At 41.2% G+C, this 255692-nt stretch overlaps 2 protein-coding genes across 9 annotated transcripts; one reads left to right on the top strand and one right to left on the bottom strand.

Annotated features, from left to right (window-relative positions):
- The first annotated feature begins 73701 nt into the window (after positions 1-73701).
- REC114 (REC114 meiotic recombination protein) lies at positions 73702-179195 on the top strand. Of its 2 annotated transcripts, XM_027067737.2 has the most exons (6): positions 73702-73874; positions 96471-96560; positions 162406-162489; positions 170383-170595; positions 176063-176152; positions 178931-179195. In XM_027067737.2, the coding sequence occupies exons 1-6, from the start codon at positions 73716-73718 to the stop codon at positions 179093-179095; spliced, it is 801 nt and encodes a 266-aa protein (XP_026923538.1). In that variant the 5' UTR covers positions 73702-73715; the 3' UTR covers positions 179096-179195. The 2 variants fall into 2 exon arrangements, with proteins under 2 accessions (XP_026923538.1, XP_053079725.1); XM_053223750.1 differs by lacking the exon at positions 162406-162489.
- NPTN (neuroplastin) lies at positions 179194-252602 on the bottom strand. Of its 7 annotated transcripts, none has more exons than XR_008299043.1 (11): positions 252229-252602; positions 215054-215401; positions 210002-210173; positions 206286-206380; positions 193717-193850; positions 188594-188867; positions 188204-188296; positions 183978-187459; positions 181676-181697; positions 180771-180845; positions 179194-180220 (listed from the first exon to the last, which is right to left on the bottom strand). XR_008299043.1 is itself a non-coding variant. In XM_027067735.2 (9 exons), exons 1-8 carry the CDS (start codon positions 252317-252319, stop codon positions 180785-180787), a joined length of 1197 nt encoding a protein of 398 aa, XP_026923536.1. In that variant the 5' UTR covers positions 252320-252602; the 3' UTR covers positions 179194-180220; positions 180771-180784. The 7 variants fall into 7 exon arrangements, 3 of the variants coding, with proteins under 3 accessions (XP_026923536.1, XP_053079723.1, XP_053079724.1); XR_008299044.1 differs by having other exon boundaries at positions 183978-186206; XR_008299045.1 differs by lacking the exon at positions 183978-187459.
- Between the last annotated feature and the right edge of the window lie 3090 nt (positions 252603-255692).

Below are 255692 nucleotides of genomic sequence, written 5' to 3'. Positions count from 1 at the left end.
CCTTGCCTGACCTTAGGGGCTGGGGTGAAAGGTGTCCTTAATCATACACCCTCGAATACCTTTCCTTGGACAAGGCTGGGAGCGCGCCCCAAGTCTAGGATTCCAGCTTGGGTTGCCAATTTCCACCCCAAGACGGGGCGGGGGAAAGTGGAGGGGGGGTGGGGGAGGGACGGGGTTTCCTTGATCTCTCCTTCCCCGAGCTCTAGGCTCGCCTTTCCCCGGTGGTTGAGCTTCTCAGCTGAGTCTCCGACCCTGCTCCCGGGAGGCGGGCGGGTCTTCCGGATGCGGAGCCCCCAGGCCTTTCCTCAAGGCGCCTGGAGAGGGGGTTTCCAGGAAATGCGCTGCCTCTGTGCTGCTCCCGGCGTTTTCCTGCGACACGGGCGAGGGGCGAACCCCCACCCCCCCTCCGCCGGTCTTTCCCCTGCGGAGGCTCGCAGCTGCCGCGCAAGGAGGGCGTGGGGAAAACTCCGGGAGACACCGGGCGCGCGGGTGAGACCCAGCCCTTCGAGGTAAGACTTCGAGGAAATGCGCCCGCAGCAGCCTCGGACCGGGGGTCTGATCCCCGTGCACACCTCTTCCGATGTGGTTCCGACGGGGGTTTCTGAGACCAGGGGGGCTGCAGCGGGGAGCCAATAGGCAGGCTCCTCTGGAGGCCTGGCACTCTGGAGCTAGCTGTGGACCTTCTCCCATCCAAATTGTGACACCCCCATATGGACCAACGCCGAAGGAGTTCCCGCTCCACCCTACCCCCTACCCCCCAAGCAACTGTACAATCGCCTCCCCCTTTGAGTCTGCTCCCCACCCCCAGGCCAGCAAGCCGTCCAGCTGTGTGTCCTCTCTCTCCCTGTACGTTCTCCAGGGCTTATGGACAAATCCCACCAGCTCAGCCAGAAATACCGCTCTTTTTCCTTCCACACCCCACGATAGCCTGACACCCCCGCCCCTCCACATCCACACAGGCAGGGCTGCCACACCCCCTCTCCTTGGCCTGGGGGCTACCAAGATGGCTCAGGGGTTACTCAGATCCTGTCAGGTCCAGCATCCCAGATTAGTTCCTGAATGAGGACGGGGCATTAGAGGGAAGGGGTTGGCCAGGGAAGGCTGGAGTTTGGGTTAATGCTGAAGTGGACCCTCAGCAAAGTCTGACTGACGGGAGAGAGGCAAAAAGGTCCCCTAGCCTTGCCATCTGTCTGAGGAATAACGTGAAGTTTTTCTTCAAAGGATTTTTTAGTCTCATTCTTAGCCCACTTGGGACCACCTCCCCGACCCCATTCAGAGCAGAAATTTTGGAAGCAAGATGGGAGGAGGCCGCCTGGCAGGTGCTTCTCTGCTCTACCCACTGGACCACAGGACATCCCATGGGGGGAGGGAATGACTAGCAGTGATGTCATCACCGCTAGCTGGCATTTCTACTTTTGAGCAGCTCTGAGCTGACAGTTCTCTGCACAGATGCTGGGAGGCCTAATCCTTGAATGTCCTTGGGTCTCCTTGAGGAGTGTTCTTAACGGGCTGGGAGCCCTGCCTGCCCTGATGTGCCAGCCATAGGGAGAAGACCTCCGTTTAGCTCACTTCTTTGGGCTTCTGGATACAACTAGGAGCTAGTCTGCCCTACCCCAGCTTCAGGAAGTCAGTCCAAACAGGATTCCCAGTGACCTGTGGTAAGGGCATCCTCCTCTAGGTACCCTTCCTGGCCACCCAAATCTTGGCCATGTCCCACCTTTTAGTCCCCATGGCCCATGATCTCCCATCAACCTGAACACTGATTACCCAGTGGAGTTTATGTCCCCTTCAGGACTGAGCTCCCGAGGGTAGGACAGATTCAATTCATCTCAGGGACCTCAGCACCAAAATGGGGGGGGGGGGGAGGACAGAGAGCAGATCAGTAAATGTCAACTATGGATGAGCAACCCTAGAAGCCAGCTATGCCACTGAAGGGGGTCCTTGAAGTAGATGGAGGATATGACCAAGGTTTATGCTTCCTGGGTTACTCCTGCCACAGGCTGGCCAGGGGTCAGGGCCCTCAGATTCCTCTCCCTCTAGCCCCTCACCTACCCTCAGTATGGTTAGTACCACTCATCTAGGACCATCTAGGATCACCCTCGGGTGCAGAAATGACCATTAGGTAAAGTAGGCATATGGTAATGCTGGCCTCTCCTGTCTCCTCTGTGTGAAAACCCTAATGGAGGACAGCTGTGGCATGTTGGCGGTGTGGGGGAGAGAGGAAGAAACCCAGGCTTTGATGGGCTCTAATTGTGGGAAATCTTGGACACAGCCTTGGGAAAGAGGAGAAAACTCAAGATAGGAAAGAAGTGTGTACTAAATCATGCCTCAACTGATGAGCAATTTGAGGAGGGGGACCTCGCTGAGCTCGGGGTAGCTAGGGAGGACTCCCTGGAGAAAGGAGTCAGATTTGGTAAGAGACAGGTATCCAGCACTTTACAGTTGACTCCGTATCTGTTAAACCACAAGAAATTTTTGTGGGCCAAGTATGATCAGATTGTCAGGATTTCACTGGCTCTAACTAATATCCTTGCTCCCATTTGCAAATAAGGGAACTAAAGCACTGAGACATTGCCATTGCCAAATGTCTCACAGCAAGAAAATGGTGGAGCTGGACGCCCAGCCAAGGGCCCCACAGGTTGGGCTCTTCTCAGCTGCCCAGAGGACTCATGCAGCTACGGTGCCATTCTGAGTGCGTGGTTGAAGCAGAGAGGAGGTGAAGAATGGAGCCCCTGCATTCTGTATTCTCCCCATTGCTCCTGCCAGGTCTCATGCCTTCTCATTTCCAGTGCCACCTTAGAAAGCCCGGGGTCTGTTCTGATTCATCTGGTAACACAGTGGACAGGACCTGGGGACCCCAGGAAGGGGAAGGCCCTGCCTCTGGCCTGAGACAGAGACCTGTGGCTCTCAGCTTCATTGGGGAACTGAGTGTCCCTGGGAGACAGATGTGTCTCCTCTAGGGCCATAGGGGAGTCTGGGTATTCCTGAACTGCAAACCCAGAAAAAATCTGGGTCTAAGAGAGAAGAGGCTGTGGGATGGGCTAAGAGAAGGGATGAGCTTCCTTCTCTGGAAGGGATACTGAATTCAGAAGATCAGCTGGGAGTGGGGTGGGGATGTAGCTGATTATTATAGATCAACCTCAGACCTTATTTGGCAGGAATCTGGATGGGCAGATGGGTAGAGGGGGTTGAGAAATTCTGAAAGGTTATTTGCTTGTGGGCCAAGGGCATTGTTCTTGCTTAAAGAAGTGGCTCCGAGGTAGGGCTGTGGCTCCCACACCATGTTATGCCAAGGTTTTGTCCAGTCCTGCTTAAAATTTAACCGAGAGAGAGGGAGGGAAAGAGAGAGGGAGAACAATGTAGGATATTTTAGGGTAAGGTTGCCAACTGCCCTTCTTAGAAGTCTGTCTTTATTCTAACATTATATCCTTGCTGCATTTTCTGTGTTGAAATGCCCTTTTATGAAATCATAGTGCCAGGAGATGGTATTTTTTATGTCCTCAGCTAAATAAAAAGTTGGCATGGGATTCTGTGTTTGTTCCCAAAAATCATTTTTGAAATGTTATTGGTCTGTGAATTCCAAAAGTCTGGGAGCCCCCACCATAAACAATAGAGCATGAGACTGGAAAACAAATCCAGTGGAATTAAATACTCCTCTGTCATTTACTGCCTGTTTATGCCTCAATCTTCCTCATGTGTGAAATGGGTTTAATGATGTGTACATCATAAGCTATTATGAAGACCAAATGAGACATGAATGCACAGAATATGACATCTCATTTGTAGTAAGTTCTCAACAAACATGGAATGATGGAATAGTGAATAAAACCTGGGTGGCTCAGTCGGTTAGGTGTCTGACCCTTGGTTTCAGCTCAGGTCATGATCTCATGGGTTTGAGCCTCACATCAGGCCCTGTGCTGGCAGCGAGGAACCTGCTTGGGATTCTCTGTCTCTCTCCCCCTCTCTGTCCTTCCCCTGCTTGCATTCTCTCTCTCTCTCTCTCTCTCTCTCTCTCTCTCTCTCTCAAAATAAATAAGTAAACTTAAAAACAAAACAAACAAACAAAAAAAACCCTGCAATGGCCAATGGAGAGGAGACAGCCTTTAGAATCCAATTTAGGTCATATATTTGTCTTTAAAATTGCTGTTGGGACAAAAAGGATGTCTTGTTATGCAGGATTGCCTTCTTTGAATTCTTCATCCCTGGTAAGTCTTGGCTGATTCTCCAGAAGGCAGATTTTCTTCTCGCTGGATGAGCACTTGCCTAAGTGGGATCAGAGAAATTGACCCAGAGGTCACACCCTTGACCTTATGCTCAAGGCTCCCACCATTCACAGGTGCAACTCCATCTTTCTGTTTAGGGTAGATATGGTCCTCCCAGTGCACCTTCTGCTCTGCTCTGAGGCAGGTCTGCTCTGTGGGCTGGAATTGGGGGTATGTAAATTTCCTGCTGGTTGTCCTGAACTGGGGATGAGGCCCCAAGAAGTAATATTGGAATCTGCTACATTCCCTCAGGTTTCCCATCTCAAGGCTTCCTGATGAAAAAACTGGAAGGGAAAAGGAACATGGGAGCAGCCCGATTGGATGTAGATGTATGGAGAGAACAAATTAACCACGCAGTCTTGACCAAGCCTTGGTGCCCGTCCCTGAGCACAGCCACCAATGGATGGAGGCTGAGAATGGGACATCTGGGTGGGTCAGTTGGTTGAGTGTCCAACTCTTCATTTCAGCTCAGGTCATGCCTGATCCCAGGGTTGTGGGATTAAACCCCATGCTGAATGTGGAGGCTGCTTAAGATTCTTTCTCTCTCTTCCTCTGCCCCTGTCCCCAACTCATGCTCTCTCCATCCTTCCCTAAAAAAAAAAAAAAAAAAGATAGAGGCTGAGAAGACAAAGAGATGCCCTATTTGGGGCAGTTCTCAGTCTGGTCAAAGCAGTGAAAGACCATACCAGAAGTTTGTAATCAAGGGTCAGAGTGAGTGGTTCAGAAGCTCAGAGGAGTGGTGCTCCCGAGTGTGGTCAAGGTGGGCTTCCTGGAGGGGGTGGAAAGTGAAGTGGATTTTCTAGACAGTGGTTACTGTGTGTGTGTGTGTGTGTGTGTGTGTGTGTGTGTGTGTGTGTGTTTCTTTTGGGGGAAACAGTGAATGGAGCAGCCTGGCAAGGGTGAGGCCTGCAGAATTCTCTGTGGGGTTAATGAGGCATTGTCAAAGGATAGACCTAGGGTAGCATCCACCCCAGGGGACCACTACATGGTTGCTCTAAGCTGGCCCTAAAAGAAAGTCTGCTGTCTCCATAGGAGGAGGGTATTGGGTCCTTTTGACCCCCTCCTCCCAACACACTCATCCTCACAGTCTAGCTGCAAAAACTACTGGGAGCCCACATGCTCACCCTCCCCCAATGATGTTAAGGCACTACTGAAAGAAAGTCCCTACAGGCTCAGTTTCCTATTGGATTTGCCATCTGCTTTCTTCCAGCTCTGCCTTGTTTCTTTAGGAGCTTGGAGTGTGGGCTATGGCATTGTCCCCTACTCTACCCCCTGCCTCTGTGCAGGACCCCACCTGTGAGTGCCCAGAGGCTGGCAGAGCCCAAAGCCCTTTCATCCCCAGGCCAGGCCTTGATCTCTCCATTCTCCCCATCCCGCACTCCCGGCTACTCCCCAGGACTCAGCCAGGACCCTGGCAGGGACATCATGCCCCTTTCCTCTCAGGAAGGCAGAAGAAAGATGTGCTGACAGCTCAGCCAGGCCTGGACTGTGTCTCTGTGTCCCACCAGGGCTCCAGGACGTCTGGGCCACCTGGACTCAGAGCCAGGCTAGAGTGAGGCATTTGGGGTCGGGGGAGGCTCCCGAGGTGCTGGCTGAGCTAAGCTGCCAAGAAGTTAAGTACCAGAGACTCCTCTGTCCCAAGTCTGGAATTCACCATATATCAGGGCTGAAGTGAGTTCAGACAGGAGCTCCGGAATGGTTCCAAGCCTGCGCTGGAGGAGTTAGGGAGGGAAAGGAAGAGACAGGATGGCCTGGGAAGGGGGAAGAGGCAGAAGAGGCTTGGCAAAAGGACAAGGTGGAGGATTGGAGGAGAGTGAGGAGCATTGGGCGGGGTGGGGGGGTAGGTTTCCACCCCCTCCTCAGGGAAACCTGAGGTGGCCCTTACTAATGCTGGGCTCCTCCCTTCTGCCAAGGCTTGTTCATGCTGTCCTGCCCTCTGTCCTCTCCCCCACTCCTCTACATATTCTTCCCCTAATTTCACATAGTTCCTGTTTTCGTTCAACCGTTCACCCCTTTATTTACTGAGCCGACTATGGAGTACCTACTGTATAATGCTGAAGATCCAGCCCCTAATCTCCAGCCACCGCAGGCTGTGACAAGAATAAGACAGAGACAGAACCTCTTGTAAAGAAGCCAGGGACAAGGGTCATGTGATGTGGACAAGTGGCTGGAGCGCCCGGAAGGAGGAGGAAGAACGTGGAGGAGGGGAGCAGGGGGAAATGGTCTTGGTTGAATTGGCTTTTGCAGAAGGCATGTGTGGTTTGGAAAAGTGGAAGCAGAGAGGTGGCCTATGCCGGGCAAAGGGCACGGTGTGAACAAAAGAGGGGCAAACGGGAGCCCGTGCACTGGGGTGGCTGAGCAGTCTGGGGGACGGCAGCCCTGGTGGTCGGGGTGGGGAGCACGAACACCCAAAGGTAGCCTGGCTCTGGAGGCAATGGGGAATGACTAGACCTGACTTAAGACAGGCCAGGACTTTGGGGACAACCATCAGGTTGTGCCCTGGGAGCCCAGCCCTGTACTCAGGTCTTCAGTGAGTGAACAAGAAAAGAATAAGATACAATCCCTGCTCTTGGAAGCTCACAGTGGAGTCAAAGAGATTAAAGTAATGGCACAAAACCATTCAGTCATCCTGCCAGAGTCAAGGACCTGGCCCCCAGATGCCTGTGGGCGCATACAGGGAGCCACAGCCAGGGCTGGCAGCTGGTTTGAGAGCTCTGCTCTCCAGCTCCTGCAAAGCACATCTTTTGTACGGGCCCCACAGCCCAGCCTCCCTCCCACGAGCCCTGCGCATCAGGATAACCTTCTATTACATGAGCCTTTCGCTGGACGCCTTCCAGAGAGAGACAGTTCTGCTGTGTAACGAGAGCCGTGCCCCACAGGCCACCCTGCAGGGTCCAGAGCAGAGGCAGTGTCAGGGAGAGGGTGATAGAGGCTGTGATAGGGGCTGTGGCAGACACTATGATAGGGTCTGTGATAGAGGCTGTGACAGGGACTGTGGCAGTGGCTATGACAGGGGTCTATGACAAGGCTGAGACAAAACCTATGACAGAGGCTGTGACAGGATCTGTGACAGAGGCTGTGATAGAGGCTGTGATGGAGCTGTGATAGGCTGTGATAGAGGTTGTGACAGGGACTGTGACAGTGGCTGTGACAGGGGCTGTGACAGGGGCTATGACAGAGTCTGTGATAGAGGTTGTGATGGGACTGTGACAGGCTGTGATAGAGGCTGTGATAGGGACTGTGACAGGCTGAGACAGGGGCTGGGACAGAGGCTACTACAGGGGCTGGGACAAAACTGAGACAGAATCTATGATAGAGGCTCTGATGGGGGCTAGGACAGAGCCTGTGACAGGGGCTGTGACAGAGTCTGTGGCAGAGGCCATGACAGGAACTGTGACAGGGGCTATGACAGGGGCTGTGATAGGGGCTGTGACATGGTCTGTGACAAGACTGAGACAGAATCTGTGATAGAGGCTGTGACAAAGGCTGTGATGGACTGTGACAGGAGCTGTGACAGGAGCTGTGACAGGAGCTGTGACAGAGTCTGTGATAGAGGCTGTGATGGGCTGTGACAGGGACTGTGACAGAGTCTGTGATAGAGGCTGTGATAGGGCCGTGACAGAATGTGATAGAGGCTGTGACAGGCTGATACAGGGGCTGGGACAAAACTGAGACAGAATCTACGATAGAGGCTCTGACAGGGGCTAGGACAGAGTCTGTGACAGGGGTTGTGACAGAGTCTGTGACAGAGGCCATGACAGGAGCTGTGACAGGGGCTATGACAGAGACTCTAACAGGAGCTATGACAGAGGCCATGACAGAGGCTGTAACAGGGGCTGTGACAGGTATTGTGACAAAGGCTGTGGCAGGTGCTATGACAGATGCTGCCACAGTGCTGTGACAAAGGCTGAGACAGGGACGGTGAGAGAGCCCGGGACAGAAATGTGACTAAGTCTGGAACCACAATCAGAGTTGGGACAACAGCTCCCGGAGCCCAGGCCTACACTCCCACGGTTGACAGAGCAGTTGGCGGTGACAGCAGCAACACAGCAAACACATGGGCCCAGCCAGGCCCAGGCACTTGTGGAACCGCCAACAGGCTGAAGCTGCCACAGGAGAGCGAAAGGGGGTGAGTGAGGCCGGTTCCCAGCCCCCCTGCCGTGGGTTCCTGTGTGTCCATGGGTAAGTTTCCGGGCCTCCGTTTCCTTGGTAATGCCTGCCTTGGGGAGAGGCCAGGTCGCAGAATGAGACCGGAGCAGATGTGGACCGACCGAGGGTCCCTGTGAGACTTCAAGCTTTTTCAAGGGGTCTCAGGGTCTCCTCAGCCGCCGCCAAGAACAGCCTGCTGGCCGAACAAGAAACGCACCCTCCACCTATACAGACAACCATTCCCCCCATGTGTGGGTGCTAGTGTGACGCATAAAACACCGATTTGTTTTAAAGTATAACTGAATTCATAGCCGTGAAAACTGACATTTATGGAGAGCTAGCTCTGTGCCAGGCACCTTGCCAAGTGCTTCGCATGGATTAGCTCATGTAATCCCTGCTAGAGTCCTGGTCAGGTAAGTGGTATTATCTCCATTTTACAGATGATTAAATCGAGGCTAGTGAGGTTGACTAACTTACCCAAGCTCCCACCGGCAGAGGAAGAGCCAGGATTTGCTGGCAGTTACGTCTGACACAGTGTCTTAATCTCACCCACCATTGGCTGCTTTCTCAATCACAACTGCTATCACGTGAGATGTATTTTGAAGCTTCAAAGCCAGAGATTTTTTTCAGCGTAAAAGAGGTCCTTGTACTCGAATGGGCTGGGACCTACTGTGTACAGGCTCCAGCAGCCCTGCTGAAATCACATGGGTGCCCTGACTTGTGCTTCCTCCAGTTCCTGGTCTTTAATGCACCCGGGGCCACCTGGTGATCCCACTGTATTTTCCTATCTGCCTGTCCTCATGCTGTTCCCATCGGTTACCATTCTCCCAATCTTTGCACCTCTTCCTACAGAGTCCTGCCCATCAGCATTGAAGCCTGATCAGATGCCTTTGATCCAAAAAGGTCCTCTTTGAATCCTATTGTCTCTTTCCCTCCTTCCCATCACATCTAATCTTCTTGAAAGGGAGGGAAGCCCTCGCCTTTGTCTCTCAACTGCCACTCATTCCTTAGCGTGCAGCCATCAGGCTTTGCTACCAAGTCCACCTTTCGTTCCCTTCCTTACCTCCCTCTTCTTGAAACATCCTCTTCCCTTGACTTCAGGAGCACATACTCTCCCGATGTCCTCTCCATCTCTGGCAGTCCTCAGTTTCCCGTGTGGGAGGAGGAGGGCTTCCTCAGCCGACTCCGCATCTCTTGGCTTCATTCCTGACTCTGTTGCCCGTGCTTTCTTTTCTTATGTGATCTCTCTCCTGGGACACTGTCACCCAGTGGGCTCAGTTCTCATCCATGCCCTCAGCCCAGACCTCTCCCATGAGCTCCAGATCTGGTTGTTTAATGGCCTCTTGGGTATCTCACAAGCACCTCACATTCCACACGTTCTTCTTCAAAGACCCCTCTTTCTTCCCAGTCAGTGAATGACCACCATCCTTCCAGTGGCTAAAGCCAGAAACACAGGCATCATTCCTGTCTCCTTCCACCACCAGTCCCACCACCGGCCCCCATATCCAATCAACTCCAACGTCCTGCTATTTCTCCTTCATAAATATCTCTCAAGTACGTCTACTCCTTACCGTGTCCGCTGACACAACTCCAGATTACTTCTTGCCTAGGCCATGACAGCAGCCTCCTAATGGAACTCCCTACCTCCAGCTTTGCCTTATTATAACCCATTATCCATGATGCATCCAGAGTGATTTTCCAAAATGTAACTCTGGCATATCTGCTTAAGACTCTATAATGATTTCCACTGGGCTGGGATAAAGGCCATTTTTAATGGCCTGGCCACCATGATTTCCTCAGCCTTCCATCTCAACAGTGCCCTCCTTCCCCTGGCACTCTGCACTCATGCACTTTCCTAGACTTTCTGCTTGTGGTGGTAGCGACACTCTCATTAATGACTGCAGTGGCGATCATGGAGATGTTAGTTGTTGATGATTAAGGTGGAGTAGCAAGTTGAAAACACTGCCTACCACATTGTAACGGCAGTCGTTGGAGGCAAAACCGTCCCACAAGGGTGGTAACATATGCCCATCTCAGGACCATCTGCAATGGGGGTTGTTTGGGGACTCTCTAGTCAGGGCACAGCTGTCTTCCCATGGTGACTCTTGGCTGTCAGCCTGAACCTATGTCCAGTATTCATCTCTTTTCAGCCTTGAGTTGATCCCAGCAAGTTGGTGCAGTAGTGGCGAGGGTGATGATCGTAGAGGGACCAGGTGATAAGTGTGAAGATGCCACTGCTGTCAGCCCTTAGTGAGGACACAGGCAAGGTTAGCCACGAGGCCACAGAAGACCAGCTGCAGCCAGTTGGTGCCCCAAGCTCTGTCTTTGCTGGTGACTCTCTCGGTGACCAGCTGAGGTGGTGCTTTGACTTTCTCGGAAGCTTAGGTCTATAGCCCCGACCAACCACCCAGTTTCCGTGTATGCCCAAGACCGGTAGCCTGACCTCCATCACGGGGCACTGGCTTGCCAGGCGGGGCCTCTGACACCCCTGATACAGACAACATTCTTCCCCAGATTCAGCATTTGTTTGCATCTATAAATATGCATGGGGGCTATTTTCCTGAACTTGGGAAAGGGATTGGGGGCTAAGAAGACAGGAGATGAGCAGTCTGGAGGATGATAAAAAGGCATCTGGCCCTGTGGCAGTCTGAGAAATGGTACCCAAAGATAATCGAGTCCTAATCCCTGGAACCCATGAATGTTACCTGATATGACAAGACACTCCAAAGATGTGATTAAGGATCTTGAAAATGGGGAGATGACTTTGGATTAGCTGGGGAGGCCCTAAAGGCAATCATTAGTGTCCTTGTAGGAGGGAAGCAGAGGGAGATTTGACACAGAACAAGAAAGCAATGTAACCATTGAAGCATGATGCCATGCTGCTGGCTTTGAAGATGGATGAAGGGGCCATGAGCCAAGGAACACAAAGAAGGCAGCTCTAGAAGCTGGGAAAGGCGAGGGAAAGATTCTCCCTGAGAGCCTCTGGAGAGAGTACAGCCAGGCCTGCCAGCACTGTTATTTCAGCTCGAGACAGACTTCGGACTCCCGGCCTCCAGAGCTGTAAAAGAATAAGGTGTGCTCTTGTAAGCCAATGGTTTGCGGTCATTAGTTACAGCAGCAGTAGGAAACTAAACAGTCCCGTTCTGTCCTCCTTCTCCGTCCCCTCTGTCTTCCTCTTGCGCTGGGTTAATCCCCTTGGTGTTAGCAGGGAGGTCAGACACTGAGCAGTAGAGAAAGCTGTTCTCCTCACTTCTCCTCAGGGCCCAGCACACTCTGGTTCCAGGAAATGGAGGCTTTGGGAACATTGGAAAGGGGACACTGCCTCACAGCAGTAGTCACACATGGGTCACTGTTGGAGTGGCTTTGCTGGCAGCAGGCACTGAACCAGGAGAGGAGAATTCCAGAGAAGCCATATGGGGATGGTAGCTGACGGGGTGATGCTTCATCATATGTGGGCTCCCTTTTTGGAACTCCCAGAAATACTTGTGGCAGAGGAGGAAGAGGGCAGAGGTCTTGTAGGTGCCAGAAGAGAAACAGCAGGAACTTTGGGTGATGGATGTTAATGGAACTTTATTTATAGCCCCAAACTGGGAGGGTCTGATAACATTTGTGTTACATTGTTCTTCTAGCCCACTAGTCTCTCCCTGACTTTACGCCAGGTGGCTGATTAAGCAAGTAATGATTCCCGAACTCTTTTCATGCCCTTTCCCCATTTCCATTCAGCTTTTTATCTTTTTTTCTTATGGAGTTGAAGGAGTACTTTCTATATTGGGAAGAGTTTTTCCTTTTCTATCGTTTATTGCTACAAATACTACCCCCCCTCCCCCCGCCCAATTGTTATTTGACTTTTGTTACGGGGCATTGGCCATGTCAGAAATTTTCATATTTTATATAGTGAAGCATATCAACCTTTCTTTTAAAAAAATTTTAATGTTTATTTATTTTTGAGAGAGAGAGAGAGAGAGAGAGAGAGAGAGAGTGTGTGTGTGTGTGTGTGAGTCGGGGAGGGGCAGAGAGAGAGGGAGACACAATCTGAAATAGGATCCAGGCTCTGAGCTGTCAGTCAGAGCCTGACGTGGGGCTCGAACCCACAGACTGCAAGATCATGACCTGAGCCGAAGTTGGACGCTTAACTGAGCCACCCAGGCGCCCCAACCTTTTCTTTTATAATCTCTGACCTATATCACACCTGAAAGAGCTCTTCCCCGCCTGAAGAAATATTTATTTACATTCTCTTGTCTATAAGCACATGCCATATGCATATGTAATCGATCTTTCCCCTATTAACTAGCAGTGCCCCTTTTCTCATACAGTACATTTCTATCTGTATGGATATATATTCTGGATTCGATACCTATTCCGTGATTTGCTTCTTATTCCTGTTCCTATAACACAACCTTTCCCCCAAATTACCATAATGTACTATTATCTTTTAAAAAAAGAAGAAGATAAAGAATCTTTCTCCTCTCCTGCTGTCTCTTTCAGAATTCTTCTAGCTATTTCCTGTGAGATTAACTATATATAATTATTTGATGCTGGTCTTTTGATTAGGATTGTACTGGGTTTACAAATTAATTCAGAGGAAATAGATATCTTTAGATCATGGTATCTTCCCTTCCAAGAGGAAGGTCTGTCTCTATTTAAATCTTCTTTTGTGTCTGAGGAGAATCATGCCATGGTTTCAGCCCTGGTGCAGCCTTTTCTCTCATTTGTGTTTCTTTTTGTTCATTTCTGTCAAGTTTGGGGAGGGTAGTTTTGTAAACCTGCATTTAAGCCACCACGATTCCCTGAAGCCTTTAGCTTTGTACTGCGTTGGGGGCGAAGGCGGAGATGATGAGCTGAGGCTGTGGATGGGGGTGAAATTCAGAAGGAGATTAAATGCTAAGTGAAACAGAACCTTACAAAGCTCCAGCATTTGGGGGGAAAGTGAATGTGGTGGGAGTGGATGAGAGAGAGCACACAGAAGGGAGAGGCCAGAACTAGCCAAAGGGTGTCAAGCAAGCCAGAGGATGAGGACATTTCAAGAAGGGCATGGTCAACAGAGCCGGTGTTGCTGGGAGGTTGTGGAGAATAGCTGTGATGAAGCCGTGGGATGTGTTGGTCGTGGCTGGTTCAAGGTCAGGTGATCCTATCACTCCGCGTTTAAACTGGCACATTGAAAACGATTCTGGGACAACAGGGGCAACCCAGGGTTATTTCTGGCAAACCGGAACACATGGTGCCCCTGATTATGGTGACCTCTGAGAAAGTGGTCTCAGCAGATGACATCCACAGTGCCCATCGTTGTGTCAGTTGAGGAGTCAAGACAGTGAGACTAGATTGTTCTTTTTAGAAGTCTGGCCAGAAAGGTAAGGAGACAGTTGGGTCATAGCCGGAGGGAAATTAAGGTTGGAGGACGGCTTACTTGCTTGTTAGTTTTTTACACTTGACAGATTTGTCTATCTGGGGAGGAAGAGGACTTAGCAAAGAGGGAGAGATTGAAGACGCAGGGTATAAAAGGAAAAATTAATAAAGACGGGAGACTTAGGAGGGAAAGAAGCAGCCCCAAGAGCCTACAGAAGACCTGAGGCCAGCCTGGAAGAGAAGGAAGGACAGTTCCCAATATGAGAGGCAAGTAAAAGAATGCATGACAGGCCAGGGAAAAACTGAGGTGCAGAGAAGGATCTGAGACAACTCATTTAACTTCTCAAGGATCGTTGCCAAGTAGGAGGTGGGCAAAAATCCATATGGGGCAAAGAGCGTCCCAAAGGAAAGGCCCCTTGGCCCCTTCCTTTGGAGATCAACATGGTTATCCCTTCTCTGATGGATTGAGATGATTCTAAATGAGGTCCACTGATGGTAGGAAGCTTGACAGATTGTCTAAGCTCAGTACCAGGCCCTAAGCTTGCAGGGTTCTGGCTGGTATGTGTCGGGGACTGTAAGCTTCTCTCACCCTAACCACTTTGACAGGTTGGGGGTCTTTCTCCACTGGAGAACTCCTTTAGAAATCCCTTGGAAACCTGTACCATTGAGGACATCAAAGCACTGCCTTGCTGGACAAAGATGCTGGGATTGTGCAGGACCACGTTCTACAGGGATACCTCGGTGTGGCAACAGAAGCCATAGCTAATCAGAGGCTCCAGTGCTCTCGTCTGTCCCCTGGCTTTGGATGAGCCAGCTCTTTTGAGGACGTCCTTGTATGCTTTGACACTTCGGGGCGGAGGAAAAACCCAAGACAGACAGACTGTACTTCTTGTCACTTCAGATGGGCTTGAGTAGTTAGTGTGAATATTTTTGAAACTTTTATCTTATTTCTTCCCCAACCTGATAAAGCAGGTTCATATAATAGAATGTTCGACAACCATTCGAAATGATATCAGAAAATAAAACAAGTAAAATTGATGATATGAAAAAATATTTAGGGCACATTAGCTGAAAAACGGGTATGAACACAGCAATCTGATTTTTTTTAAAGAATATGTAGTATGTCCATACATGGACAGATAGATGACTGTAAGTATATACCAGCTAGCAGTGACTGTTTCTGAGTGGTGGAATGTGGAATTAAGGGTGACTTTTCTTTTTCCCTGACCTTTATTTACAAATTTTTTGACAATGTGTTTGTATTGCTTTTTCTTAGTTAAATAATGTGGTTATTATTTTTTTTTGAAGGATTGCCAAGCAGCAATGGGACCCCATCTGAGCCTGAAAGAGAAATCTGTCAAGGGGCCCATGTATCAAGTTGAGTTTACTCCCTCCAGCTGCACTCAGCAGCTTCCCTTTCCAAAGGGAAAACAACCTGGCCAAATTTAGCGATGTCCTTAGCCCAGTGCTGCTCACAGGTCACCCATGGGACACATCCAGGAAGAGCCTCCCTACATTCCCCACCTGGGGCTCCATGGACAGCCCACCATCGTTGAGCTGGCATCTTCAATCCAGGTGCATAAATGAAACTTTCCCCCTTCCTTGACCCTGCAGACAACTGTCTGGAGACCATTTGTACCCCGACCAAAGGGAAAAGGCACATTGCCAGACCGGAATCCAGCACTCAGAAGGATGGCACTTTTAACTCTAGCCAGAATCCTTGATGAGTCCTAAACAGCATTCAGATGTGAGTTGGACAGCGAGTGCACTCATCCTGGCCTAGTTTGTTGGTCCATCCTCCATGCATCACTGAGTTTGACTCAAGAAAGTCCCATGGGGCAGTTGCTGGGCTCAGAGGCTTTGCTCCAGGTCAGCCCCACTGGAGAGGAGCTTAGTGACACTTCCTACCTACATTTGGCTAGTGTGTGTAGGGGCATAGTTGTTAGATATGAGGGGGTCTCCACTGGGCCATGCAGAAAGGTCTGGGCCTTCACTTGGCACTCTACTCTTACCATATCCCTGAGCTTTTGATCCCTAAATCAGACATCACCACCTGCCCCATGGGAAGCCCCATAGGCAGCCAGACTTTTCTGTCCCCGGCAATAGGGCCACCTCTCCCAGGCACCTTTGCCACAACAGCAGGAGTGAAGTGGGCCAGGTGATGAGGGAGTGGCCCACCTCTGTGCCCATGTGAAGATTCCGTGCCATCTCTGATACCTACTAGCTTTCCCTGAGCTTCTTCCAAAGACAGTGAAGGAAATGCACAATTCATCTCTGACCCACGATACGCATCCCATAAATATTTGTTAATGAACAAATGGATGAAGAAGTGAATTAATCAATCACCTGGTTTTGTGGGCACAGAGGCCTTACGTGGCCGGATGAGGACATCAACTCTTTTTAGACTAGGGACATGTAGATAAAAATACCTACAGCACTTGGCTATGAGTAAAAAAGAAAGGCTAAGATGCCAAGTTTTGTGACTGCAATTCAAAATTTGTACGTATTAATCACTTGTATGTATTAATCATGATACTTTAAAAAGTCTTTCCTTGGCACTGGAACCATAGATTGTCAAGTCCAAGTTTCAGATAAGCCACACCAAGGCCCAGAACAAGAAGGGAGTACCCAACGCCAGCAGCCTGGTGAAATTAAAGCACACAATATTGGACAGTCCTCTCGGACCCTGGCCTCGCAGGGCTCTTCCCACTGTCTATGCCAGTGTTACTGGAGGTCTTCTGCTCTGGGGCAGCGGGGGGCAGTTTCTCTTATAAATAGATATTGGTTCGGTCACTATGTGTGCCAAGCAAGCTGCTAGGTGCTGATGACATAATGATGGACTAGATGGTGCTCCGACAAGAGAAGAGATGGGCAGTTATGGTAAGGAAAGTGCACCTGACTTTGGAAGCCTGGAAGAGGGACACCTAGCCCAGACTTGGGGTGAAGGGTCAGGTGGGGGGAGCTTCGGATGGGAAGCAGAAACTCCACATGCTCGTCTTAGAGCTCTCTAAGGGCATCCCTCGGCTGCCACCCCCGCGCCACTCTGTCTCCTGCTTCAGTGAGAGCACCAGATAAGAGTCACACCTCTGGGGCCAAGGGGGCAGATAAGCAAGAAAGCTGCTCAAATGAAAGAGGCCCCAGGCAGGGGTGGGTGTCAGGCTCCAGAGGGAGGCCCTGTGAAGGAAGGGACCTGCTGTCCTGTTTGAAGGGATGTGGAGAGATGACACAGACCCCATGGCAGAGGCCTGAGCTCCAGGACTGTCTCAGCAGGCCCTCCAACCCCTGGGCAGTCAAACATGGTTCTGATCTTCAACCTCAGATCAATCTGTCTTGTCTGGAGTCCAAAGTTTCTCAGGAGGCCTCAATGACTCCTGCACTCTGTCTTGTTTTCCGCCTCCTTCCTCTGATTCGTTGAGTCTCCACCTCACTAACAACTCATCCCTCCTGCCTCATCAGCCCGCCCTGAGCTATTTCTTCCATCCTTCCTCATTTGGATGGCTCCCGGAATTCAGTCCCTTCTGAAGAAGCTTGGAGGCAGAAGCAGAGGTGGTGAGAGGAACATCCACGATCCCCCATGCCTGTGGTACTACCAATTGGACTAGCCTAGGCAGGGTATCAGGACAGGGGAGGCATTTTCACAGTAGGTCATGAAGGAGAACCAAGTAAAGAGTATCCATAAGGAGAAACCAACAAGGGACAGGGCAGCACCCCATCAAGAAACAACAGGAAGCGCCTTCCACCTCAGGACCTAAAGGGGCATATGGAAAAAGTTACTGGAACTTGGAATGAGGAGCTCTCTAGAGAGGGCCACCTGACAATGCTGTGGCCTTTCATAGAGGGACAGAGCCCACCCACAGTGGCCAGGCAGGGAGAATGCCACAAAACAAGCACCCCAACGTCTCTCCTTTCCTGCCCTCCAATATTCTGTGGTGTCTTCCAATGGCCAAATCCAACCAGAAGACAGAGGGCAAGGAAACCCACTGATGCAATCCACAAAGGTCAGGTTCACAGGCACAGAGTAGGGTGGAGAAGAGTGGATGGCGGATCTAGAGGGGCAAACTAAAGACACCTAGCTTATCTGGCTATGTGCGGGGCACTGTGCTGAAGTGTCAAATGGCTTAACTCATTTGAGGGCCATGAGAACCTTATGAGGCAGATATTATTATCATCCCCATTTTAAAGAGAAGGAATCTGAATCCCAGAGAAGCTAAGAAATTTACCCTAATCGTAGCTAGTGAATGGTAGACTACAGATTTGAAGCAAGGAAACCTGACTTCAGGGCTATGTCTTTGTTCAGATTCTGTCTAATCCACCAGTGTGTCCAATAGAACTTTCTGCCATGATGAGAAGGCTCTACATCTACATTGCCCAATATAGTAGTCACAGACTACATGTGGATACTGAGCACACAAAATGTGGCTAGGGCAACTGACTGAAGAAATGAGTTTTAAATTTGATTTTACTTTCGGGGCGCCTGGGTGGCTCAGTCGGTTGAGCGTCCGACATCGGCTCAGGTCATGATCTCACAGTTCGTGGGTTTGAGCCCTGCGTCGGGCTTTGTGCTGACAGTTCAGAGCTTGGAGCCTGTTTCAGATTCTGTGTCTCCCTCTGTCTCTGCCCCTCCCCTGTTCACGCTCTGTCTCTGTCTCAAGAATAAATAAACATTAGAAAAATTTTTTAAAAAATTTGATTTTACTTTCATACATTTTAATTAAAATGGCCACATGTGACTACCCTATTGGACCACACAGGTCTCGAGCTTACTCTGTGGGTCTTGGGTTGTTGGACGTTAGAGAGAGGAATTTCTGCTAGTCTTGCTCTGCAGCTTAACCCTGGGGAGGGTGAGTTGATTGACAATGTCACGGGGATGCAGGTTAGCCTTGGACTGAGAAAAGATGTGGGGGGTGGGTGTCCTCCCCCACCTCAGGCTGCAGAAGCTCATCAGATACTTCCCTCCACCCTCACCTGGGGAGGAGCAGCCATGGAGGTAAACAAGGGGTCATTAAGATGCTGGGGGCAGGGTCCTAAGGGAGAAGGGACAAAGACACTTGCTCACCTTCTCCCGCTAGACATGCTGGTTAAAATAATTGGCTGTGGTAGGTCGGCATCTCTGAAATTTTATTGCTACTGCTACTTGGCCTGGGGCAGGCCCCCGAGCACTTTTCACGCTTCTTGATGAGGAGTTCTTAACTGGGCTACTGGGGTTCCATGCATTGCTCTGGGGGGGGGGTCTCTGAAGCCCCTAAAATTGCGTGCAAAACATCGTACCTGTGTCTTTGTTTCTAGGAGTCCACGATGCCATGAGAATCCCAAAGGCATCTGTGACTCACAAGACAGTAAAGCCCCTGACTCAGGTCCTTGGAGGAAGAAGTGCCTCCTGCTGGGCTGTGCCCTCCCGCGAGACCCGGTCTGCCCCCCGCTCTGGGTTTCTTCCACTGCTATGGCTCTGCAGGCAGACTGTCCCCAGAGCCAGCTGGAGCTGTGTGCCTCGCTGCTCACCTGGACACAGCGCTGCGCCTCTATCGACTGCCCTAGTTAAGAGCTGTTGAGCTGACTGCAGAGACCAAGTCTGCACCTGCCCCCTCCAGAGGTGGCCAGGCTTTGAGGTGGGGTATAAGCAAAAGCCCTCTGAATCTCCGGGCTTGCAGGAAGGAGCAGGAGTCCTGGAGCCAAAAAAGACGTGCACTTTACCTTGGATCTGTGCCTGCTTGACAAGTTAAAGAGAGTCCCTGAGACTCTGTTTCCTCATCTGCAAAATGGGGGGGCGGGGATTAATGCCTCCCTAAAGGGGTGTTGTAAAGATTAACTGAAGTAATGGCTATAAAGCACCAGGAACCCGGTAAACGTTAGCTGTTATCTGGCACAACTGGATCCAGAAGTTTTCTCCACAGTGTTCTGGCAGGAGGCTGTGCAGCTCTGCCCTGGGGAACTGCAGCCTCCTGGGGTGGCCCAGCCTCCATTTGGACAGCTCTGTGAGAAAGTTCGGACGTCAGTCAGGAACCCTTTGCGTTGACGTGACAGAAATTCAACTCAAACGGCTCACCAAAAAAGGGATTTTATTGGCCCAAGATATCGGAAAGGACAGGAGTCGAGGTGATTTCAAGGGCTCTGGAGACCCAAACAGTGTTGTCAGGACTTTCCTCCTCTCCCTTCACAACTCTTGGCTCTCTTTCTCCATGTAATTGAGGAGAAGGCAGCCCACAATGCTCAGCATACATGATCACATCTTACTGAATCACAAGATAAAGTTTCTAGGTCCCACTGATGACATATAAATTCTCGGAGAAGGACTGAGGCGGCCCAGCCTTGGGTCACATGACCATCCTGAGCCAATCGCCATAGGCAGGGCCATGGGTAATTATGATTGGCCAGGTCTTGTCACATGACCCGAGGATAGGCAATGCTAAATGGTAGCCCTAGTGGAACCAGTTGGAGTGTGCAAGGGTAGAATCCCCAAAGGGCGAAATACTGTTTCTAGAAGCCTATAGAAAACCAGAGGGTATGCACCACCCTTCTTCCCTTACATTGGCTCCGATTCTCTGTCCCTCTGACAACCTCCAGGCCCACACCGGTCCTCGCTCTGTCCCAGCAGGCATAGCACACGGCTGCTCACCCAGTCGAGCCAGCCGCTTGGAGATACAAAGTGTCAGTATGACTTGACCCGATGTGCTTTCCTCCAAGCAAAGTTGTTCTAGTTCCTCCATTTCTCCGAGTGCAATAGGTTTCCAGACCTCTTCCTTCTCTACTCCTGGGCAGACGGCAGCAATCTGGTGGAAGTTGGAATGGGGGCCAGACTTGAGATGTGTCTGCTGGAATGCTGATGAAAATCATGGAGGGCTGCAGTACCCCCTGGTGCCAGTCACCAACCTGCTGTTTCCTTTGGCCAAACAAGTGAGTTGACTGAGGAGGAAGCACAAAGAAGGAGGAGAATGTGGGGAAGAGGAGGAAGGAGAGAAGAGGGAAGAGTGGGAGGAGGGAGGGAGGCAGAGGTAGAAATAGAAGGAAAGGAGATAAGGAGGCCAGGAGGAGAACAGGGAGGAAGCTTCAGCTCTCTAGGAGCTCCCAGGCTGGGAAGCACCATCAAATACTTTAAAAAGTACCCAGCTTGGGTGGCACAGACTGTACATGCAGGAACTGGCCAGTCAGGGGAGGCTTCCTGGAAGAGGGGGCCTGGAAAGAAGAAGGAGATTGCAAAGCTGGAGCTTGGCTCAGGGAGCTTGCTGCAAGAAGTGCAGAACCATCTCTGGATGCTCAGCTGGACAGTACGGGGCAGGCTGGCAGGGGAGGGAGCTTATGCTCCCCTCCCCCCCCCCAATTCTTCCTTTCCCAATAGCGCTGCTCTGCAGAGGTCACCCCTAGGCTAATGAGGAATCTTCCTGAGGTTTAAAACCAATTAAGCAACAAACGGCTTCTGATTAGTTATTTCTCTTGATATGAATTTTAATGAACAGCCTCCTCTCCCCTCCTTACCTCCCAAGCACCCCTCGGGGTCAGCCAGCTTTTGGTCTGCCTTGGAGAGCCTGCAGGGGGTGTCTGGGAAGGCTAGAGGGGAAGGGGAGAGGGGCTAAAGTGGGGTCTAAGCAGTTTTCCACTGCACAGCAAGCCCTGCCAGTCAGCTTGCATGTCCCCTGACATTTCAGAGTTTCACTGTGTCCTAAGACAGGGCTGCTCTCTTGGAGGGGAAGGGGTGTGGGGGGTGGGGCAGAGAGATACACAACCACTGACCTCTGCCAGCTCACCTTGTCCGAGAGGCTGAGCAAAATGTAACAAGTTAGAGCACATGACAAACCTAGAAGTGCTTGGTGAAAGACATGGGAATGGGGGCAGTGCCACGTTTCAGGGGGCACAGAGCTGGGGACAGGGCTACAGGAGAAGGCAAAATGGCGCATGGGCAGAACTCAGTTCTACAGGGGTGCGCTGAGTGCTTTTGAACAAGCGAGCCCCCACTCTCACTGCTTATCCTTCCAGGAATGTAGAGATGCTAGCTATAGCTTGGCCTTTCTCTGGGGACTCTTATGTCCCTCCTATGAGATGATGCAAGAGAAAGTCCAAGATAAGCCAAAAAAAGAGACTGGGGGTTGGGCAGGGAGTGTGTGAGAGGTGGCAGGGCACTGTCTTCTTTACTGCCCTGAGCGCTCACCAGGAGAACCCCAGCACAGCAGCAGTGGGACCCTGTTTGGTTATATGCCATCCCTATTTCACAGGCAGCAAACTGAGGCCAATACACTCAGCTCTGTCTCCAGTATGGACAAAAGGGGCAGCTGCAGAGCCTCAGGGTCCAGCTCTTTCCATCCTAAAATGGGCATCCTTTAGTATCCTCCCCTGGGATCTAGAAGCCCAGAGGGGAGGCTCAGGAGCTTGGTAAAGCCTTGCTGTCCAGCCCCACACTCCTGACTACTCCTTCCAGCTGAGCAGAAAAGCTCTTCCTTGAAGGGAGAATAAAGTCCATGGTGTCTGCTGGAAGAAGGAAAGGGAGGGGAAGCTCCTCTTGAGAATTGCTGACAACATAAATAAAGATGGATTTTTCTGCAGGTTCCTCTTTACCATCTCCCTTCTCTTCTCTCTTCCCAGAGTACATATTTTTCCTCTCCCTGTCCTCTCTGTCCCTCTCCCTGCCATTCTCTTCCCTACTCAGTCCACGTTGGCTCTGAGGGGCATCTGGCTGAGGGATTACAGAAGGGTCTGACAGGCCCTGGACTCCCAGGGATAGCCCAGTGAGTTTCGTAGTGATTCCCTGAAAGGCAGCCCTGCTGTCCAGGTCAGAGGAAAGACATCATTTCTGGCTCAGGCATCTGAGTGATGACAAATTTAGAGCAGCCACCCCCAAGCCCTATCTCTTTGGCTTCCGTTTTGGGTACCAGGAGCCAGCCTGGCCCAGAAGATTGGCTTCCAACCAGGGCTCTGCAGTCCAGAGTGGGGCCAGCTGTTCCAGGCCTGAGATTTCCCTGTACGTGTCCCCATGTCACCATCAGGCACCTGGGCCCCTCTGGTTTGCTTCACCACCCCAACTTTCTGGACTGTGTCCTCCTCATGCAGTGGTGATGGGTGAGGAGACAGATTAGTCAGGTCACTTGGTGGCAGGAGAGTTCATACTAACGTGGGCACAAAAAGGGACTTTGTTGGTAGATGTTGTGGTACCAAGTTGTCCCTTTTGACAAGCAAGCCAGGGTCAGGTATGGGATATTGGCAAACATATCCCAACCAAAAGAAGGGTCGAACTGCCAACCTGGAGAGAGCAGGGATACCACTAAGCCTCAGGAACATCTGAACTCAGTCTCAAATGCTGCCAGGAATCCAACTTCCTCCTTACGTCTCCATCCGTGTCCCTGCTTCTCTCTGACACTAGATTGGCTTCCTATACCTCCTGAGCTTCACCCTCACAACCGCAGCTCCTGGAGAGAGATGGGGTCTTTATCTTAGCGCCAGTTTAAGAAATGCCAGCAAAGAGATCTGATTGGCTCAGCTTGGATGGCAGTCCCGCCCCTGAAGCACTCAACTCTGGCGGGTGGAGGGAATAGCAAAATGGCTGCTCCCATGGGCACCCTATGATTGGAAAGGGAAAAGGTGCAGTTTACTGTAAGTTGGAAGGGGGGGAAGGGGGGAGGAGGGGAGCTCATCCCCCAGAAACTGAGAGGAGGGATGGAGAGACAAATCAGTAGGTATCTATCTCATCTTCTCTCTGACCATGAGGATAGTGGAATTTTTTTTTTTTTTAAGTCCTATTACAGAGACTTTGTGAATGTTACTCTCACCAACTCTGGTTTGCTAGGACCACAGACAGCTGGATGTCTTTCCTTCTGTCATCCATAGCTCCTGACCTGTCGTCTTGACTCATGGACTGTAGTCACATGTCACCCCAGATGTGGTCCTGGTAACCTACCCCTGTCATCTTGTTCTGGCATCATCTCATCTTGGTCAGCTTTACTTAGCAGTTGAAATAGAGCCCACAGATGGGAGCCTAGGATTTGGAGTTCAATCTACCTGAGTTTGGATTAAGTGCCACCATTTACTATCTGTTGGATCTTAGCTTCTCTTGTCTAATTCCCTCTGGTTCCTCGCATGTAAAATAATACTTAGCCAACAGGGTTATGGTAGAGGATAAAACAATAGAGTGTAAGCTCGTGGCACACAGTAGGCACTCAAAAGGGGCAGCTTGGAAAAAAGCCATGCAAATGTATAGGGCCTTCTCAGATTCTTTTTCAAATAGCAAGATCACTATATCTGAGCAGATGCTATTTGTGCTAGATGAGGGATGAGTGGTGGGGATTTCCTTCAAGTCCCAGGGTCCTGGATGCAGGCTAAGAGAGAGAACTTCAATCCCCTTCCCTAGGGAAGCCCACACACACCCCTTCCGGCCAACTCTGGGGAGCCCTCTCTTTCCTGGGTGACTGCTACAGCCCTGATAAAGCCTTCAGGCCCACCCTTGGCCTCAGGGGAAAGGACTGATGCCCTAGAGTCTATCCTGAAAGCAGAGTGGATCAGGGGAGGGGGATCCTGCATGGGATCCTGGCCACATCTGTCCTGAGGAAGCTCCAGCTTCCAAATGTCTCAGGCCACAGGGAGAACCCTGAATACAGGCTCCCATGTGACCACGATCTGCGTCTGTGTTCAAAGCAGTCTTGCGTATCAGTGCAAGCTGTCCCTTCTGAGGAGCTGGCCGTGACTGGGGATGAGATACTGGCAAACACGTCCCAGCTTCATCCCTCCCCCTTGTTTGGACCAGCATCCCTGAGCTGTGGCTGGTAGTCATAGTATTGGTGGGGGCGGGGGATCCTCCTGCAAGGAGGATCAAAGACGTGGGCACACACGTGCAAGCACACTCTCAGACGCACACTCACCCTCGCATATGCTGGCCCTGTGAGCGGAGGGAAACAGATGGCCAAGACCAGAAGCCCTACCTGATGTCTAAGCCTCCCAGATGCCTAATAATAGTAATTGAGACTCTACACTGACAGAGCACTTACCACGTGCCAGGCGCTGGGCTCACATCTTCACCTTCATTATTTCATTGACTCTTTTCCACGACCCCTGGACATGGGCATTAGTCTGTAAAACCCATAAAACAGGGGTTTTACAGATCAGGGAATGGAAGCCCAAGGGTTAAGTAACTTGCCCAAGGTCATACAGAATGTGACCGAGCCAGCGTCCAATCCCAGACTGACTTCAAAGCCCTGTTATCCTGCGCTCACCTGGGTACTAGAGCAGACACAGTTTTCCCAAGGAGAGATTCAAAGGGGACAGACGAATCTTAAGGCAGATGCACTGGTTCTTGGAGGGAGGCCTGGAGCGGACCAGCCTCAAAGTCACCTGGGGAAGTTGCTGGCGGTGCAAGTTCTTGGGTCCCATCCCCTCCCTCCATGTGCTCCTTTCCTTCAGGTATTGATTCCATGAGGTGGGGTGGCCTAAGAATATGCATTTTAGCAAGCCACCTAACTCCCATGAAAAGAGCTTCCTTCTCCATTGTAAAATAATAACAGTGTTCACTGTAAGACGTTTGAATCCACGTGGGGCTCAGAACTCTGCATTTTAATCACATTCTCCAGGAGACACCTCTGTTCACTAAAATTTAAAAACACTTTCTCAGGGGGTTGAGCCCGTGCCTTCCTTAGGTGAGTCCCAGGCATCTGCACTGAGGACTGTGGGACCTCCACAGTCTGGAGTTCTGGACACCCCCTCCAGCTCACACCTGGCCCCTGAGGCTCCCCTAGGCACTTTGGACTCAGCCTCACAAGGAGGGTGGAGAGGGTAGTGAGCTCTGCTCAGAGGTAGCTCTACCAAAGCTTCCCTATCCACCGGGGATGCGTCAACAGCTTCTGCAAGAACCCGCCCTTCCCTCTGCTGCTCTGCCCAGGACCCTCTCTTGGGAAGCCTGGACCCACCCCTTGGCTCCCTACTTGCTCAGCCCCTCCCACACCATTCTGCCAGACTTACAAAACTCCTCTTCCAAGAATGTCCTCCCCTGGGTAATTGGACCCTCAGGCCATTGACATTTAAAGAAATGTTCTTGACCTTTTCAGCAGTTCCATAAAATCACAAAATAGAACGCTAAATATTACTGCAGACTCCTACTTGCCCAGACCCTGGCAGAGACTCATTTTCCAGGCTAACTCAAGAATGAGAGAAAATAGCAAAATTGCCAGCAAAAAAAAAAAAAAAAAAAAAGTAAACCCTATTCTCAAACATCTCCTTTTTGGTAATCATCCCATTATGGACCACTATTAACTGCATCAAGATTCTGCCATCCTCCACCACCACCACCATCACCACATCCATCCCATCATCATCACCCATGACTACCATTGCACGGTTCACCGTCATCACCTCAATTGCATCATTACATAAAACTTGTAGGATTTGTGCTCTTGAGACCTCCCAGTGTGCAAAGTTTGCTTGTGCTTCGGATATCTGGTCCAGTACCTCTCCCTGCTTCTCTTCTTGCCTCGTTGCTATGGAACCAGGTGGAATAGTGGATGGAGAAGGACCTAATGGCTCTGGAGGGAGACACAAGAGAGGACACACCTTGTGGGGAGACAATGAATGTGTTAAAGACATTTTGAGAAAATCAAGAACATTTAAAAATAGATTCGATAGTGGATCAGGACCATCCCTTACATTTACAGAGCTTGGGTCAAGGGTAGAAATTTAAACTATTTTTCCCATAGGTTTCAAAGAAAGTTTTGTCGTCTAAAACAGGCGTCCACAGATTCTGGTCTGCAGGTCAAATCCAGCCCTCGGCCCATTTTTATGTGGTCCTTGAGCTTAAAAAAAAATGCTTTTTACACTTTTAAATAGCAGCTTTGTTGAGATATAATTCACACACCATAAAGTTCGCCTTTTTAGAGTGTACAATCCAGTGGTTTCCAGTGTATTCACAGAATTATACAACTATCACCACTCTTTAATTCCAGAATATTTCATCACCCGCATCCATCAGCAGTCATTCCCCCTTCCCCCATTCCCCCCCAGTCCTTGGCAACCAATAATCTACTTTCTGACTCTATGAATTTCTCTGGACATTGTTCTGGACATTTCATATAAATGGAATCATACAATATGAGGCCTGTTCTATCTGAATTCTTTTGCCTCGCATAATATTTTCAAGGTTCGTCTACGTTGCAGCATGTATCATATATATAGCATGCATAAGTAGTATTTCATTGTGTGGATACAGATGTGGTGTTTTCTGATACCGCCTCTGACACCAAATGCACAGGTTTTTTCTTTCATGGCAAATATATATTATTTTCCAAACCAACAACAACCAATTCTCAGACGCCAACTGGGTGTCTAACAACTCAATTCAGTTCTGACACAGTCCAGGGTTAGCACAGACCCCATAGGTTAAGGACTCAGCCCCACAAGACTGCTTCCATTCAGATGCCAGCTATGAATGGGGTGCCCAGGCTACTAAGAGCTTCCACAATCCCTTTCAACTTCCACAATGCACTAGAACAACCCACAGAACTCAGGAAAGTGCTTTACTTGCAATTACTGGTTTATTGGAGAGGATACAAATAAACAGCCAAGTGGAAAAGATACACAGGGCAGGATATAAGGGGTAAGGCATGGAGCTCCCGTGCCCTCTCCAGGTGTGCCGTCTTCCCAGCAAGTCAGTGTATTCACCAACACAGAAGCACTCTCCTTGTTGGAGGGTTTTTATGACCTTGCCTCCAGCTCCTCTCTCCTCCTTTGAGGTCAGGGACGGGGCTGAAAGTTTCCACCCTGTAATCATGTATTTAGTCTTTTAGGTGACCAGCTCCCATCCTGAAACAGTCTAGGGGCCCCACTCTGACTCACCTCATTAGCATAAGCTCAGCTGTGGTCTGAAGGGGTTCTAATGAACAACAAAAGACACTCCCATCACTCAGGACGTTGCATGAGTTTTAGGAGTTCTGTATTAGGAACTGCGAACAAAGACCAAATGGATGTTTGATTATGCCACACAATATACCACATTTTATTTATCCATTGATGAATGGATAGCTAATGGACATTGGGATTGTTTCCACCTTGAGCTATAATGAATAATGCGGCTGTGAGTATGCACACCCTGTTTTTGTATGAATGTTATGTTTTCAGTTCTCTAAGGTGCACACCCTGGAGTCATGTTTCACTTCTTGGGGAACTGCCAAATTGTTTTCCAAAGAGGTGTTTCATTTTACGTCCCCACCATCAATGTGTGATGGGTGCAATTTCTCCATATCCTTATCAACACTTATTATTGTCTGGCTTTCTTAGTTTAGCTATCCTACAAGCTATGACGTGGGATCTCCCTGAGGTTGGCTTTTACATTTTTAAAGGGCTGCAAAAACAAGCAAAAACAAAGGAGCCTACTATATGTAGCCTGCAAAACCTTAAATTTTTAGTATCTGGATCTCCACAGAAAAAGTTTAGAACCCGTGGTCTGAGATATTCTAAATTATCTTTTGAATTAAAAGGCAAAATAGAAGTCATAATTAGCGAATATCAAGAGCTAAAGTCCAAATTACTTAACTAAAGCTGAGATTCATATTTAAAACAAAGCACTTATATATTAAGTATTTTTATTGAAAAATATTCACTGGGGTGCCTGGCTGGCTCAGTTAGTAGATTCTTGCATGTGATTCTTGATCTCAGAATCATGATTTCAAGCCCTGTGTTGGGTAGGGAGCCTACTTAAAATATAAATTAAAAAAAGAATTTAAAACATTCACAATTTTGGCATTCTTTGCTTTTCTAGTTGCCTAAGGTAAGGATCATACTTCAGGGATATTATATCTAGATCTAGCATACACAAATTTAAGAGTATCATGAATTGTTTGACTTTGCAAAATACTCCTCGGTCGCCATGTACAACTATTGCAAACCCTGTGCTAATTCATGAGTGCCTCCGGAGCCGTGAACTGGAATATGGAGAGAAGCGAGAAATGGTTCATTGGCACTGCTGGAACAGACAATTTATTATGCAAGAATCTACAACATCCACATTCTGTAAGAGGAGGGACGTGACAAGTTAATTAATTAGTCTTTTCTCTACTTACGAGCTTCTGCTGTAAAATCTTGTAGGCTGTCTGCTGTGGACCCATCTCCAACCCCTGGAGCTGCACAGCTCAGAGGCCTACTGGGTAGGTAGAGGCCCTAGGGCAAGAAGCGGGGAAAAGTGATTCCCCGGGGCCTGAACTGTGTTAGTCACAAAAGCGGATGTTAGGGCAATGGGTCGCTCAGCTCAGTGCAATATCCACGGTGATATTGGTGCCCATGATTTCTTTAAAAAATTTATTTTCTGTGTGTTTGAAATATGTGGGAACTTCTAAAGGACAGGGTCTTGCTCAGGTCTGAGAGTAATATTGTATTCTTGTATTAGAAGATATTGAGGGATTGTTATTAATTTTGTTAGGTGTGATAATGGTATTATGGTAATTTTTAAAAGTCATCTGCCAACACTGAAGTATTTATGGACGGAATGAAATGATGTCTAGGATTTGCTTTATAATACTGCGGCAAAAAAAAAATCAGAGAGATAGATGAAATAAGATTGACAAAGTATTAATATTAATAGTTGTTGAAATTGGGTGATGATATGACTTCATTTTGCCATTCTCTCTACTTTTATGTTTGAAATTTTTTATAATACAGTTAAAAATAGGAAAATGAAATGTAAAAGGACAGAAAGATTGTCAAAGAAAGGAGAGGGTGCGGAGAAGATGTCCCTGGCCTCCTGGGAGGGCAGCCACATGCTTCCCCGTGAGAGTGCAGGAGGAATGCAGCAAGGATACCCATCAAGGCAGCTGTAGTCAGATGCAAGAACCTTTCCTCCCAACCCACTCCATAACAAGTGGTATGAAAGTACTTAGACCTGAAGGAAAGGACTAATTAAATGTTTCCAGGATTCCAGCTGTGCATGTAACCAGCTGATGCTTTGGTTACTTTGATATAGGCCGTTCCAATCCTATTCCATAAAGAAGGGTCTATTTAGGGTAGGTTACACCAGGAAGACGGCGGGATAAAGAGAAGACAAGGCATGCTTGGGATGACAGAAGAGTCCCTGAGAACCCATGGACTGAACCCTGTGGCAGCTGTGTTCCACATAATTTTCAAAACTGGGAGACAGTTCAAACACCAAAAAAAATTGTATAAAATAGCTTGGTAGATATCCATGTACCTGCCACTCAGCTTGTGAAATCTTAACATTTTGCCATGATGCTTTAGACCTTTTTAATAAGTTAAAATACAATATTATAGATACAGTTGAAGCTTTCATGAACCAGTCTGCAATTCTCTTCTCCCTTTTTCCTCAGAAGTAACCATGAGCTTGTAGTTGGTGTTCATCATTCCCATGTGTGTTTTATACGTAAACTCTGTAGGTATGCATCTGTAAGCAGTATTTAGCATTATATTGCATGTTTCTAAACTCTATATAAATTAAATCACACATAGGCATCCTTTGGCAATTTTGTTTTTTCACTCACATTCTGCAAGATCTATCTATGTTGATTCTAATCATGGCACAATTTATTTATTCACCTCCCTGTTGATGGACATTTGGGTTGATTCCCATATTTCTCTATAACAAACTGTGCTAAAATGAAAATTTTGTAGCAATCCCTATCAAAAGAACACCAGCATTCTTCACAGAGCTAGAAAAAAACAATCTTAAAATTTGTATGGAACCACAAAAGACCTCGAATAGCCAAAGCAATCCTGAAAAAGAAAACCAAAGCCAGAAGCATCACAATTCTGGACTTTAAGCTGTATTACAAAGCTGTAATCATCAAGACAGTATGGTACTGGCACAAAAACAGACACATAGATCAATGGAACAGAATAGAGAACCCAGAAATGGACTCACAAACAAATGACCAACTAATCTTTGACAAAGCAGAAAAGTGGAAAAAAGTGTCTTCAGCAAATGGTGTTGGGAAAACTGGACAGCGACATGCAGAAGAATGAACCTGGACCACCCTTATACCATACACAAAAATAAACTCAAAATGGATGAAAGACCTAAATGTGAGACAGAAAGCCATCAAAACCCTAAAGGAGACAATAGTCAACAACTGTTTGACCTCGACTACAGCAACTTCTTACTCAACATGTCTCTGGAGGCCAGGGAAACAAAAGCAAAAATGAACTATTGGGACCTCATCAAGATCAAAACTTCTGCACAGCAAAGGAAACAATCAGCAAAACTAAAAGGCAACCAATGGAATGGGAGAAAATATTTACAAATGATATATCAGATAAAGGGTTAGTATCCAAAAATCTACAAAGAACTTATCAAACTCAACACCCAAAAAACAAATAATCCAGTGAAGAAATGGGCAAAAGACATGAGTAGACACTTCTCTAAGGAAGACATCCAGATGGCCAACCTACACATGAATAAATGCTCCACATCACTCATCATCAGGAAAATACAAATCAAAACCACAATTAGATACCACCTCACACCAGTCAGAATGGCTAAAATAACAACTCAGGCAACGACAGATGTCAGCAAGGATGTAGAGAAAGAGGAACCCTTTTGCACTGCTGGTGGAAATACAAATTGGTGCAGCTACTCTGGAAAACAGTATGGAGGTTCCTCAAAAAATTAAAAATTTAACTACCCTGTGACCCAAGAATTGTACTACTAGGTATTTATCCAAAGGATACAGGAGTACTGTTTCAAAGGGGCACATGCACCCCAATGTTTTTAGCAGCACTATTGACAATAGCCAAAGTATGGAAAGAGCCCAAGTGCTCATTAACTGATGAATGGATATATATATACACAATGGAATATTCCTCAGCAATCAAAAGAATGAAATCTTGCCTTTTGCAACAACGTGCATGGAACTAAAGTGTATTATGCTAAGCGAAATAAGTCAGTCTGTGAAAGAGAAACATATGATTTCATTCATTTGTGGAATTTAAGATACAGACCAGATGAACATAAGAGAAGGGGAGCAAAAATAATAGAAAAACAGAGAGGGAGACAAACCATAAGAGACTCTTAAATACAGAGAACAAATTGAGGTTTGCTGGAGAGGTGGGGGTGCGATATGGGCTAAATGAGTGAGGGGCATTAAGGAAGACACTGTTGGAGTGAGCACTGGATGTTAGATGTGAATAATGATTCACTAAATTCCATTCCTGAAATCATTATTACACTGTATGTGAACTAACTTGGATTCAATTTTTTTTTCATTTAAAAATAAATGAATTTTTTAAAAAGAAAAAAGAAAAAATGAAAAATTTGTAGATATTTTCTTATGCACATGTATGAGAGTTTCTATATAGCTGATGGTAAAATAGTTGATTTCTAGGGTGTACACATCTCATATGTCGCAGTTCCTCTCCAAAGTGGCAGTATGAGAGCCCCAGTTGCGTGAGACTTCCTAATTTTTGCATCTGTTGAGTAGAAATGGTATGTCAAAAAAAAATTTTTTTTATTTTAGAGAGAGAACGCATGAGTTGGGGAGAGGGGCAGAGGGAGAGAGAGAGGGAGGGAGAATTCTAAGCAGGCTCCACACTCGGCACAGAGTCTTACATGAGGCTCCACCCCATGACTCCGGGATCATGGCCTGAGCCAAAATTAAGAGTCAGATGCTCAACTAACTAGCCCCCCAGGTGCCCCATGGTATGTCAAATTGTTTTAATTTTGCATACCTTTGTTATTTGTGAGGCTGTGCACTTTTCCCCTATACTCCTGAAGCTTTATTTTCTGTGAATTCTGTTTGACCAGCTTTACATCAAAGGACCGATACATCATTGGTCCTTTTCTCGTTGCTTTGTAGAAGTTCTTTGTATATTCCCTATACTGACACTTTAATGGTTTTATGCATTATATATAGATCATCTCTCAGTCAATAACCTGGCTTCTCAATTGTCGTATCTCTTTTGTGCAAAAGTTTTTGTTTCTAATGCAATTGAATTTATCCATTATTCCCATTATTGTTGATGTTTTTTCTTCCTTAAGACATCCCTTCCCACTCCAAGGTCATATAGATATTCTTTTATATTTTCCTCTAAAAGTGTTCAAGTTTTGCCTTTCATAATAGGGCTTTTAGTCCATCTGGAATTTATTTTCGTGTGTATGCTATGAGCTACAGTTCTAATTTGTTACATGTGGATAACCAATGTTTTCAGCACCACTTGCTTCTAATTCAAAATTCTGCCTCTATCATATATCAAATATCCATATAGGCATAGATATGTTGGTAGGCTTCCTGTTACATAGGGTTTTCAGTTTATCAACATTTATTCCAAGAATACACTCTCTTAGCTACCATAGCTTTATACTAAATCTTGATATCTAGTTGGAGGAATATCTCCTTCAAAATTCCATTGGTTGTTTTTGATCCTTCACTACGCCATATAAATGTTAGGATCACATTGTTCAGTTCCACAGAAAACTCTACTGATATGTTACGTGACATTATATTGACTGTAGATATTAATTTAGGGGTAAGTGCCATCTTTACAATTTTGGGTTTTCCCAAATATAAATACAAAATATATCTCTATTTGTTTACATTTATTTAGGTTTGTTTTGAAATCTTTCAATAATTTATTTTTATTTTTATTTAAATTCTAGTTAGTTAACATTCAGTGCAATGTTAGTTTCAGGAATAGAATTCAGTGATTCATCACTTACATACAACACCCAGTGCCCATCATCAGTAATGTTTTTTAGTTTTCTCCATTAAAGGCCCTGAATGTTTTGGTTAGGTTTGTTCCTAGTTAATCAATAGTTTTGATTTGCTGTTTTGCTTATATTTTTAAATTATATCTTATAAGTTTTTAATGCTATTGTATATGAATAAAATTGATATTTGAGTATTTTTACCTTCCCCTACTCTTAGTCCTAATAATTTTACTGTAGATTCTTAGATTTTTCTAGGCAAATAATATTCTGCACATAATGATGGTTTTGCTTCTTTACTTTCAATACATTTTTGACAGCTCTGTATTGATTGCTATGTTTTATTAGAGGGATGGGTTTTTTGTGTTTTTTCTTTTTCTTTCCAACATCTTTTCTTTCCTTCTGTACTGGCTACAGTCTCCATTACCTCATCAAAAAGAAATGGTATTAGCGTGCATCCTTGTCTTATTTCTGACTTTAAAAGGAATGCTTCTAACACACATGCTGTAGGTTTCTAATTAATATCCTTTATTGTGTGGAGGATGCTCCCTCCCTATTCCTATTGTGCTGAGTTACTTTTCCAAGTGGGTGTTGGGTCAACTGCTTTTCTCTGCCTCTCTTGAGAATATCACACGGATTTTCTCTTTTAATGGATTGATGTTTCAGAGTTTGAGAGTTTCAGCCCGGGCTGGTATGCAGGCTAGATTCATCTAGAGAGGATGCAGGAAAATGGCTACCACCACTATTAGAACAGGATGCATTTGCTTCTTATCCAGCTGCAGTTGATATATAGATACATAGTTGATGATAGAGATCAGGCCTCAATGAGGCAGTGTCCTCAGACTTTAGGGCCACTTCTCTGATGAACCATTTCCCTCTCACTGAGAGACCAGGAGAATTTCTCTGAGAAACACTCACACAAGCAGAAGACCCCCATCTGGGAGTGTGTTTTTTTTTTAATGTTTATTTATTTTTGAAAGAGAGAGGGAGAGAGAGAGAGCAGGGGAGGGGCAGAGAGAGAGGGATACACAGAATCTGAAGCAGACTCCAGGCTCTGAGCTGTCAGCACAGAGTCCGAAGCAGGGCTCGAACTCACGAACTGCAAGATCATGACCTGAGCCGAAGTCTGAAGCTTAACCGACCGAGCCACCCAGGTGCCCCTCATCTGGCAGTTCTTATGGAAGGCCTCACTGTGTCATGGGCAGCGTGCACCTTTGAAACATTAGGGTGAACTAAGTTGGAGGAAGACTGGAATGGCACGAGAGTGGTGGCCAGTGGATACATCCTTACGGTGGTTAACTCAGTCCACCGAGAGTAGCAGTGCAGGAGAGGGGACAAGAGAATTTAAGAAGAACCATGTTAACCACATGAGGTTAAGGACCAGGCCCCAAGTAACTCATGGGATCCAAGTAGGGCCCAGTAGTGGTAGCAAAAGAACCAAAGCACTAAGGTAGATGTGCTGAGCACTTCCTTATATGTTAAAGGGTTGGGGTACTCAGTGACTGATTTATTTTGACCTACAAAAATAAATAAGTCTGAAAATCCCCTGCATCTGAGGGTCATGGCTGTCATTTATAGCTACTATACAGGCAAACAGTTTTGTTTCTTTTGTTCACCTAGAGCAGAGCCTACTACACAAAACACATTCTACCTTTCTGATATTTTAAAAATGAGTGTTTGTTGACCATTGAATGAGCCCCCCCCCCCACCAAAACACACACACACACACACACACACACACAAAGCAATTAGCACAGGGCCTGGCCCACAGTGATGCAGGAGCCATAACAGCAGCTCTGAGGGCTGATTGGTGAGATGCTGGGTGAGCAGAGGCCTTCACAGACTTTCCAGAAAAGTGTCAGACAGATAGTGTCTCCCTGACCAAGCCCAGGACGAGGGAGCAGGGTGAGAGAGCAGCTCCTGCCTCCTTCTCCTCCCCTTCTGTTATGCACAGTCTCTGATGTGTGCCAGAGTCACAACAAAGGAAAAGTGACCCGAGCATGGCAATTTACAGAGGCTGCCCCCCTTGGTATGGCTTCCCCTGTTTTTTTGCTTCCATTTCACTAAGAGAATGAGACCCATTTGAGCATGTGTTCTGCTTCACTCCTTCTCTAGGAGCTGTCAGCTTGCCTGTCAGAATTTATTCTTGCAAAACCATCAATGATCAGGCGATACTGTGGTTGGTCCCCGTTCCTTGCTGCCTCCAACAGGACTACAGGAAAAGCACGGATCACATCTTTCCCTCCCTCCCCTTCTATTACCCATGTCCCTGGGCGGGGGAGATGGGCCTCTCAACCTCCATTCTACCTTTTTCTAGTTAGAGAGGTTGAAAAGGTAAAAACTGCATTTCTCAGATTGCTTTGCAGCTAGGCTCCTGGATTCAAAGTTCCTTTCATCAGTAAATGCACTCAGACTGCATTTGGAAGTAGGAGGTAGGGGGAGGCCATCTTACTCCTGCTGATGGTAAGCAAGGCTGAGTGTGTGCATGGCAACAGCTGGACTCAGAGATCTGGTCCAGCTGTGGTGTCTGCAGAGGTGGCAGCTGCGGTGGGCGCCTGGTGTGGGTTCGGCGGTGTGTTTGCTTATTCAACAGCCTGAAGCCAGAACCCTGACTTCCACACCACAAATCTCTTCCAAAAACATACCTTATTCTTTCTATTAAATCTCTTTCTGCATGAAATAGAGTGATTTCCGTTAACTGCACTGAACTGATTAATGCACCCATCCTCTGCGAGATCCTCTAAGTATGTAACATTTTGCCCAGTTCAGCTCAGTCTGTACTGACCTTCACCGTGTTCCCAGTTCATTTTCTTGGGCCTTGTCTTCAGGAAGTTCCTGATCTGTCTGGAACAGGTGCAGACTCACACACAAGGGTCTGTTAATAACAGCTGCCATTTATTGAGCCACATAGCAGGAAGTACTGTTGGGGCTTTACATACACTGGTCTTTATTTCCCATCACAACCCTGTGATGTAAGTGTATTAGAAATGCTTTTGGCCATGAGCATTAGAAAACCCTCCTACAGGGGGTACCTGGGTGGCTCAGTCAGTTAAGCGTCCGACTTCAGCTCAGGTCATGATCTAGAGGTCTGTGAGTTTGAGCCTGTGAGTTTGAGTCTGCTGTGCTGACAGCTCAGAGCCTGGAGCCTGCTTTGGATTCTGTACCTCCCCCTCTCTCTACCTCTTGCCTGCTCACACTCTGTCTCTCTCTCTCAAAAATAAATAGTAAACATTAAAAAAAATTTTTTTTAAAGAAAACCCTTCTGGGGTGCCTGGGTGGCTCAGTTGGTTAAGTGTCCGACTTCAGCCAGGGTCATGATCTCACAGCTTGTGAGTTGAAGCCCTGCATCAGGCTCTGTACTACTAGCTCAGAACCTGGAGCCTGCTTCCAATTCTGTGTCTCCCTCTCTCTCTGCCCCTCCCCTGTGCATGCTCTGTCACTTCTGTATCAAAAATAAATAAATATTTAAAATTTTTTTAAAAAAGAAAAGAAAACCCTCCTACATACTCAGACAAGAGAAATTTGTCTTTATATGGATAAATAGGTGTCAGGTTAGGAAATTCAGGACTGTACTGCTGGCCAAGGTCATTATGAAGAACTAGGTTTCTTCTATCTACCGGTTCTACCACCATTAGTGTGCTTTCCTCCCTTAGCACAGATGCTGGGCCCTCAGACATCCCATCCAAGTTCCAGGCAGAAAGAAGGGGGCTAGGGAGGCAAAAAGTAAATGGTAAAAAGCAAAAGCCTCCTCCTTGTCAGGCATTGCCTGGAAGGCATCCTGGAAGGGAAGGCCTCTCGCCTCCCATGGGGTGGGGTTTTCTGCTGCATCTCATTAGCTAGGGTGTGTTATATCATGGCCACCTCTATCTGAAAAAGAGACGGGGATAGAAGTATTTCACTTGCTAGCCTCTGTAGTAGAGTAAGGCAGTAGATAATATGGTTGACCGGATGCTGAGTCAGCTAATCTACAGTAGCTTCCAAGGCAGGTGTTGTCCTAATTTTGCCGATGAGGAATCTAAAGCCGAGAAAAGCCACATGATGGGCCAGAGTTAACTAAAGGAATGTGGACCACAGAAGATACGTCATTCTGTCCTTGTGGAGAATCTGTGCATCATCCTGAGAGGGGTGAAGGGGTACCTTTCTCCAGTGTTCACCTTAGCCTCCTAGGCCTCAATGCCTCCTGCAGGTATCCCCAGACCTTGGATGGGAAGTGTAGACTTAGAGAATTCTTGAGGCTGTCAAATGTAGAGATTGTGAAACTAACTTTCTGATGCTGCAGCATTACCATGGGGATGCACAGGCCACTGTGAGAAGGAATTCAAGAGAAGTATCCATAGCAAGTGCCACCAACATACCAAGGACGCTTGCCAGCAACCTTGCGTGGCACCAGCAAGGAGCATGAGGGCTAACAGAGGATTGTGGTCATTGTTGAGTTGGTGTAGAGGTGGCCTACAGCACTTGGGATAGCTTAAAAGAGAAATGGTGAACAGGTAAATGGCTTGGGAAGGTAGAGGAAGAGTCTTTGTCCCTGCTGGATTGGCTTAGGCTTAAGGGAAGAGTAAAACTGTGGACAAGGAGACCTGGGGTGAATGGTGGTTCCAGTGAGGAACCTTGAAACAGATAAACACTTGATCTATGGCAAAAATAACATTGCAGAGCACTAAGGAAAAGATAGCCTCTCCAATAAGAGGTAATCATGCAATCAGGTATTTATGTGGGGGGAAAAATCTGATCCTTATCCTCACACCATCTACAAAAAATGAATTTCAAATGGACTAGAAAATTCCAGATTGACTGGAGTTCTAAAATTAAAGATAGGATAATAAAGTCTTTAAAAGACAACGTAGGAAAATACCTTCATGACCCTTGCAAAGGAAAAAATTTCATAAGACATATAAAAGTACCAGCCATAAAAGAGAAGAATCCTCATCAAAGGCACTATTAAGAGGGTGAAAAAGCAAGTCACAGAATGGGGGAAGAGGAGAGATCTTCCACACATATAATGGACCGTAATGAACACCTACCAATCAATAAGAAAAAGACAACAGAGTTTTAAAAATGGCAAAGTACTTGAACGAGCACGTCACAAAAAAGGAAGTCTAAATGGTGAATATACTTAAGGAAAGGGATTCAATCTTATTAAAATCAAGGAAATGCAAACTAAAGCCACAATGAGATTCTATTACACACCCATCATATGGGTAAATTTTTTAGAAGTCTGGTAGGCACTAGGCATTGGCTAGGGTGTAGTGCAAGGGGAACTCTCTTACACTATTGGCTGGAGTGTAAATTGACACAACCACTTTGGAAAACTGGCATTTCCTAATAAAATATACCCTATGACTCAGAAATTCTTATACACGAATGTACATGGGAAAGAATGTTCATAGCAGTACTTCCTGAAAAAGCCTCAAATTGGAAAAAACCCACACATCCAGGCGCCTGGTTGGCTCAGTTGGTTAAGCATCTGACTTTGGTTCAGGTCATAATCTCACGGTTCGTGGGTTCGAACCCCGTGTGGGGGTCTGTGCTGACAGCTCAGAGGCTGGAGCCTGCTTTGGATTCTGGGGCTCCCTCTCTCTCTGCAACCCCCCCCCCACTCTTTCTCCCAAAAATAAACATTAAAAAAAAAAAGAAAAAGAAAAAGCCCACACATCCATCAACAGTAGACTGGATAAACTGTGGTATATTCATATGAGAAAATACGATATAGCAACAGATATAAACCCAGCTACCCTAAACATAAATGAATCTCACAAACACAATTTTGATCAAAAACAGCGACATGTGGAGTGCCTGGCTGCCTCAGTCAGTAAAGCATGTGACTCTTGATCTCAGGTTTGGGAGTGCAAGCCCCACGTTGGGCATAAAGTTTACTTAAAAAAAAAAAAAAAAAAGAGCCAGATACAAAGGAGCAAACACTATGTGATTCCATCCATATGACATTTAAAACCTCACAAAACTAAGCTACCTCATCTAGGCTTGCATGCTTAGGTAGGATGTGATTACCGTAAGTATTGGGATAGTGGGCACCTCTTGCAGGTCAAGGGGATTGGGATTAGGAAGGGGCACACATAGAGGTGCTTTCAGTGGGTGCTAGAAATATTTTTTCTTGACCTGTCAATTACCTGGGTGATCAGTCGTAAGAAGATTAAAGCCTACATTTCTTCTTTTATGTTCTTTCCTGGGTATTCTGTAGAATAATAAAATGAAAAAATATATCTTAGCTTAGAAAGGACTTCAAGAGACCCTCTGGTTTAGGTCCACTCCGACAAACAGATCAGGTGTCTTTCACGCCCACTTTCATTTATTTAATTTTTTTTAAGGTTTTATTTTTAAATAATCTCCACAACGTGGGGCTTGAACTCACAACCCCAAGATCAAGAGTCTCACGCTTTTCTGACTGAGCCAGCCAGGCATCCCTTACACCCACTTTCAGATGAGACAACTGAATGTGAGAGCTTTAAATGACTCATCCAAGGCCGTTCATTGGTAGTCATCGGAACCAAGATGAAAACACAGTCCTGCCTCCCAGGTAAAGACTCTTTCTGCTCAGTCCACGTATAAGTGGTTCAGTTCAGAAAGGTTTAAGCAACACACTGAAGGAGGAGCATTTGTGGGTGGCCTGAGTGATCACTAGGGCAGATGAAAAAGCCTCATCCTTTCTCTAGGGTCCTAGCCTCATGCTGATGGTCCAGGCAGTGTAGCAGCTAGAGCTGGAGAGTCGACCCTGACACTCTTAAGGATTGCGTTCCCATTATTACCCTGCTCTGCTTCACGGTCTCTGGATGGCCCCTCTGCACTTGAAAGCCCTGGCTGATGTGACTAGCTCTTGTGATTGGTATGTTTTATTACTCCTCAGTCAGGAAGGGAACTGCTTAAAAGATATACAGTATACGCTCTGGGAAGGCAGGAACCGTATCAGTCTTATTCACTAGGAACTGTATTCCCAGTGTTTAGCACAAGGCCTGGCACAAAGAAAGAGCTCAAGCAACACTGATTGCTCATTTGGGTTTTTAAAATTTATTTAATTTATATTATTATTTATTTATTTATTTAGAGAGAGTGTGCATATGTGTGAGTAGGGGAGGGGCAGAGGGAGGGAAAGAATCCTAAGTGGGCTCCACCCAGCGCAGAGTCCTACTGTGGGGCCCTTAATGCAGGGTTGGAGGGGGGGACCTTCCCGTGGGGCTCAATCTAACCACCCTGAGATCATGACCTGAGCAGAAATCAAGAGTCAGACACTTAACCAACTGAGCTGCTTAGGTGCTCCGAGTGGTCACTTGTTGAATCAATAGTCTAGGAGGGCTGTTGGGGAAGTGAGGTGGGGAAGAGTGGAGCTGAATACAGATCCCATTCCTTACTCAAGGCCATTCAGTCTATGGGCTTTGTAAGCCAACAATGCTTGGTGAAGGAAGAGAGCAATGTAGGCTGTCTGGTCCAAGAAATCACATTTGAGCTAAGTCTTGAACGATAAACAGGAATTAGTAAGTGGAATAGGAAAGGAAGCATGGACAATGGCAGTGATGTAGGGGAACTCTGACCAGTTTGGGGACAGCAATCAACTTGACCTCAGCCAATCGTTTATGTTGGAGTGTCTCAGTAGGAGTTTAGTCAGTAAGTCTCTCTGATATGGCATTCTGCAGGGCTTTGCCCCAGGGCTGCCCCTCGTCATAGCAGAGGCTCTTGCAGGGTGAGGTCATTCCTCCTCTTTGGGGCCCAGCCCAGAGTGCCGCCCTCAGTGGCTTGTCTGAATTCCCCTCTGATCTTCAGGGTCTCGGTCAGCAGTGTTCTTCCCTCTGACCATCTCTGGGTTCCACATGACAGCTCTCCCAGACACCCTGTGTTGCATATTTTACAAGTTGAAGTACACTGCTCCATCCTGGCTGTCCCATAGGCCTCAATGCTTCTGCATTCGGTCCCCTTGGCCCCCATATTTTCAGCAATCAATGTAATTAATGTGCTATCTAATTTGTTTTCCTGGAACTGTGATTATGCTCAAGGTATTTCAAAGCTTTTTAGAGTAATTACTCAGAAAAGGCTTGGAGAATATGAACTGTGCGAGTGGAGTGAGCTGTAATCTGGCCCTTGGACACTTAGATATTAAAAATCTCTCTGACTGTGTCTGCTTTCATTTGCATTTCCAAATTTTCAGGTTAGAGGGCCTTTCAGTTGATTGAATAATGGGTTAACGGCATCCTCTCTCTAATTAAATCCAGATTGTCTCTTTGTGAAAGTGCACACTTGATAGTCTCTATCTGGATCATTCTAATTGCATTCTGAGGGTGCCATGGGGGCTGCTTTGAAGAAGTGAATGTCTTGTATGAGGGTTAAAGTTCTAGGCAAGAGGGAGGGGAGTAGATCCAGGAATACTTAGAGACTATCTGGTTCTGCATGTTGCCATGGCGTAAGACTCAGGAGAGCAGGGATGGGCTCTGTCTTGTTGGCCACCATACACCCTGTGTCTAGAACAATGTTCTCAGTGCTGGCCCTTGATGCTTGATGATTAGTTCTTTTTTTTTTTAATTTTTTTAAACGTTTATTCATTTTTGAGAGACAGAGAGAGACAGAGCATAAGTGGGGAAGGGGCAGAGAGAGGGAGACACAGAATCCAAAACAGGCTCCAGGCTCCGAGCTGTCAACACAGAGCCCAACATGGGGCCTGAACTCACGAACTGTGAGATCATGACCTGAGCCGAAGTCAGATGCTCAACTGACTGAGCCACCCAGGCACCCCTTGATGATTACTTCTTGAACAAATGAATGAGTGAATAAATGAGTTACAGTTGTGTTGTCATACTGACAACCTGCTGGAGTAGTCTGGATGGTCAGTCACTTGGGTAGTTTTAAGCCCATATTGAACCTAGAGCAAGAGAAGTTTCTGGACATAGGAGAAACTAGGCTTCAGAGCCTATATCTCTTTAAGTATACATTCCCACAATCAGCCTTCTGTTGTGACCAGGTAGGCCATCTCCTGCACAAACACTTACCTTGTTGATAGTCATCTCATTTCTATGCTAGTTATTCCATATGTCAAAAAAATTTTTTTAATGTTTTTATTTATTTTTGACAGAGAGAAAGAGAGAGCTTGAGAGGGGAAGGGCCAGAGAGAGAGGGAAACGCAGAATCTGAAACAGGCAGGCTCCAGGCTCTGAGCTGTCAGCACAGAGCCCGATGTGGGGCTCGAACTCCCAAACCGTGAGATCATGACCTGAGCCGAAGTCAGATGCTTAACCGACTGAACCACCCGGGCACCCCTCAAAAACTTTTATATGATGTTCTCTCCTAGTACCAATTCTAGGAGATCTAAAACCTGTGGCTGCTCCCTCTAGACGTGCATCTCTGTGCTTAAGTCTCGTCTTTTTTTTCTTAACACTAATTATAGTCCTTGACTACAGAGAAAGGCTCCACATTGTGGTGGGGAAAGTATTCTGGGTATGTTCAATACAAACACTTACACATAAAATATAACAAATGTCACTTTTTAGAATGTATGGTCAAGCTTACAAGAAAGAAGAGTGGATCTTTCATTACCATCAAGGGAACTCATACCAATGAGTTACTATTCCATACACACTAGGATGACTATAATAATTAGGGGGAAAAAAACAGAAAATAAGAGCTGGTGAGGATGTGGAGAAATTAGAACACTTATACATTACTGGTGAGAATATAAAATGGCACAACCGTTGTGGAAAGAGTGTTGGTTTCCCTGTCCCCAAATTAAATATAGAATTTAATTCGCAGCGATTCAACTCAAGGGAATTGAAAAATACATGTTCAGATGAAAACTTGTACACAAATGTTCATTAGAGCACTATTCATAATAGTCAAAAAGTGAAAACAACCTAAATGTTCATCAGCTCATGAATGCATAAATGGAAGTCTCACAACGGAACATTAATACACTTCTCTCAGGTCACTTTTCCCAGCACAAAAGTCAATGACCCGGTGTACTGCATAGAGCTTTGTCTACTAGAAGGTTTATGGTGTTGAGTTGAGTGGTAATGGGTCAGCAGCCTGTTTATGGCTCACAGAAACAAATCAAGGCATTCCATTTAGGAACCTGACCCAGTTTTTTCCTGCCTACATTATACAGAACTTCTCATGAGGCCTTAGGTCTGAGCAGGTGTCGTGGCAACAGAGGGCATGGAGGTGGCATGGAGATTTGAAACACCTGATCATGTAAGTTTTTTGAACTCTCCAGTTTTGTTTGAGCACAGTTCCACCATATGAGTGATTGCTGCTGTGCTTCTCAAGCTTATGACTTGGTGGATGTGACAGGATCCAACTCATGAAGGTCAGATCCAGTTACGTAGTCACCTGATGCCCCATGATTATACACTCAGTCCCTGCCCAAGCTCAGTGGCATGCCAGGAGCTGTCGCTTGAATGATGGATAGCTGTCTGCTGCAGATAGCCTTGCTCCAGAACCTTAGCTGTTCGTGGTGCTACTCCCCTAATACAACTTGCTGGAGAGTCTGCACAGCACCCTTAACTACCACAGAGACCCTTAGCCCCATTGATCCTGCTGGGTTATATGATTCTAGAGGCTTTTGCTACAGCCTGGATCTGCTGAAGACTCCTGTCTTACTCTGGGCCCCACGCAAACCCAGTGGCTTTCTGACTCATCTGATGAATAGGATTTAATAATAGTCCCATGGTATGTTCTGTCTCTAAAATCCAACAAGGCTTCTCAAGGACTGCGCCTCCTTTTTTTATGCCAGGGGGTACAAGGCACAATAGTTTCTCCTTTCCTTTGGAGGGGATATTCCAGCATGTCCCAGACTATTGGACACCTGAATGCTTAATAGGTGTGTTAGGCCCCCTAAATTTTTCTAGGATTTATCTCCCACCCTTTGGTACTCAGGTGTCTCACCAGGGCTTCCAGGATACTTCTCATTCCCACTTGCCAGCTTTGATTAATGTGATTTCATCAATATAGTAGACCAGCATGAAGTTCTGTGGAATGTCAAGATGATCAAGGTCACTTTAAACTATGTTGTGACAGGGGCGCCTGGGTGGCTCAGTCGGTTAAGCGTCCAACTTAGGCTCAGGTCATGATCTCACAGTTTGTGGGTTCGAGCCCCGCACCAGGCTCTGTGCTGACAGCTCAGAGCCTGGAGCCTGTTTCAGATTCTGTGTCTCCCTCTCTCTCTGCCCCTCCCCCACTCGTGCTCTGTCTCCCTCTGTCTCAAAAATAAATAAACATTAAAAAAAATTAAACTATGTTGTGACAGACAGTAAGAGAGTTGATCTAGCTCTGGGTCAAGACACTGAATGTGTACTGCTGTCTGTCCTAGAAAATGCAAACTGCTGTTGATCCATTTTCCTGATGGAGATTTAAAATAACACATTCACCAGCTCAGTAGATGCATACCAAGTAGCATAGTCTGTGTTGATCTCAGTAAAGATGCTGTATTTGGCACAACAGTTGGGATTGGGACCACCACTTGTTTAAGTTTATGGTAATCCACCATAATTCACCTTGATTCATTTGATTTTTAGGTCCTTTACAGCAGCATTAATCTCTGCTACCCCACAGGATACAGTATTACTTCTAATTTACTATCTTGGTTTGAGGGCAGTAGCATAGTGGGCTTCCATTTTGCCTTACATACCATAATAGCTCTTACCCTACAAGCCAGGGAACCAGCTGCTGAGTATATCCTTCTCAATTATGCAATTAGAGACAGATAAAATGGACTTGGACTAGGACTCCACGTAACACCTGGCCTCCGTATACGCCATCCCTAAGCATAGGGACTATGATGGCATTTGGGGGTCCCCATAGTATCAGTGTCAGCTCAGATCCCATAAAAAACAGCCTTCAAAGATCTGGATATTCCCTTGCACTCAGTGTACAATGACTCTGTTGCAAGACTGTAGGTCTCTTTGAAGGAAGAATTGGAAGAATCTCTGCTACATAAACTTGATGTGACATTGCACATTGTTCTTCAAGGCGCCCAGCCCCCTCCTATCAAGTGCTCTAAAAACTGGCTCAGTTAAGAAATCATGATATTTGGGGCGCCTGGGTGGCGCAGTCGGTTAAGCGTCCGACTTCAGCTCAGGTCACGATCTCGCGGTCCATGAGTTCAAGCCCCGCGTCGGTCTCTGGGCTGATGGCTCAGAGCCTGGAGCCTGTTTCCGATTCTGTGTCTCCCTCTCTCTCTGCCCCTCCCCCGTTCATGCTCTGTCTCTCTCTGTCTCAAAAATAAATAAACGTTAAAAAAAAATTAAAAAAAAAAGAAAAAAAAGAAATCATGATATTTTTCCATTGCAACCAACCTTTTATTCACTCTTTCTTGATTTTTTTATCATAGGATTTAAGCAACGTCCTCGCTGGTTGTCCATTTATCTCACTCCTAGAAACATTGTCTGTTAGCCATTGTCCTGATCCCCCAAGATCAAGGCCCTTGATTTCCATCTGATCTTGTTGTTCATTATGATAATTACACTCACATGGTATCTGACAGTTAAGTGCTACTTCCTGGCCTCCCTGTTCTCGAATTCTATCATCTCATTGACATGGGGACCCCAGGTCCACAGCAGCATCTCATACCATCAACCCTGGCCTACAGAAGACAGGAAACACTGACCACTTCGTTAGCACATTCCTTATTTCTTTAGTGGAGGAAGTATTTTCAGAGCCTTCCCAGGGAATATAGTCACCTGAGAGCTCTCTGGTATTACATAATAAATCCATTTTAACATGCTTATCCTTCTAAGGTTTGGGTTTTTTTTTAATTGACGTAGTTGACCTACAATATTAGTTTCAGGTTTACAACATAGTGATTTGACATTTATATACATTACAAAATGATCACCATGATATCTAGTTACCCTCTGTCACCATACAAAGTTATTACAATATTGCTGACTGCATTCCCTATCCTGAGCTTTTCATCCCTGTGACTCCTTTGTTTCATAACTGGAACTTTGTACCTCTTAATCGCCTTTACTTATTTTGCCCACTCCTCCACCCCCTCCAGCAACCACCAGTTTGTTCTCCTGTATTTCTGAGTCTATTTCTATTTTGTCTTGTTTTTTAATTTTTATTTCTATTTCATTTGTTTTGTTTTTTAAATGCACATAAAAATGAAGTCGTTCAGTATCTGTCTTTCTCTGTCAGACTTATTTCACTTAGCATAATAACCTCTAGGTCCATCCATGTTGTTTCAAAGGGCAAGATCTCATTCTCTTTTATGGCTGAGCAGTATTCCATAATGTGTGTATATATTACATCTTCTTTATTGCTAGATGAAGGTTGCTTCCATATCTTGGCTATTGTAAGTATTGCTGCAGTAAACATAGGGGTGCATATATCTTTTCAAGTTTTTTTTTCCACAGAAAGATATCCAGAAGTGGAATTGCTGGATTGTATGGTAGTTCCATTTTTATTGTGGAGGCAATCTCCATACTGCTTTCCATGGGGGCTGCACCAATTTATACTCCCACCAACAGTGCACAAGTGTTCCCTTTTCACCACATCCTCTCCAATACTTGTTATTTCTTGTCTGCTTTGATAATAGCCATTCTGAAATATGTGAGGTGATGTTTCATTGTGGTTTTGATTTTCATTTCCCTGATGATGAGTGCTGTTGAGCATCTTTTCACATGTCTGGGGGTCATCTGTATGTCTTCTTTGGAAAAATGTTTATTCTGGTCTGCAGCCCATTTTTTAATCAGATTGTTTTTTGGTATTGTTTTTTTTTTAATGTTTATTTACCCATTTTTGAGTGGGGGGAGAGAGAGAGAGAGAGAGACAGAGACAGCACAAGTAGGGGAGGGGCAGAAAGAGAGGGGGACACAGAGAATCCAAAGAAGGCTCTGAGTTCTAAGCTGTCAGCTTAGACAGCTTGCCGATGCAGGCTTGAACCCACAAACTTTGAGATCATGACCTGAGCCGAAGTCAGATGCTTAATCAACTGAGCCACCCAGGCGCTTCAACACTCTAGTGTTGAGTTGTTGTTGTTGTTTTTTAACCTCCTCTTTAATACTCTGCTGAGGCATCCCCACCTTATTTCTTATAGACCATCATTGGTTTCAAGCTTCAATTAATCAATCCATGTGAAGACCTCCTCCAGGATGGTTGTTGAAAAGTCCCTTGCCAGGATGTTAAATTTGAAGTCATGGAAGTGTGTCTGTATCATTAAATCTTGCATACCATATTTATATTTCAAGCTCTTTTGTCCAGCAATCCTGAAATCCATTCTCACCTATATATTTTTTTCACACATTTGCTGTGTCCTATGTCTCTTTCGGGGAAATAATCCCTTTTATTCCACAGCAAGGACAATACTTCCCAAATGAAGCCAAGCTGAGACCTGACCACAGTTATCAATCTAGGTGGCAACGGGAGGCTAGTTGTTCTGGCAAATGGGCGGCACCTCTGCTGACCCAGAGGATTCTAGGTTCTCAAAGACATCTACCCAAATATCCCTATCTCATGTGTCAGAGTCCTGATCTCACCTTACCAGGGCCCTGATTTCATCACAGACTTGTTAGGGCTGTGAATTCATCTTCCTTTGCAATCAAATCTTGGCCTGATTTTTTAGCACAATCTGTCTCCTCTATCTGGAGGAGATGAAGGTCACTTGAAACATTGCCATGCAGGCCCTATGACCTTCATTATGTGTCTTGATTTGATAGTAGGCTGACGTGAGCTTTCTATATTTTTTTTTCTTCAGGTTTCTATGGAGTTAACAGACAACCAACTCTGCATTCAGATGTAAGAAACAAATAACCCAATTCAAACTGGCTTGAAAAATGAAGGGGATTTATGGGCTTACATGACTGAAAAGACCAGTGGTAGGGTAAGCCAAAACATAGCTGATGTGGTTCAGAGATTCAGCAATGCCATTCCCCCTCAGGGATCTGTGTCCTTCTCTCTCTCTGCTCTGCCTTCCAAGGCTCCAGCTTTAACCCAAGGCTGGCTCCCTTCATGGTGCCAAAACGGCTACAGAAGTTCCAGGTTTTGCATTTACCTATCATGCGGCTCCAGAGAGAAGACCTCTCTCCTGGTATCTCTTTCAGAAGAAGAAATTTCTTTCTCATATGATTCAGACAACTAACACCTGAGTCTCCTTGACCAGATTGTGTCACATCTCCATCTCTGAATCATTATCCTGATTATCTCAGAATAGACAGGGCCAATCCAAAGCAGATGGGCTATAATGGGGAGGGATAGATACCTGGAAAAAAAAAAAGTCTGGGTATTGCTAGAATGTTGGCTAGGTATCTAACAAATAAATGTCTTTAAGTGTATTCTAATTTTTTTACAATGAGCTTGTATTTCTTTGGGAACTTTAGAAACCATAAATGTGAAAATGTTCTTTTATCCTCATAATAGTGTTCCATATGCAGCAAAAAGTAACAAACCTCTTTCTCTAGCCTTTTCCATAGTAATATATAGAATAAGCCCAGCATTCTGAAATCAGCCTTGATAATGATCTTGATAATACTGTTAGGGATGATATTAAACATATTAATGAGCAGTTTGGCACAGTTATTGATCAATCTGAGGGGTCACGTGATCAAGCAGGGGGTCACTGGTCATCACACTGCATCAGTGACTTCGGCCACTATTAGAGATGCTACCACAGAGCAGTTGCCATCAGCTCGGAGTGTCACATATAACTGTCCAATCCACCCTTAGCCACCAGTATCGGGTGCCCATAGCCAGGGGATCCTCACTGACACCCAGCCCTGGGCCGGGACAGAGGGATTCCCCACCTCCACAAGTTCAAGGGAGGTCAGGACTATCATTGTGAAACACCAAAAGAAACACACACTCAAGGGAACAAAAAGAAAACTCAGCAAAAGCCTCCCTGGTCCTCTGTTTCATTTAGTGAAGAGACGCAACATGGGAGTCAAGACACACCAAGGTCAAAACGAGCCTGATCATCGACTTACAGCTGTGTCACTTTGGACAAGCCCCTCTTCCTTGCCAAGCTTCAGTGTTCGCACCTATAGAGTAATTCAAGAATTGCTTTGAAAATGGTCTATGAACACTTAGAAGTAGTATGAATAAGGCATCTAGCTCAGTGCTAGACACTTCAGTTAGTCATTTGGTTAATCGATGATAAGTATCACTTCTTAGCATCTCAAAGAGACGGGCTGAAAAGCCTCAGACACCCCAAGGGCTTACAAACATCCTTGTAGGAAGATTAGCTCTCTGATTTCTGACATAAGGAAACTCAGCCACTGGCCTCTCCATAATTTCACCCCCATTTTGGGCTTGAACCATCCATTCATCCATGCTGCCCCTGTCTCTATAAATATCTTGGGCTGTCAGCCACTAGGGCTGGAAACTGCTCTTCCCGAGCTGGAATCTCTAACAGCTCAACCTCCACAAGCTGTTCATGAGTTATTTCAAGGGACATTTTGCTGTCAATCACTTATCCTTGAAGTGGACTGCACAGGCCTGCTCTGCACCCAGAAGCATGAGGGGGTGGGAGCAACATTTGCTTCTTGGGAATTAGCACACTAGTTCATGACCTATAACAGGAAGTCGAGAAAAGGACTGTGATGCTAAACAAGGAAAGGAAACTATTCTTACCAAGAGCTCCATACATGTCAGGCACTATGTTACCTTTCAGAATCCTCATAAGAATCCTGGAAGGCAGGTAATAGATTCCCATCTTACAGGTGAAGAAACTGAGGCTCAAAAATGCTAACTTGTCTGGGGTGCCTGGGTGGCTCAGTCGGTTAAGAGTCTGACACTTGATTTCAGCTCAGTTCTTGACCTCAGATTCATGAGTTCAAGCCCCACATTGGGCTCCGTACTTAGCATGAACCCTACTTTCAAAAAAAATGCTACCTTGTCCATCTGGTAAGGGGAGGAGTTTCCCTAGGGCTCTTTTTTTTTTTTTAATGTTTATTTATTCTTGAGAGAGAGAAACAGAGTGCAAGCAGGGGAAGGGTAGGGAAAAAGGGAGACACAGAATCTGAAGCAGGCTCCAAGCTCTGAGCTGTCAGCACAGAGCCCAACATAGGGCTCGAACTCATGAACGGCGATATCACGACCTGAGCCAAAGCTCGACGCTTAACCAACTGAGCCACCCAGGCACCCTTCAAACCTATGGCTTTTTGACTATGAAGTTCTTCCAGTATTTCTCAGAGGTGGTGCTGTCGTATTTGGGGCAGGATTGTTTTTTTTACTGCACAATGTTTAGCAACTCTGGTCCCTGGGCATTAAGTCAATAACATCTCTGGGTCACTGTAGCAACTAAAATTACCTCTGCACATTTTCAAACCTCACCTTGTAGAGGTGGGGTACCCCAGGCTAAGGACTACTTAAATAGATAGATAGATAGATAGATAGATAGATAGATAGATAGACAGACAGACAATCTATAATGGATCTACCTGTAATAGATAGAACAACATCCTGTTTCAGAACAGGATTCTGACAGAGGGTATGAGGAGAAAGGGAGCTTTGCAGATGTGGCCGTGAGGGCTCTCACCTAGCATGGAAATAAAATACACCTGTGAATCTGAGTATGTGTGTTTCTACCTGAAGTTAATGATGTTCCTTTGTGCATGGTGTGGGCATGCAAATGATTATGCACATGCATGCGGTGTGCCTTTGAGCATGCGCAGGAGTGCTCAGGTCCCAGTGACCTGGCCCCCTCGTCTCTTCCTCCACGTTCAGTTTCTACTGTCCTGGTGAGTCTCACTCCTAAATATATCTCACACCCATTCCCACTACACTGCTCTACATCAAAACTCTTCATGTCTCCTCGGGGCCATTGCAACGACTGCCTCTAGTAGCAGATAGCACCAACTCATTCTCCACACCGCTGCCAGCACGATCTTTCTAAATGGCAAATCAGACTACATCACTCTCTATCTCAAAATTCCTCTGTCATTGCCATTGCCTATAGCAGTTTTAGACGCAGACCCTGTATCTAAATGAAATCTTCACACAGAAGTGCAGTATGTAAAACAGATAAATGCAGGACCGCTCTGTTGAATTATGTAGACTCCTAAGTGAGGCATACAAGGTCTTTCCTGATCTGTCCCCTGCCGACCTCTCTAGCAACATCTCTTAACTCTACAGAATCAGTATTGCTTGGTAGCTACATATGAGGACTCTGGAACCAAGCTTTCCGCATTCAAATCCTTTGCCACTTACTAGCTGTACAAACTTGGGCACACTGTTTTACCTCTCTGTGCCTGGGTTTCCTTCTTGATAAAACACAGTTAATAGAACATCATGGGCTTCTTTTAAGGATTAGATTAGTTTATATTTGTGAAGCACTTAACATAGTTTCTGGCACATGGTAAGCACTTAGTGAATGTTAGCTCTTGTGACCGTCTTTATATCTCACCGGTGCTCTAAACTTCTACAAGTTCCCTGAAATGTTATGCTACCCCACCCTCCCTTGCTTTTCACTCTGTACACATATGTGGGCAGGTGTGCAGGGCTTGGCTACAAGACCTGGAGTCATGAGGCTGCTTGAGAAAGGAAGTAATTTTATTGTAAGAACACATGGAGACTGAATCTGGCATCAAAAAAAGCTATCCAGGATTTAAGGAGGCTCTAGGCACCAGGTGCTCTCACCAGATCTCCAATTCTCTCTGGAGAATCTCTCTTCATCATCCTTCTGCACTGACTGGGCAGTCCAATCTGTACTCTTCAAATTCTTGGGGGGACGGGTCCAATCTGATTGGCCAAATTCATTTTCCAGTGCTTCCTAACTGGGTAAAGCCCTTTGTGCCCAGCTACTTCGTAGGACATTACCTTCTTGTCATGAAGCCATCTCTGGTCCAGTCAGTGGCCACCATGCTTCAGAGAATGACTTCGCTTCTCTTCTCTGAGCTAAGTGTGGTAGATGAGGCAGTGCGGCTGGAAGGGGCATTATGATCAGGCCTCTATAACATCCTGTAACCTCCACTAGAATGACCTCCTTCCCACTTACCTGCCTGGCAAACTTTTTATTTACCTATCAAGTTTCCACTCAAGGACTACTTCCTTGGTCTCTCTTCGCTGGTTTTCCCAGGCAGAATGGGGTGCTGTGTTTACACATGTAGGACCTGAGTATCAACATCTGTAAACATCTCTGGAGGCCTGGTCTTATCAGCATCTATATTTCTGTTGGCCCATCTTTTTTTTTTAAAACAATTGATATATAATTGGGGCTCCTGGGTGGTTCAGTCAGTTAAGCGTCTGACTTCAGCTCAGGTCATGTTGTCGCAGTTTGTGGGTTCCAGCCCCTCGACAGGCTGTCAGTGTGGAGCCTGCTTTGGATCCTGTGTCTCCCTTTCTCTCTCTACCCCTTCTGGGGCACTCTCTCTCTTGGAAATAAATAAACATTAAAAAAATTTTTTAATTCACATACAACATTGTATTAATCTTAAGTGCACAACATGCCTGTCTTTTCACAGGAATTCCTCGTGTACCTGGCACACAGTGGTGATTGACCAAGAATTTTAGTAGATGGATGAAAGGAATCTGGATATGTATGCAAAAGAAGGTAAATTTCAGTCCTTGTTTGTTTTCTTTATTGAAATTGTGTCTCTTCTTCAGAACTAAGACAAGTTCATACTGAAAAGGAGACATAGATGTTGTTTCTATGACATTTTCAAACCTTCTTTTACTACCTGGAGGCACAATTTTCTCTCGTGTCTGATTCTCTGCTTCCTCCAGTTGGGATGTCCTTCAAAGGATCTTCTTGTCTAGCCCTTGTATACCTGGTGAACTACTATTCACCCTTGAATAAGCCCTCACATGTTAGCTTCTCTAGGAACATCCCCTTGACCTCCTCCTCCTCCCAACATTGATACTTCATTCCTTCTTGCTCAGCACTAAGTTTGTGTGGTATCCTATAGCCACTTTTGTGTTTATTACATAGAATGGAGGGGTGCCTGGGTGGCTTGGTCGGTTAAGCATCCAACTTTGGCTCAGGTCATGATCTCGCAGTCCGTGAGTTCGAGCCCCGCATCGGGCTCTGTGCTGACAGCTCAGAGCCTGGAGCCTGTTTCAGATTCTGTGTCTCCCTCTCTCTGTGACCCTCCCCTGTTCATGCTCTGTCTCTGTCTCAAAAATAAATAAACGTTTAAAAAAAAAAAAGAATGGAGATGTATTTCCTTATATATTTGTGTTTTTTTGCCTAGAAAGGAACTCACTGAAGGTAAGAAGAGGGACTTATTCCTCTTTACAGCTCCCATGCATCCAAGATAGTCCTAGGAATGGAGTACATGCCCAATACACGTTTATTGATTGAATGAATGAATAAGTGAATAAATGCACAGGGTGCACAGCTATTCCAAGATGGCAGAAAATCCCTTTGTTATAGCTTAGTCTTTGAAATGTGATTTTCTTGCTGCAGACCTCCCTTTCCAACATGTTTCATTCAGACTAAAGCTACTTTTCTCATAGTTTTCACAATTTCCCTGAGTATATTTCAACTGACTAATGGGGGTGAGGGTACCCAAAGTTATTTGCTAATGTGCCACTGTAAACAACTAAGACCTACTATAAACCTCTCTAAAGTGGTTTTGTATGATTGCTTTGCCCAAAGAAGATCTTTGTACTCACATTTGGAAATGTGAAATTCCTCTGGTATCCCTGGTTTCTTCGTGTTTCCCCCATCCTCTGTTACCTTCCTGCCATTTCTAGGTCTGACAAATGTGCATTATGCAAAATGCCAAGACATCTCAGCAAGAAGCATGTTTTAAAGCAAAGAGAAGCTTCTTCTCAATGCTTGTTAGCTCAAAAACACCGATGCTTCACACCGTGCCTGAAAATAAATTCCAGATGTATTAAAGACCTAATTGTGAAATCAAACTTTAAAACTATGAGGGGAGGGGCGCCTGGGTGGCTCAGTTGGTTAAGCGGCTGACTTTGGCTCAGGTCATGATCTCGCGGTCTGTGAGTTCGAGCCCCGCGTCGGGCTCTGTGCTGACAGCTCAGCCTGGAGCCTGTTTCAGATTCTGTGTCTCCCTCTCTCTGACCCTCCCCTGTTCATGCTCTGTCTCTCCCTGTCTCAAAAATAAATAAAAAACGTTAAAAAAAAATAAAGGTTAAAACTATGAGGGGGGACAATAAATAAATATCATGAACCTCCATGAAAATAAGGATCTCTTAAGACACAGGGGCACCTGGATGGCTCAGTTGGTTAAGCGTCCGACTCTTGATTTCATCTCAGGTCATGATCTCAAGTTTCATAGGATCGAGCCCCGAATCAAGCTCGGCACTGACAGCATGGAACCTGTTTGGGATTTTCTCTCTCCCTCACTCTCTGCCTCTCCCCCACTCATGCTCTCTCTCTCTCTCTCTCAAAATAAATAAAAAGACATAAAAAAATTACAAACTATAAAGGAAAAAATATCTTTTTGCAAGTAACCTGGCAATTTCTAATAAAGTTGGGAATGTATGCATTAGGTGACTGAGCAATTCTACTTTTAGGTTTACACCCTAGAGAATAACTTATACATGGTCACAAGGAAATATATAAAAGAATAAAGCAAGATTCTTTTGTAATCATAAAAAATTTGGAAACCTTTTATGTCATAGCTTAGATTCCCCCCACAAGCAGAAGTAAGACAAAGTCTTGCATGCAAGTGATCCCAGGAAATAGAGATGGGGGGATGGGGAAAGTGTAAGGGAGAAGAGGAAAAACCAATCCAAGAGTATTTATCTAGCCAGTCACCACTGTAGAGAACTCTAGTGGGGCTCCATCCTACTAGAGATCTCTTTGGGAACCATATAGAAAGCACTATGGGAATCGTTTGCCCCAGAGATAGAAGACGAGCACATTTATTCATGGGCTTCCAACTACCATTGGTCAAGGATTGCCCTATGGGGTGTTAACTCTCTTGCATTTCTAGGCTGTACACAAGTCACAATGGCTGAGTAGGATCCCACTGGAGCTCCCAGATTGTCCTTATCTTTTCTATTTTTTTTGAAGATTTTATTTATTTGTTTGTTTGTTTACTTATTTATTTTTAATTTACATCCAAGTTAGTTAGCATATAGAGCAATTATGATTTCAGGAGTAGAATCCAGTGATTCATCACCTACATATAACACCCAGTGCGCATCCCAGCAAGTGTCCTCCTTAATGCCCCTCACCCATTTAGCCCATCCCCCCCCCACCAAAAACCCCTCCAGCAACCCTCAGTTTGTTTTCTGTATTTAAGACTCTCTTACGTTTTGTTCCTCTCTGTTTTTGTATTATTTTTGCTTCCCTGCCCTTACGTTCATCTGTTTTTTATCTTAAATTCCACATATGAGTGAAGTCATATATTTGTCTTTCTCTGACTGACTTATTTCACTTAGCATAATACACTCTAGTTCCATCCACGTTGTTGCAAATGGCAAGATTTCATCCTTTTTGATTGCCAAGTAATATTCCATTGTGTGTGTGTGTGTATATATATATATATATATATATATATATATATATATATATCACATCTTCTTTATCCATTTATCAGTTAAAGGAAATTTGGGCTATTTCTATACTTTCACTATTGATAGTGCTGTTATAAACATTTGGGTGCATATGCCCCTTCGAAACAGCACTGCTATATCCTTTGGATAAATACCTAGTAGTGCAATTGCTGGGTCATAGGGTAGTTCAATTTTTAATTTTTTGAGGAACATCCATACTGTTTTCCAGAGTGGCTGCACTAGTTTGCATTCCCACCAGCAGTGCAAAAGAGATCCTCTTTCTCCACATCCTTGCCAACATCTGTCATTGCTTGGATTGTTAATTTTAACCATTCTGACTAGTGTGAGGTGATATCTCAAGGTGGTTTTGATTTGTATTTTCCTGATGATGAGTAATGTTGAGCATTTTTTCATGTGTCGGTTAGCCATCTGGATGTCTTCTTTGGAAAAGTGTCCATTCATGTCTTTTGCCCATTTCTTCACTGGATTATTTGTTTTTTGGGTGTTGAGTTTGATAAGTTCTTTATAGATTTTGGCTAACCCTTTATCTGGTATGTCACTTGCAAATATTTTTTCCCATTCTGTTGGTTGCCTTTTAGTTTTGCTGATTGTTTCCTTTGCTGTGCAGAAGTTTTGATCTAGATGAGGTCCCAATAGTTCATTTTTGCTTTTGTTTCCCTGGCCTCCAGAGACATGTTGAGTAAGAAGTTGCTGCGGTCGAGGTCAAACAGGTTGTTGACTGCTGTCTCCTCTAGGGTTTTGATGACTTCTTGTCTCGTATTTAGGTCTTTATTCTATTTTGAGTTTATTTTTGTGTATGGCGTAAGAAAGTGGTCCAGCTTCATTCTTCTGCATGTTGCCATCCAGTTTTCCCAACACCATTTGCTGAAGACACTGACTTTTTTCCACTGGATATTCTTTCTTGCTTTGTCAAAGATTAGTTGGCCATACATTTGCAGGTCCATTTCTGGGTTCTCTATTCTGTTCCATTGATCTATATGTCTGTTTTTGTGCCAGTACCATACTGCCTTGATTACAGCTTTGTAATACATCTCGATGCCTCCAGCTTTGTTTTTGTTTTTTTTTTTCTTCAAGATTGCTTTGGCTATTTGAGCTCTTTTGTGGTTCCATACAAATTTTAGGATTATTTGTTCCAGCTCTGTGGAAAATGCTGGTTTTATTTTGATAGAGATTGCATAGAATATGTAGATTGCTTTGGTTAGTATCGACATTTTAATAATATTTGTTCTTCCAGACTATGAGCATGGATTTTTTTTTCCATTTTTTTGTGACTTCTTCAATTTCTTTCACAAGATTTCTACAGTTTTCAGTGTATAGATTTTTCACCTCTTTGGTTAAGTTTATTCCAAGTTATTTTATGGTTTTTGGTGCAACTGTAAATGGGATCAATTCCTTGATTTCTCTTTCTGCTGCTTCTTTATTGGTGTATAGAAATGCAACCAATTTCTGTGCATTGATTTTATATCCTGTGACTTTGCTGAATTCATGGATCAGTTCTAGCAGTTTTTTGGTGGAATCTTTTGGGTTCTCCACATAGGGTATCATGTCATCTGTGAAGAGTGAAAGTTTGACTTCCTCCTTGCTGTTTTGGATGCCTTTTATTTCTTTGTGTTGTCTGATTGCTGAAGCTAGGACTTCCAACACTATGTTGAATAATAGTGGTGAGAGTGGACATCCTTGTCGTGTTCCTGGCCTTAGGGGGAAAGTTCTCAGTTTTTCTCCATTGAAGACGTTAGCAGTGGGTCTTTTGTATGTGGCTTTTATGATCTTGATATATGGTCCTTCTATCCCTACTTTCTTGAAGGATTTTATCAAGAAAGGATGCTGTATTTTGTCAAATGCTTTCTCTGCATCTATTGAGAGGATCATATGGTTCTATTCTTTGTTTTATTAATGTGATATATCACATTCATTGATTTGCAGATATTGAACCAGACTTGCATCCCAGGTATAAAATCCCACTTGGTCATGGTGAATAATTCTTTTAATATATTGTTGAATCCTGTTGGCTTGTATCTTGTTGAGAATTTTTGCATCCGTGTTCACCAGGGAAATTGGTCTGTAGTTCTCCTTTTTAGTGGGGTCTTTGGTTTTAGAATCAAGGTAATGCTGGCCTTGTAGAATACGTTTGGAAGTTTTCCTCCCATTTCTAATTTTTTAACAGTCCAAGAGAATAGGTGTTAACTCTTCTTTAAATGTTTGGCAGAATTCCCCTGGAAAGCCATCTGGCCCTGGACTCTTGTTTTTTGGGAGATTTTTTATTACTAATTCAATTTATTTACTGGTTATGGGTCTGTTCACATTTTCTATTTCTTCCTGTTTCAGTTTTGGTAGTTTATATGTTTCTAGGAATTTGTCCATTTCTTCCAGATTGCCTGTTTTATTGGCATATAATTACTCATAATATTCTCTTATTATTGTTTGTATTTCTGCAGTGTTGGTTGTGATCTTTCCTCTTTCATTCTTGACTTTATTTATTTGGGTCCTTTCCTTTTTCTTTTTGATCAAACTGGCTAGGGGTTTATCAATTTTTTAAATTCTTTTAAAGAACCATCTCCTGGTTTCATTGATCTGTTCTACAGTTTTTTTTTTAGTTGTGATAGCATTGATTTCTGCTCTAATCTTTATTATTCCCCATGTTTTGCTGGTCTTGGGTTTTATTTGCTGGGTTTTTTTTCTAGCTTTTTAAGGTGTAAGTTTAGGTTGTGTGTCTGAGACCTTTCTTCCTTCCTTTAGGAAGGCCTGGATTGCTATATACTTCCCTCTTATGACTGCCTTTGCTGCAGAGGTTTTGGACTGTTGTGCTATCATTTTCATTGGCTTCCATGTACTTTTTACCTTCCTCTTCGATTTCATGGTTGACCCATTCATTCTTTAGTTGGATGTTCTTTAATCTCCAAGTATTTGTTGTCTTTCCAAATTTTTCCTTGTGGTTGTTTTCAAGTTTCATAGTGTTGTGGTCTGAAAATCTGCATGGTATGGTCTCAATCTTTTTATATTTGTTGAGGGTTGATTTGTTTCCCAGTATGTGATCTGTTCTGGAGAATGTTCCATGTGCACTCGAGAAGAATGTGTATTCCGCTGCTTTAGGATGAAATGTTCTGAATATATCTGTTAAGTCCATCCGGTCCAGTGTGTCATTCAAAGCCATTGTTTCATTGTTGATTTTCTTTTTAGATGATCTTTCCATTGCTGTAAGTGGGGTGTTGAAGTCTCCTACTATTATGGCATTATTATTAATTAGTCTCTTTATATTTGTAATTAATTGATTTATATATTTGGGTGCTTTACGTTGGGGGTATAAATGTTTACAATTATTAGATCTTCTTGGTGGATAGACCCCTTAAGAGTGATCTAATGCCCTTCTTCATCCTTGTTATAGTCTTTATTTTAAAATCTGGTTTGTCTGATGTAAGTATAGCTACTCCAGATTTCTTTTGGCGTCCATTAGCATGATAGATCGTTCTCCATCCCCTTACTTTCAATCTGAAGGTGTCTTTAGGTCTAAAATGGGTTTCTGGTAAACAGCATATAGTTAGATTTTGTTTTCTTATCCATTCTGATACCCTATGTCTTTTGATTGGAACATTTAGTCCATTGACTTGTAGAGTGAGTAGTGAAAGATAATGAATTTAGTGTCATTGTGTTGCCTGTAGAGCTGGAGTTTCTGGTGGTGTTCTCTAGTCCTTCCTAGTCTTTGTTGCTTTTAGTCTTTTTTGTTTTGTTTCATCTTCCCCCCCCCCTCAGAGAATCCCCCTTAAAATGTCTTGCAGGGCTGGTTTAGTGTTCTGAATTCCTTTATTTTTTGTTTGTCTGGGAAACTCTTTATCTCTCCTATGTTATTTTATTTTTTTTAACATTTATTTATTTTTGAGAGGGAGAGAGAAAGAATGCTAGCAGGGGAGGGGCAGAGAGAGAGGGAGATACAGAATCTGAAGCAGACTCCAGGCTCTGAGCTGTCAGCACAGAGCCCGATGCAGGGCTCAAACTCACGAACTGCAAGATCATGACCTGAGCTGAAGTCAGATGCTTAACCAACTGAGCTACCCAGTCACCCCTCTCCTTCTATTTGAAACGACAGCCTTGCTGGATAAAGAGTTCTTGGATGCATATTTTCCCAATTTAGCATGTTGAATATATCCTGCCACTCCTTTCTGGCATGCCAAGTTTCTGTGGATAGGTCTGCTGTGAACCTAATCTGTCTTCTCTTATAGGTTAAGACTTTTTTTCCTTGATGCTAATAATTCTTTCCTTGTTTGTGTATTGTGTGAATTTGACTATGATATACGTTGGTGATGGTCAGTTTTTTTTTAATCTAATGGGTGTTCTTTGTGCTTCTGAGATTTTGGTATTTGTGTCGTTTACCAGATTAGGAAAGTTTTCCACTATAATTTTCTCACATAAACTTTCTACCCCTTTTTCTCTCTCTTCCTCTTCTGGGACTCCTCTGATGCAGATGTTATTCCTTTTTAATAAGTCACTGAGTTCTCTAAGTCTTGTATCATGCTCTCTTGCCTTAGTTTCCCTCTTTTTTCCTGCTTCATTATTCTCCATAATTTTGTCTTCTATATTGCTGATTTGCTGTGCTGCTTCATCCATCCTTGCCGCCATGACATCCTTTCAAGATTGCATCTTGGTTATAGTATTTTTAATTTTGTCCTGACTAGATTTTACTTCTTTTATCTCCACAGAAAGGGATTCTATGCTTTTTTCAACCCCAGCTAGTACTCTTATTATTGTGGTTCTAAATTCTAGTTCGGACATCTTGCTTGTATCTATGTTGATTAAGCCCCTGGCTATCATTTCCTCCTATTCTTTCTTTTGGGGTGATTTCCTTTGTTTTGTCATTTTGGAGAAAGAAAAATAATTAACAAAATAAAAAATTAAAATTAAAGTATTAAAAATAACACAAAAAATCAAATAACGGAAGATAGATACTAGGGGTCTTGGGTCTGGTGGTTGAAGGAAGCTTGATAGAATAGAGAAAAAGGAAAAGAAAAGAAAAAAAGTAAGAAAAAGTTTAAAAAACTTAAAAAATGTATATAATAAAATAGAATAAAATTAAATGGAAAAAGTGAAATAGAATTTAAAAATTTACAAAAAAATACATAGCAAAAAGAATTAAAAAACAAAAACATTTTTAAAAAGGAAAATAAAAATAGCATTTTCTCTTTCTGTATCCAAGAAAAAGAAAAGGAAAAAAAAGAAGAAAAAACAATTTAAACAAAAACAGAAAACAAACAAACAAAAAACAACAAAACGAGTAGATGGCTGCAAACAGAATGAAACCCGAATGAAGTTGCGTCCAGTTTCCTCTAGAACTCAAACTATGAAGCACTTTATAGCACTAAGCTGGCAGAGAAAATTGTGGTGGACCTCTAGGACATGTGCTTGGAGGGCACAGTTGGGTGGGGTTTGGTGTAAAAGCTCCATTCTCCACTAGGTGGTGCTGTTTAGCTTACTGGGGTGGATCAGTGTGGTGCACGCATGTGCATGTATGTAGAAGAGAGATGAAAATGGCTTCTCCAGTTTCCTAGTCTCTGGCACAGGAACTCTGCACTCTCACCAACCAGCAATCAAGCACGCTTCCTTTGTCTCAGCCTTCTGTCCATTCCCTGCTTCTATACTGTCTGTGTCCAAGCCATCAGCCTTCCAGGTGGCACCTTCCTCCTGAATTTTATCTCAGATGGGGCTGTGTTTCCAAACCCCTCACTACAGGGAACCCTGTGGTGTGGACCTGCTCCAGCCCTCTGGGGGAGGGTCTCACTGAGCAATGGCTGGGTGCCAGCTTGCCTCAAAGAATGTTTGTGAAATTGCACAGTGGCATAGGTTCAGAGATTATGGCAAATCACAACACAGCCAGCGCCAGGTTTTGCTGCTTTCTGGTGTTTCAAACGTGGCTGTTCTCCAGGGTCCACAGGGACCTTTTCCTGTGGGGAAGCCATATGGCCTCTACCAAATGCTCTTCAAGCCAGGGAACCACTTCTCCCTGTGTGGCCCACTGACCCCTTGGACGTCACCTCCTGTTCCTGGGGATTCACCCTTTCTCCTCACCAGAGCACCACCAGGTATTGAACTCCAGAATTTCCGACTTTGTGCTCCCCTATTTATAGAGTCCTAATGGTATTCAAACCCTCTCCTTTCTCCCTGTCAATGTTTTTGGGGAACAGATTTCTTGTTCAGTCCCTTGTGTTTCCACTCTTTGTCTTTCTCCCCAGCTACTTCTGGGAGAAGCGCTTTTCCTGAACTCTCCCCCACTTTCTCTGTCCTCTTTCCACAAAAACAGCTCCCTACCCTCTGTAGCTTCTCTCTCCCCCAGTTCACCTCTCTGCACTACACACCTGACAAGTTCTGTGGCTTAAGTTATGTCCTTCTCTTTTCTCTTTGTCTTTTTGTCTTACTTTCTGAGATAGTTCCTCAAATTTATTTTCCAACTCTTCTACTTTCTTTTATATTTATCCACAATCGTATCTTTTATTTTCTGAGAGTACTCTCTTTTCTGTAATTACTTTTTTTCATAGCAACCTGTTCTTGTTTTATAGATGCACTAGCTTTTCATGTCTCTGCAGATTTTAATTATTATTTTTCTTCTCCTCCCCCCATGTTACCTTTATCCCCTAGGGTCATTTATCCTTTCTCAAAATCTCTTTTTTATGGTGGAAATTTTTCTCAAATGTCTGATAATATTGTTGGTTTTTATTTAAGCATGAGGCACTAAGCTGTTTGGAGATGTATAATGGGTTAGGCTTTAGAATTGGTGAACTTTGTCTTATGTTACCAGATAGGAAGCTTGCTTTTCCTGTGAGTGGTCCCCAAATGCCAGATAAATAGGAATTATTCGGTTCTCCATGAAAGAACCCTCTGCCTTGGGAGAGATGCCCTGTGGCTAGATGTTTTACATTTAACTTGTGAGAAGTGGTTCATTTGTAGACATTCAATTAATCCATGTTTTCTGCCCCTTTGGGGATACATGCCATCTCTGCCCTTTGGGGATACATGCCATCTCTGAGGGCATGTTGGCTTTCTTCTACATTATACTATCCTTCTGGTATGCTCCAGGCTGCAAATTCCCTTGTCCTACTCTATCAATTCCCCTTCTTGATGTAATTTTCTCTCTTCAGAAACTTGTTGAACTCTCTCCTCCTCTTTGCTTTGAGATCATAGCCTTTTTTCCTCCCAGGTGAGCTGGTAATCTAAATTTATTAAAATGACAATACATTTGGTCTTTTAGGTTATTCCTTTGTTTAATACTTTCTTGTTATTTTACTATATTGATGTTTCACTTTATAATCTGTGTTTACTTTTCTGGGATATGTATGTATAACTGTGTATGTGGTGTTTTCTTCTGATAATTTGGATGTTTTACAGTCTGCTGTTCTTGTAATTGATAATGTTATAATTCTAACATATAGTTAATGTTATGTAATATAATTAATTCTAGCATATAACTAGATTTTTAAAAAATGCAATCTGATAATTCATGTTTTAATAAGTGTGTATAATCTATTTACATTTTTGTGAATATGTGCATATCTGAATTTTTAATACCAGTTTATGCAGATTTCTGTTTACCATTTCTGTTTACCATTTTTTCTTTATTCTTTCTTTCTGTTGATAGATTTTTCTTATCCCAGTTCTCATGTTTTAGTGTACTTCTTTGAAAGCTATAGATTGTACTTCTATTTCTTAGTAGTTTCTCTAATTTTTTGAACATATACACAATTTCTTACCTTCTAACAAAACTAATGTTCTTAAATATTTCAGTTCTACCTTTGGACATTTTCATAATTTAACTGCTCTTCAAATACTTCGCATTCTTCATTTTATTATACTTCTTTAGAATTTCGCTTTTATATTTTTACACAAAAAGTATTTTTTTACACTCAATAGTTAAATTTCTCTACATTTTAATCAAGTTTCTGTGCTATCATTAAATGCATCCTCTAATAATTATTTCAGTGAGTGTCTGGAAGTACTCTCTTAGTTGTTCTTATGTTTAAAAATGTTAGGGCGCCTGGGTGGCTCAGCAGGTTAAGCATCTGATTTCGGCTCAGGTCATGATCTCTCAGATCATGAGTTCAAGCCCTGCATCGGGCTCTGTGCTGACAGCTCAGAACCTGGAGCCTGCTTCAGATTCTGTGTCTCCCTCTCTCTCTGCCCCTCTCCCCCCCCCTCTCAAAAATAAACATTAAAATTGTTTAAAGATTTAAAAATGTATTTATTGCTTACATTGAATATTAAATTAGTGAATACCAAACCATTGTTCATAGGGAAAATACAGGGTTAGGCTCGTGAGAACCTCTGGAAACATTTCATAAACCAATCAACACACAACTTTGCTCAGTGTGTGTTTCTGCTTGATGATCCCTTATTTAATATATATTGTTGACTCATTAACACAAAATTCATGGCCAACAGCACTATAACTCAGGTCTGAGGGAAATTTATCTAACACACGTATTTTCTACATAAGGCATATCACAGCTTCTTGAGCTTAGGAAGACTAGCCAGCATTTTAGATAGCTTAAAAAAAAGCACAAAAGGCACAAAAAATGCAAAATACATGGCACTAGGCAGACTACAAAAAGGATAATTGTTTACAGTATGAAGATTGAAATAAGGCAGAATGTTACCTTGAGTTTGACCTCAGATGGGACCATAAACATCTGATAACTCAAAATGTCCCCCTTACTGCTTATATCTGCGAATGACCACAAAGGGTACATGTGTTGATTTGGGGGTTACAAATAAATTTTTGTGAGTAGGCAAATTCACAAATACAAAATCTGCAAATAATGAAGATTGACCCTATGTATAACACAATGACTTTTCACAAAGTAAAGGCATCCATGTAGCAAGTACCCAAGTCAAGAAACATAACATTTGTAGCTTGTCTTTGGGCTCTTTTCCAAAAGTAACCACTGTCCTGACTTCTAACATCATAGTGTAGTTTACCTATTTTTTCAAATCATTGTAAGCATGAGTTGTGTCCTCTTGTGTCTGGCTTTTTTTGTTCAATATTACATTATTTATCCATGTTGTTTCAGGTTGTATTAATATTGCTCATCTTAAAGCATTTTTATTAGTCTGTTCTGTATAATTAGTTTTGTCAGAAGTGAGTTTATATTCTTATTGTTGCTTTGGTTGGCTTTCCTAGAATTGTATTTCCTCGTGAGTTTTGGATTTTCGATTTTCAAGTTCATTTTCAGTGGGAAGCTTCCTGCTTCTTCATCTCTCCCTTACTTTCTAGTAGTGTAGCAGGTGTACTGGTGCTTTCCCTGAACCTCCCCAGGCCCCAGTCCAGTCTTACAGGCGTGTCTCTGTATACCTTCTCTGCAGCAACATTGGGGACATCCAGTCTCAGAGCCTGCAGGAGCCTTGGCTCAGGTCCTGCTTATGACGCTGTGTCCATCCATCTGCCTCTGTAGGTCCTGATTTTCCTGAAAATAGTTACATTGAGCAGCAGAGTGGCAGCATTCTGGACCCCCTTCAAAGGAGGGGCTCCCCACTCCAGCCCCTAGCTGCATGCAGGGTGCCTGACTCTATGCTGTGCCTTGTGTGGAGCTGTTTCATTCCTGCTTCTCTGCTGGAATCAGTCTCCCACCACCATTGTCTGGGTCCAGAGCTGGAGCCCAGCAGGCCCTGGCTTCATCTTTGCTCACCTTTGTGGATTTCTGGTCCCAGAGATGCCTACCTTGTCTTTCATCTCAGCTATCTCTTTTTGGTTGTCTCTTCTTATATTTGACCTGTCACTGCTGTGTCTGGAGGTGGGAGAAGTTGTTGAGGACTGAACTTTACCATGCTCTCTGGAAGTCTGTATTGCTTTGTTTTTATCAGCAGAGCATTTTTATTCTTTTATTCTGAAATAAATAAAGCACTGTTCAGGAGTCCTCATCCAGGTGGAAACAACCCAAATGTCCATCAGCCAATGAGGGGTAAACAAAATGATATATATCTATACAATATAATATCACCCAACCATCAAAAAGAGTGAAGTACCAGGGCACCTGGGTGGCTCAGTCGGTTAAATGTCCGACTTTGGCTCAGGTCATGATCTCGTGGTCCATGAGTTCGAGCCCCGCATCGGGCTCTGTGCTGACAGCTCAGAGTCTGGAACCTGTTTCAGACTCTGTGTCTCCCTCTCTCTCTCTGCCCCTCCCCTGCTCACACTGTCTCTCTCTCAAAAATAAACATTTAAAAAAATTAAAAAGAGTGAAGTACCACTATATGCCATAATGTGGATGAATCTTGAAAAAATTATGCTGATTAAAAAGCCAAACGGGAAAGGCCAAACATTGTATTATTCCATTTATATGAAATATCCACAACAGGCAAATCCATTGAGACAGAAAGCAGATTGGTGGTTTCTACGATATGGGGGAGGGGGAAATGGGAAGTGACTACTAAGAGGTATGGGATTTCCTCCTGGGTAATGAAGATGTTCCGGAACTAGACAGTGGTGGTTGTTGCACAACATTGTAAATGTGCTAAATGCTGCTGAATTGTGTGCTTTAAAAGGGTTAAACTCATAGGGGCGCCTGGGTGGCTCCGATGGTTAAGCATCTGATTCTTGGTTTTGGCTCACAGTTTGTGAGTTGGAGGCCTGCAGGTTGGGCTCCGTGCTAATAGCACGGAGTCTGCTTGGGATTCTCTCTCTCTCCCTCTCTCTCTGCCCCTCCTCTGCTCACACTCGCTCTCTCTCAGAATAAAAGAAACTTTTAAGAAAATAAATAAAATGGTTAAATGTGAATTTTAGCACAAGACACCTTACTGCCCACTTTCGTAACTGCTCCTGTTGGACAGTGTCACCCTTTCTCTTTCTCGCACCTTCAGTGAGCATCTTTCACATTATATTGCAAGTTGTTTGTCTTTGTGTCTGTCCCACCACCAGACCATAAGCACTGGCAGGAGGGGAGTGTGTCCTATTCAAATTGTTTCTCTGTCACCTTGCTTGGTGTCTGGCACAGAGTAAGCCCAACAAATACTTGCTGAATAAATGAAGGAACAAATTAGTTCAGCTCTTGTGACCACCGAGAAAAAAAATTCACTCTTCCTCTAGGTCTCTCAGTTTATTGTTAGAGTTATCCCCCCTGGAGAAAGGATTTTCATTCGGAAAACACATTGTGGGGCACTCGCTGAAGCCTTTTGTGTGAGGAAACAGGGCAAACAGCCCTGACCATTCCCCAGGGGAGTGGGGGGTGGGGGGTGGGGGCTGAGGGGGTGGCTACAACTTTGTCCTCCCAGTCTCCGCCAGTCCCCAGTCCTCACCTAGCATCTGCGGAGGTGCAGTCCCAATGGCTGCAGGCTCAATTACTCAAAATATTCCCAACAACTAAGTGCAGAGATGCTTCTGCTGAGTCACCCTTCAGCACAAAGCGTTTTTTACTATGATGCTCTCATCTGTCCTCTGGGATGTAAATTGCAAATATTGCAGCCTCACTCTACAGAGTGGGTTTAAACGACTTCTCCTGGCTTAGGCAACAAATGGTGAATAAACAATGTATCAGATTGGAAGAGACTTCAAGGGGCGCATTCTGTCTCTGCTCCTATATTTGACTCCATATTTGTGGGCTTCGGGGTTACACATTTCCTGACGATACCAGCTATCCGATTAAGATTTTGAGATATAAAAATGTCTTCCTTGGCTTTGGCTACAATTTTCTTTATGACATGGCCAAAGATGTTTCTTCTTGTTCCAGCTCATGCGGAGATAAGGGTGGGGAAAAGTCATTAACCATTTCCCTCGTGTTTGCCCTTTATAGCCTCAAAGTGACTTTTAAACGATCCCTCTCACTCTCTCATATTAGAATTTGCAATCCTTGGGGCGCCTGGGTGGCTCAGTTACTTGAGCTTCAACTTTGGCTCAGGTCATGATCTCATGGTTAGGTTTGTGAGTTTGAGCCCCACAGGGGCTTGCTGCTGTTAGCACAGAGCCCGCTTCAGATCCTCTGTCTTCCTCTCTGCCCCTCTCCCTGCTCTCACTCTCTCAAAAATAAATAAAAAGCATTTTTTAAATATTTGCAATCCTTTCATAAAAAAAAATTTAAGAATCTACCATGTGCCAGAAACTCTCGATTCCGACATAAGTAAAATATAATCCCTCTCTTCGAGGTATGAGTTCATTAGTCTTTCTTGAGGATTTGCTCCAAGTTCCTATTTCTGACTCTAACCCAGCTTTGTAAAATGTACCCCCAAATTTACCAGCTGGTAAACATTTTTGACTACCCTACTATTCTCTGTGCTTTTTAAAAAATATTTGTTTATTTTTGAGAGAGACAAAATGAGAGTGGGGGAGGCACAGAGAGAGAGGGAGACACAGAATCCGAAGCAAGCTCCAGGCTCCAAGCTGTCAGTACAGAACCCTACGCGGGGTTCAAACTTACGGACCGGGTGACATCATGAGCTAAGCTGAAGTTGGATACTTAACCGACTGAGCCACCCAGGCACCCTCTCTTTGCTTTTAATAAGTGGATAAAGTCACTATTAATCTCTCTTCGTGTTGTTGCAAATGCTCAGCAGCCTCTGGACAGGTTGGGATTGTCTGTGTCTAGTCACACTGAAATCTCTTCAGTTATCTCAAATGGAGCAGTTAGTTTTTGCATGTGAAAGATACAGAGTAGACACTTGAAAATAATTGCTTTCTAGCAGTGAGTGTAGAGTTCCATGGAAACATGCCCTTCTTACATAGCATCCCCAGGTCTGACATCATGGCTTTTCTGGGAAACCCCACAGCCATCGACAGTGCCCTGCAGTTCTCAATCACTCTGTGTGGTTCCCAGAGCTGTTGTAAAGGGACATGGCAGGCAGAATAAAGGTGCTTATTTCTCTATCATCCAGGAGATAGACCCAAGGAGGCTGAAGCCACCATTTCCTTTGCTTCATTTCCTTTGGGGTCCCTGGTCTGCTTTGAGAGGGATGTACTGGAATTCTGAAGCCAGCCCTACAGCCTGCTCCAACAATGATGCTGACTGCTAATGCAGCCACTATTTCTCTGTCATTCATACTACCTGCAAAATGGAGTTGAACAGTAAAAGGATTTGGGATAAAAAATGTTCAATGAAATAAATAAACTTTTTTTTTTTTTTTTTACTTTAGGTGCTAGGTTTTTGGTTTTTATTTCATTTTTGTAAAAAACTGGTAATAGCCTCTGAAAAGGGAGGGAGAGGTGCTAACTCATAGTCACCTGTCATTCATCAGTCCTGACCACAAATGCTGTTGTTCCGTTACTGGTGGTCAGCTTGACGTTGGCGGGTCTGCTTTGGATATGAGAGTGACTTCTTTCTCCTCTTACTGCCTCCTGTACTATCTTCTTGTATGCAACTATATTGTAGAAAACACATGAAGGCGGGGGACCTGTCTGTCTTGTTTGTCACTGTCTTAGTTTGGGTTCCCTCAGAAGCAGACCTTGGGACAAAGATTCCTGAAAGTAATTTATCTGAGAGGCAATTCCAGGAAACAGTGGTTGGGGAGGGTTTTTTTTAAAAAAATAAAACCAACCTTAAGTCCTACTTCATTTCCTCCAAACCGTTTAGGGCCATATGCCTAGATGTAAAAGTTGGAACCATAAAATTTCTAGAAGAAAACATAGGAAAGCATGTGAACAACCTTAGGGTATGCAAAGATTTCTTAGGACACACAAAGCACTAAAGAAAAAAAAGCACCTGAAAGATTAATAAATTGTTTCCATTCAGAATTAAATAATTCTGCTCTTTGAAAAACATTATGAAGAACATGAAAAGACAAATCACAGCACGGGAAAAATATTTTCAACACATATATCCGACAAAAGACTTATATCCAGACTATGTAAAGAACTCTTACAAATGAATAACGGCAAATGATTTGAACAGACACTTCATAAAATAAGATATGCAAATGGCCAGTAAGCCATTGGAAATGGGCTGAATATTATTTATCATCAGGGAGATGCAAATTAAAACTACAATGAGACGTCACTATATATCCACTAGAGTTGTTGAACTAAAAGGACTTGACATAGCAAAGGTCAGCGAGGACAACTGGACCTCTCATATTTTGCTATTAAGGAGTGTGAATTGTATAAGCACCCCTGTCACAAACTCTTTGGCAGTTTTTTTTTAGCTTATTTATTATTTGAGAGAGAGAGAGAGAGTGAGGAAGGGGCAGAGAGAGAGGGAGAGAGAATCCCAAGCAGGCTCTGCACTGTCAGCAGAGCTGGATGTATGGCTCGATCTCAGAAACTGTGAAATCATGACCTGAGCCGAAATCAAGAGTCAGACTCTTAACTGACTGAGCCACCCAGGCCGCCCCTCATTGGCAGTTTTGTATATGATAAAAATACATCTCCCTAGAATACAGCAATTTCACTCCTAGGCATATATTGAATATAAGTGGCAGCACATTATCTCCGAAAAAGACTGGTACAAAAAATATTCCTAACAGCTTTAAAAAAAACACCAAAAACGGGGCACCTGGGTGGCTCAGTCGGTTAAGCGGCCGACTTCGGCTCAGGTCATGATCTCGTGGTCCACGAGTTCTAGCCCCACGTCAGGCTCTGTGCTCACAGCCAGAGCCTGGAGCCTGCTTTGGATTCTGGGTACGCCCCCCTCTCTCTGCCCCTCCCCCACTCGTGCTCTGTCTCACTTTGTCTCTCAAAAATAAATAAATGTTAAAAAATAATAATAAAAAATAAAAGAGCACCAAAAACAACCCAAATGACCATCAACAGGTGAAGAACAAATTACAACACAATCATACAATAGAATGCTATTTAGCACTAAAAAGGAATGGATTACTGATACACATAACAACACAGGATGAAGGTAAAAGACAAATTTATGCTGACCAAAGGAAGCACATATAAAAGGGTACATTCTGTATGATTTCATGTATATTAAGTCCAGGAAAAGGAAAGCCAAGCCTTAGTGATAAAACACAGACCAACAGTTGCTCTTGGGAGTTGGAGATTGACAAGAACAAGGCACTCCTAAGAGAACTTGGGGCTTTTGGAAATGTTTTATATCTTTTTTTTGGATGGTGATTATACGAGTGTAGGTGCCCAGACTTCCTTAATTGAACATGTAAGATCTGTGCTTTCATTGTATAAAATTGTACCTCAATAAATATTATAGATCTATCTTTAAGAAAGAAAATACAATGACCATTAAAAATAAGGAGTAATTTGCTCAGTGTTCTGCACCCCCTCCCCAACTCCCTCCACCCTCTTGCTAGACTGTAAGCTTCAGGAGGGTAGAAGCCATACCTGGTTTGTTCTCTACTGTATCCCCAGCACCTAGCACAGCATCTGGGACCTTTTGAATGCTCGAGTCGCATTTGTTAATATCATAAGTTTTTAAGAGCCTCTGTGCATTGTGGTGTGGCTTTCTCATATCTCCCTTTGCAGACATGATCTGTTCTTGGCAGACACTGGTGGCCCCAGAAGCTCAAGCACAGGTGCATTGTCTAGGAAGGGAGCTTGCAGGTGGGAACCCAGCAGGGCCCTGGGTGTCCTTGGGCACTGACAGGGTCCCAACTGTGAGCACCATCTGCTCCTGTGAAGGGTGTCTGACAGCATCCACAGCCCTGGACCTGGAAGGTGAGTGCCTCTGAGACCGAATGTCAGGCTCCCATTCTCATCCTCCTGCCTACAGGGAGCCCACAGAAAGTCACTTTAACTCTGCAAATAGAAAGCACCAACATGTGTACTGCTTTGTCACTTACCAAGTATTTTCCCTCATATGATCTTATTTTATCCTTCCTGTGGCCCTGTATTTGCTAACCCTATTTTACAGAGAGGTTAAGTGACTTCCCCAAGGTCACACAGCTGGCAAGTGGTGGAACTGGGATTCCAACCAAATTTCTAACTATTCACTACTACATTAAATGCAGTAGTGCTGTGTCATTTGAGGACCTTCAGAAACAGTTTCTGAAATCTGACCCTTTCAAGCTCTACTGGCTAATGGAAAGATAAGTAACATATATCCTTTGCCTTGAATGCAATTTATTCTGTATGCCCCCCAAAAATTAGCCTGCCTTAGACCACCATTATAACAGTGTCACTCCCCTACACACACGTTCCAAGCTGCTTATCACCTACCAAGTAAAATTCACTCTCCTAAGCTGCTGTTCAGTGCTCTTTGGCCCAACTCAACTTTGTGGCTTCATCTTCCTTAAAACACCTTGCGCTCTAGCTGGTTATGTCACTATCTTCACCCCTGAAACTTTGCTCCTCAACTTGCCCTCCAGTTTCTTCTGTCTTCCCTTGGGAAAATTTCTCACCCTTCAAGTTCACACTGAAATGCCACTGCCATTCTTCCTCTGAATCCTTAGAGAACATGGTTTGTACCTTTCACGTGGCAGTAGCTATCAGGTATCATGGGTACCTCTCACCTTTCTTATAAGATGCTGAGGTCCTAGAAGGCTAGATGCATGCCTTAACCATTTCTGTAAACAAAGGGTGACTAGACACACTGTGGGTATTTAATCGGTGCTTTGAAGGATGAATAAGTTACCACCTCTCCAACCATTGTCTATCCACTTACTACCCTTTGACATTCAGTTTTAAAAATTATATGTGGGGCACCTGGGTGGCTCAGTCTGTTGCGTGTCCGACCTCAGCTCAGGTCATGATCTCTCACCGTTTGTGAGTTCGAGTCCAATATCAGGCTCTGTGCTGACAGTTTGGAGCCTGGAGACTGCTTCAGATTTTGTGTGTGTGTGTGTGTGTGTCTCTCTCTCTCAAAAATAAATAAACATTAATAAAATTACTTGCACCGGGCACCTGGGTGGCTCAGTTGGCTGAGCGACTGACTCCGGCTCAGGTCATGATCTCAGGGTTTGTAGATTAAAGCATCATACCAGGCTCTGTGCTGACAACTCAGAGCCTGGAGCCTGCTTCAGATTCTGTCTCTGGCTTTCTGCCCCTCCCCCTCTTGCTCTCTCTCTCTCTCTCTCTCTCTCTCTCTCTTAAATATAAATAAATGTTAAAAAATTATTTGCATTATAACTCTATTTTATGGGTTTGGTTAACATAGTCTCCATCCTCTGTATACTCTGCTTCTGACTTGACACAGACTCGGTGGCTACCTAAAATCTTGGCAAGTGGGGTGGACACTTGGGAGAGATTGTGGAGACGACAGTTTTGCTCTGGTTGTGTAACCCTGGGCAAATCGCTTTGACCCTCAGGGCCTTATTTTGCCTCCCATCTATTCAATGGGGGGCAATAATCTCTTTTTTGCTTAATTCACAAGGTTGTTGGGAGGGCAAATGAAATAACAGATGTAGAAGTGCTTTGTCAACGACTCTAAATCACCCAGACCTGTCATTTAGTTGCACCTGCTGTTTGATTGAGGCACATCTTTTATTGCCTGCAGCATGCTACCTATTTGCTTCTCTCTTTTGGAGAGAACTTAAGGGTCTGGAGGGAGTATGTCCACAGAACGAGGAGAAAATAGCTTTACTTCCTGAACGGCGGGTGGAATTGATGCTGTGTTGTGATGGGTTTGGGGTGGGCAGGGACACTGTCATCTGAAAGGCTGCTGTGAGTAAGGGAAATATACTTGTCCACGCAGCCTCAGTCAGCGGGCCTAGTCTCAGCGCGTAGTTACAGGGAGTCCGCCAGCTTTCGGAAATGTCCCAGTCTGAGGGGCTGGACCGTGACACGGGCGGCCTGAGGGAAGGTGAGGGCCTCAAGGATGTAGAGGAGAGGCCAACTACTATCTCCTAGAGTCCCAGCCCCTCCTCAAGGTGGAAGTTACTATCTCCACTTTGCCAAGGAAGAGGACAAGGTCACAAGAGTTCAGGTGCCCACAGCCTCAGAAGCATGCAGGAGTCTTCGGGCCCGTCCATTGGCTTCCACTAGTGGGGGAGGTGGGCTTTGGGCCGTCTCGCTTCCTGATTGGTTGGGTGCGCAGATTGGCAGGTGCCCGCCTGCAGTGCACGTCGGGAAGCTGAACATGGCGGAGGCGGGAAAAGAGCCTGCAGGCCTCGCGTTCCCGGGAGGAGGTGCCACCCAATGGCCTCTGCAGCGGTATGGACGCTTCATGCCCTCAGGCACCGGAGAGCCTCCTAGTCCTGGTCAGGGCCCAGGGACAGCCTCTTCCCTCACATGGAAGGTGAGGCCTGAGGGAGGGAAAAGCCGCGAGGCGCTCACTCCTGTGGGGTAGGTGGGGGGGAGGGAGGGTAGGCAGTGGCCAGATGCCACGCAGGGTTCAGTCCTCGAATGCCATGCAGGCAGGAGGAGGGAACACCGCGGGACTGACAGGAATGGCTACAGCTAACAAAAAAAAAATCTATGTAATATCTCATGTTTGGACCCAATACATTCTCAAAATAATTATGCAAGGGAGTAATCATATATTTAATATAGATTATTTACTGAGCGTCAATTATGTGTTAGATTTTATTCAGGGTGATGGGAATATATCATCAGTGAACAAGATCGAAATGGTCCCTACCCTCATTTATGTTTCCAGTCTAGCGGAGGACACAGTATTTATCCAAATAACTTTGTAATTATTAGACCGGTTCCATACCCCTTATGTGGAAGCAATGGTTGCATAGTCCATAACCAAGTTGTCACGCTACAGGCAGTCAAGCACTCCCACAGAAGAAGGACTAAATTTCAATCCTTGCTTTGCCACTGAATTTCTGTGACCTTGGTTAAGTTATGGATCCCCTCTGTACCTTATTTAACTTACCTTAAAATAGAGATAGTAATAGTAACCACTTCATAAGGCTGTTGTGAGCAATGAATAAGTCAACATATATACATTACTTAAATCAGTGCCTTATACATTTATAGAAGGGTTTGCTATTATTATTTTCTGTTGTGGTGGTGGTATGTTTGGTATATTTTAACGCCAAGCGTTGCTAATCATTCAGTTCCTTTCGATCTGGTTTGACTTAGTTGTGGACCCTGAAGTTTTGGATTGTGCCTGTGCATGTGTATGGTAGTGTGATTTGGGTAGCAATGGGTAGGAAAAGAGTAAAAGAACAGATATTTCAGGTAGAGTTTGCAGCAAATGCAAAGGCCCTACACCTGGAAAACCTCTGCATGTATAATGTATGGAGAAAAGAATAAGGCTGGTATTTAGAGGACAAAGGGAATGATAGCATGAGGTGAGATTGTCTGGAGAGGTATACAGATGCCTTGTGAACATCATCCTAAAACAATCTGGAAGCCACTGAAGGGTTTTAAGTAGGAGAATCTTCATATTTGAAAGATCATTGGCCGAAGTCTGAAGACAGAATTGAAGGGGAATAGGAGTAGATTCAGGAAGATCACTTAGAATGCCATTGCAACAGGCAGGTGATGATGACTAGAGTGGGAGGGGGTGTTGGAGAGGATGACAGTGAGGTTGGGGAAATGGCATATTGAAACTATATTTTGGAGGCCAAAATGATAGGATTTGGAGCTTGATTGGGTAGGAGTGGTGAGAGTAAAGGACTTCTGGGCTTCTAGCAGGAGCAACTGGGTAAATGATAAAGGAATCGAGAACATTGGAGGAGGAACAGTGAGAGAAAGATCCAAGGCTTCAGTTTTGGATGTATTGAGTTTAAATGTGTTTATGAAACATTCATATGGAGATGTTGAGTTAGTAGTTGGGTATACGGGTGTAGAAGAAAGATCTGGGTGGGAGATGTAAATATGTTATCAGGCTGAAGGTGGGTCAACAGCATGAAGATGGTATTTATAGTTACGAGATTACATGAAATTCCAGGACCAAGTCCCAAGATAGTCCAACATTTGTAGGTCAGGTAGAGTAGACAGAGTCCCTAAAGAAGACTGACAAGGGACAGGGAGTTGGGAGGCACCCAGGAGAAAGCAGGTCTATCAAAGCTACAGAAAGTTGTTTTAAGAGGGAGAGAACAGTGAACTTTGTTGAATGATGCTGCAAAGTAGAGAAAAATGATAACAAAGGGATGTCTGTTGGATTTAGCAACATGAAGGTCCTTATGGTCTTTACTAAGAGAAGTTTCAGTGGAGTGAAGTGGTGCAAACCAGATGCAGTGGGTTGAAGAGTGACAGGTAGGTGAGGGAGTGGAGCTAACATTCCTAGATCATTCTTCTGAGAGACTTGGCTGTGGATGAGAGTAGAGATGGGGCATAATGAATTGTTCGCCAAATTTTTGAATATTATAGCTAGGGACACTACTTAAAGCTTGAAATCAATATATCTAGGGCCATAAAAAGGGAGTTCAATACTTAGTTGTACTCTTGTAGAATGCTGTCTATATTCTGGAAAATTATATAGTCTGCAAATGCAAAAAGGCATGAGTAAAGTTAAATAGAAGGATGACTGATCTATAATTGTGTCTTATAAAAAACCTGGGCATGTTTGAGGACATATTTAATTTCTGAGATTGCCCATAACATTCCTTCACACCTTCTCTAAACACCCCTTCAAACTCTTTCTCCCAAGGCATCCGTGTTGGGTGCGTTGGCTCAGATGTACATGGGTAACTCTTGGATTCTTATTCTGCAGCCCAGAAGCCATGGACATTTGGCTATTGTAAGGAGTTCATTGTTATTGCAGTTATTTTTCCCTTCTTTTTGCAAAGCTCTTCATAATTGCTTATGAGGAATGGCACTTTTCAACAGTTCTCAAATGTTTGGCATAAAGCCACAGCTCCAGTGACAAGAGATGAAGTTGGCTTTTGCAGTGCTTTTGAAAACTGAACATTTGTACCTTCCTTTGAATCTGTGCTGAAGCATCCTACCTGCTGTGATCAGTTTCAGCTTAGGTCTGTCATTTTTCTTTTTGGAAAAGCGAAAGAGAAAACAAGATTTGTTCTATTTTATGTGCACTGTGACTATTGTGTAATAGTAATAATAAAAGATGAGCCATCTAAAGAACTGTACTAAGTCCCATGTGAATTTCTTATTTTAAAACTATGTGGTACCTGCAGTAAAAAATATGTGTTAGGTAAAGCATAAAAATATATTATTGTGGAGGATAGAATCATTCTGGTCGTCTTTTCCCTAGGGAACTTTCTTTTTTTTTCCCCCCCTAGGGAACTTTCAAGTTCAACCTTGGTTGAAATTATTTTGAATTTTTCATTTTTTTCTGAAATTATGGGGGGAACTGATCTGGTATTGTTCTATATAGTTGTTTAATTACACAGAAGATTTTGTCACAGTGGCCACATGCTAATGCTCACAAAAATGTTGACTCGAGAAAATATGGATAGTACAGCAAGTCTTCTAAGACTTGAAATCATGGTTGAGAGGGGAGGTCAAGTCTGAGACATAAATATTATATAGAGAACATCTAATACATGTATATCAATTGGATTTATTTGTCTGAATTAAATATTCTTTAAAAAAAAATTTTTTTTTAATTTTGAGGGTGGGCAGGGCAGAGAAGGGGGAGAGAGAGAATCCCAAGCAGGCTCTGCACTGTCAGCACAGAGCCCCATGCGGCTCGAACTCACAAACCAGACCGTGAGATCATGACCTGAGCTGAAACCAAGAGTCAGTCGCTCAACCTACTGAGCCACCCAGGCGCCCCTGAATTGAATTATTCTTGATGAAGAGTTACTATCTGGAGATAAGTCAATCAGTGTTTGGAAGCAAATAAACTTTTTGTAATACTGTTAAAAAAAAAAAAGTATGGAAAAAGATCAAGAATTTAAAACTTTGCTATTCAGGTTTCATTGTGCATAAAATCACTTGGGAGAGGGGGTGCCTAGGTGGCTCAGTCGGTTAAGCATCCAACTTCAGGTCATTCACGGTTCATGGATTCCAGCCCCATATTGGGCTCTGTGCTGAGAGCAAAGAGCCTGGAGCCTGGTTTGGATTCTGTATCTCCTTCTGTCTCTGCTCCTTCCCCACTTGTGCTCTCTCTCTGTCTCTCAAAAATAAATAAACGTTAAAAAAAAAAAAAACTCGGGGATTCTTTTTTAATGCACATTTGACTCAGTAGGTCTGGTATGCAGAATAAAATTCTGTAGTTCTAACAAGTTTCCAGGTGATGCTGATGCTCTGGTTATAGAACCACACTTGGAGAGGCAAGGGTTTAGAAGACCTTGAATGAAATGGGCAACCATACAGTAAAATTAATAAAATGAATTTATGGAATTATGAAGTAAGGCAAGTAGATTCATAATGAAAGTGCAGATGTTTTGTTAATAGGGTTAATATTTAAGCCATCTGTCATTTAAGTGGAATGAGCAAATGAAATACAAACTTGAACTTGATTTTATTTTATTTTTTTATTAAAAAAATTTTTTTTTAACGTTTATTTATTTTTGAGACAGAGAGAGACAGAGAATGAACAGGGGAGGGGCAGAGAGAGAGGGAGACACAGAATCTGAAACAGGCTCCAGGCTCTGAGCTGTCAGCACAGAGCCCAACGCGGGGCTCGAACTCACGGACTGTGAGATCATGACCTGAGCCGAAGTCAGACACTCAACCAACCAAGCCACCCAGGCGCCCCATTGAACTTGATTTTAAATCCTTACATCTTTTAGCCCAAGCCTTTCTGAAAAGATTATCACAATAACAGATTGGTCTATTTTGTGTATTTTACATCTGAATATAATTTGTTATACTAATTTCAGAATAATTTTGAAAGGTGGTGTTAATTGTAGGTTCCTTTTAAATTAAAGTTTTATCACGTTTTTCAGATTTCAGGATTTCTTAGACATGCCCTAATTGGTTGAACCTGACAATTTCTTATTTTTTCCCTTTCAAGGGGAAAAAAAATCAACCTTTAATTTTTATAGGAGGAACTTAAAATAATTGCCCTACTTAGAAATTAAGAAACAGAATATGAAGTTTGTACTTGAGATGAACTATGAAATGCGGATTCAACATAAAATATACTTCGGGTCCTCTCTATAGTGGCCTTTTTTTTTTTTCCATTGTATTCCTAGTGCCTAGATACTAACTAGCATATGATAGTTCCTCAGTAAATGTTTGAGTGTATGCTAATTTTTCTAAATTTTCCTTATGATGATGTGATAATTATGACATGATAGCTACTGTTTATTCAGTGTTTACTTTGGTATATTTCTTATAGAAGCCCTATGAAGCAAATATTATCATACCATTTTATAGATAAGTAAGCCAAAATTCAGAGAGGTTCAGTGGCTTGCCCAGGAACAGAGATAAGAGTTTATTCAGAGTCTGGTTTTTCTGCCTCCAAAGCTTGTGTTTTTAACCACTATGCTGTTTGTCTTTGAAGAGTTAATATTTCTTATGGGGAATAACAGTTCAATTATGTAGATGAGGGATTTTTGAGATTAACACACAGGGTGAAAATGATAAAAATGACAGTTTTTTTTTTTTAAGGAAAATTTAAGATTCAGTAAAACCCCAAGAAAACTATTTTTAAAATAGCAAAGTAGTAGTTCTTCTTTACATGACTGGTAATTTTTGATTGGATGCTTGATGTTGTGAATTTTACCCTGTTGGATGCAGGATATTTTTGTATTCCTATAAATATTCTTGACTTTTCTGGGATAAGTTATCTGGAAACAGTTTGATCCTTTCAGGTCTTGCTTTAAAGCTTTGTCAGGTGGGACTAGAGCAGCATTTGATCTAGGGCTAATTTTTTCCTCACACCTGAGGCAAAACTCTTCGGACTATCCTACCCAATGAGAAATTATGAGGGTTTTCACCTGAGCTGATGAGAACAGGCACTATCCCCTGCCCTATGTGAGGTCTCTGGATTGTTCTCTTAAATCCTTTCAGGTGTTTTTTTGCCCAGCCTCACACACACACATACATGCTGAAGAGTTGAGTCTCTGCAGGCATTGGGAGTTCTTTCTCTGGTATTCTGTCCTGTGGACTGTAGCCACACTGTCCTTCCTGCACTCACAGCTCTATTCCCTCAACTCAGGAACACCTCACCTGGTTCTGCCTGGGCTCCTCGTCTTTCTACTTTGGCCTGGAAACTTTCTCCAGGCAGTTGTAAGGCTCCCCTTTGTTTCCTGTTATTTCTCAGGAATCATGTTTTTTATTACCTAATATCCAGTGTCTTGAAAACTGTTGTGTCCTCTAATTTGCCCTGTTTTTTTTTTTAGTTGTTTCAGGCAGGAAGGTAAATTCGGTCCCTGTTATTTTGTTGGCCAGAAATGGTGGGTCACTTGATTTGGTTCCACTTTGTCATTCTCCACGTCAGTTCATCAATTCAACAAAATATTATTAAATTATCTACTGGATACTTAGCATTTAGTGAGGCACTGGAGAGGCTATGGAGCTGTCCTTATGTTTCATCATGATCTTTTTTTTTTTTTTAGTGTTTATTTATTTTTGAGAGAGAGAGTACATGCCAGTGGGGGAGGGACAGAGAGAGAGGGAGACGGAAGATCTAAAGCAGGCCCCAACACAGACAGCAGAGAGCCTGAGTGGGGCCCGAACCCATGAGCTGTGAGATATGACCTGATCCGAAGTCGAAGTCAGATGCTTAACAGACTAAGCCACCCAGGCGCCCCTCTTCACGCTCTTAAAATAACAGAGCATCAAGCACAGGATAACAAGGATGGGTAGCGCCTGATCATAGAGCAGTGTTTCTCAAGGTGTAACGGGCACATTGCTTTCAACAGTGTCTTGGGGTACGTGCTGAAAATGCAGTTTTGTGGTTCCTGTGCTAGACCTAATGAACCAGTCTCTGGGAGTGATGCTCCAGGTTATGTTTATGTACTGCAATCCATTCTCATGCTCCAATTCTGAAGGAAGGGTGGGGAAGAAGGAATAACTGACAAAGTAATTGATACTATATAGCTGTTTACAATTTGTAGAGTATTTTCGTAAACCTCTTCCAATTCTCACAACTTTTTAGATCTGTCTTACTACCATTTTATAGAAGAAGTTGAGGCCTGCCCAGGTTAAATGGCTTGCCTGAGGTTTTACGTAGGAAGTAGAAGAATTCGTTCTAAAACTCAAGTCTTAATACAAGCCAGTCCTCATTCTGTTGTACACTGCTGCTTCCTACATTGGTATTTTCTCTTAATGTAGAAGTAGGAATATCATTGAGAGTTATTATTCTTTCATGCACCTTGCTTTTTTTAAAGAGTTAACAGTTTTGTATTAATTAGAATTGATATTGACTCTGAGTAACAAAATATAAAATAACAGTGGATTAAATGAGATGAAAGTTTATTATTCTCCACATAAAAGTTCAGGGCTGGTATGACACTCCACAGTGTTAGGAACTGAGGAGCCTGTTTTGTTCTTCTGCCCCGTGTGGCCATGGTCAAATAGTCCAAGATAGAATTGATACTCCAGACAGCTTGGTGGAGAAAGGGATCAAGAAGTTAAAGGATATACACATGCTGTCTCTTAAGGAAGATTTCCCATAAGCTGCCACATGATACTACCTCCTACGGCACAGTGGCCAGGACTTGGACCTGAGGGCATCGTAACTGCATGGGCAGCTGGCATATGTAGTCTGTATTCCATGAGATCATGTGTCCAGCTAAAACCCAGCAGTTCTATTACCATGTAGAAAGGAAAGTGGATATTAGAGAATAGCTAGAAGTCTGCCACACACTCTTCTCTTCTGAATCTGGAGACTGCTAAAAAATGAAGGCTTATTCCTAGGTTCCCTGGTTGGAACTCAAAGGCATTTTCTAATAACAATAGCAATAACCAAAAAAAAAAAAACAAAAAAAACCCCCTGTTATTTAGTGCATAATTGCTGTGTGGCAATAGGTATGTATCATTACTTGTTTGTTTGTTTGTTTTTGCTCTGGGTGTTATGCTGTTGTAATTGTTACTGTTAACACTTAGCATTTCTATGAAACAGCAAAAACACTGAATTTTATAGTTTGGTAATGGGTATGTAGCAGGATCACTTTTATTAGCATATATACTCTACTAGTTTGTTGAAATAATTTATGAGGCACTTTAGCTACCGAGAGGGAAGCAGCTGATAGCCTACTTAGCAGTTTTGCATGTTTTTCATATTTTGTAATGCATAAATTCCTTAGGGCCAATATATACAACTGTGACACTTTCTGAGGGGCCTCAAAAGCAGGAAAAAAAAAAAACCCTTAATCAAGTACATAATTTGTCACATCTGAAGAGTAATGCTGTTTTAACCTTTCATCTAAGTATATTTGAAATATTTTTCTATATTTTCATATATTTCTTTTAACTGTTTTCTTTTTAACTTTAGTGTTATAGTGCAGTCTTGCACAAATACATGCATATAAAATATTAGAATATAAAAATATGCACGTATCCGATTTAACCAATGTATAAACTGTGCCTGAAAAACGAGCTTGTAATAGATAGGCTCTATATCTTAGCGCATCCTATTGTATTGATGTCAAAACACCACAATAGACAGAGGTCAGGTTGATGTAAACCTCCCCCCCCCCCAGTTTTATTGAGATATAATTGACATATAACGTTAAGTTTTTGATACACAACATAATGATTTGAAATATGTAAATATTGTGAAATGATTACCACAGTAAGTTTAGTTAACATCTGTAACCTTACATAGTTATACATTTTTTTACTTGTGATGAGAAGTTTTAAGATCTACCCCCAGCAGTTTTCAAATATATAATCCAGTGTTGTTAGCTATAGTCATCATGTTGTATATTGTATCCCCAGAACTTATAAGTGGAAGCCTGTACCTTTTGACCACTTTCACCTATTTTGCCCACCTCTATTCTCCACCAATCTGTTTTCTGTTTCTATGAGTTTGGCTTTTTTTTTTTTAGATTTCACATGTAGGTAAGGTCATGCAGTATTTATCCTTCTGTGTCTGGCTTATTTTACTTAGCATAATGCCCTCAAGTTTCATCCATATTGTTTCAAATGGCAGGATTTCCTTCTTTTTTATGGCTGAATAATACTTCATTGTATATGTATAAGTCTCAAATTAGCTTTATCCTTTCATCTGTCTCTTGACCCTTAGATTGTTTTCATGTCTTGGCTATTGTAAATAATGGTGCAGTAAACATGGAGGTGCAGATATCTCCTTAAGGTAGTGATTTCATTTTCTTCAGATATATACCCAGAAGTGGATTTGCTAGATGATGTGGTAGTTCTTTTAATGTTTTTTTTTTTTTTTGAGGAACCTCTATACTGTTCTCCTTCATAGTTATATGAATTTACATTCCCACCAACAGTGTACAAGGGTTTCCTTTTTTCCATATCCTTGCCAGCACTTGTTATCTCATGTCTTTTTTATAATAGCCATTCTGACACATCTGAGGTGATAACATATTGTGGTTTTGATTTATATTTCCCTGATGGTTAGTGATATTGAGCCCTATATCATGTACCTGTTGAACATCTTTGGGAAAATGTCTTTTCAGGTCCTTTGCGCATTTAAAAATTGGATTATGTGCTTTTTTGCTATTGAGTTATATGAGCTGCTTGTATATTTTGGATGTTAACCCTTTGTTAGATATGTGGTTTGCAAATATTTTGCCTTATCCATTGGTTGTCTTTTCATTTTGTTAATCGTTTCTTTTTTTATGCAGAAACTTGTTAGTTTGATGTAGTCTACTTGTTTATTTTTGCTTTTGTTTCTTGTGCTTTAGTTGTCATATCCAAAAAAATCATTACCTAGACCAGTGTCAAAGAGCTGTTTCCCTGTGTTTTCTTCTAGAAGTTCTATGGTTTCAGGTCCTACAGTTAAGTTTTCAATCCCTTTTGAGTTAATTTTTGTGAGTGATGCAAGATGGGGTACTAGTTTCATTTTTTTTGCATGTGAATATCCAGTTTTCCCAGCACCGTTTATTGAAGAAACTGTCTTTTCCCCATTGAGTATTCTTGGATCCCTTGTCAAATATTACTTGACTGTATACGCATGGGTTTATTTCTCGGTTCTCCATTCTGTTCCATTGGTCTATGTGTCTGTTTTTGTGCCAATACCGTGCATACTTTTTTTGATGACCTAAATCTTAAGCCACATTTAGGTTAGAAACTAAAAAGAAGAGAAGATGTGAACAGGATAAATGTTCTCTCTGACAAATTAAAATTAATGTCTTTTTCTCTGATGACTTGGTCATGAGAGATAACATTTTTCTTTGAGCTTTCCATATTGTGCTAATGTGAACATTTCAGTAAAATGCTAAATCATCATTCATTAAAAATATTTCCCAAGAACCAGAAATAAGTAATTTCTTTTCTCAGATGCCTGGATTATACTAGGCATTATGATATTTGGAATTTGTAGAGTTAGGACACTGCATGTAGTATTCCTGTGCTTTGTAGTAAGCTAAATGCTTTCCTTAACCATAATTCTACCTATTCAACAAAGAAAATGGAAGGCTCTTATAAAACTTTTTGTTATAAAGAAATTCAAACATAATCAAAGGTAGATAAAAGAGTATAGTAAACTCACATGTATGTATCACCAGCTTCAATGGTTATCAACTCATGACCAATTGGTTTCATCTATATCCTGTGTCCATTGTGTTATTTTGAAGGAAATCTCAGACAGCATACCATTTCATCGATTATTTCAATTACCTCTAAAAGATAAGGGACCAGGGGCGCCTGGGTGGCTTGGTCGGTTAAGCATCCGACTTTGGCTCAGGTCATGATCTCACGGTCCGTGAGTTCAAGCCCTGCGTCGGGCTCTGTGCTGACAGCTCAGAGCCTGGAGCCTGTTTCAGATTCTGTGTCTCCCTCTCTCTCTGCCCCTCCCCTGTTCATTCTCTGTCTCTCTCTGTCTCAAAAATAAATAAACGTTAAAAAAAATTTTTTTTTTTTAAAATAAAAGGGACCAGTTTTTGTTTTATTTTTTTTTTTAGAGAGAGAGAGAGAAAGTGTGCGCACATGTGCACATGCAGATGAGCAGGGGAGGGGCAGAGAGAAGGAGAAGGAGAGAGCATCTCAAGCAGGCTCTGTGCTATTGGTACAGAGCCAGACACAGGCTGGATCTCACAAATCATGAGTTTGTGACCCGAGCTGAAATCAAGAGTCCCGACAATCCGACACTTAACTGACTGAGCCACCCAGGTGCCCCTGGATGCTGACTTTTCTTTCTTTCTTTTTCTTTCTTTTTTTTTCTTTCCTTCCTTTCTTTCTTTCTTTCTTTCTTTCTTTCTTTCTTTCTTTGTTTCTTTCTTTCTTTCAAAATGTTTATTTATTTATTTTGAGAGAGACAGAGAGTGTATGCACACACATGTGAGTGGGGGAGGGGAGAGGGGAGAGAGAATATCCCAAGCAGGTTCTGTACTGTCAGCATGGAGCCTGATGTGGAGTTCAGACTCACGAACAATGAGATCATGACCCTAGCCAAAACCAAGAAGAGTTGGATGCTTAACCAACTGAGCCACCCAGGCACCCCTGGATGCTGATTTTTAATAACTGCTCAAGGTGGGGTGCCTGGGTGGCTCAGTTAGTTAAGTGTCTGATTTTGGCTCAGGTCATGATCCCGTGGTTCGTGGGTTTGAGCCCTGAGCCGGGCAGAGCCTGGAGCCTGCTTTGGATTCTGTTGCTCTTCCTCTGTCTGCCCTTCCTCTGCTCATGCTTTGTCTTTCTCTCTCTGTTTCTCAATAATAAATAAACGTTAAAAAAATTAATAACTGCTCAAGGAAAGGTAATTGGTATTTGGTTTGGATTTGGGAAGGAAAGACTGTAAGGATGCAAGCTACCGTTTTTCCTAACTCCTTAGAAACTTCTAATTAGACAATTTCAGAATGTATGAGCATACTTTTAAGATCTTTTAGATGAAGGATTGCAACAAATATTTGAAAAATAGTATTATATACCCAGATATTTGTGTAACCCTCTCATGCCTTCAAGTCTTTGCTCAAGCCTCACCTTCTCATGATGCCTACTGTGACCACATATTTATATTGTAACTTTCATGCCCTGTCTTTACACTCCTATTCTCTTGACCCTGCTTTACTATTTCCCTACCTCCTAGCACTTTCTGATATACTAGATTATTTATTTATTTATTATGTTAAGTGATGTGCCTAGAGCATTTGACACCCAGAGTGGATAATTTTTTTTTAACATTTTTTATTTATTTTTGAGAGAGAGAGGGGGAGAGAGAGACAGACAGACACTGAGCACGAGCAGGGGAGGGGCAGATAGAGAGGGAGACACAGAATCTGAAGCAGACTCCAGGCTCTGAGCTGTCATCACAGAGCCTGAGGTGGGGCTTAAACTCATGAACCACGAGATCATGACCTGAGCTGAAGTTAGACGCTTAACTGACTGAACCACCCAGGCGCCCCTGGAGTGGATAACTTTTTTTTAAAATGTTTATTTATTTTTGAGAGAGGACAGAGCACAAGTGGGAGAGGGGGTAGAGAGAGAAGAAGACACAGAATCTGAAGCAGGTTCCCGGCTCCGAGCTGTCAGCCCAGAGCCCGATGCGGGGCTCAAACCCATGAACCACGGGATCATGACCTGAGCTGAAGTCGGATGCTTAACAGACTGAGCCACCCAGGTGCCCCTGGAGTGGATAATTTTTTAACACTCCACTCCCCTAAATGATGACATTATTTTCATAAAATTTTCACAAATGAAATTGTTCATTTATTTTGTAGATAGTAAATTTTTCTATTGAGCTTCATTATTATACTCATGGCAGTAAAATCAATGAGAAAAGGGAAATACACATTATAGTATAAGACAGGAAAAAAGCATAACTCCTTAGCCAATTGTTTTTACATCTTGTTAACTGAACTTTGATTCTTTGGTTAGAGGCTGATACTTTATGTAATTAATCACCCACAAACTAACAAATGATTAAAAAACCTGAATCTCCAATGGTACAATCTAAGCAACTAATGATAAAATTGCTGTTTTGTTCTCCTTTTTGTTCTTTAGTTTGGAAACATTTAATAATTTAAAATGTTAATGTTATTATTAAAGTTTAGTAAAATACTTTTAGTGCTAGCTAAAATTTACACTTCAACAAAATGTTCCATCTTGTCAGTTGCACTTATAATTAAACACAAATCTAAATACCAAGAGGTCCCAGATTTTGAGTAACTTAAATCCGTTTTTTTGTCTTTACAATCAGTGTGCTATCATTGTTTATTTTGAATCTAGTTTAAATGCAGAAGGACATAGTACCACAGGTTTGAAGTAAACTGCATCCTAAGAAAGAGTTGGAGACAAGAACTTTGCATTAAACAAGCTTGAAGTATTTCAAATCTTTGTGAGCTATTCTTGAAACAAATGTGTGTGGTTAAGTCTGCATTTAAGTGGGCCAACGTTATAACTGGGAGTTTTCCAAATGAATGCGTAAAAGACCAAGTTTATTAAAGAATAACAATATGATAATTTGAAGCTTACATATGTGTTATTTAAACTTAGCAGTAATTGTAGCAGTTGTTTGGAACTAAGACCAACAAAAGACTTTTTTCAGGGAGTATTTTCTCAGTGACATTGATTAGAATTGTGGGCATGTGGTGGTAGTAAAAAGCAGAGTGCTTGTTAGTCAGTTTGACTATTGTTTATAAATTCTTGACAAAGCATTCCCTTATTGCCTGAACCAGGATTGACTGCTCTCAACATCCCACCCTTAGAGTGCCACTAATTATACTTGTTTATTGTAGTCACTACCCTTGCCCAGCATCCCATCCCACATTAGCTCCATGAGGCCAACTAATATTTTGTTCAGTGATGTATCACATCTTTCAAAAAAAAAAAAACAAAAAACACGCTTGACATCTAGTAGGTGCTCAATAAATATTTGTTGAATGAACAAATGAATGAATGAAGCTCAAGGTCAGGGACATTCCTTGCCATGTTTTTTTTTTTTTTCTTTCCTAAATAGTTATAAAAGAAATTGGTGTATAGTGGATAGTACTTTGTTAATGTTAACCTAGTGAAATGCTTGATATATGGTGTTTTTAATCTCTACAGAAGAGTTTAGAATTTTTATTACTGCTATAAAAACTGCCACAAACTTAGTGGCTTATGACAACTCAAACTTATTCTTTTATAGTTCTCGTGGTCAAAATAGGTCTTATGGGGCTAAAATCAAGGTGTCGGCAGGCTGCATTCTTTCTAGAGGCTCTAGGGGAGAATCTTTTTCTTTCCTGTTCCAGCCTCTAGTGGCTACCTGAATTCCTTGCCTTGTACTACCTTCCATCTTCCAAAGCCATCAATCACATTTCCTTCTCTGACTCTTCTGCCTCCTCTTTCCTTTATAAGAACTCTTGTGATTATATTGGGCCCCCCTGGACAATCCAGGCGCTCTCTCATCTCAAGATCCTTAACTTGAATTGCCTCTGCAGAGTCTCCTTTGCCACATAAGAAAGCATAATCATAGGTTCTAGAGATTAAGACATGGAAATCTTTGAGGGGCCATTATTCTGCCTGCCTCAGCATTGTACCAATACTAGATGTTCCTATCCGTGAACAAAATGCCTCACTCCATAGATTTACATGTTCTTAAATTTCTGTCAATTTTCAGTGTGCAGGTCTTTCACTTTTCCTCATATTTATCCCTAAGTATTTCATATTTTTGATGCTGTGATAAATGTTGATATTTTTAAAATTTCAAATCCTTTTTTGTTACAGTTTATTTATTTTGAGAGAGAGAGTGTGTGTGCGCACATGCAGGAGGGGCAGAGAGAACATCCCAAGTAGGCTCCATGCTGTCAGCATGGAGTCTAGCATGGGGCTCAAATCCATGAACCGTGAGATCATGACCTGAGCCAAAATCAAGAGCTAGGCACTTAACTGACTGAGCCACACAAGTGCCCCTAAAATTTCAAGTTCTAATTGTTCTTTACTAGTTTGTATACATTTAGTTTTCCTTTATTGTTCTTGTATCCTGTAACCTTTCTAGAATTCATTTATTCTAGGAAAATCAATTGGACTTTCTACATAAGTGATCCTGTTGTTTGTAAATTAAGACAGTTTTACTTCTTTCTTTACAATCTGGGTGTTTTATTTCTTTTTCTTGCCTGATTGCAATTGTTAGAACCTCCAGGACAGTGTTGAATAGGAGTAGTGAGAGCTAATGTTGTTTGTCTTGTTCTTTATCTTAGAGAGAAAGCTTTTAGTCTTTCACTCTTAAGTATGATGTTAACTGTAGGTTTTTCATAGATGCCCTTTGTCAGCTCTAGGAAATTCCTTCTATACCTGGTTTGCTGAGTTTTTAAATCAGGAATGGATGTTAGATTTTGTCAGATGCCTTTTCTGTATTCTGTCATTATTGAGGTGATCATATGGTTTTTCTTTTTGAGTTTGTTAAAATGGTGAATTACATTCATTTCAAAATACTTCCTAATTTCCCTTTTAATTTCTTATTTGCTCATGCGTTATTTGGAAATATACTACGTAGTTTCAAAATATTTGGGGATTTTTTTCAGAGATTTTTCTGTTATTGATTTCTAGTTTAATTGTGCTCAGAGAACATACTTATAAATTCACCAAGACTTGTTTAAGGCCCAGAATTTTGTCTGTCTTGGTAAATGCTTTCTGTACACTTGAGAAGAATGTGTATTTTTGCTGGTATTGGGTGAAGTATTCTATAAATATCAATTGGGTTATGTTGGATGATAGTGTTGTTCAAGTCTACTATATACATTTGCTGATTTTCTATGTACTTGTTCTATCAATTTTTGAGAGAGGGGTATTGACATCTCTGAATGTAATTGTGGATTTGTCTGTATCCCCCTACAGTTCTATCAATTATTGCTTCATGTATTTTTAAGCTTTGTTATTGGAGACACAAATGTTTAGGATAATTATGTCTCTTGATTAACCTACTCCTTTATCAATAAAGATGAAATGACCTTCTCTATACTTTTTGATACTCTTGCCTAATGTTAATATAGATACTTCAATTTTCTTTTGACTAGTATTCGCATGATATTATATTTTCCCCACTCTTTTGTTTTTAACCTGTTCATGTTTTTATATTTAAAATGTGGGGTGCCTGGGTGGCTCAGTCGGTTAAGCGTCCAACTTCGGCTCAAGTCATGATCTCCTATTTCTTGGGTTCGAGCCCTTCATTGGGATCTGTGCTGACAGCTCAGAGCCTGGAGCCTGCTTCAGATTCTGTGTCTCCCTCTCTCTCTACCCCTCCCCTGCTCGTGCTCTGTCTGTCTGTCTGTCTCTCTCTCTCTCTCAAAAATATAAACACTTTTTCTTGAAATTTTAGATTCTTCTTTTATTTATTTATTTTTCTCATTCTGGTTTTTTTCTTCATTTAATTTTTTATTTAACTTTTTATTTTAACTTACATCCAAGTTAGCATATAGTGCAACAATGATTTCAGGAGTAGATTCCTTAATGCCCCTTGCCCATTTAGCCCATCCCCCTGCCCACAACCCCTCCAGTAACCCTCTGTTTGCTCTCCATATTTAAGAGTCTTTTATGTTTTTGTCCCCCTCCCTGTTTTTATATTATTTTTGCTTCCCTTCCCTTATGTTCATCTGTTTTGTATCTTAAAGTCCTCATATGAGTGAAGTCATGTGATATTTGTCTTTCTCTGACTAATTTCGCTTAGCATAATACCCTCTAGTTCCATCCACGTAGTTGCAAATGGCAAGATTTCATTCTTTTTGATTGCTGAGTGGTACTCCATTGTATATACATATATGTATATATACCACGTCTTCTTTATCCATTCATCCATTGATGGACATTTGGGCTCTTTCCATAGTTTGGCTATTGTTGATAGTGCTGCTATAAACATTGGGGTGCATGGGCCCCTTAGAAACAGCATACCTGTATCCCTTGGATAAATACCTATTAGTGCAATTGCTGGGTTGTAGGGTGGTTCTATTTTTAATTTTTTGAGGAACCTCCATACTATTTTCCAGAGTGGCTGCACCAGCTTGCATTCCTACCAGCAGTGCAAAAGAGATCCTCTTTCTCCTCATCCTCGCCAACATCTGTTGTTGCCTGAGTTGTTAATGTTAACCATTCTGACAGGTATAAGGTAGTATCTCATTGTGGTTTTGATTTGTTTTTCCCTGATGATGAGTAATGTTGAGCATTTTTTCATGTTTTGGTTGGCCATCTGGATGTCTTCTTTGGAGAAGTGTCTATTCATGTCTTTTGCCCATTTCTTCACTGGATTATTTGTTTTTTGGGTATTGAGTTTGATAAGTTCTTTATAGATTTTTGGATACTAACCCTTTATCTGATATGTCATTTGCAAATATCTTCTCCCATTCCATTGGTTGCCTTTTAGTTTTGCTGATTGTTTCCTTCGCTGTGCAGAAGCTTTTTATTTTGATGAGGTCCCAGTAGTTCATTTTTGCTTTTGTTTCTCTTGCCTCCAGGGACATGTTGAGTAACAAGCTGCTGTAGCCAAGGTCAAAGAGATTTTTGCCTGCTTTCTCCTCGAGGATTTTGATGACTTCCTGTCTTACATTTAGGTCTTTCATCCATTTTGAATTTTTTTGTGTGTGTGGTGTAAGAAAGTGGTCCAGGTTCATTTTTCTGCATGTCGCTGTCCAGTTTTCCCAGCACCACTTGCTGAAGAGACTGTCTTTGTTCCATTGGATATTTTTTCCTGCTTTGTCAAAGGTTAGTTGGCCATACGTTTGTGGGTCCATTTCTGAGTTCTCTATTCTGTCACGTTGATCGAGTGTCTGTTCTTGTGCCAGTACCATACTGTCTTGATGATTACAGCTTTGTAATACAGCTTGAAGTCTGGGATTGTGATGCTTCCTGCTTTGGTTTTCTTTTTCAAGATTGCTTTGGCTATTCGGGGTCTTTTGTGGTTCCATACAAATTTTAGAATTGTTTGTTCTAGCTCTGTGAAGAATGCTAGTGTTATTTTGATACGTATTGCATTGAATATGTAGATTGCTTTGGGTAGTATTGATGTCTTAACAATATTTGTTCTTCCTACCCAGGAACGTGGAATATTTTTCCTTTTTTTGTGTCTTCTTCAATTTCTTTCATAAGCTTTCTATAGTTTTCAGTGTATAGATTTTTCACCTCTTTGGTTAGATTTATTCCTAGGTATTTTAAGGTTTTTGGTGCAATTGTAAATGGGATCAGCTCCTTGATTTCTCTTTCTGTTGCTTCATTGTTGGTGGATAGAAATGCAACCGATTTCTGTGCATTGATTTTATGTCTTGCCACTTTGCTGAATTAATGGATCAGTTCTACTAGTTTTTTGGTGGAATCTTTTGGATTTTCCATATAGAGTATCCTGTCATCTGCAAAGAGTGAAAGTTTGACCTCCTCCTGGCCGATTTGGATGTCTTTTATTTCTTTGTGTTGTCTGATTGCTGAGGCTAAGACTTCTAATACTATGTTGAATAACAGTGGCAAAAGTGGTCATCCTTGTCTTGTCCCTGACCTTCGGGGGAAAGCTCTCAGTTTTTCCCCATTGAGGATGATATTAGCAATGGGTCTTTCATATATGGCTTTTATGATCTTGAGGTATGATCCTTCTGTCCCTACGAGTTTTTATCAAGAAAGGATGCTGTATTTTGTCAAATGCTTTCTCTGCATCTGTTGAGAGGATCATGTGGTTCTTGTCCTTTCTTTTATTGATGTGATGAATCACATTGATTGTTTTGTGGATATTGAACTGGGCCTGCATCCCAGGTATAAATCCCAGTTGGTCGTGGTGAATAATTTTTTTAATGTATTGTTGTATCCAAAACTAAATACACGTTTTAAAAAATAAAATGCATTTCAGGGTGTCTGGGTGGCTCAGTTGGTTGAGCCTCCGACTCTGGCTCCGGTCATGATCTCACAATTTGTGAGTTTGAGCATCCATTAGGCTCTGTGCTGACAGCTCAGAACCTGGGGCCTGCTTCAGGTTCTATGTCTCCCTCTCTCTCTGCCCCTCCCCTGCTCACACTCTGTCTCTCTCAAAAATGAATAAACATTAAAATATAAATAAAATAAATTAAAATGCATTTCTTATAGGCAGGGTATAGTCATACCTTTTTGTCCTGTTAGATTGTCTTTTATTCGGGTATTTAAGCCATTTACACTTAATGTGATCGATCATTGATAGGGTGGGTATAAGTGTATAATCTTGGTATTTGTTTTGTGCTTGTCCCATCTGTTCTTTGTTCCCTTTTTATTCTTATTCTGACTTTCAGATTGAGTATTGTTTATAATCCCATTTATCAATTACATTTTAAAGAAAATAGGTAGATAACAAGTAAATATAAAGTAACAAAAGTGGAAAGAACTATGGAGGAAAGCAAAGCTGGAAAAAGGAATAGGAGCCATCTGGTTTGGGCAATGAGAGGAATTGGTGGCAGTTTTCAGTAGGATGGTCAGGAAAGGTATTACCTGAAAAGGTGACATTTAAGCAAAGACTTGAAGAAGATGAAGGAGTGAGTTATGTGAATATAAGAGAATTTTAGATAGAACAGGACTGAAAAAGCCCTGAGATTTATAATCACGAATTTTCCTAGTAGGTTCAAAGAGCAGCAAGGAGGCCAGTGTGGATGGAGCAGAGTGCCCAAGGGTGATGAGAGCAAAGGGGGCAGTAGGGGCTGGGTTGTAGAATACTTTGCATGAGTTTCCGAATGAGATGCAGGGCTACTGCAGGGCTTTGAGCTGGAAATAACATGATCTAACTTAGGTTTTAAAAGGATCACTCTGGAGGGGGCTCCTGGGTGGTTCAGTTAGTTAAGTGTCTGACTCTTGATTTCAGCTCAGGTCATGATCTCACAGTTCACAGGATCAAGCTGCTTGTCGGGCTCTGTGCTGATAGCATGGAGCCTCCCTCTCTCTCTGCCCTTCCCTGGTCACACTTTCCCTCCCACTCTCTCAAAATAAATAAACTCTAAAAAAAAAAAAATCACTCTGCTTACTTTATTGAGAATAAATTGTGTGGGGAGGGGGGAGCAAGAACACAAAGGGAAAGCCATTTAGGAGGTTATTATGTTAATACAACTGGAGATGGTAACTCAGGCCAGACCCGTGAGAAGTGATTGGATGCTGAATATTTTGAAGATAGGCATGAAGGATATGCTGATGGATTGATTTGGATATGAGGAAAGGAGAGGATTTAAGAATGATTCCACCATTTACCTAAGAATTATATTCTTTGATGTGAAACTGTGGGAGTCAGATACCTACAACAGCCTGGTATGTGGTATGCGTTTTGTCTTGGGAAGACAGTCTTTTGTGCATGTAGTCTTTCAGCCCCTTTCGACCAAGACCATAAGAATGGGTCTGAAGCCTGGAATACTTCCTTTACCAAGGGAGAGTCCTCATAGCCCATGCTCCTTTGCTCTGCTTAAGTATTATATGGCACCCAGCCAACCCTACTGCTGTATCTGTCCCTTTGGGGGAGGGAATGGCATCCTTCTGCTGCAGCACCAGAGGGCTGAGAACAGGCCAGCTGCTCTGTGTGGCTGCTGAGAGGGACCTGCTCTCTCTCCCCCGCCAGGGGGAACTGACCCCCACTACTCATGCTCATCTTGCTCTATTTATTCTGTATGTGAGTAAAGTGCTGTTCCATCCAGTACTTGACTGTGTTGTGTTTTCCATAGTGACTCCAGTACCAAAATGCAGTGGGCAGAAATGGTTGGATTTCTACTCCTGGTGATAGGCAACAGATGTCACTTGCTCGACACTTTGTAAATATTCAATGAATAAATGAATGAGTGGAGGGTTTGGACTTGGAATTAGGAGCTGTTAATTTTGAAATGACTATTGGACCTTTAAGTGGAAATAATGAGTGGGCAATTAGATGTAACAATTTGGAGCCCAGGGGAGAAGTCTACTGGGATTCTCTTGGAAGTCATTAGTCACTACTTGAAAAACTTATAAAATAATTGGGAAAGAATTGGGGTCTCCATAGTGAGTGTTCCTACCTAACAAAAGACATATATAAAAATGTTCATAACAGCATTGTTAGTGGTAGACCTAAACTGGAAAACAATATTGATCAACAAGAGAATGAAAAAATAAATTGTGGTGTAGTCATAGAATGGTATTGTACAGTAATGAAAATGAATGAACTGGGTACATGCAACAACACTGATGAAGCCAGACGTAATTCTTTCTATATGATTCTATTCTTATAAATAAAGCTAAACTATGGTGTTAGAAATCAAGCTGTGTTAGGGGGAGGAAGGAGCAGGTAGTGATTGGGAGACAGCACGAGGGTACCTTCTGGAAGGCTGGCAATGTTCTGTTTCTTCACCTGGGTGGTAATTATTATATGTTGACGTTATCATTATTCACTGAGTTGTACATTTAAGTGTTGGACACTTTGGGGGGTATTTTCAGGGTGTATATTACATTTCTAAAAAAATAAACTATCATGTTAACATATTGCCTCCTAAAGAATTTGTTGACCAGGCTCTAGTTTTGAAGGCTCCTCTTGACTCCTAGTTATCCTTGTGGTTTTAAGTGGTCATGAAGCATAAAAGATAATCTATTTAAACTGTGGCAGGAAGAGTATCATACAAATAGCTGAATTCTTAATACTAGAAAAGAGGCAGAATAACAACCACTGAAGTTTAGATTTTAGCATACCTTCCTTGACATCTAAAAATCCTTCAAGTTTTTTTAAGGTTGGAATTTAAAGTGAATTAGAGGAAACTCAGTAGGAAATCTTAAGTTTAAATATAGCATTAAAGCTGTAAACCCCACATATGAAACTATAAGAACATTATTTCTCAATAGAATGTAGTAACCTCATAAAGATATACTTGAGTTAGGTATGTGTTAATTGTTTTGAGCTTTGAGCATTGAGGTGAATCCATAATTTCATCTTATTATTTCTACAAGTTTGTTTACCTTACAGTGTATGAAAACCACCTATACAGGGTAGCCGCTTAAGACCCAAATTCTACTAGTCTGTATCTGTCAGTCATGTCCTCCTTGACATTTTGATTTCATTGCCTCAACTCCCTACGAAAACTATGGACCAAATTTAACAAGATAAAATATAATGAGAATAAATGCAAGGTCTTACATTTAGGTTCAGATGAAAATGAAAGTCTGATTTACCAGTATAAGTGATGAAGTTTCAGGAAGTTTTGCTGATATCAGATCATTCTTCAAATGGGACTACCCCCTCAAAAGGTTAATGTGATTATAGGCTGCATTAGTGCAAAAAATAGGAGTTAGTTAGACCACACCAAGCGTATTATGGTCAGTTTTGGGCACCATATTTTAAGAGTGACATGGACAAATTAAAGTTCATGCAAGGAAAAACACCAGGTTTTGAGGGATTATAAAAATGGATTGTATGGCTGATGAAAGGAGGACTCTGAAGTCTCATAGCAACACTGTAGGGCATTATCCCCATTTTACAGAAAGGAAATTGAGGCTCAAAGATAATTAATGACTAATTAAAATGATACTGAAAAGTGGTTGGCTTAGGGCCCACATCTCCTTATTTTTAATCTAGTATTCTTTTCATTTCAAAATATATGTTTTAGTTGTATTTTTTAAAAGCTGACTGTTAGCCCCTATAGAGGAGAAATTTGAAATGATAAGTAAATGATTACAGATCTGTAAATTTTTTTAATGTTTATTTTTTTTAAAGAGAGAGAGAGAGAGAGAGCGCGCACGCGAGTGGGGGAGGGGCAGAGAGAGAGGGAGACACAGAATCTGAAGCAGGCTCCAGGCTCCGAGCTGTCAGCACAAACTCCAATGCAGGGCTCAAAGTCATGAACCACGGGATCATGACCTGAACCAAAGTTAGAGCTTAACAGACTCAACCACCCAGGCGCCCCTACAGATTAAACAGAAGGAAAAGAAATGTTCAGAGTAGGAAGCTCAGTGTGAGAAGATATTATACATTTATTGGTATTTCAGAAGTGTATTGTCTTATGCACATTTCTTTCACTTTTTCTTTTTCAAGGTTTTTGACTCCAGTGAAGAATCTGGGTATCTTGTTCTCACCATCGTTATATCAGGTCATTTCTTCATTTCCCAAGGACCCACACTGCTGGTAGGTTTTATGCATATAGTTTAATATGCAAATATATTTCTTTATATTTGTAGCTTTACATTAATTTTTGTATTCTCATGCTTCTTCAGTCTCACAGAAATTCATCAGGTTCAACAAATTAAGCATTTATTGAATGTTCTTTAGCAGTAGGTAATACAGATATATACTGAAGAGGTTTAGGGTTCTGTTTTGGGAATCAAAGTGGATCAAAGGATTGAGATTAACCAGTATTATAAAGGATTCTTAACTGGGGAAATTGGGTTGAGACCGGCTAAATTTATAGACAAATGTGTGGAGGGTTTTTCAAAGAAGGTAAAGAACATATGCAGAGGGATAGATTTGAGGAAATAGAAAACTTGAAACAGGCTATTATTAACTTACATAGCCCTCTATAAAAGTAATTTTATAAAGGTGCATTTGTTCTTTATTCTGAACATACACATGTATTATAGGAAATTTTTGAAATGAAGAAATAAAGGAGAAAAAATAACATTCATTTTTGCTTGAAAGTTTGTCTGAATTGGTATTTAGAAACAAAATGAAGAAACAAGACAACTTCTAGTCAAAGAATTGTAAAAGAAAGGAAATATAAAGGAAGGTTATTACATCATTTACCTGTGAATAATATCTACATAGACATAATAAATTTGTACAGATATTTACTGAATATCAACATAGGCATAACTTATTCACTTAACGGGTATTTATTGAGCAATTATTACATAGTAGGCATTGTTCTAGGTGCTAGGGATACAGCAGTAAACAAAGACAGAAATCCCTATCATCATGGAGTGTCATCATTTTAGTGGGGAGAAACATCATAAACATATAGGTCAAATAATAAACAAATAGGTCAAATATAGTTAAAAGATATGAATTTTTGGTGGATCCCTTATACATTCTATTTTATTAGGATGGCAGCATCCCACAGTCGTATATTGTGATGATCCGTCTCTCCACTTACGTGGTGTATAGCCTTATCCTTGAATGTGAAGTGACCTGCAAAGTCCTTTTTGTGTTCCTCCTGATTTTTAAAACTGCAGCAATGGTATCATTTTTGCTTTATTTACCACTGTTAGGGCTTGAATCATTTGCAGAAGAAAAGATGTCTTCTTTAGCTTTGAATGAAGAATATTCCAGATGGTGGACAGGGGGATGCCTGGTACACAGCTAAGTTTTCCTCTATGAATATTGTGAGACTTCACTGAATGATGACAGTAAGGCAATTTGGCTTCCTGAGACATAGGAGGACATCCTGTGCTTTGTCTGCTCCATCTGTTTGTACCAGTGGTAAATGTTGTTACAAACTGATAGAGGTCTCTTTGTATCATATATGAAACGATTTTTGCAATGCAGTTGTAAAACTAAGGTTATCAAATTCCAAAGAACCACTACTGAGAAATACAATGGTAACTCCACAGTTTGTTGCATGTTGCCTGTACATATATACCTTATATATTGGATAATACTTAAAAAATTCTAGGTAGGCTTCATTCCCAGTATGGGGCTTGAACTCATGATCCTGAGATCAAGAGTCACATGTTCTACTGACTGAGTCAGCCAGGCACCCCTATTGGATAATACTTTTTAAAAGTCTTGCAATGCCTGGGTGATTCAGTTGGTTAAGCCTCCAACTTTGGCTCAGGTCATGATATCACAGTTTGTGAGTTTGAGCCCTGCGTTGGGCTCTGCACTGAAGCTCAGAGCCTGGAGCCTGTTTCAGATTATGTGTCTCCCTCTCTCTCTGCCCTCCTCGGCTTGCACTCTGTCTGTCTCTCTCTCAAAAATAAACATTAAAAATTTGTTTTAAATCTTTATTAAATGCTTTGTTTTACTTTTTTTAATGTTTATTTATTTTCGAGAGAGAGAGAGACAGAGCACGAGTGGGAGAGGGGCACAGAGAGGAGACACAGAATCCAAAGCAGGCTCCAGGCTCCCAGCACAGAGCCCAACGCGGGGCTCAAACCCACGGACCATGAGATCATGACCTGAGCTGAAGCCAGATGCTTAACTGGCTGAGCCACCCACGTACCCCTGTTAAGCACTTTTTGAAACTGTTTTATTGGGGTATAATTTACATAAGATCACTAATTTTCAGTGTTCAATTTGATGTGTTTTGGGAAATGAATATAGTTGTGTAACCACCATCACAGTTGTGATGTAGAACATCCCAAATAACTCTAAAAGTTTCTGTGTGCCCTGTTGTAGTCAGTCCCCTCTGAGGGGGGGAATCTACCCTTCTACCCTCAGATCCTGCTCTCTGTACCTACTGTTTTGCCTTCTGTAAAATTTCATGTAAATGAAATCTGATAATATGTAGTCTTTTGTGTCTGCCTTTTTCCACTTAGCATAATGCTTTTGAGATTCATCCATATTGTTCACTCCTTTTCATTACTGAATAGCATTTACTTTATATAAACCTCATTTGCTTATATCCATTCACCTTTTGATAAACATTTGGGTTGTTTCCATTTTGTTAATATGAATGATGCTGGTATAGCCATTTGTGTACAAGCCTTTGTATCTTTGTATGAACAAACGTGTTTTAATTTTTCTTTGATAAATTCCCAAGAAAGGAACTGCCGCAGGGTCATGTAGTACATCTGTGTTTATAAAATGCTGCACAGCTGTTTTTCAAAGTGGCATTCGCACAAACAATGTATGGAGGTTCCAGTTGTTCCATGTCCCACTAACACTTTGTATTGTCAGTCTTAAGTTTATTTTAATGGGTGTCTGGTGGCATCTCATGGTGGTTTTAATTTGCATTCCCTTAATAACTAATGACATTGAACAACTTTTTATGTGTTGACAGGTGTACCTTGGAGATACTGCAGGTTAAGTACTGAACCACTGCAATAAAATGAGCACAATGAAGTGAATCAAATGAATTTTTTTTATTTCCCAGTGTATATATGTTAGGTTTACATTACACTGTAGTCTGTTAAGTGTGCCATAGCACTGTGTTTGAAAAAAAAAAAAACAACAGTGTACATGGATGCCTGGGTGGCTCAGTAGGCTAAGCATCCAGCTCTGAATTTTGTCTCAGGTCATGATCTCATAGTTTGTGAGATTGAGCCCCACATTGGGCTTTGCACTGACAGTGCAGAGCCTGCTTGGGATTCTCTCTCTACCTCCCTCTCTCCTCTCTCTCTCTGTCTCTGTCTCTGTCTAAGTAAATAAATAAACAAACATTTAAAAATTTAAAAAATAGTGTACATACCTTAAATAAAAAATACTGTATGACTGAAAAATGCTAACTACCATCTAAGTTTTTGGTAAGCCATAATCTTCTTGCTGGTGGAGGGTCTTGCCTTGATGGTGATAGCTGCTGACTGATCAGGGTGGTGGGTGCTGAAGATTGGGGTGGCTGTGGCAATTTCTTAAAATAAGACAACAGTGAGCTTTGCTGTATTGATGACTCTTCCTTTCACGAATGATTCCCCGTAGCGTGCAATGCTGTTTGATAGCATTTTCCCCACAGAACTCCTTTCAGAATTGGAGCTGATACTCTCAAATCCTGCTGCTGCTTTATCAGCTAAGCTTCTGTCATATTCTAAATCCTTTGTTGTCGTTTCAACAGTCTTCACAGCATCTTCACCAGGAGCAGTTTCCATCTCAAGAAGCCACCTTCTTTGCTCACCCATAAGAAACAGCTACTTATCTGTTAAAGTCCTGTCGTGATATTGCAGTAATTCAATCCTGTCTTCAGGTTCCACTTCTAGTTCTCTTGCTGTTTCCACCACATGTGGAGTTTCTTCCTCCACTCAAGTCCTGAACCCCTCAAAGTACTCCATGAGGGTTGGAATCCACTTCTAAACTCCTGTTCATGTTGATATTTTGACCTCTTCCCTTGAATCAGGAATGTTCTGAATGGCATCTAGAATGGTTAATTCTTTCCAGAAGGTTTTCAATTTACTTTGTCCAGATCCATCATAAGACCCTCTACAGCAGCTATCACCTTACAAAGCATAGTTCTTAAAACTTGAAAGTCAAAATGACTCGTTGATCCACAGGCTGCAGAATGACTGTTACATTTGCAGACATGAAAACAACATTAATCTTGTCATACATATTCATCAGAGCTTTTCGGTGACCGGGTGCATTGTCATTGTGCAGTCATATTTCGAAAGGAATCTTTCTCCGAGCAGAAGGTCTCAACAGTGGGTTTCAAATGTTCAGTAAACCGTGCTGTAAACAGGTACGCTATCATCCAGGTAATGTTGTATTTATAGAACACAGGCAAAGTAGATTTGCCATAATTCGGAAGGCCCTGGGATTTTTGGAATGGTAAATGAGCATTGGCTTCAACTTCAAGTCACCAGCTGCATTAGCTCTTAACAGGAGAGCCAGCCTGTCCTTTGAAGCCTTGAGGCCTGGTATTGACTTCTCTTTAGCTGTGAAAGTCTGAGACAGCACCTTCTTCCAATATAAGGCTGTTTCACCTACAACTGAAAATCTTTTGTTTAGTATAGCCACCTTCATTATCTGAGCAGGATCTTCTGGATAACTTGCTGCTTCACCTTGCACTTTTATGTTATGCTTTCCTTACACCTCCTGAACCAACCTGTGCTGCCTTCAAACTTTTCTTCTGCAGCTTCCTCACCTCTCTCAGCCTTCATAGAATTGAAAAGAGTTAGGGCCTTTTTCTGGATTAGGCTTTGGCTTAAGGGAATGTTGTGGTTGGTTTGATCTTCTGTCCAGACCGTTAAAACTTTCTCTATACCAGCAAGAAGACTGTTTCACTTTTGAATCATTCATGTGTTCACTGGAGTAGCACTGGTAATTTCCTTCAAGAACTTTTCCTTTGCATTCACAACTTGGCTAACTTGTTTGGCACCATTTGCTTACACCTCATGTTTGGTACAAGTGGCCTAGCTTTCGACCTGTTCCAGCTTTCAACATGCCTTCCTCACTAAGCTTAATCATTTCTACCTTTTGATTCAAAGCAAGAGACGTGTGACTCTTTATTTCACTTGAACACTTAGAAGCCATTTCACTGTGGGGTTATTACTTGGCCTAATTTCAGTATTGTTGTGTCTCAGGGAATTGAGAGGCCCAAGGAGAGGGAGAGAGATGGGGAAATGGCTGGTCAACAGAGCAGTCAGAACACACACAACATTTATTAAGTTTGCTGTCTTAGATGGGTGTGGCTCATGACTCCCCAGAACAATTATAATAGTAATATCAAAGATAACTGATCACAGATCACCCTAACAAATATAATAATAATTAAATAATGTGAAATATTGTGAGAATTACCAAAACATGACACAAAGACATGAAGTGAGCAAATGCTGTTGGAAAAATGGCACCAATATACGTGGCTTTGCACAGGCTTGCCACAAACCTTCCATTTGTTATAAAAACACAGTGTATGTGAAGCACAGAGGTCAAGTATTGCACAAAAGTGAAGTGCAATAAAATGATGTATGCCTATATTTGCCATTTGTATGTCTTATTGGTATAGTGCCTTTTTATATCTTTTAACCATTTTTAATTCAGTTGTCTTTTTATGTTTGAATTAAAGGAGTTCTTATTCTGATTACAGCTCTTTTATCAGAAATATGTTCTGCAAATATATTTCTGTGGCTTACCTTTTTATTTCTTAACAGTTTTTTGATGAGCAGAAGCCTAAAATTTTGATGAAGTCCTTTTTTCTTTACTTTATGGCTCATGCTTTTTATTTTTGAGAGAGAGAGAGAGAGAGAGAGCGAGCGAGCGCACTCATGCTCGTGCTCATGCAGGGGAGGAGGAGAGATAGAATCCCAAGCAGGTTTTGTACTGTCAGTGCAGAGCCTGATGGAGGGTTCGATCTCTCGAACTGTGAGATCATGACCTGAGCCAAAACTAACAGTTGGATGCTTAACCAACTGAACCACCCAGATGCCCCTATGGCTTATGCTTTTTTATGCTGTTTTAGAAATATTTGTCAATTTGCCACGATTGCAATAAAAATTTTCTGTGTTTTCTTCTGGAAATGTTAAAGTTTTAGCTCTTACATTTAGGCTTATGGTCCATTATGAATTTTTAGTATTAGTTGATGACACTAATATTTATTAGGGCCCCTTCTTCCCCTTAATTAAAGCAACGGGTATTGAGAAAAATTACTATATTGTGAAATATGATCATGGATCTTAGGGAATCTACTTCTGGAACCATTGAGTTAATTTTTAATGTATGGTGAGAATTAAGGGTCTGGATTAATTTTTTTGCAAGTAGATAGCAGATGTTCCAGCACCATTTGTTGAAAGACTAGCCTTTGCTCATTGAATTACCTTGGTACCTTTATGAAAATCAATTAGTGATGTATGTGTGGGCATATTTCTGGACTCTCTTTTCTATTGATCTATATGTCTATCCTTTCTTCCAGGAAGAGACTGTCTTGATTACTTTAACTTTGTTGTAATTTTTGAAGCAGGTAGTATAGTTCCTCCAAATTTGTTCTTCAAAGTTGTTCTGGCTATTTTAGGTCATTTGCATTTCCCTATAAATTTTAGAATCAGCTTTCCTATCAAAAAACCCTGCTGGGGTTTTCACTGTGATGCTTTGATTCTATAAATCATTTTGGGGAGAACTGACATCTTCATAGTGAGTGAACATGTTATGATTATTTATATTCATTATTCCATTTGTTGTATATACTTTTCCTCAGCAGTGTTTTGAAGTTTTCACAATAGGTCTTGCACATATTTAACTAACTTTATCCATAAATACTTCATAGTTTTTATGTTATTATAAATACAATTTTATGAATCTCAGTGTCTAATAGTTTGTTGCTAGTGTGTAGAAACACAACTGATTTTTGACTTTGTAGCCTGTTATGTTGCTAAACTCATTAGTTCCATAGCTTTTTTGTGGATGTTTTTGTAGAATTTTCCATATAGATGATCTGTTGTCAATACAGTTTTCCATTCTTCTTTCTAATCCAACTACTCTCCCTTGCCTCCCTCCTTTCTTTTCCCCCAGGTGACACTGGGTAGGACATCCTTTACAGTGTTGAATAGAAATGGTGAAAGTTGACATCCTTGCCTGTTCCTGATCTTAGGGGAAAGCATTCAGTCCATTCACCAATAAGTATAATGTTAGCACTGAGGTTTTTGTAGATACCCTTTATCAGACTGAGGAAGTTCCCTTCCATTCTAGTTTGCTGAGAGTTTTAATCATTAATAGGAGTTGAATTTTGTTGAATGCTTTTTCTGCATCTACTGAGATGGATTGTCTTTATTTTTTTAATTCTGTTGATGTAATACATTTTTAAAGATATCTAGTTTCTTATTGAATCTTCCTTTATCATAGAAGTATTTGCTTTTTAAAATAATATACATGTCTAAGTGATTAAAAATAAGAATGCATATTAAAAAATGTACCACCTAAATTAATTAAACAACAATTTTTGTCAGTTCATACTATTTTTTTGACAGTATTTCTGGGGTTCTACAAGAACCAAAGTATAGAAGAGCAAACACATTGGAATTATAAAACATTTTAATTACAATTTTATATTGGTATTATATTTATACACCCTCCCCCCTCATGCTAATCTGGGTTGTGATATATTTTTAGAATTTTTCCCCTAAAAAGTAGGGACATAACAGCTATGAAAAGTTTTAGCCACTTCTGTTTTAGTAAGAAAATCCAATTGTTGGCATAGATTAAATTGTGCTATATTTGTACTATCAAATCTTTGTGGAAGCTGCACAAACCTCTAAAAAAGTCATTTATTTCAGAGAAACTGATGGCTAGGGCTCAGTGACAGCTCCCACTAGATATGTTTTTGTAGAAATCCAGACAGGTCAACAAGGCTTTGGACTTTCTGCTTGGACCTGGCCCCTATTTAAACTTCATTTCCCTTAAATTTCTTGGTTCTCAGATTGTCATTTCCTATTGAGGTCCATGGGAACTTAATGTTTCAGATTAAATGTAACTTGGTGTCCAGTAGTACAATGGATTTTCGTTTAGCTCGTTCAGTTAGCACTTGCACTCGGGTGATGATTCACTGTTGGAAGGCACTATGCACACCTACCACTGGGCCGTTCTATTGTTACTTCTTAAGGAGGGTTAGTATGGCAAGAAGACAGGGAGACCTTGGCGCCATCCTCATTCTGCCTTGGACTTGAGCTCAACAGGTTTCCCCTTTCCAGTCTTGGCATTTTGAACAGATTCTCCTTTGGCTATTTTGGGCTTTTAAAATTTGTTTTTATATAATTGTAAAATGCACATAACATAAAACGTGCCATTTTAACCATTTAAGTGTATTGTCCGCTGGTATTAAGTGCATTCACATGATTGTGCAGCTAGGACTACTGTCCATCTCCAGAAGTCTTTTCATTTGCAAAACTGAAACTCTGTACCCATTAAACAGTAGCTCCCTACTTCTAGTCTAGCACCTGGCAACAATCATTCTACTTTCTATCTCTGTGAATGGTAACTAATCTAGGCACCTCATATAAGTGGGATCATACAGTATTTGTCTTTTTGTGACTGGCTTATTTCACTTAGCAGAATGGCCTCAAGCTTTATCCAGCTGAAACATGTATCAGAATTTTCTTCCTTTTTATTTCATTGTTTTTTATTAATATTTTTTGAGTAGGCTCCACGCCCAGTGTGGAGCCCAACATGGGGCTTGAACTCACGATCTGAGCTGAAATCAGGAGTTGGACGCTCAACCAACCGAGCCACCCAGGAGCCTATCCCTCCTTTTTAAAGCTGAATAATACTCCATTTTATGTGTATACTACATTTTGTTTATCTATTTATCTGTCAGTAGACACAGGTTCTTTCTACCTTTGCCTACTGTAACTAATACTGCTATGAACATGGGTGTACAGCTATCTCTGTGAGACTCTGCTTTCAATTTTGGGGGGTATATACCCAGAAGTGGGATTATTGGATCCTATTATAATTCTGTCTTAAGAAAAGAACTGCCATACCCTTTTCCCACAGTGGATACAGTATTTGAAGCTCCCACTAACACTGCACAAAGGTTCCAATCTGTGCCAACACTTGTTATTTTGTTGTTGTTGTTTCTTTAGTTGAGGCATCATTGACATACCATTATTTAGTTTCAGGTGTATAATGTAATTATTTGATATGTGTATACACTGTTAAATGATCACTACAACCATCTGGTTTAACATCTGTCACCTTATATAGTTACAAAACTTTTTTTCTTGTGATGAGAACTTTAATAAGATTTATTCTCTTAGCAACTATTTAATATGCAACACTATTATTAACTATAGTCACCATGGTGTACATTACATCTCCACGACTTACTTATTTTACAACTGGGAGTTTGTACCTTTTGACTCCCTTTTCTTATTCCTCCCCTGCCCCCCACCAGTATCCACTCCTGGCAGCCACCAATCTCTTTGCTGTATCTGTGAGCTTGTTTTTGTTTTTGTTTTTAGATTCCACATATAAATGAGGTCATAGGATATTTGTCTTTCTCTGTCACTTATTTCACTTAATATAATACTCTCGGGTATATCCATGTTATCTCAAATGACAGGATTCTTTTTTATGTCTGACTAACAGCCTGGTTTTGTGCGTGTGTAACATTTTCTTTATCCATTCATCCACTAAATGGACACTTAGGTTGTTTCCATGGCTTGGCTATTGTAAATAATGATGCAGTGAACATGCACTTTCATTTTCTTTATTTAATAAAGCATATTTAATACTTGCTTTTCATTTTCTTCAGATAAAATAACCAGAGGTAATATTGCTGGATCATATGATAGTTCTAGTTTTAATTTTTTGAGGAACCTCCAGTGTTTTCCATAGTGACTGCATCAGTTTACATCCCCACCAGCAGTACACAGAGGTCCCCTTTTCTCTGTATTGTTGCCAACACTTGTAATTTCTTATCTTTTTGATAATAGCCATTTTAACAAGTACTAAGGTGATATTTCACTGTGGTTTTGATTTGCATGGTGTATGATCCTTTTAATGTGTTGTATTTGGTTTGCAAATATTTTATTGAGGATTTTTGCATCTATTTTCCTCATAGATATGTTATTGGCCCATGATTTTTTTTTTTTCTTTTGGTGTCCTTGTCTGGTTTTGGTATCAGGGTAATAATGCTGGTCTTGTAAAAGGAGTTTGGAAGCATTCCCTCTTCTTCTGTTTTTTATTTTATTTTATTTTATTTTTTAAAGACTTTGAGAAGGATTGGTATTAATTGAATGTTTGGTAGAATTCACCAGTGGAGCATCCTGGTCCTGGACTATTGTCTTTTGAGAGGTTTTGATTATTGATCCAATCTCTTTACTAGTAGTTGATCTGTTCAGGTTTTCTTTTTCTTTTTTTTTTTTTTAATTTTTTTCTAATGTTTGTTTATTTTTGAGACAGAGAGAGGCAGAGCATGAATGGGGGAGGGTCAGAGAGAGAGGGAGACACAGAATCCAAAGCAGGCTCCAAGCTCCGAGCTGTCAGCACAGAGCCCGACGTGGGGCTCGAACTCACAGACTGTGAGATCATGTCCTGAGCCGAAGTCAGACGCTCAACCAACTGAGCCACCCAGGCGCCCCTGTTCAGGTTTCCTTTAAAAAAATTTTTTTAACGTTTATTTATTTTTGAGAGATAGAGCATGAGCTGGGGAGGGGCAGAGAGAGAGGGAGACACAGAATCCGATGCAGGCTCCAGGCTCTGAGTTGTCAGCACAGAACCTGATGTGGGGCTCCAACTCATGAACTGTGAGATCATGACCTGAGCCGAAGTCGATGCTTAACTGACTGAGCCACGCAGGCACCCTTGATCTATTCAGGTTTTCTATTTCTTCATGATTCAGTCTTGGTAGGTTGTATGTTCCTAAGAATTTATCCATTTTTTCTAGGTTGTCAAATTTGGTGGCATATTGTTCACAGTAGTCTCATGATTCTTTGAATTTCTGTGGTATCAGTCATAAAGTCTCCTCTTTTATTTCTTTTTTTTTTTTAATGTTTATTTATTTTTGAGACAGAGAGAGACAGAGCATGAACGGGGGAGGGTCAGAGAGAGGGAGACACAGAATCTGAAACAGGCTCCAGGCTCTGAGCTATCAGCACAGGGCCCAATGCGGGGCTCGAACTCACAGACCACGAGATCATGACCTAAGCCGAAGTCGGCTGCTTAACCGACTGAGCCACCCAGGCACCCCTTTTATTTCTGATTTTATTTATTTGAGTCCTTGAGTCTAGCTAAATGTTTATCAATGTTGTATATCTTTTCAAAGAACCAGCTCATAGTTTCATTGATCTTTTCTGTTGTTATTTTACCTTCTATTTCTTTTTTCTTTTCTCTTTCTTGTTTGCTTGCTTGTTTGCTTTTTTGACTACCTCATCCTAATAGGAGTGAGGTAGTATCTCAGTGTGGTTTGATTTGTGTTCACTAATTATTAGTGATGTTCAATGTCTTTTCATGTGCATTTTGACAATTTGTAGATCATCTTGGGAGAAATATCTGTTCAAGTCTTTGCATATTTTCTGATTTTTTTTTATATTTCTGTTTTTAATTTAAATTTTAGTTAATATACAGTGTATTGTGTACTGGTTTCAGAAGTAGAATTCAGTAATTCATCACTTACATACAGTACCCAGTGCTCATCGCAACTAGTGCCCTCCGTAATACCCATCACCAATCTAGCCCATCCCCCATCCACCTCCTCTATCAACCCTTAGTTTATTCTCTGTTGTTAAGAGTCTCTTGTGGTTTGTTTCCCTTTGTTCTCTTTCCCCCCTTTCCCACGTGTTCATCTCTCTTGTTTCTTAAATTTCACATATGAGTGAAATCATATGAATTTGTCTTTCTCTGATTGACTTATTTCACTTAGCATAATACATTCTACCTCCATCCACGTTGTTGCAGATGGCAAGATTTCATTTTTTTTTCCTGGCTGAGTAATAGACACACACACACACACACACACACGCACACCATATCTTTACCTGTTCATCAGTCAGAGAACATTTGGGCTCTCTCCATAGTTTGGCTGTTGTTGATTGGGGTTTTTTGTTGTTGTAGGATTGAGAGTTTGTTGTTGTTGTTACTGAAGTATATTATCACATTTAACACACATACACACACACACACACACACACACACACACAGCAGCTGATGAATGCAGCTTCTTTTTTACTAGGTCTATGTGATTTTATTTTTCTCCCTTGTTTCTTCTTTCAGCTTGGGTAAGTATAGGCTGAGCATTATGAGTCTTCTTTAGGAGGAAGACATGGAATAATGGCCTTTCTGGGGCACATCATTCTGCACCCTGCTGACCCTCACCCAGTCACCATTAAGTGCAAGATGGCCCCTGCCTCTGCTCAGTCCCGCTTGGCTCCTGCCCTCTTGGTGCTGGAGTGCCAGGTCAGAGTGAATTTATCCTTCAGTGAGATGTCATCTGTTTTCTCTTTCTCAAACCCTTTTAAAAAAATCTAGAATTCCTTGTACCCCAATGTTTATAGCAGCACTCTCAACAATAGCCAAATTGTGGAGAAAGCCTAAATGTCCATCAACTGATGAATGGATAAAGAAATTGTGGTTTATATACACAATGGAGTACTACGTGGCAATGAGAAAGAATGAAATATGGCCCTTTGTAGCAACGTGGATGGAACTGGACAGTGTGATGCTAAGTGAAATAAGTCATACAGAGAAAGATAGATACCATATGTTTTCACTCTTATGTGGATCCTGAGAAACTTAACAGAAACCCATGGGGGAGGGGAAGGAAAAAAAAAAAGAGGTTAGAGTGGGAGAGAGCCAAAGCATAAGAGACTCTTAAAAACTGAGAACAAACTGAGGGTTGATGGGGGGTGGGAGGGAGGGGAGGGTAGGTGATGGGCATTGAAGAGGGCATCTTTTGGGATGAGCACTGGGTATTGTATGGAAACCAATTTGACAATAAATTTCATATATTAAAAAAATCTAGAATTCATAACTCCTTTTGAGATATTTTTCTCCCATCCAAGTACTAACCAGGCCTGACCCTGCTTAGCTTCCAAGATCAGACAAGATCAGGCACGTTCAGGGTGGTATGGCCGTAGATGAAATATTTTTCTAAAATTAAAAACATATTCTGTATATAATTGTAGATCTATAAAGATCCACCTTTTATCAGCATCTCCCTTCTCAAGCTAGAAGTTGCAGAAACCAAAATTCTAAAGATATCCAAATGGGGGAAATTACTTCCTAAGACTTTAGCCTTTATTTCCAGCCACTCCTTTTTATCTCACTTGGTTCTGATCCAGAACAAGTGTCTTCACCTACATAAAACTATGTCTGAAACACAGGAGTTAAATGGTCTTGAGACAATATAAATTCTGTCTTCTTGGGGAACATGGGTCATCCTGGAAGTGATGGCATTCGTAGTTTTTGTTCTGTTTTCCTTTTAACTTTTCACACTCAGCCCAAATATTCTTCAAAAAGAAATTGTCTGTTTACCAGTAGAAATGTTAAATTCCTATTTACATGAACTCTGGAAACTTCAAACACTACTTCTAACCCAGTTTAAGAAATATTTGTTTAAGTCTCAGTCTGAACTTAATAATCTTCTGAGAGGAAAGACTCATCAGAGAGTTTTAAAATCAGGTTATTGTTCACACAGTTAAATTCTTTAAATTAGAACCAGTCTTTTCTTTGGCCATCTTTTCAAGAGGGATCAAGGACAACAGAGCTTTTGTAACTTTATTATCACCCCCCTTCCCACATTTGAGACCACTGGCATCAACTGTATCATTGTTTTTTTGTCTTTTATCTCCCCTCCAGAGAGAATTGGGTTAGCAAGAGTTAAAGCATTCCGCTGCTCTATTTTTATACTTTCCCACTTCTAAATAAACTTCAGCGCCTATGCGGTACTGGCCTGAAAAGTTACTGACTACTCATCTAAGAGGCATGTGCAGGGCACCCTCCATCATGCCTCCCCTATCTCCTTGTGCTGCCTTTGGGGAACTGTAATCATTCCCACCACCTTCATTAGTGAGCTATCTGTGACTTACACATTAGACTGTCTTGCCTTTCCTCTTTTAAATTATCCATTGGGTTCAACTTGTCAATAAGTAAGAGAACAGCCTGGGAACTCCACTCATGACTACTCCAGAAAAAACAACTCTCATAGCTGCTGTAATTTCTCTCATCTCTGCCCAGACTTCCTCAGTCGTCACTTTCCTCTCTCGTCTTCCCAACACTCTTTCCAGACTTGTTTAACAAGGATGGTGGTGTGTCTGTGCCAGTCTCACTTGCCAATTTCAGGTGGGTGGAAGGAGAAGGCACACTCATGCACAATGGAGTTCAAGTTCCTTGCTTAATTGGCAATGGGAATATTATTAGAAGTCAGGTGACCACACCTGACTGCAGTAGATACAGTGAATGTCAGCAGAGTCTCTCTCACTTTCTTGTCTGATGACCCTGGTTTTTGCCAGGCTCTAGAAAAACTCACTTTTTGCTAATCCATAGCCTTTTATATGTGAGACTTATGTTACCATTCCAGAAAAATGAATCAGTCAGCTTCTGATTAAGGAAATGTTGGCAAGTATTAGGTTCACATCTGTATCTTTTTTAAGATGGAAAACTGTCAGGGGTGCCTGGGTGGCTCAGTCGTTTAAGCGTCCTACTTCAGCTTAGGTCATGATCTCGCCACTCGTGGGTTCAAGCCCCGTGTCAGGCTCTCTGCTGACAGCTCAGAGCCTGGAGTCTGCTCCGGATTCTGTGTCTCCCTCTCTCTCTCTCTCTGCCTCTCTCCTGCTCACACTCTCTTTCTCTCAAAAATAAATAAACATTAAGAAAAAAAAAGATGGAAAGCTGTCAGTGCTCAGGGGTTTCTGCAAGCTTTTCAGCATTCTGGAAACCCACGGTGTCTTTCACATTTTCTGTTGGGAAACTGGAGTTTTGTTGTTGGTATTATTGGCATTATCTTTCTAGAGTAAGAATATTAAATCTTTGAATGTATGGTGAAATCTTTTTTCTTTTTTTTTTTTAAGTTTATTTATTTTGAGAGAGAGAGTGCGTGTGTGCATGAGTCATGGAGGGGCAGAGAGAGGGAGAGAGAGAATCCCAAGCAGTTCCACACTGTCAGCACAGAGCCAAATATGGGGCTCGAACTCACAAACCATGAGATCATGACCTGAGCTGAAGTCAGATGCTTAACCAACTGAGTCATCCAGATGCCTGAAATCTTTTTTTCTTGATTTTCCATTAGCTTTTTTGAAAATGATTTTAATTGGAGTATAACTTACATAAAATAAAATGTACTCATTGAGTGCGTGGAGTTTTGATAAATGTATATATACAGCCATATAAAGCATCATCACAAGCATGATATGGAACTTTTATTCCCCCAAATTCCTTCATGGCCACCCATCTCCATCCCCAGGCAACCACTTTCTTTCTGCCCTGCTGTCGCTGCAGATTAGTTTTGCCTTTACTAACAATTGGTATAAATGGAATGGTATACTATGTACTCTTTCTTGTCTGGTTTCTCTTACACAGAATAATGTTTTTAAGACTGGTCCCTGTTGTTGTGTGTATCATGTGCTCTTTTATTCCTGGTTAGAATTTCATTTTATGAGTGTACTGCAATTTGTTTATCCATCATCTGTTGATGGATATTTGGTTATTTCCAGTTTGGGTCAATTATGACTAAAGCAACTATGAACATTTATTTGTATACAAGTGTTTGTATGGACTGATATTTTAATGTGTCTTAAGTAATACCTAGGAGTAGAATTGCTGGGTCACATGGTAAATGAATATTTAACTTTATAAGAAACTACTGTACTGATTTCAAAGTAGTCCTATGATTTTTGCTTTCCCACCAGCTCTGTTTGTTCGTCCATGTTGCTCTACACTCTCGTTAACACTTGATAGTGTCGCTTTTTATAATAGCGATTCTAGTGTCTGTGTAATGGCATGACATTGTACCTTAATTCCCATTTCCTGAATGACTATTGATGCACATCTTTCATACACTTATTGTCCAGATTAAGAAACAGAACGTTTTTTGAAGTATAATTGACATATAATACTATGTTAGTTTCAAGCATATGATAAAATGATTCAGTGTTTGTATATATTTTGAAATAGTCCCCCCCAAATAAGTCCAGTTAACGTTCATCACCATACATAGTTACAAAGATTTTTTTCTTGTGATAAGAACTTTTAAGATCTACTCTTTTAGCAACTTTCAAATATGCAGTACAGTATTATTGACTGTAGTCCCCATGCTATACGTTACATCCTCTGACTTATCTTACAGCTGGAAATTTGTACCTAAGAAAGAGAAAAAAGAGAACATTTTGATCACCCCAGAAACCTCTCATGTTCTCCTCCAGTCATTATTGTATATTACCACCCTCCTAAAGGCTAACCACCATTCTGACTTCCAACAGTATAGATGAGTTTTGCCTGTTTTTATATGTTATATAAAATGAGTAAATACCTGGTCTCTTCTATACCTGGATTCTTTCACTCACTATCATATTTATGAGACTTATCCATATTGTTGTATGCAAATATAAATTATCCATTCTCACTTTGTGAATATATCACAATTTACTTATCCATTGAATTGTTTATGGGTATTTGGTTAACTTCCAATATTTAGCTATTAGAAATAATGCTGCTGTGAATATTCTAGTACATATCTTTCAGTGAACACTTGTATATACTTTTGTTGGGCATGTAGGTAGGTGAGATGGGACAGCAGCTCTGCACTTAAATTTTTTTTTTTAATGTTTATTTATTATTGAGAGACAGAACATGAGTATGGGAGGGGCAGAGAGAGGAGGAGACACAGAATCTGAAGCAGGCTTCAGGCTCTGAGCTGTCAGCACAGAGCCCGATGCGGGGCTCAAACTCACAAACCGCAAGATCATGACCTGAGCCAAAGTCAGACGCCCAACTGACTGAGCCACCCAGGCGCCCCAGCAGTTCTGCAACTTTAATGTGCTTTGGCTCTTAATAAAATACCTGTTGTGAATCAGCAGGTTTTGGGTGTGGCCTAAGATTTTGCATTTCTTTTTTGTTTTGTTTTGTAAAGAATTTATTTATTTTAGAGAGAGAGGGAAAGAGAGAGTCTTAAGCAGGCTCTGTGCTTAGCACAGAGCCAATGTGGGGCTTGATCTCACAACCTTGAGATAATGACCAGAGCCAAAATCAAGAGTTGGACACTTAACTGACTGAGCCATCCAGGTGGCCCCCCCTTTAAAATAAAAAAAAGAAAAGAAAAAATACAAATAAATTTAAAAAATTAAAAAAATTTATCTTAGAATGGGGGAGAGGGACAGAAGGGAAAAGAGAGAATTGCAGGCAGGCTCCACACTCATTGCAGAGCCTGACACGGGGCTGGATCCCGTGAACCCCAGGATCATGACCTGAGCCAAAATCAAGACTTGGACACTCAACCAACTGAGCCACCCAGGCACTGCTAAGATTTTGCATTTCTAACAAACTCCAAGGTGATGCTGTTGTTACTAATCCCTAGACACACTCAGGGATATGCCTATGTTCAGCTTTCGTAGATACCACCCAAGAGTTTCCAGTGTGATTATGTTCAATTTTTACTGTCATTAATAATGTGTGAGAGTGCTTCACATTTTTGACAACACTTGGTATTTTCTTTTTATTTTGGCAATTTTGGTAGGTGTGTGGTGATCTCGTGATTTTAATTTATATTTTTCTACTTACTAATGAAATTGTGTCCTTCTTCTTATATTTATTGGCAATCTGGATATCCCCTTCTGTGAAGTATATGTTGAAATCTTCTGCTCATTTTTCTATTGGATTATCATTGATGTAGTTTTTACTTCTGCTATTACACTTATTATTCTTCTGTTAACATTTTTTTAAAATTAAAAATTTTATTTTTATTTTTGAGGGTGAGAGAGACAGAGCACGAGCAGGGGAGGGCAAAGAGAAAGGGAGACACAGAACCCGAAGCAGGCTCCCGGCTCTGAGCTTGTGCGCACAGAGCCTCATGCGGGGCTCGAACTCATGAACCGCGAGATCGTGGCCTAAGCTGAAGTCGGATGCTCAACCGACTGAGCCACCCAGGTGCCCCTAAATTTTTTTTAATGTTTATTTTTTGAGAGAGAGAGAGAGAGAGAGAGAGAGAGAGAGCGCGCGCGCGAGAGAGAGAGCGCGCACACGAGTGGGGGAGGGGCAAGGGCAGAGAGAGAGAGGGAGTCACAGATTCCAAAGCAGGCTCCAGGCTCTGAGCTGTCAGCACAGAGCCAGAGGCAGAACTCAAACTGATGAATCTCAAGATGATGACCTGAGCTGAAGTTAGACACAAACAACTGAGCCACCCAGTCGCCCCATCCTGTTAACACCTTTTTATTCTGTTACATCTCTTAGTCGTCTTACTCTTTTCTTAATCAATCTTTCCTTCCTTCCTTCCTCCCTCCCTCCCTCCTTCCCTCCCCTCCCCTTCCTTCCTTCCTTCCTTCCTTCCTTCCTTCCTTCCTTCCTTCCTTCCTTCCTTCCTCTCCCTACTTATTTCTATTGACTCTTAGCCAGACTTCAGTCTGGTATACAATATCTGATCTGATAGCTCTGGTTTCAAAGAACCTGTTTTTTAAGTTTTTATTAAATTTCATAAAATGCAATATTAATTAAAATTTCTGTTTCCAGGGTTTTTTCAAAACTGTATGCCCTTGTCTGTATCTTGAGTGTTATATTTGAGTTTTTTCCTTTTTTGCTACAGAACAATTTCATAGACCCAGCATGTGTTTTTTTTCTCCTCCTCTCTCTGTTTACCTCTTCCCATCCTCTTTCTCCTCTTTTTCCTCTTCTTCCTTCTCTTCCTCTTTCTCCTCCTTTTTTCTGTTTTATTAATCCTTATGCTTGGAGAAGTCTCATCTAGGGCTTGTGGGTGGATTCATTTGCAACAACCTCACTGTCCTTGGATACTAATAGATTTTCCTTTCAATTATTACATAAGTGACCTGGTTGATAGAAATTTATGTTTCTGTTCATCTACCCAGAAGCCTAAGAGGAGTAGATTGGGAGCCTGTCCTAGCAAGGAGTGTTGTCTCCAATTTCTTCTATGAGGAATTAAACTCATTCAGAAGCTACGAGGCTAGCTTTTGCTAGCCGCAAGGCCAACAAAAATTATTATACAACTGTAATGTTTCATCCACCTTCCTAGTAGATCTGCCCACTGTTTCTGGGAGAAATTGCTAGATTTCCTAAAACATTGTTTGGTATACTGCAGTGCATATCCTGGGGTACAGTTGTTTCCAGCACTTTTGGCCAGTGGAACAGATTTCACATGAAAGGTTTCTTATTTTTTTCCCATGGTGTACCTGTTCCCTAGCTCTTGCCCTTCTTATTAATGGTATTTTTGCCAGTATCTCCTCTACTTTCTCTCTGACTCACAGCTCCCCTTTCTCAGGAAGATAAGTCACTAGTCGACTCTTAATATCTTTTTTCCGTCCCAGATTTATCTTTCCATGTCTTGCAGAAATTCTTCAGTTTTGTCCTATGAATCTCATCCATTCCTAGTTTCTAACATTGGTATAGTTCTCTCTTATTTTAGATTTGTTTTGGCATTTTAATTGTGATGAGATGAAGGTGATGAGTTTAATGCCACTATTCAAGATGTTCTCATAACTGGGAGTATAAAAACCTTTTAGGTAATTTTTATGATTTTTTCCCACTAAAATATTTTATTCCACCAAAATGGAATAGAGTAACACCATAGAGTAACAAACATAGAATTAAAGTTTTGCAATTTTCTGTGAGGCTTGGTTGTTCATTGTATCTCAGATGAGTCTGTATTAGTAATTGGGTGATCTTCTATTAGTGGACTGGAATATCCAAATATAAATCAAGAACATTTCTGTACTTGAAAGTACTTAACAGACTATACTGGATCAGACAGATGAGGCACTCTAAATAGGTGATCTTTGACCTAAGCCTGAGTTACTTTGTTATACTAAGTGTTTTGTGGTGAGTGAGTGTATATATCTAGCTTCACTGATAAGGTAATGGCTCTGATAGGGAATTTAAGGGCTTATCTAGCCTGCTTTGCTTTTAAAACTATAATTATACTTCTGTTATGTTGGATTTTACTGGGGCTTTTCTGTGTATTTCTTGTCCTTCTTAAAGGACTAATTCATGACAGTAATTTGTAAAAAAGCTTCTATTTTGTATTTAGTATGAAAACTCATAAGCATGTACAGCCCGTAATACTGATCATTTCTTTTTCTCTTTTCTCTAAAGTGAGTCATAACTTTGGAATGATGCTTTTGAAGGGATATCAGCTACACACAAAGAGAAATTTGGACACTTGAAACCCAAGTGCTTCCCCCCATTCCTTTTCATGTCCACACATCTTGGAGTCAAATATATTTGCCAGATTTTGTGGATTGTGTCTTTGTTTCTAAAGCTCCCATTTACTTTACCAGATTATAGTTTGGAAGAAAAAGTGGCTCTTTGGGGCTGAATTCTGGTTGGTTCTTATTTCATATGTTGAAAGTGTATATATCAATATAGAGCTCACCAGTTATCTGTGGTATACTCAAACAAAATATTGTGAATACCATAGTCTTAAAATTTTTTACAGGGCAAATCTTTAAAAAAATTCTTTTCATTTTTTTTTTTACTGCAACAAATTAATTCTTGGTTAATTTATATTCCTCTTCACTGTCTTATCAAAGGATGTGGCATGAGTTTAATCACAGGACTCAGCCAGGCTTCTAGATACCTTCTCTGGTTAAGAAGTTATAGAATTTAGAGTCTTTCTTAAAATACATCTTTGGTATAAGATTTTTTTCCCTGCAGTATTCAAGCCTGCACAGGTTTCAATTGGATCAGCTTTCCTTGGGTTGTTTTAAAATAGTAAATCTTTTACTATTATTGGAGAAAAGTCTTTTTTTTGTGTTGCTAATCATTAACGAAGAGCAAAAGAACAGATTTTACTTTGGCCATTACTACTTAAACTCTTCTTTTTAAAAATAAATTTAAAATAATTTAATACTTGAGAATGTTTAGTTCTTCAGTGGAGCTTACTTAGGAGACAAAATTTATACACTTGAAACAAAGAAAATGCAACTCCAACTGATACGGTTTAGATTATAAGCACCAATAACTTTTTTTTTTTAACTGGTTATTTGGAAATAATTTCAGACCTAAACCAAAAGGTTGCAAAAATAATACAAGGAATTCCCACATACCTTTCACTCAGCTTCTCCAAATGTTCACATGTAGCAGAGAACAATGCTCAAAACCAGGAAATTCACATTGACACAATGCTATCGACTAATCTGCCTATTTTACCAGTTCCACTGGTCTAACTTAGGATCCCATGCTGTGCTTGGTTGTCATTTCTCCTTGAGCTCTTTCAATCTGGGACACCTCCTCAGTCTTTGTTTTGTTGTGCATGTCTTTGATACTTTAAGAGTACTTGCCAGTTATTTTGTAGAATGTACTAAAAGAAGTGTTTGGCCCTTCTCAGTTCACCATCTCAGGAGGTACCTGATATTGCTAGGTCTCATTGCTGGTGAGGGCCACTTGCTTAAGGTTGTATCTGCCAACTTTCTCCATTGTAAACTTACTGTTTTCCCCCTTGTAATGTGTATCTTGTAGGGAGATGCTCTGAGGTATACAAGTTTCCTGTTTCTCATTATAGTCTGGTCTATTAATTTTACCATCCACTGATGACTCTTGGCCAGCAGCAGTTACTACTCTAGTGTTTGCCGAATGGTGGTTTTCTGTTTCTGTTATTTTGTCCACATTTATTCATTGGAAGGGGTGTCCCTTTCCCCTTATTTGTTTATTTATTCATTTAGTTGGTTATATTGGTACGGACTCATGGATATTCTGTAGATTATCATCCACAACTATTATTAATTTTGCCACTAGCACCTTTTTTTTTTTTTTTTTTTTAAGAATATCAGGGTTCTTAACTTTCCTGTGTACCATGAAATTTGGTTTCAGGCAAAATATTCAACTATTCTCACCCTCCAGTGTATTCAGTAAAATGGAAATAATATCTGCTCTACTGTATATAAAATAGATTTGGAAGTGCTAAAATGTGATACAAATGGTAACATTGTTACTATTTTGTTGTTAAATGCCTATGGCTATTCAGAGAACAAAGGCTGTTTTCAGGGGCAGACTTGAGAGTTCATTCTTTTAGACTTGGTCCTCAAGTCTCTTTCGCCACAGGGAGGACCAAGTCTAAACGAATGAAGGTGGAGAGAAATAGCTATATGGAGATAAGAGTCTGAAGAAAGACAGAAGTAAATCATAGATATACAGAGGCAGCACACATTCTCACATTCTGCTGTGTGCAATAAATATTTTCTGAATGCCCTAGAATATTATGGAATAGTAAATGTATTTCTTTGACTATTAATTTTGAAAACTCCTTTGTTTTGTGTAGCAAAATAGGTTGCCAGATTAAATATAAAAACAACATAATTTTTTCTTGTATCTTAAACCGTTGTCTGGTTTGGAAACGTTATCTCTGGTGTCCTTAATTAAGGGTGTGTGAAACACACAAGACCATAAGGTACCATGGATGTTATTGCTTTTGGCTTTTTTTTTTTTTTTTTCCCAATTTGCTTTGTGAGTCTTTCTTGGTACCTATGACAATACTGTGTGCAGAAGTACTTGATGTGTCTTCCTCTTATTAAGTTTCTGAATCAATACCTATATGCCCTGCCCAGGATGATTTGTTCCTCTATCCTCTTTGCTTTAGATATTTGGAAGATACATCGAACATTAAATTTGTGACTTAAGAGCTCTCTTTTTTTGTCTTTGGGGATGAAAGTTTTATTTCTTCGTGTCACCACAATCAGGCAAAAAATAGTAGACTAAGCTGCTAAGTAGGTCGACCTGCCTGAGCACGGTGAGGTGGCAAATTCTAATGAGATTTCCTGACTTCAGCAGTTACTAGTGATGGGGACGGGGAGTGGAAATAGCAGTACTTGAACTGCAAATAGTCAAGGAAGAATAGATGAGATTCCACTGTGTTCAGCATTGTAACTGAGGAGTCAGAAGACTTTACATCACAGTACGTTTTTTTCTATTTCATGTTAAAGAATGTGGCCAGATAAAGGCATGAAACCAGAATGAAATAAAGAACAGTCACAGTAAATAATTATATTAATGGATGGAGGACATTTCATTTGGCATCTTTTGTGTTCTCTTCTGCAGTAAAACATTAGAAATAGACTTGCCTCATCATTCTGTATGTTTATAAAAGCTAACATGAGGTACTGAAGCCATCAAAGGTTAATGTTTTTTTGCCAGTTATTTCAGGGATGGATGTTTTATAAAGTCCAGAGACCTCAAAATCAACAATAAATGCAATGAACCTCAAACTTTGGGTTTGGCTTAGCTTTTGCTTTTAGCTTGGAATTTCATCTTTTTTTGTTGGTTTTCAGCTGTTGACTTGTTTGCACAACGGCACTCAGCTGAAATCTCCTCCTTGTCACTGCTGTTCTGACTTGGTCTGCCAAGTAGCTAAGATTCTCCAGCTGACCGTGAGGACATTGGACACTCTCAAGGAACTCCTGCCAAGGTGTTAGTACTTCTTTTAATTTTTTTTAATGTTTATATATTTAATTTAGAGAGAGAGAGAGTGTGAACAGGGGAAGTACAGAGAAAGAGGGAAAGACAGAATCTGAAGCAGGCTCCAGTCTCTGAGCTGTCAGCACAGAGCCCTACATGGGGTGCAAACCCACAAGCTGTGAGATCATGACCTGAGCCAAAGTCGGACGCTTAACTTACTGACCCAGGTGCATCAAGGTGTTAGTACTTCTAAGTCAATTAGTTTGATTCCTTTTGTTTTGTCGAACTGAAACCTATTATGAGGGCTAAAGTATTATGGAAAAATATGTTTAATTTCTGTAAGGCTGTGTGGAGAATTTTTAAATAGAAAAACTAAATATTCACCAGAATTCAGTTTGTATCATTTGCTATCTAATGCAACCTTTTGTGCTAAATCTTTTAGGTTTGTATACAAAGAACAAAAAGCTAATTAAAAAATGTTTTAATTGAAGTATAATTAACATACAATGCTATATTAGTTGCAGGTATACAGTATACAGCTGATTCTACAATTCTGTACATTATGGTATGGCTACCACAGTAAGTGTGGTCACCATCTGCCATCATACAGCAGTATCATTGACTGTATTCCCTATGCTGTACTTTTCATCTTTGAGATTTATTTTTTAAAATGTTTATTTACTACCTAGGGCACCTAGGTGGCTCAGTCGGTTAAACATCTGACTTTGGCTCAGGTCATGATTTCACGGTTCATGGGTTCGAGCCCTGTGCTGACAGCTCGGAGCCCGGAGCCTGCTTCAGATTCTGTGTCTCCCTCTCTCTCTGCCCCTCCCACACTCGTGCTCTGTCTCTCTCTCAAAAATAAAATAAACATAAAAAAAAATGTTTATTTACTTTTGAGAGAGCGAGAGAGTGAGCACGAGCACATGGGGAGAGAATGAGAGAATCTCAAGCAGGCTCTACACTGCTAGTGCAGAGCCTGACGTGGGGCTCGAACTCACAAACTGTGAGATCATGACCTGAGCCGAAATCAAGAGTTGGACGCTTAACCAGCTGAACCACCTAAGTGCCCCTTGACTTTTTTATTTTGTAAGTGGAAGTTTATAGATCTTAATCCCCTTTATCTATTTCACCCACCCTCCCACCCACTTCCCGTCTGGCAGCCAACAGTTCTCTGCATTTAAGAATGTTTTGTTGTTGTTCTGTTTGTTCTGTTGTTGTTGTTGTTTTGTTTCTCAGATTCCACTTATAAGTGAAATTACACAGTATTTGTCTCAGTTTGACATATTTCACTTAGCATAATAGCATCTAGGTCCATCCGTATTGTCACAAATGGCAAGATCTCATTCTTTTTTATGACTGAGATTCCATCATGTATATGTACCACATCTTTCTCCGTTCATCAATAAATGGCCTAACATGTGATCTATCCTGGAGAACCTTCCATGTGTACTTGTAAAGAATGTGCATTCTGCTGGTTTTGGATGGACTATTCTGTGTATATCTAATAGGTCCATCTGGTCTAATGTGTTGTTCAAAGCCATTGTTTGACTTTCTGTCTGGAGGATCTATCCATTGATTTAAGTGAGGTGTTAAAATCCCCTACTATTGTTGTATTGCCATCAGTTTCTCTCTTTATGTTTGTTAATATTTGCTTTAGATATTTAGGTGCTTCTGTGTTGGTTGCATAGATAGTTCCAGGTGTCACATCCTCTTGTTGGATTGATTCTTTTATCATTATGTAGTGCCCTTCTTTGTCTCTTGCTACAGTCTTTGTGTTAAAGTCTATTTTGCCTGATAGAAGTATTGCTACCCTGGCTTTTTTTTTCCCTCTTCTTCCATTTACATGGTGTTTTTTCCATCCCTTCACTTTCACTATGTGTACATCTTTAGGTCTGAAGAGGGGCGCCTGGGTGGCTCAGTTGGTTGAGCATCTGACTTTGGCTTGGGTCATGATCTCACAGTTTGTGGGTTTGAGCCCTGCGTCGGACTCTGTGCTTGACAGCTGAGGGCCTGGAGCCTGCTTCGGTTTCTGTGTCTCCCTCTCTCTCTGCTCCTCCCCTGCTCACACTCTGTCTCTCTCTCAAAAATAAATAAAGTTTAAAAAAAATTTAAATATAGGTGTAATCAGATCATTCTCTTGCTTATGGTTGCTTTAGTAGCTCCTAGTTGCCTTAGAATAAAGCATGAAATACAAGGACCTTAATGATCTGCCTGTCTCTCCTACCTTAACACCTACACTTCCCCAAATGACTTGTCGTTCTCTGAAAACTCTGTAGTTTTCCTTCTCACCTTTGCTTTTCATATTTCTCTTGCTTGGGGCACCTGGGTGGCTCAGTCGGGTAAGCATCTGACTTTGGCTCAGGTCATGATTTCACAGTTTGTGGATTTGAGCACCACGTCAGGCTTGGTGCTACAGCTCAGAACCTGGAGGCTGCTTCAGATTCTGTGGTCTCCCTCTCTCTCTGCCCCTCCCCTGTTCATGTTCTGTCTCTGTCTCTCTCAAAAATAAACATTAAAAATTTTTTTTAAAAATGTTTGTCTAGCTAGCATGCTTTTGTCTCATCTTACTGATTAACTCCTATTTGTGCTTCAGGACAATTTAAACTTTATTATAGATATTGTCAAACATACACTAGAGAAAATACTGTAATGACCCCCCCCCCCCACATCTATCATTCATGTGCAGATAATCAACAGTTAGAAAATCTTTCAACTTGTTCTATTTTTCCAACTCAGTCTTAAATTTTTTTAACGTTTTCTTTTTAATTTACTTTTGAGAGAGAAAGACAGAGTATAAGCAGGGGAGAGGCAGAGAGTGAGGGAGACAGAATCCACAAAGCAGGCTCCAGGCTCTGAGCTGTTAGCACAGAGCCTGATGCAGGGCTCAAACCCGTGAACCATGAGATCATGACCTGAGCCCTAGTCAAATGCTTAACTAACTGAGCCACCCAGGAGCCCCTCCAACTCAGTCTTTATTGGAGTCTTTTGTAACCTTTTTAGGCAAAGTAAGCCATTTCTTCCCTGTGTTCTCCTTAGAATGCTTATAAGTTGATATAATTACTCATTTACCTGTCTCCCCCTCTAGATTGTAAGTCCCTGACGAGTAGGTACCAAGTAGGGGCACCTGGGTGGCTCAGTCAGTCAAGTGTCCAACTTCGGCTCAGGTCATGATCTCACTGTTCATGAGTTTGAGCCCTGAGTTTGGCTCTGTGCTGACAGCTTAGAGCATGGAGCCGGCTTCAGATTCTGTATCTCCCTTCTCTCTGCCCCTCCCCCACTCATGCTCTGTCTCTCTCTCTCTCTCAAAAATAAACAAACATTAAAAAAAAAATTTTTTTTTTTAAAAGAGTAGGTACCCAGTTCCGTTTGCCTGGTGTTTTATGTGCCTAATGTAGAGACTGATACATAATAGGTATTTAATAAATATGAAAAGTAATAAACCAATCTCATATCTTTCCCCTGCTTGCCATTACCCCATTCTCCCCTGCTTCCCAGAAATACATACATTGAAAAAAAAAAAAAAAAAACAAAACAGACCAAAAACTTTTTCCCCCAAAGAAACCAGATACAAAAGAGTACATACATTAAAGGAAAAACAAAACTAAGCTATGGTGATAGAAGCCAGAATAGTGGTTACCTTTGGCAGCAGGTGAGGTGGGGGCATTGCTAACCTCGAGTGATCATATGTGAAGGGAAATTCTAGGTCCTTGGTATGTTCTATCCTGATCTGGATGATGGTTAGCTATATATGTGTATAAAATGTATCAAGCTGTAAACTTCTGTGCTTTGCTTAAGGTAAATCCTCCCTCAATTTAAAAAAAAAAGGAGAAAAAAAACCAACTTGCTCTCTTCCATTATTTTTTCTTGCTGGTACCACCATTTTCTTGGTGACTCCAATTGGAAAACTGGGAGCTGCTTCAGACTCCCTGCTTCCTCTTCTGAATAATAACACTTGTCCTTCCCTCCTGTTCATCCTTAGCACCTCTGTTCCTAGAATGCAGACCAGCCTGAAGATGGGCCTACTCTGTGTCAGGTCCCACCCTGGCCTTTTGGGTTGAGGGAGGGAGTGAGTCATTGGACTTACTATCCATTTAACAGGAGTTGTAGTTTGGGGAGGCAGTGATACACTCACCAACACATATTACGTGAGTATATAAGGCATGTTCATGAAACCATTTTCAGTACCTAGGTGAGAGTGTCCATGTAAATGGTGTATGATACTTGGCATAAAAAAAGACACCAAAACGTTGGTTTTACTAAGAATACTTCTTAATGGTTTTTAAAAATATTTATCTTTAAGAGAAAGAGAGAGTGCACACATGTGAGCAGAGGAGGGACAGAAAGGGAGACAGAGAATCCAAAGCAGGAAGGCTCCATGCTGTCAACACAAAACCCGACCTGGGGCTTAACTCACGAACCATGAGATCATGACCTGAGCTGAAATGGGACACTCAACCAACTGAGCCACCCAGGTGCACCACTACAGGAATATTTCTTACTGCATATCCCTGAAGATGCAATATTCAGTCTAGTTGAATAAATGTTAATTGAAGTCTGAAAGACACAACTTTATATATGTAGTGTATAGTAGAATTTAAGGCAAGATGAAATTATTGCTTGCCATTTTCCTTTCTTGGAGGAAAATATATAGGAGGGTCCAAATTAAATAGTGAGAGTTTATGCTGTGAGTCTTGGCCAGTTTTATTCTTTTTTTTTTCAATATATGAAATTTATTGTCAAATTGGTTTCCATACAACACCCAGTGCTCATCCCAAAAGGTGCCCTCCTCAATACCCATCACCCACCCTCTCCTCCCTCCCACCCCCCATCAACCCTCAGTTTGTTCTCAGTTTTTAACAGTCTCCTATGCTTTGGCTCTCTCCCACTCTAACCTCTTTTTTTTTTTTTTGTCCTTCCCCTCCCCCATGGGTTTCTGTTAAGTTTCTCAAGATCCACATAAGAGTGAAACCATATGGTATCTGTCTTTCTCTGTATGGCTTATTTCACTTAGCATCACACTCTCCAGTTCCATCCACGTTGCTACAAAAGGCCATATTTCATTCTTTCTCATTGCCATGTAGTATTTCATTGTGTATATAAACCACAATTTCTTTATCCATTCATCAGTTGATGGACATTTAGGCTCTTTCCACAATTTGGCTATTGTTGAGAGTGCTGCTATACACATTGGGGTACAAGTGTCCCTATGCATCAGTACTCCTGTATCCCTTGGGTAAATTCCTAGCAGTGCTATTGCTGGGTCATAGGGTAGGTCTATTTTTAATTTTCTGAGGAACCTCCACACTGCTTTCCAGAGCGGCTGCACCAATTTGCATTCCCACCAACAGTGCAAGAGGGTTCCCGTTTCTCCACATCCTCTCCAGCATCTATAGTCTCCTGATTTGTTCATTTTGGCCACTCTGACTGGCGTGAGGTGATATCTGAGTGTGGTTTTGATTTGTATTTCCCTGATAAGGAGCGACATTGAACATCTTTTCATGTGCCTGTTTGGCCAGTTTTATTCTTGAGGAAGGACAGAATCAATTCACTTGTAAGCAAGCTGATTTTGTGTTTTATTTTTCAGAATAAATGTTTCATCAGCTAATCAGAGCAGGTGTGAAGGATGCAGTGCAATGACTGGAGCAGTAAATACTTACATATATATACCCTTCAGGAACAGAATTCATTTTCTTGTGGGATGAATTTTATTAAAAGCATATTCTTTATGCTCAGGACTTAAGAGAGTTCTATTGTGAAAAGTACAATTCCAAGAATGATCTTAGCAAGGAGAGAAAGTAATTTTGTTTTATCTGGAATGTGACACTTGTATACTTTGTGTTCTCCATGCCTATTAAATAATAAACTTTAAGAAAAAAATAATGAAAATAAAATATCAAGCTGAAGACTAAATTTCCACAGTAACATTATCTGTCACACTAAGTAAGGAAGATTAGATTACATTTAAGGAAGTTTGCTACTAAAATTTGTCAGGGTATAAAAGGTTAAATTTTGCATTGATTTTTTAAAATGAAATTTCAGCCTATTGTTTGGAATACCATTGCCTCCCCCAAAAAACTACTTGTAACTGTTATTTGCAAAAAGGATGATCTCTTCAAGACATGTATTGATACTGAAATTAAATAATTTTGTTTTGGCCATTTATAAGAAATCATAAAGGAAGATGTGGAGGCTATTTAAAGATACTTTTTTATGAGAATATTCAAACAGAAAAACATGGGAAAAAACCAATGTATCTACCACTTGGCTTTAACCAGTCTTTAATATTTTTCTGTTTGTGTCAATTCTTACTGAATTGATTACATAGATTAAAGAAATGCAAATTAAAACCACAAGGAGATACCACTACATATCTATTAGAATGGCCAAAACTAAACAAATAAGAACTAAAATATTGTTTGCAAAGATGAAGTTTTCACGCTTTGCTGTTGGGAATGCAAAATAATACAGTCACAGGGGCAAAGAGTTTGGTGGTTTCTTGTAAAGTTAAATACATGCTTATCACATGGCCCAGCAGGAGAGGCTCTTAGATATTTACTAAAGTGAAATGAAAACCTATTTTCACATGAAAATTGGTTCACAAATGCTTGTAGTAGCTTTATGCATTATCACCCCAAACTGGAAGACCCCAAATCTTCCAATTGGTGAACATATACATTGGTGAACAGCAGTACAAATACCTGACTACCGATACGTACAACAATATGGACGAATCTTAAATGTATTTTGCAAGTGAAAGAAGTCGACTCAAAAGAGTATATGCCTTATCATTCCATTTACCTGACATTCTGGAAAAGGGAAGACTATAGAGGTGATAAAAAGGAGTGATTGCCAAAGGCTGGGTATTGGAGTCAGGGTTGACTACAGACAGGCAGCAGACAATTTTGGGGGATGATGAAAATCTTATTTATTTTGATAATGGTGGGTACACAACTATGGTCATTAAATCCACAGAACTGTCTACCAAAAAGGGTGGATTTTACTGTATGTAAATTATACCTCAATAAATCTAACTAAAAATTTTCCCATTTTTTAAAGACGTATCTAAAATATTTACAGAAAAAAACATGCTGCAATGCCTGGAATTTGCTTCAAAATTAACTAGCATTTGGGGCCCCTGGGTGGCTCAGTTGGTTAAACATCCAACTTTGGCTCAGGTCATGATCTCGCAGTTTGTAGGTTGGAGCCCCACGTCGCACTTTGTGCTGCCAGCTTGGAGCCTGGAGCCTTGCTTTGGGTTCTGTGTCTCTCTCTCTGCCCCTTCCCCACTTGTGCTCTGTCTCCGTCTCTCAAAAATAAATAAACATTAAAAAAAATTAACTGGCATTTGAGGTATAGATGAAATAAGGTTGACTATGAACAAATGGTTGTTGGATTGGGGGGATGGGTGTATGGATGTCATTTTACTACTCTATTTTCATATATGCTTAAAATGCCCTATTATAATAAAAAATTTTTAAAGTTGCTAATTTGGTGGATAGGAAATAAGATTTCGTGTTTTTAAATTGTATTTTTCCTGATTATAATGAGCTTTAGCATCATTTCATAGTGGCAACTGAGGTTCCTTATGTATGGATTGGATTTTTTTCTCCCCATGCCTGTTTTCCTACTAGTTTGTGTGACTTTTACAAATAAACTTTTATGTATTCTGGATACTTGTCCCTTGCCATCAACTAGTATGTGAGTTGCAGATATCTTTTCCCAGTCTTTTGTTGACTTTTTCTAATTAGTTCGTGTTGACTTTTGCTGTACATAAGTTTCTAATATTTATGTAGGTGGGTTTATCCCTTGCTGCTTTCATGATTCTCTCCTTGCCTGAGTATTTTGTGAATTTGACTATGATATGCCTTGTTGATGGTCAGTTTTTGTTGAATCTAATGGGGGTCCTCTGTGCTTGATGGATTTTGATGTCTGTTTCTTTCCCCACGTTAGGAAAGTTTTCCGCTATGATTTGCTCACATAACCCTCCTACCCCTATTTTTCTCTCTTCCTCTTTTGGGACCCCTATGATTCTGATGTTGTTCCTTTTTAATGAGTCACTGATTTCTCTAATTCTTAAATCATGCTCTTTTGCCTTCATCTCCTTTTTTTTCTGCTTCATTATTCTGTATAAGTTTGTCCTCTATATCGCTGCTTCTCAGTTCTGCCTCACCCATCCTTGCCACTGCAGCATCCATCTGTGATTGCAGCTCAGTTATAGCATTTTTAATTTCATTATGACTGGTTTTTACTTTTTTTTTATCTCTGCAGAAAGGGATTCTAATCCCTGGATTAGAATTATTAGCTAGTATTCTAATTATCGTGATTCTAAATTCTGGTTCAGACATCTTGCTTGTACCTGTGTTGGTTAAATCCCTGGCTGTCGTTTCTTCATGCTCTCTTTTGGGGTGAATTCCTTCATTTTGTCATTTTGAAGGGAGAAAAGGAATTAGTGAGGTAGAAAAATTAAAATTAAAAAATTAAAATAAAAAATGTTAAAATTAAAAATTAAAAACACAAAAAAATTGAATACATGATGCTAGATCCTAGGTGTGTTTTGGTCTGGGGGTTGAAAGTGGTTTGACAGATTAGAGAAAAAAAGGGGGGGAAAAGAAAAAGGAAATCATCTGAGAATTTGAAAAAATGAATACACTGAAGTAGACTAAAATGAAATGATGGGAGTAAAATAGAATTTGAAAAAATTTACACAAAACTAAAGAATATAGTAAAAAAAATTAAAGAAAAATATTTTTAATAAAAATTGAAAAGAAAATTGAATAGATGGACCTGCTATGTAGATGGGTTTATCAATCTATTTCTTTGTGTTTTATGGTTTTTATATCTTGTTTCAGAAATTCTTCCATAGAAATATTTTCATATTTGTTTTTTGCATTTATGTCTCTATTCCTCCTGGAATTTATCTTTGTGTTTAGTGTGATAAAGGAACCCAATATTATTTTTTTCTGTGTGGATAACTAATTGTTCTAACACTGTCCTTTTCTTGCTGGTTTGGAATGCAGCCTACAGTTTGTCACTGGGATGCCTGCTGATATTGGTTCCCTTCCTGGGCCCTGGTCCCGTTTGGCCAAAAGAATCCTAGCCTTTCCTCCTGCCCACAACCAGCAGTTGTTTCCCCTCCTCTTGAGTTTCTTCAGATACTCAAGATTTATGCTCTTTGGCTTTGCCTCCCCTTCAGGTTTGGATATGAATCATTAAAAAAAATTTTTTTTAATGTTTATTTTTGAGAGAGAGAGGGAGAGACAGAGTGTGAGTGGGAGAAGAGCAGAGAGAGAGAGGGAGACACAGAATCTGAAGCAGGCTCCAGGCTCTGAGCTGTCAGCACAGAGCTCGACGCACGGTTTGAACCCATGAACCGTGAAATCATGACCTGTGCTAGAATCAGACGCTTAACCGACTGAGACATCCAGGTGCCCCACCAGTGGGTATGGATCATTTTTAATTCTTCCTTAGGAATATTCTTGAGGGAGGAGGACAGGGAGGAACAATCAACTGATTTTACAAGTTGGGTTGAGCTGTTTAATCATTCTGTTATTTATTAAAGCATTGATTACATACATATTATGTGCTGCATGACAATCTTGAGTTAGCGATTTTGTGGATTTTGTTAGACATGTTATTAGATTCTGTTCTAATCCAGTTTAAGAAACCCTGGACCTTGGGTTGCCTAAATTTCTACAAGAATAAAATTGCATCCTATTCTCTAATCAAACTAAATTAAATTGTGTTCCTTGTTCATATCGTATTTCCTCCACTCCTCTGTACATTTGTATTTGCTGTCCTCACTTCCTGGAATGACTTTGTTTTCTCGTTCTCTCCCTAGAACACTTCTACGTGTTTATCTTCCTCGTTAGCTTGTGAGCTCTCTCCATGCCTTATTTATCTTTTAATCCTCTTTACCTTGCATAGCCCCTGCAGTGTAATAGGAGCCCTATAAATGTTTATGAATGATCTTATATTCACCATGTTTGTGGTATTCTTCACGTATCAAAGTTTGTAAACTTCTCCCCAATTTGGTTGGACATTTGGCAGTGTAAGTTTATCAATTAAATACATGTGTGTTACTGTTCAGTTCCTACCATGTGTACTCAACCTGTTTGTCTCATATTTGCTAAATCCACAAAGATTCTTAGGAAAATAGTTTTTTGTCCCATTGCTATGTATATAAATTTTCTGACCATCTCTTTGGGGCAGGCTAATTGGGAGCCTTTTATTAGTGGTAATTAATTAATTAATGAGAGAGAGGTGGGAGAGGGGTAGAGAGAGGGAGAGAGAGAATCCCAAGCAGGCTCTGCACTGTCAGCGCTGATGCTGACTCAGGGCTCAAACCCACAAACTGTGAGATCATGACCTAAGCTGAAACCAAGAGTCAGATGCTTGACTGATTCAACCACCGAGGTGCCCAGTGAGGTCCTTTGCACTAAATAGGGCCTTTTCTCACCCAACATTCAGCTCTAGTCCTTCTTAACCTGGTAATAGTTCATAGAAAATTCCCTGCTTATTGTTGCTCTGTAATGTACTTTTAATTTTGAAAAGGCTTTCTTTTTATTGCTACAGATAGAACATTTGAGGAGAACATGCCTGAGAAATGTGGTTTGTGCCGAGCACATCCTTTCTGAACTGACAGAATTAACACTCCGCTGCTTTTTTTTTCCTTTTTGTAAACATGTTTTCATATTAATTTTGTCCTTTTATGCAGAAAACTTATAGTAGGCTTCATAAATTAAAAGTAAGGAAAGCTTTGCTATTTCTTAGAGGCTAAAAGCTTTATGTTTTGCCTTTGGCCTTTTATCACACATATTTTCTAATAACGGAAGATAGTGAGAACTGAATTGTGACCCTTCTGTTTTTAAAAAAGCTGCTCCATTTTGTCTTGATTGTACTTTTAATGTCAGTCAGTATTGTCTGAGTTGTACTGAAATAGCAAGAGGTGGCATTATACCTAGCTCAGCTGGTTCATTGCACTGTTGTAATTACTACTACTTGTGAAATCTAAAAATTAAAGTTTAAAAAGATGCCTGTAGTGCTGATATAACATGACTGACGTGCCACTAGAAATGAATGCGAGCAGAAGTGCTGTATTTAATAATTCTGGAATTCGATAAGAAATTGACATTAACTGTGAACAATGTTGGTTCGATAAGGATTATAGTTTAATTCAGCTATAAATATTTCTTTATAAAAACTAAATTCTGTCAATGTAGAATCACTGTTACAATTATAAATTTTTGGGGGGATAAATGTAAATTAATGAGTGAGTTTTATAAATCCTGTCTTACATGCCCGAGAAGCCAATGACCACATCAAACTTAGAGGTCCCTTGGAAGATCAAAAATATAGGTCTGAAAGAAGGTACTTAACACAGATTTGTGTACTAACTCCATAACTCTCTTACCTTTGAAAGGCTTTTCAAAATCACCAAGGAAAATATCAAGAGATGCTGACTACATAGAAGTGGAAAACTTTGGTTTTATGGATTTTATTGGGCATAAAATAAACTAAAAAAAATCTATTTATTTAAAGTTTCTTTATTTTGAGAGAGAGAGAGAAAGCGCGCGTGCGCGCGCAGGTGGGGGAGGGGCAGAGAGAGAGAGGGAGAGAGAGAATCCCAAGCAGGCTCTGTACTGTCAGTGCAGAGCCCAACATGGGACTTGAACTCACAAAACTGAGATTGTGACCTGAGCTGAAACCAAGAGTTGGACACTTAACTGACAGCCACCCAGGTGCCACAAACTAGAAAAATTTTTAAATGGAGTGAGGAAGGTCTTTCTAATTAAGATGTAAAAACCCAGAATTTATAAAAGTTGATAACATTTGCTAATAAAAAGAATCAGTACTTACACATGGAGAAAATACCATAAACAAAGGCTTTTTTAAAATAAAAATGACAAAAACATTCAACTCAAGACAAAGTGTTCATTTCTTAGATAGTGAAGAATATCTACAATTTAATTAATAAAACTATAACTCAAAAATAGGTCAAGGCTATAAAGAGAAATACAGAATATCCATGTCTCTGGAAATGGAAACTATGTGTGTATATAACTTAGATAAATGTATATCATGTGATATCTGCTTGTATATGCATGTGCATAGAGTATATCTAGAGGCTTTATGAGAACTTAGTTTCAGTGTTTATGCCGGGTAGGGGACTGGATGGCTGAAGGACAGAGATGAGAGGAGGAATTACTCCTTACTTTCAAATCTTTATCCTTTGGTATTTTTCCATTGCATATTCGATACTATATCTATATGTATATATACACATGTGTATAAAAGTCTAAGAACAATATTTAGAGAACAAATTGACAATCTTTTTTATGATAACAATGAGCTCATGCAAGTTAACAAAAACAAGACTGTTACAGATAGAAGTAAGCAAGCACACATGAATAGTGAAAAAGGAAAACAGAATGAATAAATAAACATACAGAACTGTGTTCAATCTCAGTAGTAATCAGAATGAAGCTGAGTTATAACCTCTTAGGAAGTCATTCCTAAGCACCTAAAATCAAGGTAAGCACCATTTCTGTGTGTTTGTGGCACCTGACCTTGTGGTTCTTATCTCATCTCCACCGTAATTACTAGGTTATGTGTTGATGATTTTTCTGTCTCTACTTTTGCAAGTTCTTTGAGGTTAGAGAGTGTGTCTTTTTTTTTTTAATGTTTGTTTATTTTTGAGAGAGAGAGCATGAGCGGGGAAGGAGCAGAGAGAGAGGGAGACACAGAATCCGAAACAGGCTCCAGGCTCTGAGCTGTCAGCACAGAGCCTGAGGCGGGGCTCAAACTCAAACTGTGAGATTATGACCTGAGCTGAAGCTGGACACTCAACTGACTGAGCCACCCAGGTGCCCCAGAGAGAGCACAGGAGATTCTGTTACTCCTGACATCCATAATGGGGAAGGCCAGGAGGGTCTTGAAGAGATCTTTACCAGAACAGAGGCTTCTTCTGTGCTTTTAGACTTTTGGTCTTGAGGTGTTTCAGGTCCTAAACGGTTCTTAAGATTTCTTGGCAGTTTATGATCTTCAGGATCTTCTGTTTACCAAGTAGATATGCAAATGTTTGCATATTTCACCCTTTCCACTTACTCCTTTGCAGAGCATATGAAAAAAAAAATTTTTTTTTAATCCTTAGAGAAGTAGGACGCTATTGAAGGATTCTAAGCAGAGGAGTGACAGGGCCAGTATGCTTTTAGATTAAAATGACATCTCTCACAGTAGTGTAGAGAAGGGAGTGGACAGAAGGTTACTAACAAGAAGCCTACTTTAGGAGGCTATTTTAGTAAGTCAAGAAAGAAGATGTAGCTTATACTAGGATGGAGAGAAATGGGTTAATTGAAGAGATGTTTAAAAGCTAAAAATCAGAGAGTAGTGGTGATTTGGAAATGGTGGTGATGGGAAGAGAGTTGTAAAAGAAACATTCTAGGTCTCTAGCTTATGCAACTCAACTGGAGGTAGCCTCATTCATTGTGGTTATGGAACTCTAGAGAAGAGCCAGGCCCTGGCAGTGTGTGTGTGTGTGTGTGTGTGTGTGTGTGTGTGTGTGTGTGGACTGTGGCCCTGGTTTGGGACAATTTGAATGTGTGGTGACTTTGAGATACTCCAGCAGAGATGTCAGTTCCACACATCCTCATTTACTGTTCAACAACTAATCTCCTTGTTCTGTAAGGTCTCAGAGTGGTCTGCACTAGAGATCTGATTCAGGAATCAGAGGTATTTAAACAGTAATTGAGACTGTGGATGTAGTGAAGATTGCCTCGGGAGAGGGTAACAAAATAAACAAGGGGAGGGGGAAGTTAAGAAGAATAAACTAGCAAAGGAAGCAGAGAAGGAGCTGTCAGGGGTAGGAGGAAAACTAAAGAGTGTGGGATCATACAAGCCAAGCAGACATGTTTCAAAAAGGAAAAAGTGGTCAGCTGTGGTGAATACTGATAAGACATTGAGCAAGAGCAAGATAAAATCAATGTGTTAATTAGTGTATTGTTAAATGAGAGGATGTGGGGTTTTGAAAATGTTATGGCAATTGGACAGGGAAATTTGGATACATATTTGAACTGTTAAAAAGTGAATTATGTTTGGGGGCGCCTGAGTGGCTCAGTTGGTTAAGCTTCCAACTTCATCTCCGGTCACGATCTCATAGTTTGTGAGTTCAAGCCCCACATCAGGCTCTGTGCTGACAGCTCAGAGCATGGAGCCTGCTTCAGATTCTGTGTCTCCTTCTTGCTCTGTCCCTCCCCCTCTCACACTCTGTCTCTCTCAAAAATAAATAAACCATTTTAAAAAGTGAATTATGTTTGCTTTAAGCTGGATATTAATTAAATTCTTTGGGTTGCAAATAACAGAAACCCAACTCAGTTTCCTTTAAACAAAATAAATAACTTTTTGCCTTAGGGCATTGAAATGTCCAGATGAGTGGCCTCTGGCACAATTGAATCCAGGGGCTCAAACGATATCATTAACTATGTCTTTCTATTTCTGTCTCTCTCAGCTCTGCTTTTCTTTAAGGAAAGATCTCTTCTGGTGGTCCCTGGTAACTTTGGGCTTTTCTTATCCTTCCAATCCTAATGGAAAGAGTGTTCCTCCTTTCCAGTTCTAGCAAAAATCTCAGGATTTGCTTGGATTGTACGAGTTTGTATCATGTGCTTATTCATAAACAAGTCACTTTGGTCAGAAGCAATCAGATATGCTGCCAGGCCAGGCCTGAGTCACCTGCTCAGCCCTGGAGCTGGGCCAGGTAAGGAAGTAGTCTAATCTGAATCACATGGGCTGTGAATAAGGGAGAAGTGATTACCCAAAGGAAAATCAAGATGTGTTCCCAAAATAAGGAAAAATGTGTGCTAGGCAGGCAGAAACAGCAGACACCTATTTCAGCTGTAAAAGTAACCTTTGGCCCAATATTTTTGAATACCTGCTTTGTGATATACTTTGTAAGTAATCTTTTGGCTGAAAGGATGATTGGGTCTATGTGTTATTGTAACTTACAGAAAGAGCCCCTGGATTTTATTCTTATGGCTAGAGAAATGTTGAAATTATCTTGCTGCGTGTGCTCCTGTGTTTGGGGAGCTGAATAATAACTAATCTTAAAGACACATTGAGATCAACAAACACATGAAAAGATGCTCACCATCACTAATTACTAGAGAAATGCATATCAAAACCACACTGAGATACCACCTCACACCCGGATGGCTACTATAAAACAACAACAACACAAACAGAAAATAACAGATGTTGATGAGGATGTGGAGAAATTGAAACCCATGTGCACTGTTGGTGCGCTGATTATAAAATGGTGTTAACTGCTATGGAAAACAATATCATGATTCCTCAAAAAATTAATAGACCTACCATATGATCTAGAAATCCCACTTCTGGGTATATAGCCAAAAGAATTGAAAGTAGGGTCTCGAACAGATATTTGTACACCATGTTCATACCACCATGATTCACAGTGAGCAAAAGATGGAAGCAACCTGACTGTCCATTGACGAATGGATAAAATGGGGTATATACATACAGTGGAATGTTACTCATCCCTAAAAAGGAAGAAAATTCTGATATAAACCACAACATGAATGAATCTTGAGGACATTATGCTAGGAGAAATAAACCAGTCAGAAAAAGTTAACTTACATGACTCCACTTATGTGAGGTACCTAGAATAGTCAAATTTATAGAGACAAAATAGAATGGTGGTTACCAAGGGCTGGGTGAGGGAGAATGAGAAATTGTTGTTTGATGGGTTCAGAGTTTCAGTTTTGCGAGATATAAAAGTTCTGGAGATCTGTTGCACAGCAATGTTGAATGTATTGAATACCACTGGACTGTGCACTTAAAAATAGTTAAGATGATAAATTTTATGATACATATTTTTATCCTAATTAAAATTTTTAAAAACACATTGATGAATCAACAAATTACAGATGTTCCTTAAGGACTAACTTACTACATTTTGAAATAAGGACTGATGCACCTAGCCAAAGGCGAGGGGATCTTAGGGGTTGAACATATCAAAAGCTGTCCCCTAGCACCACCATCACTGCCACCCCTGCTTCATTTTGCCTGGATATGACTCTGAAATATGTGGTGCTACTTGCAGTGGAATTGGTAGATTTGTCTGATCCATAATTTAATGTACTTTTCCCCAATCTTCTTTTAAATAGTCCACCTGTATTATGTGTTATCAGTAACTACCTTTTAAAAGAGTACTTTTAATCTAGTGTCTAGGAATTTGTAATTTTTCATTATATTTGTTTGAGAAGTGCACACTTTTTATGCCATTGGACATTTTTCATTCATTCAAAAAACATAAGTGCCTATTGAATATGATTAGTTTTTAAATATTTTTTAATGTTTGTTTTTGAGAGACAGAGCATGAGTGGGGGAAGGGCAGAGAGAGAGTGAGACACAGAATCTGAAGCAATTTCCAGGCTTCGAGCCTGACACAGGGCTTGAACCCAGGCACCATGAGATCATGACCGGAGCTGAAGTTGGACACTTACCTGACTAAGCCATCCAGGCACCCCTGAATATTAGTTTTTTAAATTGGGGACACCTGGGTGGCTTAGTCAATTGAGCCACTGACTCTTGATTTTAGCTTGGGTCATGATCCTAGGGTCTGTCTGTCTCTCTCTCTAAAATAAATTAAAAAAAATAAAATTGAAGTAGAGTTGATATACAATATTTTGTTAGTATCAGATGTACAACATAGTGATTCAACAATTATATATATTACAAAATGCTCACCACAATAAGTGTAGTTACCATCTATCACCATACAAAGTTACTACAATATCATTGACTATATTTCCTATGCCGTGCTTTTCATTTCTGTGACTTATTTATTTTATAATTGGAAATTTGTACCTCTTAATCCTCTTCACCTATTTTGCTTATACCCCCCAAACTCCTCCCCTGTTGCAACCACTAGTTTGTTCTTAGCACCTATAGGTCTGTTTCTGTTTGTTGGTTTAGAGTCCACATATAAGTGAAATCATATGGTATTCATCTTTCTGTGTCTAATTTCACTTAGTATAATATCCTGTGTTCCATCCCTGTTGTTACACATGGGAAGATCTCATTCTTTTTTATGGCTGTGTAATATACCATTATGTATATTTACCACATCTCTCTCCATTCATCTATTGATGGACATTTAGGTTTCTTTCACATCTTAGATATTGTAAATAATACTGCAATAAATATAGAGGTGAATGTATCTTTTTGAATTAGCATTTTTGTTTTCTTTGGGTAATTATAATTACTGGATCACATTGTAGGTCTGTTTAATTTTTTTAGGAACTTCCATACTGTTTTCCACAGTGGCTGTATTGGATTAGAATCCCCACCAAACATGCACAAGGGTTCCTTTTTGCCACATCTTTGCCAACACTTGTTATTTCTTGTACTTTTATTCCAGCCAGTCTAACAGATGTGAGGTGATATCTCATTGTGGTTTTGATTTGCATTTCCCTGATGATGAGTGATGCTGAACGTCTTTTCATGTATCTATTGTCCATCTTCTTTGGAAAAATGTCTATTCAGGTCCTCTGCCCATTTTTTAATTGGATTATTTGGGTTTTGGTGTTGAGTTGTGTAAGTTCTTTATATATTTTGGAGGTTAACCCCTTATTGGATATATCAGATTAAAATATCTTCTCTCATTCTATAGGTTGCCTTTTTGTTTTGTTGATGGAAAAAGTTTGACATAGTCCCAATTATTTATGCTTGATTCCCTTGCTTGGGAAGTCAGGTCTGGAAAAATATTTCTAAGGCTGACGTCCAAGAGGTTACCACCTATGTTTTCTTTTAGGAGTTTTGTGGTTTCTGGTCTCAAGTTTAGGTCTTTAATCCATTTTGAGTTTATTTTTGTATATGGTGTAAGAAAGTAGTCTAGCTTCATTCTTGTTCATGTAGCTGCCCAGTTTTTCCAGCACCATTTATTGAAGACTGTCCTTTCCCCGTGGCATAGTCTTGCCTCCTTTGATCATAGATTAATTGACTTTAAAAACATGGGTTTATTTTTGGGCACCCTATTCTGTTTCATTGATCTGTGTGTATGTTTTTGTGTCGGTACCATACTATTTTGATGACTACAACTTTGTAGTATGTTTTGAAGTCTGGGCTGGTGATACCTCTGGCTTTTTTCTTTCTGAAGATTGCTTTGGCTATTTGAGGTCTTTTGTGGTTACATACAATTTTAGGATTATTTGTTCTAGTTCTGTGAAAAGTACTGTTGGTATTTTGACGGAGATTGCATTGAATCGATAGATTGCTTTCGGCAGTATGGCAATTTAAACAATATTAATTCTTCTGATCCATGAACATGGTATATCATTCCATCTGTTTGTGTCTTCTTTAATTTTTTTCATTCTTGTTTTATAGTTTTCAGAGTACAGGTCTTTCACCTCCTTGGTTAAGTTTATTCCTAGGTATTTTATTGTTTTGGGTACAATTGCAAATGGGATTGTTTTCTTAACTTCTCTTTCTGCTACTTCATTATTAGTGTATAGAAGTGCAACTGACTTCTATGTATTTTGATTTTGTATCTTGCAGTTTTACTGAATTCATTTATTATTTCCAATAGTTTTTTGGTAGAGTCTTTAGGGTTTTCTGTGTATAGTATTATATCATCTGCAAATACTGATGGTTTACTTTTTTCTTGCCAATTTGGATGCCTTTTTTTTTCTTGTCTGATTGCTGTGACTAGGACTTCTAGTACTATGTTGAATACAAGTGGCAAGAGTGGGCCTCCTTGTCTTATTCCTTATCTTAGAGGAAAAGCTTTCATCTTTTCACCATTGAATATGATTGATGTTAGCTGTGAGTTTGTCATATATGGCCTTTATCATGTTGCGGTATGTTCCCTTTAAACCACTATTGAGAGTTTTCATCATGAATGGATGTTGCATTTTGTGAAATACTTTCTCTGCGTCTATTGAGATGATCATATCATTTTTCTTTTTTGTTATGTTAGTGTGGTATATTATGTTGATTGATTTGCAAATACTGAACCATCTTTATATCCCCAGAATAACTCCCACTTGATTGTGGTGAATGATCCTTTTAATGTAGTTTGCTAATATTGAGGATTTGAGGATTTTTGCGTCTGTGTTCATTGGGGATATCGGTCAGTAGTTTTTATTTTTTGTTTCTGTTATTTGCATGGTGTGTCTTTTTCCATACTTTCACTTTTAGTTTGTATGTGTCTTTATTATTTTTTTAAGTAGGCTCCATGCCCACTGTGGGGCTTGAACTCGTAACCTTGAGATCAAGAGTTGCATGCTCTTGGGGTGCCTGGGTGGCTCAGTTGGTTAAGCGTCCAACTTCAGCTCACGTCATGATCTCGTGGTTTGTGAGTTTGAGCCCCGCATCAGGCTCTGTGCTGACAGCTCAGAGCCTGGAGCCTGCTTCAGATTCTGGGTCTCCCCCTCTCTTTGCCCCTCCCCTGCTCACATTCTGTGTCTGTCTCTCAATAATAAATACATGTTTAAAAAATTTTAAAAATAAAGGGGGTTGCATGCTCTACCAACTGAGCCAGCCAAGCACCCCTTGTATGTATCTTTAGGTCTGAAGTGAGTCTCTTGTGTGCAGCATATAGATTAAGTCTTGGCGGTTTTTTTTGTTTGTTTGTTTGTTTTTAAATCCATTCAGTCACCCTGTGTCTTTTAATTATTCAGACCATTTACATTTAAAGTAATTACTGATAGGTATGTACTTACCACCATTTTGTTAATTGTTTTCTGATTGTTTTTATAGTTCTCTGTTCTTCATCTCTTGCTGTCTTGTCTTATGATTGATGACATTCTGTAGTGTTATGCTTGGCTTTCTTTCTCTTCATTTTTTGTGTATGTATTAGGTTTTGGGTTTGTGGTTACCATGAGTTTCATATGTAGGATCCTAAGTAGATAGCAGTTTATATTAAGTTGATAGTCATTTAAGTTTGAACACACTCTTAAAGGACTTCTTTTTTACTTCCTCCTTCATGTCTTTGTATATGTTGTCATATTTTACATCTTTTTATTCATAGTTTTCTTCTAATTATGGCCTTTTCTTTTCCATTTAAAGAAGTCCCTTTAGCCTTTCTGGCAAGGCCCATTTAGTGGTGATGAACTCCTCTTAACTTTTGTCTGGGAGACTCTTTATGTGTCCTTCCATTCTGAATGATAACTTCACCAGATATTCTTGGTTTTGGTTTTTTCTTTTCAGATCTTTAAGTGTATCATGCCAACTCCTTTCTGGCCTGCAGTGTTTCTGCAGAAAAATCAACTGATAACTTTATGGTATTTCCTTTGTACTTAATGTTTTGTTTGTTGCTTAAAATTCTTTTTTTAAAAAAACTGTTTTGGGGCACCTGGGTGGCTCAGTCAGTTGAGCATCTGACTTTGGCTCAGGTCATGATCTCACGGTTAGTGAGTTCAAGCCCCACATCAGGCTCACTGCTGTCAGCATGTCAGCACAGAGCCTGCCTCGGATCCTTTGTGACTCTCTCTCTGCCCCTCCCCTGCTTATACTCTGTTCTCTCAAAAAATAAAAATATTTAATAAATAAATAATTTTTAAAAGTTTTAATTTTTATTTTTTTAATTAATTTATTTATTTTCAGGGGAGCCCAGTGCAGGACTTGAACTCATGAACCATGAGATCATGACCTGAGCTGAGACCAAGAGTTGCTTAACCAACTTAGCCACCCAGGTGCCTCTAAAGTTCTCTCTTTACCTTCAACTTTTGACACTTTGATTTGCATGTGTTGTGGTGGAGACCTCCTTGGGTTCATCTCGTTTGGAACTCTCTGTGATTCCTGAATCTTGATGTCTGCTTTCTTCACTTGGTTAGGGAAATTTTTAGCTATCATTTCTTCAAATAAGTTTTCTGCCCCTTTCTGTCACTCTTCTCCTTCTGGGACCCATTTAATGCAAATGTTTGTTCACTTGATGTTATCCAAAGGATCCCTTTGCTATCCTCATTTTTAAAGTTCGTTTTATTTATTTTGAGAGAGAGAAAGAGAGAGAGAGCCGAAGTTGAGGGAGGGGCAGAGAGAGAGAAAGAGAGAGAGAGAATCGCAAGCAGGCTCCATACTACCAGCGCGGAGCCTGATGCAGGGCTCAAACCCATGAACCACAAGATCATGACCTGAGCCAAAATCAGACACTCAACTGACTGAGCCACGCAGGCATCCCAGCTATCCTCATTTTTAAAAATGATCTTTTTTTTGCTGTTTAGCTTAGATTCTTTCCATTGCCTTTTCTTCCAGATTGCTAATCTGTTCTTCTATATCCACTAATCTGTTGATTCCCGCTACTGGATTTTTCATTTCAGTTATTGTATTTTTCAGCTGATTGGTTCTTTTAATATTTTGTATGTCTTTGTTGAAGTTCTCAATGAGTTTACTCTTCTCTGCAGTGTTGTGAGCATCTTTATGATTGTTAAACTCTTTATCAGACATGCTGCCTATCTCTGTTTCATTTAGTTATTTTTCTGGAGTTTTGTCTTATTCTGTCACATGGGGCATATTCTTCTGTCTCCCCGTTTTGTTTAACTTTGTTTTTGTTTCTATAAATTAAGCAAAACAGCTACTTCTAAACTTGAAGGAATGGTCTTGTGTATGGTGATTCTCCATGTAGACTGTGTGCCTGGTGACTTTGGCTGGTTGGCTGGAGCTGTGTCTGGTGTGGACTGGGGGTTCTGGGTCACTCCATGCTGGGCCACCCTAGTGAGATGGCCAGAGATGAAGTGGGTGTGGGCTGGGGTGGTCCTGGGGTTCTTTGAGCACAGCTGAACCTGAAATAGGTAAGCTAGAGTATCCTGGGGTTCTCCACATAGAGAGTGACCTGAAAGGACAGCTGGAGCCAAGGCAGGGTGACTGCAGAGATCTCAGGGTGCTCCACACTGGGATTGCCCTCACAGGACAGCTGTAGTTGAAGTAGGTATGGACTAGTGTGGTCCTGGAGCTCTTCCTACAGAGGGTACCCTGGGAGGACAGCTGAAGCTGAAATGGATGCAAGTTGAAATGTTCAGGGTTCTCAGTGCAGGGGGTGCCCTGGTGGGGCAATTAAAGCTGAGACCTGCATGGGCTGGGGTGTCCTGGGGTGCTTTGTGCAGGGGATGCCCTGGTGGGGAAGCTGACCAGGGGTTCCTGGGCCCTCCACAAAGGGGCTATCCTGGCAGGGTGGATGAAACCAATACAGGCACAGGCTGAAGGTTCTCAGAGCATTCTGCACAGAGGGCACCTTGACAGAGTGCATGGAGCTAAAGTAAGTGTGAGCCAGGGGGTCCCGGAGTCCTCTGCTCCAGGGATGCCCCAGCAAGCTGTCTGGAGCTGACGTGGTATGGGTCTGGAGTGTTGGAGTTTGTGCCTGTGTTACCTTGACATTGGCTGGAACTGTGAGTGCTGGCCAGGGGTGTCCTGATGTGTTGCACTGGGGCTGCCTTGATGGGATAGCTGGAGCCTGTGTGGGCTAGGGTCCTGGGGCATTAGATCTGGACCTTGCTCCTGTCCACGCCCTCAAGTTGCAGAGGGGTGAGTAAACCATGGTGCTCACCAGCCCCTCCAACTTGGAGAGTGTCAGCAGCTCTTCAGCTGTTTGGCAGAGTTCTAGGGCTGGATCTTTTATATTCTAGTTGTTCTTTTAAATTGTGGCTCTTTTTCTGTGCCCCAAGGCAGGAAAATCTGCTTATGGCTTTTCAGTGCTGTCCCTCCCCGTTGCAGTTTGCAGCATTTGGGGTGGGGGTTCCTTTGTTACCACATCTCCATCTCTTCCTCTTCTCCATGTGGTCTCTCTTTGGTTGTGCGGAAACTGTTGAGTCAGCCCTCAGTTCTTCTTCAAGAGGAATTACTCTATAAATAGGTATCGATTTGGTGTGTCTGTGCCAGATGTGAGTTTAGGATCTTCCTATATTGCCATCATTGACCAGAACCTCTAGTTTCATCCTTTGGTATATAGCTTTCCAGTTTCCCCCCAACACTATCTGTCTGTCTATCTATTTAATGTATTCTTTAGATGTATATTTTACTTAGTACATTTCACAGTATTCAACCCCTCATAAACATTTTGCAGTGATACCTATTCAATCCTGATGTGAAGTATAGGATTCCAGTAGATTCAAAGGGTATGGTTCCTCTTTTCACTCATGCCCAGCACCATTTATTGAAGATACTCTCTTTTTCCCCACTGTATATTCTTACCTCCTTTTTAGTAGATTAGTTGACCATATAAACATGGGTTTATTTTGGGGCTCTCTATTCCGTTCTCTTGACCTGTGTGTCTATTTTTGTGCCAGTACCATACTCTTGATTACTATAGCTTTGTAGTATATCTTGAAGTCTGAGATTGTGATACCTCCAGCTTTGTTCTTTATTCTTTGTTCTTTATTCTTTGGCCTTTTGTTGTTTCATACATATTTAATTATTAGTTTTTATAGTTTTGTGAAAAATGCTGTTGGTATTTTCATAGGGATTGTATTGAATATATAGATTGCTTTGGGTGGTATGGACATTTTAACATTATTTTTCCAATCCATGAGCATGGGATATCTTTCCATTTGTCTGTGTCATCTCTTACTACTAAGCCACAAAAAAGGATGAGATGCTACCATTTGTGACAACAGGCATGGACCTAGAGGGTATTATGCTAAGTAAAATAAGTCAGAAAGAGAAAGACAAATATATGATTTCACTTATATGTGGAATCTAAAAATATAGAACAAATGAATAAACAAACAAAAAGCAGAATCAGACCTATAGTTTAACAGAGAGCAAACTGATTGTTGCAGGGGGGAGGTTGTGGGAGGATGGGCAAAATGGGTGAAGAAGAGTGGGACATACCGGCTACTAGCTATGGAATGAATAAGTCACAGGAATAAAAGGTACAGCATGGGGAATATAGTCAATGGTATCGTAATAGTGTCGTATGGTGACGGAGGGTTGCTCCACTTGCAGTGAGGAAAGCGTTAAGTAGAGAGTCGTTGTACACCTGAAATTAATGTAACATTTTATGTCAACTATACTCAAATTTTTAGAAATAGAGAAAATAACATTAGGAATGAAAAGAGGTATATCACTGTAGAGTCTACAGACATTAAAGAGGTAAAAGAGGATATATTTTTAATATCTTTATTTCATGCCATTTGATTGTTTGGATAAAATGCACAAGTTTCTTGAAAAAATACAACTTACCAAAGCTAACAGAAGAATGAATAGAAAATCTGCATAATACAATGTCTATTAAGAAAACTGATTCCATTATTTAAACCTTCCCACAAAGAAAACCTCAAGATGTGTAACTTATCTGGTGAATTCTTTCAGATATTTAAGGAAGAAACACCAGTCTTGCAAAACTCTTCCAGAAAGCAGAAAAGGAGGGAGTAATACCTACCTCTTCTTGTAAGAAGGAAGTTATAGAATAATTTGCAAGGAAGGAAAATTGCAGGCCAGTCTCTTAGTGACCTTATTTATGGCGTAAAAGTCTTTAACACAATATTAGCAGATTGTATACATAAAAAAAAGATAGTGTGTTACAGCAAAGTAGGTTTGTATCAAGTATGCAAGGGTAGTTTAATATTTAAAAATCAATGTATTTTACCACATTGACAGAAAATAGAAAAACTGTATGATCATTTTGATACATACAAACCTTTAAGCTTAGCATAAAAGGCCCTTTTCAAAGAACCTACCTCTGTCTGCAGGCTCCTCTCCTTGCATTGCCACGTATGCACAAATTCCTCCCACCATTTATGGAACAGTGTGCACTTTCTGAATCATGCCCTGTTATTTCTTGATTCTCTGCCTTCGTGCATGTTGCACCACCTGCTTCTTTACCCAATAACTTGTTCTTCAAAAGGCAGTCTCCCCTCCCTTTATATATTCTGGATTTAAGTCCTTTGTCAGATATGTGTATTGTGAATATTTTCTCCCAGTTTATGGCTTACTTTTTAATTTTCTTAACATTGTCTTTCAAAGAGCTAAAGATTTAAAATTTTCATGAATTCTAATTTATGAACTATTGATTCTTCTATGGCTTGTACTTTTTGTGTCCTGTGTAAGAACTCTTTGCCTACCCCAGGGTTGCAAAGATTCTTTCCTGCATTTTATTTTAGAAGTTTCATAGTTTTAGCTAGTATGTTTAGGCTTATGATTTATTTTCAGTTAATTTTTGTGTATAGAATGAGGGTAAGAGTCAAGGTTTATTTTTCTCCCAAAATAAGTAATTTTGTAGTCCCAGTACTTTCTTCAGTGAGTTACTGTGGCACTTTTATTGAAATCAATTGCCTGTGCATGTAAGGGTCTGTTTCTGGACTCTATTCTGTGACAAGGATCTATATTCTTAATCTTATGCCAAAATCTTGTGTTTATTACTCTAGTTTTATAATACTCTTGAAGATGGTGGTGTAAGTCTTCCAACTTTGTCTGTTTTCAAGCTTGTTTTAGCTAGGCTAGGTCCTTTGCATTTCTGTATGAATTTTAGAATCTGCTTATTAATTTCTAAAAATTTCTGCAAGATTTTAATTGGGATTTCACTATATCTATATATCAACTAGGAGAGAATTGAATCTTAATAATATCATAATCCAGTCTGTGAACCTGTATATCCCTCCATTTGCTTAGAGCTTAGTTCATTTGTTATCCAATTATGAAGTATCACAGTCCTGTACTACCTACTTCCCATTGTCTGAAAATAGCTGTTTCTAATAGTTTGTCCTGTTTTCTAGTTGTTTATGGCAGGAGTATAATTTTTGACCCTCTTACTCTTTCTTGGCCAGAAATTGCATCCTAGCTTTTGAATCTCCTCAAATCATCCTATAAAAATAGATCAAATAAGACTACAAAGCCAAAGACCCATGGATAACATCTACAACAAAACTAGGTGACTAGGTGTTTCTTTGACCCTCCAAATATGAATGGGGGAGGCTAAATCACTGCCAGCTGAAGATCTGTGTGATATCACCATCAGTGCAGGAGGAAACAGGGAGGCAGCCTAGCTTATGATACATGTTCAGTGAATTGAAACAGCAAATATATTTGAATTTGTGAGTTTCAAATGATACTTAAAAAAAAAATCCCCTCATTGTTATTATTGGAGTATACCAAGGAACCATCTCATTATTTTGAAAGCTGACAAATGAAAGAAGCAAGCATTTATCCTGCCTTTTCTGTTTTTACCTAGAGTGACAAAGTAGTTGATTAGGCAAAGTTTCTCTTTGCTGATGTACTTCAGTTCATAAATGAGTGAAGAATGAATAGAAAACTAACACATCACTTTGCAACCACTGATGAAATTAGTGGGTCTGGGCAGGGATGGTCAATGGCTGCTAATTCACAAAAAGGAAGAGAAGACATTCCTACAGAATCACACATGGCCATCTAGGAGGTAGTCTCACAAAATCTGAAGAAAAAAAAAATCCAAACTGAATCTGATCAAGCTTACTGGTCCACCAGTTTACCAATCACAATTACGTATTACAATCACATATTAAATCACAATCATGTATTAAAAGACACCATAGGGATACAATAGCAAAATTTAGTGAGGACAACTCTAGAGTGGGATTTGGCAAACTTTGGCCCATGGGACAGATCTGGCCCATTGCCTGTTTTTGCATGGCTTATGAAGTAGGAATAGTTTTTACATTTTTAAATGGTTGAAAAAAATCATGAAATGTGAAAATTAAATAAAATTCAAAGTTCAGTGTCCACAAATAAAGTTTTGTTGGAACACAGCCATGTTCATTTGTTTATGTGTTGTCTGTGGCCACGTTCATGCTACAGTGGTAGAGTTGTAACTGCAACAGAGACTATAAAGCCTACAAAACCTAAAATAATTTCCTCACTGGCCCTTCACAGAAAAAAAATTACTGATCCCTGATCTAGAGGACTAATGACCCAGTTTCTTCAACAAAAAAATGTAAGGGAACAAAAGAGATAAAAGGAAGAACCAACAGTTTGAAAGACACTTAAGAAATGTACCAGTTACCACAAGATATGAATCTTATTTGGATCCCTAATCAAAAAAAATCAGGATGGCTGGCTGGCTCAGCATGCAACTCTTGATAGTGGGGTTGTGAGTTTGAGCCTCATGTTGAATGTAGAGTTTACTTAAAAATAGTCTTGTAAAAAAAAATAGAGAAATGGAACATTGACAAATATATTTGATATTAAGGAATTGTTCATTTTTAAAGTTATGATAACCATTTTGTGGTTATGTTTTAGGAAGAGTCCTTAGCTTTTAGAGGTATATTCTGAAATATTTACAGAATATTACAGAATATCTGGAATTGATTCAAAATAATCTGAGGAGTGGGAGTTATTGGGTGTGGGTGTAAAAGATTGGCCATGTTATGAAAATTGTTGAGACTGAAAGATGAGTGCATGATGGTTCATTATACTATTTTACTGTTTAGTGTTGTGAATGTCTGAAAATCCACGTTACAGACTTAAAAATAAATCAGTTATTTCAAAATAGAAGTTTTTAAAAAATTGATTCAAGGGCCATATCCTCTGGGCCTTGTAATCTAATGCCTCTTCTCTGTGCTTCTGCAGAAACATGGGATTTACCACATTGATTGTTACTGTTAAATGATTGTTTGATTTCTCTATGAGTCGCTGAGGGCAGGGGTCATGTGTTATTTGACTTTGATGCCTAGTGCTAATCATAGGACCTGGCACATAATAGATTTTTCATTAACATTTTTGGAACAAATTGTGACACTTCATAGCATATTTGATTTCTAGATGTTAAAGATTTCAAAATATAGTAACTCCTATTTTATTGACATTATTCATTAGTTTTTATTTGCTATATGCCTTCCAAACAGCCTGTGTTTCAGTATGAAAGCAAACTGTTTATAGCTCTTATAAATCAGGAAAAATATAACTTTAAAGTAAGTTACAGAATGGGCATGTTTATTTGAACTGTCTCAGTCTGAGACATGATATGGTTTGTTTATCTTCATGCTAAGTGTGGAGTAGTTCCTTCCAAATAAGACAATTATGTCTTCTGTAGGCACAATATTGTATATTTCTGAATGTAGGGGAAACATCCACATTCAAATGTAAGTTAAAAATCTAATCATCAAGGAATGCAAATTGGTGCACGCATTATGGAAAACAGTATGGAGGTTCCTCAAATGAAGACAGAGGGACTTACAGGAGTAGATGTAGGGCAGGGTAGGAGGGTCCTAAGCTCACCTTGTCCCATGGAAATGCCTAGATAACACCCACATTGGTGTAAACAACCCAGAAAATGACCCAAAGTCTGGCAGAATAGATTCTCCATAGCTAAATGTAGAGAAGAGAGGCCACATCATAAAGGATAGGAAGGGTGGAGACACAGTTGGGAACCAAACTAACCTGTGAGACTATCTGCGGGAGGGAGGGATGCTGTTGGCACAGAGAGGGGAGAGGAGCAGACCCCACACCAGGCACCCTGGGCATAGATAGGGACCTGTGCTGAGAAGATGAATTTCCATAACATTTGGCTTTGAAATCCAGAGGGGCTTAATTTTGTGAGTTCTGACAGTCAATGGAGCTTAACACCTAGAACTTTAAAAATAAGCAAGGGGTGCCTGGTGGCTCATTCAGTTGAGCATCTGACTCTTGATTTAGGCTCAGGTCATGACCTCATAGTTTGTGAGTTCAAGTCCCATGTCAGGTTCCTTGCTGGCAGTGTGGAGCCTGCTTGGGATTCTCTGTCTCTTTCTGCCCCTCCCTGCTTGTTCTCTCTCTTTCTGCCTCTCTCAAAATAAATAAATTAAAAAATTGTTTAAAAAAATTTTTTTAAAGACACCAAAAAAAAAAAAAATCCCAAGGATGGACCTTGGGAGACTCAGAGGGCATTAGGAAACTGAGTCCTCACCCTTAAAGAGCACAACAAACAGTTCCACTGAAATATAGCATAGAAGCAGCAGTTTGAAGAACACCTGGGTGGGATGTAAAATGGGAGGGAAATTGATTTACCAATCTCAAAACGTGTTGGAGGGACAGAGACGTTTAGGAGACTTTTCTAAGAGCAAGAGCTAATGGTGCCATTTCCCTCCTATTCACCCCAGCCTAGATACATGGACACATGAAGGGACCAGTGTAGCACGAACACTCTCCACATAGTTTGTTAATAGCATGCCCTGTCCCCTTGCTCTTCTGCAGGCCTGCCCCACCCCCAACCCATCCTCAGCAGTTCTCCAAAGCAGCTACAGGTCCCCTCTCGTAGCCCACCTGCGCAAACTTTGCTAACACTGTGTACCCTGTCCCCATGTTTTGTGGGCCTCCAACCCACCCTCAGCAGAAGTTCAAAGTGGTGCCACAAGTGGAGCAGAGTATAAGCAGCCCTGACGGGGCCAGTACCACTCCAAAATGACGCCTACCCTGGAGAGAGAGGAAGATAACCACATACACCAGTTCATAGCCCCAGCAGTGTGCTGGGAAGACATCTGGTCTGACCATAGGCCCTGCCCATCAATGAAGGCTTCCTGGGGCACAACACAGGAAGAGTGGCCTGAAGTTCACTGTGACCACAGCTCTGAAAGATGCCTGGTCTGATCCAACTCAAGCCCCAGGTGCTCCCATACTGGCCCACTGACAACACAGGGATCAAACCCTCCCCACACAGGCAGAGAGAGCCACTGAAGACAACTGGACTAAAAGCAAAAGTGGCTTAGCCACAACAGTAGGACACACATGCAGTACATATAGGAGACACCCCTACAGTGCCAGTTTCTGGTGAACAAGGAACATTGCACTGCAGGGCACTACAGGACTTCTTCATAAAGCTACTACTTACTTCTTTTTTTAAGATTTTATTTTTAAGTAATTCCACACTCAGTATGGAGCTTAAATTCACAACCCTGAGATCAAGAGTCACATGCTTCACCAGCTAAGCCAGCCAGGCCCCCAATGCCACTACTTTCAAGAGCTGAAGACATAGCTGACTTTCCTAACACATAGAAACAGACACAGAGAGTTAGGCAAAATGAGGAGGCAGAGAAATATGTCCCAAATGAAAGAACAGGACAAAAATCACAGCAAGAGATTGGGGCACCTGGGTGGCTCAGTTGGTTAAGCGTCTGACTTCAGCTCAGGTCATGATCTTGCAGTTTGTGAGTTCGAGCCCCGCATTGGGCTTTGTGCTGACAGCTCAGAGCCTGGAGCCTGCTTTGGATTCTGTGTCTCCCTCCCTCTCTGCCCCTTCCCTGCTCATGCTCTGTTTCTCTCTGTCTCTCAGAAATAAATGAACATTAAAAAATTTTTTTTAAATCACAGCAAGAGTGTTAAACAAAATGGAGATAAGTAGTATGCTTGATAGAGAATTTAAAGTAATGGTCATAAAGATACTCAATGGACTTAAGAAAAGAGTCGAAGACCTCAATGAGACCCTCAACAAAAAAACAGAAAACATAACAAAGAATCAGAGATGCAGAACTCAGTAACTGAAATTAAAACTACACTAGATGGAATAAATAGTAGACTAGAGGAAGCAGAACAGATCTGCAATCTGGAGGACACAGTAATGGAAAGCAATCAAGTTGAACAAGAGAAAGAAAAAAGGGTAATAAAAAATGAGAATATATTAAGGGAACTCTGACACCATCAAGCATAATAACATTCTTATTATAGGGATCCCAGAAGGAGAAGAGAGAAAATGGAGCAGAAAATTTATTTGAAGAAAATTTCTCAAGTCTGGGGAAGGAAACCGATATCCAGATCCAGGAGAAACAGAGATACCCTAACAAAATCAACCCAAAGAAGTCCACAACAAGACACACAGTAATTAAAATGGCAAAAAGTAATGATAAAGAGAGAATTTTAAAAGCAGCAAAAGATAACAGTTACATACAAGGGAAGCCCCATAAGACTATCAGCTGATTTTTCAACAGAAACTTTGCAGGCCAGAAGGGAGTGGCATGATCTATTCAAAGTACTGAAAGAAAGAAAAAAAAAAAATCCTGCAACGAAGAATCTATCCAGCAAGGCTATCTTTTAGACTAGGAGAGATCAAGAGTTTCCCAAACAAAATTGAAGGAATTCATCACCACTAAACCAGTCTTACAAGATATGTTAAAAGGGATTCTTTGAGTGGAAAGGAAAGACCATAATTAGGAGTCAGAAAGGTAGGAAGCACAAAACGAGTAAAATTAAATATGTCAATAAAAATTAGGGGATTCACAAAATAAAAGGACATGAAGTATGACACCATATACCTAAAATGTGGAGGCAGTAGGAAGAGGAGTAAAAATTTAAGACTTTTAGAGTGGGTTCAAACTTAAGCAACCATCAACTTAATATAGACTCCTGTTTGCATAAGATGTAAACCTAATGGTAAACACAAATCGAAAACCAATAGCAGGCAAAAATTAGAAAGGAATCTACATATATCACTAAAGAAAGGCAGCAAAACTGTGAAAGAGAACAAGAGAAGAAAGGAGTAGAGAAAAATTACAAAACAACTACAGAACAAATAACAAAATGGCAATAAGTATGTACGTATCAATAATTACTTTGATTTAATTTTTTAATGTTTATTTTTGAGAGAGAGATAGTGTGAGTAAGGGAGGGGCAGAGAGAGGTGGAGATAGAATCTGAAGCAGGTTCCAGGCTGTCAGCACAGAACCCGATGTGGGGCCTCAAAGTCACTAGCCATGAGTTCATAACCTGAGCCTAAGTCGGACATTTAACCAACTGAGCCACCCAGGTATCCCTATCAATAATTACTTTGAGTTTAAATGGACTAAATGCTCCAATCAAAAGATACAGTGTAACGGAATAGATAAAAAAGGAAGATCCATCTATATGCTACCTACAACAGACTCATTTGAGACCTAAAATACACTTGCAGACTGAAAGTGAAGTGATAGAAAGGCATTTATCATGCAAATGTAAGTGAAGAGAAACCAGGGTAGCAGTACTTATATCAGACAAAATAGACTTTAAAATAAGGACTGTAATAAGAGACAAGGACACTGCATAATCATAAAGGGAACAATTCAACATGATACAGTAATTGTAAACAATTATGCACCCAACATGGGAAAAAGCCACATACATAAACATAAAGGAAGCAATCAATAGTAATACAGTAATAGTAAGGGACACTAACACCTCACATCAATGGACAGATCATCCAAATAGAAAATCAACAAGGGAACGGTGGTTTTGAATGACACATTGGACCAGATAGTTCTAAGATATATTTAGAATATTCTGTCCTAAAACAGTGGAATACACATTCTTTTCAAGTGCATGTGGAGAATTCTCCAGAATAAATTAACTATTAGGCCACAAAACAAGACTCAACAAATTCAAAAAGATTGAAGTCATATTATGCATCTTTTCTAACCACAACACTATGAAACTAGAAATAAACCACAAGAAAAAAATATGAAAGAACATAAATACAGTGGGGTTAAGTAACATGCTATAAAATAATAAATGGGTCAACCAAGAAATCAAAGAGGAAATCAAAAAGTACATGGAGACAAGTGAAAATTAAAACACAATGGTCCAAAATCTTTGGGATGCAGTAAAAGTGGTTCTAAGAGGGAAGTTTATAGCAATATAGGCCTACCTCAAAAAGCAAGAAAAATCTTTAATAACCTAACCTTACACCTAAAGAAGCTAGAAAAAACAAAACCCAAAACCAGTAGAAGGAAGGAAATAAAAAGAGTAGACAAAAAGTAGGAACAGTAGACCAGGAGCTGATTCTTTGAAAAAGCAACAAAATTGATAAACCTTTAGCCAGTCATTAAAAAGAAAAAGAGGAGTCAATATCAGAAAGGAATGAGAAGAAATAACAGCTAACACCACAGAAATACAAAGGATTATGAGAATATTATGAGAAATTATATGTCAACAGATTGGACAGCCTAGAAGAAATGGATAAATACCTAGAAACATATAACCTTCCAAAATTGAATCAGGAAGGAATAGAAAATTTGAACACACCAATTACCAGCAATGAAATTGAATCAGTAACCAAAAACTCCCAACAGACCAAAGTCCAAGACCAGATGGCTTCACAGGTGAATTCTACCAAACATTTAAAGAGGAGATAATACCTATTCTTCTCAAACTATTCCAAAAAATATAAGACAAAGGCCATTCTGTGAGGCCAGCATTACCCTGATACCAAAACCAGATAAAGACACTGCTGAAAATGAAGTACAGGCCAATATCTCTGATGAACATGGATGCAAAAATCCTCAACAAAATATTAGGAAACTGAACCCAACAGTACATTAAAAAAAAATTATTTGCTGCAGTCAAGTGGGATTTATTCCCAGGATTCAAGAGTGGTTCAGTATTCACAAATCAATCAACATGATACATCATATTAATAAGAGGATAAAAGCCATATGATCGTTTCAGCAGATTCAGAAAAAGCATGCGACAAAGTACAACATCCATTCATGATAAAAGCTCTCAACAAAGTAGGTTTAGAGGGACCATACCTCCACATAATAAAGGCCATCTATGAAAAACCTACAATTAACATCATACTCAATGGTGAAAAACTGAGAGCTTTGCCTCTAAGGTTAGGAACAAGAAGACAAGGATGCCCACTGTCAATATTTTTATTCAACATAGTACTGGAAGTCCTAGCCACAGCAGTCAGACAAGAAAAAGCAATAAAAAGCATCCACATTGGTAAGGATGAAGTAAATTTATCACTATTTGCAGATGACATGACACTATAGATATAGATATAGATATAGATAACCCTAAAGACTCCTCCAAAAAACCTACTAGAACTGATAAATGAACTCAGTAAGGATGCAGGATACAAAATTAATATACATAAATCCATTGTATTTCTAGACACTAATAATGAAACAGCAGAAAGAGAAACTAAGAAAACAATCTCGTTTATAATTGCACCAAAAATAATAAACTACCCAGGAATAAACTTTAACCAAGGAGGTGAAAGACTTGTACTCTGAAAACTATAAAACATTGATGAAAGATACTGAAGATGACACAGACAAATGGGAAGACATTCCATGCTCATGGATTCGGAGAACAAATACTGTTAAAATGTCAAAGCAATCTACAGATTTAATGCAGTCTCTATCAAAATACCAACAGCATTTTTCACATAACTAGGAAGTAATCCTAATTTGTATGGAACCACAAAAGGCCTTGAATAACCAAAGCAATCTTGAACAAGGACAAAGCTGGAGGTGTCACAATCCCAGATTTCATGGTACAGTACAAAGCTATAGTAATCAAAATAGTATAGTACTGGCACAAAAATAGACACATAGATCATTGGAACAGAATAGAAAGCCCAAAAATAAACCCACGCTTTTATGGTCAGTTAATCTAGGACAAAGGAGGCAAGAATATGCATTGGGAAAAAAATCAGCTTCAATAAATGGTGCTGGGAAAACTAGACAGCTACATGCAAAAGAGTGTAACTGGACCACTTTCTTATACCATACAGAAAAATAAACTCAAAATGGATTAAAGACCTAAATGAGAGACCTGAAACCATAAAAATCCTAGAAGAGAGAAAAGGCAATAATTTATCTGACATTGGCCATAACAACATTTTTCTGTATGTGCCTCCTTTGGCCAGAGAAACAAAAGCAAAATGAAACTATTGGGACTACATCAAAACAAAAAGCTTCTGCACAGCAAAGAAAACAGTCAACAAAACTAAAAGGCAACCTATGGAATAGGAGAAGATATTTGCAAAGACATATCTGATAAGAGGTTAGAATCCAAAATGTATAAGAAACGTGTACAGCTCAACACCAAACCCCCCCCCCCCAAATAATCCAATTTAAAAATGGGTAGAAGGCAGGAACAGACATTTTTCCAAAGAAGACACAGATGGCCAACAGACACATGAAAAGATGCTCAGCATTACTCATCATTAGGGAAATGCAAATCAAAACTACAGTGAAGTATCACCGCACACCTATCAGAATAGCTAAAATCAAAAACAAAAGAAAAACAAAAAAGGATATGGACAAAAAGGAACCCTGGTTCAGTGTTGGTGGGAATGCAAACTGGTGCAGCCACTGTGAAAAACAGTATGGAGATTTCTCAAAAAATTAAAAATTAATATAAGACCCAGTAATTCCTCTACTGGGTATTTACCCAAAGAATATGAAAACAGTAATTTGAAGGGATATGTGCACCCCTATGTTTATTGTGGCTTTACAATAGCCAAGTTATGGAAGCAGCCCAAGTGTTCATCAATAAGTGGATAAAGAAGTGGTATATATATACACAATGGTATATTTCTCAGCCACATAAAAGAATAAGATCTTCCTATTTGCAACAACATGGATGGACCTGCAGAGTATTATGCTAAGTGAAATAAGACAAAGACAAAAACCAAATGATTTCACTCATGTGAAATTTAAGAAACAAACTAATGAACAAAGAAAGAAAAGACAAAAACACAGACTGTTAAATACGGAGAACAAGCAGATGGCTGCCAACGGGGAGATGGGGGGATGCAAATAGTTGAAGAGGATTGAGAGTACACTCATCTTGATAGTTGCTGAGTAATATACAGAATTGTTGAATCATATTGTATACCTGAAACCAATGTAACATGGTATGTTAATTATACTTGAATTAAAAATTATTTTTTAATGTTTGTTTATTTTTGAGAGAGACAGAGCGCGAGTGGGGCGAGGGGCAGAGAGAGAGGGAGACACAGACTCTGAAGCAGGCTCCAGGCTCTGAGCTGTCAGCAGGCTCGAACTCATGGACTGGGAGATCATGACCTGAGCTGAAGTCAGATGCTTAACCGACTGAGCCTCCCAGGTGCCCCAAATTAAAAAATAATTTAAAATTGTAATCCTCAAACCAGATGTTTTTTATCTTTTCCCTTTTATTAGCTTAATAAGTAATTGGTTATGATTATTGAAAAATTAATTTTTATTTAAAAAATTTTTTTAATGTTTTTATTTATTTTTGAGACAGAGAGAGGCAGAGCATGAGCAAGGGAGGGGCAGAGAGAGAGGGAGACACAGAATCCGAAGCAGGCCCCAGGCTTTGAGCTGTCAGCACAGAGCCTGATGCGGGGCTTGAACTCACAGACCGTGAGATCATGACCTGAGCCAAAGTCAGATGCTTAACCGACTGAGCCACCCAGGCGTCCCGAAAAATTAATTAAAAAAAAAAATTTTTTTTTAACGTTTATTTTTGAGACAGAGAGAGACAGAGCATGAACGGGGGAGGGGCAGAGAGAGAGGGAGACACAGAATCGGAAGCAGGCTCCAGGCTCTGAGCCATCAGCCCAGAGCCCGACGCGGGGCTCGAACCCGCGGACCGCGAGATGGTGACCTGAGCTGAAGTCGGACGCTTAACCGACTGAGACACCCAGGCGCCCCCCGAAAAATTAATTTTTAAAGATCCCAGTTCTTTTTCTTGCTTTCTTCTCTGCGCACATTGTCATCTTCATATTTTGTAGCGGCTCTTGTATCATGGATATTTTTTTCCTATCTTCAATGTAACTTGAACCTCACAGACCTTGAGCTCCAGGCAAAGTGAGTCAGAAACACAACTCTGAAATTTAAGACAGGATCTAGTTTTTAAATACATCACCTGGCACCTAAACACCTCACATTCATCAAGAAGCCCTTTGGGTGTTCTGGGGTTAAGGACTAGGTAGGTTGTCTAATGGTTAGTCATCGAGTTATTTTTGTAACCATATTCTCCTCTGCTGTTTTCCTCTGAATCAGAGTATTTGTCACAGGTGTGAGCATTTTTTAATTGTTACTTCCATAAAAGTAAAATGCTGTTCCTTCACAGCACTTATGATCATATCTGGCATGGTTTGAAAGCTAATTTACTTAGCTAAATGCGACGACCCCCATGATGCCCTCATGGCTTGCCTGCTCAGACCTGAGAGGAGTCTGAACCACTAACGAAACTAGTTCAGTAATAGAATCAACAGCAAGGGAAACAGTTTAGTCAGGGTGAAGGTGTAGGTTCCCACCCTCTCCCCCCACCCCCACCCCCCTCCCCCGCTGCCATCATTCTTGGATATCACATTGTCTACCTCTGACCTCTCCATTAATTAGTTCCATTTTACTTTCTTTTGATTGGCTTCCTTTCTGGTAACTGTTAATTATTTATGGTAATGGAGGCCAAGGAGAAGGTGGATAACTAAAATCTAGAAATGAACTTTGTAATTTATAATACTTGAAAATCAAAGTTTGCGGTTCTGTTTATATATACAAAAGTGTGGTATGGTGCCCCTTGGAATCATGTGGCTTTGTGCCACTGCAGAGAGACTGTGCTGGAGCTGGACAGCAGGAGGGAATAGGCTACAGGATGATCAGAGGACATGGCGGGGGTGAGGGGGCCAGAGATTGGCACTCCTTTTTTAATTCAATAGACACGCAAGATACAAAGATGAATGAAACAATTCTTGGTCTCATGGAGTTTGCAATAAAGTGGGATCTAGAAGGAGAGTGAGATAGAGTGACACATACACAGACCTAGTAGCATCTAGTCCCACCTGCTGAATTCAGTGCAGACTTCATAGCCCTTATTTTCACTCCATCCCTGTGCATCACCTGACACTGTTGATCATTCTCTATTTGAAAGTCTTATTCCCTTTAGCTTCTGCATGCCTCTATCTTAGACATGACTTCTTAGTTTTGGCTCTATTCTTTTGACGGTGGTAAATTTTGCATTTCCTAGAGTACTCCTCTCTTTTTCCCCCTCTTACCCTATGCTATTAATTCCTAACCATTTTCCACCACCCAGCACTTCAAAGGGATATGGCAGACTCTCATCAGGTAGCAGTGGCTTCTTATGGCAGTGGTTTTTGACCAGGTGATGGAACAGTATCCTGAGCACCAGGAGGAGCAGCTCCCTGGGTGATTCTGATGCATTCTCCCCTGCCCTTAGGCAGCTTCTGTGTCTTTTTAACCTATAGCACAGTGGTCAGCCGTAGTAGAGCTCAGTGATGGTGAGTCTTTAGTAGCAGCTGGTACAGTGTGCTATAGGTGCACAGAGCAGGTTTACTTAACTATCTGAGAAAGTCAGGAGAGGCTGCATACAGGAGCTATCAGTTGAGCTAAACTGAATTTATCAGATGGATAAGCCTTAAAGGAGATTCAAAGAGGTGGATTTTCAGAGACAGGGAGATGCATTATTAAAATCTAGGAATATATGAATGGCAAGTGGTTAGGTACACAGGCTTCTTTATTAAAGCCCAAAACATTAGGATGAAAAAGCACTTTTTGAATCTTCAACAAGATTGGTATGAGTCAAATAAAAGTAAGATGTTCTGCATCATTGGACAGGTAATAAATGTATGGGCTTCATTGTTCCCAAGAAATACTGGCATGAAATATTCTGTTAATTTTAAGAAAGAGCTTCATTCTTTGATTCACTGAAAACTCGCTGAAGCATCTTCCAGTGTCAAATACTATTATGGGTGGTATATATCCAGTAGTGAGCAAAAAACAAATATAGCCCCTGCCTGCATGGGGCTTACAATGAGGGAAAAAATAGACATAAAGCAAATAATCACTACAGACACACCAACTGTGATCAGTGCTGTGTGTGCTATGAGAAAGTCTAACAGCGTGACCCAAGTGAGGTTAGGAATGAAATGAATAATGATTGGAGGTTAATTAGAAAAAACATCAGGGGGAGAGGCAGAGAGAAGACATATACAAAGTTCTAAGGCAAATGGTTTGGACAGGTTTTATGAAGGGCTCTAACATGGCTCGAATGAGAGACACTGTCATCAGGGAAGAGACACCACTTTTCCCCACATGGCCACTGCACAGAGGCCTGAGTGGAGCGGCCACTGGGGTGGATGCAGTAGCATTTGCTAAACATTGTGCTAGTTGCTGGGATCTCAAGGGGGTAATGAGACACATTCTAGAACCTGCCTTGCCTGCTCAGAGATTCCTCCTCAGTCTATGAAATGTAACCACTTATGAGGTAAGTACAAGATCCTTTGAGAGCACAGAATTCTGAGGTCAGCCAGCTTAGTCTCGGGGAATTGTGGAGATAAAGCTGCGTTTTCAAAAATCAATGAAAAAGGAAGCCATTTCAGAAGAGAGCTGTACAACAAAATCCAGGTGTGAGGAGCATGGCGCATTTGCAGAACTTCAGGGAGCTTTGTATGGGCTCCGGTACAGCGTTTAGAAGAGAATTGAAGGAAATAATCACACATGAAAGGCAGAAGCCAAATGTTAGAAATTTACATGCACTGAGGAATTTGAACTCTATCTGGCAGGTGCTTCTTGGAAGCAGTGAGGGAGGGGATGATGAGGCGGTGGCATCGAAAGGGAATGACTTCATCTGATGCTTGTTTTACAAATTACTATTCTGGCAGTAGCACAAATAGATGGAGAAACTAGGCCTGGACCTAATTTCTAGGGGACCAGGGGATCTGGGGACCAGATCCAAGGATCGTGTGGCAATTCTGGGGACAATTGGTGGTGGCCTGCTGCAGCAGTGGCAGTGTACCTGGGGAGAATGGTGGGTGAGGAAGCTGTTTGGGGGTAGGATCTTGGAGGACTTCTTGGTGTTGAGGGAGGAGTGAGGAAAGGAGGAGTCAAGCATGATGCCCAGTGATCGTTTGGGTGACAGGCAGGTGTGCATGATGCCATTTTCTAAGGCAACACTGTGTAGGAATGGCAATGTGTGCAGAGGACAACTGTCGAGATCCAGCTGGACAAGCTTACATGGAGAGATCTGTGGAGCAGTCCAGTGAAGATGTCCCTTAGAGCCCAAACTGCACTAGAGACAGGAACAGGTGAGATAAGGGCAGGGCCAAGAGCTGTTCATTTCTTTCTTCTTTTTTTTTTAATCAGCTTTTTATTCTAGAATAGTTTGGGATTTACAGAAAAGTTATAAAAATCGTACAGAGTTCCCATGGATTTATCATTTCTTTAGGTCTTCTACCTCTTCCTTGAGTTTTTGCCGTATTGGAATGGGTGTCCTTGTTTTCACAGATATTCCCACATAAATGCTTAACAGGCTTATGTAGTTCAAAACACAAAGCAATATAAAAAGACATAGAGTAGGGGCACCTGGGTGGCTCAGTCAGTTGAGCGCCCAACTTCGGCTTAAGGTCATGAACTCACAGTTTGTGAGTTTGAGCCCCATATCGGGCTCACTGCTGTCAGCCTGTCAGCACAGAACCTGCTTCAGAGCCTCTGTCCCATTCTCTCTGCCCCTCCACCACTTGCACTTTCCCAAAATATAAATATTTTTTCAAAAAAAGACATAGAGTAAAAAATCTTACTCCAACCCCTGCCCCCATCTGCACTGTTTACTCCCACTCTGTACAGATAGCTTTTTTTCTTAGTCTATACTAATCCTTCCAGTTTCTTTTTAATGTAAATATAAGCAAATAATAAGAATATACTTTGTATGTTTCCTCCTTTTCTTATCAAAATGTACTATATTGTGGACACTGTTCTGTCACTTGCTTTTTGCTGAACAATATACCTTAGAGATTAGTACGTATCGTAGAACTACACTGTCTGAGAAGGCAGCAACAGACTGGCCGTAAGTGGCTACTGAGCACTCGAAATGTGAAGTGAAAACCAGAATTTAAATTTAAATTTAGATTTTAAAATGGAAGCAGTGTAAATTATTTTCCCATTAAACATTATTTTGGTAGAATGACCTTTCACTTCAGCCATCAAAAATGCAGTATCCAAATTAAGATGTGGTGTTAAGTGTAAAACACACTGGGTTTCAGAGACTTAGTTTCATTTTTTTTACACTGCCATAATGTTTTACAATGTTTACATGTTGACACGTTTTGACATATTAAGTTAATTAAAATATTAAAATTTTACCAACTTCTTATAAAATGTGACTATTAGAAAATGTAAAATTACATATGTGGCTCAAATTATATTTCTACTGAACAGCACTGATATAGAGCATTATTTTTGTACAGTTGTATAGTATTCTGTTGTAGAGTACCATATTGAACCAGCCCACTGTTGATGTATACTTGAATTACTTCCAGTCTTTTACTGTTAGAAATGCAGAAATGCTTAACCTTGTCCATGCATCACTTCCCATGTGTGCAGATTGATCTGTGAAATGAATTCCCAGGATTGGAGTCGCTGGGCTAGAGAGTACTGTGTTGGTAATCCTGATATTGCCAAATCATCCTCCATAAGAGTTGTACCAGTTTGCACTTTCCACCAACAATGTGTGTGAGTGCCAGGGTCTTCGTATACTGCTGTTTTACACTACAGTATCTACATGTTTAGGATCTGATAGTGAACACATTTCTTTTTGCTAATTCTGAGTTTTAAGAAATCACAGATGGTTTGCCTTTTTTCACTAAAAAAATAAAAGCTACTAACTAATGATGAAACTCTCAGAATCAGCATGTTTTTTCTTTTCTTTTTCAAATGAAAATGCCAAGGAATTAACACACAGTTTTCCCGGGCTCTCCATTTCTCTGGAAGTTGTGGTTCCACCAGATACAGATTTAGGAAGAGAGACTCTATGAGGGTTCATTATTTATAAGGGACATTTTCTTTTGTTTTCTAAAAGTAGGAGTTTTCTCAGATTCTTCCAGCAGTCTTCCCTGGCTCTGGTGGATTAACACTACAAGGTAGACAGGCAGTGTAGGCAGGATTTGTATACTGCTAGATTTTCAGTTCCCTGGATTAGTATTAGTGGAGCTTAACACATTCTAACTTGACAGGCTTCTTAACTGAGGAAATCCACTGACATAATTGGAGCTTATGAGTGACCATAATGGTTAAATAATCAATTGTTTGCTGTTAATAAGCTGCAGAAAAAGTTCATCTTTCTACCATAAAGATCTAACTGCCATCTCTCTTTTGAGACTAGTGTGCCCTCTACTGCCCTCTTTGCCTTTTCTTCTTTCAGATTGAAATGAAGAACTAGACATTCAGCATCCAAAAACAAGTTGCTTCAATTTTTCCATTTGTAGGAATCGGAAAATGAGATTCTCATGAAGAGAACTCTGTGTAGTTAGACGTGTCAGATAAGTTAATAAATTCTTATAATGGAAATCCTTTACTTACAAGGATGTATCGAATTACCAACATATTGGCAAATCCTAGAAATGTATTTTATAGCAAATATGACTATGGACATTAACTATCTTTAATATTTTATTGATTTTCAGTATGAAAAGTTTAAGCAAAGCTGAGACTGTTACTGTTGATCAGGCAGGAAGAGCCTTAGGACGTACTGGAATGGTCATCCTTGGCAATGGGTGATGTTGAGTCATTTCTACTCTGCTTAATCTAAGAATCAGTCTACAACTTTCCAATGGGAAGCAGCTGCACCATAGCTATTCTCCATGTCCCTTTTTGCTTCTTACAGCTAATTGTGCTTAATTATTTTGTTTCAGGAAGGGTTTTCACTCATTGGTAGCAAGAACTGGTTGAAGATTGTGAGACGCATGGATTGTCTGTTGTTTGGAACAACGATAAAGGCAAGATACTGTGTAGCCAACTATTTTTAAGCAAATGATCGTACCCTTGTCATCTTCTAACTATGCATGGGGGTGGAGTGAGTGCGGGAGCTTCTGTTTGCAGGGGAAATGGTACTGGGAAGAATATGTATGTTTAAGAAGGGTTTGTATTGGGAACATAACATGAAACAAGGTGTGTAGAGAGGCAGAAGCCTAGTTAGGAAGAGGGTGTTTCTGAAGAGCCAGGGCTTTGATTGATCTGTCGACGCCTGTCTGACAGAGCCGTGCAACCATTCTCCAGTCCCCAGGCACAAACTGCGAGGATGTGGGGTACATCATTGTTTGTCTTACTATTTTCGAATGCTTTACTGTGTCTTTTCATTTTCCCTTTTCAATATTCAAAAATTTCCCTTATACTTGCTTCCTAGCTGCATTAAACATAAAGAATGATCCTCATCAGAGAAACATACAATACAGACTAATCACCTGGATTATTTTCTTTCAGAAATAACTGTAAAAAAAAAAAACAGTCTGTTAACATTCACCCAGTAGATAATATTGAAATTTAGGTGAAAGCTCCTAATTTTTCATGGGCTCATAGACTGAGAGTTGGAAGAGCATCTAATAGAGCACTTAATAGAAGGGTCTTAGCCTGGGGTTCACAGACCCTCCAAAGGGTCCTTAAAGAATTCAGGAGACCATGAACTGTGTAGATATTCACTGACACCTAACTGAGATGTATCATTTCCTTCAGCTATGAATGTAGGCATCAGAGCCCAGTTGTATTAGACCTTTGCCCCAGTAGAAATCAGCTACTTTCATGCCGCATCACAGGTATGTTCAGTGTCAGGCTCATCACTGCCTCAGAATTATGGTGGTGATTAGTCCCTCTGCTAGAGCTTTTTAGTCATGTGTTAAGCATATGTATTGTTAATTCACAAATTAGTGTTTTAATATTGTAGTAAACTACTTCAGTATAATTGGTTTCCTTTATAATCCAATGTATTTTATGTGATTAAAAACATTGTTTTGACCAGGGGCGAGGGGGGGTTGCTGGGGTGGGGAGAGCTGGGTGGCTCAGTCGGTTGAGTGTCTGACTCTTGGTTTCGGCTCAGGTCTTGATCTCACACTTTGTGGGTTCAAGCCTTACACTGGGCTGCAATGACAGGCTCTGCTCTCTCAAAATAAATAAATAAACTTTATTAAAACACACACGTACACATTGTTTTGAGAAGCAATTCACTGGCTTCACCAGATTGCCAAAGGGGTCTGGAGCGCATACTCAAGAGCCCCTCTTTTCATTTATGTATGAGGGCACAGAATTCAACTTATGCCAATAGTCAAGGTTGTAACTGGCTGTCAGAGAACTGGGCCACCGAATTATCTTCTGACTCCCAGCCTGGGACTGTCATGCCAGAACAACATGAGTTTGAACTCGCAGGTTTGAACTTGTGGATTTTTTTTTTTCTGATAAATACCGTACGGCACTATAAGTGTATTTTCCTTATGATTTTCTTAACAGTTTCTTTTCTCTAGCTTACTTCATTCTAAGAATACAGTGTATACACATGTAACATATAAAATGTGTTAATTGACTGTTTATGTTATCAGTAAGCTTCCTGTTAATAGTAGGCTATTAGTAGCTAAGTTCTGGGGGAGTCACAAGTTCTACTCGGAATTTCAGCACTCCTCACTCCCACATTGCAAGGGTCAACTGTATATGTCTTTCTAAAAGTTACACCGTGCCATATGTCTGATATGTGAGTTCTAATTTTTTCCTGATATATACTATTACAATTTTTAACTATAAAGAGTAAAATAAAAACCAACCATAATTTGACCACTGAAAAATAATCATTATTAACATTTTAAAGTTGCTATGTGGCAGGTATATTATGGCAAGATAGCATTCAGATGCACATGACAGAAAAATCCAGACATAGTGGCCCCCAAAATTAGGGGTGTATTTTTTTTTCACTAAATAACAGAAATAGGGAGGTGGTAGCTTTGGCTCAGCAATTTCACAGTGCCAAGGTCAACATCTTAGCAATTCCTTGGCCTCTCCCTCACATTTGCAAAATGGTTGCTATAGCTCTATTGAATGTCTATTGAAGGAAAACCAGCTTCATCTGTCCCTTTCATAAGGAAAGCATAAACTTTCTATGAGGCTTCCACCTTGCACAACCCCTAGAATATGTCTACTTATGTCTCATGGGCCAGACAATGTAATGTGGCCAATTCCAATCTGCTAATATGAGCAAAATGAGTGCTTGGCTTTTCCAGCCTCTTGTATGTATCAGCTCATGGCAATGAACCCTGTGTCTGCTGTATAGATAATTTATAAACTTGGGATTGTAGTATACAGAGTACTTTGTATCCTGCCCTCTTGTCATGTAACATTATGTCAGGAATATTATACCAAGTCATTTCTTAGTCTTTGAAAATGTGATTGTTTGTGGCTACCTAGCATTTTATTGTTTGGATGCAACATAATTCAGTTAACTAATCCCCACGTTTCCACTATTATAAAAATGTTTTGATTTTCAAAAGGATTTATTTGTAGGGCTCTTGAGACAGAAGCCTAGAATATATATTTATCTTGTACATTTGCCCTCTCTGTAGGTTGTTTCTGTTTCTACAGAACTAGTGGTATGTGAGAATGCTCATTTATCCAAATTCTAATAGGGCGTATCATTTAAATTTTGGCGCAGTTCATGATCTCATGGTTCATGAGATCAAGCCCTATGTCAGACTCCATGCTGAGAGCATGGAGCCTGCTTGGGATTCTCTCTCCTTCTCTCTCTGCTCTTCCCTACTCACTCCACACCCGCCCAGTCACACACTCTCTCTCCCCAAAGTAAATAACTATTGGGGCGTCTGGGTGGCTCGGTTAAACGTCTGAGTCCAAGCCCCACATCAGGCTCTGTGCTGACAGCATGGAGCCCGCTTGAGATTCTCTGTCTCCCTCTCTCTCTGCCCCTCCCCTGCTCATGCACACTTCTGCTTTCTCTAAAATAAATAAACATTAAAAATATTAAAAATAACTTTTTAAAAAGCTAGCTTCCAATCTGATTGGCAAAAATGAACATCTTCCTTTAATTTGCACTTCTTTGATAACAAATGAGAATGAACATTTTTTGTGTCTTTGTTAGCCATCTATATTTCTTCTTTGAATCACTTACTGGCTAGTTTTGACTTACTTTCCTCTTCAAAGTATTTAGACAGAATATGTATAGAGATTACATGTTATATACATGTATAGATTACATGCTATGTAGAAATATGTTTATGTAATTTGTGTAGTTATATGTATTTGTATATATGCCATATATGTAGTTTTTAGAAATATTGCTACATAGTTGTGCTTACTGTTGCTGGGAATGATATTCTTTACCCCGAAGTTATTTCTAGCTGCTTATTATTAGATTTTTTCTGAATTGAAATTTAGCTTCCTTACTAAACTTTTATTAACTGATAATTTGTTACTTGTTTTAATTTCTAGGAAAGTGATTTTATAATCTACAATGACAATTATAGTTATTTCCAGTAGTTTATATTTATTACTTTTCTCACCTTACTGGATTATCTAGACCCTTCAGAACATTAATTTTATGGTTATAGCATCATCTTTGACATCTTCCTGACCTGAATGGGAAGAAGTGTTTAGATGTTAAGAACATTTCTAGCTGTTGACTGGATGGATATTCTTTACCATTTAAGGGAAATAATTCTTTCAGTTATAGTTTATCTATCAAAACTTTTCTCAGGATTACATATTAAATTTTATCAAAAGCTTTTTGACACCTTACCAAGATCATGTCTTTCTTTTTCCTTTCTATGATGTATTGACTTGATATATTAATTTTGAACCAACAGATTCTTATTTTTGCCTTACCTGGAAAAGGATATCTTTGGTGTTCCTTGCTTTGGATAGCTTTTAATTAACCAAGTATTATGTAACAAACACCAGTGTTTAAGTTGATAAATGGAAGAAGTATTTTGAAATAAAATTTTTATTCTGTTATCAGCAATTTAGTATAGCTTAAATTCTGTGGATAATAAAAGTTACTTCTTTTCCCTCTGGCTGAAGTAAGTAGATTATATAAGTTCTGCCTACTTGTAAGTTGGGCTTCCTTTTTTTTTTGTTAGTAATTCTGATCAAAATGGTCCAGGCCAACCGGCAAAGGGTCAACATGTAATTACCTACCTAAAGGGACTTTGGTTTAAAGGAATACACACAAAACCACTCTCCTCTTTGCCCCCAGTAACTCACTGAAGAATGTTCTCATGATTTTGTCTAGCCTAGACTTTGAGTAACGCCTCTTGGTTTCAGAGTAAAGGGTCAAAGAAAAGTGTTGAAGCCCCTTCTCTCATTAAGCCCTTTTTCTGTACTCCCCTCTCCCTCCTTTTCTATGGTAGAGGAATTCTCTACCAGTGGTGGGGAAAACTGCTTTGGTTGGGGTCCTAGTGATGGGAGACTATATAGATCTGAGCATTGAATCTAAAACCAGCAGGAAAACCCGGCAAGCTGGTGAGGACTTGTATCTCTGTGGTTCTCCTCCCACGTGGTGTTAACCAGGTGCCTGTCTTCCACGTATGCTGGCACCATATAACATCAGCTGTAGAGTCTGAGGCTTAAGAATCTCCAAAAGGAGATGCTGTTCATGCCCAAGAGTCAGAAGTTACTGGGCCAATGCCTTCCAGAAGCTGGAGCCTGACTTTCATGGGAGTACATGAAGAGAAGTGTCAAGAGGCAAGCCCTTATCCTTAACTTTTGTTTCCTCAAGGCGTCTGTGTGAAGGGAATTTTCTGTTTGTTGTAATAACTTGAAATTAAGTGTTCTAAAATAGGCGAGAACAATCTAACATTACGCCATCACCTAAAATACAGTAGTTTTGAGTTAATCTCCTTAGACGATAGACTATATTTAGGCCAGTTCATGGCTGTTGATACATACTTGAAAACTTTTCATTTCACCACAAGAAGCCCTTTCTCACTTAATTATGGCATAAGAATAAATCTGATTAAGATTTTCAACCTAGGAGTCCTTTTTGTTAACCCAGTGACAGTTTTCCATTGTGCCCCACGGCACTGAGGATGTGGGATGGTGATGTAACTCACTGTCACATTTTTCTTGATGTACCTTAGTTTTATCTTGGGTCCACATGCATTGAGGTGATATTTCTGGCTTCAGATGATAAAGCTCAAATTGTACCTGAGAATTTTACAGAAGCAAACACGGAGCCAGGCTTCAGTTAGGCTATTGAACATATAGCCTACCCTGTCATTCTGGGAACTACGTTCTAAAGAAACCCTAACTGTCCAGACTCCTTCTTATGCACATTCACATACAGACACCTCTAGGCTTACATGATTGGTCTGAGATTTTTGCCCTGACAATACACTTAATACTCATCTGTTTCTGTATACAGCTTTTCATCCAGCTAAGAGGTACAATTTTTAATGTGATTACTTTTCAAAAGGTTAATTACAAAATCAGCATGGAAATATCTAATATAAAGGTATTTCATATAAAAAAGGTATTTCTTTTTTAATTACTTTTTTAAAAATGTGTTTAATGGTTATTTATTTTTGAGAGAGAGACAGAGCACAAGCAGGGGAGGGGGCAGAGAAAGAGAGAGACACAGAATCCAAAGCAGGCTCCAGGCTCTGAGCTGTCAGCACAGAGCCCGATGTGGGGCTTGAACCCATGAACCGTCAGATCATGACCTGAGCTGAAGTCAGATACTCAACCAACTGAGCCACCGAGGCGCCCCTAAAAAAGGTATTTCATATAGATGTCTTCATATAGAGTTTAAAGTAGTGTAAGTAAATTGGAAACAGCTAATTAATTGTAAACAGGAAATCAGGTCAGTTTTATAAAAAACGATGCATAGAGTTACCAAAAATGAAACGTATAGTTCTCTTATCAGTTCTTTTCCCTTCCTCAGGGAAAAGTCAGCTTTCAGTTACTCTTGAGAGTCTGGGGATTTATTCATCCAAGAGCAAAATGGCTAAGGAAATGAATAGGCAATACAGAAGAGATACAAATGACCCATATGCAGAAGAAAAATATTCAACCTTATTTGTAATCAAAGAAATGAAATTCTGCAATAAAAATCTATGTTACCCTAGTAGATTTAAAAACATTTAAAAGAGGGGCTCCTGGGATGGCCCAGTTGGTTAAGTGTCCGACTTCAGCTCAGGTCATGATCTCCTGGTTCATGAGTTTGAGCCCCACATTGGGCTCTGTGCTGTCAGGGGGAGCCTGCTTTGGAACCTCTGTCTCCCTCTCTCTGCCCCTGCTCCATGCATGTGTGCACATTTGCCTGTGCTCTCTCTCAAAAATAAACTTAAAAAAATTTTTTTTAATTTAAAAGAATAAGAATCTCCAGTGTTGGAGAGACTCTCAGTGGGAATAAATTGATACTATCCCACCCACAGCAGTTTGGCACTACCAAAATACCCAAGACCTTTTGACCAGGCAAATCTGCTTTTAGGCATTTATGCACAGATGTATGTATAAGAATGCCTACCAAAGCTTTGTGGCTTACAATAGGAAAAAGGCTATAGATAAATGTTGGTAGGGGCCAGTTAAATAAAGGAATACTCTTCAGCCATTGAGAGCAATGAACTATACTTCTATTTTATACTTCTTATTAAATAAAAAAATCAGGTTACTAAACAGTAGTATAGTCTACTATATATATATATATATATATATATATATATAATATTTTATACATTATATATATTCATTGTTGTAGGGGATGATAATGGATTATTTTATACTTAGGAAAAAGATGAAACGAATTAAAAGATAAGATCACCCAACAGTGGCAGTAAGGAGGGGGGCAGGGTCTGTTCTTCTAAACATGACACCTTACCATCACTTAGCCATGCTCAGAGTTTTCTCTAACTTAAATATGTGGCTTTGCCTAATGGCTTTATCTAAAAATGTAAACAGTGCAAATTGGAACTAGGCAAACCAAGGAATTTTTACCTGTGGGAACTTACAGGATTTTGTGAACTCTAGCTAGAAACATTTTCCTGTTAGCAGAGTGATTTATGTGTTTAATAAATGTCACTGTGCTGAGTTAGCATCTGGATTTCTTTACAGAAGAAACTGAACAAAGGCACACAATACATACCATCTGTTTGGTATATATCGACTCCTCTAAACTAGATGGAATATTAGACTAGAAAAACAGGAAACTATTGCTACTAAAATACTGGATTTATCATTGTTACTGTTACAATTTAGTTCTAGTTTTAAACTTACAAGCCAGTAAGTATGATGTAGTTGCCAAATTTTTTACAATTCTAACTGCATCTCTCCCACATTTGCTTATTTGCCAAGGGATGGAACTCATACAGTAAATTAAAGGCAAAAGGCAATTTGTGTGGTAGTCTGGCTTCTTTAAGAATAAAGGGCACTACAGATTGCTAATAGGAGCTTCGTTAGCTCTTAGCATCTGCCTGTCCCCTGTTCCCCAGTCTCGTTTGTCAACTTCGCTGGTTTGTTTAGAGTACCATGTACCCAGTTTGCTCTTTTATATACTTAGGTTTAGAAAAATTTTGTTGAGCTAGCACTGATTTTTCACCTAAGGAATTAGAAGCTATGAAATCTTTATTCCGAGTAAGACAAAACACTGGTATTTTACTGTAGTCAGTAGTGACTTTCCTGGTCTGTATGATACGGGCTTTTCCATTTTTGCTGATGTCAATTCCCTGAAGGAAACAAATTTAGTATGAGCAGCTCCCCAAAGGGGGAAGAAAAGAAATTACCGCCTTTTCTCTATCCACATTAACAATCTAGAGTTACCGCTCCCCGCAAAGGGAAGCACTCCCTAGAGGTGCCCACAGTAAATAAAAGTGAGGGCTTCTAGGGGGAACTTTGCATCTGTCCAACAGAACAAGAGCCGCATGTTCCGGGTGCAGTTTAGTGGAGGGTCCAAGGAGCAGGCGCTGGAAAGCTGCTGCAGCTGCGTGCAGAAGCTGGCCCAGTATGTGACCGTCCAGGAGCCTGACAGAGTCAGCCAGGAACTCAGGCCAAGTGCTGGCCTGCTGGGGGCAGGTGAAAGCCAAGGGAAGGATTGTGCACAGCACATCCCACCACAGCACCGGGTAAGTAGGCCAGTGTGTTGGCTGCATGAGAAACCTGGCAAAGTATTGCTTTATGGGGACGAAATCACAGTGGAATGTGTTGAATCTATCTGGTTTGTAGGTTAAAAGATACCTAATGTTGAGTGACATATTTAAAAAAAATTTTTTTTTAATGTTTATTCATTTTTGAGAGAGACAGAGCACAAGTGGGTACAGGGCAGAGAGAGAGGGAGACACAGAATCTGAAACAGGCTCCAGGCTCCGAGCTGTCAGCACAGAGCCTGACGCGGGGCTCGAACTCCTGAACCGGGAGATCACGACCTGAGCCAAGGTCGGACGCTCAACCGACTGAGCCACCCAGGCACCCCGAGTGACGTATTTTTAAAAATATTTTTAAGTTTGTTTATTTTGAGAGAGAAGGCGCACATGAGCAGCAGAGAGATCTCAAGCAGGCCTCACGCCATCAGTGAGCCCAATGTGGGGCTCAAACTCCCAAACCATGAGATCATGACCTGAGTCGAAATCAAGAGTTGGACACCTGACTGAGCCACCCAGGTGCCCCCATAATGTTGACTGACTTGTTTAGATTGAAGATTGATCCTCATTGTAGCTACCTATAATCCTAGACATCAGATTAGCCAGGTGTCCCGGCTGCATTCTGGGTGTCGTCATAGACAGTGGTTCTCAAAGTATGGTCTGTGGACCCTTTCCTGAGACCTTTCTCAAGGGGTCCATAAAGTCACCATTATTTTTATAATACTGAGACGTTATTTGCCCTTTTCACTTTGTCAGTATTTGCATTAATCTGACAAAAGAATTGTGAGCAAAGCTGCTGTCACCTTGGTACCCATCAAGGTAGTGGCCTCAAACTGTGCAGGTGGTGATCAATCTTCACCAATCACTCACAGTAAGAACACAGGCAGAGCTGCTGTGCCCTGGGAGGCACGGTGGCTGTTTGGAAGGGAAGTGCCTGAGGGCCTGTGCTGGGCGCTGAACCGGCCTTCTTCACGGAACACCGTTAGTACTTGAAAGAACAAGATAAACTAGGGTTATTCATACTTGGGCATTCAGTGGACACTTTCTCAAATGAAGGGAGCCTATTTCAGGAAAACAACTAATAGTATTTATCGACAATGATGAAGTAAGCTTTTCAAGGAAAAATTGGACTCTTGGAAAACGTGTATGTATCTGCCACTTGACCTCCACAGCTCCCTAACTCAGAAGACTATTCTGATAGTGCTTTTAACGAACATGAGTGTTTTTCTTTGGATATAATTACGTGACAAGATGTTTCAACATTTTGGAAGATCTGTGTAGTCCAGCGAATCAGTATTTTCCAAATGACCAATCCAATGATGCTACAAAATCATGCACGGATAAAAGATCCATTCAAAGTGCAAAACAGACCAGTGGTTTTAATATAACAGAGTGTAACAAGTTAATTGCTATGATTTCAGATTCCATGTATACAGCTAACTTTTAAAAACCAGTCAATTGTTGAGTTTTGGTGTTCTATCAAAGAATATCTATCCACAATTATCTGAAAAGGCTACTGTAAGATACTTCTGCCTTTTCCATCTATGTATCTATGTGAAGCCAGACTTTCTTCATGTACCTCATCCAAAGCAACAGACTGAATGCAGTAGATAGGAGAGTCAAGCCGTCTTCCATTAAGCTAGACATTCCAGAGATTTGCAAAATCATGACATCTTTATTTTAGGAAATAGAGTTACTTTTCATAAACATTTTAAATAACATATATTGGGTTCACTTTTAAATGAATGTTTTTAATTTTTGCTTTCACTTTTAACATGTAAATATTAGATATAGCCTAAAAAGCCGCTGTCCGAGGGCCTCAATAGTTTGTCAGATCATAGAAGGAGCTTGTGATCCTAAGTTTGAGAAGCACTGTTACAAAATTTCTCCAGGAAGTACATATTCTCATGCTTCTTTGGCCTAATCCCAAATGCTGTCAGCATAGGCATTTGCCTCTGCTTTTGAGATGAAATTCTAGTTTCAAGTTGGGTTTTTTATATTCTACTTTGAGAAATGATTTTCCAAACCTGGCTTTCTAGCCTTTCATCCTATAAGGGCCCTTAAACTCAATGGAGCAAGACCATTCATTGTTGCTGTTTTATCACCAAGTTTCTTGTGGTTCATAATTTATCTAGGGGGAACATAAATTTACATTATTTATCATAAGGTCTTTTTCTTTCAACAAGTGCTGTATGATTTCCTCTTGAATGTGTTCAGTTTGCCAAATAAGGTTTCTAGAATTCTTTCCCTCCATTTGTTTGTCTGATCTTTGTGAAGATTTCTTCATGCTAAAGCTCCATTTCTTACAAACCCTGGATCTGGTTTCATTTTGCCACATCAGCTCCTGCTATATTAAGAATCCCTTCCCTGCAAATGGGATGGAGTGGTTTATTACAAGGTACTCTATTAGTTTATGATCCTTTGCCCCCTAAGTAGAATGTCTTCTTTTGTAGGTTTCATCGATCGTTATTAGATTCAGATTACGGTACCCAGTGCGTGGAGTGGGACAGGAACCGAATAGGGTGCTAGAATTTAGGAAGTACGTCTGGAATGCCTTATAAAGGCAATGAAGACACGCCAGGCTGGAGCCTAACCAGGCTACACACTTATCTAAATATAAGAAGATAAATTGAGGCTGTAGCATGTAGGAGCAGATGCAGACTGAGGGTTCTGAGCTACAGCAACAAATGGAAGTTCTAGCTCTGATTTCAAAGGCTGGTCCCCAATACCCAGGTAGAAATATCCCCAGAGTGGCTAGAAATTTTTCACATCTTTCCTCGATGCTGTATTCAGGGACTTTGACGATCTGCAGTTGGGGGTTATGCAGTGCTGTGCAAAGACCACAGGCTTCAGAATCAAAATGGATCTAGGTTTGAATCCTGGCCCTGCTAGTGGCCGCGTGATTTCGTGAGCCCCTGAACCTCATCTGTAACATGGCAAGACGGAAATGCTGTATATACAGACATAGTACAATGCCTGGCAAACATCTAAATAACATTATTCATTATTACTATTATTGCCAGTACCGTTACCCTCCCAGATCTGTGTTCCCTTGCAAGTGAACACGTTAGTGCGCTGGTCAGTAAGCAAGGGTCAGAACTCCCAAGGCAAGGGGACCGTAAGATGGAACGTCTACAGCTGCAGAGCAGAAGACAAGGTAAAGCCACTAGGTTAATTTGCCAGAGTGTAGACATTGTGAAATACTGCCTAGAACATTCTAGTCTTCCTAATGGCAAAACATTCCCAGGTTTGTCGTAGCTGCTCCTGTGCAAATTTGGTATCGCGTTCCCTTTCTCAAAATCCATCTTGAGAGTTGCAAGCTGTAGCCAAGTCCTAGTCCTCTTGCTGCCCTCCTGGACTCAGGTGTCATTTCCCCAATGCCTTATATATACCTTCTTATCTGAAATAGTTCTCTTCTTTGCAGGTAGAGATAATTTCCTGTCTTTTCATTTCACATTCTTCAGTCATTTCTCAGAACATTTGGTTTTTATTCTTCCTCAGCCTTGTAATTTTACCAACTGTGGCCTAACCAAGGCTTCTCAACCTGAGGGCTTCTAAGGCAGCCCAGCCCACCCCGAAGAAGGGGGAAAGGAAAGACAGGAAGGCGAATGGCAGTTCCCAGCTAAACTGTCCGTTGTTGATACAAGAAGTCCAAAAGAAGAAAGCAGCCAGGAGGCTCCAGTTACTGTGTGCACAGCACCTTCCTTGTCTGTGCACTTGGGTGGAGGACGGTCTGATCCCGGAGCCGCCTACTCACCTCAGGTGGTTCCATCACACTTGGCTACTCTCCAGCGTTTGTGCAACATGATGTTGGGTTGTTGTCTGCCCCGTGTTTGAAGAACATGTGTGACGTGAACTGGTACTCTAGGAAAGCATCAAAAGTCAGAGCTAGAAGAAATGCCAGGCACTGGAGTCTTATTTTTACAGATGAGGAAACTGAACAGAGAAAGGGGGTTTGCCTAAGGACTCCTGATTCACTAGAGTCCCTTATGTTTTTGCTCATTTTTAGTATTCCTGACTAGTTTTCTTTTTGTTCTTTCCTTCCTGTCTTCCTCCCGTTTTTGATGCTTCCAGATCTGCTTTTCTGTTAGTACCTAGTGTTAATACCTATTACTTTTCTGTTAATACCCACTACTAGCAATAGTCAGCTTCACGTAAGAGGAGACAAAATTTGGACACTCTGACTTCTGCCAGCCGTGACGTGATGCTGTTAGAGGCATCTTCTAGGGAGAGCCCGGTTTCTCTCTCTATGCCACCAGCTTGTATGTGGGACGGGCGCACCTGTGTGCAATAGCCCCAGGTATCCAAAACCTAGCCAGAGCTGCAGACACGTGGCTAGGAAGGAGGGGTGGTGGGGTTTCGGAAACTGTGCTCTTAAGTAGAGGCGGCCTTCGGAGGCCTTTTAGGCCTCCAGGCCACCTCCTACACTGTGCTTTTGCCTGCGCTCTATCCAAGAAAACCCCCTCACATTGTAGATTCTTTCGAAATAGATTCTGAAGCATTCCTACACTTCATGCTTAGTGTACCACCTACTATGGCTCACCCCCTCCACTGTAAGCTTGAAGTCTTATACCTGCCTTCATTCTAGCACTTCTTAGGTTGCATGCTAATCACTGTTCTACTTGTTAGGTTCTCACTTGGCTGTGGGTTCTTGAAGGCTGGACCACTACCTTGTTCTCCGTGGCCCCCTTCCGTGGTAGGCACTAACACTGTTGAATGAAGATATCTCGGTATTTTACTAACAGAAGAACTCATTCCCTTGGAATGTCTAAAATGAGATTTTTTTTTAAGTTTTATCAAAAGCATATGGTTATCTTGAAATCATAGGGTTTATTTCTTCCCCTGCTTTGCTTTTCTGTCGTGACCATGTATTACTTGAGTTGTAACTCTCAGAAAGTAACAAATCAGGGGTGCCTAGTTGGTTGAGCTCAGTTGGTTGAGCGTCCCAATTCTTGGTTTCAGCTCAGGTCATGATCTTGGCAGTTTGTGAGTTCGAGCCCCACATCGGGCTCCGTGCTGTCAGCACGGAGCCTGCTTGGGATTTTTTTCTCTCTGCCCCTCCCCCACGCGCTCTCTCCTGCTCTCTCAAAATAAATAAACTTTAAAAACAAAATCATTATCGGAATCTGGACAGTGTCCACTGCCCTCCAGCACCAGCACATGGTCCTGGGCTGGGCCTCTGAAGACAGGAGAACATGATGGGGTTGGACAGCCGGTGAGACACCGAGGAACACCAGGCGCAGGGCAGGAACCTCAGACAGAAACTCTGTCCGTAACCCCCTCCTGTAGTAAATCAAGGGACAGCCCAGCTTAAACCAGGACAGAGTCCACTGATAATGACTTTATGCCTTTACTGACACTGGTATTTTCTTTTCACACAAGTATGTGTGTTGCCAGTCCTATGATGGCCAGTGGCATTTCTGATTACGTTCAGCTCATCTCCTAATTGCAGTCACACCAGAAGCCAGAGAAGCAGCAGCAGCATGGACCGGCCGGCACAGGGACTTCAGGAGGAAGGACCTCAGTGAGTTGGTTGGCTCAGGTAGGGCCTATTTCCCTGTTGTCTTCCTTGGTCCCGAGAAACAGTGATCCTGAGGAATTTGTATCCTTCTGTTCACCCCTCTGTGGAATACTGACGTGAAGTGCCAGCAGAGAGAGGACAGTAGAGACAGACGGGGCCGCTTCCGCCTACCGGTGCCGTCGGGTGCGGTGGCGCCACTGAAGAGCTGCCCTCCGAGGAGGGGGCGGGGGCGCTGTTAGCTTTTCAGTGTGTGACATAAAGAATTTAATTGCCATGCTCCCAAAGAGAAATAAAGGGAAGAACTTCCATTTAATTTCGAAAATGAGATTGAGAACTATCCTAAGACAGGTATCAGTATGAATTTGGAGCCAGCTCAGTGATGGTCTCTGTAGCAGCAAATTTCCGGTGCTAAGAGCTGAGGATGTCCGGAAACCTGGGAGGATTCAGCCTTGTTCCCACAGACTTGCTTTCAGACATTCCCCTCCCCTTGCAGCTTGCTGTTACCAAAGCATCCCACAAAACCTATTCATTCAAATTCAGGGTTGCTTGACGCCCTGCTCTGCTGGGAGCTCCTGGAGGCCTGTCTCCTCCTCACTGTGTTCCCTGCTGCGCTCGACAGCAGCTCTCCGGCCAACAGCTTGTGCTTTCCACACAGTTCTGCATGGAAATCAGTATTTGAGGATGAGTTTTCTTTTTAATGTATTTATTGAACTGTGCTAACAGTAGTATGAAACGGAAAATATGGGCGTTTCCTCCATCTGGCTTACCACTCAAAATAAATAGACAGTCCTACAATTAAAAATTTAAGACGATTAAATAAGAATTCACATCTATTTCTTTTAATAGCTTAGCAACCACAAGAAAAAAAAAATTAAAAGCCTCTTTGTCCAGCAGCAGGACAAACTCCACAGTGCCCCAGTTTGTAGCCTCGTATTTGCATTGTGGTTAGAGGTTAATTGAATGAGTGGCTGAGGAAAACATGGAAACGAGGCAGGGTATGATATCGTTATTCAGGAAAGATCAGATGCGGCAGAAGGCGGACCGTAGCCCAGCGTATTTACATAGTGGAGAACCACGTACGAACCATGCACCAGGCGGGCGGCTCAGATAGGTTTCTCATTTGCTCTAACCTTCTGGACAAGTTGTTGCATGAACATAAGTGCATAAAACATTTTAGGAACCAATTTAATGTTGTATCTTATTACCTAGAATTCCATTTCAGCTACACAAACATACACATAAGGATGCTCTTCAGTGTTGTTCATAGTAACAAAACTGGCAACAACATAAATGTGCACTAGTAGGATACTAAGTGGTTTTAAGTGTGGTATAACCACAAATGGGATAAAAATACAGTCAATAAAAGTGATATATATCCCTATCTGTTGACGTGGAAAGATATTTGTAATACATTAAGTTTTTTAAAAGGTTAAAAACAGCATGGATGGTTTAGTTTTTATAGAAACACAAACACACAAAATAGGTCTGGAAAGAGATACACTGACCTGCTAACAGTGGCTCTCACTGGAGAACAGGGCTCCATGTTACTTTCACACTCTTCTGAGAGGCTAGTTTGAATTTATTAAATTTCTATTACAGTTTCTAGAGAAATATCAATTGTGCACACCAAAACACACCAAACCATGCCATCCATAGAAAGGGCATAAAACCACCTACCTGATAGATGGAGTGTGAAGAGTAAATATGGCGACTGAGTCAAAGCAGCAAACACAGATGTAAGACAGCAGGGCTGGAGCCCATCATATCACAGTAGACTGTGGATCTGCTGTCACCGTATCTTCCAAATTGCCAAGCACAGACTTTCATTTGAACTCTGATATCTAAATCTGGGCAACTTACTCAGCTGGTTATTTTTTTTTTATTTTGAGAGAGACAACTGAGCGGGGGAGGGGAAGGGGCAGAGAGAGGGAGAGACAGAATTCCAAGCAGGTTCCACACTGTCAGCACAGAGCCTGACTCAGGTTTTAATCCCACAAACCATGAGATCATGACCTGAGCTGAAATCAAGAGTTGGGACACTTAACTGACTGAGCCACCCAGGCGCCCCTCAGCTGGTTTAAAACACTGCAAGTCACCAAAGAAGTCATACAGGTGGCAAATAAGCATGTGAAAAAATGCTTGACATTATAGAACTTCCATTTATGACATTCTGGAAAAGGTAAAGCTACAGAGTAATGGAGAACAGATCAGCGGTTGCTTGCCAGGGGTTGTTTGGCATAAGAGTGTAGGCAGCATGAAGAAATTTTCGGCGGGAGGTGGAGAGGTATGGAAATGTCCGTGTCTTCTCTGTGGTGATAGTTACATGCCTCTCCCTGCCAAACTTCGTGGACAGGACTGGAAAGAGACATGAGTGAGCTAATTATCTCCTCTGGACAGTGAGTTTGTGACCTCTCTTTATTACATTCAGAACCCGCCTTCCACAAGGTGAACGGCTCACACCCATTCATCTGGGAGGTGAGAAAGATGAACTAAGCTAGTGCATTTCATTCATTGACAACTTTCTTACCCACAAAATGTTAACACAGTATTCTTCATTAAAGCAGGACCTTACCTTTGTAAATCATTTCATTAATTTGACATGCTTAAGGATACAAGTTTATCTCACTTCCTATGTGTAGTTAGAGGCATTATATATAGGAACCCCGTAAAGGTAATAAACACTAATTTTTGGTGTTTCCCTGATATTTCCTAAAAGCAAAGTTTTTCTGTGTTCTGTTATTTCAAGCCATTGCTTTTGGCTATAATCACTAATAAACTACTCTTCTGGAATCCCCCTAGTCTCTCCTGGTGTCAGAGGAGCTGTCCCCGGTCTATGAACAATCTGCGTGGGACACGGAAGACTTACGCCCCTTTCTACGCTTGTGCCTCATGGATCAGAATTTCCCCGCATTTGTGGAAGAGGTGGAAAAGGAACTTAAAAAGCTGACAGGGTTGAGAAATTAACACTCCACGTACATATAGCACTAAGGAACTTGAAAAAGTTCACTGAAAAAGTGCTTCCTCCTAAGATTAGATACAAGAATAAAGAGCATTATTCCAAGCACCTTTTATCAATGTTTTATTTTTAAAAACAGTGAATCCACTTTTTTATACATCATTGCACTTCAACACTTACACAGAACACAAGTACATGCATCTACGGTTACACACCGCATGAGAACCCTGCCGGGTGAGAAAATCTACACTCAACTGTTTTAAATCAATGTGAAAAATACAGTGTCAACCCCAGAGGATAACTAGTTGCATAGAATACCATGCTATAACATTTCAAGGTCATTGAAAACAAAAGGTAAATTATAAAAGTTTGCCTTAATTGAATGTACAATAAGGTTCAACACATCAGTGCAAAAGGATTTAAGAATTTACATGATTTAACAGAAGAAAAAATAATCACTTAAAAAGCAATCATACATATATACTGCAATTCAATATATCCATTCAGTGGAGTGTTCCAGCTTTTTATCAAAGTCATAGGTTAAGCCCTTAAAATTATAGATTTCAGTTTATATTACTCATCTTTATGTACCAGAACTGCACAATCTCCTCATCTGACAACATACAGTAAGGAATGAATATCAGCAGCTAAAAAATGAAACAAGCATTTATTTTATTTTGGATTTCTCCCACCCCCAAAAATATAAATATATATATATATATATTTATATACTGTATATATCTGTAGGTTTTGCTGTACTTTACAAAAATGTTATCACTAGATGGCAGCAGTGCATTTTAGAGCTTTGCCAATTTAACAGCTGCATTAAGTAAAAAATGGCGCATGCATGATCCGATCCTCAGAGGACCTTTTCACTTCTACTTAAATATTTTAACAAAGGGGGGAAAAAAAGCAACATTCACAGCACATCAAGCCCCAAATAGTTTACACCTTCTACACTGAAGCATTGTTTAAAATGTACCTGACTAGATCACCCTTACAGGAAAGGCTAAATAAGGCATGCTTTAGACAGTCATTTGTGGTGCTGCTCACTTAAAAGGGGAGAGAACCAAAGAGGTCCAAGCAGAAAATTTAGCAGATCATGTTGCCACCAGTTTCAGGAACCTAAAGATCTGTGAAGAAAAAGTATTTGGAAATTAAAAGGGAACATGCACTGTCCCTGAAGACTACACCAAATCCTACATACAACAAAGCTTTGGTTCAGACAGCATGCGCAGGGATGTGGTGTGAAACTCTGATCTCCATGTGCCGGCATGGAAGGCACTCTGGCCCAGCTATGCCCGGCCACCATTCTTGCCTTGCCCTCACAAGCAAAGTGGAATTAACTGGCCTCTGGGAATAATCCACCCAAGGTGACAATTTTTACCTCTTTTTTAAAAAAACAGTTAAATAGTGGTGCAAAGGATGCATTTTGAAACACCATACGTATTCTGAAACGGCACTTATATAAATATGTGGAACAACACAGCTGAAAATGTTCCTTTCCGGCTGCTGCACTGGACGGAGGGCAAACAGAACTTGTTCCATCATATCAACAGCTCTGAAATGAACTAGAAGACCCTACAACATGCTACCAACTACCAAAGAATGTGCAACAAGGTCAACAGAGGCAACGTTCGTTTGCATATAATTTTTAAAATTTCTAAGGAAGGCCATACTTACATTGTAAGCAGTATTTAATTTGTGTTTCTCTGGCGCAAGTTTTTATCTTTGTGATTGTTGGTAGAGTTGGTTTTCCTTTGGAGGAAAAATTGCATTATAAGAGTTAAAGTCAGTGGCAACTCTTGAAATTATAACACATGGAAATACAGGGATTCTTTCACTTACTACCATCCCTGGTATAGTAAGAAATTTTACTGCACAACATTAGTCAATAAAAATATTCTTTGTGTAAAGTGCATACACACACACCTTCAGTTAATCCTTTTGACTCCCAAGGCAGACAATATACAGGTAACTTTCCATCCGATTTACAAACTATAATCTAATTACTCTAACGGTGTATGGACAGTGATTTCTTCTCTACTGAACACCACAGTCTCTTCTCGAATGATAAAAGATAATCACACACAGGCGGGCAGTGGTGTGCCCTCTGGCACTTGGCCAATTTGGGCCTCTCACCCCTTAGTCCCCAACTCTAGGAGACTCCACTTCTCCTGGACCGACTGAAAATTTGCAGTACCATCTGTCTTGGCTACACACAATTGTTAATGAAGCCAGACAGCTTCTCCATGCTACAATCCAGCTTGAAATTAACGTTCACAAAACTGGCCGTCTCCGATACACTTGTTATTTCCTCCACACTATCAATTCAAGTATATAGGACGTGCAAAATTTTAAACGGTTTTTTGCATGGCGTTCCACCTTGTGTTGTTACGGAAAACAAAACTGCACAGCCTGTCCTGGGAATCAAATGGCTGTCAGCTCCATGTCTGTGTAGCTAGGGAGTCTACACTACAACACTCATTTCCACCCGCTGGCTCCCCACCACCTTAGCTACTCACTCCATTCAATTAAACTGCAAATACAAAATAAACTACTGAATCAATGTCCAACAAAGTACTCACATTGGCCCAGCTGGTTCATCGTCTGTAAGGTATTCCGTTTTTTAATAATCCATTGAGAGACAGGAGGAGAAAGGAGAAAATCGTGAGACTCTACGTTAAGAATTAACAGAAGAGCAAACGGCAAGTGGCAAACATGGCTATTCATAGCATTTATTCAAGGCCATTCCATCTGGAGGTGCAAAACACTCATGGCGTTATTACTTCTAGATTCGAGTTTTTAATGGCGGGTATGTTGTTTCAATGGTTTTAGTTGACACTGGGAATGCTTGTCATGAAAAACTGCAACTGTAGCGGACAGACAGGCTGCGATATTATACTCATCTTGTCCCCAAGTTCCAGTGGTTCACTCTTAGAGAAATGAGAACACAAACCAACATTTCAGTTGTAAAATCCTGCTGTTTGTTTTCTTGTGGTGAATGCATGGCTCAATCCTGCAGTGTGGACGGATGTGTGTGTTCTATACATTTAGCCACACATCCTCACTTCCCCAAAAGACAGTGTTCTTGCTGTTTTGTAATCTTTAGGAGAGTCTTTAGTCTGGCGAATGAGATTGAGGGAGAGGAAGCCACAACAGTTCAACCTAATACTGGGTCAGCCCAGCTGGGCTATGCCAGCACAAGTGCATACATAACCAGAAGACGTTCTGTGACACATCAGGGAGAGCTGAATAGTGGTGACATCCCTCTAGAAAAGACTTCAGACTTCTGACAGAAAAGACAGGCTCAACTCGAGCCCTGGCCAAAACCAGAACCCGAATCCAGATGAGCCGTGAGATAGTTTTTGTTTTGTTTTGTTTTTTTTAAACCAAAAAGCTTACATCATCTGAGTTTAGAAGCCTTCTTAAATTGGTATTTCATTATTCTGATTTAGAAGTTTTTCTTTCCTGTCTCAACTAAGGGCAACTTGGTCCCCTTTAAGCAGGGATATATGTATATGGGGAGGGAACAAGCAAGTGCTCTTAGTTTTTCTGTTTTATACCAGTCAGGTAGACTAAATGATTCTGAACAGTTTGGTTTAGCTGAAGGCTTCTAGAAAAACTCTCAGCAGGATTCCACAAGGGGGCTTGGTGCACATGAAGCAGTTATGGAGATTACAGTCTCAGTGTAGGCATCTGCAGGCGCACACGTCAGGAGTAATGTCTGTCACAGGGAGACATTGCTCCACCTGGTCCTTCGAGGCAACGGAGAGGCAAAGCCACCGCCAGCACACACAGTGACTGGAGCAAAAAAAGATTAAAAAAAAAACAAAAACAAACGAACGAACTAACCACAAACCAATGACTTCTCAGCCAAACAACAGGCTGGCGACACACCAGTGCCCAACAGGATTCTACTACTAACAGTCCACTATTGAACAGGTACAAAGAACAAACTAAGAGTCGAGGACACCCGAGACATCAGTGTGCTGTGTATGCAGTGAAGATATACGAAGACATATCAGGACTGAGACACACGAGCCCGGCCTAAATCTACCCTCACCACAACACCCGACTGCTCTCAGCATCCAGGCCAAGCCAGCTCAGCTACATGCTAGGAACTAAGCACTTCAGGGACTTAAAGGAAAAGACACAGGAGCAAACTTAGGATAGTTTTAGTGCTCTGGCTGTGTACCGGAAAACACAAAATTCTAAAGATAACTGACAAGACCACCACCAACCTACTCCCAATGTGGAAAGAAAAAGCAGGGGAGGGGGGACATCGCGATAGCCAAGCTACTCTTCTCAAAGCATGACGCTGTCGGCACCGACCCGAGCACTTTACACGCAAGCTTTTCTTTTGGTGGGGGGTTACGCCCTGCTGTCCGCCCAGTGGGGTCGTCTTCCAGCCTGACAAGCCGGTAACGTGCAAAGGGCCGCACGTTGGGGTTTTAGCAACAGCGGCTCCGGTGCAGCTGCCATGCCTGCAAGTGGGAGCGGGTGCTATTCACGCTAGTGTCTAAGCCTCACTTCATCTCTCTCCCCACATCCACCTGCACATTTACAAGGAATCGAGAAAAGAGCCTCGTGTCTCCTACTGTCCTGGACTGAGCCACTATCCGCAGCACCACTCTCCCTTTACAGGTCAGACAATAAACAACCTGACCCTAACAGGGAAACCAGGAGAGAGGGAAAGAACAGAACTACAGAAAAAAAGGTACGAAAATCAAAAAGTAAATGAGAATTGAACAGCAAACTGAAATCCAAATTAGTTGTGAAAGTGAATGAGGTAAACTTGAAGAAAAGTGTTAACATCATGAACTGTGCATCGTATAGACTGAAGCGGAGATTAAACAAACTCCAAAAGCATGCATATCGCTCACTTACCACCATGTTTTAAGGGTTTGATGCAATTGAGGGGGGAAAAAAAAGAAGTCATAGTAACCGACAAATATCAACATACCCCAAACCCTCAGGCCAAAAGGTAGCTGCTTAAACAAGGGCTCCTCTCTTCACCTAGGCATTACTCACAACCACTGGCTAGATGAGAGGAAGAGGACTGGGGAGAAGGGAAACAAGATGCTTCTGGAATCCACCTCAGGAGAGTGAAGTTCCTGGTGGAATTGCTGTCTTCCCAACAGACGTACTCCAGCCCTCACTCCCCTAGATCACATGGCCGTGTCATCAGGAAGAGTGCTCTGCGATGCCCGCTAAAGAACGGGTTACCTGACATGGTAGCACCTCCAAAAAGATGGCTTTCCAGTCAGAATGACCAAGAGGGGCCTGTCTGGTCAAAGCTCCTTGTTCACTGCCTTCATCTCACGGAGGATGGGCTTTTATAGTTTCTAAACCTGCTTACATTTTGCCTCATCTCAGCAGATTAGCATTAAACCAGAGACTGATTAACAGTTACTTCCAGTTTCCTTTCATATTTGGTCCTATTGTATTTTCTCCATAAGGTAACGGACTCAGAGGACCCCTAGTTAAGAGACAATGAAAGGTGTGTTTTGCATGTCATTTTAAAGATCACATTTCTTTACCAACATTCCTGGTCTGTTGTAAAGCTTCATATTCCCAACTGATAGATTTTTCGGATGTCAGAATACCTCTTAATCGTAGAGTGTCTAAAAGAGTTCGAATGCATCAGAGCCACTAAAAATGGCCCCCCCAAAACCTCAGATCTCCATCAGTAACTTAGAGGAGTCCCTTTGAACTGCTTATAAAAATTATCTCCCTAACGTGAAAACAGAAAACTCTTTTTGATGCCACCACTGCTTTTCTTAAATCAGCTCCTACTGTTTTCACCTGCGGTCACTAAAACATCCAGTAGAACTGAAGGCACCAACCATGAGGCAGGTTCCCGCCTCATCTCCCCAGGTGAGCAGGGAGGGGGGAACTTGGAAGCACACACCAACCCCTCTGCTTCACTCAGCAGAGAACCAGCACAGAAGGTCTGCTCCAGGCATGTGAGCTGTAGGATGGATGGAAGGCTAGGGGGATGCTGGCCAGACCCACTCCTTTTAGAAAATTATCATGTAATATTTTCAGAGAATGTAGTCAAGTGATGAGTAAGCTGAAAAAACGAAGCCCTTGTTTGTCTCCATGACTCATCTGTTCCTGAAAACACTGAAGGTAAAAGGTGAGATGCAGACCATCTATCTAGAAGACAACCAATCTACTGGGCACCGATCCTCAAAGAGACCACAGCAGGGGCTAAAAGGGACTTAGTGTGAGTTCTGCTTAAAAATGTTCTGAGTAGATGCCAGTAGACTAAGACACAGAGGCCTTTTCTCCCCCTCCCCCTACTGGAAGTAGCTAACCCTTAACCCTAAGCATTTTCTATGTGAGAAATCTAAAGCAATCTTTGCCATTCTGGTGAAGCGTACTTGGAGTAAACTCTCTAAGTTCAAATTTGTGCAGGTGTGTAGTTTTAAACTGTTCACTTAGTGCTTTTCTGGTCAGGGGCTGAGTTACCAAGAACTCACAGACTACCCGAATATGAGTATTATGAGTTTTATATGAAATTTTTTCATATAAGAAAAAGTTCAGTAAGTCAAAAATAAATCCTAGGTCTACCTTGATAATAAAAAGTACCTATTTTGGCAGAGAAAGCATGTCAGGCATATTAAAAAAATCCATTTTCACAGTGGCACAAATAAGTCAACAGAGCCACAGATGGCTGGCTGATAAAAATCCATCACCTCTAAAACTCCCAATTCGTATCAGATACAAGGTACCTCTTCATTCATTCCACAAAGGAGTGCCTGCATCTCTCTATATGTAGACCTGGGGACAGGGTAGGTGGGGAGAAAGCATATGAGGGATGCATGGGAGTTGAGGGGAAACTGGCTGGAAAAAAAGCCACAGCATAAGGAAAACTCACTGAGGAACAATCAACTTTTTTTTTCTTTAATGATTAATTCCAGGACAAGAAATAAAGGGGCATAGGAGCAGGGAGGGGTTTGAGAGGAGGAGGCGAACAAAGGAGAAAACTCTGGGATGGAAATGCCAGAGCAAGGCAGGGAAGTGGAGATGGAGAATGGAGCCTGGGCTGCGCTGGCTGTCGGGAAGGGAGCAGAGAGGAGGCAACACCGCAATAATTCCAGCATCCCAGGTCTGCTGCCCCAATTCAAGAACAAAAAAAGTAAACGCTGCTTGCATTACATTTCTTCCAGGAGATCAGAGCAAAGAGATTTTACTTTGCACTTACCCACGTCTTTTATGTAGGATTCTTCCACTGTCTATAATAATTTAGCTTAAAAGAAGTACCTTCCCTTCAGGAAGCTGTTCAGAAGATTTACTGGCCACAGAGGTCTCCTCTACTCAACTGGCCACCACTTGAGTTCAGTAGCCATGGAGCTCTAGCTCTTTTAAGATAGCCACTTCCCCGGGCAGGTGTCTGCACTTGTCAGAACCAATACTAACCACTTCTCAAATCTAACCCAAATGTCTTCCAGACATGCTGGGAGAGCAACCTGGTAAACAAAGTGGCTTCCTACGAGGAAGACCGGAACCTCTGATGGAGACCAGCTAAGCCAACATATCACTCTGCAAAGAGAGCAGCACCCAGCCTCATCATCTTAAAATAAAAAATCAGGTCCGGAAGCCCATCTTTGCCCTTTCCTACCTGACTTTTTGCTTCTCCACCTTTCCAAAGGGAAGGCTGAGCAAGGTGAAATTTAGCAAAGCAAAAGCATTCTGAGGGGATGAAAAGCCCTTTGCAGGACTGAGGCATAACTGCTTCTAAAGAGCTGTGCTAGAAATACAGACAACTTCCCTTTACTCTCAGGCCTAAATACAGGTATTCTGCCTTGCTTGGGAGTCCTCATTTGTAGCAGGAAAGAGAAAAATCTAGAGAAAAAGGCATTATGCATATGTGAAAAATCCCAAGAATGCAGTTCACCTCGTAGAACAGCAGTTCTGTGCACCTAGGAGAAGGAATGTAAAAATCCCGGGGGCACACTTCTGTTGCAGGGAATCAGCTCATTTATTCACACAGGCCCATCGACTTCCAGCTGGCGTCCACCTCACTCCTCTGTCTAGCTCACTGCTGGATGTACACCGGGAGGGGGTCTGCCAGCGCTCCCTACATGCGTTGTTAGTGTCAGCGACAAATCTTTTTGCCAGCCTCCCTAGACTACTCCCCTCTACTTAGTGCAGGCAGAGATCTGGAGGTGCTGAGAAGAAACAAAAAGAGGGGAAGAGGCTGCTGTTCTCAAACGCGGCCTTCCAGACAGGCTGAAGCCACCAGCATGCCTTCAGGGCTGCCTGACTTCTGAGGGAGCAGCAGACCCCCCTTAGCAATTCTCCACAAACACACATGGTTGGGGCTGCAGTCCTGCTGGTCAGCCACGGGGACAAGGACAACTCTGTGGGGCAAGGCACAGGACCACAGTGCACAAGCACAGGCCCAGAACAGTCACACCAGAGTTGGCAACCCCACCATCACCCAAGGCCCGCCTCCACTGAACTTGGGCACACAACCTTCTCATCTAGTCAGTGATGGACAAGTGGGGGTAATCTCTGGCTGGCCGATTCCTTTGCTGATGACGTGACAGGACAGGAGGGTGGGGAGCTAGTCAGAAAGCTGAAGGAGCTACTGATACAAGTCTCCAGCAGGAGCTGTCCCCTGACTGGAATCCCAGGGTTACAAATGGAATACCAAAAAAAACAAAAACAAACAAAAAAAACCCCAAAGATTTCCTAGGACCTTCCTGATTGTAAGCATGTCCCCAAATCTAAGATCCATGTTCTTTCCAAAGCTTAATAGTTCACTGTAGTCCTAGTGCCGCTCTATCCACTCCCATCTCTGGCACTCCACCAGCCTGCGGGTGCCACCCTGGGGCCTGGGCGCCAGGTGTTACTGCTTAGCTATCTCTGCCTTAAAAGTGGGGGTGTGGATGGATCAGACTCCACCATTTTGTCTGTGAGACAGAAAAGCCAAATGCTAGGTGCCTGCTTCACCAAGAACCTTGAAAACCTATCAAAGGGACCAACCACGGGAACCAAAGGCTGGCTTGTTCCAATGGCTTTTCTCAAGAACAGTTTGACTGGACTGGGGCAGTTACCTACAGGGGCTACACGAGGCAACCATGTGACAACCAATTAGATACCTTAAATCTGCCTGAAAGGCCAGGTGGCCTGCGATCTTGGGGTGGCTTCTAGGCTTGACTTGGATTCTCCTCAAGCTCAATCTGCCTGATGATCTGTATTGAAGGAGGACAGAGCTGAACAAAGAGACTGACAGCTGCCCGCTCCCCACATGGGGCCTGAAGGGCAGACGGGACTGGGGCTTGGAGAACACCCAAATGGAGGGACAGAGCTAATAATTATAGCTCTAGGTGGCTAATCTTAGGGGTAGGGATTAAGGAACCAGTATGAGAATTTTCCTTCTCTCCTTTTGGGACTGAACCCCAACATACTTATAGTCCTCTTTGGGTGCTTGGAAACCATCCCAAGGAACCAACCCCAACATTATAGCTATTTTGTAGGGATGCTCTTACCATCAGGAACTTCATCTGGCCTCTTCCTCTTCTCATACACAACAATGATCACCACCAAGATGATGATTTCAGCCAGAATTCCCAAAAAAGGCCAGAGTGGGGCCAGGTGGCTCCGTACCCTGAGGATGGTGACAACGGAGGCAGAGCCAATGGAGTTGGTAGCATTACATTCATACTCGCCAGGGTCTTCCGTGATCTGGAGATTCACGATGTTCAGCTCAGTATAATTTTCCTTGTTGATGATGAAGAAGCGGCCAGAGGTATTGACAATGTCCTGCTCAGGGTAGAGAAAGGGAGAACACACAGAGGTCAGAGTAGTTGAGTTCGTGTCCAAGATAAGGTGGCACTGTTCTCCATTCTTAGCAAGATCATTGGCTGGGATGAGGGAGCAGTGTCTAGGACCATCTTTGTCCAGGTAACTTGTGAGCCCTTCATTATTAACTTCCTTTCAATATCAACAACAACAACACATTAGTAAACTTCTGGTAGAGCCAGGTTAAGGCCTCCCCCACTGTTGGTCCTCCAGACTTCTCCAACTTCTATGAAGTGACTGGAAGACCTACTCAATCTAGAAAATGCTACTTCAAATACCATATGGTAAGAAACCATAACACAGAAGGAGAATTGAGAAGGAGGGGTGTGACCTCCACGGTCAGGCATATATGCTAACCTCAGGCCTGTCTGATGACTTCAGAGTCAGGACATCTACTTCGTGCTTGGTGAATTCTGGGAAGTCTCCTTAAACTTCCTCCAAAAACAATGCTAAGAACTTGCTCCTAGTCAAGACTAGAGAAATTCATAACTGCCCTTTCCTTTCAGAATTACAGGGTTAAAGCAAAGTTTATTCAATCAATCAACTATTTACTAATGTATGCTACATGTCTTATATCCTACCAAGGGGAAGGTGAAATAGGGAAAAGTATGATACAAAAACGAACAAGGAGACTGACCTCAAGAGGGAACCTCAAAAGGGATGGTCATAGGAATGCGACAAGAAGCCCCAATGGAGGGCATGTACCAAATACTGTGGGGCACAGTGAGTGGCCAGTGCCAGAAACAGTCAGGGAAAGCTTGACAAGAGCCAGCTTTTGCACTAGATTGTGGGGAGGAGAGGTGCTAAGTAGGACGGGAGTACTCCAGGCCCATATGGGAAGGCGGAGGTGAGAGTGCACAAGCAGGGCTCTAGGCGGAGCTGGGATCCAGCAGGCTTATAGCACTGATCCCCTGGGGTAGCAGGAAAATGGACTCATGTGCCAGTTGTCATGCAACTAAAGTGTAATCAGAAATAGTAGAGAGGAAAGGGGAAGATAATCCCCAGAATGATGTCTAGCTATAGCATACAATCGTGTCTGCAGTTGAGTGTGGGTATGCCTGAAATGGCAAACTCAGCCTTCAAAACAAGTTATCCCATGAAGCTTCGACTCGAGGACTTGGAAAGCTGCCAACTTCTCTCACCCCCCCCCCCACCCCCCTGCTCTACCGGCTCACTAATTCCATGTTTTTCACTTATAATCAGAAATGATTATTGTCTTCTTTGATCCACAGGCCTTCACTAAGTATTTTCTGAATACCATTTTATGCAAGAAACTTTTAACCTTTTCAATCAATGCATAATAAGATACTGAGTGGAGACTTGTCCTGTTGCTACAGAATTGATGACTAAGGAGAAGCATCAAAAGTACCCTATATTCTTGGATGAAAGCACAGCATAGGGAATAGTCGATAATACTGTAATGACGTGTAAGGTAACAGATGGTGACTACACTAATCGTGGTGAGTGCTGCATTATGTACAGAACTGTCAAATCACTATGCTGTATACCTGAAACTAATGTAACATTATATGTCAACTATGCTTCAATAATAAAAATGTGTACTTTTTTTTTAAAAAAAGGATTCAAACACCATTAACTTGCACTTAGGAAGCGTTCACATACATTTATGACTGATAGTGATTGATACTTAGGTTTCAGTATCAAGACTGTGTCACCTTAGTCATTAGATATTCAAACCTTCTACAGTGTTGATTTTTCATCTCACCTGTCAAAGACTAAAAATAATATATGTAAGTATGCCACCATATAATTGTGCTTCTGGCTACATTTCCTTGTATTTCCAATTTTTAATTCATTCATTTTGGAACTGTACTATGTAGTGTGAAAAGATCATGATAGCTTTGTCTTTATTATGGATTAATCCTCTTATGATAAAAAGGAACTCTTGGTTTAACCCTTTTAAGGTATTACTTTTTATTAGTTATTATTTTTGAGAGAGAAAGAGACAGAGTATGGGGGGGCAGGAAAGCGGGGGGAAGAGGGGCAGAGAGAGACAGAGTATGTGAAGCAGGCTCTCCGCCGACAGCAGAGAGCCCGATGCTGGATTCAAACTCATGATCAGGACCTGAGGTGAAGTTGGACACTTAACTGAGCCACCAGGCACCCTGGTTTAATGTTTTTTATTTGAATTTCACTTTCTGTGATGTTAAGATTTCCACTTGTTCTTTCTATTTATAGAATTTCACTATATCTTTGTCCATCATTTTCATTTTAACACTTTTATATTATTTTGTTATATACAGATTATCTTAACATATTTTTGTTTCTTAAATCTGCCTTTTAAGGAGGATACTTAAAACTTTGTATTTAACACGACTGTAATTTTTACATTTATGGTCAGAAATTATGATTTACTTTAAAAAAAAAAAAAGTACCTATCTCTTTAAAAAAAAAAAAAAGGTTCAAACAAATCAGGGGGCAAATAGTCCTGCTAGGGCTTACTACAAGGGAGTCCATCAAGCTACCTTACCCCTCACATGACCACATCAACCCTAGCCAATCTATAAAAGAGAAGACAGGATTAGAGGTGACAGGAAGAGAGTTATACTTGGCATTGCATGCAGCTTCCCACCCTGCAGCTGAGTGGAACAGGCACCAAGAGAATCACTCAGGCTGGGGGTGCCAAGAAGAAACTATCTTTTTCCAGTGGGTATTTGTTTAGGCAGGAGACCGGCTGATGTGCCGTATGCCTCTCAATCTTGGAAAGGGCTATTTGGAGATCTGAAGGCAGAGTGGCCTATACTCCCAGGATTTGAAGAGCCATGATGTTCACGTTTCCCTGACAGGGTTGGTTGCCTTCTGGGTGAGAAGACCCCAGCAGTAAAAATCATCTGTGGCCGGAGCTAAGCAGGAAACAGAGATTTCGGTTAGAGTAGACCGCTAATATCTGAGAACTGGTCCTATAAGAACCAACACAAGTTCTTACAAGATTCAGATCTGGACACCTGCCACGCAGAGGCCACAGAAGGAGCAGCCAAGAAGCAGTGGGCTATAGGATAAGTCAGATGAGCCATACTTGTCCTCTTTCCCACTCCATACAGAAGAAAAACCCAGAAGACAGAATGAAGACAATCCTCTGCTCCCCTTGCAGCCTAGGGAAAGGGGATGAGAGAGAAAACTGGAATTTTGGATTGGGCTGGACTAAATTCTTTAAAAACAAAGAGGTCCAACAAAGTTATGGGATCTGTCTAGAAAAGGGATCTGTACTGAAATTAGTGTCTAGAAAAAAACTGAAAGCATTTCATCTTAGCCCTCAACCAAGTTTAGACTGTTCGACAAACTGGTTTTCAAAGGCATCAACCTAGAAATTGCTTTTCTTTTCCTTACCCCTCTTTCATTAAAAGTTTTCTGTTTCCCAAACAATTCACAGCTTGAAAGCAACAAGAAGTAGTAATTTATTTCAAAGGTTCTTCACAATGTAACAGATAATTAAGAGTTCATGGGCATGAGGGGCATCTGGGTTGTTCAGGAGGTTAAGTGTATGACTTCATTTCGTGGTTCATGTGTTTGAGCCCCGTGTCAGGCTCTGTGCTGACAGCTCAGAGCCTGGAGCCCACTTCAGATTCTGTCTCTCTCTCTCTCTCTGCCCCTCCCCTGCTCACACTCTGTCTCTCAAAAAAAAAAAAAAAACAAAACATAAAACAAACAAACAAAAAATGAATTCATGGGCATGAAAAGAAGAGGAGATGAAATATCCACTGAGGAATCCCAATCTGCTTTGGCAAAAGCTCAAGGGCTCTCCTACCCAGATACCAGGAGAGAAATGGGCATTTGCTTGCCAGCACTTTAGAGAATTAAATATTTTGTTGACTTTTCAGGGCCTGCTCTGAAAATAACCTCTCCCTTCCTCATCACGACCCCTTATTAGTGGGTTTCTGAAATCTAGTCATCATTGTAATGTCAGAGTCCTTACCACCACTTGACATATCATTATTGAGAGATCCTAGAGTGGGAAGAATTATGGACTTGAAATTAAAAAAAAATGGATTTGACCCTTCCTTGGTTTTGTCACTAATTTACCTTGGTTAACAATGCAACCTTTCTGAAGAAGCAGATTAGATTATCTCCAGGGTCCCTTCTGATTCTGATGATTGACAAAGAGGATGCCTGAAAAGTACAGTGCTGGACATGCAAGGCCTCGGGAGAGGAGGAATGTATGACACCCTCTCTCAGAAAAAGAGACTGGCCAAATGTCACGAAATCAGAGAGAGAATGAGAGTCTAACAAATATTTGACTCCCCCAACACCATCAAGAATCATCCCAGATTGAAAAAGATGTCTTCTTTGACCTTTTCTGGAGCAGATACTGTCAGATTTCCAATGTCTAAGGCTGCTCCTGAGGCTCATCATGTTGCCCCAATTCCTAATCAGTACTTTCTGTGTCCCAGGCATGTACTAGTAATTGCCCTCATTGCCTTGTCTTTCCAAAAAACAAGAAAGGTATGTTAAGACTACACCAAGAACAATATTTTCTTTAGGACAGATGCACTAGAATAATAAAAAAAAAAGTTTAAGATTGGGATTAGCTCTTTCAGCTTGTCTTGAAGGCAAACCAGTCAAATCGCTTAACAGACAAACAGCTCTAACAGATCACGTAGGGATTCCAGTGCTGGACAGAGACTGTCAGTGACCTCCAGATTCATAACATTCATGACTAGAAAGGGTAACCAGGGCCATGCCATTATGGCAGGGGTTGCAGAAACTGGTCCAGATGTCTGGACCTCCCCAGGAGAAACTCCAGCAACCACAGAGACCCAGGTATAGAGAATCAGGGCTGCCTCCTACTCACCATAGGCATACCATTCTCCTTCTTGCGCCAGATCCACTCTGGGTGCGGGTAGCCAACTGATTTGCAATACATCATGGCATCTTGCCCTTCATTCTTGTTCTCGCTCCGTTTGTGGCCAGTGATGTCAGGAGCAGCTGTGAGAAAGAGTGTTGAACAGTTATCATGGGAAGCTATTCTGAAGAGGATACAAAGGCCCCACCTACTGACTCAGAGCCCTGCTTCTAAGATAGCCAATCTTTAGGCCCATCCTCATATTTATCTTTGATAACATGCATTTCAGGTCAGAACAGAGCAATGGAATCAAACCATGCCCTACCTCCCACCCACCAAAGCAGCCAAAGCAGATACCAGGATTGCTATATGTGAAGTTCTGCTATTAATACAGGTGGCTCTCTAACCTCCTGGAAGAGGAGGCATAGGCTCAACTGCCCTAAATTAAGACATCCTTAAAAAAAAAAAAAAAAAAAAAATGCAAACAGAAGCTATTATCATCTCCTCTTCCAGTCATGGTTTTTCATGCCTGAACTAATAACAATTATGGATTATATCAAATGTCATATATTCCCTTAAGGAAATGAGAGATCTCTAAGGTCAAACATTTAAAATCAAGTCAAAGACTGCAAGCTATATAAAAATAATGAATGCCTGGAGAAGCTATCTGATGACTATCAATGGGCAAGGCTCTTCCAGGAAAGAGGGAATCCAGCAAACTGGTCTTCACAAGAAAGGAATAAACAGGAAATTCAACCAGTGTCCCAAGAGATTTTATTAACAGTTTAAGAATCTGACCTGTACACCTGATTTGCAGTAATCTCAATAAACCCAATCTTGGGGGAATTTCTAGACATGTTAGACGCTGCTGGTCTTCTCTGCTTTAAGGGATCACTTAGGAAGAAATAGACAGCACCTGTGGTTTAAAAATTAGATAAGTTTCAAGGATCCAGGAAGCCTGAGATGGGGGCTAATTCTTTGAATTTAGCCTCCTTTGATCCTGACAATATTTTCTACCATACCTCACCAGTTACAGTAAGTAATGTGAAAGCAATAAAACTCAAAGTAGGCCAGATGTCACGTAGTTGGCCAAGACAGGAAAGAGAATCAACAGGTCTGGTCCAAATTCAAGTTTTGCTAGTTCTTTAATTATTCTGTGCTTCATTTCTACACCCATTATCAAATGGAGATAATCCTAGCCCCTGCCTACATCCAGGGGCCTTGGGTAGGAAAGATTTAAAACACTCACTTTGCAACTATAAAAGCCTGTACAATTGTATTATATCATGGGCTTATCCCACGTTCCCCCTCAAAACAGCCTGTTTTTTCTTGGCTTAAAACAAATCCAAAGTTCTGCTACTTCTCAGACTGTGCTTCCAAGGCCACCTCCAGAGGCACCTGGACAGAAATGGAATGAATGAGGTTCCAAGCTGTCTCTATCACCACTGCCAGCCAAACTGAAACCTGCTCAGCACTACACAGTGTGTGGTGTTTTCTATCTAAAGAGGAGGTTTTAAAGGAAATGCCTTTTTGTTTTTCCAGGTAGACTTCCTCACTGCAGAAGGGAGTGGGCCAGGCTGGCTCCATCTTACTGCCATGTCACCAGATTTCTCCCAAAGCCACTTGGTTACTGCTCAGACCTACTGCTCCCCCTGCTCCCCCTTTCTCAGAGCTTTCTTCAGTCAGTAAAGAGTGAAGAACATCTTAAGTCCTCCAAGGAGCAAGCTCCATGGCAATACACTAAGTAAAACACCATCATGGGGAGACACAGCAAGCAGGACTACCACGTTTCGCTTCTAGTTGTATTTCATTCATCCGACAAAGATTTGTTGAGCACCCACCACATGCCAGATACATCACTGACTAGTGGGGGAAGGTCTTTCTACTGAGGTGCATTTTAGCACAGTCATGAAGAACACTAAGGGAGGAGCACACTCCTGTATCTGTGGGAAGAACACTCCAAATAAAAGACAAAAAGCCTTGAGGCACAGGTGCACTTGTTATGTACAAGGAACGGCATGGAGGAGTTTGGCTGAAACACAGTAAGCAAGGCAAAGATGGCAGGAGATGAAATCAGAGTGAATGGAGCCCAGATTGAATAGGACTTTGCAGGCCACTGAAAGGACTTTGGCATTTACTCGGAGTCAGCTGGGAAGCCACTGGTAAATATCAAACATAGGTATAAAATGATCTGCATGTTTAACAGGCTTCCTCTGGCTACTATGTAGATGACTATGTGGAATCAAGACCATTTATTTAAGGGAGCTATTAGAGTAATCCAGGCAAAGGAGAGGGTGGTTTGGATGAGGGCGGTAGCAGTGAAAGAGATTCCGATACATTTTATAGGTTGAGTTAAGGTATTTGCTAATGGAATGGATGTGGGATGTGAGGAAGAAAGTCAAGGATGACTCAAAGGTTTCTGGCTTGAAGAATTATAAGAATGGAGTTGCCAGTTACTAAGATAAGACTACAGAAGAACCAGGTAGTTTTTTGTTGGCTTGCTTTTGTTTTGTTTTTGTTTAGGAATGGAGCAATGGCTGTGGTAAAAACCAGGAGTTCAAAGTTGAGGACATGTTAAGCTTAAGATACGTCTTTAACCTCCAAGTGAAGGTGTCAAGTAGACAGCTGAGTATCAAGTCTGAAGCCCAGAGGAGTAGTCCAGGGTGAAGATATAAATTTTAGAAATCAGCTTACGTGTGACATATTTTTCCGTTTTCCTTTGCCCCACAGAGAATACCCACTCTAGCCCAGTTAACTAACTAATTCCAATAGTACTGTGAATTCAGTACCATCAGCTTTTACCTTGGGGACTCATCTCAAGGTTACACATTAGAACCACCCAGAAGGCTAAAAGTCGATCTGGTTTATGGCACCATGGCCTCCAAGAAAGTCACTATTCTGTGCAAACTGGTGCAGCCACTCTGGAGCACAGTATGGAGGTTCCTCAAAAAGTTAAAAATAGAACTATCCTATGGTCCAGCAATTGCACTACCAGGTATTTACCCAAAGGATAAAAAGATACAGGTTCTAAGGGGTACATGCACCCTGATGTTTACTGCAGCATTATCAACAATAGCCAAACCATGGAGAGAGCCCAAGTGTCCATCAATTGATGAATGGATATAGAAGACATGATATTTACACACACACAGACACACACACACGCACGCACACACGCACTGGAATATTACTCAGCCACCTAAAAGAATGAAACCTTGCCATTTGCAAAGTAAGTCAGAGAAAGACAAATATCATATGATTTCACGCATGTGGAATTTAAGAAACAAAACACATAAACATATGGTGGGGGGGAAGAAGAGAGATGGAAATAAACCATAAGAGACTCTTAAAGATAGACAACAAACAGAGGGTTGAGATGGAGGTGGGTAGGGGATGGGCTTAGATAAGTGTTGTGTATTAAGGAGGGCACTTATTATGAGCACTGAGTGTTGTATATAAGTGATGAATCACGGAGTTCTACTCCTGAAATCAATATTGCACTGTATGTTAACTAGAATTTACATAAAAATCTGAAAAGAAAAAAAAAGTCAATATTCTGAAAGGATGCAGACTAGAAGGCCAAGACCTGAGGAGAGAGATGGGGATGTCTTCACTCCTACCTTGGTGTTTAGGAGAACACTACTTCTCCTTTTCATTCATCTACCTTGGTGTTCTACAGTGGCTTCTATTTATAGATGTGAACATGGCCTTAAGGGCTACTATGCACAGAGATTATCTAGGAACTTAGCTACCCCATCACACTTCATTGGTCATATTTACATAGAATAAACCTACAGGAAAGAGTTTTCAATGGTTAGATCTGTTGCTTTCTCCTCAGCTTAGCAAAGAATACTGAGTGAAGCCCTTAGGATGGTGGGAGTGTCACTAGTATTATGAGCAGAGAGAAAATTAAGCCACATCACTCTATCCTTAAGGGAGTGATTATAACAACTATCACTTTAGCCTCTGGGTCAATGAAAAGTTTTTTCACTTCTCTCTTTCCTTTATGGTAACTGCTCAATCAAAAATCACGTTCCTCAGTTGGTAGCCACACTTGTGAACATAGCATGATGCACAAACTTGTCAAATCACAAAGTTGTATACCTGAAGCTAATGTAACATTTTATGTCAACCATAGTCAAATAGTAAAAAAAAAAAAAAAAAAAAAAAAAAATGTTGGGGAGGGGGACAAAAAGAAAGCAAGCCTGTTCCTGTCCTACCAGCTAAACAAGACAGAGGAACCAAAGCAAGAAATGAAACCAGGCTCTCAGAGCACATGTAAAGCACTGGTCAGAGAGCAGAGGGGCCCTTAGGGCTCAGCGTCCACCCATGGTGGTTTTTAAATAGTCTCCAAATTCTTTGATGTTCTTCCCTTCAAAAAGGAAAGTGTAATAGCTCCCTCCCCTTGAGCATGGGCTGGACTTAGTGGCACAATTCTCATGAATGAAGTAAAGCAGAAATAAAGGTATGCAACTTTGGATAGTTCACAAAGCCAGTGTGGCTTTCTCCTTGCTCTCTCTCGCTCACACAATCTGGGGCAGGTTAGCTGTCATACTGGAAGGCCACTCAAAACAGCCTGTGGAAAAGGCCCACACAGTGAGGAATTGACCAACAGCAGCCATGTGAGGCGGCCACTGAGGACACAGATCCTCCAGTGCCAGTCGAGCTTTCAGAAGACTGCTGCTTGCAGTCACCCCCACTAATCTGCTCCCTAATTCCTGACTCACAGACACTATGAGGTAGTAAGAGTTTCTTGTTTTAAGCCACTAAGTTTGGGGGTCATTTAACGACCCAATGAAGAAAGAAAATATTACCCCATTTACATAAAAGAAAACTCAAGTTTGGAAAAGTTATTTAACATCTAAAATTACACTGCTAGTTAACAGTGAAGCTAGAAACAAATTCAGGGTTGATCCCAGAGGCTATGCTTTTTGAACTTTACATACAGAAGGGAAATAAACCAAACTAGAACAGAGTCCATAAAAATAAAAATATACAGTATGCTTTACAACATGCATAACAAACTGTCCAAATGTTATCTTTGCTTGTAGAGGTACTGGAACATTCCAGATCTGTAGTGGACTGATTTACCTGTCACAGTTTAACTACTCCATACACTATAACATAAGTAAAAAAGCTTTGGACTTTAAGTCAGAGGAATTTAGGCTCTAATGAGACTACTACTCACCAACAGTAACCTAAGGCGGATCATTTAAAGTCCTTTAAGTCATTTAAGTTTCATTACTCACTTTTGTAAAATAGTAATATTCACATACCTCACAGAGGTCTTGTGAGGATTAAGTTATATCTCTGTAACAACTAGAGCTCGGGGTCAAAAATAAACATTTAAATTGACCTATCAGTAGTCAGGGAAAGGAAAGGCTAGGCTTAGACTCTGGCCTTTGAGTTCTAAGAAATCAAAGAGATGCTGATTATTATGTTCTCTGTTTGCCGACACAAACAGGACTTGTGCTTGTAACTCCAGTAAGGTTTAATCGGGTCAGATACTGGACAAATTTTTATTAATGGCCTATTTATTTATATTAGTTAACGTGCCTTATCTTCTGTGGGCTTGCCACTTAATAAGGAACTGCTTAACCAGGATCTGCTAGTCTGAAGGTAGGTCTGAGGAGTCTGACACAAATACCTTACTTCCCTTTGCCCTCTCAGGGAGGCAAGGAGGAAGAGAGAGACTTTTAAAGAGCTCACAGACCCACTTGGGAATTAACTGGCTCTCTCCCTTCATTAGTCACATACTCTAATGAAATTAGATAATGGATAGATATCCTTCCAGTATCCTAATGAATGGCAATACAGGGGCTCCAAAAGAGTCTTAGTTCCCCATCAACACCCAACCCGATTTCATTATCTGGGTCTGTGGGTGAGAACAACCTCATGCTCCTCAATACCTTCTGTTGCCTGACCAGCCTACACTCAGAGCAGAGCGTCCAGCTTCTCTGTCAGACTGGTGGCTGTAGAAAGTGTCCACTTAGGCAATGGAGTTATGTTCACCTGAAGCTGATGTTAAATACAGTTAAGCACGACAGAGCCGAGAAAGGGGTCATGGTATGGAGTTTCTTACATGGACTGCTTCTTTGGTGCTCACTTTTCAAAGCAAATTCATAACCTCACAACTCGTTTTCAAAGAAACTCTATCCTTAAAGGTGTCAATGAGTAGCCTGTTTCTAAGTAAACATACTATTCCATATGATGATCTCATTGCTACCTTTATGTAGCCTATCAGATCCCAAAGACACCTCATCTTGCTGTAGGCAAAATTAAGAGGCTTGGCTGAAGAAGGCAGAGATAACAGCAAGATTTACTGTTGGGGCACCTGGGTGGCTCAGTCGGTTAAGTGTCCGACTTCGGCTCAGGTCATGATTTCAGGGTTCATGGGTTTGAGCCCCGCATCCGGCTCTGTGCTGACAGCTCAGAGCCTGGAGACTGCTTCAGATTCTGTGTCTCCCTCTCTCTTTCAAAAATAAACATTAAAAAAAAAAAAAAAGATTTACTGTTAAGCCAAGGGCTAAGCCCAAGAAGCAATACGAGACTGGTCAGGATGGAAGCAAGGATGCTGGCTTGTGCTCAATAAGCCTTCTCTACACAGAGTAGATTCATCATCAACTGTAAAGATTAAAGCAGGGACTTGTGGGACTTGTGCTGCCTTCAGCAGATGAGGCTTTTCCCTTTCCTGCAGGAGAGAGCACTGAGTGGGTAGTAACTGAAGTCTCCTCTAAGACCATGATTCTAACCTCGGCTATATGCTATAATCACCCGAATGCTCTTAATAAAGCCTGATGTCAGACCACATTGCCTACACATTAAATCAAGTTTGAGAACCACTGCTTTCATACCCTTCCTCGCACCAGTGTTTGAGACAAGGCGACTGTAAGAAGGAGTGTCCCCTAAGACAGGAAGATGAGTGGAAGTATGGGGAACACTGAGGTGACATTCACAAAGTTGAGAAGGTGACACAGCCGCTACCATGAGGAAAAGAAGCTTAGAGATCATTTTCCTTTAATAACCCAACCTCTCATTTGTATCCATATAAGGGAACTACAGACTGCTGGAGCCTTACAGGACCTCCAAGACCATCTATCTCATCCTGCTTCATCCCATGCTTGTGGAAGCTGAGGCCCAAGGTAAGAGAGCAAACGGTTAGGGCCACAGCAAGTTTAATGGCAGGGGAGGATCAGAATCCGATTCCTCTAACTCTCAGTCCAAGGCCTTCTAACTGTTATATGCTGCACACAGTAACATGGCTTAGTGTTCAGGAGCACAGGTGAGAACCCACGTTCCACTCTTTACCTGCCACACCAGTTAAGTCATCTAATTCCTTTGAGTCTCCATTTTCTCCCCTGGAACGTAGGAATAACAACAGCATTTCCATCCAAAAGTTGTGAAGACTACTGGGAGGACAGAAACAGCAGTGCACCCAGAATGGCGCCTGGCATACAATGTGCAATGTTAGCCATTCTTATTCTTATTAATGAAGGTCAGGGTAGCACCATGAAAAGTATAGGTACGGTTATCTGGGCTGAAGTTGATGCTCAAAGTGTTCTAGAAGCTTCAAGGTATTATTATTATTTTGCTCTCGAAGACTTTTCAAGTATGGGCAATTCTGAGTCAGAACCAGCTTTGCCATCAGCTCTGACCTAAGGATGTCACAACCTCTAAGCGTCCTCACCTACCAAACTAGCTGCCTATCAAACAAATAAATAACCATGAGAACAATCTGCATGCTAAAGGGCCATACAGATGAGAGATATGTATTATTACTCTTAATGATATTCGGTGTCATCACCATGAGGTCCATCTCGGCCAGTCTGAACTGTAATGTATCATTTGTAAGGCCACACAACAGAGGAGGAAACAGGGATGCCAGACAAGGTCCCTTAAAGAGATCCTAACATTTAGTCATAATATTAAAATACAAAAAAAACTAAGAAGTATGGAGGGAAAAACAAGATCAGTCTTAGCTCTGGTACCCCCCCGAAGCCTGAAACTCACCCACAGTGCCCAGTGAGCAGGAAGAGATAATGAGCCTGATGAGACCCTAGACCCAGACCTTCGTAGGGCTGGGATGTACCTTTCACAAGAGGCAGTAGCATGTTTGTTGCAGAGGATATGATGACCACCAAAATCTTTTTCTAAAAACCGAATAAAATTGCATTTCCTTGTTTCTTGGATTAATCAAAATAACTGAGCGATGAGGATGGGGTTTAGGAGTCATGAGAGGGATTTCTTCCTTTTTGCAGATTTCACAGACATTTTTATGTGGTTTTTTTATGAGCACATTTTTTTAATTTTAGAAAAGGAAGAAAGGGGAAGAGGGAGAGAGTAAGAGTTAGAAAGGTTAAAGAATTACAGGAATAGAAAGTTCAATACTTATCCATTCACAAATGCTCTGTAATGAGCTGTGGACTCTCTGGAAGACATAAGCCTTGAAAAGTCAAAAAGCTGGGGAAAGAGATGCCTCCCCAGAGTTATCTAAGTGGATCCCCAGAGAGGCTGGGCTATGGGGCAGAGGTCCCACTAAGGTCTAGTCATTGCTGTTTCCTCTCCCCTGGCCAGCCCTGCTCCATCTTTCACCTCCAGCATCTGCTCAGGTCACCTGCTAGATACCTAAGAAATGTAATCCTAAACAGTAACAGTATCTTCCTGTTTACACTGTGCCTCATTCTTGGCCTTTAAGAAAAAAAAAAAGTGAAAGAAAAAAACCCTACTTCAGACGCAGGGCCTTCCCTACTACACGTAGATATTACCATCCTCAAAATTCCTTTCTTGACAGACTAAGGTGGAAAACACTGCCACCTCAGGTCTGTTCCAGGACACACACCCCTCCCTCGGATTCCTGCAGCCTTCTTTTCTCTTGCACACCACAAGTAACTCAAGATGTGCTGATCTGCTGCACAGTGCCCAGTTCTGGCCTAGTATAAACCCTTCACTCCCCACAGTGCTGAGCCCAAACAACACCCCAGGGAGGAGGTGCTGAAATGCAATAAAAGCCAAATGGGGAAGAAAAGCACTGAGTGCAGAACAGGTGCTGAAGAGATCTGTCTGGTGTAAATTCTATTGCCCTCACACGCCGAGTTAGTTAAACCATAAAGAAGACGCTCAAGAGACTCCTTTCAACAGAGGTCACTCATGTTCCTTAAATCTCTCTTGAGTACAACCACCTCTTACCTGTATTACTCAGATTTTTCAAGTCTTTATAGCTATAAAAAGGTAACTGTCTCTTACCCACCATAGAGGCACCAAGGAAATAAAACCAGAGTTTATATGAAAATGCTTTGGGAATCAATCAACCTCTCTCTCTCTCTTTCCCTCTCCCTCCCACCTTGGCTCCTTCTCTTTCCATCTCCCTCCCTCCCTCTCTCTCAATGCAAGGCATTGGGTTGGCAACCACAACCACCTAGCTTAGAATATGATCCTGGGGCACCCCCAGGGTGGCTTAGCCACCTGGGGTGGCTTAGTCAATTAAGCGTCTGACTCTGGATTTCAGCTCAGGTCATTACTTCATGAGTCGTGAATTCAGGCCCGAGTCGGGCTTTGTGCTGACAGTGCAGAGTCTACTTGGGATTCTCTCTCTCTCCCCCCTCTCTTTGCCCCTCCCCCACTCACTCTCTTTCTCTCTCTCTCGAAAATAAATAAATAAACTTTAGGGGTGCCTAGGTGGCTCAGTCGGTTAAGCATCCAACTTTGGCTCAGGTCATGATCTTACAGTTCATGGGTTCAAGCCCCACATCAGGCTCTGTGCTGACAGCTCAGAGCCTGGAACCTGCTTCAGATTCTGTGTCTCCCTCTCTCTCTGCTCCTCCCCTACTTGCACTGTCTGTCTCTCTCTCAAAAATAAACAAACATTAAAAAAAATTTTTTTTTTAAAGAATATGATCCTGGGCCTATAGCAAATCTTTTTGAAGCTAAACAGAAAAACTCAAATGTTCAGTCTTTTCCATACTAAACTAAGGATCACCTGTAAGACATTAAATGTTCAATTGTCTTCTATCCAGGTATTAGGGGACAGAAAGGAGAAAGACTGGAATTCCCTGTGAATTTTCTTGAGAGACTAACATATCTGTCCAAGCTAATCACAGCATATGCTTAGGATTCTATGAAAGAGAATTTTCTTAAGGTCTACTCCTTTAAAACCAGGATAGTACCACCTGCCCAATCTTCCTCGCAGAGCTGTTGTCAGTAAAATGCAACAGCACACATCTCGCGCAGTCACGATAAGATGCCATGGAGTGTTTTAACTTCCTCTGAAATCACTCCTGCTTGCAGCCTCCCATTCTCTGCCCCCCAGCCCACCACCTCCTATCTGCTAAAGACAATGTGAGGAAAGATGCTGCCTCAGGGGCCACTGAAGCCCACCTCTCAAGCAGCCAAGCCAATGGGAAACCTCTTCTGTCTCTACTCCTGAAAGTTCTACTAGAAATCATTAGAGCCCAATCAGCACTATCACAGGGAAGCCAGGACTAGGAACTGCATGTAACCACCCTTTAGGTTTGGGGAGGGTGGCTAACTACACACACCACTTTCCCTCCCTCGCCCATCCTGCTACCTCCATACTTGGACGCTGTGCCAAAGGCTCAGCCTGGAATGCTGCAGGGCCTCTGGTCTCTTGTGGAGGAGTAAAACATCTCCCCATGCAGGCCAGCTCACCCAGGTGAGGAAAGATACATGGCAGGCTTAGAGAAAAGGCGACTTCTCACACCTTCATCCTCATGTTGAACAAATGTGCCATCCTTCAAAAACAGAGATAAACCCAGATCCCTCCAAGAAAAGACCTGAATTAATCAAAGCCCACATTCTCTGGCTGGTGTGGACTATTACCAGGCCATCATGACTAAACCCTTTCAGGCATTTAGAATTCAACGTGGCAGCTGGAAGAGACACTGGCTGTCCTTACGTCAACTTACAAATTAGGGCTGGGTCACCAAGACACTACTTTCATTTAATAACAGATCACTGAAACTTGGAATCTAAGCCTTTCTTTAATCTGAATTTCTAGTCTTCTAAATATTTTAAGAAAGATCTGATACTTGCTATTATAGGACCTTCCCATTTACTAAATTTATCCTTCCAGCTGCTAAGGATCACCCAAGGATTTGAAGAACAAATCCGTATCCTTCCTGAGCAAAATAAAGACTGAAAAAAATCTGGGGCGCCTGGGTGGCTCAGTCGGTTGAGCGTCTGACTTCAGCTCAGGTCATGATCTCATAGCTTGTGAGTTCGAGCCCCGCGTCGGACTCTGTGCTGACAGCTCAGAGCCTGGAGCCTGCTTCAGATTCTGTGTTTTCCCCCTCTCTCTGCCCCTCCCCTGCTCATGCTGTGTCTCAAAAATAAATAAAAAGATTAAAAAAAATGTTTTTTTAAACATGAAAAAAATTTAAGAACCCTCATTTCTTCAGTCTGACCTCAAACAGCAACCCCACCTCCCCCTGGTCATTTTATAAAATGGAAAAACATGGGATTGAGAATCAAGATCCGGGTTCTAATGCTAGCTCTGCCACAAACCACTCTGTGAGCCAGAGTTCATGGCTGTACTTTTCTGGGTCTCAGCTGCTTCTTTGAAATAACACAGGAAAGGCGGGATTCATGATGTTATGTTAAGTAGCTTCAACTTTTACAGTTTTCTTGGCCCTTTTGGGAACTTTTAGCTACAGCTGCATCTTTAAGATGCCATGCACCCAGAGTTTCTATTAAAATTCTAATGAATGGGGCACTTGGGTGGCAACAAACTTCAGCTCAGGTCATGATCTCACGGCTTGCTACTGTCAGCGCAAAGCCCACTTCAGATCCTCTGTCCCCTTCTCTCTGCCCCTCCCCCGCTTGTTCTCTCTCAAAAATAAAACAAACACTAAAAAAAATTCTAGGGGCGCCTGGGTGGCGCAGTCGGTTAAGCGGCCGACTTCAGCCAGGTCACAATCTCGCGGTCTGGGAGTTCGAGCCCCGCGTCAGGCTCTGGGCTGATGGCGCAGAGCCTGGAGCCTGTTTCGGATTCTGTGTCTCCCTCTCTCTCTGCCCCTCCCCCGTTCATGCTCTGTCTCTCTCTGTCCCAAAAATAAATAAACATTGAAAAAAAAAAAATTCTAATGAATTATCCACAAATAGTTTATGTTCTGCACACTGTACTTTGCCAAATCCTTCTGGCCCATTGGAGATCTGTGTAATAATATTTGTATGGCACTATTTGCTCGAAAACATTTACATAGGTTGAACCATACGAAGCTGCCAACATTCAAACTTTTACCAGACAAAAACAGCAATTTAATATGGTTCAAACTACTACATTAACTTATTTATTCCTCCTTACAACCCCACAAGGTAGATTTTGCAAATGAGGAAACAGGAGCACAAAGAATCTAATAACTTGCCATAGTCACACAGCTAACAGATGATGGGGTTTGGATTTAAACTTGGGCAGCTGAACTCCTGAGCGTGTAGTCCTACCATAATGTTATATTGCCTCCCATAATGGGAACAAGAACAGCCTGAAGACTGGGAGTCCAGAACAAGGTAGTGTCTCAGAAGGAGAGGGAGAGGCTCACACTGCAGCCTCTGTTGGGTTGTACCTTTCACTTCAATGGTGGCATTTGCTTTAGGAGCACTGACAAAGTGATATACACAGTGGTATTCGCCTGAATCCTCAGCTCTCGGCTTATTGATCCTGCAGAGATGAGAAAAAAAATCAAGTAAGGAAGCTGGGAACAAATATACAACAAAATATACAACAAAAGAAGAATCAAGAGGGTAACCAGGGACTCTCCTCTCCAAACTGTGTCCCTGAATGCAACTCCCCTCCTCCTAACTAAAAGCAAAAGCCTCCCTCCATGAAACATTAATGCTTTACTCCTTACTGGGAGTAAGATAGAATACAAAGATAGAATGATACATGGTCTCTAACCTTAAACAAGCAATCAAAATAGAGGGCTGTACAAAATACTATGGACTATATTTAGATATAGAGGATGGAGCCATCACCAAAAACTTTTTGCTCACCTTGTGGTTCTAGTCAAATAAATAAGAGTAGAAAAAAGCACACCTTTTTCTGTGTTTCCCTAAAGACCCTTGTACTTCTCATCTTGTTCTTCCCACCCTGTATTTCAGTAGCATGCCTTTCAATAAGTCTACTCACCAACAGGACCCAAGGGATAGTTTAAAAAAAAAAAAAAAATCCGCCATCACAGCACCAACCGCAGAGAGGCAAATACACTTTTAATGCTTAAGTGCAGCTAAAACTCCACAGCACTGCATAATCTGTCTGTCGTACCCTCACCTCAGCCACTTTCTAGCCCTGCTGGGCTCTTTTCAGTTTTTCAACGTGTCACACTCGTTCCTATCTCAAAACCTTGACACAAGGGGCGCCTGGGTGGCTCAGTCGGTTGGGCGGCCGACTACAGCTCAAGTCATGATCTTGTGGTCTGTGAGTTCGAGCCCCGCATCAGGCTCTGTGCTGACAGCTCAGAGCCTGGAGCCTGCTTCTGATTCTGTGTCTCCCTCTCTCTCTGCCCCTTCCCTGCTTGCTCTCTCTCTCTCTCAAAAATAATAAACATTAAAAAAAAAAAGTTAAAAAGAAAAAAAGCCTTGACATGAGATGTTCCTTTACAGAGAATAGTCTTCCCATCAATCTTAGCCTACTTTTGCATCAGTCTCGGCTCACATCACTTCTTCCTACCCCCCAATCTAAGTGACATCCCCTCCATGATATTATCTCTAATACTACAATGCCATTCTTCACAAGCATTCACCACAACATGTAATTATATGTTTATGCAATTGTTTGATGAATGTCTAGTTTCCCAACAGACCAAGTTCTATGTGGACAGGCACTGTTTATTTTGTGAACAGATCTACACCCAGCTCATGGCCTCGCTGGAATATAGCAGGGGGATGAATAAAAAAACGAGTAAATGATGGAGTGAATGTAAATTCAGAATGCACAGCTGTGCAGAGATCCCAACCAAGGTAAGTAGAGGGACAAGGAGGACTGTAGGAAGTATGTATGGCCAGAACAGCACTTCCTCTGAATTCACAAGGTGATCCTTAACAAGCTGTCTTGCCCCTAATGACCAACTTCACACCAGCTCAGCACACTATGGCCTACACACACCCCCAAACATATGCAGAAAGGCTGGTGTGTAATTACCGAAAACAGAGAAATCCACATCTGATAACCATTATACGGATCCTGCTCTTTTACTCAGTGGTTAAAACAGAGAACTTGCAATGGTCAAAGCTCCACTGCACTAGTTAATGCCTGAGAAAAACTCAGAGAAACCTTGACCACTGAGTGGCCGAACATATTTATCCACCTTACTGTTCAATCGCAAAAAAGAAACACGGGTTACTAGACCACGGATGAGGAGAGACACACAGTCTATCCCCAGGACTGTCTCAGCATACCCATGGCAACCTAATATTCTAAGAGGAACTGCCAAGAGTCTTCTAAACCTCATACAAGTGGCTCTTCTTAAACCAATATCCTCCCAACTGGAAAACAGACACAAGTCAGCTGCTCTTAGCAAATGTTCCAGAGTTTGGAGAAAGAGCAGCAGCTATATCTTCAGAGCTCAGACTGACTCTATGTTCCTTGAAAAGACTTAGAAAGATGACTCCCAAGCTTGAGCCCATGCCTATGGGCTCAAAATCTCCCTACAACATTCCCGTCAACTAGCTACTGGGAAACAACGCAAATGGAAAACGTCCCCTACAGCTGAGCAGGAGCAGGGTCTGAGACTGGCTCCATGGCTGACCAAACTAACAGGTGGCTCAAGGGCTCATCAGCTGTTTTTTTGTTTTGTTTTTTTCTTCCACAAAATGTGGGAGAACACAGATTCCTTGAAAAACGGACAATGCAGAACACTCCTGGAGAGCTTCAAATAAACTAAGAGGAAGAAGAAAAAAGAGGAAGAAGAGGAGGAGGAGGAGAAAGAGGAAGGGGAAGAAGGGGAGGAGGAGCAAGGGGGAGGAGGAGGAGCAAGGAGGAGAAGGAGGAGTGAGGGGAGGAGGGGGAGGAGGAGCAGGAGGAGCAGGAGGAGCAGCATTTTATAAAGTCAGGCTCAAATTTATAGTTACAGTTCAAATCTATATGGGTGACATAATACAAGACCCATGTCTGGTACCTTGAAAGAGTTGTTAAAAAATACAAACTTGTAAAACTAAGAAACAGACCAGGAATATATATATGCCTTTCATTCCACCAAACACTTCTATTTGATTAACGTTTTCCAAACTATGAGAATACAGCTGAGGCTGTATTTCCAATTTAATATGAGAAGAAACTACAGTCGAGACAGATTAGCTTGCCACTAAAATGGCAGGGGGAAAAAAAATGACCTAGATTCTAGAAAGTCAGAAGACCTGGAACCAACCCTTGCTTCTGTAATTTACTAGATACAGTATTTGGCCTGGAAAACAGTCATTACTCTTGGAGTTTTAGCTTCCTCACTTGAGAAAAGGAGGAAGATCCAGAAATTAATGTGGGTCAATAAATAAGGGGTATGAAAAGATCTCAATTTTGCAAAATACTGCAGAATGTCCTTGCTACTACTGGGTACACAAGTCTTCCTGATCTCACTCCAGTGCACTCTTTCTTCTCACTGCATAATCCTGCCAAACAGGATTAGCCGATCCTTTTCGGGATTAGGTTTTAAACACAAACTATTCTGAAAGGTGAGGTGCCATGTGTTCTAGATATTACAAAAAAGCACCAAATGTTTGGGTGCCAGGTTAACCTCAGCCAGCAAATATCCCCCCTTTCATCAAAGGATGTTTACAGGCTACTAAACTTATTCCAGATCATTAAAGAGCCCTATATCCACCGGTCTTGATCTGGTTATGGTCATATTAATCACTCCTAAAAGGTAACTCACTAGGAATTCTACCCAATGGCGAAAGATCACTTACGGTGTTCTTGCTCTAAGAGTCCTAAAGCAGATTTCAATCTGATTCCTCAAAGCACTGAATTAAGTCAAGGGACCTGCATTCAAGTTCTGACTTTCCTACTGACTAGCATGGTTACCCTGAGCAAATCACACCTTATGCCCTCCGTTTCTCTATTATCATAATGAGAGGAACACCTAGAGCTCTCAAGCCTAGCTATTCATTGGACTCCGTCGGAAATCTTTAATAGGTTCCTGGGCCTCACCCGACACACTGGATTAGACTCTCCAGAGAAGGACCATATATATCTTATGTGTCTCCTACGTAACATAATTATGGATTATGAATGTCCATAGTAAGTTCACTGCTCCCTCCCATCTTCCTAGGAGCTATTAGTCCCTCTCACCTGTATTCCGTGTTGCTGGCATTCTTGCGAGTGGCAGTCAGCTCTACCCCATTCTTTGTCCAGTAGCTGTATGTAAGGGTGTGAGAGCTGGAAGTGAGGTTACACTGCAGAGTGACGGGAAGAACAGGGCTGTCTCGAAGAATGACCTCTTCACTGGTGACAATCCGTGGCTCTGTAATAAGAGTGCACAGTGATAGGGAGCCACAGCCTTCTGTTCTCTGTAGCCCTGGCCTGAGAATTGGATGGGGTAGGATGGGGAGACTAGAAGAAGAGGGAGGGCAGACAGGACCACATGAGGAATTTCACTTTACCAGTTTGGAGGAAGTCAAGAAAGGAAAAACAATGATTATAAGCAAATGACCACTAGCGCAGACAACAGCCTGAAGACCAGTTGGCCTAGACGTGAAAAGAATGGGAGTATTATGGGTACTTATACTGGCAACAATCCACTTACACTTTTAACACCACGGTTTTATGATATAAGAACCACCAACCAATTCAGCTTCAATTAGAAAACCAGGCTCCACCTTGCAGTTCTGAAGACAAAGGCAGTATCATTTATATAACTAATAAACTCCCTATGGAGTCACTAGGCCTTGGAACAGTAATTTCTATAATTAGATAATACATGTATGGCTTTTCCCACATTTAATTCTGATAAACCTATGGCAAATCAGCCATGGCCATTAATTATGCAGAAAAAGTGTAGATCCTTAAAAGCAAATTTCCTGCCAGAAGTCTATTGTATTTTCCAAAATATGCCACGGGAAAATTCTTAAGGAATCATCACAGTTCTTCTCTCCAGCCCATATTTATTCCCAAAACAAAACCTTTTCAGAATTCCTGTTTAAAACACATTCCACTGTGGAGATAATATAACTAGAATGCAGTATGTGTTGGTATCATGGGCTGTAAACATTTTAGAGCTGAGAGGCCCTTAGAGTTCACTAAACCCCACTCTTGAAGAGCTAGAGACAGAAAATGGCTTGTACAAGGCCATAATTATTATTAGTGGCAAAGCTGGGCCTAGAACACACATCTGACTGAATTCTCTACCTCTGCCTCCCTTTCCCGGCCCCAAATCCCCCCACACACTTTCCACCCTACAGCAAGTTACATACTTCATCTTCTGGTTCTATCCTGGGCTTAGATAACCTGGGGTCATTAGTTTAGAATCTACAAAAATAACCTATTTGACCCAAATACTAGAACACATTGAGCAGAAATTCTGTAAGGCACACTCTGTCATTCCTGGAAGGTTCATCCTTAAAGCCCTTTGAATTCCACCACTATATGAAAGTCAAGATGTTTGTTTGCCGTCTTTTTGTTGTTGTTACTTATCTCTAATCTTTTCCCACACTTAAACATTTTCAGGTAAAGTCTAAACTTTTCCCATCCACCATTAGAGGTATTTCTTCCTCTTTTATCCTTTTTCCACTTTTTCTCAGAAATTCTTGACTAGCTTCCCATTTCCCTGCCGCTGGCAACTCTGTAGCAGCAACCTAACACCATTTTACGCAGTATAGTGCTGACTCTTAACTCTTGAGGACAGAACTGTCTCCCTTCACTGGAACTAAACCTTGTTCACTGTGCAGGGAGGAGGATAGTATGGAGCAGTCATGGGACACTTGAAAAACATAATGCCCAAGGACCTCCTAATCAATGCAACATTTCTGACTGTAGACTCGTATCAAAGAACACTGTGGCAAATAAAGCAAATCCTCAAGTTTCTTCAATTAAATTGCCTCTCACTATTTTCTGACTCTGGCAAAAGGATAATGGTTATCTTCCATTCAGCACTGATCCTTACTGGTGACATCAAACAGGGTCTCTATGTACAGATAATGGAGGCATAGCAGCCACTAAGACAGAAGCAGATGCATGTAAACACGTTAGCGCAGTGGTGTCCCATGGTTTCCAAAACACACTGGACAGAAGCCAAATCCCTGGGCCTTTAAGTCGAGCAGAACGGCTGCAAACCCTGCAACGGAAGGCGCACACACACCATCAGCAGAAAGCACCACAATTCCAAGAAAAATCAAAACCAAGCAAAAACAAAAACAAAAACAAAAACAAAAAAAAAAAGAGAGAGAGAGAACCAGTACTCCACAGAAATTAAAAATATAAAGGCAACATTAAAACCCAAACACACTTTTAGGTTTTTACTAAATTTTTATTATCCGATTTTATTTCCTGTCCCATTTGGGACTCTCCTTCTGGTTCTTCTTCTCAGACTGCACTGAGAAAGGGTAAACTCTGAGAATGAGGCCAAGAGCTTCTAGATGTTTAAACACAAGGAGGCCAAAATAAATGCTACTCTTACCTGTGACGATGCAAATGCCCACTGCAGCTCAGGGAGATTAAGAAGTTGATGAGAGCAACCTGGTAGACTTTCTGCCAAGAATTCTTGGAAGGCAAAGGAAAGCACTTTTCCCCTTAAGTGTTAAAGATCCAGGAGAGAGTCAGCTGGGAGCAAGTGGATAATTTAAATAGGTTTAAATATGATTCTGCACCATAGGAAGGTTGTGGGGTGTGGTACCTCCCTCCAATGATCGCTGTATATGGAAACCAGTGCTAACCCAAGCTCCTTGGCCATGGTGCCACATCTGCATTCTGCACCAGGATGAAGGTGGAGCTTTTGTTTCTGTGGCCCAGCAATGCCCATGAAAGTCCAAGAGAGATGAACATTTAGGAGAAGCCCCAAAATTTTTGCCTGCCACTGACTCCCACAGAGAAGCAGTGGATGGGAGACCCCTACCCTCACCGTCACACATGTGTAGAACATGCTATGGCCAGGGAGATACCCTAAAAACTGGGCATATTTCTCATCCTGTCTTACTTTACTCAAGGAGTTCTGGGGGGAAATACTGTCAAGGAGTCATTTTAGAAGACTTCAACCTCCTCCTGGAGGCAAATGTCCTTGGGATGCTAAGATCATAAAATCCAATTAGAGTGAAATCAGGGTGTTTTTTAAAAGTAGCATCAGCATCTTGGCTCTCTAAAACAGTTAACTAGAATTAACTGATTGATGGGGAAGTCTGGGATGAGACTGAATCAGGGTTTGGTTCAACCACATGCAGACACTTCTAAGTTAGGAAGTTTATTTCCAAGTAAACTGGAGAAATGTTATGTATTCTCAGGATTGGTAGTAAGTACCCCAAAGACTCATCTTCTTCTAGCCCCAAGACATGACCTCTTAACTATGAGTCTACTTGAGTCAAGCTCCTGGAAGTACAAATACCAAATGCCCAGCCCAGTCCATGCCTACAAACTTCTGCAGGTCTTTGTGGCCATTTGGGTAATTCTGCTTTTATAAGGAAAGGAGCAGGGGGGCAGGAGAAGGAAGCGTGCAAGGGAAAAATTGTTAAATAAAAGGAAAATCGCTGGGTTAATATTCCCCATTTTCACATAGACAAGGTTTTCTTTTCCCCTTTCCAGAAGCAGGTTCTCTGATTGAACAGTGCCAGCTGCAGCAGCCTCTCCTACCTCTTCCCGAAGGCCTCTTCTCTCCATAAGCATCTTCTAAGGAACTATGAAGGACAGACAACTAACTTGCTATCTTCCATATTAAGTACATAGATATTCAGGGCCCATATCCTATTAATCCCTGTGTTACTACCAAATTCCTCTGTTCTTACTATTTTTACTTACTCTTTCTAAATCAATCAGTTCTTTAAGCCAGAACTGGCTACAGGTCTGAGTTCTTAAAAGAGAAGGTGAAAACTCCAGAGGATCATTCCATTAAGTAGAGTATGCTCCCTCAATTACAATCAGGTCAGATGTGGGGCTAGAACTCTTCCTGGTCAGGAGCCCTGGCTCTATGGTGGCTTTTCCCTCCCTCTCCTTGCCTCTATACAAGTAGCAAGACACTTGCTAGAAAGAGAGGTGGCCACAAAAGTCCCTGTGTCTAATGTCTTACTTATAGCTGACACAACAGATGAAGAGAAGAATTCTAAGCCAGCCGCTTAGCTTTCCCTCATCACTTAGTTGGACGTTAGTTTCTTCTTTTTTCAAAACACAAGAAAAGGCCAGTGTGAATGGCTTCCAAACTATTTCTAGGGTTGCCAGCTTCTGGGAAGAGGAGCACTGTGCCAACAGTCAGTCATCAGAGTCAAACTATCTGTGAACAGGAAGCAGATGCAACTCTGACTCTGAAACAGCATGATGGGGTTTAAAAAAAAAATACTTTGCAGCTTGTGTCACCTGGTGCCTAACAGCAAGACACATGGAGGAAATCTCAGACTACTGCTTTTAAAAGAACAGGAGACTGGATGGGCAGAACCAGTAAGGAGTGTGCTGCTGTAGTGCAGGGCTGTTATCAGAGAAGCACGTGCCACTGTTTTAGAAAAGAAAAAGAGCTGGAACTATGGAAATATCCAAGCTTACATGCCACCCAACAACCAAAACACACCATCACACCGCACCTATGGCGACATTCCCATCACAGAACAGGATGACACCAAGTCACAGTGAGGGAAGAAGCTGGGCAGACACAAACTTAAAATCATAGAGGTGAAGGCAGCTATTCAGAGAGCTTCAAACAGATGAACAGAAGAAATAAAAAGTAGTTAGACTGGGGAGAGAAACAAAAATAAAAAGGCACCAGAGAATAAATCAGCAAAAGGATAGCAGGAAACCTACTACAAAATTAAAGGGGAGGGAAAGAAACAATTCAACACTACTACCCTGGTTTAACTGCCTGGTCTTGTGAGTTTTAGGTGGTTTTCTGAGCCTCCCCAGTTCTCCCTCCCCACCTCTTCCCAATGCAGATGATTTTGGACAGGCACGGATTTCCCCAAATTCTTTGTTCCTGAGGAGAAAGACACAGAGAAGGGTTGGGGGATGAGGGAGGTAGAAAGGACGGCAAAGAAAAAAAAAGTTGCCACAGATGTTTTTATACACTACAACCAGAAGGGTCGTGGGTTTGAAAAAACGAAGACAAGGGGTGGGGTGAGCGATCATACTGGGGAAGAGGGAAAGGAAGCAGAAGGGAAGGGTCATTGGGCCACCTCTAATGACTACAGTACTACTACTGTAGGGTGCTGGACTCACTCTGAAGGACGCTTATGGTGGCCTGGGCTCGAATCCATGTTATGGAGGGATTTTGCCTCAAGTCATTCCTCTTGGGGTCGTTGCTGGCCCTGCACTCGTAAGTCCCAGAGTCCTCCAAGGTGAGCCGGGTTATTCTCAGCACACTCACGCCGTTTGACCCGTAGGCGGTGTTTACGGTGACACGGCGCTTCCGAGCACCGTCCCACAGCTGTCTGAAAGACTCTGCCCGGTTGACTTCTGCGTACCACCACTGGATCTCTGGCGTGGGGCTCCCGACCACGTCACAGTACAGCTCAAAGGCGTCCCCAGTGAGCTTAGTTTCTGACATGGGCGACTTGACAAACCCAGCTAGAGGGAGGGGGAGCAGGAATGCAGTGACAGGCCAAGCAGAAAAAAAAGAATCAACAGGTGTTAATAGTAATTTAAAGAAAAGAAAAAAGCAAATGAGTTGCAAAGAACAAAAAGGATTCATTTTTAAACTATAAAGATATAAAGAGACAGTAAATAGCATTTCATACAAGCTTTTAGAAGAAGAACCACCCTGGGAAGCTTATGAAGCAAAGGCAGGCTAATTACAAGCTGGGGCAGCCCAGGTGCTAGCCAGGCAGAAGCAAGCCCACTGGAAAGCATTTTAGCAATGGGCCCAGTTGGTAGGAATGAGAAAGCCTCAGGTCTCAGGGAAGAGTATCTTTCCTTAGAGCACAAACCATTACCTTTTCAAATTCAGGCAAGTGATGAAAGATAAACACAAGTGGCAGTAGTTCTATATGCCAAGTCAGGATCTCTCTTTTGGATGGGGGAATACTTTGTCCGAGATGCAATGTCTTTTGTGGGCCTCAACAAGAAATATTAACTGACCTAATGACACCTTCTCTTGGGAATCAGGGTCCAAATTTCAACCGAAAAGGTAGCATAATTCTCTCTCATACAGGATTCCATCCTGAGTTCAGCACAGACTTCCCCCACATCCTATTCTTCCCTGGGCCTGTGGCAAACAAACAACCCAGCGGTCTGTGATTAGGTAGCCTCTACCCGAATGCAGACATTCAGGCACAGGTAAATAAGACAGTCTGTACACTTCAGAGTGAGAATTACGATGGGTGTCAGCTCAGGAGTGGAACCAACGGTAGCATCAACCCAACTCATTGCCAATGCAGAGACTATACCTTCCACAATTCTGTGAGTTCATACAACTAGAAAACTCTCCCGAAAAGTGAGTCTTCAAAATAACTATGGTACTTGACAGTCTCTGTCTACGTAGTTCAGTAGCCTAGCCCCCAGAGTCCAGCTCATAAAGAATAAGAAATGTATAATGATGAATTAAATTAAATTCTATGGTGAAGGCTAGGCCTCAACATCATTGCCAGGCATTTCCCAGGAACTAAAGTTGATGCCTATTTCCACTTGTCCAGAATTTGCTTTAGGTTACACTCCCATAAGACAAGGTGGCAATGGCAGAGACAGAGTAGAAAACCCAAGCTTATTTGAAGAACCTGGAGTGGGGTCCATAGTAAATTAAATCACAGTGCAAGCATACTCTCTCTCACCCATTTACGCCACCCAGGGTCCAGCAGCATTTCTACCATTTCAGGCAGGATTCTAGGATACAGGGCAAGAAGCTACAAGAGGTACTCTCAGTGGCTGGGCAATTTCTCCTGGGACCAAGCTGGTCCCTCTGCAGGGAGGGGGGGGGGGGGGGTCTACCCACATCAGATTAAATACATTTCAGAGGGAAAGTATGAATTAAATGGAACAGTTTTCCTACAGTCCAGAAGCCAAGGACATAATGGAGCTGCCTGAAAATGGAGGTTGCTAAGTGGAAAATTTTCTGTTTATATCCATAGAAGTATTTGCCTTTGTAGATAAACTCCACGTTATGGACCTCAGAACCCTAAGAGAAGTAGTATACTTATTCAATAGAGGTCAAGACCTCCAAATTCATACTAGCCTTTCAATTCATAAAACATACAAAATGTGGGGAGGATAGGAATCCAGTAACTAACAGCCTTAGACTAAATGTTCTACCTTGCAAATACTATTCTAAACTACCTATTCAAATTGTGTCAGTTCCTTGTAAGGAACTATCTACCAGAGGCTCCAAGAAGCCAAAAAGATGTCATTGTCAGATGCAAAGGAAGTTTCGGAATTTGAGAAAGGAAACACCAACCCCCAGCAATGAAAACCTGAGCTCACTTCCAGGTAAAGTGGTAATAAAGGACTAATGTCTTAATCTCAAAACCTGCCACCTGCCAACCTGTCAAAGTCGATGCCAACTAATATAGAAGGCTAGCTAAAGGAAGCTGGTTCCATTCATTTTACTATTGGTTTAACCACACCATGGAAAACTGATTATCAGTAAACCCCTAAGGAGCAGTAAAGAGGAGTACTCTATTTTAATCACACTCTCGATCATTAAGTGGAAATTACGAGTGCTCTTATTCTCACATTCTCTGTGAACTGGGAGAGTTTATGCCCTCTCAAACACTGATTATGCACAAATCATCCTCGACTTAGCGATGGTGTTACATCCTAATAAACCCATTGTAAGTTGAAATTTTAAGTAAAAAATGCATTTAATACACCTAACCTATTGAACATCATAGCATAGCTTAGCCTAGCCTACCTTAAACATGCTCAGAACACCTACATTAGCCTACATACAGTTGAGCAAAACCAAATAACACAAGCCTGCCTACTTTACAAGAAAGTGTCGAATATCTAACATAATTTGTTGAATGTTGTACTGAGAATGAAAAACAGAATGGCTGTATGAGTCCAGAACAGTTTTAAGTTTATCGGTTGTTTACCCTCATGGTAGCATGGCTGTCTGGGAGCTACAGCTTGCTGCCACTGCCCAGCACTGTGACGGAGAAATGTACAGATCACTGCCTAGGAAAAGATCAAAATTCAAAATATGGTGTCTACTGAATACATTATCATTTTTGCACCATCATAAAATTGAAAAACTTTAAATTGAACCACAGTAAGTCAGGGACCATCAACTTGATTATGCTCTAGAAATCTGTTAGTGGGTTTTTGTATTTTTTTTCCCCTTCTGAAATGCAGGCTGGCATTTAAACCTCTTTATCAATCTAGTGACCATGCTAATGTGAAGGGAATGCCTGCAAGTATGTAAAGAACCCCAAGAACCCATCCAATCCCAATGTAATCTCAAATCCCAACACCACACAATTCAAAGGTAGCCAAGAAACAGCCTGAACACAATTTTCATTGCACAGAATCAACCAAGTCTTTCAACCTGACACCACCACCCCTGGGCAAGAGTCACTTCCTAAGGAGGAAAGAATGCTGATCTGATTTAGTTAAATTTTCTATCTGAATACAGGAAAATGGGAGTAAGTAAAAAATAAATGTTCTTTGAATTACTAAATGTTATGATGTATATTTAAAAAAAAACTTATCTAAAAACAAGATTTAAAATCCCTTAAAACACTAACAACAGACATCTATTTACGTATTCTTTGAAAGCTATTATTATTAGACATGTACATCAACAGTTAACACTTCCTAAGTATGTGTTTGTTATGTGTTGGACAATGTGGTAAGCACTTTATATTATCTCATTTAATCCTACAACAGCCCTATAAGATAGGTGCTATTAGAATGCCCTTAAAGATGGAAACTAAGGCCTAAAAAAGTTAAGTACTTTGCCCACAGTCACAAGCTAATAGTGCAAAAGTCTGATCTGGAATCCAGGTGTGTCCAAAGACAAAGCACGGCCTCCTAACACTTTCCACAACTGTAGTCAATGTCCCTTACTACAACAGAAAAAGTTTTCTGTAGCTATTTAAAAGTTAAACATATTTTGTGTCACCGCTTAAATATAACTAATTAATAATTTCTGACTACAAAAAGCAAGGACGTGTCCACTGGAATGTGCAGCACACTATGATCACTAACTCCTTCAAATTATAATCCTAGTAAAGAATGAACATAGTGAAACACAGGATCAAAGAGTTTCCCAAGCAACTGGGGGGGGGGGGGGGGGGGCAAGGCATGTGTGTGTTGTGGGGGTTGTGGTGAGAAAATAAAAGAAAAGATGGTTCCAGAGGCAAGATTCCCCACCCCCCCTAGTTCTAATGATTTCATCACCCTGCTCCTGAGAAGGCTGGCTTCATAGAAGGGAAGACATTAGATGTGGGCGCCTGGGTGGCTCAGTAGGTTAAGCATCCAACTTCGGCTCAGGTCATGATCTCATACTTCATCAGTTTGAGCTCCACATCAGGCTCTGTGCTGACATCTCAGAGCCTGGAGCCTGTTTTGGATTCTATGTCTCCCTCTCTCTCTGCCCCTCCCCAATTGCACTCTGCCTCTCTCTCAAAAACAAATAAACATTTAAAAAAATTTAAAAGACATTAGATGCATTTCTCTGGTATTGTGGTCAGTGGGCAAATTAACAAAGGGCAGCACCTGAAATTTTTATAAAACTTAACAGTTTACAAAGTGCTTCCACATATATCACATCTCATTTCATTCACATAGTTTGACAAGGTTCATAGATGGGACAGGCACAGAGACAGGTTCATGACTTGCCCAAGATTGCCTGGGTAGCTAATCCTGAATGGAGATGGGATCAGAACACAGGTCTTCAGCTCTTAGACTATGAGCTTTCCATTAAAATGGTTCCATTTAATGGTTCCATTAAATGGTTCCATTTAATGGTTCCATTAAATGGTTCTTTCCATTAAACTGTAGTGCCTCTAAACAAACCCAAGCACAGGATTCTTGATAGCTCAACATGCATCAAAAATCATGAAAACAGATCTATTTCTCCTCCTAGCAGCAAGGAAAAGAAAAAACAAAAAAACAAAAAACAAAACAAAACAAAAAACCATCTTTACACAGTATCGTGAAATCACAATTAGCAAAGGAAAGTTATTAGCCACCATCTACCTCATTATCCATCCAAAATTAGCTCCAATTCAGAAGAGAACTAGCTTGCAGCAGCAGCAGCAGCAGCAGCAGCAGCAGCAGGAGGAGGCGGCGGCAGACAGCTCAGACCCTGACTCACTGCCCTGCCTTTCATTGTCAAGGGCTTTCAATCAAGTATCTGCTCTCAACCAACGTAAGTGCACACAACTGCCTAAAGTTGGGAGGCCAATAGAAGCATCTGTTTGATCTCCAGCTCAAAGCCCATCCAGTATTTTGGGAAAAGCCTGAATTTCAGAAAAACAACTTCCTACCCCTTCCCCACCATTATCTCTATCCAATGTAATACGTAACTGGGCTCAGACCTCAAACAGGTTTGAGAAAGTACTAATAAAATACATCAAGTTCAACAATGATAAAGAGGGAAGCTGAAAGGTGGTCACTGGTTTGGCGGAAGGGAGGGACTAGAAGCTGGGGATGGAGGCAAGCAGCAAGCACAGTATAAAAAATAGAGACAGTAAAACCGGGAAAAGCGTAATGTAAAATTGCATAACTAGGGATGGGGGATGGGAGGCGAAGATGACAGCTGGGGCTAGCAGCCGGAGAAAAGGAGGAGCTCTCTGGCAGGAAAAACTGGATGTGTAGATATGTAGCAGCGGGTGAGAAGAAAAAGGGAACACAGAAGAGCAAGTTGAGCCCAATCCCAAGAAAACTGCTTTTATATATGCCCTAAGGAAGCAAAAAAACTAGCCTAGCCCCACACAAGAGAGACCATCACTGACTTTTACAGCTAAAATTCTTACTTACCTCCAGGGCAACTGCTGAACAGGTAAGGAGACTAACTTCCCTCCCTCTCTCTCAGGTGACCATTGCCTGCTTTTATCACCTTTTATTTACTTTTTAAACAGCTGTTCCCTTCAAGCCCCAGTTTACTAATTCCCTGTGGGTGGCTCAGTGGGTTAAGCTCAGGTCAGGATCTCATGGTCCGTGGGATGGAGCCGTGCATCAGGCTCTGTGCTGACAGCTCAGAGCCTGGAGCCTGCTTCAGAATCTGAGTCTCCCTGTGTCTGTCTGTCTGTCTCTCTCTCTGTCCCTTCCCTGCTCATGCTCTGTCTCTGTCTCAAAAATAAACAAATCTTTTTAAAAATATTTAAATAAAGAGAAAGTGACAGCCAAGGACAAGAGAGCATTTCTCTCCCTCCCGCCCACCACCCCAAGCACACTATAATATGTACCTCAAAAAGAAGAAAGACTGAGCAAGACAAGCTGATCTCTAACTGTGGTTATATGCACAGTATTTCAAATCTGCTTAAATGACCGTGAACAGCTGTAAGGCTGTATACACAGGCTGTACACATCTCACCTATCCTCACTGTTAACTTAAGAATTATTATCACTATTCCTTAACAAAAAAGGCAGTTCATAAATCCATAGGCACTTATTCTGTGTGTGACCATAAAGGGTAAGGCAGGCTTGAAGCCCTGGGAGTGAATGAAAACAGGATAACCTCATTTTTTGCAGCAGGATGGAAGTATCTGGGTCTGATCTCATGGATTAGTCTGATCTGTCGGTAGAGAAGGCAGCAATTACAAAGCTTTCACAGCTATCTCTACCAAGCAAACATGACAAAGGTTTAGGGTTGTCACCATCACTAATTTCTAAGCCATGGCCCACCCTTTATTCAGAAAGTATACCTCCAAAAGGCTAAAGAAATCTGCTCAGCATTTTAGCCAGCCTTCTGCTTTGAAGAAACAGGGATATCTAGTTCAAAGGAGACTATCTAGTTTGGTGATTAAAAGCAGCAAACTCTAGGGGCGCCTGGGTGGCGCAGTCGGTTAAGCGTCCGACTTCAGCCAGGTCACGATCTCGAGGTCCGTGAGTTCGAGCCCCGCGTCAGGCTCTGGGCTGATGGCTCGGAGCCTGGAGCCTGTTTCGGATTCTGTGTCTCCCTCTCTCTCTGCCCCTCCCCCGTTCATGCTCTGTCTCTCTCTGTCCCAAAAAATAAATAAAAAACGTTGAAAAAAAAAAATTTAAAAGCAGCAAACTCTAAAACCAGATTGCCTGGAGGTGCAATCACTAACTATATGACCTCAGGCAAGTGACCTAACCTCTCCAAACTTCTCCCTAATCTGTAGAAAGAGACTAATAATAGTAGCAACCTGACAGTGTTGTTGCAAGGATTAAATGAAATAACACAGTTTACAACAGTGCTTGGCACACAGAAAGTACTCAATTCTGTTAGCTAGTATTATATGTCTCCACAGAAATAATGCTGAACAGGCCACATGCAATAGCCTTCAGCACTGCTCCACAACAGTGGAGAAACGTTACATCCAAAGTGAGTTGTTGTTGTTCTTCTTCTTCTTTTTAATGTTTTATTTATTGAGAGAGAGAGAGAGAGAGAGAGAGAGAGAGAGAGAGAGAGAGAGACAGTGCACAGACCCTGACTTGGGCCAATCCCACGAACCATGAGATCATGACCTGAGCTGAAATCAATAGTCAACACTAAAGCAATTGAGCCACCCAGGTGCCCCTCAAAATGAGTTCTAACTTAGAATGAACTTCTTCAAGAAATAAAAATTAACCTTTAAAATTAGAACCAGAATGGAAATACTGATTGCAGGAGGCAATGAAAAAGGAGGGAATTCTTCATCCCTTCCTACTCTTAGAGCAAACTAGAATAGGGAGAGTCATAACAGCAGTGCAGACTCCAGCAATTTGCAAATTTCCTAGAGTTATAAACCATTAAATCTGTGATATCATGAACAATGTAGGAAGTCCAAGGGTAGTGACAATAAAAAGAGGCAGTATAAGATTCTCCTAAAAAAAAAAAAAAAAGTAAAGACTAAACCTACCAAGTATAAATCAAACTGTTTAGTAATGATATATGGAAAGATACTGAACACTGGTCAGGCCAAACTGTAAATTCACAAAATGTAAGATTAAATGGTAGTTATGGGATTTTGGACCATGTCAGATTAAGCTTAATCTCAGTGTAAGAGTGTCAGCTTTTGAGCCCATACCTCCACACCTTAAATTCTCTTAAAGCTGAGCAGTTTCTTCAAACAGAAATGCTGCCACCTTCTTTATAGGGTAGTTGTGAAAGTCATGTAGTTCATATGGAAGAGCCTTGTAAACTGTAAAGCTCTATCCAAATGCTATTGTAGGACAGTAAAGGGATAAGCATCTGATATGACTGATCTTCAACAAGGAATTTCATTCAGTCCTACTGTCAATTCCCACTGACAAGCTAAAAAAAAACATGATCTACCTAGATTCCTGGATCTAAAAATCAGTGACCCCCTCCCCCCCCCAAAAAAAAGAGGTTCTAAGTATGTTAAAAGGCATGGGTTTCTCTCATCCCAGAAAATACACTGAAACAAAATTCTGCCATTAATACAGGGGTGTCCCAGACACCAGATTAGACATCTGTGTCTGAACTGTACTGCTACTGAACGAGGTCAGATAAAGGTCTATGAAGCTGAGAGAGCTGCTCACCTTATAGGGAAATGAGGCATGGTTTACATCTGGGTTGGATTCTTCAATTTCTTCAATTTTAATCTCCTCATCTGAAAACTGGGGATAATAATCCCTACCTTCTTCATAAAGTCATGGCAAAATTCACATAAACAATAGTCTGTAAAATTACTTTGTAACCTATATGGCTATAAATATAATAACATAGATGGTCATTTTATGCAAGCATTTTAGTCTGTAACAAAGGATGACTTAAACCAGTCTTGGGTGTTCTAAGACTCACCCATGGGGGACAGGTATTATCTACTCCTATGGTTTTTCTTAATTTTTCAATTTTCCAAAAGAATAAAAGCATTGAAAACCCACAGAATTTAAACATGTTCAAGTAGAAAATGACATTAAATAAGGTAGGGTTGCCAGCAATTAATGATAAAATTTAAAATTCTGGTCCCTTCTTGTATTTCTTCACGGATACTAGCCTATGACCATGAATATCCTCAAAAGGGGCTCTAGCAGATTCAAAGCTCTGCTTATATGTTACTTATTAGAAAATCCTAGCCACTTAAGTCTTTTACAGACCTCAAATAAAGAGCTTCATTATTGAAGACACTCCTTGAGACTAACGTTTAGTCCTCAGTCCAAGAAGGAAACAAGCATTTTAATCTTGAACAAAGAGAGGCTAAGTATAACTGATCAGGTACCATTTGTCTGTGATAGCAAAAGGTTTTTAAAAACTAAAGGTGCATCCAAGGAAGAAACATCATAGCCACAAACTGCTGTCAAGCTAGTCTTTTTAGGAAACTTTAGGAAATCTACTTTACTCCACAAATAGCACTCAAGCTGCTAGTACACAAAGGGAAAAAAGCTAGTTTCGCTAGCCATTAAAAACCAAGGCTATCTCATCCAAAGAAAATAGACAAATGCACATAAATCAGCTATATGTCAAAGGGCGATCTTACTGAAAGGTCTGATTTCAAACGGTGAAACCCTTATATATTTAAGTAAATGCTCATAAAAGCTCTCTTATTCCAATAGACTGTCAAAAATAGCTATGCCCACCCCCCTCAAAAAACAGCTATGGACCAATCTAGAACTATACCCAAATGGAACTTTGAGGTCAAAAACAATTTCTTCTGTGGTGGAGAGAACAGTTACAGAGCATTTTAAGAAAGTATGCCTCAGTTGGCCCTCCAGTGAGGATTTATTAAAGGCAAAATGAAAACAATATGCTAGAAAGGTTGACTATTCCAGTTAAATAAGTGATTCTCAAAAGCCACGGGTAATTACTAATGAAAAGCTAACCTCCATCAATTACTTTTTCTGTGAAATTTACTTGCCTATAAATTCACTATAACTTTTAATATCAAACTCACTTTCTGTCCCTGTCAACATCCAACAATCAGGATGTAAATGTTAAACATAATACAATTCATCTCATTCTTTCATCATCATATATCTCCCATAAGAATGACAAAGGACATAGCAGTGCAAGCTGATATTCTGGATATAATCTAGAAGAGATTTTATCTGAAAGAGGTAGAAAACCGGCTTTCTTTTAAACAGCCATTCCCAGAAACCAGAGTCAAATACTTTGCACATAGGGAAATTTAATCTTTGAATCACATCCCAGAATGTTAGGTAATATAGTCCCAGTCTTCTTTTCTGATGAGTTATTTCCAAAGCATAAATAGCATATAGTGGAAACCACACTGGAAACTTTGTTATTATATGTCTAAAGCAAAACTTTTCTTAGATGGCAGAATCCTAGAGCAGCTATTCTTAAACCTTATTATGTATCAGAATTATCTGTTAAAACACAGACTGCTATGCCCCATACCAAGATTCTGAGTCAATAGGTCTGAAAGTAGGGCCAGGCATGTGCATTTCTAACAAGGTCTCAGGGGACACTGATGTTGCTTGTCCACAGAACATACTTTGACAACTAATGTCTTAGTTGAAACTGCTAAATTCATCAGCTTTTTCAAAGAGAAGGGAAATATGGGCATAGGAGCCACACAGATGTTTCTGAAACCATATATAATACTCTCCTAGAAGCTGAGTCTGATTCATAACCAACAAAGCGAATATGGCAAAAATGGTTGCTAAAAAACTATCACTCACTACAACTTGTGCTTGCTTTGGCAGCACATATACTCCTTATAACTTCATGACTTTTGTCTTTGCTCAACTTCTCCATCTATAAACTGTGAGCATGCTTTTAATTCAATTTGCCATTTTTTGAGGGCCTATTTACTAAAGACTGTACAGAGGAATAATTAAAATAAAGTTTGTTTAAAAAAAATGTAAATGAACTTTGTTCCTAAAGAGAGCTCAACCTTGAAGACATGACACAGAAAAATAATCAAAATACAGTAAACTGATAATGGTTACTTCTATAACAGATGTACAAAAGATAACAGGAACATACAAGAAATAACTAATTTTGCTGTAGGACAGGGCTGATACATGCACAGAAAATGTATGCATGTCAAAGTCTAACCTTATCAGCTGTGTAGAAAGGAGAGATGGTTTGCTCTAGGCAAGAGGAAACAGTTGCAAGCACAAGGTTCTAGGTGCAGCTGAAAAAATTCAACTTTGAGTGCTTTTACATGCCAAGCACCTGTTAAGTACTCATGCTGCTCAGAAAAAATAAGATAGTCTGTACCTCAAGACCTCACAATTGAGGGAGAATGACAAGCATCCTGCAGGCTAAGGCCTGGGCTTCTTTCCACAGAACAAGCAGTGTCACCAATCTGGTGGCAGTATGAAGGATAGATCAGAAAAAAAAGGAGCTAGGAAACTCCTTCAATAATCCAAATGAAAAATGAGTCTGAACTAATTAAGAGTAGCTGTAGAAATGGTGAAAAGGTGATGGATGTGACAAATGTTTAAGGGAATGAGTCAACTGAAATTGTTGACCACCGGGTGGAGAGTGATACTGTACATGGAATAAAGGAAGACGAACCAAGAGTTGGCTTTGGAGACACATACAGGATAAGCTATGCTGGTGAGTGAGATGTTCAGATGTAGTTAAAAATATGGATCTGTTATTCAGGAGAGAGGTGGAGGCTGGAAATACGCACTTGGGAATTATCAGCTTAGATGGAAGTTGAAGCCAAGGGAGGAGATGAGATCACTCAGGGAGGATGAAAAAGGAACTGAGAATGGAACTTTCTACATAATTACACTTCTTTCCAAATGATTCACCACTGAATGCAATGCACTTTTGCTAGGATAAAATATACCAAAATAGGAATTAATTCCCTTCCTTTATCTGGACAACACTTCTAATAACATCAGGTAAATAATGTATTATTCTGCTTTGGAAGATGTAAAAGAAGGGTCTTCTCATGTTGTTGCTATTAATGACTCGGATACAAGGCACAGGATCCATGCCGGAAGCTCCCAAAGCAACACTAGACTTTCCTTGAGTACAGTGCCTAATGCTATTTATTCACCTTTATAAAGAATCCTTAACCTTTCATAAAAACAGCACCCATTTGGTTCCAAAGATTATCTTGAGAAACAATTTTTCTTGGGATAAAGCTAATACTTAATCCCAACCAAATTTTCTCAATTTTTAAAAAGGAAAATGTATGGAATCTCAGCCTGAAGCCCAAGATTAGACTAACTCTCACCCTGCATGCACTCCACAGTAAAGTACTGAAAACAAAACCAATCAATATGCCACATACCAAATGAATCTAGAGGGGGGAAAAAAAAACAGGAATGTAGCTCCTATTTTCATGAAGTGCTGCAATGTTTATGTTCTTTTTCTCACCTTCTGGTCCTCTTCAATATTTCTATAAAGACTAACCAGATATGAATTTGGAAAATAAAGACAGTAACACACAGGCAAATGACCACGACAGATTCTCCACTTCAACAATGGCATGAAATGGGCAATTTCCTTCCCCAATCTAGGCTCCAATGGTCTCTCAACTTAAAAAAACTGAGGATATTCAATAAAACTATGTTGTGTCTTATTTTGAATTTTTAAAAATGAGTTATGAAATGAGACAAATTTGACTCCTTCACCTATTTTACTGAAACTGCAAACTTTCCTACTACTTAAGTCATGACAGTGGCAAAATTATATGGTGAGATTACGCAACAGAGACTAAGGAATATTTGGTATTACACACTTCATGGAGATCTGTATTTCTCTCCAAATTCTCAACAACTGACATAATTATAGTTCACTCCTGAAATTTCACTTGCATCCCCAAAAGGGGCATATAATATGTAGAAAGTTTTAAGCAGGGAAAATCATGCTTAAAGCAAATAAACAATTTCACCCCCACTAAATGGGAATATAACATACATTCAATCTGCTGTTAAAAGAATTAAGATCCTACTTGTGGAATTTAGTAAGCCTACTTATAAAGAGACTATCAAGAACACTTTCTTAAAATTAAATATACTCCAGACAATGAAATATTATTCAGTGCTAAAAAGAAATGAGCTATCAAGCCATGAAAAGACATGGAGGAAACTTAATTGCATATTACGAAGTGAAAAAGCCAATGTGAAAAGGTTATATTCTGTATGATTCCAACTATATGTCACTCTAAAAAAAGGCAAAACTATGGAGACAGTAAAAAGATCAGTGGTTGCCAGGGGCTAAGGGACGAGGGGAAAATGAACAGGTGGAACACAGAGGACTTTTAGGACTGTGAAACTATTTTCTATGATACTATAATAGCAGATACAGGTCATTTCATGTCTCAAAACTCCTAGAATGGACAACACTGAGAATGAACTCTAATGTAAACTACGGACTTTGAGTGATAATGTGGTATCGATGTGGGTTCACAAATTGCCACAAATGCACCACTCTGATAGGAATGGGGTATTAGTGGAGAAGGCTGTAGGTGTGGGTAAGGGCAGGGGATATATGGTATTTCTCTGTACCTTTTTGCTCAATTTTGCTGTGAACCTAAACTGCTCCAAAAACTAAAGTCCATTAAAAATAATTAAATAAACTAACTGAAAAATACTTATAACCACGTACTAAGATTTATTTGCCCTCGGGATTGAGTACCTGATTTCAGATAAATTTTTTTTAAATGACGCATAACGGGCACCTGGGTGGTTCAGTCAGTTAAGTGTCCAACTGTGGCTCAGGTCATGATCTGGCAGTTTGGGCTCTGTGCTGACAGCTCAGAGCCAGAGCCTGCTTCAGATTCTGTCTCCCTCTCTCTCTCCCCTCCTACTCGTGCTCTGACTCTCTCTCTCTCAAAAATAAACATTAAAAAAAACTTTTTTAATAAAAATAAAAATCAGACATAAATGCAAAATTATCTTTGAGCAATGAAAACTCAGTTTAACCCAGATAAGCTAAGTAATATCCACCAGTCTTGTGTTTCTGATGCAAGCACAAACATATAGGGCTCTTTTCTAGTCTATAAATCGTCAGCCTTGAGATCACCCAGACTTCCACAAGACTGTCTTTATCAATGACCTCCTAACTCCACTAAACAGAAATCTCTCAGCTTAGGGAAAAAACCTATTACCCAAAATAAGACATTTCATACACCTTCATCATATTAAAGTACACAAGGCAGATATCATGCTCATGAGCAAGGCAACCACATAATTTATTATCTAAACCAGGACACTTTAAAAAAAAAACTTTAATGTTTATTTATTCTTGAGAATGAATATGAGTGGGGGAGGGGCAGAGAGAGAGAGGGAGACACAGAATCCGAAGCAGGCTCCTGGCTCCAAGCTGTCAGCACAGACGCTGACACAGGGTTCAAACTCACAAACCATGAGATCATGACCTGAGCCAAAGTCAGACACTTTACCAACTGAGCCACCCAGGCGCCCCTAAACCAGGACACTTTTAAGAGTGAAAGGGATGCTATGAATAATTGTGATGGGGCAATAGTCACCAACAGAGAATTATGGTTACCCCACTAATGGGGAACCTGGAGGTTGTACAGTGTAAAATCAAGCAATCAGAATGGAGCTATATAGATTAAAACTCCAGGTCAATTAACTTTCAATTCTAAATACAGTGTATTTGTGATTTACAAACTTTTCCCAAGAACTCTAAGCAATAATTTTCCAAGAACCCCTTTGACTGTTAAAACAACGATGTCTCAAATTTAAGTATATCTAGTCCTACAAAGCACCTCCAAATTCCTGGATTCCCACCCCGCCCCCCAATCAAAACTGGTAAGTCCTCAACCCTATTCCTCTACATTCAATATTATTTGGTAGCTCTACCACCCTTGGCTAAGATAATTTCCCTACTAACCATATAAAGTATGCATATATATCCAAGCTCTACTGCCTTGGTTTCAAATGACAGTATACAAAGATCAATGAACTCTAATATCTGCAAAAGGTAGTTCCCTACTTGGTAGTCTGAGAGTACTATCTTATCTAGTAAAATTAGAAACCCTGGTACAAAATAGGCCAAGATTATGTAGGCTAGCACTGACTCTTTCAAATGTATTATTAGGTGCTTTCTGATACTGTTTCAGAAATGAATACCAATTTCACAGTAATAAAATGCTAGACATACCGATTTAAATTGTGACTAAGTTATAATAATGTAAAGAAATCGTTCCATTTGAGAATATAGATGTTTCATCTGAAACCTCAGTTCACTTGTGTATTTAATCATAAGATTGGAATGGATGATTTGTAAAGTCTTTTCTAATATAACAGCTAATATTCTGTAAATCTGCATATTATTAATGGTCAATAAATTGAAATACAGTATTCTCTGAATCCATGAAGATGCATAAAGCAATACTGTGCTTGAGAGTATATTTTAACAGATTATGAATTATTTGAAAACCAGAACAGGTCTATAATTTTGTATCCCCACAATGGCTTGCTGCACATATTATAGTCAATAACACCTGTTAAAAGAATGGTGAGAAATACAATTCTCATTAACAGAGGATTAAGGGTAAAACGCTTTTGTCAAATTTCAACCTATTAAAAACTTAATAGTGTACTAGTAATTAGTATGTTAATAAGTAGTACAATAAATGAAACCATATTTCTTAAATTAGTGGAGTTTTTCACAGTTATCAGTCATATTTCTGAGTACTGACAGAATCATAAATTCTAGAAAACTCGACTATGGTATGTTTGAATTTACCACAGATGCCCCTAGAAGTTACTGTCATTAAAAAGAAAAAAAGGGGGGGGGGGATCCCTAACGACTGTTTTCTTGCCATGCATCCATATCCATTAATCCTAACAAGCAAGGGAATAAAAACTGAGTTAAAAACATTTTTTTAACATTTATTTATTATTTTGAGAGACAGAGCACAAGCAGGGGAGGGGCAGGGAGAAGGAGACAGATAATCCAAAGCAAGCTCCAGTCTCTAAACTGTCAGCACAGAGCCCAACACAGGCCTCGAACTCACAAACTGTGAGATCATGACCTGAGCTGAAGTCAGATGGTTAACCGACTGAGCCACCCAGGCACCCCCAAAATTTGAACTTAAATAGACTTTTGATATTTTACTTTACAGTTGGAATTCAGCTTTCCCATTCTTTTCCAAATTAGGTAATGCTGTTGCCCATCATCCATCCCAAAAGAGAAGGAAATTCAGATTTCCCTGTAAACCTCCTGGAGTCAAAAACAAACAGCCTAGAAATTTCTTCTTTGGAAAGATAATCTTTAAGAAAGTCATCTATGGAGGAAAGGGCAGAAAGCAGGACATTTTCTAACTATTCTTTAAAAAAAAAAAAATTCTAGGGACATCTGGGTGGCTTAGGTCATGATCTCATGGTCCGTGGGTTCGAGCCCCGCATCAGGCTCTGTGCTGACCACTCAGAGCCTGGAGCCTGCTTCGGATTCTGTGCTTCCCTCTCTCTCTGCCCTCTCCTGCTCGTGCTCTGTCTCTGTCTCTCTCAAAAATAAACATTAAAAATAATTAAAAATAATAATAATTAGGGGCGCCTGGGTGGCTCAGTCGGTTGAGTGTCCGACTTTGGTTCAGGTCATGATCTCACAGTCCGTGAGTTCAAGCCCCATGTCAGGCTCTGTGCTGACAGCTCAGAGCCTGGAGCCTGTTTCAGCTTCTGTGTCTCCCTCTCTCTTTGACCTTCTCCCATTCATGCTCTGTCTCTCTGTCTCAAAAATAAATAAACGTTAAAAAAATTAAAAAATAATAATTTAAAAATTCTAAAAAGATAGTAACAGTTAACTGAATGTCTCTGAAAACAAATTTATTATAACAGCACCTAACCTTTACTGATCACTTATATATGTCAAGCATAGTGAAGTGTATATCATACAATCTCATTACATTAAAATACAGCCTATTCCTTGAGGTTGTCATTGCCATTCTACAGATATGCAGAGGCAGGATGCAGATGCTGGCAGTTATGATTCCGGAGTTCAAAACACTACACTGTTCTGCCTCACTGACAGCAATACTTTATTACAGATAACCAGACTAAATAATATCCTATGTGCATTATGTACACCAAAAACATTTTATCTCAGAATGACTATTGCACAGTGTGTTCTACTTCTTTTTCATCAATATTACCAGTTCAGGCCTTTTTCAGTATACATCTATCCCCAATTATCTAAGTTACCTATACAAAAATTCTACGTGTGCCTATGAATTTAAAGGTCTTTGGCATTCCCAACTGTGACATATTGTTTAAGCTGGTGTTCCTAACTAGTAAACTGGTACTTAGTGGTAGATTTCCAGTTCTTATTGGCAGATTGCCAAGGTGGTTCTAAAACCACACATACCCTGAAGATTTTCCTCCCACGGAGGGATGAAAACGAACGGCACTTTGAATCCTTTTCCAGGCAGGGACTTAACAGCGTGGCTCTGCACTCTCCTATCTTGTGCATATTCTTGGATTTCAAAACTCAATGCATATGACAAGCAGGTCTTTCTCACAAAGAGTCTGACAAATCTTGCAATAAAAATTATTTTAACAATTATTTTAACATTTTGCACAGAATGACTATCTTTGTGCTATTTTACAGATTCTGCCTTAAAGAGATCATCATTTCCTTTGGTCTTATGTCAACCACAAACAAATCTATTAGTATAAATACTTTAATCACTGACTTTGCCAAGTATCTACAGGACCTCTCCCAGGCAGCTATAAGACTGAGCAAGTAGATCATGAACCAAAGGTAAGATACATCCTTGTGCAAAAACTTCAGTAGTAGGTCTACAAAGAGGTCATCCATTTCATCAATCTTAAAATTCTGCTCCTCCAACCCTAAGGATTCTGGGGAACAATTAGGAATCTCCCTCTCCCCCTAAACAACTCTACTTGAGATTCTACTTGATTTTTAAATGAAAAAAAAAATTTTTTTTTCAGCTGCTAAAAGTTGAAAACTTAGGGGCACCTGGGTGGCTCAGTCAGTTGAGCGTCTGACACTTGATTTTGGCTCAGGTCATGATCTTGCGATTCGTGAGATTGAGTCCCGTGTCAGGCTCCCTGCTGACAGAGCAGAGCCTGCTTGGGATTCTCTCTCTCTCCCTCTCTCCCTCTCTCTCTCTCTCTGCCCCTCCTCATCTCATGCACAGGCTCTCTCCTTCTCTCACAAAACAAACAAACATTTTTAAAAAGTTGAAAACTTAAATCTAATTCTTGCCCCAATCTACAACTTAACATATACCATGGTCCAAAGAGGCTCTAATTCAAGTGCAGCACCCTTACTAGAATCCAAATATTCTGAATCCTATTCACTAATATTTTATCCACTACAATCTGCTCCCTCCTTGATTCCTCAGGAAATCCCAAAATTCAGGCAACAATTCAACTCTGTTCTCTCCTTTCATAATTATTTATTTGTACTCTAATCATCTTGTTTCAGGTCTTCAGTATCTCATACCTCCAAGATTAAGTAGTACCCCTCCACCACCACAATGAGGTTATATTACTTACTTAGTCTCCCAAACACCAGCAAAATATTGCCGCTTCTCTTGAAAAGGGACAGCAAAATTGTATCCAGAATGCTTTCACTAAAAACTAGCAGAGTTGTCCCAGGAATTATCCACATGGCTAAGATATTAAATGCGTGAACATTCAAGATTTCAGCCAAAAAAAAAATATGCCCCAAGATAAAAATAAATATATTGTTCTTTTCCATTTAATAAAGTTTTCCCTATTTGAAATGAAAAAGGCCCTCTCAGTGGGCCAGTTTCAGGTATCAAGAATTCAGTCATCATCAATGTAATTCCCTTCAGTGACAATGAGTAACAACAGATGTATTCTAAAGGCTCCATACACTTAATAAATAAAAATATCTATCATTCCAATTACCATAGTCAATAAAGGAAGGCTATAAATACCAAGATAAATTATATCATAATTAATACTACTAGAGCTTTACAGTCTATAAATTATGTCTACATAGACCAAGCTTTGTAAGGATACCCAACAGACTACTAACAGTGCTTGTTCCTGGAGAGTGGGAATCAAGGCATAAAAGGAGGAACTTTAATATTTTACCTTATACACCTGGGTATTATTTGAAATTACCATGTAAGCAAGCCCTTTCATAATTTTTTGATCCAGTAACTATCCCCTTTTTTCAAAAACTTAAATGAAATAACTCCACATCAAAATGGTTAACTAGTATCCAAGGCAGGAAGGTTTATCCTCCCTGTCTGCTAATATTCCCTCCTGTAGTAAATTATTTCCATTCTTTGAAAATTCAGCCCAGTGAAAACTTCATTATATTTTAGGTAGAGATAGCTGACAAGTTTTATGTATCTGGTTACCTCAGGCTCTCCTAGTTACTACTGGACCTGTTAAGTTTTTCCAGTGGTGTATTTTGAGAGTTTAAGACTTGATACAATTCTTGAGCTGTTTCAGTGACAAATGGATACTGTTGCAGAATGGTAAAGTGATACTCTAAGACGCTACTGAAAACACATTCCCATTGTTTCTTTCCCATTCTGACTTTAAAGCTGCTAAAATATACATACCTGTTACTGAAATAAATACAAATGCTAGCCATCTCATACTTCTACTGGTAATTTCTCAATTTTCACTATAGTTTAGTGTTGTCTCTAAAGTAAGAATTACTACTCCATATACTCTAGTGTTTTTTTTCTTTAGTGAACATCAAAGTTTGCCCTTTCGTCCTACAGCTGTAAAATCTGATTACCCCTAGCACCACCCCCATCCCATAATTGAATTTTAATGTCTGCCTGCCAAAGGATAGCAAATTATATGCTCTATAGGCAGACATTTCAGAATGTTTCATGTGCACTTCACAGTAAGTGGTAGCTTTGCAGGGAAGCACTAAAATTTGCCAGCCCACAGTAAGCACCTCATAGTTCATAATCAATATTCATTACTAGCCACCTGCCTGGAATTCTTTCTCTTTATGTCCTCACTTCTATAAGGAATTAACTTCCTTTGTGCTAGTCCTCGAAGACTAGCTGAGCAGTTTCTGGAAAATATGGACATTATAACCCTGTGGGAATTAAAAGATTTTAAGAGCATGTTAGAAAAATCTCCATCACATAAAGAAAATCATTAAACAGCTATTAGGAAAAGCAAAAATACCCAGAAGTCACAATATGCAAACACTCCGGCTCAAAAACATGAGTCAATTAAACTAAACTTTGCATATGACAAGTATAATTGAATGTGCCACCCCTCTGCCTCAAAGATATTCAAATGAAACAGAACAAAGAATTTAAAAGTGCCAAATGTTTGCCTAGAAACAATGGAAGACACCAGAATGGACAAGACCAGATAGGTATGGGTAAGAACTAAAATTAAGATAGAAAAAAAAAAAAAAAATAGGAAAAAAAGCAACATCTGTTGTTACTCATTGTCACTGAAGGGAATTACATTGATGACTGAATTCTTGATACCTGAAATTGGCCCACTGAGAGGGCCTTTTTCATTCCAAATAAGAAAAAAAGAGGACTTTAAAAAATTATATGTATACTGTATGTATACTATATATATATTTTATATATATTTCTTGGTCTTACACATATATGTATATACACACACATATGTATATACATACACACATGTGTGTATACATATATACATGTATATATACATATATACACATATATATATACATATATAAAAAGCACAGAGCTCTTAAAAATGACTCAACCATATTGTGGAGGAAAACAAAGATGAACAACAGAATTCTGAGGATGGAAATAAAGGAATAAAGCACACATTTCTTGTATTGCCTTAATCATTTAGGTATGTCTTAATGCCTAAAGTTAAAAAGAAAAAAAACTTCCTGCTGCTAAAGTATGAAAACAAGATGTACAGCAAGATCTACATGCTTTTAAAGCATTTTACAAGAACAAAGAAAATGTGGAACCTTTAAAGCATTCAATGCACAACTGGAAGAAAGTCATACATGTGAGTTTCCTAGTGAAAATTATGTTGCTAAATTTCTCACTCAAGCAACTATAAAAATATGTCACTACTATGGCATAATCTAATTTGAAGGTGCAATAAAGTGTTGTAGTATTAGCAATATCGTTACTTCAAAATTAAATAGCACTGCTAAATAAACATAATTGCTAAGTTAAAATTGAAAGCTAACCAAAAGTCACTGATCTACCGAAATAGTTTGGAATTAGCAATGTTTAGGGTTATAAGCATCAAGCTCCAAATACCTTAAATGGTTGATAGGTTGTGTTAGCCGAAAACTTTCATTTTAATTACTTCCTTGTTTTTATTAAAAATAAGGGACTAATATCCCCATATTAGAGATTTCAAATTTCATAATCATTTCACTATAAAACACAGCTAGCTTTGAGATTAAAAAGTAAACCAAGATAACTGAAATGGTATTAGTGACAGAAAAGGTTATCCAACACATATCTTGTGTCAAGTATCATGCTAAGTGATTTACATACGCAATCTCATCCTAACCACCACTGTGTGTATGAGGTGTCTGTTATTCCTAGTTAACAGATAAGGAAACGGGGATTAAGAGAACTGCCAAAAATCAGGACTCCAATCCAATGTCTCAGGCTTCAAAACTCATAATATAATCCTTTGGTAAAGGGCATGCAAAACGGGGTCCAGCGACAGTTTTATTTGACCAGTACAGTATTTTTAGAGGTCCAACTTGCAGTGTTTTCAGTCCAAGCATGTAATGCAGTTTAGCAAGCAGTACTTGCCTCGCTCCTGCAATAACTGAATTTGCAACCCCTGCTTTCACACATATTAACAAAAACAGGGGCGCCTGGGGTGACTTAGTTGGTTAAGCATCAGACTTTGGGTCAGGTCATGATCTCATGGTTCATGGGTTGGAGCCCTGCTCGGTTTCTGTGCTGACGGCTCAGAGCCTCCAGCCTGCTTTGGATTCTGTGTCGCCTTCTCTCTCGGCCCCTCCCCTACTTGCACTGTGTCTCTCTCTCAAAAATGAATAAACATTAAAAAAAAATTTAATGCATGCTAACAAAATGAATAAAAACAAGTAAACAGCTACTCTCCTTGCCTTTCCATTCCTAGAACAGTGTGGCTTTGACCAATGGTTGTCCTGGGGACTAGGTACTATAATCCTCTAGCAGAGGATATTTACAAGTGGAGGGAATCATGGAGATATTTTCAACAGAGATTGCTCTGCCTTTTATGGAGCATTTTGGAAATCTGTGGGTGTATTTTTGATTGATACATGATTGAGATGGTACTACTAGCCTCTAGTAGGCCAAGTCCAGGGATCCTCAATATCCCACAAAGTAGGAATGTCTTGCACAACAAAGAGTTGTCCCCCTCTCCCTACACAACTTTCAAATGACATTCAAGATGAAAACCTTGCTCTGAGCCTAGAAACTCTGTTTTAAATATAACACAAAGTAAAAAACAATAAACAAATATTTACATGACTTTAATCATCATTCAATCTTCCAGGAATGCAATTACTACATAAAGTGAGGATAAACTGGACTTTGTTTCATTTGAAACTTCACCAAAACTTGTTCACTTTCTCAGAAAATGACACTGTCAATACCAATGCCACCTGTGGTATCTGAATCACCTTTACAAAGCAGGACTATATCCGCCTGCATTTGGAGCTATCACATTCTTGGTTTTTCTACATAAGAATATAAATGGCAGGCTACCTCACTGCCTTCCTATGCAGCCATGCCTGAACATTCAGACTGAAATAAGTATTTTAAGTTATATTCTCCTTTACATTACATTTATGGAATTACATATTTTTTTTCTTAATGTGTAGGAAGCTTAAAACATCTATGAAGTTCATGGAGGATAGCAAAGGAAGAGTTACGAAAATGTGTTAAAAATGAGGACACAAAATATACTTTACTTTCTGTCATCTATCTAGGGGAAGGAATGAATAGGGATGAGGCATAACAGGGTGTCCCTGTAACCAGATTTAATGTGAGATGACAGCAGTATAGGGAAGCACACTTCAAAGACTATAAAATTTTAGTATCAGCCTTCCCTAGCAGCGGGAGGATGATTCAGTCAAAAGGCTAGTCTGCTGACAACCAACTAAAATGCACATTCTAGGGGCACCTGGGTAGCTCAGTCAGTTGAGTGTCGACTCTTGATTTCAGCTTAGGTCATGATCCCATGGTGGAAGGATCAAGCCCTACATCGTGGAGCCTGCTTGGGATTTTCTCTCTCCCTCTGCCCCTCCCCTGTTCACAAGTGCACATGCTCTCTCTCTAATAAATAAGAAACAAACAAATAAAACACACATTCAAATAAAATAAAATGCATATTCTAAAATATAGTCATCATTTGTCAGAAAAACCAACCTTGAATTAATCTTGCCCTTCTCATTAGTACTTTATTTTCCTCTTCAATTTCCTATGAACCACCAGGGTTGCAGTTAACCTATAAGGGTAAATACTCTTATAAAGGACAAGGTCCTATACAACTGAATACTACACATGCATGCCGCTTTACAACATAGCAGTCTATAAAGCAGTTTCCTGCACATCCTTTAATCTAATGAAAATCCTATAGATTAAGTATTATACCAACTTAAAAAATAGAAACCATAGCAACTAAAATGGAAATAGGAATTCAAGTCTACTGCCAAATGCAGTGCTTTTTCTACTTAGCCACAATATCCCACAAAAATAACATTTTAAACATAGTTTTTATTTACATTTTACATTCACAGGGAGGAAAGAATCTATCAGTTTATCCTGTAATATGGTCTCCAACTGAATTTAGGCACCAAATTTAAACTATATTAATTTTCTAGTTTCATAAAAACCATGAATTATTTTTAACACTTCTTAAGACTGCATTAAATATATTTCAAATAAATGCATAAGTATAATTATGATTATGTTTTATGCTACTTTATATCATTCACCCTGGAACCTCTTACATTGTTCAATTCTTGTTATTTTTATAGCCACCTCACCCCAGCCCACATCAAAAGGACAGAAAGTAAAATCTCTTATACTGAACTATTAATACATAGTGACACACCTCTGGTCAAAGACCTTATAATTAAAGTTCACAAAACCATGATTTTTCTTAGTATTAAAATTTAACTGTAGGGGTGCCTGGGTGGCTCAGTTAGGCATCCGACTTCAGCTCAGGTCATGATCTCACGGTTCATGGGTTTGAGCCCTGTGTCAGGCTCTGTGCCAACAGCTTAGAGCCTGGAGCCTGCTTCGGATTCTATGTATCTCTCTCCCTCTCTCTCTCTCTCTCTCTCTCTCTCTCTCTCTGCTCCTCCCCCGTTTGTGCACTCTCGCTCACTCACTCTCTCAAAAATAAACATTTTTTTAAAATAAATAAAATAAAATTTAACTGTAAAGAAATCATATCCCTAGACTGCAGAGCTAACATCTACTTTCTGACTCTTTACATCAGGTGGCTATAATTCAGCAAGCAAAAATTATTCTGAACCCACTAGGAGGAAAAGGGTGTGTCATATCTTCATTTATACTCTTCTTCCACACCAATAATGCAAATACATTCCAAGCCCCTGAGTAAAAATCTGAAGGACAATCTTTGAACTAATAACCCCAGAATCATCTCTGTCATATACCCTCAGGCAATAGTGCCCTAAATTTTAAAATATTTTTAGGTAAGAAGAGAAGAATTGCTAAAAAATCTAACTTGAGACCTTCTGCTCACATCCTTCCTGAAAATAGCTTCAATTTTTAGACAATAAAAAACATATTCTATCAAATATAACAGAACTGAAGAACATATATAGAAATGTGATGGAACCAAAAAAAAAAAAAAAAACCTACCCTATTTTCTCATACACAATTTGCAATATAAAACAATTTGGGTCATATTAAATCTACTTTAAAAAGATTTGTTTTGGGGGCCCCTGGGTGGCTCAGTCGGTTAAGCACACAATTCTCTTGGTTGCTGCTCAGCTTACAGTCTCACAGTTCATGAGTTTGAGCCCCACATCAAATCCCCTGCTTGGGATTCTCTCTCCCTCTCTGCTCCTCCACTGCATGTGCGCGCGCGCGTGCTCTCTCTCTCTCTCTCTCTCTCTTTCAAAATAAATAAACTTTAAAAAAAAAAAAAAGATTTCAAACTCACCAAATTACAAGACTCTTTGTCCTTAAGTTCTAAATGGAAAACCAAAATGGGGGTGGAAAAAGACATTCTTCTACTATTTAACAAATAAAACAATAACAAATAAAAATTTCTCATTGTTTATCTGAAATTCAAATATAACTGACATCTTGCATTTTATCTGGCAACCCTACACTCTGAGCTAATTAAAGTGAGCTCCCACCTCTACCGAAGTATTACAGCACCAGCTCCCAAAGAACAAGGGAAGGCTTCTATGCAGCAGAACTTTGACCAATGAAGTCCTAATGAGAGTCTGTAAGTGCTCTTTTCTGTTGATAAGTCTTCCTTAATAGCTGACATTTACCATATAAAAGACAAAGCCTAATTTCTAAGAGCCAAAGGTTAAACTTTTACTAGGTTCCACGCAGTCTAGTGAATGAACTCTTCTGAAGCTTATGCTTCCAAGTGTAAAACAAACTGTAAAAGTTTCATTGTATAGGTTTTTGATAACTAAACAAAAAAAGTTGTTTATGAAGGTTATAATAAAGAGAATCCCATTTTCAGCGTTACAGGTAGATCCTAAAAGCTACTTTAGGGGTACCTGGGAGGCTTAGTCGATTGAGCATCTGACTCTTGATTTTTTTCCCCTTTTCCTCCTTTTCTCCTTTTTTTAAAATTTAAATCCAAGTTAGTTAACATATAGTGTAATAATGATTTCAGGAAAAGAATTTAGTGATTCATCACTTCCATGTAACATCCAGTGCTCATCCCAACAAGTGCCCTCCTGAATGCCCCAAGCCCCTTTAGCCCATCCCCCTACTCAACAAACACCCCACCAGCAACCCACACTTTGTTCTCTGTATTTAAGAATCTCTAATGGTTTGTCTGCCTCTGTTTTTATCTTATTTTTACTTCCCTTCACCTGTGTTCATCTGTTTTCTTAAATTTCCACGAGTGAAATGTTTTTTTCTTTCTCTGATTTATTTCATTTAGCATGATACACTCTAGTTCCATGCACATTGTCGCAAATGGCAAGATTTCAGTCTTTTTGATCACTGCTAACTCTTGATTTTGGCTTAGGTCAGTCCCAGGGTCATGGGATTGAGCCTTCACTGGGCTCTGAGCTGAGCGTGGAGCCTGCTTGGGATTCTTTCTTTCTCTCTCTCTCTCCCTCTCCCCGAAAGATTTTTTTTAATGTATTAAAAAGCTACCTTAAAAAAAAAAAGTTACTTTAGTGGATTTCAAAATTAATCTACCATTTTTCTTGAATTCATAAACACAGAACTTTAGTGTTGGAAACAAACTAATTCTGACCCTTAGAAACTTCTGGACATCCCATTTCATTTTATATTCATTTCCATAAAGGTTTTTTCTTCTATTATTGAGCTTCTAAGTACTAGATATAACAGAAAGAGATCCTCCCTTTTGTTTTATGAGGTCCCTCCCAATCAGCTCTTTGTCCTACTTATAATGGCTCTGACAATGAGTAAGTGCAAATAACTATTCTTCTGCTAGTTTCATTAAAATCTTAATACTAAACCTATACTTTTCTTCCTCCTGCTCTAGGCCACTGCTCTTTTCATACAGCCCATCCATCTTTGGAGACTGCCTAATTCCCTTACTTCATTTACACTGCTACCTTGAAGGTATTAATAGATAATCATATCCCCCCTAGTGCTCCCTTTTCCTAAATTTAGATCCCTCAGGATTTTTTCCTAAGTCTTATGCTACCATCAATGTAGAATTATCTGGGGGCACCTGGGTGGCTCAGTCGGTTAAGCAGCCAACTTCGGCTCAGGTCATGATCTCGCGGTCCGTGAGTTCGAGCCCCGCATCGCGCTCTGTGCTGACAGCTCGGAGCCTGGAGCCTGTTTCAGATTCTGTGTCTCCCTCTCTCTGACCCTCCCCCGTTCATGCTCTGTCCCTCTCTGTCTCAAAAATAAATAAACGTTAAAAAAAAACTTATAAAAAAAATGTAGAATTATCTGCATTTCATCTTAAATGTGGATAGAAAGTGTTCATAATTATTTGAAGTTCTATCCTAGTAAGAAAACAGTAATACTGTTAGAAGTTCCATAATTTTGATATGTGATCACTAGGTTACTTGTCTAAGGGTAATTCAATGACAGCTCCCAGCAAGTTATCTGAAACCTCTTTATAGCTGCTTTTTCCCAGGTAGCAGTTTCCTGGTTTGCATTAAGACCATTTATTTCATCTTCCTTGGTGAATGATTTGATGTTCAACATTAACAAATACAATTTCAATGCTGAAGCTACTATGCCATTTTTTCCAGTTGTTCCACAATGGTTTCCAACCTGCTAAACTTAAATTAAAAATGAAAAATCCTAAGTTAAATGTAACATATTCCTTCAATCTATGGACTGAGAAGTATTTCAGTGGTGCCTCTGGCTCCATCAGTAGAGCCTATGATTCTTGATCTCAGGGTTGTTGAGTTCAAGCCCCAAGTTGGGTGTAGAGATTACTTTAAAAATAAGGTCTTTGGAAGGAAGGGAGGAAGGGAGGAAGGGAGGGAGAAACAGAGTATTCCAATAGTTGCCAAAACAGAACAAAGGACATATTGTTGCCTTTTTTTCCTCTAAGCAATGTCTAAAAATGAGAAAACAAACTTGCCAACTCTAGGCTCTTAAACATGAAAGGCTAATGATTCTTCTGTGATGCTTCTTTCTTTTTCCCTCCCTTCCTCTGGCCAGTGCTCAAGTCATTCTGGACTCACCAGCAAAGTGCCTCAGACAACAGCATCAGAGTAAGCATTTAGCTCTGAGTAAACAGGTAGAGCTACCAGCCCTGTACTCAACCAATAATTCAAAGGCAGGGGCTACAGAATAAGGAACGTAAGTTCTAATTTAAAAGGACAACTAAACATACTATAAAACTTATGTTTTGCTTATGATATTCAAATTACTGTAGCTTCCTCTATGTCCCAAATCCAAATAGGGAAAACAAAAACCAATATTATACAAGTAATGGCTAATGTATTAATTCAACAATGCTGTATTTTCCTCTTTAATAGTGACCAGTAACAGTACATGTTGATACTACTGACAGATATGTTGTGAAAATCTTTACTATGTTTATAAAAATCATCAGATTGTTCCAGACTAACATGGCATATAGCAAATAAAAACAAAACAACCAAAAACTACTCCATACTAGAAAAGGCTGTTTTTCAAACAGGAGTCTCACCATCCATTAATGAACTAAGGATCTAGCCAGGTCACAATAGTTTTCTTCATATACATTACAAAGTGCAGACACTGCTGTACAAAATGTTACATATTTATGCATCCAGTTAGTCACAAATAAAATCTATTTCTCCATCTGGGTCACAGACTAAAGTGTGAAAGTCTTTTTCTAAAGAGCTTTTATATTTTTAGAATCATTTCAACATAATTAAATGTGAACCAAATTGTTTCTATTTTACTAATAATATAAGCTAATGTCTACTAAGTGTATTTCAGCAACTAGAAAATTTAATTTGTAATGTTAATTATCAGGTTATTTTAAAATTAATAAGCAGCAAGGATGTAGTTGATAACACTTGAAACTAGATAAGTATATGGGAGATTATTACATTACTCGCTCTGTATGTTTGAAATTCTAACAAAAACATTTTTAAAAAAGCAAGGAAATGGATATACCTAACAAATACAAAGAAGTATAATGAATAAACATATAAATTGAGACTTTTGAGGGGTGCCTGGTGGCTCAGTCGGCTAAGCGTCTGACTTCGGCTCAGGTCATGAACTCATGGTCTATGAGTCTGAGCCCCACGTCGGGCTCTGTGCTGACAGCTTGGGGCCTGGAGCCTGCTTCAGATTCTGTCTCCCTCTCTCTCTGCCCCCCCCCTCAAAAATAAATAAACATTTAAAAAATTTGACTCGTCAACACAGTGTTTCTAAGGACTATCTCTCTAGGAACTTCCTCAGATTTAATTCCAGTAATAGTTCGATTGTCTTGTTCAACTATAATGGAAAGGGTTAGAGATCTAAAAAAAAAACAAAAAACTAAGACAGGAGAAATGAAGTCATAAATAGAAAACAAACCTGCTCAAAGGAGAACACAATTATTTAGTGTGCCTCATTTTCTCTTCATGGCCTCCACAATAGCCAACTACTTTTCTTTCTTTCTTTTTTTTTTTTAAGTTTATTTTTTGAGAGAGAAACAGAGCATGAGTGGGGGGGGGGGGGTTAGGAGGTTGGAGGACAGGGGGTGAAAGAGAGGGAGACACAGAATCCAAAGCAGGCTCCAGATTCTGAGCTGTCAGCACAGAGCCTGACGCGGGGCTTGAACCCATGGACAGCGAGATCACGACCTGAGCCTAAGTCTGATGCTTAACCTACTGAGCCACCCTGGCGCCCCAGTCAACTACTTTTCAACCAACAGAAAGAACACAAAATATCTACCTACCTGGCAGTGATTTTCATTTCTTAAAATGTTTAACTCACACTGGCAATTTTCCCAGTGAGTTTAATATAAGATCTCTATTACACCATTCTGCCTTCCTTAAAACAAAAACTACAAACATTGTCTGAAGTAGGTTTACAGGCAGTTGGGATTTCAAAGCAGTATATGCCTCAAAGTCAATTTTTCTTATTTCCAAAAAGTAAGTTTCTAAAAACTTATTAAAATAAAGTATTCTCTCCCTCGGGCCTCTAAGTTATAAGGTCAATAGAACTGTGTAATTTTAGAACTGGAAGGGAATTTAGAAATCATCTAGTCAAAGTGGTTTTCAAATGCTGTATCAGGAAGAAAAGAAGAATCAATGTCCTAACAATTTATATACACAAGTACACTCTTCTTTTTACTGTATCATACTGCATAAGGAACATTTCGCCTTGTTAATATTCTATCAGAAAAGGACCTGACCTTTTGTCTTGTACAGTATTTTATATTTAATCACTTTTAGAATGTGAGTATACATTTGAATATGATTTAAACTACTGGTACATTTTGGAACTTAATGTTTTCTGATAATAGAATCTTACATAATATATAGAACCCTGACACTTTCAGAGTGATTTCACATTGTCTCATTTATATTTCACTGTCTAGTCACTTTGAAGCGATACTTGGGTGTAACAACAATATAAACCAAGCTAAAACAGAACGAAGCAAAGCATATCTAAACTGATATACTTCTGGAAAATACCATAAAACACACCATAAGCTTCTAGTAATTAAGATTATCTGGAAAGAAAGCCAGTCTTAAAACATTCCATAATTGTTTTCAGAGATGCAAAATACCATTCACAACTTTTTAGTACACAAGATTGTTTCCATCAAAGCTGACCACAATCTGTTTTAATGAAGAGATAGGACTGGGTTTTTAAAATCCGAAACATAACAAAAATAAGAAACAAAAAAACCAACAAGTGGGTGAGGAACATCAAATATGTCTCCCACTAATTTACTGTATGCAAATACTTAAGAAATTCTTTAAACCCCATTTCTACACAGATAGACCAATTAAAAGTTATGAGCAATGAAAACAAAAAAAAGTTATGAGCAATTAGGTAAAATTAACCTCAAGTTAATTAGGTTTGATTAACAAATGTGTATCTTTGTATGTACATAAAAACAGACAAAAGTTAGAACTACTTTCAGTTTTAGGTAACACAGTAAATTAGAATTAGATAGGTACAAATCTGGACTCCTCCTAAACTGAATAAATTCTTGAAAAACAGATAATGTTTTACCTAGAAATAATGTTTTTTCGTAAGATCGCTGCAATGTCACCTTAAACTCAGTGAGAAGCATGTATTATATATTATATAACCTCACAAACAAGTTTAAAAATGCATTATCTAAGGTGCTTAAAATTAAACTCCATGTCATCAGGGGCACCTGGGTGGCTCAGTAGGTTGAGCATCTGACTTCGGCTCAGGCCATGATCTCACCATCTGTGAGTTCGAGCCCTGCGTCAGGCTCTGTGCTGACAGCTCAGAGCCTGAAGCCCGCTTCTGATTCTGTGTCTCCCTCTCTCTCAGAGTGCCCCTTCCCCTCTCACACACTGTCTCTCTAATAAAAAACTTAAAAAAAAAAAATTCACATCATCAATGGTAGTTTTAACAATTCATGTAAAACAATACAATAATGTTTTATTTAAAGAGGAACACTGAAAGTCACAGGAGGTGATTTCGCACCATTTTAAAAAAAAATTTTTTTTTTGATGTTTACTTTTGAAGGAAAGACAGAGCGTGAGGGAGGAGGGGCAGAGAGAGAGAGAGAGAGACAGATCTGTAGCAGGCTCTAGGCTCTGAGCTGTCAGCACAGAGCCCTATGCCAGGCTCAAACCCGTAAACCATGAAATCATGACCTGAGGCGAAGTAGGAGGCCACCTACTGAGATACCCAGGCGCCCTGCATCATTTAAAAAAAAATTTTTTTTAATGTTAATTTAGAGAGGGGGAGAGAGAGAGAGAGAGAGAGAGAATGAGCGGGGGAGAAGCAGAGAGAGAGGGAGAGACACAGAATCCAAACAAGGCTCCAGGCTCCGAGCTGTCAGCACAGAGCCCGACCTCACAGACAGGGAGATCATGACCTGAGCCGAACGAAGTCAGGACGCTCAACTGACTGAGCCACCCAGGAGTTCCGCGTCATTTTTTGTTGTTGTTGATGTGTGAGTTTACTTTAGAAGTTCCTGCTCTATTCTTTCTGACAGATTCTATTTTTCCAGATGCTTCTCAAATGAATATTTATTCCTCAGTCTTACATCTTACTTTTCTCCTTGTACTTCTGCAGCCTTTCCCTTTCTCTTACAACGTCATTCTCTATGTCTGATCCTGTCCAGACTGTGCTCACTGTAACCAAACTGAACAGATGTAGAAAATTTACAGAATTCACCTCTTCCAAAACTTCTTTGCACAATTTTACCCAAAGTTTTATTGAACATCTCCTGTATTTTATCCAACATATTCATTGTGTTTTTACATACTTCACATTTGTATAGATTATTAGCTACTTGCTACCTTCCCAAATTGTCTTGCAAACAAAACCCTTTACATAGATCCAGCAAGTATCAGATTTTACATATACCTTACTTTGAAAAAGTAGCTCAAACTAAGTAAATGAGAAAGTGTTCAAATTGTCACAGCACTTATTTGACCACATCTGTTCATCTTTGCAGACCCAGTTAAACAATTAACTTTTATTTTAAAAAAGAAAAAGACAATACAGTAACATTTTGCCTTTTACTAATGTCTAAAAATATGCTCCACTAGAGAAAACATTTCATATCAAAATTGTATTTAGAAAAAGAACGGGATTCCTTCAAGACATAACAGTCTAATTCCTCATGAAAATTTGTATAACTCAAAGTCAGGCGTGTAATGATCTTCGATCTTAATTTTTGGCCAATGTTTGGACTATGGAGCACATTTATATTTAAAGACTTTTATTTCCTTTTGTTGTTTTAAACCTTGGAGTATTAGCAGGTCAGCTCTATTAAGTCTCACAACACAAAAACCCCATCTGCATCTCTTTCTAATTTGAATCTAGTAACGTTGAAAAACAAAAACTTAAGAGCACAGGACCAATCCTGACGTAGTAACAGGGCCTTTCCACCCCAGACCCAGGACCAATTTCTCTTGCTTCAGTGCTCCGTGATATCAGCAGTGACACTTCTGTCAGTTGCCTAAGAGACTAGAGGCTTGGGCCGCCTGGGTGGCGCAGTCGGTTAAGCGTCTGACTTCAGCCAGGTCACGATCTCGCAGTCCAGGAGTTCGAGCCCCGCGTCACGCTCTGGGCTGATGGCTCAGAGCCTGGAGCCTGTTTCCGATTCTGTGTCTCCCTCTCTCTCTGCCCCTCCCCCGTTCATGCTCTGTCTCTCTCTGTCCCAAAAATAAATAAACGTTGAAAAAAAAAATTAAAAAAAAAAAAAGAGACTAGAGGCTTATAATCTCTTCAGGAAATGCTTTATTGCAAAGCAAACTATTTCTTCTGGTCATTTAAAATCTTATTTGGATTAATTATGTTAAGATGTGTTGCTTGACATCTGGCATGTCTTTTGTGCCACAGCTGCTCTAGGTACATCTGTCTTCTGTAGCTCATTTAAGTTCACCCAAAGAAGAGATGCACAATCAATAGTGAATATATGTCTAAAAATGTACTTGGAGAGAAAACTGCCAAACCATTGAAGCAAACAGCACTTGACAGAAAAGAAAAAGATTTGTGAATCATCTATTTCAAATACTGGCATTGCTACAAATCACAATGTTCACAACTACCCAGTATCACCCAAGCAAAATAGTTTCTTAAAGTTGAGCTCATTAATAACAAAATTCATGGGGCGCCTGGGTGGCTCAGTCAGTTGAGCATCTGACTTCGGCTCAGGTCATGATCTCATGGTCTGCGAGTTTGAGCCCCGCATTGGGCTCTGTGCTGACAGCACAGAGGCTGGAGCCTGCTTCAGATTCTGTGTCTCCCTGTCTCTCTTCCCCTCCCCCGTTCATGCTCTGTCTCTCTCTCTCTCTCTCTCTCAAAAGTAAATAAACATTTAAAAAGTTTAAAAAAAAATAACAATAAAATTCATTAGGCTCCTTATTTTCTCCCACTGAGCAGTGTTAATTATCCAATTTTATATTTTCAGTATGAGTATATTACATTGTTACACTCCATTCCACATTCTTTCATCAGTTAACATCTCCAACACTCCTACTGTGTGCCAGGCACTACATTCAACTTCTTTTTCACAATGGGATTCTATGAAAAACTTCTAGATTCTATCTAGCCCATATGAAAAGATATTTCGTTCACTGAAAGAAAAAGCCATGAAATCTTCCAGACAATGAAATGGAAATACAAACTTCCTCACCAGAATTTGCAACTGCAGAGGCAGCGCAGCTGGTCACTTTAAGTTATATAAGCTCAAGCGCAAATCTCTCTGTTGAGGGCCTTCAAAATGGCCTACTTTACTTTATTCAAGATAGTGAACAGTATTAACTAACAAGTGGTTCAACATATACATGAAGAAAAATAATAATGCTACTTTTTAAAGGATAACAGTAACAGCTAACACTATAGTGAGCACTTAGTACATACAGTACTGTTATACTACATAATATAGCATATGGCACATATAGTAAAAATTCACTCTATTAAAACTCACTATCTATATGCCAGGTAGAAATCTAAGTACTTTATGGCCACTACCTCATTTAATCTTTGCATCATTCCCTAGGAGACTGGCATTATTATAAATTCCAAATTACAGATGATAAAACTGATATTTGGAAGTATTAAGCACTTTATTCAAAATCACTTAGCTAAAAGGGCTGGACTCAAACACAAGTCTATCAGGATCCAAAGTCTGTGTTCTTGATCACCATATAATAACGCTTGGCTTACGCTCATTCAATTTTAATTTTAAAGTCTAAAGTTCTTGAATGTCTTATCAAAAAGGTTACTTTTTTTAAGGAATTTTTTTTCAAGCTTTTATTTAAATTCTAGTTAGCTAACATATATGATTCCTCACTTACTTAAAACAACCAGTGCTCATTACAAGCGCCCTCCTTAATACCCATCACCCATTTAGCCCATTCCCCACCTTTAAAACAAGTTTCTTCCTTTAAAATGAATTACAACTTTCTTGATACATAGAAAAAAACCAACATCGTAACTAAGGATTTTAATTTAAACTGTGGTCCTACCAAGTCTAAATATTTGGATGAGAAACAAAGTCTACCTGAATGAAAGCCTTGAGTCTCCATGGTAATGGGTCACAGAGGTGAGAAGTAAGAGACCTTGAGGGTCCAAATTTTTCATTTTCGGGATAATGAAAGGGACTTTTTGAAAAACATTTATACTCAGTCTAAACTACCACATACTTAATCCAGAAACACTTAGGTGTTTTTTTCCCTAAGTCATCATTTTAAATAAATAATCTAACATTTTGATATCATACAGAGCATGGTATCCATTTCTGATGCACTACGTAAGAAAACATAAAATCCATAACAAGAGGTCAGACTATTGTAGGGCTATTACCAGTTGAAAGCATGAATCTTATAAGACATGTTATAGAAAACTATAAAACGGCATCCTTACCTATATGGACTCAAACTCAAAAAAACAGCCATTTTTTTCTTTTAAATTTACATTCATTTGGGTCAGGAACAAGCTCAGCTCCACTTCACCAGTCATGTCATATGACTGAATTCAAGCTCATTTCAAGGAAAAGCTGCACTATGCTGTATTTAGAACACATTGCTGAGAATAGCCAGTTGAGTCTTTGGTAGGCCTATCCAAAAACCTTGCTTTAGTTGCTAAGAAACTACAATTTCACCGTATTATAAATCATTGAAAGAAGCCAAGCCACAGCACAGAGATTAAACACGTTAAGATCAACAATCTGTCACCTATTGTGCCAAATGAAACCATGCTGTTTCCACACATCAAATAGGTAAGGTGAAACTAGTATTAGGCTCCTTTAAGGCACATTGTTAACACAGACTAAAAACTGATGACACAAATCAGACTTCCATAGCGGCCTCATGCTTTGGAGGAAATCGAAAACTACCCAACAGACTTCACATGTTCAATGCTAGAGACAGAAGAATATTTCCTCGCTGACCCCTGCAGTGATAATTCAAGGCGGTGAAGCATACATAAGATTTGATTAGTGCAATCTGTTACAACACTTACATTTAACGGATAATGGGTTTTCAATCCTTTATTGATGCATTTTCACTGTAATCTTCAGCATTTAAGCCCAGACTCTCCTTAGAATGCTTAACTCCGCTGGCTCTTTTTTTTTTTAAATGAGCCAATTTTTTTTTTCATTTTCATTTAAAAAAATTGAAAACCATTACATCTCAACTATTCTAACAAGAGTAATTTTAAATTGTTCTAGCATAATGAAGACACTGAGGAATTAGCAAAAGTAATTTATAGTTCACTCTCTAGTACTGACTTCTCATAAATTCTTCCCTATAAAAATACTTTAAAGGCTGTTTCCACAAGAGCAGAAACTAGTTCACAGTACTTTTCACCGGTGAAAGATCAATTCAGCAGCTGAATTGCAACACATGTCCTCACCAGTCAGAATTCTCTGTCCAGATCCCCCATCACGGGGATTCCTCACGATTTCTCTCCATCTTCTCTGAAGAGCTTCAGCTTAAAACCGAATTCTGTTTCCACCATCCCCTGCACGCATCTCAGGAACTACTTGTATGTTCCTCAGAAATAATGTCTGCTCTTCCTCGAAACTTTTAGATCTTAAAAACCCACTTCCTCCATCGCCTGGTCTTCAGGCGGATTCAGTCCCACCAGGGCAGTTCCAGTTACGCGTCCCTGCCTTCCCAAAAGCCTAACCAGTATCCTCCAGCACTCGCCACAACTCCGCTCCTCCCATCCCTAATATATCCTCCACACTGCACACCAACATTACACCCCCGGCTTCCTGTATTTTACTCCCTTCCCTTATTTTCTGCCTTCGCCTCACCCCCATCTCTCTACCCAGGCACCTTTACTGCTCTAATAAATATTCCCCCTGCCTCAGTTTCAACCCTTTCTCCCCATCCTCTGCTCATTTTTCCTCTCCTTATTTAGACACTCCTTTTTGCTCTCCCAACCACTACCCCAGAATGCCCAACACTCCACCCTCCTTAGCAAACCCAACCCTCTTCCCCCATCTCGTTGAGAGCCCCAGCTGCTTCTCTTTCCAGATCCCTTACTGCAGTCAACCCACTACCTTAGCATTCCACCTACCTTCCCTCCACCTCCTTATCCAAGGTTCCCCGAGTCTTTGCCCCTCCTTGGGGCTCTAGTACTCTGCTCAGTATTCTTCAGGACTCCCCTCCCCCCTCCAAAGTCTCCCTTATTTTTTTAAGGATGTCGCCGGTCTCGCGGGGCTCCGGTAGAATCCCAGATGACCCCAGTGCCCGGGACCCCCGCTCTCTTGGGCAGCCTGACACCACTCTCGTCGCCTTAACCACAAATACCTGTTCTCCACCTCCTTCTTTAAAAGCTGCGCCCCCTCCCCATCCGCCCCCGCTACTCCAGCTCCTCACGTCGGCTTCCTGGGTGTCCCCTCCCTGACTCAGAGCGACGAGCCCCAAGATGCGGAGCCTCTAAGTCTGCAACACCTCAGGCTCCTAACGGACGCCCCCACCTCTCGGACCGGCGCCTCGGTTCTCACACCCGCGCCTCTTGGAACTCCAGACCGGCATCTCCTCTCGGGTCCGCAGCCCCTCAGATTCGACCGGCCCTCTTCCCCTTGCTCCGGCACCTCCTCGGGCCCGGGACGGCCTGCTCGGGTCGCCGGCGTCTCTCAGCCCCCGCCCGGCCCGCCCCCGGCGCCCCACTTACCGTTCTGAGCGGCGCCTGGCCCTGGGAGGAGGGAGCCGGAGACCAGCAACAGAGAGAGGGCCAGGGCGCTGGGCAGCGACGAGCCCGACATCCTCCCTGCGGAAGACCGAACAGCGAATGGGCCGGGGCCGGGGCCGGAGCCGGGGCCGGGGAAGGGAGGGGAGGGAGGGAGGGGGCGGGCGAGTGCGCGAAGGAGTGAGCGAGGGAGGCAGCAACAGCTAGGCTCCGTCCTTCTCCGTCCTCCTCCTACCGCCGCAGCGCCCAAGCCTCGCGAGATCTTCACTCCGGGCCGTGGGCGGCTAAGGAGCAACGGCGGCAAGGCTCGCGAGAAGAAGCGGCCTCGGCCGTGTTGCCGCCGCCCCTCACACTCTGCGTCCCGCCCCTGCGGAGGCTGATTGGCCTAGAGCGGGATGGGTCACGTGCCAACGGCGCTTCTGGCCACGTGACGGAGAGAGGCGGGGCTCCTCCACTCCCTTGGCCCTGAGGAACCGAGTAGCGTGCTTGCAGCTTACCTTCTGTGAAACGGGAGCGCCCATAAATAAGAGGAAGCTTTGGGGACACAATATATTTCCTCCTCTCATCCTGCTTTTCATTTCTTGGAGCTCTTGGCCGCAGAATTTGATGCACCACCGCCTTTTTTACGCCTTCCTCTCATTGTCTCCAGTCCAAGTCCTGTTATTTCTTCTTTCTGGTCGTTGACCTTAGACCCCTACAGGCATCTGGCTCCAACCTCCCTCCTTCACCTTATGTTTTAATGTCTTCCCGGTGCCCGATACTACCTTGTCTTTCCTGCCTCTCGTGCTCCCGCCGCTTGAAATGTCCTCCTTTTCTGCGCTTCTCCTCTTCCTCCTCCCCCATTTTGACCTTATTTTGGTTTCATAGAATCTCTGGGCCTGAAGTTCAACTAGCCTAATAGCGCATCCATAGACACTAAATTCTACAAGGAAGTCATCATATATTAACTTGCATGAAGAATCTTCAGAAGCATTTTATGCAGCGAACATTTATTGAGTACCCGCTGGGCATCAGGTTTTTGCATATGCAATGAAACCCAGATGAAAAGATAGTCCCCATTTTCAGGAAGTTCACCACCTAGTCTATCAGGGGAGTGAGGAAGAGGACGACAAGTGGTTGCATAGCAGAACCACCCATAGGGAAGGAGCCAACGAAGTGCTCTGGCAGTGTGATCACCATGGTTTGTATAGAATTGAGAAATGCACTTTTTAAGGGTGTTTTTTTGTACTGCTCTTAGCACGGACAATCCTTGGCTAACAAAGGAGTTTCTGTAGCTTAGCTCATCCCTGACTCAGAGCAGACATCCTGGGGAGTGTCCCTGGGGTGAAATTGTTTGAAGCCAAGTAAACAGTCCTGGTGATCTGACTTGATTCAAAGATAGAGCTTGGGGAACCTGGAAGAAGGATCACTCACCAAGACCCTCACACTCTCAAGCCAAAGCAGTCTCAGGCTTTCAATATGAACTGGACAGCTGGTGGTTCCAGACTGAATTTTCAAGCAAACACTGGGACTACAACTATGGCCATGTTGATGATGGAAATGAAAATATTCTCTGAGACATTAGGTGGGTAAATGATCAAAAGGTTGGCATGTATCCTTGGATAAAGGCTATTCTGCAGAGAGCTCCATATGCAGGGCTACAGGGCTGCCTGTGGTGAGGCAAAGATTGTCAGCTAATGGAAGCTTCAATGGGATGCAACTGTTTTGCCTCATCATAACCATAAGCAACATCCCCCATTTAATTAGGGAGCCTCATAACAAGGGATCCTTACAAAATGATTGTGCTCGTTTTGTGGGTAGGGAAACTGAGGCCAAGAAAGGCATGACCTGCCCAGGGCCTGAGTGTTAGTGGTAATCATTAATACCAAACAGCTTGTTTGACTCCTTCTGGGCTCATGGCAAGAGTGCATCTCCTTGCCCCTCCAAGTTGGGAGTGGCACATGACTTGCTTTGGCTAGCAAAATATGAGAAATGACACATACCATTTTCAAGTAGAAGCACATCATTTCAGTTGCAGACACTATAGCATACTCTTCTCTTTGTGTGGCCATCTGTGATGGTGGAAGCATGTGTCAAAACGAAGCTTATGTCAGCCTGGGTCCCTAAATTAGCACAATAAGCCCAGGCCTCCTGCCAACCTACACAAAACAGGTAGCGTCTTTTGAGTTAAGCTACTGAGATTCAGAGGCGTTTACTCCTACTGCATAATCTGGACTATTCTGGTTAGGGGAACAATGAAATTCAAGTCCATCCCACTACCCCCACCACCCCTATTAGCTGTGTGGCCTTGGGCCAGTGACTTAATCTCTCCCTACTCATCTACCAAATGGGGCTAATGATAACACCTACCTCATAAAATTATAGGAGGAATAAATGATCAATTTATATACAATGTTTACATCAGTTTCTGGTGCATGTAAACAGTCAAATGTTGATTATAATGATAATAAATACTATTGTTGGTGCTGCTGCTGCTGCTACAATTATAATTCCAGCCCTGTACTCTTCCCACTAAATCATGCTGCTTACAAAAAAATTAAGTACGGTGTTACCATCAACCCTCAAAACCTGCAGTTATGAGGACTCCGTTCACTCAGGAGAAAATGTAAAACCCTACCTGATAGTAGCCGTGCTTTGACATCTCTTTTATTGGAAAAATAAATGATAGCCAAAGCCTTCCAATAGTTCAGTAAAGGAAGTAAAAGGAATTTAGGAATTTGTTTGGGGTTTTTGTTGTTGTTGTTGTTTTTAAGATTTACTTAATGCTTAAAATCTCCCTACAGGTAAGCGCAGCTGTGGGGAAGGATGGCTGAGCTCCTTGCAATATCTCACAAGAGCCCTAGGGGTCCTCAGTGCTCAGGCTGAGACACACTTTCCTGGCCTCCAGGGACTGCTTGGAGGTCTGCTTTCCAGTATTGACAGTGCTTCCTGGTGGCAAGACCTGTAATAAAGCATTCCCAGTTGAAATATATCTGGTGGTTTGGTTTGGTGTGGTTCATTGGCCATAGGAAGGATGCCAGTAAAATATAGTAGTGTTGCCAGAGTTGACTTTAAACTTCCTAATGGTTTCCCCCCCACACCTCCTGCAAAGACCTCTGCTCATTTGTTAAGTTCTCTCCATTCAGATATACCACCCTGACCATCTTGATTGTTGTCACCTTCTGACCCTCCCACGTAATCTTTTTCCCTGCCCCTTCCAACTCCTAGCACCATGCTTGAACACCATGGGTGAGTTCAACATCCATGTTGATGCTCTAGTCAATATCCTGGCCTCTCAGCCCTTTGACCTTCTCACCTCTAACAACCCTCTCAACTTAGCTACTCTTTCCAGGTTTACACCTTTGACACTTTAATCACCCAAAAAAGGGCCCCATCTTTGAAATACGAAAATATAATACCTCACTCTCCATGTGCCACCTCCTCTCCTTTGAAGTTCTGTGTGCCAGGAC

This window comes from Acinonyx jubatus, chromosome B3, assembly GCF_027475565.1.
Source record: "Acinonyx jubatus isolate Ajub_Pintada_27869175 chromosome B3, VMU_Ajub_asm_v1.0, whole genome shotgun sequence".
Classification (NCBI taxonomy): Eukaryota; Metazoa; Chordata; class Mammalia; order Carnivora; family Felidae; genus Acinonyx; species Acinonyx jubatus.
Note: the sequence above shows the minus strand (reverse complement) of the source record. Positions and strands in the feature narration are given on the sequence as shown.

Coding starts and splice junctions, on each gene's coding strand:
- REC114 (XM_027067737.2), top strand. CDS start 73,716: ATGGCGGAGGCGGGAAAAGAGCCTGCAGGCCTCGCGTTCCCGGGAGGA. Junction 96,561..162,405: donor CCCAAGGACCCACACTGCTG/GTAGGTTTTATG, acceptor ATTTTGTTTCAG/GAAGGGTTTTCACTCATTGG. Junction 176,153..178,930: donor CAGTGAGTTGGTTGGCTCAG/GTAGGGCCTATT, acceptor GAATCCCCCTAG/TCTCTCCTGGTGTCAGAGGA.
- NPTN (XM_027067735.2), bottom strand. CDS start 252,319: ATGTCGGGCTCGTCGCTGCCCAGCGCCCTGGCCCTCTCTCTGTTGCTG. Junction 181,698..188,593: donor GCCAGATGAAGTTCCTGATG/GTAAGAGCATCC, acceptor AATACCTTACAG/ACGATGAACCAGCTGGGCCA. Junction 180,846..181,675: donor GATGAACCAGCTGGGCCAAT/GTGAGTACTTTG, acceptor TTTCCTCCAAAG/GAAAACCAACTCTACCAACA.